This window comes from Chrysoperla carnea, chromosome 1, assembly GCF_905475395.1.
Source record: "Chrysoperla carnea chromosome 1, inChrCarn1.1, whole genome shotgun sequence".
NCBI classification, from domain to species: domain Eukaryota; kingdom Metazoa; phylum Arthropoda; class Insecta; order Neuroptera; family Chrysopidae; genus Chrysoperla; species Chrysoperla carnea.
The window spans coordinates 9,546,856-9,835,213 of NC_058337.1; the positions used below are offsets into that span (position 1 = coordinate 9,546,856).

Genomic DNA, 288,358 nt, shown 5'->3' on the forward strand with positions numbered 1-288,358 from the left:
GGAGAGAAACGTCATGTCTTAAGTTTAGAAAGAATGAAAATAGAAAATGTAGTTTTTTGACACAAAGACATGTACTCACTTTCAAGTTAATTTCTTTAAAGTGTTTATTCAGCATATCAAAATAGGTTTCAAGATAAATGTTACCTTCTTTGTACAGAACAATTTTCAAAATTACAATTTTAATATACCTGTTATCAATATTGTTCGTTTGCATTGCCTTTTAAAAGAGCCTGAAGATCATAGTCGAATGAAAGTTAACCATAAAATAAGGTGTTCGTATTCCAACCAATTAACTTTTACCTATCTAAAACATTTTTTACACCTAGAGTACAAGAAAACAATTGGACGCACCAATGGTGAATACCTGATAGCTCATACATTATAATAACACATGAGCTATAATTTATAAAGATATAAAAAACAAAACATTTAATTTATTCTAACATCTTACTGTCTATGCTCACCATTTTAAACCATAAATTAAAGATTTCTGTAAACATTTATAATAGTTAAAGTCAAACAGTTCATGACCTTCTTTTCTGATATACTCAATGAGTTATGACTAAGTTACACTTTAAAAAATTGAAAATTGTACAAATATTTTAGCTGTTTAAAACAATTCCTCCGAGAATGTCATGGAAGAGGAATAAATGAGATTACTTTTAAGCCCCGTGAAGCGGGCGGGTATCAAGCTAGTAGGAGGTAATTCAACTAACGCAAAATAAATGTTTTCATTGAAAACAACAAATTTAGGTGATTTATTTTTAAAAACATAGAATCTGCACAGGTTTTTCGTCGATATTTTTTCCAAAAAGGTTTATTTCAACTGTGCTTACATTACCAGTATAAGGAGAAATATTTATACAAGTTTGTCTCAAGAATTAGATTTTTTACCTGTTCTAAAAATAAAATATAATACTAAATCTTACAATCTAATATATACATTGAAAAAATAAATAAAATTCTGGTTCTCTTATAAATAATAAGCACTTAAAAATTTAATTGATCATGGTCTAAGAGCCAGTGGCCGCCAGACGATATTTCAACAAACCCTGTGTTATCTTCTTTAGTCTATGTAGGGCAGATATAAGAAGAAAATAAAAGGTTTGTTCAACATTGTAGGTCTGCCGGCTTTTGGGGTTTTAGCCTATTAAATCAAAGAAAATAATAAAAAATTTAAATTTTCAAACAAAAAATATGATATTAGCAGTTATATACAAAATGAAATTTTGGACCATTAATCCATTTTTAATGGATGCTGAAGAAAGTTCGTTCTTTTCTTCATAATAATGATGAGAATTATCATCTAATGGATGTGGCTTTGGTGTCGGTTCTTGACCACGAAGATGTAAATCTGTAAAAGAAAGCAATAGCATAAGATATTTAATCGAAATTTTTCTACACACAAAACACATAGAATCCAATAGGCATGCAAATCGGAATGACATGCATATACATCTTTTCAAAACGGGAAGTTTATTTAAAACTAGATGGCCTTATTCGTAATTTCTTTAATTCCCTTATTTATTTATTTCTATAGTTTTAGTAGATTTTATAATTTAGTAGTTATAGGTTTAGTATTTATCTGGGCACATTGGATGAATGTAGCTTATTTTTACCGGGTACTATCTAGACACTTAGGATTTTAAATTTTTCATGGAGAGGTACTAGGTTTAAATATTACCATGTTGATTGATAATCCGCTTGTGTTTCAAACGACTTTATTTTCGTAAGTGCATAGTGCATTTCGCGAGCGACAAATAACAGTATACAATGGGGGTACTTCCGAATGAAGAATGCAAAATAATAAAAAACAAACAATTGACTGAGTTATTTGTTGAAATACTTTGTATAAAAAGTGTTGAATATCAGTGCTTGCATTATTTTCTCACAAATTAGAAAAGTTTAAAAAACCAACCTTTCGGCCGCCATTTATATGGTTTTCGAAAATTTTCAAAAGTATTTTCTAGAATTTTTTTCGAGAATGTTTCACAAACTATATAAATATTATCGAAGATAATAAATGAGAACTCTAGGATATATATCGAAATAAATTTCAATTTTTGCCCCAATTTTCCAGATCAGTTTTTTGTATTTTTAAAATATGTATTTTCGACTTCCAAGTAGTCATCATCAGTAAGAATTAGCTAGTATCTACAAATTTGTGATTGGTTGAAATCGTGGAATATAAAGAAAATTATTCCTGTACTTATTTTTGTATATAACATTCTTGTACTTTTTTTAAATATTTACTAACCCTGCTCTTTGGAATGTTCATGTTCTGCTGATTCAAGGATTTCATTACCAATAGGTTTGATACTTGGACGATTATTATCGTTTTGATGATCCCAACTGGAATCTGAAAAAATCCCCAAAAGAAAAATCAAATAAGTTTTTTCCCAATCATTTTTGGTAAATGAGGCATTGAAATAATTTTACCTTTTTCGACCATTAGGACTGTTGGAAGTGTTGTGGTCATAATTTTGTTAACCGTTGATGGTTGTGGAATGTCTGAAACAAAAAATAAAAATATTAAAATATTTTTGCTTTCATAAACTAAAATATACATTGTCTCGAAAGGCCATTTTTACATTGTGCATATTAGTTAATCTCTATCGTTCTATTCTCCAATTTTAATTTTAACCTTTGGGTATTTCAATCTGAGTTTTCGAACGAGTCGTCTGAGTCGTGGGTCATCCAGCTCCCATTTTCATAATATTAACGACTATTAGTAGTTAGCTCATGTTTTATGTGCCTTACTCTTCAAACATTGTGGTTTTATTCATTATACTCGCGCTTTCATGGAAATTAATTTGTAAGAGACCATTTTATTGCAAATTTTATTTATTTTCAGGAAAATCTGGTGTGACAGCTCTAAGCGTGGTAGAAAGGTCTGTTGTTTTTTAATTTATAAAGCCGTTCGTGTTCGTTTTGAGTTTTACATTTGAAATATCTCGGTGTTACAGCTCAAAACTTGACCAAAATATCTTTCTCACCAATTAAAAATAAAAAATCCTGGCAAAAAATATTTCTACCAGCATAAACCCTGACACACCTAGTTCATATTGTACCTATCGTTTAATAGTATTGAGTCATATGCGAAATTTTCGAAATCCGTGTAACTGCAGTTTTACTGTCACGGGCTCCAGGGCTATTAATCAGAAACCCTGAATGTTCCAATTTTCTAAGGAGATGCCAATTGATACCCTATTTTGTCGGAATTCGAACAAAATGATTTTTGAATTTCATTTATTTATTTATTTTTTTGATTAATTATCAATTATCGCTTAGTTATTGACAGTGCCGGATTTACCTCTGACGGGGCCCCAAGCAACCTCAGGTTTTTGGGGCCCTCATTGTAAAATACCCCCCCCCCCCCGATATTTCAAAATAATGAATAACTAGTTAATTTTGCATAATCAATATATTTTACAGTTAACTTATAATTTACTATCTAAATTACAACTTTTTTCTACTTTTCTCAGTCGCAAATTGATGAATGACATCATCAAAGTCAAGTTTTTCAAGCTTGTCTTTTTCGATAAACAGTAAGCCTAAATCACTAACTTTTTCTTGACAAATCAATGAGCGTAAATAATTTTTGACGCGTCTAAATGCGCTGAACGATCTCTCCCCTGTACTATTAGCTATCGGTATTGTAAGGAATAGCCTGATGAGGCATTCAACATTTGGAAACGCTGAAAACAGTTCATCCTTGAAAATGATTTGGTACAATTCAACAAATGTTTTACGCTCATCTTCCATTTTTTGGGGCCCCTCTCCAAGCGGGGCCCAAGCAATTGCTTCCTTTGCTTCCCGGTAAATCCGCTACTGGTTATTGAAATAAAAATTCTATGATGAAAAAAAAGAGGGAATTCGCTTAGCTTAGGCCACTCCTACGATACACATTTGAACAAATTTAAAGTGTGAAAAAAATATTATTGAATGTTTAAAGTGTAAAAATGATATTCGATCTCAAGCTTGAAGAAAATTGTGGGAAGGCATAAAATACTAAAGCTCACCGATTTTCACCCCTACAAAAACAAAACAAAGGGCAAATTTATGGAATTTATTTCTTTAAGTAACGTAAAATTAACCCATTATCGAAATAAACATGTAACTTTGAACTTGAAGTATGCGTAGGAATTTGATAAAAGCAATGGCAATAAAGATTTAAATAATTACTTAAATATATAATCCGGCTCATTATATTAAATAATAGATATCTACCCATTATACTAAAATGTCCCAGAGGGTATAATATAATAAAGTTCATGTACGTTAACGTTAGAGGTACTCTATAATACATCCAACATGTTGTAACCAAACTTGGTAAGAAATATATTATAACTGCATTGTACTTACTTAATGTAAGGTTATTTACTGTATATGTATAAATTGTTGGTTGTTCTTCTATTCGTTTATTTAACCCAGAGAAAGAAGACAAATAAAATAGTCAATCTGCTAGAAAATTACAAGTGAAGTTTTTGAAGTGAAAACTTCTTTAGCGGCGTTGTACACTTTTTTTGTAATGGGTAAAAAATGTTAAACTCGCATCAGGACACGTGACCTGATCGAAAAAGCGTAAGACTATGTCACATTCAGTACACCGGCTCTCGACCGATCACTGAAGTTAAGCAACATTGGGTACAGTGAGTACTTGGATGGGTGACCGCTTGGGAACACTGTGTGCGGTTGCCTTTTTATTAAAAATATAATTTTTTTTGGTTTTTGTTTTTTTTTTTTAAGTGAAGGCTTCTTTAGCGGCGTTTTACACTTTTTTTTGTAATGGGTAAAAAATGTTCGTTCATGAAATTGTCAGTTTGTGTACGATAGCGCAATAAATAAATATTGTATTCTACCACATAAATGATAGTACTTTTATACTGATAATTAAAGCAATTCGTGCAAAATTATTCCCTGGCCATTCCAAAATATCAAAAATGCACACCGTTAATATTCAAGTTTTTACTTCTGCCGGTACTCTCGGAGTACAACCCTTCATTTTTTCACCGTAATTATCTTTATTTGGATGCAAGAGATAACCTATGAAAAATCCATTGTCAAATGATGCGCGCAAAACAAATTATTCAAGGTTAAAGGTCTCGAAAATACGTTTTTTTTTCCAAATGTCTCGTAAAATGTTGAGTTTATGGCAGTTTTAGTTAAATTTGTTCGTTAGTTAATTTCACACAAATTTACAAAATATAAAAAACCTCCGACAAATTTTTCGGGTACGGAACCCTAAACTCGCAATCGAAAAATATCTAAGAACACTCTCCATTAATTTACCTATTCCCTTAGAGCCTTCTATAAACTGAAATGATTTTGAGGATCATCGTCTACTTTTTTAGTTGTTACGGAACCCTAAAATCGCACTCGAAGCATAGCTTAGAATACTCTCAATTAAATTACCTTTCAAACGAAACAAAAAAATCAAAATCGGTTCATCTGTTTAGGCGCTAAAATGCCACATACACACACACAGCGGTCAAACTTATAACAACCCTTTTTTTGGTTGGGGGGTTAATAAAAAAGGTTTAAGACAAAGTATCTGTAGAAGCAGTAGTTCTAGCGCTATTTGGCCAAAAAAAATATCTAACAAATTTAAAAAAATAAAATATTTAAAAAATATTTTATATTTCTTGTTATTAATTTTTTTTAAATAATTTTAATTTTAAAATATTTTTAATAATTTTTGTGTCGTAGAGTAAGCGACCTACTTTAAAATTAACTCACGAATGAATTTTATAATAGCTTAAACTGCCATAAACTTAAAAATTTACGAGATACTTGAAAAAAAAATCTTATTTTCGTGACCTTTGACCTTGAAAAATTTTTTTTTGCGTACGTGATTTTGCAAGGACTTTTCATAGGATGCTAGAAATATCCGAATGACGTTAATCCCGGTGAAAATACTTCACTTGAATTTTTTAAGCAGAAATATCTTTATTTTATGTTTAATGAATAGGATCAATTAAAATTTTCGTTTTTGAAATATCCATAGCATAAAAATTTTGGCATTTAATACCTAGAAAAATTTTGAAAGCAAAATCTCCAAAATCATGAAAAACGTAACAAATTGTATTAAATCGTTTTGAAGAAAATAAAACTATATGCAAACAAGGTTCTTAAAAAAAGGCTAAAAAATCACTAATGAGAAGAACATGAAAGAACTCATTTCATTTACCACGCGATATAAAATAAAGAAGTAACATCGTGTTATATATCGTTTATTAGGTCTTAAAAATGCAATAACAATAATAATTTAAAAGTTTTTTTACACTTGATTTTTGTATCGAAAATGGGCTTAACCGAAATTATTATTTATATCTTTAATTTAATGGTTCCTTTTTTTCATCTTTAATGTTGAAATCCGAAAAAGGTGAAAAGAGCTTTTTGCAACCCGGTAAAATTTTTTTTGGGGATATAATAATGTCAGTATCGGTGTGAACGCCATACTGTATACTGTATTGAGTCAATGCATTATGTCGTCAGGCCTAGGCCCATATTGGTTGGCGACGACCACAGTATTTCTGGTGGGTAGCCTATTCAATACTGCAACGTTACTTATGTTATTATAGAAACTTTATGTATCTGTCTCTATACCATACCAGCATTGTAGTAAATGCAATGCATTTCTACGCCTAAGAGATCTAACTTTTGTATTGGATTTTAGCCACCAAACACTACATGTTTCCACCTCCTTTACCGTGTTTGCTTTTTCCAAGTTCATTGAATTAACTGTTTTAAATTACTGTAGTAGGTATTATGGTATTATTTGTAAGTATATTTGAAGAAAATCTTACATGAACAGTTCGTATTTCTTAAACATATTGTCTTATAGTTTCGATTCTTAAGAAAACTGAAACAAATATTTTAAATAATATAAAATTCTTATTTTTTATTTACACAATAAATATATGTATTGTAGGATTTGCAGGTAAATATCCTACCATTTCTTTTACGAAATGTTAGGGTAGCATTTTCATGATATTATTGACTATGTTCAATGTATTTATTTAACAAATAAATCCTTTTAAGGATGTATGAGCATGGTAGTGGGGGCACAAATTTAAAAATAGATATTTTCATTTTGATGATAAATTTATTATTACTTGACGATATAAGACGAAAAGTAAGAATAAAATTTTTCGATATCTGGCTTAATTTTCAAAATATCGAAAATTGAAAATTTTGTTTAATTATTTAGCTTTCGATATTTCGAAAACCAAGAAACATATCGAAAAATTTTATTCTTATTTTTCGTCTACATTCATGAAGTTATAACAAAATTCATCATCAAAGTTGAAAATAAGATAAAAATAATTTCAACCCTTAATCTACCCTGCTTTTACATCCCTTATATGGACGGTGACACTTAGTTTTTTTCTTTTCTAATTCATTGCTAATATGTTTACTTTCTATTAAAAAGTTTTTTTTAAATTTGTTTTCATTCATTCCAAATGAAAATTATAAAAAACTTCCAAAATATGTCGTTTTTTGAGATTCCTCCATAAGAGCCAATGTATTTTATATCGATTTTTAATGACTTTTTTCTTAAAAATTTGCACGGATACCTAAGCTGAAATTTTAACCACATATTCTTTGAGTAAACGACTACCTACAAACAAATTTTGAGCCTTTAAATCAAACATTGTTGTCATGCTCATACATCCTTAAATTGACAAACAGACATAAAATCCCAAAATACATAACAAACATAAAATCTAGAAAATAATCCGAAACAAATATCCAAAATTCAGAGCAAGAAGATGCGCGGTAAGGACTGCTTTTTAACTTCTACTAGAGGATTATTTTGATTACATTGGACGTCGGATTAATTTTTCGGGAACAATTTTTTTCCCGTCAATATTACACAAAACAGTACGAAAATTTCAAACTACCACTCTTTAAAATAGCTGGCACGCTTGCGCTTGTCACATGATAAAGGGGCCTATTATGGCAGTTTACACAAATGCTGCACGTAAAATTCTAAAAAACGAAGTAGGTAAACCTAACCACATGAGAATTTAGTAATATTTAATGGCAACCAAGAACATCTGCTTATAAACTAGATATGAAATAACAATCAAATCAACATTGAAACAAATTTTTTATATGCCTCCAGGTCTGTGAAATTTACTAACTGATATTCATGAATATTAACTACAACGACTAACTCAATATTTCCTTCAAGGTGAATGTGTTCTCAGAAACTTAATTTTTCCAAAAAAGTACTACACTGGTAATACCAAAGCCCCAAATATTACACTTAAATAACACCCAATTTTAGATTTCAATGCCTTAAAAATTTCCCAAAAAACTGAGTGTATGAAAAGGTTTGACACTTCCTTTTTTAGATTTTGAGGGAGGATTCCGTTAGAACTTAGGAAAATTAGATGAAAATAGAGTGTAAAATTTGTATATGCCATAGTTTTTAAAATATTGATGCTATGAGATTTAAAAAAAAAGAATCATAGAAGACATTTACACAAATGCCACTCATTTCATCACTTTAAACGTATGTTCTGGAAAAACGAGTGCCACTTGTTATATTTTTCTTTATAGGAAAGTTTGTTATACTTTTAACTAATGAACAAATGTATATTTTGTTATACCTTTAACTAACGAATACTTAGTAGTTTTCCAAATTAGTTTTAAGAAAATTGTTCTTGTAACATAATACTAAAAACAAATAAATATAGGATTTATATGTTAAAAATGCAAACTTTAACAGCTCAAATTTTCAAATTTAACACCGTAGGGGATTTGAAAATTTTTACCTTCTTGAAGGGAATTAATGGGAATGCATATACACCATTAAAAGATGATCGTACGAAAACGTGATTTTTTGGGGACGTATTTAAGCATATTTATTTTAAATTAATCTTATATTGAAATTAACAAAACACTGTGAAATTTCTATGTTTTGAAATACCGTATCAAAGAGAAAAATAATACCTTCGTTTTCTGCTCAATGCGTTAATTCTGGCCGATTTCTTCGAATGTTTGGAAAAGTTATCAACCTAAAAGTAATTTTTACGTATACAATGAAATATCAAAAGGGATTTCCTCTTTCATTTACAATATTTAAAATTTGTTAACAAACATTTATAGGTTAATTTAAAATCATAACCATACATAATTTATGATCACTTCCATACCTACATTTGTTCGAAGTACATTTATGTTCCCTGTTTACTGTGTACCCACTTGTAATAATGAATAATGAATCAGGCGAAAACCTGTTAAAGAATGGAAGTGGATACTCAGCAGGGCTGCCAGTAGAGCCAACTTATTTTATGTACCGCTCGGTCACTGAAATTATACAGAATCAAATCTCATTATACAAAGCGACAAAATTGTTAAAAAATAGTCTGTAAACAGTTCCAGTAGCAAGTGGTGCTGAGTTAAAAAGTCACTTTTACGTTTACTTGTAATGCTAACGAATATTACTCAGAGAGCGCCAATTTCGTTAGAATAGTTTTCGAAAGAGCGGCAAGCTCATAACGCCATCTACGACTAAGAAATATTCGATCACTCGTTATCTCAAATAATCGGTATTTTAATTCTCACGAAATTTACTTCACGTTTGAATTTTTATTTTTGTATCAAATTATACGAAGCAATCTGCTATACAAACTGGATACATAAAATAACCATACTTTTTGTATCCGATTATACAATCTGGCAGCCCTGATAGTTAGTGCATAAATTCTATGTTAATGCAGAGAAATCTAATCATATAAAATGCTTTGTTGTGAATGATTGACTGACGGATCAACGCACAGCTTAAATCGCACATTGTCGAGAACTAAAACTTGAAAGGTGTGTTCCTTGTATGATGAAAGCATTCGATAAGGTATTCTACCACTAAGGGGCGGCGGTATAAAGTTTGTAGGGAACAACGTGATTTCTTGGTCCAATCTACTTATAATTTTGCATAAATATTCTTTAACAGAATTGATGGAAGACATGTTTGGTATTTTATAAACTCGTCACATAACGGGATTAAAAAGGAGTGGAAAGAAATTTGAAGTTATAAATGTATAAATTGTTATATAAACTCATAGTTTAAGACAAAAGTTTACTGTATCATTTTTTTTAAGAAAATTCATTCTTTAGGGGGGTCCAATAGGGGATGAAAGTTTTTATGAAACTCCGTCATTTTGGTGGCGAAAAAGAGATGATAGTTTGTACGAAAATTTGTCATTTTTGAATTAACCACTTAACCGATTTTAAAAATTATTTCACTCATAGAAAGTTACATTATCAGAAAGTATAAATTTTATTTTAAAAAAAAAATTTGGTATCTGTACCAAAAATTTAAATTCATAAAATAGTGAACAAAATGGAGGATTAGTGAGAGTTATAGCTTAATAGTCCTTGTTTTTAAAATTGAAATTGCTAGTCGAAGCGGGTGGGTATCTGCTAGTTGTTAATAATATACTTTTTATAAGAAATTAAATTAATAGACCAGTATTTACCCCGTTAAAAAAGGTTCGGGACTGAAGCTGTTTAAGAACAGCAGGAGAGCTTTGACGTCGACGGACTCCAGGTCGTCAAAGAGAGGCTGGCTCATGTAAGTCCATCTCCTCATGGCAAGAGCTGGGCAGTGACAAAGAAGATGAGTCATTGTCTCCTCCTCCTCACCACTGTGACAGCTCCTGCAGTAGTTGTGATACACTGTCGGGTCCAGGCGTTCAGCATGCCTGCCGTCCAACCAGTGTCCTATAATAGCCGCAACAACTTTGCGAACAGAGGCCCTTGGAAGTGATATAAGATCAACGGAACGCCTGCGATTGAACTCAGACCATATCTGTCTTGTAGTACCACAAGTACGTTCCTCCCTCCATCTTAGATTGGCCCTTTTTAGGATATCCTCTTTGAGGAGCAACTTGCAGTTCGCAAATGGAACTCCTGGATATTTATTAATGCTTGTGTCAGGCAATTATCGATATCGATATCAATAATAAAACAAAATTATAAAATAAATGTATAGTGGACTGCGTCTGTCAGGTCATTCTCAGTTTTTACCAATAGGTGCTTTGTATTTTATACGTATATACATGCATTGCTAAAAAGGTAAAGGTAAGCACGATAGGTTGAGAACAAAAAACGTAAAGACGTCATTCGAATACTATATTTTTACTCCTCATGTTTTTTTCATACCTGACACTTTAAATGAAAAGTTGTAAATTCCAAAAAGCGACCAACTGAAATACAAATCTTATTGAAAAATCAATGAACACCAAACGTCACATATTCTGGAAACCGTCCATGTTACACTTCGTCACGCTGAGCAATATTGCTCCCTCTTGATAACACGTTACGCATTTTATGAATAGCCCCTAATCAAATAAACGGTCCGAAACATCGGACAAAACTTTATTATATTATAAAATTGATATATTATTCTTGTAATGTTTTTATTGAAAGCAGCCAATTGTAAGAATTATTTAAAAACAAGTAATGAGGAACAGGCTTAGGTACTTTTTGGATTTAAAATAAGATTTAGAAGGATATAGTTTGGTAAGGGTGAGGTTAAGCAAAGATTAGCAAGTTACAAAATTTACTTAAAAAGACATTTTAAATAATATTTGATCAATTTTGGGTAGGGTTGACTTGACCACTTTTGGCGATTTCATCCCCGCCGGCTCCACGGCTACAGGGGGAGGGGTCCCAGAGGGGAGTTATATCAAACCTAGGACCTTGTTGATATAAACCCTGATACGAAGTTTCACGGCTGTCCCCTCAGCCTCTCCCTAGAAAATCCCATTTTCCTGTATTTGGAATGTTTGAAAAACATTTTGAAAAAGACTGGGACATAAAAGTTTGGTGTAGCACTGTTCATATATCGTCTAAAAATAGTGTTTTTCTATCAGAACACACTTTGAAGTAACTATATGGAAGTTGCGAATAATTTTTCATTATTAAAGGGTGACAGGAATTTGAAATCAACATTTTTTTTTTGTTATGCCTAATAATTTATTACTGAGTATTGAAATGATTTTTAATTTACATTTATCAAGATTCATTTGAATTGTTAAATATACAATCCCAATATATATTATACATGAATATATTTTTGTTAAAATTTTTATTGTTGTTTCATCAGGTCCTAAATATGTTGTTATCAATATTTTTTTCTTAACGCGTCGATAATAAATTTATTGAATTTTCAATTCTTTTTTGAATATTTGTTTGTTTAATTAAACGTAATGTATTTTTAATAGAGAAATACTCTTTTTTAAAATAAATAAAAAAATACATCAATTTTTTTATAAAAATATAATAAATCATAATTCTTTTTATTCCCTTTTTTCATTATTATTAAAAATTTACATATTTAATTTTTTTTTATGTACAAAACCTTCTTTATCAATTTTTTTTTATTTATAATTTTGAAAATATGGTGTTATGAGTAATTTCTTTTAGATTATTCATCTTATGTATAATCATCATTATTTAATTATGGTAATTCCTTTTTTTGTGTGAAGGACGGTAGTTAAAGTTCACTTGAACGAAAAATATACATGCCTACTAATATTTTAGTTGTGTGATGTATCGAGAATTAAACGACACTGCTCCAAAGTTAAAAGTGGATATTGTATCGCTAGATGCTATATCCATCTCGAATCAAAAATTTATGGTTCTACGCTTATTAAACGAGATATTAAAAATTTTTTAATTTTTCTTATCTTTGGAAGTTACGGTTTCTATTTTCGACCAAGAATTATATGTGTAAAATAATATATATAAACAGGTGAAAACAACGATTAACTGAATTAATTGTTGAAATACCATATACAGACAGTGTTTATTACGCATTCATTTTTTTCTTAACGTCATGTGAGTAAGGAAAGATGAACAAACACGCATATACAAAATATACGTAACGTATAAATTGAAAATATAAACAATATGCATACTGTATAATGTTTCTGAGTTAATTTGCGTCGTCACGAGTAAACAGTGAAGTTTGCGAAAAAATTTTTCATATAAAAGTTGTTTATTTTTTGATAAGGCATTTAAACATTTGTTATATCTCGAACGGTTTACAGGATGAGTTGTACGGACCCAAGAGATCTATGTTGTTCATTTAAGAATTCAAAAATTAAAAATTTCAGCTTGATATCTCTTTTCGTTCTTGAGTTTATCGCGTTGACAAACGGACGGACGGACACACAGTCAATCGAAAATGGACTAAGTACGAAATTTTATGAACACCCATCAATATTTCTCAGCATCAATATTTTTATATACATGGCATAAAAAATGCCATTTTGATAACTACACCGTAACAAATTTTTTGTGGTTATCACTATGTCCGTGTTGGTATGAACGCCATTCTGATTTGACGAAAGAGAGAATAGTAACATTAGCAATAGTTATGGCGGACGAGTCATTGCGGCGCCAGGTTCATGCTGGTTGGCGATACCCACAATACTTCTGGTGGATAGCGCTATTCAATTCTGTAATATTACCTGTGATTACGTTGATACTATAGTATCTGTCACTTTATCATTCCAGCAATGTAGTAAACGCCAAACATTCCTTACCGCGTTTAACAAAAAAAAAACCACCAGTTGTATGATTTTGATGTTTTGTTCATAGGTAATTATATATTCATTATAACTATTACTCGTTAAAATATTTTTTTTTTTTGGAATTCTTAAGCGGGACGTAAGGAGAAAAATGACAACGCCCAAAATGTGTTTAGATAGGTCAAAATATAAGATCCAATGGTTTCAAATGATAATATGTTCAGAACCAATCGTCAATTTTCTAACGACAAAATCTTAGCCTAAAATTGCGAATTTTTCTTAAGAATGCTGACATTTCAAAAACGACTAGGTGAGATGAAAAAAGCTTAAGAGATAAAAATAGTTTATAATTGTCTAAAAGATAAGAATCAATAATAAATTTCGGCTTTTGCCCCAATTTCCTAGATCACTTTTTTTGTATTAAATACGTATTTCGGCTACCAAGTAGTCATCATCAGTATGAATTAGCTAATAGTAATTACTCTTATGGTGTATGTTACTCGTTGCTAATTTGGTGCAGTCCGCCACCAAGTGCGGAAAAAATCCAGGTTTAGTTGGCTTTATCTCGGTAAATTTTTTTACATAAAAATAGTATATAAAAGGAAATTTAATCTATTTCGTTTTGTCTGTAGCCTATACAGCCTAAAAAAAATTCAGGAAAAAAAGCAACAAACCACAAAAACTCTAAATTTTGGCTTTTTCCCTATTTGTTTCAACTGTTTTGGAATGTTTTCTTTAATTTTTGTAAAAACTAATTCGATGAAAATTTGATTTTCTACAAAAAGTTTAATATAAAATTTATCGAAATTTTGCTTTGTTTACGAGATATTTGGAAAAAATCAAAAAGGGTGCTTTTTCAACCCTATCTTCAATTTCCACCCTCTAATTTTATTGAACTCCGCGATTTTTTTTTTTAATATCCCATTGAGCGATTTGTAACAACACTTTTCTAGGCAAACTCATTGCAGAGATATTGGTCAACTTTTTGTATTTCATAAAAACTAAATTTCATTCAGAAAATAGATGGGTGAAGGTCAACCCTTATTCGGCTCCTGAAGTGTGCGTTAGTTTTAAATTAAAAAAAAAAAAATTACTTAACTGAAGAGCAAGCTTTATTGTACTAAAACTTAAAAGCCTGAGGCGCTCAATATAAAATATCAACAATGATTCGGAACCCCTCAATCTTTAATGAACAGTCGTGCATGATTCCTACAAAATTATTTTCTACTTTTTGGTATAATAAAACTTGTGTTAAAAATTTTTTTTTTGAGATTGTATATTTTATTGCGATTTTACAGCCATAACATTTTAATTACTCAGAGAGATATAAAAGGAAAACAATATGTTGCCTTTCTACAAACATTTAAATACGGCAATAATTGCAATACTACCATATCATGTTTCATTTAGAATTATATTTCGGACGTAAACACCCTTATTACAAATGATTGATGACACCAAAATAAAACAAATAAGAAGAAAAATAAATAAATAGATATTCGAAATTAATGAGAATCAAAATAACTATTTGAAAGAGGAACAGAAAATGAAAAACAAAATATAATACACAATTTCCACTATTATTTTTCTTTTATAATAATTATGTTGACAACCAATGTGTTATATTTATATTTATCTGTTTCTATCTGTTCTGCCATCACAATCAATCATTTAACAAAAATAAACAATTAATTGTCAAGTAAAAGAGGTGATCATAGTAAAACAGAAAAATATATATTTTTTATTTTTTGTATGGTGCATGAAATTTAGTGTATTGGCACCGTACGTGAGTTTTATTCCAGGTTTCCATGGTTATGGATTATGATTATATATGTATTACATTGAAAATTTAATATGATATTGTAACAAAAGTCCTCGCACGATTACGTAGGAAAATGGCTTTCTGTGAAACTTCTTCAAATCGTCTCACAGTGCGGCAAAAATTCGTAAAGAAAACGTTTCTGGAAAAGGCTTTTTTATCGTTAAGTTTGCTACAGATATCTTCTAAATGGAAACTGTTCACTGTAACGTCCTGTACTAATTAACGTACTGCACTAACGTCCTAACTCTCCTCTTTACTCTCAGTCAGAATGTGAACTCCGTCCAAGCAAAAGATTATTGTAGATACAATGGGAAAAGTTTTAAATGTGCGAGATATAAGCCGCCGATCTGCTTAAAAATCCAAGTGAAGTTTTTCATCGGAATTATCTTTATTTGGATGCAACAAATCACCTATGAAAAGTCCATTACAAAATCATGTACGCAAAAATATTATTCAATGTCATAGGTAGTGGAAATAGGTTTTTTTCAAATATATCGTTAACTATTAAGTTTATGGAAGTTTTAGTAATCATAAAATTTGTTTGTCAATTAATTTTACATTTCAAAAGGCTCTATACAAAATTTCCGTAGAATAAATAGTTCTCAAGATATTTAGCTAAAAAAAAACGAGAAATATTAAAATTTTTAACTTATAAAATATTTTTGAAATTTTTCGTGTAGTAGAGTAAGCGACTTACTTGAACTTTCCTCAGTTAAATAGTTCGAAAACTGTTGCTTCCTCGGAGAACCGTTTTTATGTAAAATTAACTCATGAATAAATTTTATAATAATTAAAACTGTCATAAGCTTAATAGTTTATGAGATGTTTGAAAAAAACCATTTACCTTGAATAATTTTTTATGGCGAGCATAAATTTTGCAATGGACCTTTCATAGGTCATTCCTTGCATCCAAATAAAGATTATCTGAGCGAAAAAAGTTCACTTGGGGTTTTTAAGCAGAAAACCTTTTATTTTCCTGGGGACATACGTAAAAAAAAGTTCTTTTTTTATTTATAGTACAAAATGCAAGTTGTTAATTGAAACAGTAATAACACGCTGTTGGATGCTGCCTTCAAACTTATTGGAGGTTACTGAGAAGTATTAGCTGTTGAATAAAACACATGAATTGAATTTATACATATATTACCTCAGGGGGTGGTCGATAAGGGGTGAGGGGGCATAAATTGCCGTACACTTGACATAAAAATTGTAAGCATCGATCCTAAAACCTTGAAAACGATAAATAACTCGACTATAATTAATAGGTAATACATGATAAGTTTCCCAGTGGGTGGTCGATAAGGGGTAAAGGGCGTAAAATTCCGTACATTTGAAGTATTATTTGTAATCAGCGACTCCAAAAACCCCTGTGATTCAATTTTGTAGTGAATTACTTAAATTTTTTAATTTTGGCCACATTTTTGGCCTTCGGCCATACTGTGGCTCCCAAAATGTACTTCGGATTGTTTTGATCAATTGCTATCAGGGCCACAAGATTTTTTAACGAGTAGTTGTCGATTTGTGTATAGCTATATTTTCTTGTTTTGTTTGCTTAATTATTTGGTGCGTTTTACGATATATCATTATGAAACCGGTAGTCAAATATTAAACTATAGTATATGTATAGCTTTGATCCCCTGTAGCTCGAAAACTACTCGTTAAAAAATTTTGTGCCCGTGTCTACTTTTTGATCAGATCGGTCCGAAAAACATTTTGCTGGCGGCTTGAAAATTTTTCACAGAAATAAAACGTATGATTTATTGCAAATTTTATAATTTAATAGCACTGTGGTTGCTTTAACTACCCCCTCCACCTACTTTTATGCTCTCTTTCAATAGTTCACTTAGAAATATTGATTTTTTATTATAGTATATTTTCATATTATAAGCCGAATCAAAATGGAATGATTTTTTTCACACCTTTATTTCGAAAACAGAAATGTAAAAACACGTGTTTTGGAAATACAAAATGAAATTAATTTTTTTGTTTTTTGTTACTTCATGATTAGTCATGAAGTTAGTTAAAGCCATAGACACAATTCTAATATAAATAGGAAAGCTGAACAGTTTTTACCATGTGAGCTCCAAAAACTTATCACTCGATTTAAGAGATGTCACTAAAGTAGATTCAAGCTGTTAACTTAAATATTATAGGCAATGAATATTACAAAAACGTTTTATGTATCACATAAACTTTCTTAATTTCTACAAACATAAAAATATAACCATAGAAACCATTTGATCATAGTTACCTGGTCATACTTGACAGACTTTAATACAAAAGTTATTCTGAAATAGTGTCAGTTATATTATAAAATATTTATTATAAATATTAACATTAAAAAAAAAACTTTTAAAACCGACTTCAAAAGAAAAACTTTTCCAAAACAAATTAAAATGCACTAAAAAGTAAAAAAATAACGATAATATAATGTAGTTAAAATTATTGTTATTTTTGGAGTCGGTACCGGAAAACTCCTTTACTGTATATTTAACATTTTCTGTATTTAAAAAAAAAAAAAATTAAAATTATCCCAAAAATTATTAGAATTTATTATCAAAACTCGGTAGATCTACCCAACTATAAATTAAAAACAAGAATATATGAATTCCTTGTCATAGTCACATAATAAGAATCTTTCAATCTCCTTCAATTTTTAAGTGGAAATTTTAATTTGTAAATACATGATGTATAGTGAGCAACAAATTGAGGTCTTTGAGGAAATAGTTTCTATTTTGTGCCAAAAATTAGGATCTGTTGGGAGAAATATGTAGCACCATTTAAAAAAACAGAGTTACCTCTATCCGACCTTAAAGACCCGTTTCGATAATATGAATCAAATAATACAATACATATAATAAAGATTTTATTTTTCTGTACGTAATAACAACCAAACATTCTCCTCATTAATTCATATATTTTGTAAACAAAATTCAATTGAACTTTTCACATAAGTTGCGAATACATATTTTGAAAAGTAAATAAATTTTATCATTGAAATATAAATCATTGTATAAAATGGAAGGCATTGAAAGGAATGAGAATTAAACAAGAATTATTGAATTCAAATTTATAGTATAAAGAGTGATACACCGCTTTCTAGACTGATTTATTAGACGCTTTGTGAAAAGTCTATAAATTATATTAATACTTACATAACAGCAATAATATGTAATACCTACAGTAAAAAATATTTATAACGACATCAAAAACTTCTTATACCTTATTGCAGTATACTGACTTATTGCAGTAATATACATTATTCGGGATCAATACGGGTTGTCCGGGTGCTACCGTATACGGAGAGCAGAGTGATAAAGCAGAAAAATTTCTAAGATGAAAGTTCTTTTGCAGTTTTTAATCACCGACTAAAAATAGGGGTGCTTTAGGTTTAACGTGTCTATGTATATGTGTATCTGTGTGTCTATTTGTGGCATTATAGATTTTAAACAGAAGTAATCATTTTAATTTTATTTATATTATTTATGCAATTTATCAAGTGCGAGTTTAGGGTTCCCTACTCGATGACAACTTAAGAGAGGTGATAATCTTCATACAGCCGAGTAGATTTTCTGGAAACATAGCTAAGAACACTCTTGATCAAATTATCTGAGGAGGTACGATGCCACAAACGAATCGATCAGACCTGATTTTAAGTCGGAGTTTTCTTTTAATTTTTAATTTGATATTATTTAATCTGATGCACTCATAATGAGATTTTCCTGAATACTGGTAGGTAATGAAACCTCTGTTGACCCGGGAAAAAAATCCGCACCAGTAGGTATATTATATACGTGGGAAATAAGTCCCCTACTTTCGGACACCAATTTTTCTTTATTCAATTTCAAAGAATTATTGGATTTTTAATTTTGGGCGTTGCAAAGCATTTTTTTGGATATTTTTTACGAAACCTCAACATTTTCGAGATATAGGGATTTGAAAAAAAAATGCGGAATTTGGCGAAAATAAAAATTATTTTGTGGCTCCGGTCAAAAATTTCATTTGAAAGTCTTTAGATTTTATATCTTGAACCATTCTAAGCATTTTTTGGTTCTTGACAAGTGACTAAATTTTTTTTTTAAATACTATCAACCGAAGTGATCTGTCTATTACTATCAACCGGATCGCGTCAACCCCCTCGCGCTGTCTTAAACATCAATAGAAAAGTACCCGGCGTGAGGAATACTCTTCGTCCTGACGAATCCTGGTGGTCCTGGGCGAGACTAGTAAGGAATTTAATGTAGTAAGGAATTAAGATGTAGCTCGGCAGCAAAAGCTTGAAAAATACAACCAGATAGCTGCTGAGCTATCTTCGAAAGAATATAGAATCTCATTGGGTGCTTTTGTCATAAATTCGCTTGAGTCTTAGCTAGCTAAGAACTACGGGGTGACGATTCACTGGTCACGAAGCATTTATATTGAACACCCTGCCAGACAGAGACAGTATCATGATCAGCCTCTGTGACCCGCACACAGGTATTGAATGGCCCGAACATCTGCGCCATTATGCCCCCCTCACACCTTCTGTAATATTAGTGTGAAGTGCTTATATTTTACTGTTTTTCATATAAACTATTTCAATTAGTCACTGCGTGATTTTAAATCCGTAGTCCAATATTTATTTCTATATTTTTTTTATCAATTTAAACTTACGTTATTCATTTTGTTTATATTTTTTAAAATCATTTTACACTTTTTTCGATTATCTTACTATAAAGAAACATATTTTGTTATTTTGTATCATGAAAAGATTATTAAAATAAATATTAAAGTAATTATTTATAGTTGCATATTTTTAATAACGGTCTATTTTAAATGCTCAAGAGATTTGTTTCTTAAGAACTTTGCATAAAACTTGAATGATAAGTCTAACACTCGAATGGAAATTTGGTCGGTATTGTAATTACATATTTCCTTAAATGGCCAATTAATTAGTAAAAGTAAATCTTACACATCGATTTCGACTATAATGTATTTTACTGTAAAAATAATATTATTTGCATAAAATGAATAAATATCTTAATCTATATTAAATAATGTATGTTGTGATTATAAATTAAATTAACACTTACGATATAATTTTATGGTACCATCTGTTTCACCCAGTGAATTCTTTGACACGCATTTATACGAACCAAAATCAGATGGTGTCACTTTTTTTATTATTAATTTCATATGAACTTTATACGCATTATCGATTAACGTTGGCTCATATTTTGAACCTGTAAAAGAAAAAAAAGTATTAACAACATGTTCAACTACCTAACTGATTTTAAGAATTCAAGTAAAATGTTAAATACACCAATATCAGATGAGGCAACTGCTTCTTTTAAAATCATACTAATGTGTATAAGCCGCCCAAGTAAATACTTATAACTATATCGTTTCGTTATGTCATTCATTTGACTTTTTACACAATGATTTTGTCATCTATGTAATAATATTGCTAAAATAAATAAAAAAAGTGTCATTATTTAAAAATATATGCAAAAATAAATGCATTAATGATACAAAAGTTGTGTGAAAACTTAAATAAATAACAAAATGAATTGTTTAGAGCCGTGCTTGTATTATTTATTAATTTTTTTTTTTTTGCTTATAGGGAAATATTCATGTAGGGTGAAAACACAAGCATTCATTTGATCAAACATGGAGCGTATTTCGATGATGTTAGTACATATAAGACAAAAACGAGTGGAATTCTATAAAAAAGTTATTCAGCCTGTCAAAACAAACAGGTAATCAGTCAACAACAAAAAATTAATTATAAAGATATATTCATTTAGCTTGAATTAAATCTATCGTAGAGTCAGTAATTTGATGGTGTACATTTACAGAGTTTTTTCCTAAATACAAACAAGTGAAAACAAACAACTGAATGAGTTAATTGTTGAATTTCATGTATAGACAGTATTGACTAGGCAATCGTGTCTTTCTTTACGTCATGTGTGTAAAGAAAAACAGCCACTCTTACACACAAAGCTATAAGAGTATCCTTCTTTTCATCTTTAGAGAACATAAAACAGTAGGCCCGCGGTAATCCACCCCCTGTCTTATCCGGCCCCCTTGTAATCCGACGTCACTTAAACGGTAATTACCAAAACTTCGGGCTACAGAGGGTTTATGGCCGTAGTATATAGTCCGACAAATTCGATAAATCGATACCACCTTGAACTGATCACGCTTTAAAAATTTCAGACGATATATCTTATCGTGTTACTAATAAACATAAACGGACATACGCAATAATTAGGTGACTTTATGGACATCTACTTATACCAAAATTTTGATTGCAATATTTCTAAGCGTAACAGACTTAGGATTAAACTTATATACTATTTCATAAATAGAGACTTTCTTTCTTAAAATTTTCGAAAGAAAACGCTCTTAAGTTATGTCCATCGAGTCACTCTGTATATAGGGAGAAAATAAACAATTTATTATGGAAATCATCAGAAAAAATTCAATTAGCTGCTGAAATCAAAGAAAATTATTTTTTGGTATATTTTCTTCTATTGTGTATAAAAAAAAATGAAAACGGATATTCAAACTGCAAAAAAAGAAAAGAAAAACAAGAAATAGTCACGCAAAAATACAATTACTAAGTAAATAAACAATTATTAATATAATTATATAGTTTTTTCAATTTTCGGTTATTTCACGAAGATTTGTGCAATGTATTTCAAAGATACATTTTGCAAAAATACAAACTATGCTTAAAAGAAAACAAAATTAAATTAAAAAAAAGCAGTTTCTGATATAAATAACTTGTGCTTGTATGTGGCAAGTACGTATTTTTGCGTTCAATCGCAATGAGATATAAACCATTTGTCGTTCAAGGAAAAGCCGTGAAAAAGAGATAGAAATATTCTGCATTATCAAATAAATAGTAAAGTAACTTATGCGGATTGTCTGTTTTCAAGCGATAAAAAGTGAGATTATTTAAACATTTAATTATTTTTTCGCTGTCACACAGACCACTTTCTTTTTCCACAATATTTTTCATATTTTTCGTATTAAGATAATATGAAGTACCAAATTATGTTCGTTGGTCCATAATCTAATTTCTTGGCAAATATTGCTGTCTATAAGATCCAAATTTGAAAGGGAATTCAAAATAAATAAAAATTATCGAAGATAATAAATGAGAACTCTAAGTCACATCAATGGATGGTTTTACTCGGGAGTCCTCCATAACAGTTCCGATTTTGATGATTTTTAAAAAAATATTTGTTCGTATATCACTTAAAATCAGAATCATCTCAGAAGGAAGAAATAATCTAAAGAGAGAAGCTTAAATCCAGTTTAAATCGCTTATGATAGGTTTTGAAAAGGTTTGAAAATATTAATTTTATGCAGTAGGTATCATTTAAGAAAGGATTTTAGAAATGCATCCTCTAAAGGAATGATGTAGGGAATGAAAGTTTGTTTGAAAATATATATACTCTGAGTTTACTATTAAACTGATTTTAAGAAATTATTTCTCCTATAGAATGCTACATTATCAGCAAGTAACATGGGCTGTATTTTATTTCCAAAAAAACTGGGGTTCCTCACCCAAAGTAAAAATCCATTAAATAGTGAAAACGTAGTTTTTTTGAAACTTATTTAGAATGCGTATTAAATATTCATTAATTAATACACAAAATTTCAGTTTTTTGGTAACTCTTTCGTTTTGGTATTCCCGAGGGTTGCTCTTTCGAAGTTTGCATGATCGAACCCCTATAAGAAGTGGTTGTTTTGATTAACTGCCTACAAAAATTAGTTTATAATTATAAATAAATTAAATGAAGAAGTCTAAAGTAAAACGCTCAAAGTGTTCGCTTCAAAGAAGTATTTTGCTCGTCGAACAACATAAGTAGTAAAAACAACCTTGCGTTTTATTTGTAGCTATGAAAGTTACAAGAGTTAAAATGTTTATGAATTCCTTGCTTACTTCTGATATACCGTATTGTTCTCAATGAATTTAACTTGTTTCTGTGACTTATTCCATTTGGACACAATAACATACATGATGGTTTCAGCAAAGTGATGGAAAAATATAATTTCAATAAAGATGTATTAAAATAAAAACTTCGCTTTCCGGTTAATGAAGCGGCGCTGGATACCGATGCTTTTGTGATATTGTTAACCTTACTTGAAATCTTTACACTACAAAGTCAATCAGAAAACGTGAGCGGTAAAAGAACTTGAGAACTGTTATATTAGTAAACACACGTGATTAACTATAATGGATATATTTTAACGTATCATATTCATTTATACAGAGTGTCTACTTAAGCTGGCTACATATGGACAACTTTTTTATTATAAGGTTTATTAAAAAAATTATTCTTTATAAGAATTTCTCCTTCAAAAATGGAATGTTAATGGTCGTTTATAAATGTAGATTATTTAGAATAGATAATAAGGAAAATAGTTCAAGAAATCACTCCCGAGATATGTAGGAGTGTATTTAAACAATTTTGAAACACAACAATTACATGCATGGAACGCGAAGGTGGGTACGTTGAGGCAAAAACAAACTGAAGATAACTATTTAGGAATGAATTGTTAACGATGGGAATGTTTGACCATTTCAATTATAGATTAAATTTTGAAAATTCTTCTTATAAAACACATTATCTGTTATCCTAATTAACCTGTCATCGTACTTCGAATATTTATTTTCTGATTTAATACTTAATTAATGAAAAAAAAATTAATACAGAACATGTATTTTTTATACATTCCTACTGTTTAACGTCACAACGTTTAACGTTTGTTAACGTTAAATTAAAACAACGCCTTTTATGACGTAATTTGTTTTTTTTTTTACTAAGAATCTAATGTTTTCTTCGAAAAATATAATAAAAATAAAAAAAGTAGGATTTGACCAAACCAATCAAATACTTTTTTTAAATTTTTTTTCAAAATGATATAATCCAATTGAAATCAGTTCATATCCCTTCTTTAGTTTAATATTATTAAATAAAATATACTAATATCTACTGATTATCATTGGCTGCTGGTTATCGAATCATAGTCAGTGAATGAACAAATTTATCAATTTTTGCCATACCTGTAGCGCCTAAACTAGGGCTCAAATCCAAAATTGGTAAATGACTTTTTCCTTCGTCTTTATGAGCTTATTCTGTAGGCCGACGATCTGCAGTCAATAACAGATCACCCTGTATATAAGAAAATGTCACGCTCAGAAAGATTTATGTACACTTATAGAGACCATACATAAAATTATTCTAATTGTATGAATTTATATTAAAACATTTATTCAAAAACATAATTCTATTCAAAATTTAGATTGAATTTCTGGAAATTATAAAATATAAAGAAAGTAAAAAAAAAAATATATCTATAGTTCGAGAGCTATCTTGAAAATACTACGAAAGCATGACTATAAAACAGAGAAGTAATATTTACACAATTAAAAACTGACAATTTTATTAAGAACAATTTTTTATGAGAATTATCAAATTAAAAAAAAACTACCATAATTTCAAAAATGTACTTCAATAAATAATAATTAAAAAAATATTGTATTATCTTTAAAAAATAATAATAATTTGAATCCGCCGATTTCCGAATTAATATTATATCGATGGCCAGGTGACCTTTGTTTCACCTACAATTTATTTAATTTTAACTAATGACGGTTGAATTATCCTCAATTGTATTATCGTCCAAAACATTAACAGTTAAACTATGCTCAGTCCGTCCGCTAAGTTCGTTAAGCTCAACCGTAAGTCCGCCCTCAAATTTTTCCACTATATCTTGGCCAGGACTTTGGCCTTCGGAATAGTTGAAACCTTTGGCAGTGTAGCTCAGATTTATACATTCTGGGCACAGATTTATAACTTTATACTTTACTTACCGACAGACAGATCAATTACTTATATCTCTCGAACTATATAATACATTCAATTGAACTAAACACACATTGGATGGATATAAGCATTGAATAATTTTATATAAACGAAATGAATGCAAACTAAATCTACAGGTAAGTAATTTAATTTAAAGATCCTCAAACCACAAATAATTAAATTATTAAGTTTGCACAAGACGTAACATTCAAGGTGCTTTAAATTAAACTTTTGAAACCAATTTGTTTCAAAAGTTTTATTTTAAAGAACAAATAGAAGATGATAATGGTCCAGATCTCTTTCAAGATCGGTTCCCGGATAGTTGAAAGCTTTTCTTTTAGTTTTTGTGGCCAAAGTAGTTAGTTCTAAGGCGTTAAAACTTACAAGTTGACATTGTTTTATTGACAAAAAAGCCCAAAGAAAAACGAAAAGTTTATCATCAATCTAGTGGTATAGTAAATTGTGTATTTAAGAAAAGATACTCTTGAAGAATCGTTTATCCTTATGCTTTCCTCGAAATTTACAACTTTAACAATCGCAATGAAAAACTCGGCAATAATCGGAAAATAGTTTTAACAAAAAACTTTTTACTTATTGATTAATGTTAAAACTACTTATCGATCATAAAAGTTGCAAATATCGAGTGAAACCTAGGTACTTTTCAGAATAGTGACGAATAGATCTTGAGATGTAGGAGTTTAATGTATAGACATAGTTCAGGAAAATGTACCTCCACCTTGAATTTATTTCCCTATTCCGTTCCGTATTCCGTTCCCTAGTAGTTTTAACGAAAAAAGGGAAGAGTTAAAAGTTATTGTAAATTAAATTTACTTCAAAAGAGATCATTTAATAATTTGCTATCGTTTTGCGAACATTTATCGCTTATATAAAAAGATATAGCATAATTTGGCCTAGGAAATAGAGGTTGAAATTTTTCATCACGCCTTCTGCCTCTTTTTTCTGAGATCTTGAAAGATTGTTCTGTAATAGGAATGTTTCAAACTTTAATATAAATGCGATATATCAGTATAGTTAAAAGAAACAAAGATGTTTTTTTATTATTAAGTTTTTAAAATAATTTAATAAAAATTAGTTTTGAATTAAATTCATTTCTCAAAAACGAGGTATATTCAAAACCCTCACTACTAAAAGCGGCAGAATCGGCTGATTCTGACTCAACCTGGATAACATTTTTTCATAGTTCTTTACAACAGTGGGAAACTGAACAACAAATTAAATGAACCAGACACTTTAAGAATGTTTCTCTGATTTAGTTTTAAAAATTTCTTAAGGTTAAGGCTTATGTCAACATTAAGTAAAACCGGTGTTTTCTATCAAAATTACTTCTTGTGTAAAGTTTAGAGACACCCTTTTTTAAATCCACTATAATTCTATTTTCTATATTATATAAGTTTGTCGTAATAATTAAATAAAAATAAAAATTTTGATTTAATCAAAATAATGAACTAAAACTCATGCAACCGTGTTTAATGTAATTATAAACAAATTAGCTTTTCACAAATAATTATCAATATAAAAATAATTATATTTAATACATATTTTTAAAATAGTAATAATAACAATATTCTAATTATCGTTAATTATATTAATAAAATATAAAACAAACAAAAACTATTATATTTTGAAAATTATAATAAATTTAATTAAAATTACAAAATTTTTTCATTATAAACTTGATGTTTACTCATTCGATAAATTATAAATAATTAATAATAAAAATAAAATATTTTGTTGTTTTGGGCAGTATGACCTGACCTGACTTTTATGATCTGAACGTTTAGTCAAAAAGGGCAGGTCAATCATTAATTTACACCATATTATCTGAATGTTAGTAGGTATGGCTCAAGATCATACTCTTTGGACGATTTTAAGTCGAAAGTGTCTTTTATACTTTTATTCAAAATCCAATAGTTAAAGCACTATATGCACTAACAACATTTAACCAATAAAGTAAATACAATTTTTAGTAGAATATTTTAATGTTATATTAATTAACAAATTTCGTATTGCTAACACAAATGTAATTAAAATTTTTTGTTTAAGCGCTACTAGCAATTGAAGACGTAGCTCTCTGAAGAATGTCTGAATCATTTCGAATGGATACAGGTGCAGTTTCAATGTTTTTAGTTAGCTCATTTCTGAAGTATTATGTATCCAACTGCACCCATACGACATGGCCTAGGTACTCTTTCGACACAGACACGGCTTCAATGCTTAGGAGAGGAAAACTCTGTTGCAAGTTAGCGAGAAGACATTTTGAAAAAAAAATTTTAATTACATTGTGTTAACAATTATAATTTTTTAATTAATCAAGGGCTTTTATGCAGTTAAAATTTTCAAAAAATTGATTAATTTTTTTCCGAATGTACATTAAATTAAGTATACTCTCCAAAAATTTCAAGTTGATTCGCGAAATATTCACGAAGATAAATATATTTAAGTAGTCTGTTTACGTTCAAAAATGGGAGGAGTAGAGACCGGGCTGGCAGCTGCTTTTCCAAAGCATAAAGAAGCGCGTGCGAGAGAAAAATGGCTCGACGACAACAATAGCTGTGCTTATTGGAAGCAATAGGATGAGGTCGAGGATTCATCTTATGGCACTGGAAAGTAAAAGGTTTAACTGATTTAAAAGGTTTTAACTGAGTGTAAACGTCTTTTCTGAAACCTAAAACGCATCGTTCTCGAAACAGCCTTTTTCAAGTCAGTGTGCAAGATTTCTCCGCAACGGCTCGCCTGAACGGTTTCGAATTTTTATACAACCATCTTAAATATTTTCCCCAAAAATAATCGAAGGAATAAGATATCTGAAAAATATTTCGATATTTTAGAGCACTTGAAGTTGGAAATTTTTTGAAGAATTTTGATTTTGATTTTGGAAGCCGCTATTTTGTGAAAAAACAAAATTTTGATTATTTCTTCGATTAATACCTGCATTAATCATCCAAACCAGAGTATGGTTCTCACTGCTGGACACCTTTTTTTGGAGGACCAAAAGATCGCCAGGAGATCGCCTGCAAGAGTAGTACTATATCACATTTTTGAAATCAGTAATTATGTAAAGTAAATGGCCTTTTCAAAAAAACATCGTAAAAACCTGTTTTTTGCGCTCGCAATTGGATATAACCCTTTAAACATTAAACTACTTTACTCAACAACTTCTTTTTTTTAAATGGTTACATTTAATAGTGCATATAGCTCCATGACTATTGGGTTTTGCATAAAAGTAAATAAGGCACTTTCGACTAAAAATCTTCCAAAGAATACGCTCTGAACTATGCCCATCGAGTTTGGACACTCTGTATATGTTTACAATTTCTTTGCTGTAGTGCAAATGAAAATAATTAGCGAAGTACTTCAAATTTATATTTTCAAGAAGTTTGTACTTTATAGATGTTAAAATGATTTAAAAAAATTAAATATAAATGTTAAAATGAATAAAAATTAAAAAAATAAATTCACTGTGGATTTTTTATTTTTGTCTTATGATGGAAACTCTGTACGTCGCCTGCTTTTATGCCATAATAAAAACTGTAGTTTTGAAATTTTATAGTAAATATCCGTAGGTTAAGCAAGCTTTAGTTGGAATTAATATGATCGTTTCAAGCATTGTGTTTGTTTCATTTCAAATGATAATAAAAACGTCATAGTCGTTAATTCTTTTTATTTTTAATATCTTTTTTTATAAAAATTATGATTTAATAAGAACATTAAAAATAAAAGGTATTTATTATACTTACGGATACACTACAATAAAATGAATACAAACATATAACAGATATTTACTGTACACATAAGTATTTTATACTCGTAAAACCTATTAATCTAATGGTCCGTAAAAAAAAAAAAAAACTAATGTATTGAATCAAATCGGTATATAATAAATAAATTTGTATTTAAAGTGAAAGTCTCTTAAAACGTCTATTTGTTTTAAAGCGAAAATTAGACAAAAATTCACCTACTTCATGTTACTCTTATCTGTCAATGGACTATAAGTCACCTGCAAATGTTTAGAAACTCATGTCTGCCATTAACACTGGTATTTTGTTATTTTATTGATACGAAGAAAAAGTTTTAGCGAATTCTCTAAGATGAAACAAAAGTATACATACGCCACGATATAAAATTTATAAAAAAATATGATTTGAGTGAAAAAAAAACTGGGCCTGTAGTGATATAATTGTGCTCTCCTGTAACACACAGTGCCACAGGTATCGCAGAAAACACATAATCAATTTTGTAAGTAGGGGCGTCGCCAGCCTATGGGCAAGATTAGGAGCACCTAAAAAAAAACATAATATGAACTATAAGAAAAATACTTTTGCTAAATGGATATTTTGTTAATATTGCTAAAAAGGGCAAGCAAAGGGCATTTTTGTGCTTTTCTTACACATGTAACTTAATTTGACAGATTTAGAGATGAAATATTTTGCTTAATTGGTTATTGATGATTCCTTGGAATTTTGATAAAGAAATCCTAAAAATTAAGGAAGCAAATTACATGTAGGGGAAAGTGGTCTATTATGAACCCTCAGGGTAAAATGATCCCTCGTTGTTTTAAGTAAACCATTAAACCTTCTAGTATATTTAGCGATAGATGGTTTCCACGCGACCAAATTAATCGTCCAACAAAAACTCACTAATATAAGATAATTAGTGTTTTGTAGTAAGAACATTAATTTTACTGCTTATGAAATTTATGGCAAGACAAATTTCAAATTGCCGGCTGGCTTTTTTTACTCTTGGCTTTTGTTGACTTTAAATAATATTATAACACATTTTCATAGGCCTATAATAAATTTTAAGGTCAGTTTTTATGACGAAATTCAAATATGTCGTTACGAGTAAAATGATCCCTTTTATTTGGGTAAAATGATCCCTATTTTGTGGGTAAAATTACAATAGCTAAAATGATCTCCTATCATGTAACGGGTCTTGAATGTGTAGATTTAGATGAATTTACCAGTGATTTTGGTTTTCATACTAATCTTTGATGCAATGTAAAATAACAGTTAATATTTTATGTGAACTGTTTGATAAAAAATACAATGGGATCATTTTACCTACTATTCTTACAAGGTCAGTCAAAATGATCGCTTTTGAGAAATATTGAATAGTTCTAAAAATATGAACAGATCAAAAGAAATTTACATACATATAAATTACATTTTTTCTTAGGGGGATCATTTTAGACCACCTTCCCCTATTTAAAAATTTTTCTTGATTATCTTATGCAAAAAGACTTTCAATGGCAGCGTATTACAGCGACGGACAAAACGGCTGTTTTTATACCATTCATTTATTACGGAATACTTTCACATTAGCTTTAAGGTCCCGAACCTATTTTTATTTTTTTACAGTTGCATTTGGGTATTTATGAAGAATAAAGCGTTTTCTTTCATATAATCCGTCTACTTATATGGTTGGACAACGTTTAAGAAACAGATTAGTTCATCATTAATTAATATTTTGACAAGTTAATCAAGTCAAAATATAGGGGGAACAAACACGAAAATGGTAGTGTTTTAAAACTAGACTTATTTTATCATTAATTTACCTGAAATTGGATTTGATCAACGAAAATGAAATAAGTAGAATAATTAATTTTTAAACCAAATGAGAAGACTTTTGGGAATCACTAGAGGCACTCATTACGGATTCCCAAAAATCTGTAGAGAGTGATAATGCCTAGTGACAGGTAATTTCTTTGGGAATCTCTAGATACAAGTAGGGACCCCCTTCCCCTACCAAATCACCTACGTAGTTTAAAGTAGCCCGCCGCTCTTTGTGTTGTTTTTATACCCTATATATATATAAAATATTAGTTTTTGCCCACGGCTTCGCTTCTGATAATGATTCATTTCAATGGATTTTATAAGTGATACATTGAGTAACTCATTGACTTATTTAGAGAACCTATTTTTACCTAACTCATCCCTTCTATATATCATCCACACAAGACCCACATGCTATTCTCGCTTGACTTCCCTTAGACAGCTCCTAAAATATCTACTTTACTTCCACCACTTGAAAAATAACGTGGCCTTCGCCCATGTAGTTACTTTAAAAAATGACAAAAGTGATAAAGTAAGCTTTTGTCCTAAACCGTGAGCACATGTATCAATTTGTACATTTCAAACTTAAAAACAAGTGAAAACAAACAATTGACTGAGTTAATTGTTGAAATACCATGCATAGTCAGTGTTGATTTCTTTATCACATAACACATACAAACATGTGACACATACATAACTGATAATCAAGTATAGTACATATTATAAAATTTCCGCCTACTTGGCGCCCTCACGGGTAAACAGTGATGTTTACGAAAAAATGTTTCAAACAAAAGTTGTTTAATAATTTAACATTTTTTACATTTAAATTTTTGTTCTATCTCTAACGGTTTACAAGATGGGTCTTACGGACCCAAGACCCAATTGACCTATGATGCTCATTTACAAACTTGACCTCACTTTTTACGTCCTGAGTACGCTGTAAAAATTTCAGCTCGATATCTTTTTTCGTTTTTGAGTTATCGTGTCCACAGACGGACGGACAACAAGAAATGGACTAATTAGGTGATTTTAAGAATACCTATGACAAAATTTTTTTCCTAGCATCATTATTTTTAAGCGTTACAAACTTGAGACTAAACTTAATATACTATGTATATTTCATATATACATGGTATAACAAACTTGGGACTAAACGTAATATACTATGTATATTTCATATATACATGGTATAATAATGACAAAGTTTCATAATAGTTTCATATCCTATTTTTGTCCCTTGAAAAATGAATTTTTTGAAAATAGTCAATAGTCATGCAATAAACTTTTATTTTGAACCTTGAGCTTATCATTTTTTGCATTGCTAACTTCAAATTTATTAAGTTTCATAGAGACTTTCAACACTCATTTTAATCGCTTAGGGAATGAATAATGAGGAAAATGCTAACAAAATATAATTTGTCTGTTTCAAAAATATTTGGTTTGTTACTGTTTTGTTTTTGTAGCCGTATTCGTTGTGTGCGCAGTCATGGTAGGGACAATAAAATCGATGCCAGCGCTTCCAGTGAAAAATTTTGGCGTTAAAGATGGCTGTTATGACTAATTTGCAGTTCTTTACATGTTAATGTTATAGAAATGTCAAATTAAAATTATTGAAAAACACGAATTGATTAAACTTAATGCATTAAAAATTGTGAAAATAAGAAATCAAATTGCACAAATATTATTTTTCAAATGTAAATTATCATAATTATTTATTTAAATTTGTGAGACAATAATATTTAATTTTCAATGTAAGTCTTAAATGCAATCCATACAATTATATATGCATCCATACAATTCTATAATTAAAGTAGTGTATCGTTACCATGGAAACGAAACTCACGCACGGAGCGAATAACTTAATGTGAAACACTCACATTTCCATTCTTCATAGACATTGTATATGGCTCTTACAGTACGTATGCGTATATTTAACTATCTATAAAAATATATATTATGTAAACTATTAGAACAAAGTTAAATAAATAGAAAAGTTACAAATTGTGCAACGCGGATATTAATTTTATAAAAAATTCTTAAACGGATGTTTGGCTCAAGGAGCTGTTAATAATGAACTTTTAGTTTTCATGTTAACAGTTATTTTATTTCAAACTATTTTTCAACAAACTATAAGTTGTCAAAACAAACCATCTTAAGATATTTCCAGCATGGTATTTGCAGTTTCTATGCTAAAACTATGGTAAATTACTGTTAGCAGACTAAGAATATGGCTTACTTTTAAAAACTTTTTTTTCAGAAATTTTAACCGTTTTAAACACGAGATAATAAATGGCTAAGTTCCCAATTTTCGACTTTTAATTTTTTAAATTCTAAAAACATTCCTTTTAAGTCGCCTATTTTTCTTTTTCAATTCTGTTGAGATAATGTTTTAATATCGTAAAAAATAGCTGAGAGGTTAGTTAGTCTTGCATGCTTGAACCTCGAAATCGCGACCTTTACAACTGATAATCTCGCGATCAAAAGGACCAAAAATTCAGCAACTTCGAGATCTCTCAGCTGACACTATTCTGATGCTAGAAATAAAATTTAAGTGAAGGATACTTATAAAATCAGAATATAACTTTCACTGCGGATAGTAATATTATCCCAAACCTAACAATAAATGTCCAACAAGTTACCACTGATCCGTTTTATTTTAAGGTATACTACGAACTATAGCATTGCTATCTGTGTGTGAATTAAACAAGTTATCAGAAATCTTAGTCGATAATGCGGATAAAAAGAAATGTTTATGCATGGATGGAAACATTTATATGAATGTGTGGTAAAAATAAATATTTACCTATATCAAATAATTTGTTGTGTTTTTTCTAATATTTTTCAACTTGCAACTAAAATATAACATTCTCAAAGGCGAGAAGTAGAATAAGATTTTGAAAAAGCTCATATTTTTTCTTTATGGAAAAAGCGAAACTTTTTTGACTGTCAAAATTATGTCATAAGGCTATAAGGAATAACTGTGATGCAGCTATAATTTCCCCACAAATTTACAGGAAGTCCAAATGTGAGAAAATTATTTCCTTTTTAAAATGTTTTAATTTAATAAAAATATGTCATTCCTGAAAATTAGATGAAAAAAACTGATACAATTCATTTTTAATGCAATATAGCATCAAATCCTTACTAATATTGTAAATGCGTAAATAGCTCTACCTGTCTCCCTGTCTGTTACGCAATCACACCTAAACTACTAAACAGATTTAAATGAAACTTGGTACCAAGATAGAGCCTAAGAAAAGACATAGGCTAATTTTTTATGCGAGATAGCTGAAAGGGGTTAAAATAGGGGATGAATATGCTTTTTGTTTACTTTTTGGTCAATAAAAGAGGTTGAATACTAATTTATTTAAGTTCTTAAATAACTATAGTGTAAATTATAATATATATATATTTGTAATAGGAACTTTTATTTTAATTGTATTGAGGTATTATTTATTATTATTCAAGCTATCGTGAATAGGTATTTATTAGAGGTATATGCGAGCGCAGCGAGCCCCACTGCCAAAGGCACAAGACTAGCCAAAGGCTGAAGGTCAGGCTATGAACACAGTTATTCCAAAGTTTTAAGTTTTCACTTTCGTAGACAGAACTCTTTATCGGGGGTCTATCAAATTTTATAAAATTACTTAATATTTCTCATCTATTTCTATGAAACCATAATGTACGACAGCGAAGCGTGGAAGGGTGCTAATTTTAAGACTTTTGTCCTAAAATTTGGGTTCCGCACCAAAATAATATAAACGATGAAATTGTGAACAAAAGTACAGCAAATGAAGTGAAGGTTATAATTATCGTTCTGAAAGACGGACAACCGGAGATGGACTCGGTGATTTTTGTTGGTAGTAAAAATATTTTCAAGCGTTAAAAACTTAGGACTAAATTTAGTATACCTTGATATATATTACATATATACATGGTATAATTAAATTTTTTTAATTAAAATTAAAATATTTTCAATCGATATACTTATTTATCCGAACCTCCATAATTTTAAATATACGATCTGCACATAAATGTAAAACGAATACCAAACGGTAGAGGTCTTTGACTATCGTAATTGTATTAAGTTCAAAATTGTGAATTGTGCTGACGACAGGAATATATTCCTTACTGTGGAAATACGATAAAATAATACATATTTATTAAGTAAAACAACCATGTATTCTTCCAATATGTGGATGTATTTCTATTATGAAAGTTATAAAATTCATATATGGATCTTTCAAACTAAATAAATTTTGGGAAAGTCCTGGCCGTGAGTGTCCGCTGTCTTCATGATTTATGAGTTTTTATTTTTCGTATGGGCACATATTGTCTGAGTTATTGGAAATGAACAGGATGAATTTGGTTTATTTTGACTATATTAACTAAAAATATATTTTTTAATATGAGTTAAAATAGTCGGTATCATGAAAATGAATCAAAATTTAAGCACTTACAAGTTTTAGTTTTTTTCAGTAAATGTTATAAATTAAATTGAATTGTAGAAAAGCTCTTTAAACACAAAGAATAAACACTCAATTTCGAACTGAGAAATATTATTTTGAATTGAAACACTCCAAGAACTAATAGTACAGTTAATAATGCGGGATGCATGGGAAAGTTGGGAAACAGCACCGATATTAATGAAACATTTTGTAACGTGTTTATAGGATTTCGAGAAGCTGGTAAATTATTAAATCAATCCTTTGAGTTTTTTTGATTATATTATAGGCGTTCAAGGAACAAATACAAGAGAAATTATGTTCGATATTTTAAAAAACAGGTTCTTCGGTGCCCGAGTTGTTTTTCATTTGTTCAAAATTATCTCGTAACATATCCAGCGTAGAAATAAGCCCCATAGATACTGTTTTGATAAACTATAGACAAGTTGAATAATCACGATACACGAAAAAATAATCTTGCCTCTTTTAAATTATTTTATTATTCAACGAACTTCAACCCTTGTAGCTCAATTGGTTAAGGCGTTACCAATTTCTTTCGCGCCATGCCTAGGATATCGGGCTCGATTCCCGCCGCCATAACAAAATCTAATTTGATTATTGGTTGTGATGGGGTGGTGTAGTGCATGGTGTATGCATGAAGAAGGTGCACTCAGCGACTAAAAATAATTTAGGAGCTGGTAAATGAAATTACCAACAGAAAAGGTGGTAAAACACCTATAATGGTATCACAATGTGCTCAATAGCCTAAGTGTATGTGGACAACCAATATAATACCTAACCTAACCTATTATTCAACGAAATTTAAATTCTTCGCTATAATAAGTAGTGTTATTTTTCAAGAAATAATCTTTTGCTCGGCAAGTATGAAATTTGCACTTGCAAAATATTACATACACAAACACTTTCCTCCACACACAAATCCTCGAAGTTTTCGATCATCATTTTTCTTGTATTTATTACCGTGGTATAAAAGAGTGATGTTATGAAATGGTTTGGGATATGAAATGATCACGATGTATAATCATTATTCTCTCACGCTACCGAAAACGATGCTTGTTGTTATGTCCAACATTGCTTCAAGTAGTATACTAACATATAGTCTCATCATTTTAAGTTGTGTTGTTATTAACGTCATCCAATAATGGGTATGGGGGTCGACACTCAAAACACAACCATCAGCTTTGTATTATAACACAAGAAATACAAAATATCGTACAATCTACCACCGGATAATATGTTTTCGAATTGCATTCGAGAACAAATGAACAAATATATACACTGTCATTCAGAAAAAAATAAACAAATTCTTTTGTAATATACTTTTAAGACGATAAACATCAAGATTAAAATAATTTTTTCGATAAAGGCAAATTGAAAAAATGTTAATTAATAGAGAATCGTGCTCTTAAAAGTATGAAAACAAGAACATTTTCATCTGAAATTGTTATGATAAGTAAAATCGTCAATCGTCCCCGACTGTAATGACGATTTTACTTATCATAACATTTTCAGATGAAAATGTTTTCTTGTTTTCATAGTTTTAAGAGCACGATTCTGTAATTGTCGGGGTTTTAGTTTTTTAACTTTATTTTATTACGCGTTCAATTAAGAAAACCTTCAGCTTTATAATATTAGCTAACCCGTCAGCACTCGCGTTATGAGCATTTTGCACACGCTCGGCTTAAAAATTAAATAACTTCTATTTTTCAAATGGTATATGCTGGCGAACCTTTTTCTATCTTCATATAATTATATCTATTTTTGAATTTCGAATTTTCAGATTTTTTCAACCTACTTACAATTTATAAAAATATATTTGTATTTGTAAGTTCTGTGAGAATTTCTCTCATCATGAGAGTAAAAGTGTAAGCAAAAAACATTAACTTCGAAAATTTTCGGGCCTGTTCGTTAATTTAATTTCATTCGTACCATATAAAAAAAAACTTGTGATACGCGAGAGCAACTCTCAAAACTCAAATGGTTAAAAGTGAAAATTTCGAGTAAATCATGAAAGTTAATTGAGTCTTATTAGTAAAAGCCTTGTATAATTGAAATGTCCTATTTGAAAAATGAAATGTCATACTTATGGCCTTTGCCTTCATTTACGTAGATATTTGTAAATTTTAGAACAAAGACAGCCCCTCCCTCGTATTCTAGTCAATGAATTGATATTAACACCTTACTTACTTTGTATGGGGTTTACGTGTCTGACAAAGCAGTGTCTCCATGCCAAATTTCAGCAATAAAGTGGGCTCTGGTTTCAACTATTTAGAAAAAAATCAAAATTTGAACTATTGAAGTATGCTACACAACGTCTTTCAATAGAGATAGAGGTAGCACAAAGCAACAAAAAATATGTCTCCTTGCTGCATGCTAAAATTTGAACAGTATCGTCATATATCCAACAGTGAGCAGATCGAATCGGCTTGTACACATGTTACCCAGTGTTGCTTCAATTGCGCTTTAAGAACACTCAGCTTCCAAACAAATCAACTTTGTACTAAGCAAACTTGACTTATTTTGGGGTGCACAATACGTGGTAGTTTGCAAGTAACACCCTGCATATGGCCTACAGATGGATCTTATTAGATGGAAAGCGTCTGGAGTATAAAGTTGGGACAGCGTCTGGAGTTTCGTTTTTCTGTGTGACACTATCAATATTGTGTAGTTATAAAATTGTGATCGTGTATTGAATACAAAATACATTATACAGATAGTAGCACATTATTTTATATTTGGTCAAATCGATAATATTAAGTAATAATAGAATTGACAAAAACGTTCAATTTATTTATTTCTTGTTCGTATCCTGAACAAGATAGAATAATTTTTTTAACATTTCGATTCGAAACGATTAAGAATAATAAAAACTCTCATTCTTAAAATGATACACATAAACGAACATATATTTTTCTGAAAGATATTAAATTTAAAAGTTATTGAAGCCTGCTTCTACATTAAAGTCACAAAACGTGATGTGAAGCTGCTTTTTTGGTATGTTATTAGGACTCTTGAAGAGATTGCGAAAAAACGCACAACTTTTGTTTCCATGCAAAAAGTAGTTTCACACTCCCCTAAGGGATCCAAAAAACATACCAAAAAAGAAACTTTATATCGTGTTCCAAACGCCATTCGTGTTCCAAAATTTTCTAAAAAGTATTTTCTAAAAAACTCTTTACATGAGCAAAACTCTAAATTTTTAATATTTCTGAAAACCCTGTAAATTTTTTATACATCATATCTCAAAAACTACTAGACATACGGAGCTGTGAGTTGCCTTCAATTGTTTCAAATTGAATATACTTTTTTAGCAACTACTGTTAAAACCTCACATTTTTGAATTGACCTGCAGAAAGTAGAAAAATTATCTGGCGTAAAGACATATTTTATAAAACAATTAAATAACAAATAAATATCCAAATATTATTGAAGAAGCCATGCAAAATTCGATTACAAAATTATATAAACGAATCACATACATAATTACTCTTCTGATTTTTGATGAAAAATGCGCCTATTAGAAATTATAAATCAAAATTTTTTCGAAGTTTTCCAAAAAAACTTAGCTTTTTGTAGTAAAAACATGAAGTATGAAAATTCGATAGGAATGTTAATGGTCGTTTATAAATGTAGACCATTTAGAACAGATAATAAGGGTAAAACGGTTCAAAAAATCACTCCCGAAATATGTAAAACTGAATTGTTGAATCAGGAAAGTATTATTATTATTATTGTTATTCTATAAGAGTTCACAATGTTACGATCAAGCATAATTATTGTCATAAATCTCCGCACAAAAAAGATGAATACCACTTTTCATATTTATCAATTTTCCCACATTCTACTAGTCCGATTTTTAACGAATTGTCGAAGGAAACGGAGCTACTAAGTTTTAATTTTACGATGGTCATTTTTAACACCTGTTAGGTAGTAGCTCCGTAGCGGGTAAAATTCTGTGCCGGATGTGCAAAGTAAAAAATTTTGTATTTTTTTTAAATTTTTTGATCTGTTTTCAGCAAAAAAGAACTCTAAAACCTTTGTGATTTTTTCTCTAAAACCTTAGTTTTCGAAAACAAAAATTATGAGAAATTAAAAATGCAATACTCGATTTTAATTTATATTTCTGATCATTTAAAGATATCAATAAATGTATTATATTATGTTTTTTTTATTTTATTAAAGAAGTTATAAACGATGTATATGGGCAAGTTATCAAGGTCCCTCTTCCTAATTTATCATAGATTGTATTTTTAACTCCCGAACTAAAAAAAAAGAGGTGTTATAAGTTTGACCGCTATGTGTATGTGCCTGTCTGTCTGTGGCATCATAGAAGGATGAACCGATTATTAGATATTATATATTTTATTTTTTCTTATTTTAATCGAAGATCAAATCATTTTCTCGTTTAAAATAATTTTCTTTTGTAGTATGGATATTATGTAAACATACAAATACTAAACAGAAATGATTTCATCTTAACGATAATCGACATTATCTCATATTTTCAAAGATGAACCTAACTATGCATTTCTGTGTCTATTTCACATAATATAAACGAGTTGAAAATTTTTAAACTTTTTCTCTTTATATGCCACAGGAGTATTATTAGGATTTCCGAAATTTTTTGTGCCTACCGTGACAGCAGAACTACATGTACAACTTTCCCCTTTATATACCTAAAACAAACACCGCATTGAGATTCAAAATCAAATTAGAATAATATCACCCTTGATATGAAGATTTGCTTTTTCCTTTAACACGTGTTCAATTCTGAGTTAATACATAGAATATAAATTGTTATTGAACATCAAGGAGTTTCAATCCATTATAAAAATCGAATATATATATACATACAGAAAAACTACTATAAAGCTTCTATCGTGTGAATTCATAATAGACATGATATTCACTCTATGTTAAAAATTTTTTTCAATAAAAAACACTTTTTAAAGGACAAGCTTTTATTGTACTTAAAAATATAAAAAAAACCCTCTATTTAAAATATCAAGGATGATTAAGGGAGCCTCAAGTTTTTACGAATAGTTATGTATGATTGCCTCCTACCAAATTATTTTCTACTTTTTAGTATAATAAAAGCATGCTCTTGAAAACAATTTTTTTTTTAAATTTTAAATTGGTTACTAAAATAGATATGTACGTAAAATATGGTGAAAGCGATGGAAAAATGCTTGTATTCTTCTCAGCTATTTCCATAACTTCCCTAGACATTGAGAGCCCTGCCAGCAGACAAAGGTATAAGTTTTATATTTCCAGTGCCCTGTAACCTAAGATTCAAAACTCAAAAAACTTGTTAAGCGGAAGAAACTGAATACTTGTACAAACCTTCATTTTGGAAGTAAATATCTTGTCTCAAAAGTCACATATGATCATATGGCAGTGTCCGTAGATATTCAAGGTCATTTTTTAAACGGCGAACCGTTTTTGAAATAGAGGGCGAAGAAGATGGAGTGCTCTCCTATAAGTAATCAAGGTTCAATCGTAGATCCCAGGCTGTTATACTTCATGAGCTTCTGTATACCTATAAATTTCTTTCAAAGGTATTATGACGTTTTCAGTTTGGTGAACCTTTCTTATTGGAGATAGTATTTGAAGAGAACGCTGACACGTGACCATATGTGACTATTGAGACAAAATTTTGACTATCAAACTAAAGATTTGTACAAATATTCAGCTTATATGAAATAGAATGAAGAGCAAAAGTACACAGCCGAGCCATGACAGAAAAGGCCTGGCATATCAGACTTGAATATGTGTACAACTAACATTTCACTGAGAGATGACCCTATCTGTCTGTAATGTCATTGGCCACGTTTTCTATATTTTAAAATGTTATGAAAAGGCTACTTACTTCCTTTCGAAACGTAAAAGTTTTGTATAGTAATAGGTAAGTCGCCAAATGTCTATTACTAAGACTCTTCAATTATAAAGTATTTTAAGTTTTACTAATGGCTCATCATTTGAAAGATCTTTTTTTTTTTCGTTTGTATGTCTTTAAATTAAAATCAAGTATCAAAGTTTAATACTATAAATCGTTTCCCAAAGTAAAATTTTATTTCAAAAGAAAATCTATATTTTGATAAAAATAAACGTCTGTGTATATGTACTTTGTAGCATACGTGTCTTGATTCGTAGGTGCTTTCTATGAAGCAGCTTTTACCAACATAATATGACTATGTGACCTTATTTAAGTCACACTATTGTATATTTAAATATACATAAAGTCCTAACGAGGCTTTTGTTGCATAATACACAAATATATTCAAAAAATATGTCGAACAAATTTAACCCAAATCTTCCCACTGCACCATTTAAGGTGCACTTACATTTTATGTGACAAAACAAAATATTAACAAGGTTCGGCAGGTTTTATAGTTTTATGTTATACTAGACATCTTCACAGTTACTTTAATAGTGATTGACAGTGATTGTGGTTATTCATTAAATTTTTATAAGCCATCGAGTTTTGTGAATTTCAACCAATATGAGTTCCCGGAAAGGGTAAGTGATAAGTTTTATATTTATTATTTAAAATTTTAGTGTAGCGGTATTTTAGTAAGTTATTAGTTATACTATCGGGTAATATCATGAACATGGTGATATTTTATTTTTATACGTGACTTTTGTTCGGTTAAATTGAACGCCCCATTTGAGGTGCGTTGGGAATGGGAGGCACCATGATAGTTTGTTGCATTATTTTTATTTAAACGTAGTTTTTATACATTTGGAGTTATAACTTGTGCTCTTGTTTGCTTGCTACAGGTTGAATGTTCATGAAATTATATCGATCTTGGAAGACGATAGTCTTACAATTTCTGCTGACATTTTTATCACGCCACCTGGAAATGATGATTTGAGTGATGAAGATAGTGGAAGCGAGGATGTAGTGGAGATTAGTAATCTATCGCGTCGCCAGTTGTTGGCTGAAGCTGAGGTTCGACGTACGGTTCCATCATCAGAAGGAGTTCTAGAAACGGTAGAAGATATTGATGATATAAATCAGAAAGGAGAAGAGGAACAGCCATCCACATCCCAAGCCGTTGAACATCCTGCAAAGAAAGCTAGGACTATATTCAAGAGGAAGTGGAAGCAGACGGATCGTAATTATAGCCTCAACAGAAAGTGGAGTTCAGCCAATTGGAAAGGTAAAAAGGTGGTGCAACAATAAAAGAGTTGACGTAGATCAACCACACTGTTACCAAATATACAACAAGTTCATGGGTGGAGTCGACAGACTTGACCAAAATGTTGGTAAATATAGAATTGGTATAAGGCTAAAGAGATGGTATTGGCAAATGATGATGTTCCCCATAAATGTGTGTGCAAATAACGCATACCAATTGTACCGACTCTCACCAGCAGGTCAAGCTAATGATTCCCACGATTTTTTGTCATTTACAAGATACATCGTACAAAGTTACCTAATTCTTGGCAAAGCATCATCATCTCTTTCAAAATCGATTGGAACTAGGTCACCTATGCCAGTCAAGAATAAACTGCCTGATTCGATAAGGCTCGATGGAAAGAATCACTATACAATCAGAAACGAAACTCAAATTCGGTGTCGTGAATGCCACAAGAATACTAAGTTTCGTTGCAGCAAATGTGGGGTGGGTTTACATCAACATTGCTCTCAATCTTTCCACACAATCAAATAATTTTTCTCTCTGATTGGTTCCTTTTTTTCATTTGTTTGTTTCTTGATTTTGTTAAAATAATTTTGTGTATTTTCATTTCATTAATAAAAGAGCTCCAATGAAACATCATGTCTATTCTTTCTCTACACATAGTCCATGGGCATATTTTCCCAACGCTCCATTTAAGGTGCGGTCCTGAAATTCAGTTTCAGTAAAACGCAAAAAAATAAAACTCATATTTTTGTCTAATTTAAGATCTACTTCTTTGATATACATAATAAAAATAACAATTATTTCTGAATTTTTTGCCTTGGGAAGATATGGGTTAATACAGTACCGGCTATTTAGGGCGCTGAAAAGTATGCATTAATTTAATTGATGTGGTTTTTTTTTTGTCAACTATATGTGTTCTATGGCTTTTGTTTCTTGAACGTTTATTTAATGCTTTCGCTAGCAACGACAAGCATCAAATTCCACCATAACAACGATATAAAATTTTAATACCTTTCGTACATTCCGTGATTATTTTTGCCGTCCAAGAACTAATCCAACTTAAGATACAATTAAATTTTTGGGGTATAATTTGTTAAGTTGATTGGTTTTCTTGGTGATATGGCAGTCGAAAATCTGTTTGCCTAACCGAAAGCATTGCCTCTGTGAAGTAGAACATGAAATAAAATCCAAAAGTATTTTTGTGATCTTGATCACAATAAATAGGCATTTCTGCGATCAACTTCCTTAATACGCACAACGAATTATAGCCCAGGAAAATAAACGTTTTTCTACTTTAAAAAGTCCAAATTAAATTCGGAAGCAATTTCAGACATATGAAAAGTCCTTTGCAAAATCATGTGCGCAAAAAAAAAATTCAAGGTCAAAGATCGCGAAAATAATATTATTTCGTAAACTATTAAAGTTATTGAAGTTTTAACTATTATAAAATTTGTTTGTGGGTTAATTTTACATAAAAAAGGTACTGCTAAGTATTAACTAAGTGATTCTGATTTTTGGTAACTTCTGATAACTGATCATAGATGGTTTTTTTTTTTTAAATATTATTTATAAAAAGCTCATCTTGGAACAAACATATCAAATTTACTTACTCTTATGACGGTCATGGTTAGTTAATTTTTTCGTACCTTGCTTATTGGTACTAGAAGTATTAGACTGTCAACTAAAGGCAGAAAAAAATAATCATAATAATTTTTTCAGTCTGCCGATGATAGGGGACATATACAGCCATAAGCAACTGGTAACATACATATTTAAAAAATAACATTTGCTTGTAAAAAAATAAACTTTTACAGTAATTTTAATGAAAGAGACAAGATAACAAAGATTTATTGGAAGACGATTTTTTCGTGTTTGAAATTTAAATAATGATACATTTTGTTACTAACTAAAATTTTTTTGTTGAAGTTTGTTCACGAGAAAATCGTTTGCCAATAAATTTTTGGTGTATTGAACAGTCTTATCTTTAATTCAAATGAATAGCAGACTTTTTCTCTTTGTTTTACAGAAAAATTTTAAATTTTTACTTGATACATTTTCTGTTGCTTATGACTGTAAATATGCCCCTTATTATTGACAGACTGTAAAAAAATGATTATTTTTTTCGGTCTCTAGTTGACAGTCTATTTATTATAAGAAGGGTTAAATGTCCTCTGTATATAAATAAAACTTAAACTAAATCCGAAAAAAACTTATATATCTGAAGTTAAAAAAAAAAAATTCAAAAATTCGCACCCCGCTGAAATTTGGTAGGATTCTTCAAAACACCATCATAAATAAAATATAAAAAGACCTAATCGATCCGAGAAGTGAAAAAAATTTACGCAGAGTCAAAGGTCTCGAAAACGGGTTAACGGTCGGGTAACGAACGGGTTAACGGGGTAACGATTATAATTAAATATAAAAATGTCCCAATATTTTTTTTCCTAAGAGCCACCATTTCTGTGATAGAACTATTCAAAAAGTTGGAAGAGTTTCAATCATCATAATATGTATAAGTACGCCACGTACATCACTGAAGCTGTAATACAAGTAAAAATATTTTTCTATCGGCCAGTGAAACTTATATATATATAATTTTTACTTACATATCTCCCTTGGGTGCATAGTCATGTTAGGGACAATCAAATTGACGCCAGCACTTGCAGTGGATAGTTTTGGTGTAAAGGTAGCTGTTATGACTGATTTTCAATTATGTGCATGTAAATGGTATAGAAATCTGTTCTACAATTTTCGTTTGAACAAATTTTACGATAAAATCGTGAAAAACCCGTTTTTGTGACCTTTGACGACGCGTAAATTTTTTCCACATCTCGGATTGATGAGGACGATTTTTCGATTTCACTTATGATGGTATTTTTATTAATCCTCTCAAATTTCATCCGCATGCGAATTTTAGTACCTTAGTACCTTCGTTTAAATTGATCGAATGTTATGGAGGTTTATATATACGGAAATATTGGGAATACTCTGGTTTATATGTTGGAAGAAAGTTATTAACAAGCAGATTTCTATGACAAACAAAAACAGGTTTTCATCAATTTTAATTATGTGTACTTCCATCCAATTTCCTACGCAACCTTAGTTAAATAATTAATGAACATTGGCGACCTCTTTATCTTAGTAACAATAAAGGTAGCTGTCATTACAAGGAAATAAACGGAAGTTACTAACAACGAAAAAAAAAAACACTAGAAAAACAGAATAAAGAAAAATGAAACAAATGAAACAAAAAAAGTGTGACTGTTCTTGTTGTTATTGTAATACAGAAACATTTGAGAAGCAGCACATCTGTTTAACTCATTTATGTAATGACCGTTTGTCATTATTTATTCTCTTTTCTTCATTCTGGTTGATCTCCACTTATTCACAACAGAACACCACACTTATGGTGAGAGGTGAAAGGAGATGTGAGGTGATGTCATCATGATGCCTCTCGGCTGAACATATACATACATAGTGAGTGTCTGTCTACTACAATGTATGAATATCACAGTTGGCATATGATGTGCAACAGTTTTTCTACTTATATGAACACAACATACTATACAGTATACACATAGACATATGCCAAGGATCATATCATCATTAAATTAAAGGAAAAACTCAATTAATTAATTAAATGGCTTTTTTTTCAGAGTGTGAAGTTGAAATTTCAAAGTGAGATTAATGTCCTTTTCAATTTTTGTGATAATTAAATGAAAATACTATACATTTAATTTCGTCTAAGTAAGAAGTTTATACCGGCTTCTTGACCAAAACATATTCTAGCGTTAAAACTGGGAAGTGTCGAGCTTGATCCTCGACGTTGGTAGTTTTTCACTAAAAATTATGACGGCAGTACGTATTAGCGAAAATAGGCTTTAGCCCACTAAGAATAAATTGGTTTTCTAGAAGTTTCTAATGATTAATCATGATATGGATAACAAAACACAACATTCATTTTTATAATATATAAGGATTATTATTATTTAAAAAAAAAAAAATTCTTTAAAATTACACATCCAGTCACGTGCCTGCAAACACCAATCAGATGTACTTTGAAGCTTCTACTTCACGCCATAGGTAATGCAATGCAGACTTTAAATATTTAAAAATAGAAGTTTAAAATATTTTTAAAAAGTGAAATTTACAAAATTTAAAAAAACCCCGACTAATTTTTCAGGTATGGCACCTTGATTTCGCACTTGACACATATCTAAGAACACTCTCCATTAAATTACATTTTTCCTTAAATCCTTTCCAAACTGAACCGATTTAGAAACTCATTACCAACTTTAGAAACTCATCACCAAGTTTCTTCGGGAAAGGTACCCTAAGCTCGCATTTGAAACATAGCTTAGAACAGTCTCCATTAATTAAAGAGAATTGAAAAAAATACACTCGAACCAGGACTCGAACCCGGAATTCTTGGATTCATGTCAAGCGCCCTACTAATTAGGCTATTCGAGTTCTAGACACGAATGCAATTTTGTCAACTCAATGAATTTTTTAATTTGTTTATCCACTTATTTATTATTTTTATTAATTGTTTTTTGTTTACTTATAATCATGCATACGATATTTATTTACATCATGGTCTATTCGACTATATTTGATGAAATACGATACATACAGGCATAAACTAAATATTGACAAATATCTTGTCTAGTAATCTTAATTAAAGAGAATTGAAAAAAATACACTCGAACCCGAACTTCTTGGATTCATGTCAAGCGCCCTACCATTAAATTACCTATCAAGCGAAACAAAAAAAAAGCATAATTGGTTCATCCGTTTAGGCGCTACGATTCCAAAGACAGACAGACAGACACACACACATAGCGGTCAAACTTATAACACCCCTTTTTTTAGTTCGGGAGTTTAAAAATAGAATATGCTATGGTATATAAAATTTTAAACGTAAAATATATTATATAATATTAATATTAAAACGTTCTTTTTATACCTTATTGCACATACAATGTAAAGGACAACAATACCTGCATATCAAGTACATTTTTACAACATAAAATTGATCATCAGTCACTGTCATGTGATCAATCAATGCCTACTCAAAGTAGGTACATAAACAATAGTAGATAGGTAGGTAGAGCTACCTAAACATTTATAACATTGTTGTGAGAGAAATACAGTAAACATTTATTGTAGTATACGTAGGTAAATAGGTGTATACGATAATATAAATAAAACGTAAATATTTAATAAATAACTGTACGTTAATTGGTCATTACTAAATAACAAACTATAAATTATTGGTTTAAACTGCTATACTCACATCAATGACATTATTTATAATTTTCAATTAAAAAACAATGTATTTTAAATGAATACCAACTACATTATGTATTTTATTATATTTAGTACATGCATTTTTAAACATATTTATGTTGGTACTACACAATATCAGAAGTATACAGTGCGATCAATTTAATACCAAATACATATCACCCTTCGACGAAACTATAGCTGTAAAAAACCGTATTTACCGAACACTGAGTAACGATACAAAGTATCTCGTCACTCAAACTTTCTATTTAGAATATACTAGCTATGAACTACCCGCTTTGCTGGGCAACATCCCCACTTGCACCCCTCCCTCCACATTTCCTTGCGTTGGATAACAGTTTTGTAATGTACACGTCATGCTCTTTTATTTGATACCCCACTTAGGTATATTTGTAAATATTCGATAATTCCTTCCCACTTTCTCGCTACACCTTTCTACCCTCCGAAGGTTAAAAGTAGATAAAAACAATAGATCTTTGAAGCTAGTTGTATATCGTGTCAATATTTGAGCTTAATCTATGCACAACTTTTTTAGTTTTTGAAGCATATCCCTTTCAACCCCTATTTCAACCCCTTACTCTACTATAATATTGATGTATTATACATAAAAACCTTCCTCTTGAATCGCTCTATCTTTAAAAAAAAACGCATCAAAATCCGTTGCGTAGTTTCAAAGATTTAAGCGTACAAAGGGACATAGGGACATAGGGACATAGGGACATAGGGACAGAAAAAGCGACTTAGTTTTATAATTTGTAGTGATATGTTACAAGAAAAGTTTATCCTTCATTAAGAAGTGATTTTTCTTAGGTAAAATCGACTGTTACTAGTCTCTTCAGTAAAAGTTGATTAACACCAAAAAGTGATGAAGTTTGAACAACATTTACTAGTCAGAGTTAAGTATAGCTAGGTAAAGTATACTCTCCCAGTTTTCAGATAGTAAAAGTTGACTTTTTGCACGGAAATAGTCTATCTGCTAATAAAAACAAATAAGAAAGCCAAAACCTTTATTATTAACATGTAAAAGTTTAAAAAAAAAAACTAAAAAAATTACTGTATAATAAAAAAAGGTTGATGTTATACGGGCCCTATCATGTGTTTAACGCGAGTCTCACACAATATTATTTCGAGTAGATGATTAGCGTCAACAGAATATTCTCTACGTTTCTTGAGGTTTTTCACATATTTTCTTTCTTAGGATTAGTGAATGAACATAGTCACAGAGTTACCCATAAAGCCAAAAACCCGAAAACCAGTGATAACTCAATCCCATTAAAGGTATGGCAAACTCATGGATGAGTGAACGAGCGCAATCATAGGGAAAAACCACTTTCCTCAAAAACCTAGATAAATATATTCTGTTTATGGTAATTATCTACTCCAAATTATCTTAACGAGAGATATGCAGACTATTATTTGTTACAGCAAGGAATCTGAAATAATTATTACGCTTAACCAAAATTGATTTACAAGTAAAGGAGGGGTATCGATAAAGCCCCATTTCTGGCCCAGAATAATGAAAAAAAAGTCATACGATTTGATGTTTTCTTTATATATTCTGACACGAAACTGCGTGCCCTAATGAAAGAATAAACTTTGAGAAAAAAAACTACAATTAATATTGCAATAATTTTTTCCCAAAATGTTACAATTTCAGTAACATTTCAACTTTCAATAAACAAGAAATCAATCAAAACAAAAACAAAATCGCAACACAAAATATATCTCAGTTGAACTTCCCAAGGAATCAACTAATCCTAGTAGAGTTAACTCTTCCTAGGAAAATGTGTTTACTTATTTTGAATCAACTCTAACTAATGTTTTTAATAAGAGTTTACTCTGCCTAGAATAGTCAACTCTTACTAACAATCACGCTTGAACCCTTAAATTGATACACTCGAACCATAACTGACGTAAAGTCTTACTAATTGAAATTTTGTTAGATAATATGCATCAAAAGCAACGAGTGACATGACGATACGACAGTAACGGGTGCTGATTATTTAAGTAACGAATCCATAATGGTACTCAGTTTCCCGTTACTTTTACAGCACAAACGTAAACTGAATTTTGCATGGTATGCGGAAATATTTATAACTTCTATGTATTATTATTTAACCTGCCAGTAGTCTCGTCAACTGTTCAGTAATCTTTAATCCACTTATTATCGTCTATAGTCCACTCAGGCCTCGTATGAGAGAAATTCCCACAATTTCTGAAGGGCTTTAAAGAAATATATAATTAGTCTGGAAATTCATAATTCGAAAATAGGTAAAATTATACGAAGATAGAAAACGTTTCAACCCTATATACCATTTGAATAAAAAAATTTATATATGTTTTAAATATAGCGTGAGTAAAATGCACATAACGGGATTGTTTGCGGGTTAAATAGAGTTTTCACAGAAGGATTTTATTATGTACTAGCTGTGAACTACCCGCTTTGCTGGGCATCCTCCCCACTTGCACCCCTCCCTCCACATTTCCTTGCGTGGGATAACAGTTTTGTAATGTACACGTCATGCTCTTTTATTTGATACCCCACTTAGGTATATTTGTAAATATTCGATAAATCCTTCCCTCTTTCTCGCTTCACCTTTCTACCCTCCGAAGGTTAAAAGTAGATAAAAACAATAGATCTTTGAAGCTGGTTGTATATCGTGTCAATATTTGAGCTTAATCGATGAACAACTTTTTTAGTTTTTGAAGCATATCCCTTTCAACCCCTATTTCAACCCCTTACTCTACTATAATATGGATGTATTATACATAAAAACCTTCCTCTTGAATCACTCTATCTATTAAAAACCGCATCAAAATCCGTTGCGTAGTTTCAAAGATTTAAGCGTACATAGGGACATAGGGACAGAAAAAGCGACTTTGTTTTATAATATGTAGTGATTAATTAATATTGTCTATTATGTTTCAATATCCGTGTCCATACTTTATACTACTAATTAATCCGTAGGAAATAAAACTAGGAGAATAATTGAATTAGTTTTAATAAAAATTAGCTAATACATTCAAACTATGCAGATTCTTTATATGTTAATTTTATTGCCATAAAAATAAATTTGTTAGTTTAATTAAAACTTATTTAACAAATAAAATTTTTTTTATAGATGCAACAACTATAAAAAAGATACAATGTGTCAAGTTATAAATAAATAATTTATTAATCATAAGAATATTAACAACTTGACAAATTGTAGTTTTTTTTAAAGTTATTGCATGTAGAAAAAAGTTTTTATTTAATTGTTAATTTAATAATCATATATAAATTGTTTTAAAGATGAAGAACTGATATCCATGTTCAAATTTACAATTAAAAAATTATTATTATTTAACGGTACTTATCTATCAAAGTAAGCTGTATATCCCAAGCTTACGTTTAAAGACTTAACAAAAAAATAAAAATAAAATAAAGTTAATTAGTTGGAGAAACCTAAGCTATTCCAAATAAAAATGATGAATGACTTTTACAATTTTTCGTTATTTTTTTCTGTATTTGTTTAGACCATGCATTTCCTTATTTGAGGATACTTACTGGTCTGCTTATTGACCATTGTAAACTTAATAAGCGTATTCAAAAAATCAAGCTCACGAGGAACGATCTTTGCAGATTTTGTCTACACTACAAAATACAACTACAATTGGGATGTACTGATATTCAGTCAAACGAAATAAATGAAGTACCGGCTAGGCATATCCTAGAGTTTGTTAAACCAGCAAAGCAAATCAAACTATACTTGAGCTGTTTTATCGAGGTCAACTTTTTGAGCTTGAAGTGTGTTTTCGAGATTAATAGCACGAAATCGATCTAAACGAAAAGGAACAAAAAATTTGTCAAACAATTTTGATCTTTGCTAGTCACTTTTTGATATGTTAATATAAAATGTATTTGGAAATGGTTTTGGGTAGACTTTAATTTTTGATATAAAAATTAAATTTTTCTTTATTCACGGCCGAAAGTATGTACTTGTTGCTTGTTGAGAAGCAGAAAGACTGATATTTATGCTTTGTTAAAAAAACATAAATGTCAAATTTTCGGCCTCCGAACGGCAAGTACGTACTTTCGGCCGAAAATAAAAGAAAATAGTATACAACACGCGAGCAGAAAGTTTGAGAGCTGCGAACTGCACGCCATTATCATATCGAATTCCTAATTTTCTGCCATTGTGTAATTTACTATTACTGTATATGTACTTAACGATATTTACTATAACATTTATTATTGATAACATTATTTAAAATTTTATGATCGTGTCTATCTCGCTCACTGGCATGTCTCTATATATTAACAATGCACGCTTGTAACTGTAATTGTTTTATTAGCAGGTAATATTTTAATTGATAAATTATTTGTCAGATGTAAATTGACAGATTTGCAACTACTAAAAATAAATGATTTGTTAATTAACGAATTAATGTAAAACAAATGCCCCAATAATAAAAATAATATTTTCTATATATTTAATGTAATTATATTTACCTTGTGCAATAATTTCACCACGATCACGCGTCCAATAATTTATTGATTTCGGATACGCTTCTGAATGGCATTCCAGTGTCATTTGTTGACCTTCGTACGCTCCAACTAATTGATTTTGTATCCATATCATTGGTGGAACTGAAATATTAAATGATAAAAAGTTGTGTTAAACAAATTTCGATCAAATAAGTATTTATGTAATACAGTAATATGATTCGTCGAAGTTTGGGTTTAATCATGGTTTGGAGAAATTGCAATGGCAGGTAGAAGACTCAAAACACGAAAAGCAAATTTCCTCCATCGGATTTCTTAAAGAATTTCCAGTATATTGAATTTCAGTCGTATAACTCAGATCTCCAAGAGTATTGACGATAAAAATTTTGAGAATACTTGCCGGAAACGTTTTTTAATATTTTAAATAGTTTATAAAGTGGCAGCGAAACTTCAAAATAATTTCGTAGTCAAACTGAAACTAGTGTTGAAATACACAGAGTGTATAATTTTGAAATATTCAAGATTCGAAAAAAAAGTAATAAGAAATTTTTCCAAATTTTTTTTGTTATAATTATTTTTGACTTTATGACAATTTTAACGAGGATAATTGAATTCATTTCTAAAATTCAATTGATTAGGAGGAGTAAGAGACACTCTTAATTTTTCGATTATATTGCTGTATTAATAAATTACGTTATACTTACAATGTACAATTAACATAATTCTTTTGCTGACTGATGGTGGAACACCATTTGAAGCAATACATAAATATGCACCCATATGTAACCGATTTACTCTTGTTATGTTAAACACTGGCCCATCAATACTTGGAACTGAAAAAAAGGAAATCGAAAATTAATAAATGAACAAATGTGATATTACCACAGTACGCTTTTCAACAATATATTTAAATGACAAAAATATGGGAGAAGGAAGAAGCTTTTGATGATGAAATGTGTTTGTGTTTGACACCAAAAACATTTATTTTTGGATAAAACATCTTATGGTCGCCAATGTTGGGTTTTCATAAGTTTAGTATGAAGTTAGTATCCAAATGGTTTGGTATAAAGATGGAATCAATAGATTCAATATTTGAAGCTATCTACAACTTTCAAACTCTCTAACTTTTATAGTTTTGGAGAAAAAGGAAACGAACATTTTTTTGCGCACATGATTTTTCTTAAAATTTCTTAGATCTGAATAAAACTAATCCCGGTGAAGAAACTACACTTGGATTTTTTATGCTGATCAACCTTTTTACTGTCTTATTTCTCTAGGCCCAGACATGGGCAAACGTCGCTTACAGAAGTCCCTCGAACTCCTAACTTGATATACGAGTAAGACAGTGACAACCTAACCAGTGACAACCTAAAATACGAGTAAGACAGAGAGACAACATTTTTTTCCTACCTATCTCATTACTATTAAAGAAACTGAGTTAGGTAGAAGATTCGTATACCGGTCTCGCTTCCTCCTCTATGAGCAATGCGGACTTGGATAAAGAGACACAATAAAGTTATAACAATGGTGACTTCGACTTAAAATAACTCGCCCATGCCAGCAGTCTAGGCTAGTATTTATGTATAAAAAACTATTCTAAGCAACTTTTTCTAATAATTTTTTCTCGATATCTCTAACCATCTCTGATACAAGACAAAGTATTAAGAAATTGCCTCATTTGTCAATTTTTACTTGGGAGATTTTAAAGTTCAGTTTCGATTAATTAAATTAAGAAATACAACCCATCACCTTGTATGACTGTGCCAAATTTCAATCGATATTCCTATATAAATAACGAAAATAGGGTGTCTTAATCTTAAATGCCTCACACTATATAATAATAATATATATTTTTTGAGTTTTATTTTTAATGGAGGGGAGTGTGTCCGTATTCATCCTAGTAAATATGCGTTTTCATTCCTAGCCATTCTTAGATAATAATGTGATTTGTAAAGTAACACTTAAAAAATTTGGTTTATAATCCTAGTTATGCAGATACGTATAGTTTGAGAGGCTAAGTAGCCGACTGGTTTAAAGCGTTATCGATTTTAACTGTTTGTCTATTTACATTTATTTTGCAGATTCCATTCCAGGCAGCTGTCGTCGCTTGGATAATAACGAAGTAACCAACTCTACCCACATAATAAATTTAACTGTTTATATGGATGCAGTTTAATAAATATAGATTAAAATATAATGACGTGGGTGGCCTCTGTTATAGACATATATGTCAGAAAAACGGAGTTTAAAACCCATTTTTATTATTATTACAGTATGGGTTATAGGAGACTATTTTTGAGTGGATAATTTTTGACTGGACTGCTGGGTTTGAACTACCAAAAAGATTTATCTCACATTAGATACAAATCAATAATTTGAGAAGTTTTGCAAGTCATAATTTTTTTCTCTAAAACAAATCTACCGTTATTTTAAATGCTCACCGCTTTTTGAACGATATTATTTTGCAACTTAGATTGCATATTGTTTACACTCACTAGGTATGTTAATGTTAAAGTAATGAATGAATAAGAAATTTTAATAAGATAGAATGAAACGACGTGTTTATGTTTATGTACATGGGTATTATATCAAACGATTTAAACACAAACGGTATATCTATATAAAGTAAGTAGTGATGTTATTAGTATTCTATAGTACAATGATATTCATCTATGTTCATAATGTCAACCCTAGAAGTTTAGTTCGTTAAGGCGTAACCAATTCTGTGCGCCATATGCCTAGGGTAGCGGGTTCGATTCCCACCGTCTCAATAAAAATTAATTTAATGAGTAAGTGTGGTAGGCTGGTGTAGTGCATGGTATATGCATGACGGAGATATATTGAGTCTCTGAAAATAATTGAGAAGCTGATAAATGAAATTATCAGTGGAAAAGGTGGTGAAACACATAATGGTATCACAATGGGCTCTATAGCCAAAGTGTATCCTTCGTGGACTGGATAGCCAATATAAACTAACTAACATCATTAGTGATGATGTATTTTATTAATATACCAGCCGGCAATGCAGTTTCAAATTTGTTAATTCTTTTCGAAATTTCAAACACGTATATCTCAGCTAAAAAGGAACGGATTTGATCTACCCAGGGTTCGTTGAAATGATTATACATATGTCGTAGTCAACTATCTGAACTAGTTGTTCTTTTAACAGCTTAGCCTTTTTACTAAACGACGCCGTTCAACTAGCAACCTGGAATTTTTTAGCCATTCAATCAAACAGCCAGACAAATGACTCGGATCGATAACGTTTAACTATTTGTCCAGCTTAGAAATTTAAGTTTAGTTCAAGTTTCTGCTCTCTGGCGCTGAAAACTGTCAAAATGGCGGCCACAAGGAACTAAATTGTTGGTTTTCTCACGGTTCAGTGTAAAGATAGGTTGTGGCTAGTCAATCACCTTTTGATGGCCAGGGATTCCGAAAATATTGCTGCAAGCCTGCTGTGAATCAGTGTCACAATAATATATGCTTGTTAAAAAGTTCTTTGCGGAACCAATGCTATCGAAGCTACGCGTAGGGTTAAAATTAGTGTAGAACATTGTGTATTATATGGGAATATCAGTTATGTGTGCGCGTGACCACAGTCGTGTTATTTACTCGTGTACACAAATATCTTTTTTTACTTACATGACGTAAAAAAACAGACGATTGCGTTATCAACACGATCCATACATGGTAATTCAACAATTTAATCAGTTAATGGTTTGGTTTCTCTTCTTTTTATGACATTTGCAAGCATCCAGAGAAAGATTCCATTCCTTTTTCAAATGCTATTCATTCCTCTACGAAAATTTTTGGAAGAGTTATTAAGTGTCGAAGTGGAAAAATTTATTTTACCTTAGATTTTATCTAACATGTATATAAAAGCTGATTGTTTTCTGGTTTAAAATTAAACACTTAAAATTTTTATGATTATTTGTCGAAAATCAGGCAGTTTCTACTTCAAAAAGCTCTAGATTTTTGGAATAGAATCATTTTTCACTTTTCCACAAAGACACAGTAATTAAAATTTGTTTGTATGTATTATATTTTTAACACGCTTATATTAGCTTCACCTGTATGTATTCATGTTTGTATGTTTGTATGTAACTCTCTAATATCATACCCATGCATAGGAAATCATCAGTTATATACAATTATTATACTGCCGATAACCATACTATACATATATACTTAGAACAACCAACTATCGTGTTTTTTAGTTTTTCAAACTATATTCTTTTTTTTTTTTTAATTGAACATTGTCAATTATTCTGTATGTACTACTGTGCAAGCTTAGAATATTGCTTTCGATTTTTAAATTACATGCAATTTTTTATCCCAACTCTCTAAAGGTTTTTATTTGAAACATGAAACCTTACTAAAGATGACTAAATCACATTATAAAATGATATTGTGCACGTTAAACGATATCGAATATTTAATAGTATTTGTTATATGGATTTAATACTAGTGTTTAATGCAGTGACCTGTGAAAATGATAAAGTACATAGATCTTAGAAATAAACACCTATCGATGTAATTAAGTTAAGTCATTAGTTTATATAATAAGATATTCGTTATCACATAAGATTTATTTATAATGAACAGTCTAGTGTTGGATTTTAATTGTAACAATGTAAATTTATCAAAGTTAAGATAAAATATCTGAAACTTGATAAAATGTCTTAAAATATCTAAAATATCTTTGCGTGCATCTATACTCGTATCTCAAAATATCAAGTCCTTAAAAAGCGTGTCCCAAACTGAATATTATAACTTTAGGCCACTTTTACGGTAAAGTTTTGACTGTAATAAATAAATATAGTTGACAGATGAGAGTTTAAACTAAAAGATAATGTAATGTCATAGGACACCAGGTAAGAATGAAGTTCTTTTGGATAATATAGAAGCAACACAATTTGCAAAAAAAATATTTCTAAATTTTATATAATTTCTTGATCTTGGTTTTTACTTAAATTTTTCTCATGGATTTTTAGTTGAGTATATAAAAGTATTTAGTTTGCTTTTATTGTAATAATTTTACTAAGGGAAGATGCGTCAATCATTTTTCGAACTTCCCAAGGAAATAGAACACAAAAAATTTTGAATTTTTGCAAAGTAAATAAAAAAATAAATTTAAAAAATCAAAAAACCCGATTGAATAAAAAGTAAACCAAACTTCATAAAAAATGAACTGAAAAGAAAAAAACAAGTCCAGCAGTTTACATAGCGACTTTAACATTCGGGACCCTTTAAAGTCTATACCGGCTCCAATCTTCCTAATAATGGGTCCCAACTGTTAAAGTCGCTGTATGTAAACTGCTGGACTTGTTTTTTTCTTTTCAGTTCGTTTTTTACGAAGTTTGGTTTACTTTTTATTCAATCGGGTTTTTTGATTTTTTAAATTTATTTTTTTATTTACTTTGCAAAAATTCAAAATTTTTTGTGTTCTATTTCCTTGGGAAGTTCGAAAAATAATTTACGCATCTTCCCTTAATAAAATTATAATTTCTGTTTACAATATTATTTTACTTTTACTCCTTAGATGTGTGAAAATTGGCAATAAACAATTTGATAGTTTCAAAAATGATTTTCATAAGTTTTTCAATGACGAGTAATTTTATTGAATTAATCAAAATAAAGCAGAAAAAACTTTTTCTGTTACATTGCTATAGGTAATAAATTACAAATGAATTACCAAGCAATGTAACAAAAAAATCTTTTGCTGAATATGTTCAACAAAATTACTTCGTGAAGGAAGAGCTCTGTAGTTTAACCGTATCAATACTAATTTCACTCATTATTATATTTATTTTGTAACAACATAAAATAAAAATATAATTAATGTTTCTGTTTATAATTAATGAAAACTAATGTTGAATCCCAAATTATTATAATATTCGATTATATTGTTTGGACAATTATATATCTCAAATTTACTCATGTTCGTAATTAAACAAATTGTGAATGTAATTAATAATATAAAATGAAACAATTTTGATATTTTTTAAAAACTACTATACTTTTTTATCAATTCCAATTAAACAAAACCTGCAAAACGTGTACTTACACGCCTTAATTAAAGACATTACTAATACGTTAATTTCTGGGCAATCACACGGTTTACGCCCAAACGACCAAATCCCGTGACACCTAATTTGATTCCATTGGAGGCATAGCCAATCCATGAATAAGTAAGCTAACTCAAACACAAGACTAACGCAAGAGTAAACAACTCAGCTAACAGACTTATGCTAACTCTACCCCATTCAAAGCATGCGGCTCCGTGAGTGAAAGCAATCGCAGAGTTAATACAAGGGCCAAAAACCCTCAAGGCCTGTACGAATTGGATCGAATTAAAATCATGGCCACTTCCTGGATCAGGGAGAGAACGCTATCCCAGGTTTAACCAAACACCAAAAAACCTACTGATCCGTGAAAGGTAAGACGAAGGCACAGATCAGTGAATGAATGCTAATACAGGGTAAACGCAAAGACCGAAGAACCCACAGGATCCTTTCTAAGTCAACTTTGTTAAGGAATGGCAAGCCCGTGAATCAATAGGTGAATGTAATCATAGGAGTAACGCAGTAGCTATCACAGGGTTAACACAAAGGCCACATTATGATACCTGTGTTAACTCGGATCTTTTAAAGCCATGGCCATCCCGTGGATTAGTGAGTGAACGCTATCACACGGGTAGCACAAGGATAAAAAACTAGCAGAACCGTACTAACTAGATTTCATTAAAGGAAATCTAAACCCGAATATAAGTGAGTGAATGCACTCTCAGGTTTAACGTGAATGCCTAAAAACCTGCATATTCGTGCCGTAAAACCTGCAGTTAACGTGAAAATGAGTAAACTTGAGTGTACGCAATCACAATGTATATAAATTTAAATTAAAATAATGAAAAATGAAAAAGACCTAATTTTTTACTAGAGGTAAAATGGGTTTTTATAGCCAAAAGTTATTTTTATTCTATGATATAGAAACAGCCAATGAACTGTAAAATTATGAATTTTAACAATTCAGTTCAATGGACGTAAATAAAAAAGCATAAATTATATCGATACAAACACAGGACATTCGTTTTATTTATTAATTAAACACATGTGAAAAATCATTAACGAACTTTCCATGCATGTGAACAATTTCATAAAAACTTGTCCAGTCTTTCGCACTGTAGTTAACAGAAAAAAAAAGTTTTAAGCCACTTTGAATATTTAATTAGTACAAAAGATGATTTCCGATTCATGACGTCAGAACTTCAACACTTTAAAATTTTACAATCCAGTTATGGACGACTCGATCGAGTATGAAATTTACTGATTTAATTTGGAATATTTCAGAGGTCACTTAATCTATATCTATAAAATGCTTTGTCCTGAAGGACTGACGGATCATTGCACAGCCTTAACCACGCAAAAATATTAATTATGAAAACGTTTTTAATGTTTAATGGTATAATTATCATAGGGATTATACATTAAAAATGTATACATGAAAAAATTTAATGAATTAGTTTTTATAGTTTTTGGCGATTTCAACAGTGTTTTTCCATTGCAATGATACGTTTTTATTTTTTTGAATTAAAATATACATCCTTACAAAGTAAATGAGACCATGTTCAAATCTGTACGAATAAAACAATAGATTGTTCATCTAGCTCAAGAAAGGGGTGGTTTTTGCTAAAAAATTGAATATCTCAAAAACTATTCAACTTTTTAAAAAAAAAAAGCAAAATTCCACTTATTGCTAATAAAAAAACAAACGTTTCTATTTAAAATTTTCAGATTTTTTTTCTAAAAAAGAGAAGTTAAAAACAAAAAAATTAGTTTTTTACATTTCACTCGTTAAATTTGAGGTTATGTAAAAAAATGGTAAGCACAAAAGTTATAGATTTTTTTATTACCAATAACTTTCTGATTTAACTTTTTTCTCTAAAATAAATACTTTAGCCACAAATCGCTAAAAACCATTTGTTACCCCTTTTCAACCCCGGCGCATCCCTTTCCGGCTAAATTCAGCTGTTTTAAGTTTGTTTCCTGAGTTATACATATTATGTCCTACACAAAAAAATGGGTCCTATCCTGCAACTAATTTTTTCCTTAACAAAATGCAATTCAGTTGGTCTATATATGTTATATTCGATTAAAAGAAAAATGTGTTATTTTTTTTTCAATCTCTGAGGGAATTCGCTTAGCTGGCGCAGCTCATGCGCTACGAAGTTTTTGCAATGCAATACGATTTGAAGCAAATTTTTCCATAAACTATTAGCTCGACATTATATTTTCCACAACGCCAACCAAGATGCAAGAAAATAATAGTATTGTTATCATACAGAAGAAGAATGTTAACTTGACTCTACCGAAAAAGAAAAACAAAGAAGAAATTATCGAAAGATTTGTTGGAATATCTTTGACACAGTCATATACACTTCATCCAAATATACTCTGCCTTAATGTCTGATCCCCAGTGATTAATATTTAATAATTTATTTAATGGCAATTCTATTGTGCTTGTTGATATTCTATTTTAGCTAATTCGTTTGTTTCCCTTTATATATTTTGTTGTGTTTTTATATATTTTTTTTTTTTATTATTACAGACAATTTATTTGGGTTGAAAATTTATTTTTTCCTTTTTGGTATTATATGGTATGGTCGTGCATTAGCCCGGAAACAAAATAAAAATACGAAAAACGAAATACGTGTATAATGTTTTAGACATATATACACCACCTACACCACCTACACCTATATTATACCTTTGTAAGAGAATTGTTTTTTGTCTGATTTATTTATTATTTACGGGAGTATTTTATCAGTAAATAATCAGCAAACATTTTTCATTTGATAAATATACAAGGTGATCCATAAATATTAGTAAGACGTCAACTAATAATAGATAAAATAATGGCTTTTTCCATTAAGCTCTAAAACACTTCCAGCCGTTAGAGCTTCCTTTTCCAAATACAGAATGTGGAAATTAAAAAAAAAATAATTTGAACATGCTGAAAGTGCTTCAAAATTTTAAATTAGGCACAATGCATAGACATCACGATTTAAGGTTTATGGTGAAAAAGTATGAAAACCAGTGGTTGAATATAAAATAATATGTCCAATAAAACAATACATACAAATAAAAATATAATAACTTGGTCATACAAGGGTCTATATAATTACTTATTTAAACAATAAAACTTAATTGAAGCTACACAATTTGTATAATATAGTGTGCCGCATTTAAGATGAAGACACTCTCATATTTTCGTTATTTATAGGAATATTGATTTAATTCTATTTTATTTTTTTACATTCTGTATCGTCATACAGGGTGATAGGTCACATTATTTAAGATACTTAAGGAGGGTGACTCGCCAGTAATAGAAAAAAAATTAATTAGTTGATAATGATCCGAATTTTTAGTATGTTATGATTATTGAAACATATTATTGTACAGTGTTTCGCATTTAAGATGAAGAAACCTTCACACTTTCGTCACTGAAGGGACTTCAAAAAAATCGAAAAAAATTTTACTCTCAGAATTGGATAAAACTCGGTTTATAAGGTAAAAATGACCCAAAAAATCCAAAAATCGGTTTCATTTATCAATCGGATAAGTAGTTTTGGAAATATGGCCAGAAATATAGGGCGAATTTGCAATATCTCGAAAACTACCGTCCCAATCGTGAAATGAATGTGATTTTTGAAATTTTTGGGTCAAAATTACCTTATAAACTGAGTTTTGTCAATATCAGATATAATATTTTTTTCTCAATTTTTTGCAATTTTTTTAAGGGGTACCCCTTTAAAAAAATCGAAAAATCCGAAAAAATTTTTTACTCTCAGAATTGGATAAAACTCGGTTTATAAGGTAAAAATGACCCAAACAATCCAAAAATCGGGTTTATTTAACAATCGGATAAGTAGTTTTGGAAATATGGCCAGAAATATAGGGCGAATTTGCAATATCTCGAAAACTACCGTCCCAATCGTGAAATGAATGTGATTTTTGAAATTTTTGGGTCAAAATTACCTTATAAACTGAGTTTTGTCAAAATCAGAAATAATATTTTTTTCTCAATTTTTTGCAATTTTTTTAAGGGGTACCCCTTTAAAAAAATCGAAAAATCCGAAAAAAATGTTTACTCTCAGAATTGGATAAAACTCGGTTTATAAGGTAAAAATGACCCAAAAAATCCAAAAATCGGGTTCATTTAACAATCGGATAAGTAGTTTTGGAAATATGGCCAGAAATATTGGGAGAATTTGCAATATCTCCAAAACTACCGTCCCAATTGCGAATTTAACGTGATTTTTGAATTTTTTGGGTCAAAATTAGCTTATAAACTTAGTTTTGTCAAAATCGGAAATAATATTTTTTTCTCAATTTTTGGCAATTTTCTAAATTTTCTTAATTTCCCCTTCAAAAAAATCGAAAAAACTGAACAAAATTTTTACTCTCAGACTTGGATAAAACTTGGTGTATAGGGTAAATATGACCCAAAAAATGCGAAAAGCAGGTTCATTTGGCGATCGGATAAATATTTTTGAAAATATGGCCTCAAATATAAGGCGAATACCTCGAAAACCTACTCTCCTAAATGAACGTTCTATCAAAACTCTCGTGACATGGACTCGACTTTGAAATTTTTGGCTCAAAAATAACTTAAAAACGTGACTTATCCCCCTGTATGACAGTGAAACTTTTCAAATTGATATTCCTCTAAATGACGAAAGTGTGAGGGGGTTTTCATCTTAAATGCGAAAAACTGTATAAAACAAAAATTTGGGTACCGTACTGATCAATTAAGAAGTTTAATTAATTAAAAATACATTAAATAACATAAACATTCTCATAACAGGTTATGATACGTAGTAAATTTTTATTTAATTAATTACTCTCTTAATTAATCGGTAAGATGGCCCAATATTTTTAAAATATAATAATATGTTTTGCTAACTATAACATACTAAAAATTTCGAATATTATCAACTAATTTATTTTTTTCTATTACTGGCGAGTCACCCTCCTTAATCGAAATCTGAACTTGACTCTCAGCCTAATAGTTTTATCCTCTCAGCCTGAGTTTCAGCCTAAATCTGAAACTCAGCCTACTACAAATTGACAAATTCTTAATATTTTGCCCAGCGACAGAGATGAGTACCTATAGACGAAATTAGCATTTTTAATTTTTTCATTATTTTGGTCTTTATATTAAATTATTGGTCCACACACATAATTATTACAAGTTTATTGCAATATTTGTAAACATAACACAATTAAATTATCAATTTGTTCAGTTTTTACATTCCATAGCACACTAGTTATAAAATAAAAAATAAACTTTTATGTACTATGGATTGTAAAAACTGGACAAATTGATAATTTTAAACTTGCAAATAATGCAATAAACTTGTAATAATTACGTATGTGGACCAAAGTAATTAAAAAATTAAAAATGCGAATGTTGTTATGAAAATCAATATATGAGTATAAAAAAATATTCTAAGGAACTTTTTCTAATTTTTTCCATATCTGTAACCATTTCTGACGCTAGGCAAAATATTAAGAATTGCCTTTTTTTTGTCAATTTGTAGTGGTTTCTTTGTCAATCTGAGTTTAAAGTTCAGATTTCGGTTTAGTATTTAAAAAATGTAAGCCATCACCCCGCACGGCAAAATTTCAAAGCAATATTTCCATAAAGAACGAAAATGTGAGGGTGTCTTAGTCTTAAATACGACACACTGTGTAACAATAATAATGTATGTGTTTAATATTTCTATGAATATCATAATGCGATTCGATTAATAATGCTGTATATATCTATCCGGTGTTTCATAACCAATAGAACAGGCTTATTTCATAACAATATAAATAACATTTTATTATAAAATATGAAGTCAAAAGAAGTATCAGGCTATACGCCTCTACTAGCTAACGAATCCGTGTTTTATTGCATAATCGTGTACAAGAAATGGAATCCAACATTTCTAGTTCTAAACTTGTTTTTAAAATCAAGATTCGAGAAAAACATTCATACAAAAATGTAACTATAATCATCAGCTTTCTGTTGTACGAAGGTAACTCTCGAAAATACCTTCCCTTCTTTATTAGATTTTTTATACAATGACGGGTAAAAATAAAAATTCAACCTTCACAAATTTTTATAACCGTTAAAATCATGAAAGCCATTATTGTTTCCAGATCAGGTTGTGCTTGCTGCGTAATATGTGAAAAACTTCAAAATTTTTTGACTTTTTTCAGTTTTTATTCAAAAACTATGGGCTTTTGACATTAGTTACTCCTATCACTTTGAAAGTATGAGAAATTTGAAATAATTGAAGCCAATTTACAGTTCCGTAATAGTTTTTGATTTATGGATTGAATTACCTTTCATTAAAGCGCAAAACAGTGTCTGTAAACCATAGTTCTCTTGTATTGGTAAAAAAAAAAAAAAACCGCACATTCTGGGCATTATGTGAAGAAAAAAATAAATAGCTGACTCTTGGACTGAAACAGGTCGTTGGAAACTCGTTTGGGAAACTTGGCTTCAAACGAAAAGATAAAGTACGATGTTTATCGTCAGAAGAACAAATCGACAAACGTATAACTATTGAAGAAGGATATGTTAAAAGAGGGTTAAAAGAAAAAAAAAACTAAAAATTTAGTTCAATGAATACTTCTTGCTACTAAATCGTAACTATCAATTATCGCTTAAAAATAAGTTGTTAGTGTATGAAAGCATTTTAAAACCTGCATAGATTTGCGGGATTCAAGTTTGGAGTACTGAAATTCTTGGTAAAATTGAGATCTTAGAGCGTTTTCAATCTAAAGTTCTGCGTCCGATAAGTGAGTCACTATAGTACGTACGAAACGGTGGCCTCCATCGTAGTTTCAGGTGTCTACAGTGCGAAAAAAATAGTAAAAGTTCCATTTTAAGACTTATTTCTTTTATAAACGAAAAATTTAAAAGCATTTCATATAATTTGAGACAGATTTTGTCGCTAAATATCTGCAAAGTGTATTTATTACGAAAAAGTTTTGTTTATTCTACACTAGCTGACCCAGCGAACTTTGTTCCGCCTTAATGGCAATAAATAAGCAGTTTTTTTTTTTAATTGGAAAAAATACAAAAAAAATTAAATACCTACATTAATCATTCATAATTACTTCTGTATTTTAGTACATAGGTTGCTCTTCATTTAAGTACCTTGTGATACACCACATTTTTTGTTTTATTATCAGGCGCAAAAACAAACAACGCAGATGGTCTTCCGACCCGTGAACATGCCACGGCACTATCATTACATTATAATTGTTAATTATTTATTTAATAGAAATAGTTTTATTATTGATTTCTTACCAATATCAAATTGTCATCCATACGTCATTACATATCTGTCATTATACGTCAATTACATAGCTGTCATTTGCGTTTTATTATTCCAAGTCTGATTCTTTTTTGTTATACCACGTTTTATAGTGACTGACGTTTCATGTCAAGTCACACGGGAATACTGTCGAACGGGATAAAAATCCTATGTCCTTCTCCTGGCTCTAAACTACCTCCCTGCCAATTTTCAGCTAAATCGGTTCAGCCGTTTTTGAGTTATAAGTGGAGTAACTAACACGACTTTCTTTTATATATATAGATTATTGTGGAATAAAAAAACACACTTTAATTTTAAAATTTTGATCTTGAATTTCATGGGACTTTTCAATGCTGCCAGTTGGAAATATTTTTCAAATTTAGGGTTATTTATGGGAGTTAAGGAGCCGCCCTGATAGGCATTTTTGTGATACATTGTTAAAATATAAACACGTGATAGAGATATGAATTATTTGAGATCGATTTAAATTCTAATATTTGATCAAGTAACGTAATATGCAAAGATAATGATTAAATTTCCGATTTAATTATAAATTGTCATCCAATACCTTGCTTGTATTTAGTTTGTTGGTCAGTCAATATCAATTGCTAAGGTACGTCAAAATCAATAATCTCATCAACCTAACTAACTTTATATATCTAAATAAACAAACCAAGATATCTAAACTAACCGATATTAATACATTTCTCCTTTGATTATTTGTACTTTAACGCATTAGTCCACTTTGTCTACAATAATATCCTTCTCTAAATGTATAATATGTACGAAATTTTAAATATTGTAACACTAAACACTATTATATTTTATGTAAATACTAGCTGTTAAACCCGCTTCGCTGGGTTGTTTTTGCACATTCAAATATCAAAATTGTTAAATGAAAGACTTTTTTTTTAATTCTCTCTGTGTGTACGGAACAGTAAGATTTTTTTGGCCGATCCCAATATTATGTCTACACTCTCTGTGTGTACGGAAAAGTAAGGGAAAGATCGATAGAAACCCATGGAACATTCCAGAATATTCGAGAAAGTTCTAGAAAATTCGATAGAAATCCATAGAACATTCCAGAATGTTCGAGAAAATTCTAGAAAATTCGATAGAAATCCATAGAACATTCCAGAATGTTCGAGAAAATTCTAGAAAATTCGACAGAAACCCATGGAACATTCCAGATTGTTCGAAAAAGTTTGATAAAATTCAATAAAAATCCATACAACATTCGAGAATATTCGAGAAAGTTCTAGAAAATTCGATAGAAATCCATAGAACATTCCAGAATGTTCGAGAAAATTCTAGAAAATTCGATAGAAATCCATGGAACATTCCAGAATTTTCGAGAAAAATCGAAAGACATTTGCGCCAGTAGCGCCATCTAGTGAAAATTGTACTATTGACAGTGACGCCATCTATTGAAAATTATTAGAACTATTTTTTAAATCTATTTTCTATGAATTCCTAGATCATTTTTAATTCCACCCCCACCAAACTCCCTTATTCACAATGGGAGCCTAAGGGCTACCCAATGACATAATCCCCTACCGAAGGTCAATGGTTAGTTTTAGGGAAAATCGGGGACATACAAACAAACACTCTCTTTTTATATATATAGATGTAGCAATAATAACCGTTATACAAAACAAAAAAATTCGCGTATCAGAAATTGTCTAAAGTTAACATGTTTATTTTGCACCATCTTCACTTACTAGCACAACTGACGGTTTAAGATAAGTTCGATCTTCACCCATCTGATAGCCAAATCAGAAAATTTAATATAAAATTTTATTGATTTTTAAACACTCCTATCACAGTTTTGCTATCAAAAAGGGTTAATGGCTATTATTAATTCATTTAATTTTAATCAATTATTTCACAAACGGTTTTTTGGAAACAAGCCTATACCATTGTTTTCGTAATTAAATTATCTTTCGTCTGATATCAATTTCAATTGGTTAACATGTCGGTGCAGATCTGTTCATACCATATGAACAGTTAAGTCAATAAAGGTAACTATACCATACTGTTAACCAACTGAAACTTGTATCAGAAGGAAGATAATTTAATTGCGAAAATGATGGTATAGGCTTGCCTGCAAAAAACCTTTGATGGAAAAAGCCGTTACTTAATTTTTGTAAATCTTGTGCTTTGTATTTTTAATCGTTCAGTAGATCATCATCAATAAACATTTACATACATGTTAAAGCCGTAGGACTTCTGAACCACCTTAGAAGCAAAAGAGGTATTACCTTTGAAGTAGAACATATCACACTGTTCACAGTTCATAAGATTTTCTAAGAATTACTCACATCTCGAATCTGATGTAATATAACCTTGATACTACCAAATAATATTAAGAAGGTGGAAAGGGATGCTTGATTTTTGAAGTTTAGTTTTAATTGGTTTGATGAAACTCTAAAAGATAGAAGAATACTAGAAAATAAGGTTGTAAATTTTTGGTGAGCTTTGATTAATAGCTTTATGGAACCTAACATCATACTCCTCTCATTTGATTGTTTTAAGGGTGTGAAAAATAGATCTTGCAATTTAAGATTTATAGGTAGTCCGAGTCTATAGCGGCAGATTTTACAAACAGGAAATATTAGAAAATTTTCTAAATTGTTTGAACATTTTTGAAGTGAAACTTTTTATGGGACACTAGCGTTTTGTCATGAGAGTTAACTCGTACAGCTAACAAGCTAACAAGCTAACAAACTGTTAAACTCCTTGTCTCTTTCTTATTACCATTTACTCCAGCAGAGTGAGAGAGGCCGTGGGACTTGATAACTGTACATATAACATTTATTTATTAAACAAGGATAGTTCAAACCTACTTACATTTAAATCTTATATGTCGATCTTTATTTATTAAATGTTATTAAAGTGAAACTTTTTATGGGACACTAGCGTTTTTATTAAACAAGGATAGTTCAAACCTACTTACATTTAAATATAATATGTCGATCTTTATTTATTAAATGTTATATGTAATGTCTATATCTATTTAATATATGTTTAGAGATATCTTTGTTTAGAATATTCATTTTATAATTTACAATAAATAGTAAATGTTTGTATCTACTATCTTTTTTTGATAATTTTTTATTAAAGAAAGATAGTTCAAACCTACTTACATTTAAATCTTATATGTCGATCTTTATTTATTTATTTAATATTTTTAATATTGTTTTTATTCTCAGTTATTGTCAATGAAGATACAAAAAATGTATGCGTCAGTCCAAAACTAACAGCGTCAAAAGTGAAACTTTTTATGTAATTCAAAAACTGTCAATGAGTGTACAAAAAAATACATTGCAGCAAAGAAAAATTGACTGGAAATTATAATAAAAATGATTTATAATAAAAATCAAGAAAAATCTACAGACTATCCCGAATTAATTACTACGGAAGTTTCACTCGTACGTACTATTATTTACATATACATAAAACTATATACATATACGTACAAGTGAAACTTCCGTAGTAATTAATTCGGGATAGTCTGTAGATTTTTCTTGATTTTTATTATAAATCATTTTTATTATAATTTCCAGTCAATTTTTCTTTGCTGCAATGTATTTTTTTGTACACTCATTGACAGTTTTTGAATTACATAAAAAGTTACACTTTTGACGCTGTTAGTTTTGGACTGACGCATACATTTTTTTGATAGCTTAGATATTAACTATGAAAATTTAAAAATATTATATACTCTAAAATAGAACATTGCAGTCTAAGAGATGCAAGAACCTGCGTGGTACCTCCTTCTAGGGCGGCAATTTTTCAAGAACTTTCTGCTGGCCTAAGGATTTAAAAATTAAGAACTAACAAAGTAATTTTCAACCACACTCTTCTCACTCTCATAACAGGCGCGCTACTGACTTAATAACTCTCGAGAAAATGCAATGGTAAAGTAAATGGAGTCCTGATTTTCCCATCGCTTCGAACATATTTGACATATATATATTATTGTCCAGGTGGTATCTTGCAACTCAATTTTGTAGCATTTATCCTCAACCGATTGATTTGAAATTTTGCAAACATGTTTAGTTTGGATGACAATTCATGCTAAGGTTAGTGGCGTCTTGATTTTTCCAGCGCTTCCACCATCTTTGATATTCATGCTTTTTTAAGTCTTAAATTAAAAAAATTTTAAATAAAAAATATTATTTAAGGCACAAACTTTTATTGTACTAACAAGTAGAAAATAACTTTTTTATGAGTCACTCATACATGACTATTCGTAAAAACTTGAGGCGCAAGCATTATTGAATATTACATAAATTATAAGGTGTTCTGAATCATTGTTGATATTTTATATTGAACGCCTCAAGCTTTAACGAATAGTCATGTATGAGTGACTCATAGAAAAAATTATTTTCTACTTTTCAGTACAATAATAGTTTGTGCTTTAAAAAGTACTTTTTATTAAAATTTAAAAAAAAAAGTGTTTTTGGACAAAAATATTACCAAAAAAATAATCAATTTTTAGTAGGTACTACTGAAATCAAACACATATTGGACGAGATAACGTGTCTTAATATTGAATGATTCAGACGATTTACATTTTCGAGTTGAATTCATGAACTGCCTTGTCTACGATATACATGCTGTTTAATTAATTGACTGAGAAAGTGCAGTTTAATTCCCGCTGTTCAACAAGTTTGCTCCCACACATTATTCCTATTGACCTAGTATTAAACATCATCCTCACCTTTATCCCTCATACCACACTTCGTTACTGTTACATCCAACCCATTTTAATAATATTCAGACACAGAGGATATATTAAATAATTAACCTTAAGTTAACGGCTATCCAAAGTAAACTCATCAAAAGTATTCAAGGAACATTTTAAGCACACAAAATTGTATAATTTTGAATTTTATTGTTAAAAATTTTACGATCCAATGTCTGTTGTATCGAGCGTTAAAAGGGTGAGAATTGCTATCCCTAAATTGAGTATCAAGTTTAGAATCGTACTAACATTTTAAAAATTATTTTACAAACAATCTGCCTAAAGTAAAAATCTCGAAAGTATTTTCTGAACTAATCATCGCAATGAAATTAGTTTCATAACTAATTAAAGAGAATTGAAAAAAATACACTCGAATCAGGACTCGACCCCGGACTTCTTGGATCCATATAAAGCGCCCTAACAATTAGGCCATTCGAGTTCTAGACACAGAGTGCAATTTTTTCAACTCATTGAATTTTTATTTTTACTTTGTTTATTCACTTATTTATCATTATTACTTTTTGTTTTTATTTAATCATGTATTCGATATTTATTTACATCATGGTCTCTTCGATTATAATTGATGATTTTTAATATGATACATATAGCGTAAACTAAATATTGATAAATATCTTGTCTAATAATCTTAATTAAAAAGAATTGAAAAAAAAAACAAAAAAAAACATTGTCACTTGACATGAATCCAAGAAGTCCGGGTTCGAGTGTATTTTTTTCAATTCTCTTTAATTAACATTACTAGACAAGATATTTGTCAATATTTAGTTTACGCTGTATGTATCATATTAAAAATCATCAATTAAAATCGAGAGACAATGATGTAAATAAATATCGTGTACTTGATTAAAAGTAAACAAAACCAAAAAGTAATTGTTTCGTAACATTTGCAAACTGTAAGGCTTTTATTAAGCCCTTGCATGTTGTTTTGTAAAAAAATTTGTACCATTTTCCCACTTTTCGTTTCTAAAGTAGTACGATGCCCAAGGCAAGGTTAAACTTGTGGTTGAAATTATTTGTACCTTATTTTCAACTTGATGATGAATTTTTTTATAACTTCATGAATGTAGACGAAAAATAAGAATTAAATTTTTCGATATCTGTCTTGGTTTTCGAAATACAGAAAACTAAATAACTAAACAAAATTTTCTATTTTCGATATTTTGGCTTATACGAAACTTTTGCTGTGTATTTAATGGAAAACAATACGTCTTTGTTAAGTATTTAATAAAGTTTGAGTGTACAATTACATTATCTCAACAGTATTAGCTAAAGTTTTTTACTCGTACGAGTAAAAAATTTAGGTAACGAATTCCAGCAGATTTCGCATTCACTACTTGAAGCGAATATTTTTCGGTGCATTTATATATTAGAAAGTTTAACAGAAGTGCATCAGAACAGTTATACATATAATTCTGATAAAATTAATAAAATAAATAATCCTTTTTTAGTGATTCATTATTCAAAATCAATAAAAAAAAATCACTTTTTTATGAAATTGAACTTTTGGAGGGAGCTGTGACTAACAAAAAAAGGGCTTATAAATCTGCAATTTTGCATAGCTTTTGGTAGTATAAACAACCAAGAAAAACCACGATGAGATTTTAAATAATGCTTTTTCTTATAAACCGGGAAAACAACTAAAGAAAAGTGATAACATTTGTTTAATAAACAATATTCAAGAGCAATAAAAATTTCTATCTTTGAAATGTTCCTTTAATACTTTTGATGAGTATATATAACATTGAAACACAGCAAGCATTTGGTTTTACTTTAATTATAGTAAATTGTCTTTGTTTGTATATTGGGTGTAACAAAAGTAAAGGGGCGGTTGTTCTAGGGAATCTTTTTTTTTTTGGAATATGTTTCAAATAAAAGTTTCAAGTGTTATAAAAATTTTAGTGGGCACGTACGTGTTACCTTGAAATGATCTTGGAAGGCCCCATTGATGTCAATTTCAAAATTTCCAATAGAGACCCTCATTTTTTATGGACAATTCATGTAAAAGACATAAAGGAAATATATTGAATCAAGTGCATTTTTTGTTAGCTCAATAGTTAGTTTCTTGATTTTTAAAAAGTCCAGGTGCTAGTTTACCGGACACAAAAACCTATACCCAAACCATAATTATTCTTTTTATAAAATTGAACTTTTGGGAGGAGCTGTGACTAACTAAGAAAAAAAAAGCTAAACATTTTGAATAGCTTTTAGGGATATTAAAAAATGAGAAAAACCATGATCAGATTTTAAAAAATACCTTTTTTTATATAAAGGTGGCCAAGTAAAAAAAAAAAAATGCGTTGTTTTTGACATGTTTTAAAAACAAAAAGTGGGAGAGTTTAAACAATTTTGTACATAACAATTTTCAAGGACTTAAAAAAAGGCTTTGGGTTTGCAGACGATATGAAACAAATTTCAGTGCACGGATTATTTCAGAGCAGGAGATAGAATTTTAAATCCAGTAGAGTCAATTTTGCTTGGAAAGCCAATATATCTTTAGCCAAAAACTTTCATGGTAATAACATGCGTACTTTGTTGATTGAATTAAATTATTTGATGTTATAATTACCAAATAAAAATAAGTTATTTTTTAACAAATTTTCGTAAATAAGCAATTTCAAATGTCAGATATTTCATCTTTTAATGTAAAATGATCACCTTTGTATGTTATTCTGGCAGCTTGTTCATTAAATTTTGTGTAAGACGCTGCGGAATATCAGTCAAGCTGCTAGTTGTAGTAAAAAGGCTAGGCTATTAACAAAACGGCTAATTAAATAGTTGGCTGCTACATATACAATACCCAAGGATTGAAATTGTATTTACTATAGGAAAATTTTTTTATTATGGGTTTTACGAAAAAAATCAAAAATTTAGGAAAACATGAAAATGCTTCAAGTATCTAAGTTCTTTTTAATTTTATCATTAGAGAAAATCAAAATTAATTTCAAAAAATATTCGGGAAAAAAAATTGTATGGAATTTGATTTTTCTGAAACGAATCGCTAACAACTTCATTGGCCAAGTGTATGTTATTTACTTGACTTTAGGTGTGGTTGTCCAGCTGGGAATAGAAAACATGCCCTTGGTTAGATTACCTTAATCAAATTTTTAGGCGGTGTATCAATTGCTTTTAATATCGCTCCGCTGGTGACAACCTTTGCAAAATATCTGTAGCATCCCCGTTCAAGACCACAGTTGTTTCTACTGTATTCCTACTTCTCAAATTAATTGTTATATCACGTGTTTCCATCAAGATATGGTGGTTTTGTGTGATGGTTTACAGTTTTTTCTCAGCATTCAACTTTGAAGAATTGTTATTACCGTTATTACCGACTAGTCTAGCTTCTAGCTCTTGTATTATTTGCGCAAATCTGTTTTCATCTTGAACTTTTTTGAAGCTTACCGTCTAAAGAACACTGTTTGATTACGTCATGTCATTTACCAGTGCAATTTGAGTTTCTTTCTCATGCATGACATCTTTGCATGCAGGGTATTTGTCGCACTTGACAGTTGCATCTCAAGGCTTTCAATGCTTTCTCACAGTAACCCATTATTCCGGATCCAATCCTTTAACCATCAGTGCATCTCGTAGCCGTTCTTGTAATGCACTATTCTTGCCGAAGATTTCAAGATCCCTTTCATTTTACTTCTATAAGCTTGGCAACAGTAAGGTCATTAAAAGCAGTAATTTTCTAATTCACCTTACGCCTTGATACTTTGAATTGAAATGTTATACCCCGTTGCAATATGATTAAGAGCACAGCTAGTTGAATTCTGAGAAAATATTATATATTTACTGTAAATTGCAAATGTATATACATTTATTATTCCATACAAATTCAATTTGTAATCATAATTTCCAAACACATTCGCAAATAATATGTTTTAAAATAATTCCTAGAACCGCATAAACAACGAATAATTGAAAGAAAACGGTTAAATGATAAACTCCATGTTCATAAGACTTTAAAAATATTATCATAATTATATTTGGTGAAATAGTGAAATAAACACAGAAATTTAGTACTTATTTTAATTCGATAAATTTTCTAAATGAACTAATTCAAGAGTCGTACTAAAAAAATAAGCTTATTAAATTATAAAGAAAAAAAAAAAAAAACAATTTTTATGCTTGATAAAAATTTCAACAAATAAATCATTTGTTTAATTTCACTTATGAAGTATGGTTGGGAAAAAGTTTTTTATACTAAATTTTATTACGTAACTAAAAAGTTTTTTCTTATTTAAATATAAATTTTGTGTAAGCTGAAGTTGGTGTAGTTTTCTAACTTATCAACTTTTTTTTTGTATGAATAAATATATTCATTTGGCAAATTATTCCATCTGATTACTTTAAAAAATTTTAAATGTATGTATTTATGCTCCATATACACGTCATATTTTGAAATTTAAGTATTGTAATTTAGTAATATACACAAATAGCATTTTACTCCAATAAGCGAGGAGAAAAAAAGAGAAAATCTCTAAATTTTGATATAAAGCACCCATTTTGATGATAATTTGAGAATAAACTTTGTTCACACCCTAACATAAAAATTATATAGTCCTTAAGGTGCTTTTGCTAAGGGAATGGCAAAATATAAATTTTGATTTTTGCCCCAATTTCCTACGTGCAGTCCGCCACCAAATTAGCAACGAATAACGTAAGAATAATTACGATAAGCTAATTCATACTGATGATGACTACTTGGTAGTCGAAATACATATTTATAAAATACAAAAAACTAGAAAATTGGGGCAAAAATCGAAATTTATTTCGAAATATCCTAGAGTATTCATTTATTATCTTTGATAATATTTATAAAAAGAAAGTCATTTAAGTATATTTCGAACAATAATGTCATTTAAGTACTTTCCGAGTTATTGGCGATTGAAATTCGAAGTATTTAACGTTAAAAAACTGAAAAATGGACGTTTTTTGCAAAAAAGAATACCATACACTTTTTAATGTACTATAAAAAACCTTAAAAATGGAAAAATCTTCAGGTCACTTGCACGAAAATTAACGGAATTATAATGAAAAGTCAGTTTCTCGTACCTTTTTTTTATGTTTTAGTCAGCAAAGAAACTGATGAATTTACCACGGGAACTAAAGTTAATGTTTGCCACTTTCCAAGTTATTTTATTTAGGTACTGACTCTACAGACTCAAAAAATTCTAGCAGTTTCGGATATATTTTTTTAGAAATATTGGAATTTAAATGCAAAAATTTTTTGCGATAAAACAAAAATGTCTTTATCGTTAAATAACTCTAAGAATAATCAAGTTACAAATAAAAGTTTGGAAAGTAAAATAATTTGCGGAAAAAGAGCTAAATTTTTTACCCCTAAAATTTTTTTGTAAGTATATTATTTTTCGAGTTATTTAACGACAAAAACAATTTTTCTTCTTTTTCGAAAATTTTTCTTGCATTTAAATTGCCAGTATTTATTTATTATCAGTATTTAAAAAAAGTAAATTAGAAAGCGGCAAGCATTAATTATAGTTTCCGTGTTAAACTCATCAAACTTTGTGCTGAATAAAACATAAAAAAAAGGTATGAAAAAATTTCTTTTCATTATAACTGCGTTAATTTTCGTGCAAATGACTTGAAACTTTTTTCATTTTCAAGGTTTTTTATAGTAGTTTAAAAAGTAAATGATATACTTTTTACAAAAAAACGTCCAATTTTTCAGTTATTAAACGTTAAATACTCCGAATTTACCTTGCCAATAAGTCGGAAAGCATTGACTTTTCGAAATATATTTAGATGACATTTTTTGCTAAGATTTCAGCGCTCTATTGATTCCCATTTTAAATATATGTATTTCCACCCTTTAGAAGGAGTAGTTTTTTTTTTCCCATCCCCTGGGCCAAAGCACTACTAGGGACCATATAACTTTTGATCTAGAGGGTAAACGAAGCCTAATGCCAAACTTTCAGGACAATCGGAGTTATAGAAAAGAATTTAGCGGTTTCTGCCTCGTTTACTGGAGTATTGATTTATATATATGTACGAATTCGACATTAGAAAATCCGCGTTAACCTGGAGAAGTTGACGAAAAAGATGTGTATAGTAAATAAAGATTTTTTAAGAAGGATAAAGACTGTTATAAAACAGATCTTATTAAACAAAAAATACTCCGTGTTACCAAATTTAAAAACAACACTTTACGTCCCCTATCAAATGAATTTGCACATTTAAAAGAGAAATTGATTATCGCACATCACAAAAAACGAATATTTCTATATTAATTTTTATTTTTAAAATTTCTTAAATTCAGAATATTAACTCTAAAGTAATTTTCTTTTACCATACCGTGCAACTCATTTCGCTGTTTCAGCTGAATAATTTGGAATGTTTCTCTTTCAAAAATGGCTTCATCAATTGTTTATAACAATTTTTTATAAACAAATGCAAGTTTTTCATATTTCCGATTTTTTCTGGACAAAATTTTGAATTAAAATATTAATAAGGTATATCGTTTCTCAATCTTCAGTTCGTTCTTTGAAAATTTTTTTTAAATACACTCTTACATATCACAGGAGTGATTTCTTAAACCTTTTCTATTATTATCTGTTCTAAATGGTCTACATTTCAAAACGGGCAATAACATTTCTATCGACTATCGAACTTTTTCAATTTGTGAAAAACCTGAATATTCGATGTCAAAATCGAATAGCTGAATGTTAATATTTTCGAGAGCAGAGATTTTTTATAAAAAATAACCTTTTTTCGTAAATCTTACACTAAACAAGTGAAAACAAACATTTGACTGAGTTAATTGTTGAAATACCATGTATAGACACTGTTGATTACTTATCACATTACACATACATACATGTCACACACATATAATACATACGATACAATTTGCGCATAATTTACGTTCTCACGGGTAAACAGTGATGTTTACGAAAAAAAATTTCAAACAAAATTTGTTTATTTTTTTTATAAGGAACATTTTTTACATTAAAATTTTTGTTCTGTCTCTAACGGTTTACAAGATGGGTCCTACGAACACAAGACCCAATTGACCTATGTTGCTCATTTACGAACTTGACGTCACTTGTTACGTCCTAAGCACGCTTTAAAAATTTCAGCTTGATATCTTTTTTCGTTTTTGAGTAATCGTGATGACAGACGGACAGACAGACAGACAGGCAGACCACCGGAAATGGACTAAGTAGGTGATTTTATGAGCACCTATACCAAAGTTTTGTTCATAGTATTAATATTTTTATGTATATTTCATATCCATGGTATAAGAAGTTTTCCATATGGAGCGAACTAAAGTAAACACAATAATTGTATAATTGAACATTTTCCATATTTTTTTGAAACCTGTAGCAAAACTTACTTTTATAACACCATCTAATAACCAAAGCGATATAAGGATCAACTTTCTTATGGAGAACTAAGTGCAATCTGATGTCAGATCATTATGTCCCCCATCAAAATCTGCATATGTTGTTTAAGTTATTTTTTGATTAGTAAACTACAAAACGAGCTATTAGCCATAATAGATTATTCGAAGAATTTTATCAGAAAATTTTGTCGGTGTGAGAGTTTGATAATACAAATTTTCAACAGCTTCTAAAATTTGATTTCAAGATAATCTTTCAAAACTATCAGTTTTAACATATTACTCGGATAAAAAAAAAATTGAATCGTACCAACAGGAAACGTACCATCCATCCCTGTAGCCAACGGTATGCCTTCACCACCTTCCCGGCGCCATGTTATATTTGGTGTCGGTGATCCAGTGGCTGCACAGCGTAACGTGACATTTGTTCCTTCACGTACAACCATGTCCGTACTGGTAGGGTAATCCAGTATGTCTGGTGGTACTAGAAACAGATAGAGATTTATCGTATCAATTATTATTGGCACACAAAACTTCAGATTTTTGGTAAGCAATTCGTTTTGGTATCGAAACACCTTAAAACTATAATCTGTACAATTTTCCATTAAAATTCTTAATTAAAATTATTTAAGTTTTATTGAAATTACCTTTATATTTGAAAATGAAAAGAACAGAAACTTTTTCTAAAGTAGAGGATGTAATCCGTGGTAGCTTCAATTTTAGTGGTTTTCAATGTGTTAAACTATATGGTTTGTCTATCCAAAAATTTTTAGCAAAAGACTTCTTTGTGCTAAATTTGTTATGGTTTCTATATAGTTATTTATTGTTCTTTCAACTAAACCTACCATTTATGTTATCAAAATTCACTTACCAACAACTTCTAAATACCCAGTCTGACTTTTCATCGGATCTGTGTTTATTTGACACATGTACCAACCACGATCGGATTCCCGAACATCTCGTATATGTAAATACCATGTCCGATGATCTGTTCTTGTTACACCTATTCGATGATTTTTTGTAATAACATGACTATGTATGGTTAATATTGTTTGTGTATCAACTCGCAACCATGCAACCTGTAATGAAAAAAAAAATCGTTATTTTAGAAGTCAAAAATTGAATCTAGATTTTCTTTTCTGACATTTATATTTTTATGCTTGTTTGTAACTACTTCTATCAGTTTATCATGGAAGCAATAAATAAACACATGCCTTCAATGTGAATTGATGTTAAATCGTTCATTTTTTAAATCTTATTAGGTACAGAATTATAATATATAAGCTACAAGATTATAAGTAACAATAACAGTTTGAATTATTACAAAAGCACAATATGTAATACAGAATAGGCGCTGGCACAAGAATACCTCACATTGATGTATGGGGGGAGATGGTTCATATGTTCGGGTCATTCATTAACTTTGTGAAGTGTCACAGGGCTGAGCAACGCAATACCTCTGACAGGTTTGGGGCTCAATAGATTGATGTATACGTCGCGATACTAACCGATTGTAAACGACACCATCAGCCGAGTCATGGACTACGTATATTTCGGGGTTATTACCTATCCCGTTGCTAGCCAGGACCCGAGTCAAATGCATCTAGTAAGATCCTACAACCCTTTTAAGTTAACTTAACAGTAGGTTCGTTATATTTTTATTTCCGTGCTTCTTCGAGGATTACTAGATAAGGACGAAGTGCATTTTTCTGATGAGGTTCAAGACAGACACCCGGGTAGACGCGATCCACGTCTATCGGCGTCAATCATTGCAATTAACTTACAGCCATCATTGAATTTTGAAAGATTAAAAAAGAGTAGTTATATATTTTTGTTTACAAATTTACAGCAAATGCTTTTCTTGCTTTTTTTCTAAGAAAAATAAATATAAAAAAAATTTTCGCTGCTTGCGTTCTTACAGAAACATTAAGAACAAATATGTCTCTCACTCAATTAAAGAAAAATCTAACCAGCATATCAAAATAACATAGTGGTTAATTACCAATAGCACGAAGAAGAAATGATTTCCCGTAAATTGTTTCAATAAATATTTTCAGATAAATCTAAACATAATTAAGTTTATATATAATAATAAAATTTATCGATAAAAATGCTTCAAGTAAAAAATGTTAAATGTGTGGGCCCATATCTAACGCATGCATTAAACTTGACCTAAGATTTTAGGCTCAATGAAAATCTCCCTCTACTCCATACCTGTTAATAGAAAGTAACATTTTTCCGCAAGCCGTACAGTTTAGGCAAAGATGGACTAAAAAGTTTAAAATTTGAAGAAAAAATCCTAACTCTTACAATTAAGGAAAGAGAATGGGAACCATTTGATTTTAGGGAAGAATTTTAGAGACTATAGCACTTCCCGATTGGTCTTATTTAAGCTTGTAGATAAAATTCCACTTCGAACGAAGATGGGGGAATAAGATGGGAACAACATTTTTTGGATAAGTGACATTGGTTTATAAAAACAAGGGAAATTAAAAAAGAAAAAAAAACACATGTGTTGTGCTCAAAATAAAATTCTTTTGAAAAATTAGGAAAAAATTTTTTATAAATTATAAGAAAAAAAGTAAAAAATATTTATAAATAAAAAAAAATACCGGCTTCAATCAATAATTTCTGTGTCTGCAACTAAGTTTGAAATTGCAAAAATATTTTCATATCTACTTTGTGTCATTCGTACGAAAAAATAAATTGACTATTATTAAAATTTATGTAGTGATGGGCGAAAGTTCTGTAACCTTCAAAAAACGTCCGAACGGTTGAAGAGAAAGGATTTAATTTCTTAGAATTAGAAACTTTTCAATTTCAATGATTATTACAGAGTTTTGACGGTAATACCGCAACCGAACATCAGGGGATGGCTTACAAATAATTTTTCAAGACAAAAACAATGGATTTTGAAAAAACTGACTTTTTTTGTGTACTTACAATGTTCAAATGTAGTCGGTTTTAGTAATTTTTTATGACATTCAGTGAAAAAAGCACACGTACAGACGCTAGAGGAGGTTTTAAGAGTAAACAAATGTGGAAGCATAAAATACTTCTCTTTGCTATGACGCACACATATCGAAATACGAACACACAAACACAGACGGATTTTTCCTCATTTAGGGAGAGAATGAGAAAAGGATGGGGCTGCGTCAGCGTGGCGGTAAAATTATCCTTATCTTTTTAGACTCTTTAATTCTAAATTCAGTCTTCTAAAATTGTTTGAAAGTAAAAATAGGGTAACCGAACTTTTTCCCATCTCAGTATATATTTATATATATATACAAATCATATTTTCCATATTTTCACTGTTCTACACACATCCAAACGATTCCCAGGCACAGAGCAATGAAAATATGATGTGCTTTTTGTTGTTATAATATTAATGAGTATTTATCAAAAACAACAAAACAAAACAAATTAAGGTGAAATAAAAATCACATTAAAATCATCTTTTGTTCCTTAGTTTTTAATGTATTGAATAATAAAATAAAAAAAAATAAATATATAAACAAAACAACAGACAAAAATAAAAAAAAAGCAGAAGGAAAACAAACATAACGCACAAAATAAAATACAAAAAATAGCATTAAATAAATGAAAATAATTCTTTAAATTTAGAAAAACAAACTTTTTTCATTTTTATGTAAAAAAAAAAAAAAAAAAAAAAAAAATTATACATAATAAATTTATGTCGAGACAAAAAAAACACAATTAATTAATATTATTATTAATAATAAACATTTATTATATTTTATATATTACACAAATAAATTAATAATAAAAGGTGAATTCCTTTTAATGTATATATACAGGAATAATACTGAAAATTTATCGTTAATTTTAATTTTTTAAGCCTACTATAATCCATAAATTAATTTTAAGCTATTGCTGTTGTACCGATTGCAAATCTTAAAAGTTCCTTCGAAAATCGAGTATTTCTCATCAGCCATCATACAGCTTACATAGAATATTTGAATAATTACAGAGTGGAACATAGAAATGTGCGATTATGAAAAAGACGTAAAACAAACAATTTTTTCTAAAAGTCTAATCGATTAATTTGCCAAGTTGCAATACACATGCCGTAAGCTCAATAAACAGACAACCATCTGTACACCATTAGTGCGTCATATAACAAACAAAATCTATTGGTGTAGGTATGAGTATTATATACAATACATATATCTACAGTTGTAGATACCTAGGTAGAAAATTGTATTTACAGTTGGAAATTAATTATTTTATCATCCCTCAAAATGAATAAAGTCGAAAAACTTTTCTTACAATGTTTCTCTTTCTATAATTTATACATATTATAACAGAAAGTCGCTATTCGCGTCTGTTTGTTTGTTTATCCACTGGCTTCTTTTAAGGTGCTTGTAAACCTACAGTACTGTAACAAATTTTTGTTGATTGCACAGTACATACATATAAACCAAATACCTGTTTTGTAGTAAAGTAATGAGTTATTTTTAGATTTACAATACAACGCAACTACAAAAATATATAACATATTGTGTGCAAGTGATGCTTATAAATTTGATAATATAGATATCGCTCTTCAATCATCTGTACTCTAACTATAGTCGTCTCTGTTCATCAAATGGTGGATCTTCGAATTTTAATAGTTAAATTTAATCTTTGGTTTTATATCATCGCCAAACTTATATTTTTATGATATTATTAACAACCTACAAGATTGTCTCAATATTTTAGACAGTTTTTTATCAATTTTTTGATATAGAAAAATTTATATCCAATTGATACAAATTTTTGTCCCAAGTTTGTAACGCTTAGAAATATTGATTATACGAAGAAAATTTTTGTATTGGTGTACATAAAAAACAAAAATTTAAATGTAAACAAATATTCCTTATAAAAAAAACAAACAACTTTTTTTCGGAACATTTATTCGTAAGCTTCAGTGTTATCCCGTGAAGGTGCAAATTAGGACAAAACTTTGGTGTCAATTTGTTCCAAAACTATAAAAGATAGGGAGTTGAAAATTTGCAGGTAACTTAAATTAGTGAAAAAAATTATAGACATGTGTTTCGAAAATTTTTCCAAACCAAATAAATGTCGGTCGAGAGGCAGGTCATAATTCAATTTGTTTTTTAAACTTTTCTAATTTATAATACTTTTATAAATTATATATTTTCTATTTTATATAACTTTTCTAATAATGGAAGCACTCACATTCAACGCTTTGTATACAATTGTTTCTTTTTCATTTTCGGATTGCTCAAAAGCTATATGCTTGCATTTGAAAGTAAAGCGGGTTAATGTTTGAGAAAATTTCGTCTTTTTTCGTTAATCGGTGCGAAGCCGGACCGGATCGCTAGTAAATATAACACAATCTCAAACCATAAGCATATCTCTGATACTGCTGGTATTCATAACATTGTAATATTGAATCATTCATCTGAATAAATACTAAAATAATAATAATATATACAACAAAGATATTCTGCTCAAACAAAGGGATTTCGCATTGTTGTTGTTAGCAGAGTAAGTAGATGATAGGTGGATAAAATAAAAGAAATCGTAATATTCATAAATAACTACAAACATTTTTATACCATGCATATATGAAATATACATAGTATATTAAGTTTAGTCCCAAGTTTGTAACGCTTAAAAATAATGATGCTAGGAAAAAAATTTGGTCATAGCTGTTCATAAAATCACCTAATTAGTCCATTTCCGGTTGTCCGTCCGTCCGTCCGTCCGTCCGTCCGTCTGTGGACACGATAACTCAAAAACGAAAAAAGATATCGAGCTGAAATTTTTACAGCGTACTCAGGACGTAAAAAGTGAGGTCAAGTTCGTAAATGAGCAATATGGGTCAATTGGGTCTTGGGTCCGTAGGACCCATCTTGTAAACCGTTAGAGATAGAACAAAAGTTTAAATGTAAAAAATGTTGCTTATAAAAAAATGAAAAACTTTTGTTTGAAATTTTTTTTTGTAAACATCACTGTTTACCCACGAGGGCGTTAATTAGGTGCAAATTTTATAGTATGTATTAATATAGGAATATCAGTTGTGTGTGTGTCTATTTAAAAGTGAATATCTTTTGTTATTTACGTGACGTCAAAAAAACAAACGATTGCGCATCAACACTGTCTATACATTTTTGGATGTGTTATGTGATAAAGAAATCAACACTGACTATGCATGGTATTTCAACAATTAACTCAGTCAATTGTTTCTTTTCACTTGTTTTAATTCAAGCTTTTTTTTTTTTAAATGTATATAAAGGTAATTTTGTTTTTTATAATTCCTTTATTTATTTAATTTTCATTACGGATAGAATAACAGATGCTTTGTCTGAAAACGATAGATCTCTAAATACTGACGATCGACCAATTTAACGAAATGATCGAGTGTAAACGCAAAATAACCTCGTAACGTTTTTTCGATTTAAAAAAAAGAACATGTTTCGAATGGAGTAAAATTAGTTTTAAAAAAAAAAGGAAAAAAAGGAGACGGCCCAATGAAAATTTGAGTCTCGAACCCCTTATGAATCGCTCATAATTCTCGATTTTCAACCCTTTCAAAGCAAAAAAATGATAATGGATATACAGGGTAGTTAGTAAAATTGCTAACGGCATAATATTAGGAAAACGGAATGGAAAATCGAATATGCAGGTTTGTTTTAATAAAATGGAAACATCTGCTTGTTTTGAAGATTCTTTTTCTTTGTCTCAAAACAGCTAAAATTTAAGTTTGAAATGTTTTTTCTTGAAAGGTGGTAGTTTTTATGCACTCCAAATTTACTCATAACGCTGCTGCATATTAAACGAAATATATGAAAAGGATGAGGAAAAATTTACTTTTTTTGGACAAAGAATTAAAGTCTCCTTAAAAATTGTAATTGTGAGCATTTTTGGATAAAAAACCAACATAGGTGGAAATTTTAAACCAATCATTTGTTATAGAAAAATTTATTAAACCTATACATCAGTCGAAGGCTGTACGGGCATGTGGTCATAAAAACGACTTGTCATGTTTTATATCATACTGAGAAAAGTCAGTTTACTAATAGCTGAGGTATAAAATTTCAACGAATGCTGTCTAATTAACAATGCTATACAGTATGTTCCATAATTCCTCAGCCAGCCTCTAATGATAAATATGTAAGGTATATTAGATTCAGAATAAAGATAAACTAGATATATTAAGTTTGTTTGAAAGATTGTTGATGGAAATGATGAGCTTCTCAAAAAACTTTACTTTTACTTTGATCTTCAGGATCATTTAAACTCAACTTGAGTTCGTAAATGTTAGGAGATAGAAGATCGCTTTAAGTTTTTATACCATAATATATGAAATATACATAGTATATAAAGTTTAGTCCCAAGTTTGTAACGCTTAAAAATAATGATGCTTGGAAAAAAATTTTGTCATAGATGTTCATAAAATCACCTAATTAGTCCATTTCCGATTGTCCGTCCGTCCGTCCGCCTGCCTGTGGACACGATAACTCAAAAACGAAAAAAGATATCGAGCTGAAATTTTTACAGCGTACTCAGGACGTAAAATGTGAGGTGAAGTTCGTAAATGAGGATCTTAGGTCAATTGGGTCTTGGGTCCGTAGGACCCATCTTGTAAACCGTTAGAGATAGAACAAAAGTTTAAATGTAAAAATGTTCCTTATCAAAAATTAAACAACTTTTGTTTGAAACATTTTTTGGTAAACATCACTGTTTACCCGTAAGGGCGCCAATTAGGAGGAAATTTTATAATATGTACTATACTTGATTATCAGTTAAGTGTCACATGTTTGTATGTGTAATGTGATAAAGAAATCAACACTGACTATGCATGGTATTTCAACAATTAACTCAGTCAATTGTTTGTTTTCACTTGTTCGTTATAAAATAGCTAATATTTTTGTGTGAAACATAGATATTTTACGAAATATGATCAGATTTAATTGGCAGAATTGGAGTCCAAAATTCATAAACTCTCCCTTTATAATTTCTGCTGCATTCATTTAATTTTTAAGAAAAATAAAAAAAACAGCCTAAATGGCCGAGCGGTCTAACGCGTTAGTCTTTGACCGTTTGACCACTTAGACTTAGGTTGCAGGTTCGAATCCCGGCAGTGGCAATGTGATATTATAATTAATGGAGGCTGAGGAATTGATCACATTGTCGTCGCTTGGATAAGAACGAAGTAACCGATTCAACCCACATCATAAATGTAAATATAAATATAAATGTAAGGTAATAAATAAAGATTAACAAATTATGATGTGGATGGCCTCTGTGTTAAGGCATATGTCAGAAAAACGGAGGTTTAACCCCATTATTATTATTATTAAAAAATGCTTTAAACAAAAAATTTAAGTCTCTTAATACAAAATAAATCTCTCAAAGTGTGACTAAGGGGGTATACGTCATTAATCCGAACTAAAATTTTTATATTCTATGGGGTGAATCATTTTATTCGAATAAGGAAGTTTTCTCCTAAGGAATGAATTTGTAGATAAAAATACATTCCTGATTTTGCATGTTTAATAATTAAAATGTGAAATTGAAATGATGGTCAATTATGATTGCAATTTTTTTTCCAAGGCTTAAATTTTTTTATCTAAGAAAAGTAATAAATTCAAAAATTTTGATAAATTTTTTGTCCATTTTATTTTTTAGATTTACTTTTAAATTGCTAATACTCGTTGTTCTTTGTAACATTTGAAAAAACGGATAAACAAGTTATAAAAATTCTCAATTTGTTAGTTTTCTCAAAAATCTCAAAATATAGAAGCCTAGTAAAAAAAGGTGCTTAACAAAAGTTTCAGGACTCAATTAAAATGAATAACCGAAGATAGAAATAGAAATATCTTGTAACATAATTAGAAACTTGAACGCACAAAGAAACTCAATTAACAGTAAATGCTTTTTGAATTCAGTTACCAAATCATAACTATTTAAAATAATATTTATAAAATAAGGCGTAAAACAAAATAAACAATAAAATTTTACTTGGTTTTGAAAAATCACCATAGTTTTAAAACACAATTTCGTGATACTTAAATATTATTAATTATCAATTTAAATATTACATAATATTTAATAAGATGATTTGATCATTTTTATACCATGTATATATGTAATATATTAAGGTATACTAAGTATAGTCCCAAGTTTTAACGCTAAAAAATATTGATGCTACCAATAAAATTTTAGAACAAATAAATCTACCGCCTGTTTATCTGGCCGTCAACACGATAACTAAAACTCGAAAAGAAATATCAAGCTAATATTTTTATAGCGTGCTTAGGACGTAAAAAGTATGATCGAGTTCGTAAATGAGCAATATAGGTCAATTGGGTCTTGTAAACCGTTAGAGATAGTACAAAATGTTTAAACGGAAAAAATATTCCATAAAAAAATAAACTTTTGTTTGAAACAATTTTTCGTGAACATCACTGTTTATACGTTGTATACAGATATTGTATATATTTTAAATTTATACGTTACATATATTATGTATGTTATGTAGATATTTTTATTATTTTGTGTGTAAGATTGCATATTTTCCATTACCTATATGACATTCGATACGAAGATGATACAGTACTTTTAGCGAATTTTGAAGAAAATTCGCAACAACTAGTCAATTGTGTCGAAAATGCAGTGACCGGGCGGACTTAAAAATTAACTTAAAAAACCGTCGTAACGATTTTCTCGAGAACAATAATACAAAAGAATAAGGTTTAATTTAGTGTTAAATATAAAGATACCGTACCAATTGAACAAGTTAAATTTCTCGGCGTTAATTTTAATAGCGAAAACAGCCCAACTGTCGAAACTAAAACAAGATAAGGGCGAGCAAAAACAGTTTTTTGCAAACTAAAAAATTTATTATGCGATAGTAAAATTAAAAAACCCCAACGAGTGCGGTTTCTTAAAGCGTAAGTGTGGTCAGTGCTTTTGTATGCTTGTGAAACTTGAATTGTAAAAGAGAAGAAAAGAAAAGGTAATGTGATATCTTGGTCACCGAATGCGTTCAAAAAATATAGTGCACCACAGCTGATTTTAATGGGTAAACTCTAGCAGAAAAGAACGATGGGCAAACGAAAAAACATCATGGCTTGATAACATCATAAAATGGATCAACATTAAATTCAACCAGCTCATCCGTACTCAATTTAACGAAGTGGTCTCCAATGTCCTCTAGGGCCAGGCATGGGCGTGTTATTTTAAGTCGAAGTCACCACTGTTATAACTTTATTGTGTGCCATAAACTTTATTGTGTCTCTTTTCGAAGTCCGCATTGCTCATAGAGGAGAAAGCGAGATCGGTATACGATTCTTCTACCTATCTTAGTTTCTTTAATAGTAATGAGATAGGTAGAAAAAAAATGATGTCTCTCTGTCTTACTCGTATTTTTGGTTGTCACTGGTTAGGTTGTCACTGTCTTACTTGCATTTTAGTTACAGAAGTCAGAGGGACTTCTGTAAGTCACGTTTGCCAATGCCTGCTCTAGGGGATACGGAACTCTTAATTGATGACAAAAAAATCCAACGATTATTTAATCAACACTGCCAATGCATGGTATTTCAACGTTTAACACAGTCAATTGTTTGTTTCCACTTCGCTTTCAATTCAATTCGAAGGAGAAAAATGAAGTTTTTCATTTTATTTCTATATAATTAAATATGAATCTTTAATTACCTTTACAAGTGATTTTCATGTGAAAATCCAAGGGATTAATTATATGATTTTATAACATGACATTCATATCTCCAGTTTTTATACCAAATACCTACCAAAAGATTTTGTATTATAAAATAAAATGTAAAATAATTAATACAATAAACAATGTTTTTCATACATCAAACTTTATAAAGAAGAAATAAATTTTCATGTTTTAAATTGAATCAAATATCTGGCTGTGTGTCTTTTTAGCGAATTTACTCTGCTTGAAAGTAGATCTATCTATTGGTTATGTACCTGTCATTGAATATCGGAATAATTTCCTCAAATGTAGGAAAATCCAAAGGTAACGCCTGTGTTTTTTTTTTTGACTAGCTTTAAATTTTGCATATAAAACACTTAAAGCGTAGGAATCTCAATAAATATCAAACATGATAAATTTTAGTAAAATTTATTTATTTTTCCGATAATTATAACCATTTGTTTACTAACCGACTTCAAACAAAAAAAGAGAAGGTTCTCAATTCGACTGTATTTTTTTTAATGTTTGTTACTTCAGACCTTAAGACTGAGTGAATCGATTCAATTTGGTCCAGACAATGCCATCCATGAGAAAACCATATAAGTAAATTTTCATTAAGTATGTACGCACAAATGAACGAATAACTCAATATCACGCAAACCAATTTCGATGATTCTTTTTTTAGTGACAAATTAGTTAGTGACCTCAGCTTTACTAAAAAATACAAAATAAAAAAACTGACTTCAAAAGAAAAACTATTCCAAAACAAGTTAATATGCACTTAAAAGTTAAGAAAATAACGATAATATAATGTAGTTATAGTTTTTGTTTTTTTTGGAGTCGGTGTCAGCCAAGTTAATGTAGCAATCTGTTCTGCCACAGTTGTTTTCTTGGCTAACAGCGACTCCAAAAATAACAATAATTATAATTACATTATATTATCATTATTTTTCTACTTTTTAGCGCATATTAATTTAAATTATTTTAGTATTATCTTTTTTTAAGACTTTTAAAATTATTTTTTGGCGCACTGACTTGAACGTGTTATCTCGATCAAGGCACACAAACATCTTTGATAGATTAAGGACGTTCATGCGTCAACCTGTTTTGCTATGTGCGTTCATAGGGAAACAGTATGTAAATTTTAAAGAATTTTAAATTAATAGAAAATAGAAAATTTTTTTGAAATTCTATTAAAAGTTTAAATAATTATTAACTGGTAAAAGTTTCAAGTATGGTTATCGATATAATTTTTGAAAAATATCGATTTATATTTTTCATTTAGTCCCATGTTAAAACTTACTTTTAGTCATTTTTTAAACTTTAAAAAAATTTAAATTAATTCGATAACAGGTTATTTTTCCTGTCTTAAATCATAGAAAATCATTTAAATTATCGCATTATCATATTGTTTTTTATTTCTCTACTAATATTGTTGACGCATGAACGTCCTTAAAGTTAATCATTATCTATTAAAATTAATAGATAATGAATTCATAATTATGAGAATAGTGAAGAGAGATTTTGGTATAATGTAATAATTTCATTTACAATTAGTCTTAACAAGAAATTTGCTTTATTTACGCTGGTCCTTGCGATGATTTTTTTTTCTATAATAATATTCTATCCGTTTGTGTTTTGTCGACCTGTATCATTTCAAATAAAATGCTTACATTTACATTTGTATATGTGTGTATACTTGTGCTATAATAACACAGCGGGTGCAAGCAGGTAAAATAATATTAATTTTTCAGTATAAACATAAAATAAAACAAAGTTCAGTAATAAAATGATAAATTATAACACCGGAAATCATATTTTAGGGAAATTTTAATTTTCACAATACGTTATCGTATTATCTTTGATTGTATATATACATTTGTATAAAATATGCTACAAATATAATAATGTAGCTCAAAAAAAGGAGCACATAAAATTATAGCAATAATGAAATTTTTTTCTTTTGTAGTAGCCTTGGAGCCGGTCACAGTAAAACTGCACTTACAGGGATTTCGAAATTTAGCATGTGAATCAATACTATTTGACGATAGGTACAATAAGCACTAGGTGTGCCAGGTGTTATTTTTTACTGGTGTGACAGATATTTTCGTCGAGGTTTGATCTGTCACACCGAGATATTTCGAAAGTAGAACTCAAAAACGAACAAATAAAAACAAAGTAATTCCACGATAAGGGTAAAGGGTAAAGTAGGATTTGACCAAACCAAACAAATACTTTTTTAAAATGTTTTTTCAAAATAATATAATCCAATTGAAATCAGTGCATATCCCTTCTTTAGTTGAATATTATTTAATGATATTTACTAATATCTACTGATTATCATTGGCTGCTGGTTATCGAATCATAGTCAGTGAATGAACAAATTTATCAATTTTTTCCATACTTGTAGCACCCAAACTAGGGCTCAAATCCAAAATTGGTAAATGACTTTGTCCTTCGTCTTTAGGAGCTTATACTATAGGTCGACGATCTGCAGTCAATATCAGAACACCGTGTACATAAAAAGGTATATATATTATCTAATGAAATTTTTGACCGGATCCACGAAATAATCTTTATTTTCCTTAACAACGAGTTTTCGGAAAAGATCCGCAATTTTTTTTTCAAATGCTTATATCTCGAAAACGGTAAGGTTAAGTAAAATTGTTTTTTTAAATGTTTAATAATGACAACATGTTATCCGGGAGTAGGGAAATTCGGCGCCGCAGTATAGGCGTAAATCGAAAAAGCACAAGCACTCGCGTATATGACATTTTTGAGTACACTCAGACAAACATTTTCCACCGGCTCCCATAAAAATCTACTGACGAGGAGGCAATTCCGCAGAAGGGTTTTTTGGTTTTTATTTCCTCGATTTATTGATCCGCTGCATTGAAAAATACATAGATCTTTCATCTCAAAGATAATAAATAAATATAACGTATCTTTTGCTTGGTATTTACGCTGCGGGCACTTACCTTTTCAAATTTTCATATAAATAATATTCGTTTTCACAAAAGTTCTACAGCTGAAACTTTACCGAGTGTGTTCATTTTCCCAATTAAAATTCAAAAAAATGAAAATGATAAAACAAATAACATCCAATTATTTAATGAATTTTAATCCACGTTTAACAAGCATAGGCAACACAATAAAATATATACCTAAGATGAAGATAAAATATTGTAAATAATAAATGTATTTAGTTGTTTGGTTAATTAAGATTGAGTGATGTTTTTATGAAAAAAAATTAATTTTCAAAAGAAAAATTTATTTGTATATTAATGCGTTCAATTAAAAAGTTATAATTATTTATGTTAATATTTCTTTTTTATAAAAATAATAAACAAATCTTTTTATGTTTGGATATAATTCATTAAAGAACAAGTGAAAACAAACAATTGACTGAGTTAATTGTTGAAATACCATGCATAGTCATTAGTCAGTGTTGATTTCTTTATCACATTACACATACAAACATGTGACACATACATAACCAATAAAGTATAGTACATATGTAAATGACTTTATAGGTTTCTGCATTACCGACCGACATTTAGTGTATAGTTTGTACACATATTATAAAATTTCCGCCTTATTGGCGCCCTCACGGGTAAACAGTGATGTTTACGAAAAAATGTTTCAAACAAAAGTTGTTTAATTTTTGATAAGGAACATTTTTACATTTAAACTTTTGTTCTATCTCTAACGGTTTACAAGATGGGTCCTACGGACCCAAGACCCAATTGACCTATGATGCTCATTTACGAACGTGACCTAACTTTTTACGTCCTGAGTACGCTGTAAAAATTTCAGTTCGATATCTTTTTTCGTTTTTGAGTTATCGTGTCCACAGACGGACGGACGGACGGACAACCGGAAATGGACTAATTAGGTGATTTTATGAACACCTATAACCAAATTTTTTTCCTAGCATCATTATTTTTAAGCGGTACAAACTTGGGACTAAACTTAATATACTATGTATATTTCATATATACATGGTATAAAAAGTAAGCAGACATTATATTATAAATATATTTACAATACTTATAAAAATTATTCTAAAATGCAAGGTCTTTATTTGTTAATCAAGTGAAAAAAAAATTAAAACATGCATATATTAAAAAAGATGATGGGCTTGTCCAGCCATGATTTGATTCATTACATATAAATAAGAATCAAGTGCGGAAATTCTTTTTATTTAAAAGAATATTTTTTAAATAATATGAAAAATAAAATATTAAATAATTTTAATAAAAATACTGACTCCGTGTTCAATAAACCGTGCCGTCGAGTATCCTAATAGCGATTCAGGAAAAACCATTGACTTTTTAGTTTTTTTGAGAAATGTGCCAACATCTGTAAGGACTGGTTTTTCATCAAAAACTGTAGTATTTATTTTTAAAGAAGATTTGAAACAATTTGAGCTCAAGCCGGCTTTTATAGGACCGGATGGTTTCGGAGAAGTTTATTTTTTTTATAAGACACATTTTTTATACTTTTGCTCTTTCTTTAACAATTTACATGATGAAATTTTGCGTAAAATCGTGTAACTGGACAAACTTTGAAAAATATCAAATTTAATCTTCTTTAAGGAGGATCCCTCACCAGTAATAGAAAAAAATAAATTAGTAGAAAATGATCCAAATTTTTAGTATGTTGTAGTTAACGATACATATTATTAAATTAAAAAAAATTTGGGTATCTTATCGATCAATTAAGAGAGTAATTAATTAATTAATTAAAAATACACTAAATAACATAGCATGTTATGAGGATGATTATGTTATTTAGTGTATTTTTAATTAAGAATTACTTTCTTAATTGATCGATAAGGTACCCAAATTTTTTTTTATTTAATAATGTATCGTTAACTACAACATACTAAAAATTTGGATCATTTTCTACTAATTTATTTTTTTCTATTACTGGTGAGGGATCCTCCTTAAAAATAAACATGAAGCATGTTTTCTTATTTTTCGGCATGATCCTGTCATTTTCCGGCGTCGAAAACTTGGATATAACATTGCCTTTACATTGCAAACAACATTTTATGCGATGTAAAGTAAAATGTTTCATTATATTGAATCATATGGTATACAATACACATACTGAGTGGGATTTAAACGATAAAGACATCCTACTTTATCTAAGTGCTTTATCATTGGATAAATTTATTGAATTTTTATGAATTTATTTGGTTAATTATCTCGAAAATTAAGTATCGGATCTACATTTCTTAAAGAGGTTTTTTGATGTTCGGTATTTATAAAATTATTCAGGAATTGAAGAGTTCTGCAGTCAATTATAGAACACCTTGTACATAAATAGTTCGATGTTACCAGGTTTTTAATACCCTCACTCTTGTCTCCCATAGCTTTTACCTCGTAACATTCCTTAACTGTAATCAGCGTCCTTACCTACAGGTTAAATGGACTTGGTAATAAACATAGAGTGTACTGAGTCGTATTTTAATCCGGTCAATTTAAACACCCGAAGGTACGAAAATTGTAGATAATGTAATTAAATAAAAAAAATGTCTTAGTTCCTTTTTTTGTAAGAGCCATCGTTTCTAAGATGTAACGATTCAAAAATTTAAAAGACTTGTAACCGTCATATGATTTATGGATGGACAAAACTTAATAATATTTTCTAACAAATTTAAATAAGTAATTATGTGAATTTACATATTAAAAATATTATTTATACAATTTCATATCTTACTTTCACAATTTCTAATACAACAAGTTTTTAATTGCTATATTTCAATAATTTTGACTGGTAATTTACTATACCATTTACATGTAAATAATTGAAAATTGGTCTTAACGGTTACCTTTACGCCAAAATTATTCATTGCCAAGCACAGGCATCGATTTGATTGTCCCTACCATGACCACGCACCCAACGGATATATGTAAGGAAAAACTTTTTATATGTAAGTTACACTGACGAAAAGAAAAATTTTTTACTTGTATTACAGCTTCAGTAATGTACGTGGCGTACTTATATATACATATTATGACGCTTGCAACTCTTCCAATTTTTTGAATCGTTAGGTCTCAGAAACGATGGCTCTTCAGACATTTTTATAATTAAAATATTCAGAAATTTTTATATTTAATCTGAACTTCAATTTTTGTCTGAGCTAATGTTATGATAAAACTTACCGTTCTGCTGAAAATAACGAAAACCCTGTTTTCGTGATCGTTGACCCCGCGTCAGTGACGGATTTAGGCTTGCTGCCGCCCTAGGCCCTGTTCGATGCGCCGCCCTTTTTGATAGAATGAATTTCATTAATTTTGATCCAGTTTTTTATTTTAAAGTAACTAAATTTATTGAAATATAATTTTTTAAATATTACTGATAAACAAGACAGATAAATATGTGTATAAACTTTAGACAGATAAATAATTCATATTTCTTTTAATATTAATCAATTTGAAAATTTCTTTTTCCTGGCTTTGGTACGTGCAAAAACGTCAATTATGTCGTCGTAATTAATTTCTTGGACTAGTTGGGCTTCAATAGACAGTAATGCAAGTGCATTAAGTCTATCTTGGCCCATGCTTGCGCGTAAATTGGTTTTTACCCTTTTAAGAGTAGAAAAAGATCTTTCTCCTGAACAATTTGTAGCCGGAATACTCAAAAAAATACGGAGAGCAATGTCCACATTCGGATAAACATCTCGAAGATTCCGTGAATGCAATACATTGCATATTTTTTGTGCAGAGCGTTTTTCTTCCATATTTGCCAAGGAATCTTTGAGTTGACAATGTAAATGAATGCATTCATTGCCTACCACTCTTATTGCAGGCCACTCTTTTTCTAATGCGTAGCATGCATCATGGGACATCCAAATCTTCGGTATTTTTATTTCACACTAAAAACAAATTGAGAAGTCATTTGGATTAAATAATTTCAAAATGCTTCATACACGTGAGATTAATCTCACTAAAGGAACAGGAAGTAAAGAACATTACTCGATAAAGAATATCATTGATCGATTAAAAAATTAACATATTACCCACACAGATTGAGAATTAGATTAATGAATTGGATTATAATATTTTCTATCGAAAATATTTTATAAAAACTATTCTGAACCAATTTTTATAATGGATTGTCTTTACTTTTTTGTGACTCTAAAATTTTGGCATTTCATAAATTTTGCCGCCCTTCAAATTCTGCCGCCCTAGGGTTTTAGGCCCGGGCCTCACGGGCCTAGGCCTAAATCCATCACAGCCCCGCGTAAATTTTTTTCCACATCACGGATCGATGAGGACTTTTGAGATTTCATTTATGATGGTGTTTTGAACAATCCTACCAAATTTCAATCGAGTGCGAATATTTATACCTTCACTCACATTTTTTTTAATCTAATGTGACCGGATAATTTTGTATGTATGCATGTAATGAAATACTACATAATGAACTTCAACGATTGAATGGTATTGAATTGTTAGTAAAAGAAAGTAGTTTGTTATTCTGTTTGCAATGAATGAATGAATGAATGAATGAATGAAAGTCCAGTTAATTTTAATAAACCATGCATCAACTTGAAAATGCATGAAAAACCTTTTAAGTATAATTACAAAAAAATAAATTCTTTTCATAAAAGCTTAAATGAATAAACGGTATTAATTCAAATCACTTCGGAAAAGTTCATTAGAATCAAAGATCTAAGAGCCAATCTGTCGAATAAATACCAACGTACATTCATTTGAAATGTATTGATTTCAGTATTTATTTCATTTCAACTATAGGGTCTTTGATAAAATTATTTATATGTCGATATTACTATGAAGAAATATCGATATATATTACCGATATTTTTTCGAACGATATATCAATAATCAATATTGAAATGTAGATATCGACGGTCGATATTTTTTTTAAAATAAGTTTTTATTTTAATTTTTTCTCATAATTTATTTAATCTACATAATCATCGTAAACTTAGCCTACTGTACTTATACAAAAATTACTATAATCAAGTATATAAAGTGAGCGAAGTTTAAACTTAACAAGTGAAAACAAACAATTAACTGAGTTAATTGTTGAAATACTATGTATAGACAGTGTTGATTAGGTAATCGCTTCTTTTACGGCATGTCAGTAAAGAAAGATAGGCCCTCTCTAACATAGACACACATACATACATAACTAATATTAACATATAATACATACTATATAATTTGCGCCCTCACGAGTAAACAATGATGTTTACGAACAAATGTTTCAAACAAAAGTTTTTTATTTTTCTATAAGGAATATTTTTTGCATTTAAACTTTTGTTCTATCTCTAACGATTTACATGATGACCAAAACCCAATTGACCTACGTTGCACATTCATGACCTCAATAATCATTTCTGATTAATATCTCTTTTCGTTTTTGAGTTATCGTGCCATCTACACCAAAATTTTGTTGGTAGCATCAATAATTTTAACCATTACAAACTTGGGACTAAATTTAGTATACCTTGATTTATATTTCATACATACATGGTATAAAAAGACAGGCTATGAAAAATTACTCTTTTGAGATTTCTTTTCGTCTTTTGAAAATGTTTCAGAATACCACTAGTTAAAGCTATCTACAAATTTTCAATTTCTTATCTTGTATGGTTTTGGAGAAAATGATCACCAAAGTTTTGTCTTAATTTGCTCCATTCTGGATAAACAGTGACATTTACGAAAAAAATTTTCAAACAAAAGTTGTTTATATATCTAAAAGACACATTTTTTAGCCTAACAATTTTGTTCTATCTCTAACGATTTACAATATGAGTCTAACGGACCCAAGACCAACATGATATTTCTTTTCGTTTTTGAATTACCACGTTGACAGGCGGGCGGTGAGACGGATGGACGAACGGACGGACGAACTACCGAAAATCAACTAATAAGGTGATATTATGAACAAACATCTATAGCAAAATTTTGTTCATATCATCAATTTTTCTTAGTGTAAAAAACTTGGGTCTCAAATTGGTATACCTTGATATATATTTAATTAATTTATACAAGATATAAAAGTTATGTTATTTGTCAACATATGATTATGCACATAAAAAAGCGTTTAGAAATTTTGACACACCCTGTAAAAATAAGTTTTTTTTACTGTTTTTTTGTGTAATCGGAGAAAGTTTATTACTTATTTGTTTCAGTTAAATTTACAAATCGTACAATTTCGAATACCTAGAGAATTTAAAGGAGAATTTTCAAATTAAAACAATCTCCGTCTTTGTATTTTTTTTTCAAAATTTTAGTTGAGTAAGTTCGAAGTGGTCAAAACATATGATAGAAATGTAACACGAGAACGCGTATATTTCTATGTCTATGTATAACGTGGGCGAGTTTATATATACAGTTAGACGAAGAGTAATGGAAAACCAAGTTGTTAATAATGAGAAAAAAACTTGTAAATAACATGAAATAAATTAATAAACATGATTGTACTAAGCTTACTAAAATACATTTGACTATGTAATTATCATTCTTACGATTACAAAAATAAACAAAATGTAATCGTTTCATTACAAGCAAAGAAAATAAAAGAGGAAAGTTAAAACTAATAAAAGACCCGAATCAAATCTGAAAAGAAAGAAACAAGTCCAGTAGTAAAACACAGCGACTTTAACAGCCGGGGCCATTATTGACTGTTAAAGTCGCTATGTAAACTATTGGGTTTGTTTATATCTTTTCAGGTTTTGATTTATTTTTATAATTATTTAATTTATTTTAGACTTTTAAGTGCCAAAGTACTAAAACAAGCTTCTTGTTGCACTAAGCAAACCAATTTATTATACCTAATTAAATTTAAACAAATAATTTATGTATATTTTTGAAATCCCTTAATTTCATTTATTTTGATACCCAACTTGGGTTAATTTGTTTTATTAACGTATTGGTTTTTCTCCCCAAAAAGCCTCCATTATGTCCTTTTTTTCAAACACCTATACCTATGGACACAAGGTTTTAATAACAATACTCGTAAGTGTAAAAAAAAAAATAAAATAAAATAAAAAAATCGACAAAGCAACGAAAAGGAAAACGATTAAATATACAAACGGAACTCCCAGTAGATGGCAATGGTAAACCACCACTGGAAATTACTCAGGAATGGCATGATCTCCAAACAAATTTGGTAACAACCAATGTTAGTCACAATTTTGCAAGCAACACAAAGGCAGATAGTAAAGTACTCAAACAAAAAGATATTCACAAACATGATATAAAATTAGGTACGTGGAACGTACGATCGAAGAATCAAGCAGGAAAATGAGAAAATATTAAAGTGGAAATGAAAACATTAGATGTCGATATTTTATAAGTCTGTGAAAAAAGATTAAAGGGAGCGGAAAAATTCCAGTCCTATGAATACTGGATTATATACTCAAGGGGAGAGTCACACGATAATGGAGTAGGTTTTATCTCATCCAATAAAACTTACAATAAACTTAAAGGATACTGGAATATGTCAGAAAGAGTAATGGTGATAATACTAAGGTGTTATCCCCATGATCTAACAATGGGTATGTTATATGCCCCAACAACAGTTTTAGCGAGACTAACGCACAGCAATTTATTTTTATATATACAGATCAATAAAATTGAAAAAAAAACCCAACCCAACCCACACCCACACCCACACCCACACCCACACCCACACCCACACCCACACCCACACCCACACCCACACCCACACCCACACCCACACCCACACCCACTCCCACACCCACACTCAACCCAACCCAACCCAACCCAACCTAACCCAACCTAACCCAGCCTAACCCAGCCTAACCCAACCTAACCCAACCTAACCCAACCTAACCCAACCTAACCCAACCCAACCAAAAATTACAAAAATTGTGTTTTTTTGAATTTTTTATGATTTTTTCGATTTTTACAAATTGCAAAAAGTGTAAAAAAAGTTTTTGTTTCCGATTTCGATAAAACTAAGTTTATATGGTAATTTTGACCCGAAAATTACAAAAATCGTGTTTATTTGACCATTAAATGAGTAATTTTCGAGATATTTTATGAATCTGACTGTAGAGCCAACATTTTCTAATTATTCCGAAATTGTCCTTTTCATTTCAATTACGATTCATTACTGTTTCGGACACACAGTAATAAGTTGGACAAAGACCCAAGATATTTGTTATTCATTTTATTACATTAGTTTTTAAGAAACTGTCCGAAACAAAAGGTAATCAATTTTTAAAATGAAAATGATTTTTTTTCTAAACCATCCCTGAACTATAGCGAACAAAACAAAAAAAAATTTTGAAAATCGGTCCAGCCGTTTTTGAGTTTTAGCGAGACTAACGCACAGCAATTTATTTTTATATATACAGATTTGTAAGTAGTAGTTCTTACATAATATAAAAAAAATGAATCACATTGTGTACATTTATAATATACGTATATTCTTCATATTTAAGTTTTTAAACTAAAAATTTCCATTTCCTTCTTGAAAGCATCATGTTATTTTCTTGAACATCATATTAAATTTGTAATTAAATACGTAAATGATTCATTGGGAATTTGTAAAAGATTCTTTCTTCTGCTTTGTCATTAATAATACTTATCTTTATCATTTTACATATAAATGTTATTGATAAAACAAAGACAATACTATACAAACGATATGTACTCACTATACTATTGTGAAGAAGTATACTTGCACTATACTTTCTATTATAAAACGAAGCGGAATCATCATTTATGATGTTTCCTACTGATATATTTAAAGCGAATACAGAGTGTTTAATATAAATTTTACGTGATATAGTTAATTCTTTGCACCAAGAGCAACACCTTCCAAGTTTAAGAACTCGATACATGGTTTCCTTATCCGAAATTTTAAGTCAGAAAATAGTCCTAAAATTTCGATTTACCCATTTCTACGTTATAAAACCCTATCCTACCAAAAACTCGATTTCTACAATTTAAAAACTACAATTTTTTTTAATTTCTAAACTTTCAATTATTCCAAAAAAAAATCAGGCAAAAATAACCATGGAAAATTCGTTTCGATATGGGCTCACAGTCTATAGTTGGATTACCTCATTTGAAATACATTTATATTTTCTAGGATGTTTCTATGTAGATGGTTCAATAAAATTTGCAGAAACATTTCGGATTAATGCTTGTTATATTAAAAATGGAAAAGTTATTGCTCATAGACACTATAAGCATTAATTTGAACCATAAATTAAATATTTCTCTAAAAATTCTAATCTTGATAAAATTTATGGCCACCTTTTCTGATACACTCAATGAATGAAAACTATATAACATTTCAAAAAAAATTTAAATCTGTACATATATTTTGTAACCTGTGTAAATCAATTCCTACCTCTATTTCGAGTGTTATGGAAGGGGAATAAGCTAAAGCAAGAGTGGTAGAGGCTATAACGCGCTGGTCTTTACTTTAAACAGAGATAGATTATAGTCTGAAATAGCGCATACCTATTTTTATCCAGGTAAAACGTATGGCTATGGTGGGATAGATTTGTTTTAAATTTTCATAGACCAAATATGAGCATGATTTTTTGGAAAGGTAATGGTAGTTTAGGGGCCTAGGGGCCAGAAAATGATATATGCTAACTTTTATTCCGAGAAAATGCACGGTTTCTATGGGATAGAATAAGGTAATCCTGTTTTTAATGGGTTTTGGAAGAGTTAGTTAAATAAATTTTCAGCGCATTTTTCTCAAGAAAACTTGATTAATTTACACAGTCACGAAAAAACTCTCAAAATCTCTTATACTCGCGGGTAACACCGCGGGCGCAGCTAGTATTTCATATTTCACGTATAACTTTACTACAAAATGAGTTATTTTTAATGATAAATGCATACTTTGACTGGTTTCGTTTTGACAAAACTTTTCTCTACGATTTATTCAAAAAGGCTGCGTTTTCAAATAAGCATGATGACGTCATATTTAATTTATCGTTTTGATATACTAGAATTAGATTCCAAATGAAACAGTTACAAACATTAATAACTTAAAATAAATTGGTACAACGTAAAGTCCAAAAAACATACTTTTTGGGTGTAAAACAATACATTACCTTTTTAACTGTGCTGTTTTTAACTGTGTTTAACTTCATGTTAATGTTGATAGATGACGTTTCAAATACCATAGACAACGGTCCTTAAAAGCGAGAGATTTAAAAAAAATATGATTGTTTTAGGAACAACTCTGTCCAAAGTACAATTAGTTCCCCAACTCTTCACATATATGCCGTGTCCATGGAAACCAGGTGTTTTTTTTTATTATCCACAGCTACCTTAGATTCTAGATATTATTGCATGATTCTAGAAAAAACCTTCACAGTCACCCACGGTACATGCAAATTCGTTACAATATTATGACTCAAAGGGTAGAAACTTGAGAAAAAATTGGTTGATTAACGACGCTTAAAAAGCAACAGGAGTTTATGAGTCAGCAACAGGTCTCAGGCATATGAATCGACCAATAGGTCTAATTGCTTCAAATATGTTTAAGTTAATCTCTCGTTGTTTAGAAAAAAATGTATGTTATTCAAATACTTCAGTTCCTACTCTCATGCACTGTACAAATTAAACTTAAATAGTACAATAATATAATACAGTTTAAATCATTCTGTAAAGAGTATTATAATATGAATGCTGTGCAGTCGATATTTCAGTTTTAAAACAACAAACTTTGCTTATTAATTATTCGGCGTTATTCTTTACAAACAAAAATAAGATACGAAAGGAAATAACGAAATAACATAAATTAAATAAACTTACTACACAGTTAACATTAATGACGGTTGTCAATGACTGTTTTTAATGTTTCAAATACTCATTTTCCATCCTGTTTTGTTCGTAAACAATAAACAGATCTACCACGCAAGGAGGAACGATTTAGCAGAACACAATATACCACAAGTCCGGGTAGAAATTGTTTGGGTGAAATGACCCACCAAGAATCATGTTGAAAAAGATGCTCCTATAAGTAAGTTTAAGCACCATGTGAAAATATGGATGTCATATCGGTTGGTGTCTTATCCCTGTACCTGTAAATATGTACGGCGTTGGAGTATACTAACTCTGCATAGGTATTCGAAGCGAATTACATCAATGCTGTACAGAAATATATCTGGTCACTTCAGTACCGAAAGTTAAAAATAATTTTGGATCTCCTTTTAATATCCGAAGCCCTGCGTGCATATTTCTATAACGTTATTTATGTTATTCGCTTGGAATGCTTTTGCACAGTTAGTATCCAGAAACGCCGTACATATTTGCTGCTGCAAGGGTGATGTATGTTCTATTAAATAACATTCTTGAATGCGATGTCCGGTTATCGAGTTTTCGGAAACAATGATACAGAATAAATAAGAACTCATCCTTTAAAGAAACTCACCTTGATCAATTTTTATACTAGAAACTTGTGTAAAAAATAGAAATGTGTCAAATTACGTCAACTTTTATTCGAAATTTTTTTTGAAGTGAAAACTTCTTTAGCGGCGTTGTACACTTTTTTTGTAATGGGTAAAAAATGTTAAACTCGGGTCAGCACACGTGGCCTGATCGAAAAAGCGTACGACTATGTCACAGTCAGTACACCGGCTCTCGTCCGATCACTGAAGATAAGCAATATTGGGTACAGTCAGTACTTGGATGGGTGACCGCTTGGAAACACTGTATGCGGTTGCCTTTTTATTAAAAATAAATTTTTTTTTTGTTTTGGTTTTTTTTTTAAGTGAAGGCTTCTTTAGCGGCGTTATACACTTTTTTTGTAATGGATAAAAAATGTTCCGTTCATGAAATTGTCATGTTTGTGTACGATAGCGCAATAAATAAATATTGTATTCTACCACATAAATGAGAGTACTTTTATACTGATAATTAAAGCAATTCGTGCAAAATTATTCCCTAACCATTCCAAAATATCAAAAATGCACAACGTTAATATTCAAGTTTTCACTTCTGCCGGCACTCCCAGAGTGCAACCCGTCGTTTTTTTTTTTTTTTCAACGAATTTATGGTTTTCCCTATTGTGAAACCTAAATTTAATAATGACCTTTTAGAGTATCCTGTATATTTGATATTATATTTTCAAGAATTTGAATCTATTAATAATAAATAATGTATCAGTTTCAGTTGTATTAATTAATTGTTAAAATATTGATTGTCCTTCATTATTATTTTATATTTTATGTTCGTAGAAAAACATATTGGTAGAGTATGTAATGCGTTTCCAGACATAAACAAATAAAAAAAAATATTTTCTCAAGAGAATACCTTTAAACTATACTATATTTGTATGTAAGACGATATGTAAAAATGAATAATAAAACCAAAACAAAGAATATTTATAAAGTTATAAAGAAAAACCACTCCTGGCAAAAGAGAAATCTTAAAATAAGAGAAGTAACATAATAAATAATAGTTATTAATGCTACAAGTGGGATAACTAGCAAATAATCTGACAGTCGTGGTGTTGCGGCATGAGCGTAAGGTTATGAGACATTCTTATGAAGACGAGTGTGGTAGATGTCGCTACGAGCCGTAGGCGAGTTGCGACAACCACACGAGTCTTCATAAGAATGTCTCATAACCTTAGAGCGAATGCCGTAATCACGACTGTCATATTTGCTAGTTATTCCGCAAGTAGCATTCAATACTTTTTACAACAATCGCTCGGGAAGTTGACTTTGAGAGAAATTTATCAATTTGAGAAATGATTTATTTACTTATTTTAAATTTAAATTTTATTGCATACAAATTTTTATTGCTCGTTCATTTTAATTTCAATTTTTAATTTTGTTTTTATTATGTAACACTCGCGTTTGACACAATCAGTGTGATAACTTTAATAAAATAGGGTTAAGATTGATTACTTATTTTTTTTTAGTACAGATGGCGTGTCAGTAGTACATACAATTATGTAGTCTATAACCGAACATGTGCGTTTATGAAACACCTATAAACGAACATGTGCGTTTATGAAACACATATAGTTAAGTATGCGATTATTGTGTATTTTGAAGGTGACATACAGCGCTCGAAAAGTCTACTTTCCGAGCGAGCGTTGTAAAAATGTTATTATAGACATAATTCTTTTATATTACTTTTATTTAATGAAATTGTGAACGTGAATGGAACACTTTTCTGGGTTTCAACTTTCCTACACATACTTTCTGAAACAGGAGTACTTATTATTGTGGGCGATAACTCTCTGATAGATAGTATGATATATTTCAAGAGACTGAAAAGTGAACGTAAGTACATTGTCTCCAAAGAATTGAAAAATGAGTGCAATTTTAAAAATAAAACTATTTTTCAACTTTTAGACAGTTTGAAACTTCCACGTATATCATTTTTATATATGAAAAGTTTAGTCCCAAGTTTGTAACGCTTAAAAATAATGATGCTAGAAAAAAAATTTTGTCATAGGTGTTCATAAAATCACCTAATTAGTCCATTTCCAGTTGTCCGTCCGTCCGTCGGTCTGTGGACACGATAACTCAAAAACGAAAAAAGATATCGAGCTGAAATTTTTACAGCGTACTCAGGACGTAAAAAGTGAGGTCAAGTTCGTAAATGAGCATCATAGGTCAATTGGGTCTTGGATCCGTAGGACCCATCTTGTAAACCGTTAGAGATAGAACAAAAGTTTAAATGTAAAAAATGTTCCTTATCAAAAATTAAACAACTTTTGTTTGAAACATTTTTTCGTAAACATGACTGTTTACCCGTGAGGGCGCCAATTAGGCGGAAATTTTATAATATGTACTATACTTGATTATCAGTTATGTATGTGTCACATGTTTGTATGTGTAAGGTAATAAAGAAATCAACACTGACTATACATGGTATTTCAACAATTAACTCAGTCAATTGTTTGTTTTCACTTGTTTAAAAGTATATTGTGTACAACTACTTTCTTTTAATTTGCACGTTTTTTATGGCATATCGGAGTCTCAATGTTAAATATTATAAGTATTAAACATATGGAAACTCTAACCACCTGGTGATTCTTATTTCTTATTGATCGTTTGCAAGACAAATAGCTTTACATAACGTTTTTCGATTTTAATGTAGAATTTGACTGGCGGACACACACGCACACAATACTTTCGTCCAAATAAAAACATAATGTAGCTCTGAATTGTTATGAAGTCCATCCACATAAAGACACGTAAACCCTAAGACCAATTGGAAACTCATAATTGAATTTTCAGCTTCCTACTGTATAAGTAAGGCATGTATAGAAGTCAAAAAGAATACAAAAAACAAAAAGGTAAATTTATTTATGTTGAAGTGAAATTACATTATGTTTGGTTATGATCATAATAAATATTGTAATACAATAAATAAGAGGCTTTTGTTTGTAAAAACATTTTAATTCATAAACGCGAATAAATATAAATATTAATTTGAATTAGATGAACTCAACAGAAGAGAATATATGAGGAAATTCACTCACAATATTAAATTTTCATTTTTTTTTATCTAAAATTTAATTGTATTTTACATCCGAGTTGTTTTCTTCTTTCTCATAAATATGTTATAAAATAAGAAAAAAAAAAAACCGGCGTTAACATTTATCGGTTGTATAAAATTATTTACCTCATTGTTCAAGACTTTATAAAAGTAGTGACGTGGAACAATTGTTAAGATTTTAAATATGAAAATTATTTGTTAATTTGTTAAAAAATAATGATAATTTAACGAATTCAAAAGAAACAATAAACAGATACAGTGAATAAATCTATCAATGGTGGAGGGGGGGGGGGTTTCTAGTCCGAAATATTAAAAAAATTAGCCTAGTAAAAATATTCAACAAACAGATAAGGGACCTCAAAGAGTACAACTAATAAGCTTTAGTTTTAGGTAAGTCATTTAAGGATGTATGACCATGGTAGTGGGGGCACAAATTTAAAAATAGATATTTTCAATTTTGATGATAAATTTATATTATTACTTGACGATATAAGACGAAAAGTAAGAATAAAATTTTGCGATATCTGGCTTAATTTTCAAAATATCGAAAATTGAAAATTTTGTTTAATTATTTAGCTTTCGATATTTCTAAAACCAAGACACATATCGAAAAATTTTATTCTTATTTTTCGTCTACATTCATGAAGTTATAACAAAATTCATCATCAAAGTTGAAAATAAGATAAAAATAATTTCAACCCTTAATCTACCCTGCTCTTACATCCCTTATATGGACGGCGACACTTAGTTTTTTTCCTTTCTAATTCATTGCTAATATGTTTACTTTCTATTAAAAAGTTTTTTCTAAATTTGTTTTCATTCATTCCAAATGAAAATTATCAAAAACTTCCAAAATATGTCGTTTTTAGAGATTCCTCCATAAGAGCCAATGTATTTTATATCGATTTTTAATGACTTTTTTCTTAAAAATTTGCACGGATACCTAAGCTGAAATTTTAACCACATATTCTTTGAGTAAAAGACTACCTACAAACAAATTTTGAGCCTTTAAATCAAACATTGTTTTCATGCTCATACATCCTTAACATGCTATTACTGGTGATTTTAATCACTCCCGAACCAAAAAAAAAAAGTGTTATAACTTTCACCGCTATGTGTATGTGTCTGCCTACCTGTCTGTCTGTAGCATCGTAGCGCCTAAACGGATGAACCGATTTTGACTTGTTTTTGTTTCGTTTGAAAGTTAATTTAATGGAGAATGTTCTTCTCTATGTTTCAAATGTGGGTTTAGGGTTCCTTACCTGGAGCAACTCAAAAATAGATTATGGTCTTCAAAATCGGTTCAGTTCGGAAAAGGTTCTAAGAAAAAAGATAATTTAATGGAGAGTCTTCTTAAATATATTCAAATGCAAGTTTAGGGTTATCGTATCCGAAAAAATTTTCGGAGTTTTTTCAATTTTGTTAATTTTACTTCTTTATAAGCTCTATTAAAGGCTATAATCAAGTCCTTAAAGAAAGTATAGATATAAAAAGGTATAAATACCGAGTATTAAATCTATAAAAAATAATGTTTGATTGAAAATGGCGTAAATGAGTCATCTAAATAACCCGTAAAGGATATGTGGGAACAGATTAACACAGTATAGCCGGGGTAAAAAGTTAATGAAAAAAATGGTTGAATGATATTGAAGATAACCCGATAAATTTGTTATACCATGTATATATGAAATATACATAGTATATTAAGTTTAGTCCCAAGTTTGTAACGCTTAAAAATAATGATGCTAGGAAAAAATTTTGTCATAGGTGTTCATAAAATCACCTAATTAGTCCATTTCCGGCTGTCCGTCCGTCCGCCTGTGGACACGATAACTCAAAAACGAAAAAAGATATCGAGCTGAAATTTTTACAGCGTAAATAAGCATCATAGGTCAATTGGGTCTTGGGTCCGTAGGGCCCATCTTGTAAACGGTTAGAGATAGAACAAAAGTTTAGATGTAAAAAATGTTCCTTATCAAAAATTAAACAACTTTTGTTTGAAACATTTTTTCGTAAACATCACTTTTTACCCGTGAGGGCGCCAATTAGGCGGAAATTTTATAATATGTAATATGTACTATACTTGATTATCAGTTATGTATGTGTCACATGTTTGTATGCGTAATGTGATAAAGATATCAACACTGACTATGCATGGTATTTCAACAATTAACTCAGTCAATTGTTTATTTTCACTTGTTTTTATTTTAATTTTTCTAGTTGTAGTTTGAAAAAAGTACCTCCAAATAAATCACCCATTATCACAAATCAAGTTATTTATTATCATCTTATTGTAAGTTTATACTATACAAAATAAAGTACACAGTATTAAGGTGGGTAATTGTTTAAAGATTGAATGAAAAGGAAGCGTTTTTAATTCAACTTAATGACATCTTGCATAAAATAAAATCATTTAGGTACATAAAATTAATGAACTGATTCAAGTTGGTTTGCTTTTAGTAGAATAAAAAAAAAAATTATATTTACGAAATACGATTTTTAAGCTGATTCAACTATTACCATTTTAATTTATACATTACGTATATATATATGTATTTATGTATGCAATTCTATATGATTTCGACAAGGGAAGAATAATGTTAAAAATGCATTTATGATAGGGGGTCGTTAGAAAGGTTACAAATTTAATGTAACAATCAATGTAACACAAAGGTTATAAATCACCACACCATGAACCAATATTACTAGAAGAAGTTTTGTCTGAAGAAAATCATTTATTATAAACTTAAATTTTCGAAACATTTGATATTAGGGTTCTTTATAGTTTTTTTTATTGTTCGTGGTTATTGTTAGGAATTATTTAATGAGCTACTTGACATTTAACTACACTGACAAAAAAAATTCTTACCAACCGATAAGAGTTTGTCCCAACCTCATCGCGAGATCAAATATGGCGAAACAAATATACTGTCTAACAAATTATGTTATTTTGAAATGTAACATAGTATTTTGCTTTTTTGCTTTCTGCTAATAGTTTTATTTAAAAAAAAATTGATTTCTTCAAACCGGATTTGAACCAGCGACTTATGGTTTACTATTATATTTTAGTTTCCTAACTCTACAGCTTAACCAACTGCGTTACCGATGCTTGTCAAAAAATATGGTGTATATAACAAAAATGATCAATAAGCTTATTTCAATCTATCTATAAGTTAATAACGACAATCTTCACGTAGTTGGCACATTCACATATGGACCAGACTTGATAGATATGCGATCATAATAACCAAATCCTCTATGTATAGCAAAATGCAGAGAAATTTTCTTTTCCTTCATCGATTCGCTCTATTTACACGATTATATAAGTTTTCTATAAGTTTTTACAATTGAAATTTCTACAATTTGAAATCAGAACCAGCTCTGTAGGTTCAATACTTACCGAGATACAGCTCTCCAAAAATTATCGTTCACGCACAAATCTTAAAAATCCAAAAAAAGGGAAAACTTCTTTTTTCGCCAATTTGCTCTGTTTTGCTCTCACAAGGGTTTGAAAGGATTAATCATGAACATCCAGAATAGTCCGGAAGCGAATCGCAAAATTATTTGTTTTTTTGGCTACCAGCCTAAACCTTAAAAACCGTAAAAACAATAGGGCTATGACAACCCTATAATTGCAAAAATGCAGCCGGGGTAATTTGTAATACAAAATTGTACAACCTTTTCTAGAAAAAATAGGTTTGTCTTTTTGAGTTGCCAACTTGGCTCATAGGATAACCGGATAATTTTCACATGAAACTATAGCCTACAATCTATCGTTCAGACAAAATAGGTTACGAAGCCAAATCGGCTAGAAAAGCTAAGCACTTCTGTTATTTACGATACGGTCATCTATTATTGTAAAAAAAAAAGTTTAGGATGAAATAGATATATGAAAAACGATACTTTAATAACGATGCCTTATAGTTAATTGTATGATTACTCAATTTATCATGCATAGATAAGGGACTGTCTTAAGCAACTATCATATCCTAATTTTTGCATAATTTAAATTAGTTCACATTGATTCCGTTGCAATTTTCCATAAAGTGGTAGCATATATTGTGCGCAAGACTTTCTGGTTCGGTGATTTAAAGCACGGTGGCTTATAGAGTGGAGTCAAAGTTTGTTACTTTAAAAATCTTCGTTGACCGAGTTAGAAATAAAAAAAATTTGGATAAATATCACTCGAGCGAGGTCGGCGCCTTTACAATTATTTACTCCGTATTTTACAAGAAAATAGACCAAGTATTAAAATTTAACTGTTCTTCGAAAAAAATTTTTGAAAGCTGTTATCTCGGTAAGTTTGGAAACTTCAGAGCTGGTTCTGATCTCAAATTGTAGCAATTTTTTAAAAAGCGCATAGTTTTGGACTCTAAGAAAACTTAAAAAAAGCCAAAAATTTTGAGGTTTTTTGACTTCTGCAAAGTTAGCACAGGTCTTTCGAAGCCGCAAACTTGAATACACGCTACTGTCAGAGGTCATAACATCATATCAAAAAAAATCAGAACTAGCCGTTTTCTTGCAATTTTAGAGATTTTTAGTGACAAATATGACTGGCCTAGATTTTTTTTGAAACAAACACTTTCAGTGGCTGCAAGAGGATCTTTTCAATAAAAATAAAAGATCATGTATTCAAAGTAAACTGCATTTAAATATTGAATAATGTAAATTGAAATCCAATATAAAGTGTTGTCGGCTTGTACATGATTCGATAAGAACGTGACGTCATTAAAATTGAATATCAATAATTTTAAAATGTGTCTTCACTAGAGCTAGAAAATCATGCAATATTCATATATTATTTTACATCCAGTAACATTGAAGATGCATTAAGAACAGCTGTGTACAGTACAGAAGTAAGTATTATGTATTCTATATACAAACAAACAAACAAACACAGCACAACACAACAAAAATATTATTACATGTTTATTTAAAAAGGTTTGTAGATGCGACATATTTAATTTTAATAAATATTTTAATTAAAATTGTAAAGACATTTAATATTAGTATTATGTCTAAAGTCGGTTTTAGTTGCAGTCATAGTTTTATTAAAATCAAGTAACATACTTTGTAATAACTAATACAATAAATTGTTAAAAAGCAAAAAAAAACGAGTCGTGAGTAGGGTCTGGTAGGACCCTTTGAGGTCCCCGCACGAATAACTTCCCAGCATAATCTATATATATAAAAAGAGAGTGTTTGTTTGTATGTCCCCGATTTTCCCAAAAACTAACCATTGACCTTCGGTAGGGGATTATGTCATTGGGTAGCCCTTAGGCTCCCATTGTGAATAAGGGAGTTTGGTGGGGGTGGAATTAAAAATGATCTAGGAATTCATAGAAAATAGATTAAAAAAATAGTTCTAATAGTACAATAGGCCCCACTGTCAATAGTACAATTTTCACTAGATGGCGCTACTGGCGCAAATGTCTTTCGATTTTTCTCGAAAATTCTGGAATGTTCCATGGATTTCTATCGAATTTTCTAGAATTTTCTTGAACATTCTGGAATGTTCTATGGATTTCTATCGAATTTTCTAGAACTTTCTCGAATATTCTCGAATGTTGTATGGATTTTTATTGAATTTTATCAAACTTTCTCGAACAATCTGGAATGTTCCATGGGTTTCTGTCGAATTTTCTAGAATTTTCTCGAACATTCTGGAATGTTCTATGGATTTCTGTCGAATTTTCTAGAATTTTCTCGAACATTCTGGAATGTTCTATGGATTTCTATCGAATTTTCTAGAACTTTCTCGAATATTCTGGAATGTTCCATGGGTTTCTATCGATCTTTCCCTTACTTTTCCGTACACACAGAGAGTGTAGACATAATATTGGGATCGGCCAAAAAAATCTTACTGTTCCGTACACACAGAGAGAATTAAAAAAAAAAAAGTCTTTCATTTAACAATTTTGATATTTAAATGTGCAAAAACAACCCAGCGAAGCGGGTTTAACAGCTAGTAAATAGTTATAAAGAAAACACTCGAACGGCTCAAAACGACTCAACCGAATATTATGAAATTATTTTCGGATCATTAATACGCCTCGATCGACAAACCTCAAAGAAATCGATATCATTTTTTGTTCGTGCGATGTCCATAACGATTAAAATTTCAATTTCGAAAATCGGACCCATTGCAATAACTTCCTATTAATACTAGGAAGTAAAAAAACAAGTGAAAACAAACAATTGACTAAGTTAATTGTTGAAATACAGTATAGACAGTGTTGATTACGCAATCGCTTTTTATGTCATGTTAGAAAAGTAAGATAGTCACTCTAACACAAACACAAACAAAGTAATAAGACTAAATATCTTCATTTCTCAGTATATATAGTAAATGCTATAAAAAAACAGACAAATACATACATACATACTATATAATGTTTCTAACCTAACTTGAGTCATATTTACGAAATAATGTTTTCATCAAAAGTTGTTTATTTGTTTATAAGGATATTTTTTTACATTTAAACTTTAGTTTTATTTCTAACGGTTTACAAGTGGGGTCCGTAGGCGTAGGCTTGAAGACCCAATTAGGATAGACTGGACTCAAGATCCAATTAGGACTCAATTGGGACTGGATCCGTTCGACCTAGGACTCAGGAACTAAGAGCCAAAGCAGAAAGACAGACAGACAAACATTCAGATGGACAACCGGAAATGGATTTTATGAACAGCTATACCAAATCAACTTGAATTAAGTAGTATGTACTTTATAGTATTAATCGAAAAATAGTATTATATTATTACAAAAAGCACAAGAAAATGGTGCGCTTAGAATTGATGTTATTTAAGGCTGTTATGTAGAAATTTTTGACTGGCATGAGACATTCTTTGATTGGCATGAAACTTTATAATCTTTTTAAGAATCCTCTTAAATATTCAAGGGTGAAAAAAAAATTTGTAATTTAAAAAGAAAAGCGGTTTTCTAGATAAAAATAGTTACAATTGAATTTCAAGCACTGCGATTTTACTCTTCACTCTATCGATTTGAAATTTGGAAATGTTATTTCTACAACTATTTTTTTTAAATCCAGTTAATTATCTCACTTTGCGTTTTTCACACTCAGGTACTGTGGAATGAGAAAAATCCCTATAGTCCCATTGTGGGTAAAGATAACTACAGTAGGATAGTTCCATTCTTACCTAGAAAATCGATTTTCTATATAATTTATTTTTCCGTCAGAAATAGTTAAGAGAATTCTTAAAAAATTTTTAAAGTTTCACTCCAACCAAAGAATGTTTCAAATTTTTACATTACAGCCTTAAAAAGAAAAAAATTGATGCTTTTTCACATTTGGGTCCTATTTATATTTTAGCATTATCAAAACTATTAGTTGTACTTACAAGGTGGTCCAAGTTATAAGAGTAGCACTTCTTAATACTGGGCGTTGCAATAAAAAAAAATTATAACAAACATCGCCAAAAAACAACCTTAGAAAAATTGGAGATGAGACAGACATTAACATTAACAAGCATAACATAAATTTTTCTAGTAATAATGTCCGGACTAATACATTGTCGCCCAGATTTTATACTGTAAGTGTCTTTTAAGAAAGGATTTTTCGAAATTGATCCTCTAAAGGATGAAATAGGGAATGAAAGTTTGTAGGAAAATATATACAAACAGTCATTTTTGAGTTCACTACTAAACCGATTTTAAAAATTCATTCACCTATGGAATGCATCATTATCAGCAAGTAACATGACAAAAAAGTTCCGTAAAAAAAGTAAAAATCTATTAAAAAGTGAAATCGTCATTTTTGAGTTCAATACTTAATCTATTTTAAAAATTCTTTCACCTATAGAATGCTAAATGCTATATGAATCCCATGTGAATTAAGAACTGTGGTTCATGGAAGTGTTTTTATGGAGATAAGATGCTTGAAAGACATTAAGCAGACCATGTTTTCAGTAGTTTTGAATGACTTATGTTAAATGACAAAAATTTTGTGTGTGTATATTGAAAACAATCAAAATTGAAAATTATTAAATTATAATAAAAATAAAAAAACTTAAAAAAAACTAAGCATCGATATACAATAAAAATATTATGTATACTCAATGTCACAAAAAATGCTCGTTTTAAAACATTCTAAGTGTTACTATTATAACATAACATATGATGAGTACGCTTAGAATGTTTTAACTGTGGCACTTTTTTGACAGTGAGTGTACGTCCAAAAACTCAAATAGTTATGCATCGATAGAGCTCAAATTTTTTCAAGACATAGGTACAACCCGCTTAGAGGATGGTTTTTATCTATTTTTAACCCTCAGCGCAAGTGGCGATGAACAATCAAATATTTTCACATATACCCAAGTATATCAAATAAAAGAGCATGAAGTGTACATTACAAAACTGTAAAACATGAAAATCGGTTCATCCGTTTAAAAGTTACAAACAAAAGGTTCAAACTTAGTATAAATATAAGACAGCCTACTAAATTTTGTTAGAAATTTGATTGGATTTTATACGCTATCTGCGGAATTTTTGAGGTTTACTAAAAAATATTTGTACTAAATTGTTTCTACTAAAATAATTATTTTGTCAGGGATAAAATTGATAATTAAAATTTTTCGCTATATGCATAGAACATGAGTTTTTATTAATCTCCTGAAAGTTCAATTGTAAGATAGGCTTCGTATTACACAACATTAATGTGTGAAAAAAAACATATTATTTTAAGTGAAAGGTTTTTGCTGAGATTTTAAGGATTGCTTGTATTTTTCAAGTAAAAGAAACACCGCATATATCTTCGAAAATCGTAAATACAACAAAAAAAGTTGGAACTTTTGTATAACAGAATTACATATACTAAATACAAATAGTATAATAAAATATACATGAATATAATAGAAAAAAACTGTCAAAAAACAAAGTTTTATTTCTTTTAAGAAAATTTTCAGTTTATATTTGGGGAACTTTTCTATTTGAAAAAAGTACAGCCACAACAACAACAATATACAGGTATGTCACAGTGAAAAACTTTTTCAATTGCTTTTATACATCATAGAATAAACATTTTTATTGAATTATTTTTATCTAGTTAAAAAACCAAAAAAATTCTAAAAATCTTTAATATAAAATTAAATTAAATCCGATCACATAGGATAATAAAAAATCTGAAAAGGAATTCAATAACAAGAGTACCAAAATTGACCAAGTCAAAAAAAGAGATAATATAAGGTCCCTTTTTGACTTGGTCAATTTTGGTACTCTTGTTATTTAATAAAAGCTCACAAATTTTCCAATCTTATCACAGCAGTATATAGCACAAAATTTTGAGGGTGCAAAATTTGCTTCAGAGACTTTTAAATCAGTTTTTATACCATGCATATATGAAATATACATAGTATATTAAGTTTAGTCCCAAGTTTGTAACGCTTAAAAATAATGATGCGAGGAAAAAAATTTTGTCATAGCTGTTCATAAAATCACCTAATTGGTCCATTTCCGGTTGTCCGTCCGTCCGTCCGTCTGTGGACACGATAACTCAAAAACGAAAAAAGATATCGAGCTGAAATTTTTACAGCATACTCAGGACGTAAAAAGTGAGGTCAAGTTCGTAAATGAGCATCATAGGTCAATTGGGTCTTGGGTCCGTAGGACCCATCTTGTAAACCGTAAGAGAAAGAACAAAAGTTTAAATGTAAAAAATGTTCCTTATACAAAAATAAAAAGCTTTTGTTTGAAATATTTTTTTGTAAACATCACTGTTTACCCACGAGGGCGTTAATTAGGTGCAAATTTTATAGTATGTATTAATATAGGAATATCAGTTGTGTGTGTGTCTATTTAAAAGTGAATATCTTTTGTTATTTACGTGACGTCAAAAAAACAAACGATTGCGCATCAACACTGATAAAGAAATCAACACTGACTATACATGGTATTTCAACAGTTAACTCAGTCAATTGTTTCTTTTCACTTGTTTTTATTTATGTTAAATAAAATAATGTAGCCGCATATTCACATCAAATTTCTTAAGTCCTACATCGAAAATTTGTTGGAATGAATTTACAAAATACACTTCTTTTTAAATGAAATTCCCCTGAAATGTCATTCCACTCATAATAAAATCTGTAATTTAGCAATCTACGCTTAATAATAGCTGTAACACAGTACAGGATTTCTCCTTGGTCAGCAAAAACGGTTAGCACTAGTTCCAACTTTTAAGTTTTCAATAGCTATCGCTAGGGCAGTTGACAAGCCAACTTCGTAACTTGATGTGTCTCTAACTAATTTATTAATATAAGCATATTTAATATTAATGACGGTCCTAAAAAAATTTGTGTATGCAATTATTTGAGACTTTGGTTTCAAATTTTGAGTGTGGATTCTGTTAGAACTCGAGGAAGTTAGACGAAAATTAAGAATTTTTGTATATATACCATAATTAACACGCTTTTTTAAGTATAAGTAAGTGTTATTTTTTTGAAATATTGTTACTGATTCAGTCAATATAGACGAAAAAAAGGCCGGACCTGGAAAAAATTACAATGGTGACTCTCAGGTTATAGATCGTTAGGGGGGCATGTAAATAACTTTAAAAAAAATTAAGAGAATTTTTCGTTCCGCTGTTTTTGAGAAAATCCAAAAAAATGGGGAAAAAAAAATTTGGAATGCGTTTTTCTCGGAATCTATTGGTTTAAGGGAAAAGTTTTTCAATTAAAAAATGTAGAAGACATTGTCAGCTACATTTTATGTCATTGGAGCAACGTCATACGAGTTAAATTACAAAAAGTAGGTGGCGTTAAAGTATCAAAAAAAGGGTTTTTCACGATTTTCATTAAGAAAAAATGATGTTTTTGTAAAAGTGTAAATAAGAAAGTTGTTTGACTCAAAATTAGCTTCAACTTTTATTTAAACAATTTTTATGAAGAACTTACCGTTTCCGAGCTATAGTAAAACAATGTATGTTTAAAATAAACCAAGAAAATAAAAAGGAAATCAAGTACTCCTTTTCAAAATTTTAAAAAACTTAACTTTCAGATTTTTTAGCAAGCTGTATTTCAAAAACGGTTAGTTTTACAAAAAAATTGTTTAAATAAAAGTTGAAGTTAATTTTGAGTCAAACAACTTTTTCATTTACACTTTTACAAAAAAATCATTTTTTCTTAATGAAAACCGTGGAAAACCCTTTTTTTGATACTTTAACGCCACCTACTTTTTGTAATTTAACTCGTATGACGTTGCTTCAATGACATAAAATGTAGCTGACAGTGTCTTCTACATTTTTTATTAGAAAAACTTTTCCCTTAAATCAATAGATTCCGAGAAAAACGCATTCCAAATTTTTTTTCCCATTTTTTTTGATTTTCTCAAAAACAGCGGAACGAAAAATTCTCTTAATTTTTTTTTAAGTTATTTACATGCCCCCCTAACGATCTATAACCTCAGAGTCACTATTGTAATTTTTTCCAGTCAAAATGCCAGATTTACTGTACCAAATGTTATTTTTTTGAAATATTGTTACCGAATGATTTATATAGAAAATCACTTATGAAAAAATAACACACAAATGCCATTCATTTCATCACTTTTAATTCTTTACGGAAAAACGAGTGCCGTTTGTTGTAATTTTCCTTATAGTAAATTATTTTTGGTGCTTGTAGCTAATGAATGTTATAGTTTTCCAAATTAATGTTAAAAATATCAGCCTTGTTTCATTATAAAAAAAATTTCAATAATACCTTTAAAAACATTTCAATATAAGATTTATAGGATAAAAACACAAACTTTAACAGCTCATATCTGTAAGAGGTACTAAAAAATTTACCTGCTTATAAAAGGCATTAATGAGAGTGCATATACGCGATTTAAAGATGATACTAAGAAAACATGATTTTTTAGGAACTTCCAACAGTATATTCGTTCATTCAACTAGATTACCAACTAGTATATTCAACATTAAATTAAACCAGGCTACTAGTAAATTTGGCAATTGTGTTAAATGATGAGATCTTTCTCTTACAGTAGGAAATGAAGCATTTAAGGTTGCAATTCTATGAAACAATGTGACTTTTTATGGGACCCGACTCAAAATGTTCGAATAAGTATGTAGAACAAAGTCATATTTATTAGAAAGTGTACTTTTACTATGCGCAGAGAAAACTGTTCGTGGAACTTATATCTTAGGGTATTCTAACCATTTTATATCTTCCGAAATGTGTTTCTAATTTTGATTAATATTTGAAATTGTGTTATTTCGATCAAATATTTGACTTGAAATTTTTTCTATCTCATATTTTGAATAATTACAAATAATTTATGCGTTTCGACTCTGTTTCACTTATCCCATCGCATTTTTATAAGCGATGTCGCATTTTCAGCTAAAATTTATCATAAAGAAAATTGACGATTATCGAATGATTGTGATCAAATATTTTATTTAAAAACGATTAAAATTCATATTTTGGACTATTCTAAGAACTTTTTGTGTCTTGTCATGTTTACCCTTACTCACTATTTTTGAGATATAAGCGTTAAAAAAAGCGTAAGGCTTTTAAATCTCGAAAAGAGCGCGAAATCGGTGAGGTAAGTTGAAAAAATGCAAGACGCTTCGAATTGTTCAAAATATAAATTTCAATCGTTTTTAAATAAATTATTTGTTCACAATCATGGGATAGTCGTCAATTTTGTTGATGACAAAATTTTAATAAATAACGCAATAATGGTCAATTTCGACATTATCAATTTTAATCAAAATTCGGGTTTGTTTAGTTATTCAATCACTTGTATCTCAAAAACGGTTTTAGAAAAAATGCTTAGAATACCGTAAAATATAAGTTAAGTCCTATATAGCTGGTTTCTCAAATATTATGATTTTTCATTAGAATTAGTTTTGACAAAAAACACACTTTCCTTTTTTCATAGTAACAGCACACTTTCTAATCAATGACTTTGTACTACACATTCAGTCGAAGATTTTGAGCCGGGTCCCATAAAAAGGCATATTGTTCCGTAGATTTGCAAGCTTAAAACCTTTTTCCGGCTTTATTTCTTACAGCATCTTGAAATCCTCGGATTGTTGAAATTAGAACACAAAGTAATGTATACTTTTAATTAATATGTTGTATATAACAATGAATATTCAAATAGTTACCATATATTCTCTAACAGAGATTATTTAATGACTGTACTATACAGGGTGGGACAGAGTTGCAAAGTTAGATGGGGGACAGCATGTTCTTACATCAGATTGGACCTAATTCGTCGGGTTTCTTTAATAGACAAATTAGATCTTAAACGGTACGAGATAGAATTATACTTCAAATTAGAGAGTTGATCCTCATAAAAAAAAGTAACATTTTTCATCTAAACCATTTTTTCGAAAATTGTCAGCTTTCGGTGAAAATGCGATTAAATATGTCATTATTGTATTTAATCGAAAGAAAACACGCTTTCCGCTATTATTGTCGGAAAAATCATTTAGCCAAAAGTTGTCAAGAGCAATAGAAGACATTCGAATGTGTCCATGACTTTGACCTACTTTAATCATTTTTTCGATTAAATACAATAATACCTATTTCTAAGTCGCATTTCCTCAGAAAGCTGTCGTTTTTTCGAAAAAATGTTGTGAACAAAACATGTTAGTTTGTTTAAGAGGATCAATTTTCTAATTTGAAATGCCATTCCATCTCATACCATTGAGGATCTAAATTGACTTTAAAAAAACCCGAACAGCTAGGTCTAATACTCCAAGCTGATGTCAGAATGTAATGCACCCCATCAAAGTTTGCCACTTTTGTTATTTTGTTATTTCAGTTATTTCTTGATTGGTTGACTAAAAAAACAAGATATTTAAATGTATAGATTAAAATAGCCCACCCAGTATATTCGATTTGATATGGGTGAATCGATGGCTTATATATTAAAATATTGCAAGATCAGGAATTTGATGATCAGAAATACGTGTTCTTTGATGGTTTACCCAATGATGGTAAAATTAATATTATATTAAAGGTATATACAGCTGTACTGAGTGACCAAAACTCTTCCCGGGGTAGAGAAAATTGTAGCTATGGATAGTTTTAATCGTTGGTTTTTTTGATAGGTTTGATTGTGTTTGATGAAGCAGTTGAACTCCATGAGGAGATTTTATTCGTTACTTAGGACGAAGTTAAAGTTGATAATGAAAAGGTAAGGCTTCATTCAGATATTGGGCGTTGTCACTTGATTTGAGTGAGGGGGTTTAGTGCAGTAAAGGAGTTTGTCGAAACCCCACCATTTCAGAAAGTCTATTGTTATTGTTAGGATGACAGTTGTAGATGAATCCACTAGTAGTCGAAATAACCGTGGAAAACAATGATGAGTGTTGAATTATGAATAATTTAGATAATTGTTCTTGCAGTATTTCATTAAATTGAAGTCGGTGTTATGGAAATTTGCGAGGTCCAAATGAACGAATTTAATACGGCAGTTGCCTGAAGTCGCAGTCGCCGTATGAAGAACAAAAATGTAAAAATAGACTTAATACCATGACAAAATTTAAAAATATCATTCAAATTGATTCAAAATCGAATAATTTATAAGCATTCAAAAATTGTTGACCATCTCATTTAAGCAAAACAAAGTTCTATATTTATATATATCTATGGTGATATCGGAAAATGATATTACTGACCTATCTCTCGCTCTTTGTTTAATTAGGATTTATTAATTTCAGTTCTTTTTCTTCGAACTAAATTGGTAGTAGTTTAGAATAATTTTTAAATAGTTGTTACTGCAGGACATTTTTATTCTTTTTCAAATAAATTGGTGACCTGGTGAAATTTGAATAGTTAGAAATCTTGGAGATATCAGCGGGGAGTCCGTGACAGTAAAACTGCACTTACACGGACTTCGAAGTTTCGCATATGAATCAATACTATTTACGGATAGGTACAATATGGACTAGGTATGTCAGGGTTTATCGTGGCAGAAATATTCTTTATACATTTTTATATTTTTAATAATTGCACTTTTATGGAAAATATTTTGTAAGGGATCATTTTATTGCAAATTTCATCTATTTTTAGGAAAATTTGGTGTGACAGCTCTTGCCGTGGCAGAAAGGTCTGTCAGACCGACTTTTTATATATAAAGCCCATAAAATTTTACACTTATCTAGGAATTTGTTCGTGTTGCGAAGTTCGTGTTGAGTTCGTCTACTTTCGAAATATCTCGGTGTGACAGCTCAAAACTTGACCAAAATATCTGTCACACCTGTAAAAAATAAAAAAAATCTTGGTAAAACTATTTCTGCAAGGATAATGTCTGTACCTATCGTTAAATAGTAATAGTATACAGTACAGAGGGGGGTATGACTTCGTGAATAACACAGTCACGAAACTTCGTGAGTGGCTCCATTTCAGTGTAACCTACAACATTTTTTTTTAACGAAAACTTTGGAAATTGGGGCGTTAGCATAATAAAACATACAGTCGTTAAACTGACGTAGGTCTGAGAAAACGGCTCATGAAATATGTGCTCGTCTCCAATGGTATAGTGCAAACCGAAATTGGATAGAAATTAAGCCTCTTCTATCTGGATATTTCTCGAAAAATCTGTCTCTTAGCTTTGGGGGTAAGTTTCATGAATTTATTATCTTTATGAAATTTTTATTTAATTGAAAGTTACCTACAATATTTCTGTTGGAAAGAAATCCGATATATCGTTAAGGATACAAAGGTTAGTTAATTTATTATTAAAAAACTCATTCCCTCTTCTAGCCCAAAAATAATAACAGAAAAGTTATTCATTTCCCATATTTTTTAGGGGTGGGTCGTATGTCAAAGCTTTCATTGCTTTACTACAAAGACAAAAAATTGAAAATCAATTTTAAACAATATGCCTCTAATAATTGCGGATGATTTATGAACGCACAAGTCAAATTATGGTTTTCATTATTTGTTCCCTTTAGAACCAAAGAACTTTCATTCATATCTTTTTTTAATTGGGAACTTCCATGACAAAATGCTTATGATGATACATTAAAACGAGACACATTGTATGTATACAGATATACATTAGAATTTTCTTAAATAATGCATATTTCAAAAATTTTTTCAATTACAAGGTTTTGTAAAAAAAAAAGTAAATAAATAAGGAATAACTCAAAAGAAAACTTTACAGTGTACAAAATATTACTTATTTAAGAAAACAATTTAATAATAATAATAATATGCATAAAAAGTATGATATTTTTTAATTGTGTTTTGGTTATAGTAATTGTATGAGAAAATTATAATTTAAAATTATAACTGCATAAAAAGAATCCACCTTAGACTTTTAAGAAGATTCACAATTCATTCGACAAATAATTAAAATCTCATTTGTAGCTTAAAATATTTAGAAAAAAATTTTGATTTCAAGATTACCTAACCGAAATGGATTGAGTTGAATGTACTTTGAATCGTCTGTAGTTTGTAGAATGTAGGCAGGCTGAAAACTGATCGTCAATGTGGTTTCGTTTTGTCGAATAAAGTAAAAATATTTTTTTTTGCGAAAAGGATAAACAATTTTATTCTTCTGATTTTCTATTTCTAAGCTAAAAATTGCATATTGTTTCATAAATTATACTCAGAATAAATCATTTGATTTTGCCGATTAAGTTGTTATGTCATATTCTAGTTTTAAAAATAACGGTAAATTTTGAGAAGACAAAGTAATGTACCCTAAATCTAATAATAAATTGGACCGTTTATACATGGTGAGATGTAGATATTTAATGTAACAGTTGCATTCTTTATTGTATGGTTTTCCAAGTACAGGAAAACGAAGTCTTAGTTTCTCCTAGATATTTAAAGTATCAGGTGAAGTTGTTGGTTGACAGTCAGAGTAGTGGGTGACTGTGACAGAGACGTGTGGGATTTCACACTTTTCACACGTTCAAATGATTCACACGTTTTTATCGACAGTTGTTTAATATTGAAATTCAATTTTAAATCATGAGAGACAATTTTCAATGTGTTATTTTAATAATAAATATAAATATTAATTTTGATTGTAGGTAAACCACCTCCTTTACATTCATCATAGATAAATTAATTTTCGCTACTTTCGAATTTAAGTCTCTACGTGTGTATTCGCGGTTGTATATCGTTACAAAGGCGTGAATTATTGTCTTTTTCAACATTCCCTTCATGACAATTCTCTTTAGAAAACAATTTTGTGCTTACATGGAAGCAAAAAAGTTTATAATGTTTCATTCATTAAGTTACTGCTTTCTGTTAGTAAGAATTATCGAGGAATATTGCTGTTTCTTATTATTGATATGATCTTATTACTCTGATTATTGCTGTCTTCACGGAAACACGTGAAAGTAAAACTGACGATGAGATTAATTATGAAATTGAATTGACTTTTAATTGATCCGCTAGTTCAAGGCCAAATTCTGGGTTTTCATCATTTCGTGATGTATGATACTGAAAGTTTCGTTAAAACTTTGAAATACGACGACGAGTTTTTTGTTTTCTCAAAGTGTAATTCCAAATAAGTAAAAGCTTGGATTTTATTTCATTCACACCATTTTCAATCTTAAATGTATTTCGTCTATTTTGATGGAGGAAACAGCAGAGACATCATAAATGCTAAGACAAGAAATGGCGCGGGAAGCCTCTAATCCCGTAAGGGAAAAAGCAAAAAATCCAATAACCGTCAAAGTAGCCTCCCAGCTTCGAGAAGTTAGGTAATGATAAATCGCTCGCTTCTAGATCAGAGTGCCTCATTTCAAAAGTAATTGGGCGGGCAATCAGATATCAAAGATAGGCGTGGGCAATCTATTCGCAGCATTCTGCGGAGTTCCCTTTAAATAAAGTAACTATTTAAAAAAATTTCTTCTATATTCATTTTATTCAGAAAACATAAGTTTAGTATTAAAATTTAATAATAATAAATAAGACTTTAGTAGTTGGTTGTATAGTCTAATATGATAGTGGATGGTCGAGATGTGAATAATATTCGCAGAACCGAACAAGAAGAAGAAGCTTTACTATGATAGCATATGCTTAAACTGGTGTTATGTATTTATATATAACATACATTTGCATACAAAACTTGAGAACATAGTCAAGCATGACGATGAGCCGAAGATAAAAGTATACAAGCAAACTATACAGAACGCTGATAAAAGTTTATGTCGCGTTATTCCACTAAGTACAAGCCATGTAGTAGTAGATGAAGAATATATAGTCCATGTATTTAAATAAATACACAGCGGTCCAAAACTACATTTAAAAGAAAAATAAGTAATTAAATATGCGGTATGTTAAGATCGCATTCCCTGTCATTTGTCATTTTTTAGTTTACAACATTGCAATTTCAAAACCGTCAAAATTCGATAGACACATACAGACTTACATAACCAAAAAACGAGCATAAAGCGTAAATAAACAAACAAACTGCATCAGTGGAAAAAAAGTTGCTGAAGAAAACTTTAATCAAGTAAATCAAAAGAAAGGAATAGTTATAAAGAACAAACTTTATTTGTAATCTATAGATTCCTATTTGATCTAGGATATCCTACTTTGATAATGTTTTTAATAAGAGGCTTGTGTTTACTGTTTAGACAATACAAGTCATATTATTTTAAAATTAAATAATTTATGAAATATGATTCCGTGTGTTCTTTGCGGACACATAAATCATTACAGCTTCAGAAAAAAGAAATATACTTCCGACTCCGATGTAGGACAAATGACCAAAGCTCTGAAAACTCCCAAAACTTAACATTCAAAAAATATTTTTTCTTTTTGGGATGTATATCTACCTTGGTTGCGGAAAAAAGGCTACACCACTTTGAGAATAATTAGACTTTTTCCAATAGTTTCATCGATATCTCTAACCATCTCTGATGCTAAACAAAATATTAAGAATCAATTTGTAGAAGGCTGAGTTTAAGTATCTTATATATGAGAATCTTCATTGACATGCTCGTAGAGCTAATCAAATTACATTATAGTGTGTAACAATAACAAACTGAACAGAAAAAAAAAAAACACCAAAATTAACTCTTGGAGAAAAAAAAAATAAAACAAAAAAGCAATGTACAAATAAAAAAATATAAAGAAATAGCACTCTAAACAATAATAAACATAATATTAAAAAATAACAAGAAAGGTAAAGAAAAAAGAGGAAAAAAAATTCGTAATAATAAAAATAGAAAAAAAATATCAAATACTTATACCAGTCGGTCTTTGCTTCTATTTAATAAGTCATTGATATATCGTCCTACCATTATCACATCCTTCTGTTTCCTCACATTTAGTATTTGATCCGGATTCTTCAACACAGAATCAAGTATGCTTACCCTCATATTCTCATCTGTGCCCTGGCAATCCAGTATCTTAAATATGACTGTGAAGTATCTTAAATAATGTGAGCCATCACTCTGTATGGCTGTGCAAAATTTTAACCTATAAGTAACGAAAACATGATATATTTATGTTTGTTATAACTATCTAGTCTTTATATTTCAGCTCTCTTTTGGCTCTCATGATTTAAAATTTCAAAAATTCGGGACACTAAGTTATAAGAAAAAGAGTTCTTAAGATATGTGTATAATATGAACTAAAACACTTACTCCCACCGGAACGTGTATCAGGTATTTTATGTTTCGAAATACCTAAAAAAAATTATTATATTTTGAAGCACAAATCCATAAAGTGATTCCAAGAAATACGATACCCGATCCCCGTTAGCTGGTACAAAATTTTAAGCTAAAGCAACTTTCTTTATACCTTGCGTATCAAACACACTTTTTCTCATGGAACACATTTTATCATAGATCCAATAAAAATATATAAATGTACATCTATTGCGGTCGAACTCTAGTTACAAAGATGGTAGTTATGCAACACAAATATCAAAGTCGATTTCAACATATCTATCTTGCAATCGTAATGGCTATGCATGTAACAATAAAAATTGATGATGTCAAAAAACTTTATATGGCTCACGAAAGCTAGATTTAAATATGTTGAAAACTATAATTAAAAAAAATTGTATCAATAATTTTTACATAATAATGCAAATGTATTCATATGAATGGAATGCAAATTGTCTAAACTTTATTTTAAACCTCTGTATCGAGATATTAGAATCTAGTTAATATTCTTAATTTTGATTTTAAGTAATACTCGTTTAAAACACAAGCACGAATGCAAACAAAATTTAAAAAAGTTAACCATTAGTACAGTCATTTGATTCTAAAAAAATACGTAGCTTGTAAGTTTTTAGGGAGTTTTAAAAATTGCTAATAAAATAGATTCCGAAGTGGTCTTTGCAAACCACCACTTTGCCACGTCATATCTTTGCCATTCGTTCCCCCATGTTATAAAAAAATGGCACATCAAAGCATTTTTTTACAATATTCCAATCTCTATTCCTCCATTTTTGTATAATCGTTCCCCTTCACAGAAACAGTCAAATACCTATGTTTTGAACCAAATAAAGCACCACTAGGCTTTTTGAATAATTTCACTCAAAAAAGGGTCCTTTGTGAATTTTTCGTCAAATTCCAAGTAATTGGCAGTTTAATGTTTGAAAAAACTCCAAAAAGGCCATTTTCAAAGGTAAAAATTAAACTTTTGCGAGTATCAAAATTCGAAAATGGTCTTTGAAAACAAATGTATTTAACTGTTTCTGTAGAAGGGGGAGAGGTATACAAACAAGGGAGAAATAAGGAATCTGGTAACATCCGAAATATAAATCTATAATTCCTCTGGCTCTTGGTATATGAAGGGCTTTTATTTATAATATTTGTGTTCTCAGATTAGTGAAAATTATCAAAAAAAAATGAAATGTTAAATAAGAAGAAAAAAATTTATGTTCTTAATATTCACTACCCAATTAAATCATTTTACAGTTTTTTGAAAGTCCCCTCTATAAGTGACACCAACTATGTACACTAACTTTCATTTGTCTGTGAATGGACTAATATTTCAATTTTTCATATAACAATATCTCCAAAATTACGCCTCCGATCAAATTTTAGTAAATAGCATTTTCTTTCTATTTTTTGTCAGCTTATTCAGGAAATCAAGAGGTTTGCAGTAAATTATGGAATACCCTGTATAGCTTTTTTATCATAAAAGGAGTCAAAGATACGAAGTTTCAAAGTTGAAATTCGGAAAGAGCACATTTTTCCAAGGAAAGCTACCAAATCATTGTGAGTACTACATACTTAAAGAATCATGTCTTTTCAGCATCATGTCTCAGAGCACACTGATAATTTTTCGAGAAATGCGAGTTTGTTTTACGTTGTCATGGTTTTTTAAAGTTAAAAAATTTTTTTTGAAGTTGTGTGGTGCTTAATTACATATACTTAAAGTAAAATTAAAAATAAGTAGTAAATATATTCCATGATAGTTGAGTAAATTAGATACAGTCTTGGAAAATTATTTTACCAAAAGGAAATATAAACGTTTCACTTAATACTTTTTAATTGTTCGATAACACATCGGTCATAAATTTATGAGTCCTTGCTGTATAGAGATAAACTTCCCCAACAGACCTGCGTATATACGTAGTTATGCAATAAGTTTATCCATAATGGTATAGTGTTGTCATCGTAGACAACGATGAACCTTAAAGGTCACCTCACATTACCTGTAAGTGTACAATCAGCCTACATAAAGCAATCTCAGCTGCTCTGGGGGATTTACTATTGAAACCATAAAAGTTTAATGTTATATTGGTTTACTTTAGTATAACTTAAGCAATATAATACCAGTGGACAGATATAAAGGATATATTATAAGTTGAAAAAAATAAAAAGATTATATTCTGAACTACGTCCTAAAAGGTTCCGGTGTTTATCATTTGTTATAATATATTATTACCTCTGTATAAATATTTAAAAAAAAAATGAATCTAAAGTTTAGAGTCTAAACGGTTTGAGATGATAAAAATACAAATTTTCGTCATTTGATTTACACGTGTTTGATGTTTGTTGAATAGGAGAAAAACGAAAAGACCGTAATCATTGTAATGATTAATAAGAGGGTATTCTACTATGTTTGAAAAAGTACTTCAAAATGTTGATTTTCCTTACAAAAAGACAAAAAAAAAAATATTTTTCGGCAAAATAAACTCGCTTTCTTGCCATAAAATTCTAAACCTTATTTTATTCTTGCAAAATCGCTGTCAGCCATTTTGGTGACGTAATATTGGTAAAAACAGCAGTCGTGATAGTTTGGTATAGGTGTTCAGAAAATCACCTTATTAGTCCATGAAGCTGAAATTTTTATAGCGTACTTAGGATATAAAAAGTGAGGTCGAGTTCGTAAATGAGCATAGGTCAATTGGGTCTTGTCCGTAAGACCCATCTTGTAAACCGTTAAAGATAGAACAAATGTAAAAATGTTCCTTATAAAAAAATAAACAACTTTTGTTTGAAACACTTGTAAACATCACTGTTTACCCACAAGGGCGCTAATTAGGTGCAAGTTTTAAAGTATGTATTAATATGAGAATATCATAATGTGAATGTGGCTATTTAAGTGGATATCATTCTTTATTTACGTGACGTCAAAAAACAAACGATTGCGTCATCAACACTGTCTATACGTGGCATTTCTACAGCTAACTCAGTCAATTGTTTGTTTTCACTTGTTTATTTAAAAAATTGATTTCTGATCATTAGACAAGTTATGGAAAATAAATTTGGCTACAAAATCGTCTGGCCATTTTTTGTGTCAGTCTATAATATCTATTAAATTATGTGTATGTATAATTAAAGGCATGGTATTTTGTTTTGTTTCTAACATACAGTTGGTTTAGGTTATACAGCTGGGAAGTTGAAACTCCTTTGTTTTTTAAACTAGAACTTTCTACGAAAAAAGTTTTCATTACATGGGTGTCATGACCATAATTTTATTAGAGTTACCTCCAAACGTACACTTGCGGGCATCCAAATCGGATAACTTCGAATTCAAAATATTCGGGAATATAACGAAAATAATTATGAAAAATATTTTTCGAAATAAAATTCCATTCCAGGCGTAATTTTAAGTTCAAAATAACAATTGTTTAAATTTTTGCTAGTACAGTCAATAACCTTTTTTTTCTTCTACAAGTGTATTTATTTTTAACCGACTTCAAACAAAAAAAGGAGGTTCTCAATTCGACTGTTTTTTTTTATGTTTGTTACCTTAGAACTTTCGAATGGGTAAACCGATTTTGATGATTCTTTATATTTTTGAAAGGTGGTGCTTCCCGTGTGGTCTCATTTCATTTTGATCAAGTTCTGACAACGGCATCCATGAGAAAACCATAAAAGTCTTAAATTTGCATTAAGTATGCACGACAAGAGGACGAATAACTGAATATCACGCCAACCGATTTCGATGATTTTTTTTTAGTAACAAATTAGTTAGTGTACTTCAGATTCACTAAAAATCACAAAATAAAAAAAACTTTTAACAAAAAAAAAAAAAAACCGACTTCAAAAGAACTTTTCCAAACCAAATTAATATGCACTAAAAAGTAAAAAAATAAAGATAATATAATGTAGTTAAAATTATTGTTATTTTTGGTCGGTGGCAGCCAAGCTAATGTAGCAAACTGTTCTGTCAGAGTTGTTTCCTTGGCTGACACCGACTCCAAAAATAACAATAATTTTAACTCCAATATATCATCGTTATTTTTCACTTTTTAATGCGTATAAATTTATTTTGGAAAAGTTTTTCTTTTGAAATCTGTTTTCTTTTTGTTAAATTTTTTTTTTTTGTATTCAAATGAAATTCATATCAGAAATCAGATAAAAACCGTATTGTATTGCATATGAGTACTTTATAGGGGGAAATTTAAATCCAATGCAATGAATGTATGTACACGAGTATTGTTTTATATCCAATTATTTGAAGTCGAAGGTGATAAAAACATCTTCAATACTTTACAGTTATAATATTATAAGTTGTTTTCGTATACTTTATGTGTTTAAAAAACAATACATTTGTTTTCTTTAGTTTTTTGTTCAGTGATCCGTACCTATTTTCATCCCTATCCCTATCCCTATAAATTATAAATTTGAAAGTAAGGATGCTTGTTCGATTGTTTGACCACCAAAAAAAGGTTTTTCCTAGGGTGTGGACTTTCTCGAATTTTTCCGAATATGTGGCTTATACCAATCCTAGGAACACCATAAGGTCTAGCCTTGTGTCAAGTTTAATCGAAATCGTTAGAGCCGTCTTTGAGAAAACCCAAAAAAACTTTTTCCCACGAGTGTGGGCCTTCTCGAATTTTCCCGGATATGTGGCTTATACCAATCCTAGGAACACCTTAAGGTCTAGCATTGTGTCTAGTTTAATAGAAATCGTTTGAGCCGTTTTTGAGAAAACCCCAAAAAAACAAGTTTTTCCCTAGGATGTGGGCCTTCTCGAATTTTTACGGATATATGGCTTATACCAATCCTAGGAACACCTCAAGGTCTAGCCTTGTGCCCAGTTTAATCGAAATCGTTCGAGCCGTTTTTGAGAAAACCCCAAAAATCCTGTTTTGGCCTAGAGGGAAGTACCCTTAAAAAAAGACCTAGGGAAAAAATGAAAAAACCATCTGGAATTATGACCAAACTGAACCTATGTATCGAATTTGAGAAAAATCGGTTGAAAATTGAAGGCTCTAGCTTGGTATCAGACATACCGACATATCGACGGACGCAACATCTTTTAAAACCACTTTTTTGGAATCAGGGACCCTCAAAACGTTGAAACCCCGATATCGATTTTTTTTTCGATCACAATTCTATATTATATTTATAAAATAATAAAGTAAAAATGGGAATTTTATCATGATAATTAGTATATGGGTAAAAAAAAAATATTCTAAGCTACTTTTTCTAATCGTCTTTTTCGACATCTCTAACCATCTCTGACCCTAGGCAAAATACCAAGAATCGGCCCTATTTGTCAATTTTTAGTAGCTGTGTTTAAAATTCTGATTTCAGTTAAGTATCGTAGAAAATGTGACCCATCACCCTGTATGTATATAATTTCAAATCGATATATTCCTATAAATAAAAAAAATATAACGTGTCTTCATCTTAAATGTGAAACACTGTATATTTTTTATATAAAGGATATTGTCTCGCACGTCAAACGATATATTGTTTAAGCTCATTATTTTATTAAAATACGGGCATCAGGAAGAATTTTATTATGGGGTCACCATCAGTATATTCGTCAATATTCAACATTTTATAATTATATTTTTACCTTACGTGGTCTACGCTTATAGTCAGGAGCAGAATCAAAATAAGTTAAATGTAACTTTTGATTTGTATTCTTATTTTATGTTCATCATAAATGTAATTAATTATACAGTTTCTTACGTATACATATTTAATTATAATATAATCATTACTTAATATTAATGAGCATTACATTAATGCATAATATTGGTTTATTTAAATAAATAATACTTAATTTCCTTTCTGCTTGATAATTATTAAAACTGTAATCTTTTATAACTCTTCTCTTTCGAAACGAATTTAAATAGATATATTTTGAACGAAGCAAAATGTAGAAAGTATTGTTATATTTTATCACAATATGCGCCTGTGAGACCTTATAAATAAGAAAAATTTTGTTTAACCACTTTGTTACTCAGGTTTTCGTTCGACATTGGCCTCCCCCAGTTTCTTCCACTTATCTCTGTATCGAGCAAATCTTCTCCATTTTTTTAGTAAATAATACTCCCATATTTTTATTTGACGCCCTTTTTGTCTTTTCCCGTTTCTAGGACACAATTTCTTTACACCTTTCGTCCATTTTCCTTTATCTGTCATTGTATGACCAGTCCATTTTTATTTTATATAATTGTACGCGGTACCGTGAAATATTTTTTAAGGCTTTCAAAAATGTCTGGCATCATCTTGAAACATTAATAATTACTATCATTCGCCAACTGGCGATAATAATTCGTACCAATTAAAATCAGAAGAAGCCTCGAGTTCAGTAGCTAAAATTTCGACTACTAGATGACAATAATTATCTCATAAAGGAAGGTACTTTGGGGAGTCTTATCGGACGTAACGTTCGCCATAAATTATCCGTAGAATGAAAATTACCGGACATATTGGCTGATTAAAACTTCGTAAACACAAATGTGTGACTATGGATGGCATTGATTACCCAATAAATATTGTGATTTTAATCATGGAATGTTTTTTAAATAATTCCAATATTGTTAAAATTTCCAATGGGTTCTTAAAGGCAAAACTCACCCTAACAACAAGTACTATTGTTCTTAATGATTGTATAATGAAGAAGGAACGTCAAGAAAACGTTATTGACTAGGTAAATACTCTCTCTCTAAGAAAGAACACAGTCAAACACAAATAACCAAACAAAATTTACCTACATAGAACGAACGCATTGACATGACGTATGTAAAAACAAAATTGTGTTGAAATTTATATTTCATCTAACTTATTGTTCTTTAAATGTAAATAATATGTTATCTCTTTATGTTTCTTCTACTTTATGTAAATAAGAGCAACAAATATATAAGGACGTTAAATTTTCATACGCTGTGATAATACAGGGTGGTCCATTACTCGATGCTCATAGCTGAAAAGGTTGTATTGCTTAGAGAGTGGAGATATAAAAAAAAAAAAAAAAAACAAAAAAAAAACGAAATTAGACACTGAGCATAGAACTATTAAGAATTGTTTCCTAGCAAGCCCAATAGAAGCAGTAAGACATTATTTTATATGTTTTTGTTGAATATTTGTTATCAATGTTCAAAAATTAAATTAATTTCTTAGCTATTTTAAATAAATTTAAAAGTTGTTTAATTTTTTATAAAGAACATTTTTTACATTTAAACTTTTGTTCTATCTCTATCGGTTTACAAGATGGGTCCTACGGACCCAAGACCCAATTGACCCATATTGCTCATTTACGAACTTGACCTCAGTTTTTAGGTCCTGAGTACGCTATAAAAATTTCATCTTGATATCTCTTTTCGTTTTTGAGTTATCGTGTCCACAGACGGACGGACACGATAACGACATAGCATGAATATTTTTAGGCGTTACAAACTTTGGACTAAACTTAATATACTATGAATATTTCATATATACATGGTATAAAAATGCCAAAGAGTACATTTTTTAGTTAAACTAAAACAATATAATTACATAAATTACAAATCACTAATAGTATAATATAAGAAAAAAGTAAAGCGGGTGTTTGCTAGTTAATTGTAATTTTAAATGTTATAAATTTTAATGAAACAGCAATTAAAATAAGTAAACTATGGATGACTGACCAAATGATTTTCTACCAATTGTTTAAAATGCATTGGTTGTAAATTCAATTAACTTTTGTAATTTTTGTTAAATTTTCAAAGCAATTTATCTATAAGATATTGTAATTTGATTTCTCTGGATAAAGTATATTAACAATAAGCAAAACAGTAACAGTAACAAGAGACAAAAAAGAGCACCGCATCGTCTTTAGATCTTTTTATTAAAATTTGTTCTGTATTATATCTTTGTTATTTTATGAAAACAACAGAAAATACAACTATTATATAGAGACAACGAATAATCAAGTCGTGGTGTATATGGTCTACATAAACCAGATCTCAATTGTCCCGATAAAATATTGTATTAATTGATAATAGTCTACAGTACAGAGGGCGGTATGATTTCGTGACTAACACTCACGAAACTTTGTGAGAGGGTTTATTTCAGTGTAACCTATAACGTTTTCATTTACAACAATTTTGGAAATTATCCTACCTATTGAAAAAAAATGAACCACCATTTGCTTTTTCCCGGAATGTAAGATAATGAATATAATAAGAGAGAATTATGTATGTATGCATGGTTCCATATCCCTTTAAGGGATGTTAGAGACTACTTTAGACCATGTTTTTCGCTTTTCCGGGGCTCTGCATATTTCTTCTAATGTCATGCCAGTCCAACCTTTTAGATTATCCATCCAGCTGATTTTTTTCCTTCCAACTGCTCGTTTAGCTGGAATTTTACCAAATAAAGCCACCGTCTTGCTCAGTTCTACTGAAAGTCCAATAATTTTAAACACTTTACTATTTGTTGTGTATGTGTTCCATGAAATTTTTAGGATCTTTCTAAGAGAGAAAAATAGTGGCCTACAAAAATATTGGGCAGTTTGGCGTGACCTCCACTTCCAACATGTCGGAAAAACAAGGGTATGCAAATTTATCAAAGATAAATATTACAGAAATGTTTAATAAATATTATAAAAATTGAATACTTACTGGCCTACAATTTTCATGAGCCGTTTTTCTCAGACCTAATATTTCAACGCAACTTGCGGATTCATGATTAAATCGTCCTTCGTATCATAAACTAAGGATCAGGAGTATCTAATTTATCATAGAATAATTTAGGAGATCAGTCATCTCCCGTTTAGTACGATTCCTTTCCCGCTTTTAAATCTATAATTTTTCCTGTTCACTAAAAAAAATTTCTTAAACCAACCGATATGAGGTTGTCTCAACCTCATCGCGAGATAAAGTATGACGAATGGTGCCACGAATGTGATACAATTTATATCACATTCGTATTTGTTATATATACCAAAAAATTTGGTATATTTTATAAAAATGATCAATAAGTTTATTTCAAACTTTCTGTAAGTTAGTAAAAACAATCTTCATGTAGATGGCTCAATCACACATGGACTAGACATGATATATATGCGATTATCATAACTAAATATTCTATTTAAAGTAAACGTAAAGAAATTTTCTTTTAATTCATCAATTCGATTTATTTACATGATTATATATTCCAACTAAGTTTTTATTTTCCATCAATAAAATGCATGGCTTTAAACTAAAATCAATGTCTTACATAGATGTAAGGATTTTGTTTATTTAACCTGAGTGATTTTGTTTCAATGAATTCATATTTAAATTCAATCTCATTCTATTTTAAATACAAATGTTAAGCTGTACTTGTTCCAATCGTTAGGCAATTGTTTGAAAGTATTTTTACTTTATTTCAATATGAAACACCCAACTTCGGGATGAGATTGTCATTATTTTAATTTTTTTCAGTATAAATTCAAATGTTGAAAACTGTTATATTAAGAAAAATATAATCGGCCGATCACTATAGTCAAAGTCAATTTCCCAGTGCCAGTCCAAAGAAAAAGAAAACTTAAATAATTGAAATAATTGAATTGCATTACTATGCGGATGCATAATATTTACCTTATATGTACAGGAAATTCGTAAATAAATCAAAAAGTTTTCGATTTTGTTTTTTCAGTTGAAAACTTTAATTTTGTTACTGGAAAATATTAGGATGGGGGAATAGTTAAACGTTGTCTTGTATATATTGCTTAAAGAAAACACTAAAGCAGAAGAAGAAGAAGCAGAAGAAGAGAATCAACAACAACAAGAATAACAAGAATATTATACATAAAATATTGAATGAATGAATAAGTGAGCGAGTCATTCATTGAATGCAATCATTTCTAATATAATTTTATTTGACATTATAATTCAATTTGTGTTGACGCGGCCGCCACATTTAAAATTGTTTTATTTATACATTAATTAATTTTATATGCATGCTCTTCGCTACTTCCTTACATAAATAATAATATAATAGCAGTAGAAGTCTTCTAAATATACTCGCTTCATTTAGTTTGATAGTAGTATAGACTTTACATTATTACACAGGATGGCACTATTACACAGTCATATGTCTTTTTACCCGACTGAGCAACGCAAAAGTGTTGATCAGTCTATGTGCGTTCCTATGTGGAACACTAGAGTCCAAACGCGTGAGCCGATTTTGATGGTTCTGACGTCCAATCGATTTGTATTAACTTGGCGAGTGCTCCTGAATATATGGCAATAATAAAAATTCAAAAAAATAAATTTCTGCAAACTATATCAAGTGGGGTTTCATTGAATAGCTTTTAAATGGACAATTGATTAACGATATAGTTCATTTAAATCAGTTCACGCGTTTGATATCTACAGCACCTCAAAAGACAAACATACATACATATGCTGAAAAAAAAGTCGAAAAACTATGATAAGTGTAGTATCGTTGAAAACGTATTTAAAAATCTTAACTAAAAAGGGTAAAATAAAAACAATTATTTAAAAAATCAAAGAACTCGACTAAGTTAAATATAAACTGAAAAGAAAAAAACAATTAGGTACAGCAGATGACATAGCGACTTTAACAGTCGGAACCCATTATTGCAGCATCTACACCCCTTTACAAACTGTATTAACGTATTCCCGATGGAAATGGAGCTATTGCTCTTGTACTGATGATGGAATTTTTTTTAAATGTCTTCAAATTTTCATCGATCCTACCTAAAAATGACCATCGTTAAAAAGTTAGGAAGGATCGATGCACATTTATAGGAATTTGTTCAAAATTCTAGCATTAGTAAAAAAGCAATAGCTCTTTTTCCTCTTGGATAAAATTCTTCAAAAATTAAAAATTCTCTATTAGATTTTTTAATTTTTATAAGCAAACGCAGTTTTACTTTTACTTACATCTACATGTAACCGATTAAGACCACGTTATCTTAATATATATATTTCTTGTGTGTGTGTGTATGTGACTGAACTCCTCCTAGACGGCTGGACCGATTTCGATGAAATTTTTTGTGTGAGTTCAAGGGGATTGGAGAATGGTTTAGATTTACCATTCGGTCCACTACAACTGTTTTTGAGGGCTCCGTACCAAAAAAATGAAATTTCATTAAATGGTGGGAGCGCATATAAATCATATCACATTATGTATACTATGTGTACTATGTATTTTTAATAGTATTCAGGTATTGTCAATAGGCATTTATTAGAGCCATATGCGAGCGCAGCGAGCTCTACTATCAAAGGTCAGGCCAAAGGTCGAAGGTCAGGCCACTCCAATAAATAGGAGTTAAATTGGGGTTTAGCGGGATGGGTTTAGCGGACAGGGTAAACGTTGTATAGGTATTCATGAATTGGAGTTACGTTTTTACGGGACAACGTCCGTCGGGGCCGCTAGTATATGTGTATAATATGTTATTTGCGTCACGAGATTTCAGTTATCCCTTGGTCACACCTAAAGAAGTCTACTATATACTTTGAATATTATGTGACAACCTGTTTACATTAGACCAGTAATTTAGTCAACTAATGTAGGAACTACTTATCTAAAACGTTGACGTAAATAATTGAGTAATGTATTCAAGCGAAGAATGTTAAAACAATTCTTCTTGTTTCTTGCCAAAAAGTTAGTCTTATTAAACAATTTGGTTACTAAATTACTTTTTGTTACTAAATTACTTGCTACTTCACTAAATAACTGACCTAATTAAATACAGCCATAACTATTTGTTGAGTGGTAAGTAGTGAATAAATAGTGCGTCTTCTATTCCTTGTGAAAGCTTAGGGCGCTCTCAATCATTATGGATATTTTAAATTCTTTTTTTTTCCGTAAAATTATAGGCCAATTATATTCTGTTTTGAATAGTGGATCGGACTAAATTTTTTTTATCACTTCAAGTGAAGAATTCTCACTGAAAGTGTATAAAAATTGGTTTTTAAAAATCTTTACTAGCATGCAAGGTATGAACGTTTAAAATTCCTAATGAATCAAAAAGGAAGATACCCACTAGTGACGTCATACGTGGGTACGGCTATTGAGATTACATATAAAACTTTGTTTTGCTAAAAGGAGATGGGCAACCTTTGCATGCAATCTCTGGTTTCTTATACATTCTTTGTTTTTGAATCAATTTTAATTTCACTTTCAAATTTTGTCATGGTATCAAGTTCTAGTTTTACATTTTTTGGGTAATATTGCCAATTGGACATTATGATTATGCCCTATTCGATTGAATTGTATCATTATGAACATTAGAGTCTAAATGGCCGAGTAGTCTAAGGCGCTAGTCTTAGAACGTTGGACTATTAGAACGTTGGAATTGGAACGTTAGACTTAGGTTGCGGGTTCGAATCCAGGCAGCGGCAGTGTGAACAATTTATAATTAATTGGAGAACAGAATTTATCACATTGTCGTCGTTTAGATAAGAACGAAGTAGTTTGTAATGGAATAAATAAAGATGTGGGTGGCCTCTGTGATAAGGCATGCGTCACAAAACGGAGGTAAAACCCCCATTATTATTTTTTTATATAAACAGGTTTCCAAATTAATTTTTTATTTACAATTTATTTACAATTTATAATTTAGCCTTTTGATAACAGGCTACTTTTGATAACAGGCCACTCATTAATTCTCTAGTTCACTTATAATCTAGTTTTAATTTAAGTGTATTGTACCATTATAAACAGTTTTACAAAGTTAATTTGTTAATCAAACTTTCGTGGAAATATCTGAATTTTTGTGGAAATAATTAATTTTCAACGACCGGGCTTTCATCCTTAATTTGAAAAATTGGTTTATACATTACTGATTTACACGAAAAAAAGTATTATTAACAAACACACTATTTACATTATGCATTTTTCAAATTCAAATTTTCTTCGAAAACAGTGTAGAGTGTCATGGCGTCTTGAATGTCATCACGCGTTGCATACAATCATTTTTCTGTATTCCTGTTATAAGCAACCGAATACATCTCATTGAGGTTTGCTGTCACGTGACCGGATGCATAATTGTTTTCTAAAAATAATAATAATCCATCACATTCGTGGTTCCATTCGCTTTATTTGATCTCGCAAATTGAGACAATCTCATATCGGTAGATATTAAGAATTTTTTTCTACAATGTTAGAATTCCTAAAGGTAAGTTAAATTTTCGGTAGGTTTAATACAGTTTCGGATTAGATCCAGGAATTTGAGGAAATTCTGTCAAGTGGACCAACGATCTTAAAACATAAAGAACACGTTTCCAAAAGTTAAAAAAAACCATTCACAGTATCTTCTTTTATTTATTCGTTGTTTTTTATTATACATCTTATACTAGGCTAATATTACAGTTTTTACGAATTTTGATGATGCGCACACTTTTATTTTTTTCTGTTTTATATTTATACCATGTATATATGAAATATACATAGTATACTAAGTTTAGTCCCAAGTTTGTAACACTTAAAAATAATGATGCTAGGAAAAAAATTTTGTCATAGGTCTTCATAAAATCACCTAATTAGTCCATTTCCGGTTGTCCGTCCGTCCGTACGTCTGTGGACACGATAACTCAAAAACGAAAAAAGATATCGAGCTGAAATTTTTAAAGCGTACTCAGGGCGTAAAAAGTGAGGTCAAGTTTGTAAATGAGCATCATAGGTCAATTGGGTCTTGAGTCCGTAGGACCCATCTTGTAAACCATTAGAGATAGAGCAAAAGTTTAAATGTAAAAAATGTTCTTTATAAAAAAATAAACAACTTTTGTTTGAAAAATTTTTTTGTAAACATCACTGTTTACCCACGAGGGCGCTTATTAGGTGCAAATTTTATAGTATGCATTGATATGGGAATATCAATGTGTGTGTAGCTATTTAAAAGTGGATATCTTTTTTTATTAACGTGACGTCAAAAAACAAACGATTGCGTCATCAACACTGTCTATACATGGTATTTCAACAATTAACTCAGTCAATTGTTTGTTTTCACTTGTTTTTTTCTGTTTTATATTTTTTTATTATGTTTATGTATTTATATATTTTATTTATTCGTATTTACATTATATATACAGTACAATGTACGTACTATAGACATAGACGACTATTTCTATATACACTCACATAATATTATACCAAGAATGAGTTGTCTATATTTTTGTTATATGACATTTATTTATTTCTTCTTTCATTTGTTTTTATTTTATTTATTTAATATTTTCAATTGTTTATTTAAGTTATATATTAAGAAGGTATATATTTTTTAATAATACATAGATTGAATTCGAGTGGATTTCATCATCTATAGTCCAATAAAATTATACACTTCTCAAGTTTTTTTTTTTCGATTAAGAAATGTTTCATTCATTATTCGTAAATTTATGTACAGTAATGCAATAATTTTTTTTTTATGTTATTGTTATTATTATTATTTTTATTTCCAAAAATAGAAGGAACGAAAAATTACACAGAAGTCGGAACTATGCCAGTAACTAGCTCCGCAATTTCTGCCTTGTTTAAATGACTCAAATCTATGCTCTTGGTATTTTTATTCCATTTGTATATTTGAGTATATAGCACAAACAGATATTTCACACTGCTATATATGATAAAAGTTACATGTTTTTATTACGGAGCCAAACTTTGACAATTGTTTTAATTCGTTGTGTGTACTTTATTAGTCAAAGTCCCTCATACATGATGCTTTCAATAGCTTTTGCCATCTCAACACATAACACTCCTTTACATAATAGTTGGGCTGAAACATTCATAGACTAACATAGTTAAAAACACATTTTTTGGTAAAATTCCATTTTGTTGTTCAACATAGTTGCCCTTGAGGGCGATACAGCGATTATAGCGGTCATACAATTTTTCGCTAATTTGTCTGGCCGCAAAATAGGCTTCAGTCGCGAAACTGAAACTGAAGCATTCTCTTGAGTCCAGAGAGCAAGAAAAAGTCACTGGGGGAAATATCTGAAGAATACGGTAGATGCGGAAGCAATTCGAGCCACAATTTATGCAATTTTGTCATAGTATTCATTGATTTGTGACACGGTGCGTTGTTTTGATGAAATAGCAAGTTGGTTCACCTAGAATGATTTTGCTCACAAACTAACAGTACGACAGCTATCAAATTTACACAAATGTCTTTTAAAGGTTAGGCTCAACTAAAAATCATATGGATTTAATATTAGTAGCACCATTTATGTGTCAGCGTACTAACGTATCCGCCCAATTATTATGAGGGTGAGACTATACACTGCAATAGATATGAACGCACATTAGTTTCTTTTTCAAATAGTAAGATTCGAAATAAATACACAAAATAGCTCAAAGCACCTTCCTCACGGAAAATGATTTCCGACCACGATCGAAATCTTTAATAATTTTTTTAGAAAATTTTCTTTAACGTGCCCAACAACAATTTTAATGCCCATTAGCATGTTCAGCTCTGAACGAAGCTGAACAAATAAGAATAACATTTTCCAAATTTGAAATTTTTTATGGATTTGTGAGGATTTTTTGTTTTTATGATAATGGTACGAGAATGATGCAGCATACAAAACGAAACATGAACTTTTTCCTGATTTTCAACTCTCAGAATGCTGTGTGTGATGGATTTTCAACCTTCAGTGCCGTTTTTCTTAGTCAAATAATCACAGAGATATGTCAATTTTAAAATGGTGCATTTTCGCTCATTTAATCAAATGAAAAAGGATTCAGCTTGTAAACCGTTAGAGATAGAACAAAAGTTTAAGTATAAAATTTATTTCTTATAAAACCTCAACTATATTAAGACGAAACTTTGGTGTCAATTTTCTCAAAAACTGTTGTAGATAGGGAGTTGAAAATTTGCAAGCAACTTCGACTAGTGGTTTGGTAAATGCAAATTATTTTAGAAAATTTTTTGCAAACATTTTGTATACAGGATATTTTTTAAATAATTTGTAATAATTATGTATGTAATAAAATGTGAAATATTGGAAAATAAATTTAAAACTTGTTCCAGCTTGAGAGTCTTAAATTTTTGGACTATATTCCTTTAGATGTGTATTCAAAGTTGTTGAAACTGAACTCTAGTAGGACTTCAAGATAGCCATCAAATTACCAAACAGCCTGTGAATTTTTTTACATCATTGTGATATCCTGGAAAGTACATTATTTACTTTCATATTTTTTTGCAGCCTTTTTTCTAATGCTAAGTTTTTATGTTTATGCAATTTGTATAAATCTATTTTTATATGTAAATTTGTGCAAACTAATTGTACTTATGTTCATCACTTATATGTTCAAGTAGTTTAAGTAGTTTAAGTAGTTTTACAGCAGATGAAGGTAGAGGTGTATACAGTTTGATAATTCTAGAAAAATCTATTTATTGTAGACGCTGGGTGGGTTTCGTATGCATTTACAAGACTTACCTCATCGCTCAGAGTGGGGAGAAATTTGTTATAAACAAATTAATTGTTTATGCGGCCATAGCTCCTAGAATGTTTAATTAATATAGGAAACTATTTTTTACCATTTTATTCTAGGTACATGATAAAACAAATATTTCTTGTTTTATTCGTCTTGATACAACCAATAAAACCAGGGATACGTTAAATTAAAAACACTCCTTCTGTGACTTTATTTGTTTTTTTACTAATAATCTAATATTTTCTTGCAAAAATATAATAATAAACAAAAAAAGTGGGAATTTACCAAACCAATGAAATAATATATTAGTTTTTTTTACATGTTTTTTTTTTTTCAAATAATATAATCCAATTGAAATCAGTTCATATCCCTTCTTTAGTTAAATATTATTAAATAAGATTTACTAATATCTACTGATTATCATTGGCTACTGGTTATCGAATGATAGTCAGTGAACTTACCAATTTATCAATTTTTGTCATACCCGTAGCGCCCAAATTAGGGCTCAGATCCAAAATTAGTAAATGATTTTTTCCTTCGTCTTTATGAGCTTATTCTGTAGGCCGACGATCTGCAGTCAATAACAGAACACCGTATATATATATACGGTGCATATAAACCGTATATACAAACCATAGATCTATATGCCCATCCATACAATTATATTAATAAAGTAGTGTATCGCTACCATGAAAAACAACACCAATAAAACTTATGCACGGTCGAATATAAGACGTACATTTCATAAATGATATTAACGAATTATGTCCATTTAAAATCTAAAGATAATTTTCGATTTTATTTTTCGGGAGGAATATAATACTTTCCTTCCAGATAGTTAAAAATATCATCGTTTACCACCAACACGTTGTACATGTGTAAATATATTACATATGTTTACTATACTGTACCTAAGTACATAAATATGTAAACAACACACGTGTACATACATATCTACGTACTAACATGACAGTATAAAAAGTTTTTATACCATGTATATATGAAATATACATAGTATATTAAGTTTAGTCCCAAGTTTTTAACGCTTAAAAATAATGATGTTACGAAAAAAATTTTGTCATAGGTGTTCATAAAATCACCTAATTAGCCCATTTCCGATTGTCCGTCCGTCCGTCCGTCTGTGGACACGATAACTCAAAAACGAAAAAAGATATCGAGCTGAAATTTTTACAGCGTACTCAGGACGTAAAAAGTGAGGTCAAGTTCGTAAATGAGCATCATAGGTCAATTGGATCTTGGGTCCGTAGGACCCATCTTGTAAACCGTTAGAGATAGAACAAAAGTTTAAATGTAAAAAATGTTCCTTATCAAAAATTAAACAACTTTTGTTTGAAACATTTTTTCGTAAGCATCAGTGTTTACACGTGAGGGCGCCAATTAGGCGGAAATTTTATAATATGTACTATACTTGATTATCAGTTTATGTATGTGTCACATGTTTGTATGTGTAATGTGATAAAGGAATCAACACTGACTATGCATGGTATTTCAACAATTAATTCAGTCAATTGTTTGTTTTCACTTGTTTTATATTTAAATGAGATTTCCATTTGTACGTTTATCTAACGCGTAAAAGATTGTGTTTTTCTCATATTTACAGGTTTTTATAAACAAATAACCAAATAATGAAAGCGGTTGAAAAGATTCTTGAACTATTGACTATACACTTATACAGGTGGTTATTTTGTTTGTTTGTTTAATGCTTAGGGTTCCTGCTGTTTATATTTATATTATTCAATAAAAATAATAAAAGAAGGCAAAATCCAACCTCACGTAAGCCTAAGATACCCGTGCCTAAGCCGTTTAACATCATTTTAACTCTAAAGGTGTGGGCTAACGAGGTCCATGGGACTCAGCTCAACGATTAAGTGCCCCTTCGTCCCCTAAATATGACGATTCTACTTCATCCACAAGGAGTAGCTCTCACAAATATGAGGGGAATCAAGCAAATTTGATTATGGATATCTAGCTTGTCCAGGGGTTGAGATAAGATTTATATTCACCTGACGGAATATTAGAAAACGAACAGATATTCCTGCGAAAAAAACCTCATATACGATCCGCACGACATTCTACATGCGGTTTGGGACCATTTATCCCTACATTATTTTCTTTGGCAACGTTTTTTTGATTATCTCTGCTTCTATTCATCGAATTCAACAAAAATTTATTTAATGAACTAGCTTGATACCCACCTGCTTCGCTGGGCTTAAAAGTAAAAAACACCGCTTTATAGCCTCCACCTTCCTTGATCTCACTTATGCCCTTTCCATAACACTTGAAGGGATTGTTATACGCAGCTAAAGATACGCTGCTAAATAGTCATATTGTTAAATAGTCATAATTCATTGAGTATATCAGAAAAGATGACCATAAATCGTTTGACAATAACTATTTTAAATTTCTATAGAAATCTTTAATTAATGGTTCAAAATGATTATCATAGATCTACACCATCTATGATCATTATTTCAAACCATAAAATAAGGATTTCTGTAAAAATTTAAAAAAGTATGTCAGATTAAATTTAATTTTTATAAGTTTGTTTTTTGTATATGCTGATAAATTAAAGCTCATGTGTTATCTCATGTATGAACTATATTGCTCTACAATTTCATTAAGAATCAGTCGCTAGTTTTTGCGTGAAAGCGTAACAAACAAACAAACACACAAACATTCATAAAAACTGTAAGTTCTTCAGTTCTTAACAAAATAAAAACACTGTTTAAAAAATAGTTTTTTAATTTAGTTTAAACCAAAATCAGAAAATAAAGCACAAAAACTACACCTAAATACCAATAACAACTCATGAAAAGTTAATAAAAGAATTTAACATAATTCGCTTGTTGTTTGGAACTTTGCCAATAATTAATGTTACGTTATAATTGTGTCTTACCTTAAATGCTCCTAAATCATCGACAACACATGTTAATATAGCTTCACGTCCAACCGGAACAGTGATATTGCTAATTTGTTCACCAAATTTTGGAATTTCTGTAACAATAAATAAATACATCATTACTATACTCTAAATATTTTATAGCAGGAAAAAAAAAATAAAAAAATAAGTATATAGTATTATTATACGGCAAAGAACAATAAAATATAGTAAATAATTTTGTAGGCGGACATAAGATCTCTTTACCGTATATAAAATAATATATGATATTTTCTATAAGCGAAAAACTATTTTGAATATTATGATAATAAATATATTTCAAAGAGTAAGTTTCAAAAGTGTTAAGAAATAATGTAAAAGACAAACCCATTTTATAATATTTATGTTACAAAATAACAACCATATTTGAATATGTTGGGGTGATTTATTATAAATAGTGAAAGATTAATATTTAATAGCATGTTTTCTCAGTGGTTTTACTTTAGGTAAGAAAGCACGTTATCCTTGTACAAGGCTAAATTTTATTATGAGGATGCTGATTGGTCCTAAGCATTGCTTATCAAAGTATATTTTCGGGTCGGACGCCTACGTATATACGCACATACTTCGTACGTATGTTAATACGCAACTCAAAATACTGAGACTTGGTACGAGTGCAACTGTGCAAGTACTTCTTATGAATGGACATACTTCGTGCGTATGTACGTACGTACGTGGTACGTACTCAAGTACTTCGCACGTATGCATGTTGTTCGTACGAATAAGCTTACTACGAACGAGTGTCCGTACTTCGTACTTATGTACACCACAAAGTACGCATGCATCTAATTCGTACGAGTGTACGTAATTCGTACGATTATATGTGAAAAAACTAATATATAATGCAAAAAAAAACTTAATAAAACTTTCTAAAACTTAATGCAAAAACCTATTCATTCTATTGATAAATGGTAAGTAATCAGGTGGTCTAAATTGAACTACTGAAAAACGGTCCAATTCCTGTTTAATTTTCTGATTTGAATTTGAATATTTTTATTGGCCTTAAAAAACTATAAGTAGAAGTATTGCCATCTGGTAGTCCAAATTGTAACTACTGAATTAGGGTCGTATTTTGATTTTAATTAGTAATTTTTATTCAAATAGTTACAAAACTGGCAAATTATTCGCTTGAGCATATGACTCCAGACGTGTAGTATACAGCTTTATTCACGTTAAAAATATTAATTTAAAAATAAAAGTTTTATAGGCACTCACGCTGCTGGCAAAGTTTCCGCAGATGACATTCTGGGCTTCATAAAAAGTTAAGGATATAAAAGTTAGGATCTCGTCAAATTTCGAAAATAATGAAACTAGCCGAATTTTCTATACGTCGAAAAAAAATAATAATGTGCAGATTTTTACATGGACAAAAGTTCTCATATTGTAAAATTGCAAATGCAGTTATCATGAATCTGCAGTTGCCAATCGTAATTATTCGGTTGAGGCATGAATGAATCGCTAATTGGGTAACTTTTTGAGTAACTTAATAACATATAGCGAGTAATATATCTTTCATGAAAGAAATCAGCTCACGCAACAATCATCGTGAATGTAACGTGCGATAAAGACTCTTACAACTCCTTTCGAAAATATTTTAAATTTTCAATGTAAAGGCCGCCTAGCATCCAGATGGTGCAACTTTTTAGGGCACTTTGCACATAAAGTATAGGTACTATAGTAAAAAAGCAATGTGGGAAGATAATTTTATGAAAGTTAATACTTTTTTTGTCATAAATAGTTAATGAAAACTCTAGGTTTTTCAAATAAAAAAAAAAAAAACAAACTTAAATTTCTCTCCCATGCTAAGATAGATTTTATTTGGCAGAACTAATTATAATTTGATGAGATGTATTTTTAGAGCTGTCTCTATCACAACTTATATTTACTTATTCTTTCAAACTTTGGAAAGATACTAACTTAAACTCATGGCTCCACCGACAATACCTAGTCTGAAACTCTTATTGCGCAGCGTCAGTATGCAGGAATATAAAAGCTGCTGGAGCAAGAAACAAGGAAATAAGCTTCCCTTACATGGTTTCAAAATGCAAGTGAAATTAGGGATACTTAGGCTACAAGGAGGTGTACTTTTACACTAAAGGAACATCTCAAAAAAGGCGTACATTAAATATGAAGAGTAATGTACTCGAGGTATAGCAAGGCATTATTGTCAAAGGCATCTCGATCAGTTCGTCAGATTCTCTCACTTAAAAGAGCATCTCCTTTCCATAGCGTTGCTCCTTATACTGAGCACTGAGACTACTTTCTAACATTGTACTCCTTTCTAACATGGATAGCCACTAAAACATAACCCAACCAAAGATAGATTTCCTCTTTAGTTTTACAATATATATATGTTATTAGCACTGCAAGCAAGGGCCTATAGCGTCATTTTTTTAATTAATTGTCTTCCATTTTTTCCCTGTTCACTGCTTCTTCTTTCCAGTTCTTAATTCCGATCTGTTGAAGATCCTCAATCGTGGCTCCAATCCAGCTGCTTTTCGGCCTCCCTGTTTTTCGTTGTATACCCTCTCCTTCGGTAATCATTTTTTTTCGGAATTCTTTTATCCGGCATTCTACAAATGTGCTCCAGCCATACGCGCTGTGCTTTGAAGATATTGAAAATGTTGGGGTCCCTAAACATTAGATAAACTTCCTCATTTGTTCTTCTTCTCCAAAGCCCACACTCATCTTTTACACCTCCCAAATTAGTAATTTATTAGCCGCTTCCTTGTTCATAGCCCACGTTTCCGATCCATAAAGTACCGCCGGTCTAATCAATGTTTTGTAAATTCTGGCCTTCGCCTATCTTGATTCCATTGGGAATAGCAAGATGCTTATGAAAGTACTGACGACCTTGCTTCTTTTTTTTACCTGTTATTAATTTCTCTCTCTTCATCAGCATTTGCAATAATCAAGATAACTAAGTATTCAAAATATTGTATTATATATCCAAAATGTTTACTATGTTGATTGATGTTATTATATCAAGTTATTCAACTATTTGAGAGTAAAGTTTGGCAGTCCATGAGGTGTAATAATGAAGAACAGAACCAATTTTTTATTAAATATAAGAAATCAACGTTCTTTGCTATAGTATTCAAAGTACCATGACAAATGAGTATATACGGATTATTATATTGATAAAAGATTGCGAGAGACTAACAATTTCTTCTTCTAGTATATAGATGTATATATATATATATTGAAAATACAAAAAGAAAAAGGAAACAGGAAACATAGTTAGTGGGTGCGCGTGATGGTCACTAGTCACGCAAGTTATATATCACATAGACACCTTCATATGAGTGTTTACGGTGTATAGTTTTAATATTATATGCGATGGAACATTTAAAAAAAGAAACACCTACAAATATATTTGTTATAATAAAGCATAGCTTGGTTTTGTATAATATACATATAAGTATACATACGTATTAGAAAATATATAACCCAGGTTCTATATTTTATTTTGAAAAATTATTTTTAATAACCACCACACTGCCACTGATTTAAAACCACTGTGAAACCTATTATGTAGTACCACCACTCAGTTTTATACATGTTGAAAATATTGTGTTTTACGCTAAAAGACTTAAGTACTCTCTTGAGACAACTTTGATTATAAACTATTTCAGTTGTTTAAAAAGAAAAAAAAAAAAACATTAAATGAAGTTTTTTCGTATAGAATGTTCATATAACGGATTTTTTTCAGCTGTAAATTGAATTAACCCTTGTATGGTATTGTGAAAACTGTTTTAGAAAAAATACTGATGCTTATTTTCACGATAAGAATCCTTAGATCAAAATTTACTACTTCGAGAAATAATGTATCATTGTATATTATACTAAAGAAAATAATGAACATGACCAAGCTCGGCTCGATGTAGATAAAGTCTTTTGGGACATGTTTCATTTGTAGTGTTATTTTGCTATGTGTTCTTATCATACATCTTGTTTGTAAGATCAACATATTTTCTGCTACTATTTATCACAAATTGGTTAAACAAAAAATGAAAAAATAATAAAACGTAGTCAAGGGATGCCATTATGATATAAATACAGACGGAGTTTTAATATTTGTGCATAATACATAAGCCTTATCAGCAAATTCGGTTTCAAGAGCGGGTTTTTTCAATTATCTACGCATACGTTCTACTGACTTAATAATTTAAATAATTTAGCATCATTCGAATGATCGTTAAAAAAAACGATTTTGCGCGTAGTTTGGAAACAATTTTTAAATTTCTAGCACAGTTTTACTGGCTGCCCAAACATATTTGTGAAGAAAAAAACCGTCATCAATAACTAAGACCTAACATAATAACAGAAATATATATTTACACTTTATGTGATAAGTTATCTGGTAATAGACCCGGACAAACAAACGTATGTAGACGTAGGAGCCATTATTTACAATGTTTAAGACGGTACTGTCTCTGTCTTACACATTATATTAATGGGAATTATAACATCTTTTTAAGATTTAAAAATTGAAATTTGAGAATGGAACAATCTGTAATTACCCAGAACTTTATAAAATATGTTCAAAGATCATTTTAGAATTTTGATATGCTTCAAAAATTAACTTTTTAGTCAACAACTTGAAAAAGATGAATTTGATGAAAAAAACTCAAGGGGCCTTTATTGAGTGAAATAATCAAAAATATTACTTTCATAAATTTATAATTTTTTGTAATAGAATTGACAAAATTCGGTCCACAACTTTTGCAAAATCAAATGCCTCTGGTGCTTAATATAAGGCCGGAGTTTTAATTACAATATTTGTGTTGTCAGAATAGTAAAATTATCAATAAAAGCGAAAAAAGTGGGACGATTTTATAATTAAATAAAGAAAACAAAATATAGTTTGTTTTAAATATTCACTACCCAATTACGTCATTTTACAGTTTTTGATAGTCCCCTCTATATTATAACGTGACATCTACTACGTCTACTGACTTTCATTGATCTGTGATTGGACAATTTTTTCCACTACAACATCTCGAAATTAGGCCTCAGATCGAAATTTGGTAAAGAACTTTTTTTTTCAATTTATCTAGGAAGTCAAGAGGTTTGCAGTCAATTACAGAAACCCTGTATAAATTTTATGTCTAAATCCATGGAATATTTGCATTTAGTGCTTCATTTTCCTCATAAAAGAAGAGTGTTGAAATGTTAGTTTTAAAGAAAGAAAAAAATTACTAATGGTGGTGCTTACCTAGATTACAAGGTACTCGAAAGACTTCCAAGCGAAGGTTTGCGTTTTTCTTGGTTATATTTAGTGATCTAAATATGCACAAGAAAACAATTCTTCAAATTTTTTAAGTGCTGTGTAAACTAAAATGTCGTTACTATATTACGTCAGATGAGAGCTGTAATGACGAAAATGAAAGTTTTCCTTCATGAATTTAGGCAGTCGAGATTAGGTAAATTGTGTGTTTAATACAATAACAGAGGAGCAGAGAATCGAGGGCAAAGTTTCTTTATTAAATGTACTCTCTATTTGACTTCATTCCCCATATCTATTTTGATTAACGACTGTTCACGACTAGTAATGTATGCTTATCAAACTAAATTGTTTTGAACTAAGCACACATTTAAAAAATAAAATTGCTTTAAAATTTATTTTTGAATCCTATAAATATTTAATAAGAAATAAAATAAAAGAACTTCATAACGGCTATTTTAATAAACGTAGTTATGTTTATTAAGGGTAAAAAAAAATATGTTTAGCTCCCAATGGCTCACAATATTCGTTATAGTTTTTTGTGGTTTTTCTCGGTTGTAAATTACCTTAAAAAACAAGGTAGTGTAATGAAAAGCAGACAATGATACTTGAGTGGAATTATACAGAGCTATATAAGTCCTAACATGGCAACTAGAATTGTATATCCATAAAATAATAATCTGGGTATCGTTAGTTCTATTAGTAATCAAATAATTGTATAGAACAATAGTATAAAGGAAGAAGATCTTAGAAATTTGTTAAACACATTTGTTTAAACAAAAATAAGAGTTCCTAAAAAGTATTAGAGTTCCCAATTGCTAAAGACATAAGACAAGGAAACCCATAATCCCCAAAACTGTTCTCTGCAATATTGAGTAATGTTATCAGGTTGGTGTAAACCCTAACGGCATGCAACTTAGCCATTTAAGATTCGCAGATGACTTAATCTTATTTTCTGAAGATGCTTGAACCCTCGAAAGGATGCCGCAACAGCTGACAGAGACTAACAAAATAGTCTGTCTGACTAAGAATAAATCGAAAACGAAGCTAAAGACAAGCAAGGAAGAAATAACCGTTAGAGTAGATAATGTAAACATAGAATACGTTAGAAAGTATACATACTTAAGGCAATTAATAGCATCCACTGGCCAAACGTACATCGAAGTAGAAAAAAGAGTCACCTGCGCATGGAAAAGATACTGGTCACTTAAAGAGATACTAAAAATAACCAGTTTTCTATGAGTCCAGAAAAAAGTGTATAGCTCGTGTATTTTGCCATGCCTGACATGCCAATGCCAAACATGGTCACTGACCCAAAAACACCCCAAAAATTGAGAACATGTCATAGGTCAATGGAAAGAAGTATGATAGGCGTAACGTAAAAATAGAGCAGAAGACATAAGGTCCAAAACACGAGTGGATGATAAATAATGCCAGAGATTTGGGAGTTGAGATGGGCAGGACGTATGACATGAGAGAGCAAGATAAAATGGACAAATATCATCACAGAATGGCAACAACGATATGACAAAAAAGAAGAGGCAGACAAATAAAAAGGTGGGTAAACGATATAAAAAAAATTGGACATTTTGCTTGGGCAAGAAAATGCCTGGGAATTGAAAGGAATGGAAAGAGTTGGAAGAAGCCTTTGTGTCACGGGACACGCTAAAGTATAAAATTTCTGTAAATTTAGTGTTCTAGCAATAAAGGCTTTACTATTATTATAAGTGAACGGTATTTTGAAAATAAAAGCACATAAACAACGATTGCTTGTCTTCAAGTAAGTTAGTTGGTTAGTTAAGTTAGTCTTCAAGTAAGTTAATCTTCATATAGGCAGTTATAGTTGCTAATAAATAGCAAAATTTTTCTTAACCTTCGTCACCTTCTTAAGGTCAACCGAGGTACATTGACTTGTTTCTACTGAATTGCTTTGATAGAACGTTTTATATCTTGGTTATTTTTCGCTAGTATCATACAGAATATGATACTCAAAAAGATTAGTGCCCCAATTGTATACATATCTGTGTGAGTAAAGAATATTATTGTATTATTTTTATTCTCTGTTATTGTTGTATATCCAATCAGTGTGTTACTAGTACAGTAAAAGATGTTACAAGTAAAGGAACATGAAAGGAAGCGCTTGCATTTCACTAAAACCTCACGGAATGTGTCTCATATTTGTCAAATATCATTAGTAAAGGAAGGCATGAGTTAGTGATGCAAATGTTTCTATTTGTTTATAAACAATAAATTGTTAATTCAATGAAACAATCAATGTGAAATTTGACTAACAAAATTAATAAATAGACAACTTGAATTACGTTTCGTTAAACATGTATAATAGTTTTCGATATTATTTGACAAACACTTAAAATTTACGTCATACAAGTTGCCTATTTACAAATTTTTTAAGTGAACTTTAATATTGATCGTTTCATTGAATTAAAAATTTATTATCAACAAATACAAACATTTGCACCACTCACTCATGCGTTACTAATAATATTTGACACCCAAGAAATACATTCCACAAGGTTTTATTAATTGCGAGCAGTTTCTTTTATTTTTCTTTATTAGCCGATTTTTGTAACATATTTTATTGTACTATACATGTATAAAACCTTAGAAAACAATGTTTTTGAATATATTCACAATTCTTTTTTTTTTGTCGATTCTCCGCAGGTTACCAACCATTAACTTATAAAATGGCTAGATTCGGGATCCCTGTGTTAGATGGAGAAGTGTACATAATCAAATAAAGCTTATTTTAAAGACAATAATCCATTGTAGTTTTATTCATTAAAATTTTGGTCTTAAGGACGTAAAGACAACATTCATTAATTTTTGTTGAAACTCGTAAAACTTGCTTTGCTCATCTCAACTCCTTATATATTAGGATGGCAACTCTGTCTATTTTTTTTTTTTTTAAATTTGGTATCACAACAAGTGAAAACAAACAAATACATATATAGGATATATATTTAACAAATGTCATTTATTTTTCATAACTTTTCGCTATTTTTCAGGGTTAATTAAGCAACCGAATTATCGTCTGGCAAATTAATTTAAGGTTTTTGTATACTTAAATAACATAATATTAAAATTACAGACATAATAAAATTCATTTAAAATTTAGTATTATGACCTGTACATTTAGGCTGCGCAGTACTAAACGCAACCACTTCCGGCAGCCAGACCGCCCAAGCTCTAACAGAAAGAGCAAGGAGAACAACATATCATAAAATCCGCAATAATAAAATTCTCTCTCGAAAACTTTGCGAGCTCCTATACTATTACCAAAAAAATTTTTCAAACTAAAGTTTATAAGGAATATTTATTTCGAACTCGAACTTACTTTTTACGTACTCAGGTTGCTATGAAAATTTCATTTTGATATCTCTTTTAGTTTTCAAGTAATCGTGTTAACATACGGACGGATGGACAATCAAAAATGGAGTAATTAGGAGATTTTATGAACACTTAACCTAAATTTTGTTTGTAGCATCAATAGTTTTTAGCGTTACAAACTTGGGAGTAAACTTTTATGATATTTTAATAAAATTTTATGATATTTAACCGAAATCAAAATTTTAAACTCACCCCTCTACAAATTGACAAATAGAGCCGTTTCTTAATATTTGGCCTAGCGTCAGAGATGGTTACAGATATCGAAAAATTGATTAGAAGAAGTTGTTTAGATTATTTTTTACAGCCATATTGGCACCGTGCATGAGTTTTATATCAGACGATTTTCATGGTAACGATACACTCCTTTATTATTACATGTCAATATATATGGATTGACACATTTTTTAGGTGTGTTCACCTAATATTCAAACTACCCTGACTTCAAAAGTACGATAATATCGATAAAATATACTCTTTTAGATAGATTTCAAGTCATTGATAGTAGATAATACTATTAGTCTATGAGTTTTACCTTCTGCCTATAGCACATTTATCATTCCTTTTTAACGATTTTAATTACTCTATTGTGAATTGTAATTCTTTTAATGAATCCTATGTGACAATTGATAACAAATCATTTGGATGCGGTATTTAACTATATGTTTGTTCATAAATAACCAACGTTTATTTTTATTTTTTGTGATTTTTTGTGTTAGTTTATTTTTATATATGAAATCTACCCGAAGTTTTTGTCCAAACATACTATGCTTATCTTGTACTTACTATAATAATCTGCGAGTATTACCTATTATATGCATGTAGGTATATGTTTATCTATATCTATCTATCTATATATATATATATATATATATATATCTATCTATATATATATATAGGAGACTTTCTATAGATATAGATAGTCACTCATCACGATATCTCTGGAACTATAAGACCTAGAGACTTGAAATTTGGCAGAAATATTCCTTTTGCCAAGTAGAGGTCAGCTAAGAACGGATTTTACGAAATTCCACCCACAAGGGGGGTTGCGGGGGTGTTCATGAATAAAAAATTCATATTTTTCAATTATGGCTTTTAATAGTTCAAAACTTGGTCAGAATGTTTTAAATTACATTTAGAAATTTTTTTAACTTTCGGAGGGTAGAAAGGTGTAGCGAGAAAGTGGGAAGGAAATATCGAATATTTACAAATATACCTAAGTGGGGTATCAAATAAAAGAGCATGACGTGTACATTACAAAACTGTTATCCAACGCAAGGAAATGGGGAGGGAGGGGTGCAAGTGGGGATGTTGCCCAGCAAAGCGGGTAGTTCCCAGCTAGTCCTGTATATATGAAATACCCATCAAGGCATACTAATTTTAGTTCCAAGTTCGTAACACATAGAAATATTGAATTTACGAACAAAAATTTAGTATCGGTGATCATAAAATCACTTAATTAGTCCATTTCTGGCTGTGCGTTCGTCCGCCCGTCAACACGATAACTCAAAAACAAAAAGAGATATCAAGCGGAATATAGTGTGTTCGGGGCGTTAAAAGAGAGTTTGAGCTCGGAAATGAGCAAGGTCTGTCAACTGGGTCTTGGGTTCGTAGGACACAACTTGTAAACCGTTATAGATAGAACAAAAACTAAATTGTAAAAAATATTCCTTTTAAAAAAATAAACAACTTTTGTTTTGAAATATTTTTTCGTGAACATTACTGCTTACCCGTGAGGGCGCAAATTGGGGCAAAACTTTGATGCCCATTTTCTCCAAAACTATATAAGATAGGTAGTGGAAAATTTGCAGGTAGCTTTAGCTGATAGTCTTGTACAACATTCTTCGAAAAAAAATATTATAGAAAATGCTTTCGAAATTTTTCGATAACCAAATAAATGACGGTGTTAGTTGTTAAGGTCCTTAGTATACTTAGTGTATCTTATTTTTTACACGGCTGTGCAACAATGATAAAATATAATGTAATATAGTATGTATTATACATTATGTTCAAGACATCATTAGTAAAGTCAGATACAGAAAAAAAATTTGAAGCAAGACTTAATAATATAGTTGTATATGCACATTGGATTTGATCTTTGACCTTCAAGATTAGGTATACTTCATTTCTTCATTATTTCTGCCAACCGAGCTGTTTTGCCGTAGTCTGAAGTAGCAGAAGCTCGCAATACAGAGCGATCAATTCGAACTTTGTAACCAGAAAATCCGCTGTATGTCCGAAAATAATTGGAATTTTGAAAAATTCGATTAAGGGCGTATTCTTAAGGGCCTAACCATTAAAAAAATCCCAAAAAAAAATCGATATATTCAAATTTCTAGACCAGAAAACTGCCTTAAAACATTTTCCTGTATCTAAGTTGCTTTAGAAGAGAGACCTTTTGAAGGGTTGGCTAAGGACTCCTGGGACAGGCTGTATAAAATAAAGTATATTAGTATTAAAAATGGATACAAATAACATAAAATGTAACAGAACACTTATGTAATAATATAAAGTGGAAAGAATACAATACCTTTAAACTTCAATATTAAATCTTGTTGCGTGACTTGTATTAGTGTTGTGTTAGGTTCATTCTATGCACAATATAAATGACAGTCTGAATTCAATTTCAAATGTGGTGATCCGAAGTGAAGGTGATTTCAATTTACCGAGTGCACCACAAAAACGATTGCCCTATATCTTTGGGTTTTACATTTAAGATTTCAGAACAGGGCCGAAAGTAGACCTCGAAAGGCCTCAGGGAAAAATAAAATTTTGGGAACCGCACCCAAAAATCACTCGTAAGAATAATATTGTGGAAGTTCAGAGCAAAATAACAGTATTTCGTCGATTAAAAATTTTTATTCACGGCTTATACTTACATGTAGTAACCGTCAAGATACTTATGATATACTCAAAAATCATATTGTAGAATGAAATCATTTGGGCGCCACCTGTATAAGTTCCTTTCATTTTCAAATTATTGTATTCATGGACTTTCAATCTTTTAAACTAGGTGTAAACATCAGTTCACAATCGAGGCTATGTTAATGTTATAATTATTGATTAGCAACTAGCCTATGTACTTAGATATAGATACATATGTGACGTTTATCAATTGAAGTGAAGTTTGAAATAATTGATCTAGAAAACACTAGGGGCGTTTTTTAAATAAAATATTTAGGAAAAATTTTTAAAAATTCTTTTGAAAAGGGGTTCTAGCGCACTTTTCTATTTGATTTATTATTAATTCCGTCCTGTTTCAATGAATAATGCCTCAAATTTCATCAGTTTTTGTATCAGAATATATTTTTAGCACCATAAAAACAAAATCATCAAAATTGAAAATTATTATTATTAAACAATATCAAATTATTATACCATGTATATATGAAATATATCATAGTACATTAAGTTTAGTCCCAAGTTTGTCACGCTTATAAATATTGATGCTAGCAAAAAAAACTTGGTATGGGTGTTCATAAAATCACCTTATTAGACCATTTCCGGTTGTCTGTCCGTCTGCCCGTAAGTACGATAACTGGAAAAACCAAAGGAGATATCAAGCTGAAATTTTTATAGTGTGCTAAAGACGTAAAAACTGAGATCAAGTTCGTAAATGAGCAACATAGGTCAATTGGGTGTTGGGTAGGACCCATCTTGTAATCTGTTAGAGATAGAAAAAAAGTTTAAGTATAAAAAAATATTCCTTATAAAAAAATAAACAACTTTTTTTCGAAACATTTTTTTGTAAACATCACATGTACCCACGAGGGCGCAAATTAGGTGCAAATAGTATGCATTATGTAGGAATATCAGTTATGAATATGTGGCTATCTAAGAGTTGATATCTTTCCTTACTTACGTGACGTCAAAAAACAAACGCAATCTATAGATTTAGATATTTTATACCCATAACGAATATAAAATATCTATATAACAAATTTTTTAGGGAGTCCTGACTAGAGCAGGTAATAAATTGGGTTAAGCAAATTAAACACTACAGAAACAAATAACTAGATTTCGAAAGTTGTTGGTATTTTGAGATGAGAAATATTGTTGCAATATAAAGTTTTACTCTATCTCTACATCTCTAATGGTTTCTGGATAGTTTTCCATAGTCATTAAAAACGTTGGATTTAGAAAAAAAAAAGATTTTAATCTAAAGAACCATTAAAAGATAGAAATTTTTTCCTACCATATTACGCCCTTGAATATATATAATTTATTCGGGGACACCCGGTGTCTTTATTATGGTATAAAACGACTAAAAAGTATATAAGAAAATTAAACAAAAAATACTTTTGAATAAGCCCCAGAATAAACTAATTAAGTTATTTAATTGTAGGATAGTGAAATGTAATGTCAAAAAGCGTGTGTGAAATTTACAAAATTTAAAAAACCCCCGACAAATTTATTTATTTTTTGTAAACCGATTTTTGGCAACTATATTATATATACTATAAAATGTTCTCACTCAAGTCAGTTCAACCGTTTAAGGGCTACGATATCACTGAAAAACAATTTAAACTTATAGCACTCCTTCTTTAATCAATATCTAAGTGATGGTTAAGGATATCAGATGAGATAAAAAGGATACTTAGAGAGCTATCATTTTTTTTGGACAAATTTTTGGAAATATTTTAATTGAAATTGAAATATTTGAGTTGAGTTTGTTCTTTTGAATTATGGTTCTGAATTACCTAATTATTTTACCATTTCACTTTTTGAAATGAATTGAGAAATATATATTTGATCATTCATTTCCGTGGTAATTATTTATTTGTTAAAATTATTTGTAATGCCTTTTCCAAACTAAATCGATTTTGAAGATCATCGCCAATTTTTTAGTTTTTTTGTATACAAAACTCTTAGCTCGCACATGAAACATATTTAATTCTCCGTTAAATTACCTTTCAAATTAAATTTTTTAGTTGGGAGGTTAATCAAAATTCATTAAGGTCACCCCACGCCTTAAATAAATTTTACATTAGAATCTAATTATTTTAATTATTGAATATTTTTAGTCTATTTTAAGTGTTTAAAACGTGTGGTTTTTATTTAAAATAACTTTTTTTTAAAAATAATATAATAAAAGTTTATTAAATTTTACTTGTATTGTTTACTTGTAATTTTGGTTGTTAGTTTTCTCATTTTTGCAAAGGCAAGAAACTAGCGGAGGAACATTTTTAATTTTTGATTGTAAAAGGCGGATGTTCCATACGCAATTGAAAAAAGTGTCTTTAAGACAACTTTTTTTTCAATATTTTATAGATTTCCACATTTTTTTCCATAAATGTTAGTAAAATGTTTAAATGTAATTCACCCCTAAATTGTGCTTTAAAAAATAATCATAAGATCACAGAGGCTGATGCGCATATTTGAAAGTTATGAAATTAAAAAATTATTGCTATCATGAGATTTCCCAGACTTGTTTAGATTGATTGTATCACTTGTTACACTTCTTCATAATATAGCTTTTGTGTTAAATACTGCAAAGAAATATATTTGAAACTTAATCGATAGTTGCATGTAAACCAAAGTATCAAGTTGCTATTATTTACATGAAAATTTATTTTTTTAAGTTAACAATTTTATTAAAATAAATAGAAAATTATTTCGTTGGTCTATTGATAGGATTATTTTACCATGCGAGCACCAACTGTTGATTAATTTTTTTATTTTTTTGGTTTTAAGAAGGAAAATTTATATTTGGGAATGCTTAACCAGAAAGCCGTAGGAAAAACCGTAGCTTAACCATTCACTGCTGAAGAAAATTTCAATTTCCTGAAAAATTAAAATTGAAGGGTGAGTAACTAAAATTTTGGGTAAATGAACGTGTACAAATCGTTATCAAACAATTCGTTATCTTTATTTGATGAAAATTTGCATGGAGTTCTAAAGTCATAACTATAAATAAGAGGGTAGGTAAACGCAAATTTTGGGTAGACAAATATGACAAAAGAATGGAGCTCAAATTTCTTTGCGTTTGCTCAAAATGGGAGATATCTATTTAATATAATCGAGCAGGGAAATGTGTGTTATTTAGTTTTTCAAGGAATTGCGGAATCATTGCTATTAAAACCTGCCAGTGAAAAAAATATTTCCTCATACAGCAGATTTTTTTGGAGTACGGCTATCAGGTTTTATTTTAAAAAGTTGTTTTTTATGAAGTAAATAACAATAGGTACTTTGATTCAAGAATAACGAAAGTCGTCGCGGTACTTAAGAAATAATTCTTACAAATTGTTGATATATTTTTGAACTATTGATATGTATTGTATACTGTATTCATTTGCTATATTCGCATTTCTCTGGAATAAAATTTAAAAAGAAAACATCCATGGAAAGTTAATTAGCATTTTTAATCTACTTCAAACAAAAAGAAGGAGTTTATCAATTCGATTGTATTTTTTATTTTTTGTGTTACCTCAGAATTTTCGACTGGGTGAACCGATTTTGATGATTCTTTATCTGTTTAAAAGCTGGTGCTTCCCGTGTGGTCCCATTTCATTTTGGTTTCATTTCAGTTCTGACAACGGCATCGATTAGAAAACCATAAAAGTTTTAAATTTGCATTAAGTTTGCAGGACAAGAGGGCGAATAACTCAATATCACGCCAACCGATTTCGATGATTCTTTTTTTAGTGACAAATTAGTTAGTGTACTTCAGATTCACTAAAAATCACAAAAGAAAAAAAAAACTGTTAACAGAAAGAAAACCGACTTCAAAAGCAAAACTTTTCAAAAATAAATTAATATGCACTAAAAAGTAAAAAAATAATATAATATAATTAAAATTATTGTTATTTTTGGAGTCGGTGTCAGCCAAGCTAATATAGCAAACTGTTCTGTCAAAGTTGTTTCTTTGGCTGATACCGACTCCAAAAATAACAATAATTTTAACTATATTCTATTATTTTTTTTACTTTTTAGTGCATATTAATTTATTTAGGAAAAGTTTTTCTTTTGAAGTCGGTTTTCTTTTTGTTAAAAGTTTTTTTTAATCAATATTAAAAATACAGAAATACAGTATAATTTCGAAAGCATTTATTAATAATATAATTAACCCATCAAGATAACAATCCCATGAGTCTCCTTTGGCATTCTGCCAAAAGTGATGTATTTTCAATTAATAAAATAAACAAATTCTCAACTAGCAATTTACCTTCTGGAAGTATTTAAAATTCAATTTTGTTCAAATAGGTATAGAATACAATATTATACACTTCTAAACAAAAAATTAATGCTATAATATGTGTACTACAATTGTGGTTTTTTTATGTGGATAAAGAGGGCTTGTACGATAACACAAAAAACCGAAAACCGGGGGTAGATTACACATATATACGAGATAGGTACTACATGTATATTTTATTGTTGAACAAATTCTGCACGTGTGGATAGTTAGATTAATACGATGTTTCACCACAATATTTAATTATTTATATATTCCAGTTATTCAAATTTTAATATTCATTTTGGTTTTTCATTTTATAAATGGTCAGAAAATAGATACCTATCGGTAAGCGATATACACCGTGTTCTGTTATTAACTGCAGAAACCTAACTTCTCAAAATAAGCTCATCAAGAGCAACAAAAAAACTCTTTTCCAAATTTCGATCTGAGCCTTAATTTGGGAGCTACAGGTATGACAAAAATTGATTAATTTGATTATTCACTGACTGTCATTCGATAACCAGTAGCCAATGATAATCAGAAGATATTAGTAAATTTTTTTTAAATAATATTCAACTGAGGTAGGGATTTTTAGAAATTAAGCATGATTTGATTGGATTATATTATTTTGCAAAAACATGAAATTATTGTACGTAAACAATAACCCAGCCTAACCCAGCCTAACCCAACCTAACCCAACCCAACCCAACCAAAAATTACAAAAATTGTGTTTTTTTGAATTTTTTATGATTTTTTCGATTTTTACAAATTGCAAAAAGTGTAAAAAAAGTTTTTGTTTCCGATTTCGATAAAACTAAGTTTATAAGGTAATTTTGACCCGAAAATTACAAAAATCGTGTTTATTTGACCATTAAATGAGTAATTTTCGAGATATTATATGAATCTGACTGTAAGAGCCAACATTTTCATTCCGTTCAGTCTCTGAAATTATTCCGCATTGAATCTAATTATTCCTAAATTGTCCTTTTCATTTCAATTACGATTCATTACAGTTTCGGACACTCAGTAATAAGTTGGACAAAGACCCAAGATATTTGTTATTCATTTTATTACATTAGTTTTTTAAGAAACTGTCCGAAACAAAAGGTAATCAATTTTTAAAATGAAAATGATTTTTTTTCTAAACCATCCCTGAACTATAGCGAACAAAACAAAACAAAAATTTTGAAAATCGGTCCAGCCGTTTTTGAGTTTTAGCGAGACTAACGCACAGCAATTTATTTTTATATATACAGATTGACAAAACTATAATATTTTGAATTTTTATTTTTTCTTGTAATTTATGATGTGACTAGATCCATTGTATGTATGTAGGCATGTGGTCTCCTTCATTGCAATCATTTCTACTCTAAAAGTTTGTAAGTAAAGGTCGTTGTTTTATGAACACCCAAGTCGTTGATATCTGAACTTTACTTTTCTAAGTAATAAATAAATGAACTAATGGCGTGTTTCTAAAAATATGAATTTAGATTATTTATTATAATAAATGTAATAGTCCTCAAAAAGAAATTAAAAAGTTAGTGTTTTTTTTTATATATTTATACATGACATATCTAAACGGTTGAACGCAAATACTATTATTTTAACTGATCTGTCACATGTGATGTAATAAATGCATGTAACACATGTAATAAAAACACTTGTAAAAAATTTCTTTTTACCCGACTGAGCAACGTAAAGGAGTGGTAATGTGTTTATCAGTGTATGTCTTTTCCTATGTGACACACTCGAGGCCAAATGCATCGATCGATTTCTCTTAACATTGCTAGTGCTACTAACGATATGGCAGTAATGAAAACTCAAAAAAATGACCACCAGGCGCCATATTGTGAAAATGTGTGTTCCTATGTGGCACACTAGAAACCAAACGCATCGGCCGATTTTGATGATTCTGACGTATATCGATTTGTCTTAACCTTGCGAGTGCTACTGAATATATGGCAACAACGAAAACTAAAAAAAATGAATTTCGGGGAACTATGTCAAGTGGGATATCATTGAATAGCTATAAATAGACAAATTGATTAACGTAATAAGCATTAAAATTACGCGTTTGGTCTCTAGAACGCCTCAACGGACCAAACATACATACATAGTGTTCATAAATCCATATAATAAATGATATTATAAAGCAGGTTCATCAAAATAATAAAAAGCACAAACTTACTTATTTTATTTTATTTTACTTTTGCACAAAAAATATCAAAAGTCTTTTTGAAGTGAAAACTTCTTTAGCGGCGTTGTACACTTTTTTTGTAATGGGTAAAAAATGTTAAACTCGCGTCAGGACACGTGGCCTGATCGAAAAAGCGTACGACTATGTCACAGTCTAGTCAGTACACCGGCTCACGTCCGAAGTTAAGCATCATTGGGTACAGTCAGTACTTGGATGGGTGACCGCTTGAGAACACTGCGTGCGGTTGCCTTTTTATTAAAATTAAATTTTTTTTTGTTTTGGATTTTTTTTTTAAGTGAAGGCTTCTTTAGCGGCGTTATACACTTTTTTTGTAATGGGTAAAAAATGTTCGTTCATGAAATTGTCATGTTTGTGTACGATAGCGCAATAAATAAATATTGTATTCTACCACATAAATGATAGTACTTTTATACTGATAATTAAAGCAATTCGTGCAAAATTCTTCTTGATTTAACTGAAAGAATTTTTTCTTAAAAACAAATTTGAGCGAGAAAGAGGAAGTATTTTTATTTTGTTTATCTAGTATCAATATTTTTTATGCATTCATTTCCAAAAATCTTCAAATTTTAGGATATTGAAAACGTATGGTATATACAACGTGCACAAAAACTTGCCATAAAATTCATAAATTATGCATATATAGCTCACGATTTGTAAATACACTTTTTGTTATAAATATGAACCAAATATATAAAATCTATCGCATATATAGTAAAACACAAACAAATTATTAAATTTAATCAAACGGAAATCGGTTTTAAAAGGCGGAACCGGATTTATAGTATCAGTTAATCCAGTAGAAAGCAGCGCTGATCAATCGAATATACTCCTAGTGCAGAGTTTCGTATAGGAAGGTATCGTCGTTATAAATAATTGTCCTTGAGGCGATGCCATTTTATAGCATGCCCTTTTACTTTTTAAAACTTCAAGTTTTATTTTAAATTTAAATTAGGTTTATTTAATTTAGGAATTAAAATTATTAATATTAATAATTTTAATTCGATTTTTGAATTAAAATTCCATTCTTTGAGAGTTATACTTTTTAAAAAAATTGTTGGAACTAATCATAAAATGCTCGAGTTGGTTAAGGATTTGAGTTGGATAAGAGTTTTGGAAGTAACAAAAGTTTTTTTTTATTTTATTATTTTAATGTCAAATCGTTTGATAATGCTAAAATAAATATAAATATATCCCCCATTAATAAATATATAACTATGAAACCCGTAAACCAAATGAATATTATATTTCTTTACAAACAAAATGAATATGTCAGTATATAAATATCTGGTTACATCAATGGTTGTTTTAATAGCGTAATAATAAAGGTACCATGTTTTTTGCATGCATTTAAAATGTTTTATACATCGGGTAAACGGTTAAAAATTTTGATGTCGCATTTTAGTTGCTAAACATTAAAAGTTCACTAAATCTAAATAATTTTTATACTATGTATATTTAAAATATACATAGTATATTAAGTTTAGTCCCAAGTGTGTAACGCTTAAAAATATTGATGCTACGAAAAAAATTTTGGTATAGGTGTTCATAGAATCAATTAATTAGTCTATTCCGGTTGTCTGTCCGTCTGTTCGCCTATCCATCTGTCTGCCAACACGATAACTCAAAAGCGAAAAAAGATCAATATGAAATTTTTTTAGCGTACTCAGGACGTAAAAAGTGAGGTCGAGTTCGTAAATAAGCAATATAGGTCAATTGGGTCTTGGGTCCGTAGGACCCATCTTGTAAACCATTAGAGATAGAACAAAAGTTTAAATGTAAAAAATGTTCCTTATAAAAAAAATTAACAACTTTTGTTTAAACATTTTTTTTGTAAACATCACTGTTTATCCACGAGGGCGCTAATCAGGTGCAAATTTTATAGTATGTATTAATATGGGAATATCAGTCATGTGTGTGTGGCTAATTAAAAGTGGATATTTTTTTGTTTTACGTGATGTCTAACTATTGCGTCATCAACACTGTCTATACATGGTATTTCAACAATTGTTTGTTTTCACTTGTTTTTTGCATGTTACGATAAAAAGTTTTTTTTGCTTATATCCTAAATTTTTGTTCAAAAAATAACAACCTTTACAAATCGTTAATCAGACTATAGGATGTTCAAAAATTAAAATTTACTGGGATTATCAACATAATTTTCAAATCCAAGTTACAAATTTATATAAATAATTTATAAGCAGAGCAACATTTGAACAAAAGTTGTTTATTTTGGTATAAGGAACAGTTTTTACCTTTAAACTTTTGTTCTATCTCCAACGGTTTAGCATAAGCAAAACTCAATATTTTAGCATTTCTGAAATTTTCCAAGCATCATATCTCAAAAACTATTAGACATACGGGACTGTAGATCAGCTTAAATTGTTTCAAATTTAGAATACTTTCAAAATCATACGTCAATCAAACTATTGTCAAAAAGCTCATAGTTTTTGAATTGAACTGCAAAAGCTGAAAAAAGTCCGAAAATTTTTCAGTTTTTCGCGTATTATGCAGTAAGCACAACTTTTTTTTGCTTGCAAAATGTGGTTTCACACTTCCCTAATCACGTTTTTTGATTTTAGCTGTTTTTCTTGTAAGATTTTACTGGCGTATAATTAAAATTCTTTGATTATGTGATTATTAAAAGATACAAAGAGAGTGAGCATAACAGAACAGAAAAATAATCTAAATAATTAAACTCAATATAACTAATTTCACCAAATTTCTATCACAATTTTTTTTTTATTTAGTGAGTACGACTGATAATAAACATAGGAAAGTACATCTTTACTCTCCTGATGAGAGAAATTCTCACAATCTCTGAAGGGTCTTATATATTTTTAAAAATGTAATAAGATTAAGCTTTAACCACATATATATTTTGAAAACAACAAGTTATTTATGCTTTAAGTTGAGTGTGAGCAAAATGCTAGCAAGGTGAGTGCAGATGGATTAAAACCATTGGCCTTTTACCCTCTTTGTAACTCGATCGGTGATATTCCATATAATGAAATGCTTTGAGTATAATCACTGATAATCTTTTGCTTCCAAACTATTTAAATATCAAAAATTTAAACATGGGCTTTGCGTAATGTTGGAGAAGGATGTGTAGTTTAAAAAGACGGAGAGTAGGTGAATATTTGAAAAATAGTACCCAAGCTTTTCACCTTTCAATCCTCCAATTATCTACATGCAAAAATCATGCAGATGCATTACTATACTTTGACGTAAAAGGACGTTCAATTACCATTTTACATGAAATGTCTGTCATGTACTTTTTTACTCTATGGATTTTCCTGTTTATTAGACAATCCACATTGTTTGGTCTATTTTTTAGATAAAGGGAGCTATTCTACCCCTATGACCGTAAATGATATAGGTATTCGCTCCGAGCGTGAATTTCGTTTCCATGACAACGATACACTACTTTAATTATAGAATTAATGGATGCATATATAATTGTGTGGATTGCATTGAAAACTTACATTTAAAATTTAATATTCTTGTTTCACAAATTTAAATAAATAATTACGATAATTAACATTTGAAAATAATATTTGTACAATTTGATTTCTTATTTTCACAATTTTTAATGCATTAAGTTTAATTAATTAGTGTTTTTCAATCATTTTAATTTGACAGTTTCTATATCATTAACATGTAAATAATTGCAAATTAGTCATAACAGCCCACTTTATCTCCAAAATTTTTCACTTAAAGCGCTGGCATCGATTTTATTATCCCTACCATGACTACGCACACAACGAATAGTTACGTATTAATCACAATATGAATATTATATAACAATAAATTCAATTCATTCTCTTGTTAAATTCCTATAAAATTCATGACTTCTCCATCACAAATAATTTAGATTGGTATTCATGTTATTCTGTATACCTATATTATAAATTATTAACTTAATTTTATTGAATTCGGTCACTATATTCTCAAATTTAATATAAATTGAATAAACTTACTAAAAGGGAGGCTGAGGCAGTTTCATAATCATATAAATATACTTTAGATGAACTTGTTTATGTTTCGAAAATATAACACAATAACAAATTAAGTTGAATAAATTCATCAGGATTTGTTAACATTAATTATTTTAGATCATGTTTGTAAATTAAATTTTATAGAGGACGTTTCACAAGATTGTAGTAGTTAAACTTTTGCAGACCAGTTAGCTTTGTGGAACTCGTAAAAACATTCACATGTTTCAATCTTTCCTTAGTAGCCTTGCTAGTGGCAATACAAATTTTCATGCAGTAGGTAATGTAATCAAATTTCCTCTTAAGAATAATAATACAACCTAGTATCAGGAAAATGAGGTTTTCGCTGTTATAAGAGTAGGTATTGAGAAATTATTACCTTCAAAATATATTAAATTATTGTAATGGGTTCGATTTTCGAAATCGAAATTTTCAACATATCTTTATGTTTCATGGTGATGAGAAGGCATTCACACCAATTTGCAGAATTATTTGTATGTGTGTACACACATACACATACACACACACACAGGCTCATTTTTTCGCCATCGATATCACGCGAACAAAAAATGATATACTTTGTTGCAGTGTCGATCGAAACGTATTAACAGCAATATGATTGGAAAAGATTTTTATAACATTCGGTCGAGTCATTTTGAGTCGGGCGATATCTACTTCTTTGAAGTGTCGATCAAAGCGTATTAACGGCACTGTGATCCGAAAATTTCGTAACGGTCGTGTTTTTTCGAGTCGGCCGAGTTTTTATTTTTTATGTTGGGAACTTATTCGTGTGGACCTGAAGGATCGCACCAGACCATAACCACGACTTTCCATTATTTTAACTTTCTCTATTATTTGCTGAAGTTCTGCAGTTATAACTCTAATCACCCTGTATATTATTAGTATTAATTAGTGTATTAAATGATGCACCATATATCATGATCCATGTATTTAATACTAATCTCTTATTGAAATGGTTAATATGCTAGCTAATGTTCTCCAATTTAATATCTGTATGTTGTTATACTTCTACTATTCGCTCCGTCCATGGTAACGATACACCACTTTAATTATAGAATTGTATGGATGCATATATAATTGTATGGATTGCATTAAAGACTTACATTTAAAATTTAATATTATTGTCTCACAAATTTAAATAAATAATTATGATAATTTACATTTGAAAAATAATATTTGTTCAATTTAATTTCTTATTTTCACAATTTTTAATGCATTAAGTTTAATTAATTCGTGTTTTACAATAATTTTAATTTGACATTTCTATTACATTAACATGTAAAGAATTGCAAATTAGTCATAACAGCCCCCTTTTACTCCAAAATTTTTCACTTAAAGCGCTGGCATCGATTTTATTGTCCCTACCATGACTACGCACACAACGAATACATGCAACCATACAAAGTTTGCTGGTTTTATTGACGAAAAATGGCAGTGAACTTCATCTCGAAAATATCATTCGTAAAATTATTTTAATGGGCGGTCAACATCATCAATCAAAACATTTAGTAAAAACATGTCCAAATTTCTATAGAACACATTTCGACTGGTGTTTTCACAAAAGGTTTTTTGTTCCAAAAAATTCCAGCCCGTCTCAATTTGGCTATTATATAACCCACTAGCTGATTTCCGCCCGCATCCACTAACCATTTAGATGTGAATCTATACTTATTTTATTTACGAAATGTTTACTTTCGAGTTGATATTTATTGTAAATTTTTCAAATTTTAAATAGAAAAATATAGAAGTTAATCGGACCGATAGTTTTGGATATTTCGTGATGAGTCAGTCGGTGGTAAATAAAGGTGGAGATAAAGGATTTTAAGTAAGAAATTTAGATTGAGTATTTACTACAAAAAAGTATCTATAATAATCATGGGGTTTAACCTCCGTTTCTCTGGCATATACGCCTATAACAGAGGCTAACCACATCATTATTTGATAATCTTTATTTATTTACAAACATATTTACAATCACATTTTGATGTGGGTGGAGTCGGTTACTACGTTCTTATCTAAGCGACGACAATGTGATCAATTCTACCGCCCCCATTAATCATAATTGTTCACACTGCCACTGTCTGGATTCGAACTCGCAACCTAAGTCTGAGTAGACAAACGGTCTATGGCTAATGCCTTAGACCGCTCGGCCACTTAGGCTCAAGTATCTATAAAATATAGGGAATTGGAAAGCAAGTAGATTCAACAAGTGTTCATCTGAAAGAAAAAACGAACAAAATTCCGGAAATATTTTCGAAACTTTCCGAAGTTTTCCAAAATCAAAACAAATCTTTCGGCCGCCATGTGTTGATTATTTAAACTTTTCTAATTTATTAAAAATTATAAAATGATGCTAGCTATGACATTCAATACTTTCTATACAGGGTACTTTAACAATTAGCTAAGTCAATTGTTTGTTTTCTCTTTTATTTGTGTGTGTTTTGGTGTACGTTGTGTTCGCAAATTATGTATTGACACAATTAAATATTACAACAAACCTATATACATGAACTAGTAATTAATCATGAAAGATAATAGGGTATTATTTAAATATAGTACAAGATCCGAATTAAGGTCGACCTTCACCCATCTGTTTACCGAATGAAAGGTATTTTTTATGAAATGTAAAATATTTACAAATATCCCTGTTGTGGGTTGCCCTAAAAAATATGGTCCAGACAACTTTTAATAAAAATATCAAAACTTGGAAAGCTTGTAAATTTTATTTTTTGACTGATATTTTGTGGACAATCATATAGCACCGTATTTGCAATAAAATTATCTTTATTTATATATGTGAGGCAATGAATTAACAGATGAACGTAATTACTATTCACAACTTGTATAAATGCGAAAATAGTGAACGAAAAGAGGCAGACAGCATAGCTGCTGCATATTCTTTATGGCTTTTACTTTCGAGTAGATCAATATTCGTTAGATATGCAAGTCTGAAAAATTTCAAGAAATTTTACTCTTGATATTTTCACTAAAAGTAGTCTTGACCACATTTTTTTAGGCAACCCATTGCAGGGATATTTCTTAACATTTTATATTTCATAAAAAATAACTTTCATTCGGTAAACAGATGGGTGAAGGTCGATCCTAATTGGGATCTTAGACTAATAAGGAGTATTCAAAATTTGTTTGTCGAACTCATGAATTTGACTAAAATACGAAGTAGTACGTATTTCTGACTGACTACAAAAAGGGAGTTTTTGGAGTCGGTGTATGCCAAGTGAATGTAGCAAACTATTCTGTCACAGTTTGAAGTCGGTTAAAAAGAAATAGACACAAATCTTAATTTTGGTAGTGTAGTTTTTACAAGGTATAGTTTTGCATCAAATAAAATAAAAATTTGAACCAAACGATGAAAAAGATAAAATCAAGCCTGATATATACATAAGTATCAAAATGGGTCTCAAAGATCTCAAATTGAAAATTGGTAGTCCATGGCTAAAAATTTTTAGTAAATTTATAGACAAATTTAGCTTAGGTCATGCAGGATACAGATAGTCAAAAAGTATCTGATAATCACTACATAGTATAAAATAAAGTCGCTTTTTCTGTCCATATGTCCCTATGTACGCTTAAATCTTTGAAACTACGCAACGGATTTTGATGCGGTTTTTTTAATAGATGATTTGAGATTTTTTAATAGATGATTCAAGAGGAAGGTTTTTATGTATAATACATCCATATTATAGTAGAGTAAGGGGTTGAAATAGGGGTTGAAAGGGATATGCTTCAAAAACTTAAAAAAGTTGTGCATCGATTAAGCTAAAATATTGACACGATATACAACCAGCTTCAAAGATCTATTGTTTTTATCTACTTTTAACCTTCGGAGGGTAGAAAGGTGTAGCGAGAAAGTGGGAAGGAATTATCGAATATTTACAAATATACCTAAGTGGGGTATCAAATAAAAGAGCATGACGTGTACATTACAAAACTGTTATCCCACGCAAGGAAATGTGGAGGGAGGGGTGCAAGTGGGGATGTTGCCCAGCAAAGCGGGTAGTTCACAGCTAGTAAAATCATAAACTAATCTTCTTCAATTCGAGATAGCTACACAAATAAACGGTTTTAAATAACTAATCTTCTTCAATTCGAGATAGCTTAAAGTCTCCAAAGAAGCATGTTATATTTCGTAGAGTAATTTCGTAATATATAAATTCACTAAAGAAGTAGATAATATCACAATGGTGTATAGGTACATCAGAATCACTCTGTTTTATTTTATAAATTGTATATGTATTTATATATAATTACATTGTAATGGCAATCAAATATGACATGGATCGCTTTATAATGCGATTACAATTGTTGTTTACAATATTAGTACCGGCTGTTTAAAATAGAAGAACCTTTCAAACGTTTGTAGGCTGTCTATATACCGTTCATTTAAAAACGTCTATATACCGTTCATTTCCGTTATTTTCAACAGTTTCTTTTTTTGAGTTAGAAATATCAGAAATTAGTGGATGGAGTGATGAATGGAGTTAAGTGTAAAATATAAGAAACAAGATCTGTTGACTCATTCATGCAACTCAGCCTTTCAGGACTCGAACAACTAACTATTCTTGATTTAAAATGGACATAGACCCCTCTTCGCTCCAACAACTTAGAGGAGAAGGGGGGGGGGTTTAGTTATAGCATTCTGCCGGCCGATTTTAAACTGAAATCAAAAAGAGGAACAATTTTAGTCCGTGAGTATATTTTTCGTCAGAAGTCAACATAAGTTGGAAAATAAGGGGGGAATGAATCATGGAATTTGATAAAGGAAACAGGAACATAAGATATAGAGAGAAAAAATATGCTGGAGAAAGACTATAAAGGATGAATTAGGTTAGAATTTGTGAACGCTTCATTTTAAAGTTAACATTCACATTCGTATTGGCATTCGCGAATGTACAAAATTCAACATTCGTCTCAAGCAGGCACCAGCAGGCACCACATAATATGTGTCATTTAAATCCAATAAAATAATGGTAGTGGTAGATTAATATAAAACACTTGGTATTTATCTCGTTATCTACATGTATCTATTTAGTTTAAATGAAATGTACGGCTAAAGAGGCTTAGCTTGTTTTGAGAATAGAGCTTTAAACCCTTACTAGCCTACATAAGATGTGATTAATTTACAAAAAGGTAACATTAAATGTGCACAAATTGAATTTTCCACTTTCAAGATGATTGGTATCAGTAAATGAAAGATAACATTGATTAAGATAAATTAATGTTCGATATTAAGAACACAAATAGGATTAAATATCACCTATATTTTAGTGTTTCAATTTTCAAAGTTCTTACCACTAGTTACGATATAGGTAATAAATATTGATGAAAAGACTCATATTATACACCAAAATAAATATAATAGAATAAGTTTGTCACCTGTTTCTAGATTTTCACAGAAAACTAAAATTAATAAGAAATTTATGTGGCCTTAAACTTTGGATGTTTTAAACTTGACCAAAATTGACTAAGTAAAAAATAAATCATCCCTATATATTATAAATGTGAAAATAAGGATGTTTGTTTGATTGTTTCTTACGCTTTCACGAAAATACTAAATGGATTTGAATGAAACTGTACAACAATATAGCTCGTACATAAGAATAACACAAAACTTTAATTAATAAAAATAAAATAAATTTTTATTTTTTTTAATCCGGCATTTTACTGCTCCATCTATGATCATCATTTTGAACCATAAATTAAAAATTTCTGTAAAAATTTGAAATTGTATATGTAAAATAATTCCTGGCCATCTTTTCTGATATACTCAATGAATTATGACTATTCTACACTTAAATAAATTGAAAACTGTGCAAAAATTTTATCTTTGTAGAACAATCCATTCGAGTGTTATGGAAGGGGGATTAGTGAGGTCAAGAGAGGTAGAGGCTATAAAGTGGTGGTTTTTACTTTTACGCCCAATGAAGCAGGCGGTATCAAGCTAGTTCAAGATGAACATTTGGAACCTACAGGAGATTCATGATTAGTGTAAAAATCAATTTCATCTTTCTTCTTGGAAAAATGATAATTTTTACAAATTGTTCAACTAAAAGTTGTTTCTCTGTTTTTTTTTTACCATTCCCAGAAGTTGACTCAACATTTTCTTTTTACAAACTGCTCCAATAGCCTCGAAATCTCATTTATCGAATAGAGTGTGGCGGTATATAAAAAGTTTATAAAAAACATAATATTTGGTTATAGTTCGTAATGGTTCATTGAACGTGGTTAAGGTGATTCTGTTATTCTTAGGAACCCATTAAATATCATATGAATATTTTTTTCAATAAAAGGCAATTTTGACGAAATTATTCTTGAAAGGCTTCATTTTACTGTATACCATTTACTTTTGTTTCAAAAATATATACGATAAAAAAGTGTTTCTTTTTTATTGCTGAATAGGCATGCATTTTTATGAAACCGAAAAAAAATTATTATGATTTTTCCAATTGCTTAATTTTCCACGAAAAACTTTCTGGTTTTTTTTCAATTGCCCTAGTCTGCCTGGATTTATTTGAACCGTTAAAATGTGTTCTTTAAAATGATCTTTTGTATGTTTGTCTTTTATCCAACCGCCTAAAATTGAGAAAAACAAAAATATATCTATATTTCGAGTACGAATGTCTGTGAACACGATAATTCAAAAACGAAAATATATATTAGGCTTAGCGTATTATAGCGTATTGAGGACGTAAAAATTGAGGTTCAGTTCGTAAATGAGCAGCATAGATCCATTAGGTCTTGCTAACTATTAGAGAACCAAAATTTAAATGTAAAAATATTCCTTATAAATTTTTTTTCGTAAGCATCACTCAAGGGTATAGGGCTTAAATTTGGACAAAACTTTATATTTGGTATAGAAAAGCTATTTAGCAAAATATCATTTCGAGTTTGAAATTAAGTTACCAAAGCCGATTTCGTAATCTAAACTACTGACGGCTTAGCTCTCAAACGATATAAATTATTATGTATATACGTATTAAACTATGTTTATCTACAAATAACTTGTCTAGTTAATCTTATATATAATTACCCTAGCAAGTTTTTTCTGCCCTATTCTTTTATTCCTTTTTCAAGTTCCATTATTCACCCCTCATTTTCAAGTTAATTATGTCAAGGTTTCACGAAAAATACACTAACGCTCTAAAAATGTACCGCTTAAGAAAAAAACACGCTAGGAAAATAATTTGAACGAAAAAAGATAATAGTTTAAATAATAAGTTTATTAGGCATACCGAACCCGAACCTGTTGAATTAATGCCAAGCCTTATGGATCTCTGACACAATCTGTACATCAGGTAGCATTGTTTTTATTTATTAAAAGGCTTATAGCTATATTTACAATGGGTGTTTTTAAAGAAAATGAACCAAATCGAGCGACTTTTCGTTTTCAAGATATGAACGTTCGTGTAAACGACTTAGGTTCATTATTGGGGTGAAATAGTAAATTTTATTGAAGCAACAGTAAATTAAAAAATTTAATACCTTCGTTTAGCAAACAGGAAAGCTTCAAGTGTCGAAATTGACAGCAAGCATAAGCGCATTTCATGTTGTTCCAAAACGATTTTTAAAATTTTTTTAGCATACAATTTTTCTATTACTGCATCGTTTGAATGTGGTTATTACGTCACAGCCTATATATGTATAATTACAGCACCCACACTAAAATTATACTATCTTCAACCATTGTATTCTATGTATATGATATGATTAATCATAATTAATGAACAACAACACATAATAATACCTAATATTATATGCAGTGGAGCGGGTCGTGACTTGGATAAGTCATTTATTTTAATTACAGCAAAGTCAATAGTCTCTTCACACACCCCTAGACTTGTCAAAAAAATTGACGTAATTTTAGAGACCTGTATTTCCAAAAAGAATGATCTTGAGCGTTTACAGCTAATTAGCGAGCATTAAAAAAATGCTCAAAAATTATTATCATCGCTTATCGCTTCACGTCGAGAAATGGTGAGGTTGTCGTTTGAGCTAATTACTTAAACTCAAACTAACAAAAAAAAGAAAAAAAGGAATATTTGAAAAATAAATGAAATAGACAGTATATACACGGTAAGAAATGCATGGCGTTGTTTACAATTCAGAATTGTAAATAACGCCATAGTAATGGATCTTACAGCAATATTATATAGAGTGATATGAGATATTTTTTGAGTATCCGTCCCGATACCATACCAGCATTGTACACCATGCATTTCTTCCGTATAGTGGCAAAAAAATAGTTAATTTTTTACAGCCTGTCAATGATAGTGGCATATATACAATCAACATAAAAATGTATGAAATATATAATAAATTTATTTTATTTGTAAAATTTAAAGATCAACTTTTTATAGTCTGCCAGTCATTTGAATATGAGGAAAGACTGTTCAATCACTATCACTACGTAGTATAACGTAAAGTCTCTTCCCGCTGTCTGTCCCTTTGTATGCTTAGATCTTTAAAACTACACCACGGATTTTGATGCGATTTTTTTAATAGATTGTTCAATTTGAATAAAAATTAGTACCAAGAAGGTTTTTGGTATTTAAAAGGTTATGTTCTTTAATTAAAAGGGGTGAGGGAGGACAAAATAAAAAAATGTTTTTGTTGCTTATAATAAATATTTTGGTTATTGGTATTTATTGTGGTATTGACATTGAATTTTTTCTAATAAATATTTCATTTCTTAAGTGGAAATTCACTTAGCTAACGCAGCTTGTGTGTTACGAATTTTTTATGTTGCTTTTGCATTTTCAGCTAAAAGAAAAAGTACACTTTACGAATTAAAAACAGCTGCAGTTTCCTGAGAGCATTTAATTTTTTGTAAAGCAAATTTTTTTATGTTTTGACCCCCGCATTTTTATCCCCACAATAGAATGGCGAGGTATTCTAGTGCCTTCACTTCACTACTAAACAAAATTTAGTTATTTATATAATGTAAACTGTAGGCCTAGGCCGGTGATGAAGTTTTTTTTTTTGGTTTTTTTTTACTAACATAAGGGTTAAATTCAAAAAGCAATCAAAAAGTGCAATAGCCAACTCAACTCAATAAAGCAAAAGCAAAAATTTGTCTTGAATTTCGTGTCTATTATTCTTGAAAACAAGTAATGGATAATATTTCTATCGCTTGATTGCTTTTACTTCATTTGTGTAGTTGGGAGAATTTTCGCGTTTTTGGAGAATAAGCAATATTTCTTCTATATTTTTAGTATTTGCTATCTTTTTGCTTGAAAAAGTTTTTATTTGTAAAGAGGAGATATTATAGTACTGCGGAGTGTTCCACAATCTACAACCCTGCATGTTTCAGATGATTTTTTTTAGGATTGCGCACAACTCAATATGTCTTCTCTATATGTATGTCTACTTCGACCATAGTCTGCAAGTTATAATACCTTACCCCCATAGGTATTATCATTATGTTTGTATTCGTTGTGTGCGTAATCATGGTAGGGACAATAAAATCGATGCCAGCGCTTCCAGTGAAAAATTTTGGCGTTAAAGGGGGCTGTTATGACTAATTTGCAATTCTTTACATATTAATGTTATAGAAATGTCAAATTTAAATTATTGAAAAACACGAATTAATTAAACTTAATGCATTAAAAATTGTGAAAATAAGAAATCAAATTGCACAAATATTATTTTTCAAATATAAATTATCATAATTATTTATTTAAATTTGTGAGACATAAATATTAAATTTTAAATGTAAATCTTAAATGCAATCCATACAATTATATATGCATCCATACAATTCTATAATTAAAGTAGTGTATCGTTACCAAGGAAACGAAACTAACACACGGAGCGAATACATAATATTTGTTGATTTTAGGACTGCGAAGAGCTCAACTTAAATATATGCTCTGAGGGAACATACCAATGTTGACTTGTCTTCTTGTGTTCTTCAATGATTGTCTGCAAGGTACAAAACCTTACCCTATATGTATGTATTATTGTGTGTTTGTGTATATAATATGAGTGACTAACACTGACCAAATCAATTCATATATTATGTTTTTAATTACATTTATTAAAACAATCATAACAATGATAATAATAAATTGATTGTTTTATGTAAATATTTTACATGTTCGTATGTATGTACGTATTATATTCACTGTACATACGGAGTGTCCCAAGATAAATGGATTAGCAAATTTCCAGAAAAATAGTTTGGAAGTGAAAACTTCTTTTACGGCGTTGTACACTTTTTTTGTAATGGGTAAAAAATGTTAAACTCGCGTCAGGACACGTGGCCTGATCGAAAAAGCGTACGACTATGTCACAGTCAGTACACCGGCTCTCGTCCGATCACGCAAGTTAAACAACATTGGGTACAGTCAGTACTTGGATGGGTGACCGCTTGGGAACACTGTGTGCGGTTGCCTTTTTATTAAAAATAAATTTTTTTTGGTTTTTTTTTTTTAAGTGAAGGCTTCTTTAGCGGCGTTATACACTTTTTTTGTAATGGGTAAAAAATATTCGTTCATGAAATTGTCATGTTTGTGTACGATAGCGCAATAAATAAATACTGTATTCTACCACATAAATGATAGTACTTTTATACTGATAATTAAAGCAATTCGTGCAAAATTATTCCCTGGCCATTCCAAAATATCAAAAATGCACAACGTTAATATTCAAGTTTTCACTTCTGTCGGCACTCCCAGAGTGCAACCCGTCGTTTTTTTTTAAATTGGTTCTTTGTGAAAAATATTTTTTTAAAAGGTTCTTGTCTTGCTAGAATATTGTCAAAAGTTTTGACACTATAGGCATGGTAAAAGTAGATGAGCTTGTAGTGAAATGAGATAAAATTGTTGTCTTAAGATATACCGGTGAGAGCTTTACAAGCACATTGGCCTACTATAATTTGTTGTTTATAATACACTACTATAGTTATTTCTGTTACAACACACAATACTCTAGTTGTTGATATTTCTATTTAGGTGTAAAAAATATTAATTTTAATCGCAATTATCTTATAAATATTGTAGTAAGTCGCCTATAAATTTTAACATGATGTGTATTGTACCGTTAATTACCTAGTTTTGTAAATTAAAATTTCTTTACATGTTCGCGAAGCAACTAACATAAGCGAAATGTTCAAGAAAAAACTATTTTTATACCATGTATGAAATATAGGTACATAGTATATTAAGTTTAGTCCCAAGTTTGTAACGCTTAAAAATAATGATGCTAGGAAAAAAATTTTGTCATAAAATCACCTAATTAGTCCATTTCCGGTTGTCCGTCCGTCTGTGGACACGATAACTCAAAAACGAAAAAATATATCGAGCTGAAATTTTTACAGCGTACTCAGGACGTAAAAAGTGAGGTCAAGGTCGTAAATGAGCATCATATGTCAATTGGGTCTTAAACCGTTAGAGATAGAACAAAAGTTTAAATGTAAAAAATGTTCCTTATCAAAAATTAAACAACTTTTGTTTGAAACATTTTTTCGTAAACATCACTGTTTACCCGTGAGGGCGCCAATTAGGCGGAAATTTTATAATATGTACTATACTTGATTATCAGTTGTATGTGTCACATGTTTGTATGCGTAATGTGATAAAGAAATCAACACTGACTATGCATGGTATTTCAACAATTAACTCAGTCAATTGTTTGTTTTCATTTTCTTATATTTGTATGATTTTGAAAATACAATAATCAATGTACACTAAAATAAACCTTACTTCGCAATACCTAATAGTTCCAGTTTTGGTGGAATTTGTTCTTAAATAAGTATAATAAGGAGTCAGAAATATTGTGAACGAAAACCTCATCCAAATAAAAGTGATTCCACATAGTTATGAAAATTTACAAACTACATAAATGAACAGAGAATGAATTTATAAAAAAAAAAAAAAAATCTTTTCAAAAAAAAGCATTTACCAAAACTTTGTATCTTTTGCAGGAATTGAAGAAAACGTTTTTGAATATTTTGTGTTTTGTAAACAGCGTATCTACTTAAGTTGCCCCATGTCGGAAACTTTTTTATTATAAGGTTTACAAAAAAGTTATTCTTTATATCGAAAATATTAACATTCAGCCATTCACTTTTGCCATCGAATGGATTACAGGCTGTTCACAAATTCAAAAAGTTAGATAGCGATGGTCATTTTGGAAAGTACACCAGTTAGAACCTAAAATAAGGTAAATGGTTCAAGAAATCACTCCAAAGATATGTAGGAGTGTATTTAAAGAATTTTGTGGATGAACAATTACATGTATGAAACGTGAAGATGGATAAATTGAGGCAAAAGGGAACTGATATAACTGAAATGAGTAAAGGTATGTTAATATTAGATCTAAGGCTTAGTAATTTGAACTCTAAAATGACATCTAATGGTTATATAATCCTAGGTGGTGGGTGAAATCGTATGATTTTACCATTTGTAAGAATGCAAGGTTAAAAATACAATGGAATATAGTTAGTATCGCAAAATTTTAAGTTGAAATGAGGTTCACAATTAAAACCTCAGTTTTCCTTTTTTAATTCAAACAAATTTCGAAAATACAAATTTCTCATTTTAGTTTATACGAGAGATTTGGAGATTTGAACGCTCTGTATGAAAATATCATATGCTGATTTGATGAAAATTAATTAATTTTTTTTCCTTTATTATTTTACATAATTGATTTTAAAGTACATTATTGTTTAATTTGTACATGAGCTTTTCGAATTATATATTGTATAAAAGGGCTTTGTAATTAACACGTATGGAGGTTTGTCATATATTCAATTTCGTATATAAATCATCGCATAACATATACCTTTATAAATGTTATTTAAAAAATTTATTCCCACAATAAAAGACCCGGTAGCACAGGATTCAATTGATCAATTGAACAATTCTCTTATCTATATAAAATGAAAATGGCTTATTAACCATTATAAAATTATGAAATTAAAACAAATGATCATAGCTTTAAGAAGATTCAGAAAAATATTGAATTATTGTACGCACTTATATGCACACGTATGTACTTCATACCAATGAGCTTTTTTCGTAGGAATGAACAGACTTCGTATTTATTTACTTATTTTTATTCATAGTTTTGTATGTAAAGCCTAACTGCTTATTACATGAGATGATTATAAAAAAAAATTTGGAAAACGGTTGACCCTGCAGGTCATCCCTGTAACTTCCCGCTAAGTATTGACTCATAACGTGTAAAAAATTTTATCTATTCTGATGTTATATCCACTCGCATTTTATTGTAATTAGATGTGATCTTAGACTATTATATTTCATAGACGTTTGATAAAACACTATTTTTTAAATTTTCAAATCGCGATAACTTTAGAATGAATAAACCGATTTTCACGCGGTTGGTGACATTCGACGCAGTTTTCGAAGCTTCATGAAGAATCTTTAAGTTTCAATTGATAGAACAATACATTTTGAGGTTATTTCGAAAAAACGCTTCTTTGGGTTTTCTTTCGTCAACGATAACTCACGAACGAATCAACCGATTTTGACCGGACTGGTGGTGATCGACGTGGTTTTTTGATGTTGAGAGCTGATTAGTTTTTGGAATTGATCGATACAGCCGTTTAAAAGTTATTTAAAAAAAACCACCTAAAAAAAATTTTTTTTGCAGTTTTTTTGAGATTTCTCGAAATCTATCGGTTCAAGCCCTTTCGAATGGCACCAACCGCGATCAAATCGGACAAGCCGTTCAAAATTTATGAGAGGTTTACATACATTCGCACACACACACACACACACACACACACACACTCATACATACATACAGCCATACAGACACCCTCGCGGAAGTAGTCAGGGAAGCTTCCTGACACCTTAAAACGTCGAGATCTGATGAAAACTCGATTTTGGCAAAACGGGGTGAAAACAATAACTTCCCTATTTTCTTAGCAGGAAGTTAAAAAAGTGTTTTTTTTTTTCTTAAATACAATAGATAACAGACAAATATAAGGATGAATCTTGTTGACTTCCAGTTGAGACATAGTTATAGAAATAAATACCACGATTCTCGAAATAAAATTGTATATTAAGAAATTCTATTTAAAAAATACAATTAAAAAACATTAACAATAGATTTACATGTCGCTAAATATCGATATTTCGATTCCAACGCAATCATCGTCAGTAGCAAAATTTATTCATATAACACATTACAAACATTTTACACAAAATTAAAAATTACTAGACAATATATTTGTTAATAATTAGTTTACGAATGTATGTAACATATTATATATCAAAATTAGTCGAATAGACCATGATGTAAATATCGCGTGCATGATTAAATGTAAACAACAACAATAAGTAATAATAATAAATACGTGGATAAACAAATTAAAAAAAATTCATTTAGTTGAAAAAATTGCATTCGTGTCTAGAACTCGAATAGCCTAATTGGTAGGGCGCTTGACATGAATCCAAGAAGTCCGGGTTCGAGTGTATTTTTTTCAATTCTCTTTAATTTCTATAAAAATTTAAATTAGTAAATAATAAATAAAACAATTCAGGACCATCTTTTCTGAAATACTCAAATGATAACTATTTTACATTTCAAAAAAATGTAAACTGTGCATTTTAGCTGTCGAGTGTTATGGACGGGAGATAAATCCAATATCAATCAATAAACCTTACACAATCTTATCCTATTTTCTAAGCGGTCTTGCCATGTGACGTAACGGCTAATAATATTACATGACAAAAATAATCAGAACAATGATGATTCTGTCGACTTACCAACTATATTATTATACATTTGTTTATGCTGATATGTATACAATATTAGACGTAAAATAAACAGTAAACCACATAACCACAATATTTAAATCCTTTAACAACAAAACATACAACACACAATAATGAGAGAGTTTTATAATGTAACGTATGTGTGTTTGTTTGTTTGTTTAAAACAATATCAAAGACTTAGAAAGACTACACTTTCTAGTAACCAACCCCTACGTTAACCTAACCTAGAATTTTATATGGATGTCAGTGAGTGTGCTAAGCAGTATATAACACACCAAAAGTAGACCACATTACACCGTAATAAAGTGTATATCTTCTTTGTTCTGTTAAACAGAGATAACGAATAAACAATATGACAAACAATAAAATACGATAAAACTGTTTAGTTAAAGTTGGGGGAAAATATTTCTACCCATCCACATTTTATATAAGGAAGAGTATGGAAGAGGTGTTTTACTTTTCTCTTATACAACATATTGGTATCGCCAACCGAATTGGTCGGTCTGTTTGTTCATTCAATGTGTGTTAAGTGATACACTAAAGTCAATTTATTTTAAATCCTAGTCAATCGTTTTATTTTTGTTTGGATCAACGCTTGACAATAAAATGTGATTCGAATAAAAAATGAACTATATTCACTCTTATACAAACTGTACTAGAGTATAGTTTAACGAGCTGACTGATCTTTGAATATACATCGTGAACATGGCGATAAGACTACATAAACTAAAAATTTCTAAGCATCTATCCAAACATATAAAATTAACAAAAAATGAAATGGATAAAGTGGAAAATCATTTTTATCTAAAAAGATTCCAAAGTCATTTGGCAGGTTCTCATTTTTCTATACCTATACTCTTGTACAAAGTAATGACTCTATTTTAATCGCAAAAAAATGTAAGTTTAGTAGTCCATAGAAATTTCTCTGTTTTCATATCCTTAAGGATACCCCATCTGATGTATTTTGAAGCTTCGACGATACTGTTATGAACTTATGTCTGTAGTATTTAACTATAATCGTTGAGTGCATACTCATGGTAGAGGCAATTTTTGCGGTAACGGAAGCTGTTACAAATTCAAATTGTTAAAAAACCAGTGAAAAAAAATTGATTGAGTTAGTTGTTGAAATACCATATATAGTCAGTGTTGATTACGCAATCATTTGTATTTGTACGTCATGTAAGTAAAGAAATAGAGCCACTCTTAGACAGGCGTGTATATATTACAAGACTGTCTTGCGACTATAAAATGTTTCCTTTTTTACATTTAAACTCTAACGGTGTACAAGATGGGTTCTACCCAGGACCTTATAACTCAACCTCACTTTTAACGTCATAAGCAAGCTTAAATTTCAGCTTGATATCTCTTTTCGCGTTTGAGTTGTCTTATTGTCGGACAGACAGACAGGCAGACATTCAAATGGACAACCGAAAATGGATTTTATGAACACCTATGCCAAAACTTTGTTCATAGCTTCAATATTTTTAAGCGTTACAAACTTGGGACTAAAGTATACTTTGTATACTTTGATATACTCAACATGGTACACTAACAATTAATTTCATTTGTTGCATTAGAAATGGTAAAAATAAAATTGCAAAAATATTTTTTTAATGTAAATTAGCATAATTATTTATTCAAAGTTAGAAAATAATATAAAATTTTCTATGTGAATCATATATGAAACCCAAAGAATTGTATGTCCATTTATACAATTATATTAACAAAGTAGTGTATCGTTACCATGGAAACGATTCCAATAAAACTCATGCTCGGTGCGAAAAATAATAATGTGGATGCATCTCGCATAACTCAAATAATTAGCGGTATAATGTTGAAATTTTGGATTTAGACCCGATTCTTTTTATTTGATACAGCGGAGATTACATTTTCAGTTTTAAGTTTGCAACGTTTAGAAATATTGACTGTACAAATAAAATTTTGTAACAGGTTTGTTCAAATCAAAAAGTTTTAATGGCGTTTACTTTTCTAAAGTGACTTCAAGTTGTGAACGAGCATCCACCATATTATATCTTGAATGAGTTGAATCAAACTTGAAACCATAAAAGAAAAATTTTAAACGCGCTAATTTTAAAATCAAACAACTATTGGCTGAAACAATTGAATTGGCGGAAAAAATTATTACATAGTATTAAAAGTTTCTCCTTTAGAGGGATCAAGCTTATAGTAAACCATTAAATATTTCATTTTCATCCAAAAATTCTTACGATTATCTTTATTTTTAATAGCCCTATTTGAATTACTGAGTAAAATTTGAAGCATTTAAGTTATAAACTAAATATTTAGAAAATTGAAGTAGCCACAATTTCTTTAAAAAAATTTTTAATACCCCAACAAAATAAATTTCAAGAAAAATACCCCGCGTATTTGGCATTGGATTTGACTTTTAACTAAAAATTTTTGTTACTTTTGCTACGGGAAGATTTGGTCACACTTGTCTAAAGACCACATGCTACTCTCTTAAACCATACGTTTCGAAATTACACCCTTCAATAGCCAAAAACCGAGTTTCGTATTTCGATATAATCATATATGAATAGATTATTATTGAATATAAACAACTTCATGTGAAGTTCAATAAAAAAATTTGTTATTTGAGAAGGGAAAGAACCGTCTGAAATTATTGATTTAAGGGTTAACTTGGAAAAGGTCAAAAATAAGTTTTAGGTATTTTCTTATAGAGATAATTTAGAATTTATTGGGTGAATATATATAAATCTACATTTCTTATTCGACAGTCAACTTTACTTCAAAAAACACATGTTTTAGAATATCTGTATATTGTGTCCTTAATATAAAAGAATAAAATCTCCATGATTTGTTTCCAGAAGTTAGACAGAAATGAAGATATGAATGATACAATACATAGTTGAGAATAAACAAGTGAAATTTACAAAATAATAAAAAAAAAAGAAAAAAAAAAACAAAGACAAAATTTTAGGGTACAGAACCCTAAACGCGCACGTGAAATATAACTAAGAACACTGTTCATTAAACTACCTTTCTCCTTAAAGTCTTTTCCAAACTAGACCGACTCTGAAGATCATCGCCAATTTTTGAGTTTTTTCGGACACGAAACCCTTAAATCGCATTTGAAACATACTTAAGAACATTCTCTATTCAATTACCTCCAATTGAAACAAAATAATCAAAATCGGTTCATCCGTTTAGGCGCTACGATGCCTTAGACAGATAGTCGAACAGATAGGCACACACACATAGCGGTCAAACTTATAACACCCCTTTTCTTTTAGTTCGGGGGTTAAAAATATAACTAACCACTTTTATTTTATAAACATACTTTTTAAATTTGTAGACTTCATTACCTAACTTGGAAAAATGGAAAATTTTGAATCTGATACAAAAATTCCTTTACACTTCGAAGTACTGTACTTTAGGAGTACTGTGGGTATATTTTCAGTCGGTCCTGGGCAGTAGGTTTCCACTATTAAACTATCCTTAGAGAAGAATCATCAAAACATTGTCACTAGGCAAATGTCTATTACTGATAATTTTGGATAATTAGCATACACTATACGATAACCATATCGCAAAACACATTAAAATTAATGAAATAAAAAAATGGTTCTCTAGTGCTATAAAGACCACTTTCTCGCTGTCGGATTTTAGCATACCATATAACAATTAATGAATGAACTTTTAAAAATACTGAGTTGGATACCAATGCTTAAAGAAGTTTATCCTTAAGGTAGTTCTAAATTAGCTAACAGTTCTAAGGCTGAACATTGTGGAAACTTCCATTTATTGGAAGTTTCCACAACATATTTCCAACATATTTTTTTACTTTATTATATTATAAATATAATAAAGTATTGTGATCGAAAAAAAAAATCGATATCGGGGTTTCAACGGAAATACACGTTTTGAGGGTCCCTGATTCCAAAAAAGTGGTTTTTAAAAAATGTTGCGTCCGTCGGTATGCCGATATGTCGGTATGTCTGTTACCAAGCTGGAGCCTTCAATTTTCAACCGATTTTTCTCAAACTCGGTACATAGGTTCAGTTTGGTCATAATTCCAGACGATTTTTTCCCTAGGCCTTTTTTTAAGGGTACTTCTCTCTAGACCAAAACAGGATTTTTGGGTTTTTCTCAAAAACGGCTCTAACGATTTCGATTAAACTGGGCGCAAGACTAGACCTTAAGGTGTTCCTAGGATTGGTATAACCCACATATCCGGGAAAATTAGAGAAGGCCATACCCTAGGGAAAACATTTCAAAATACAGGAAAATGGGATTTTCTAGGGAAAGGCTGAGAGGCAAAAATACCTTAATTTAACGTTAAATTAAATTAAGCCAAATTAGCAAGTTAAGAAACTAAAGCTTTTCCTTGTTTTTAAATAATTCTTACAAATGGCTGCTTTAAATCAAAATATTACAAGAATAATAAATCAATTTTATAATATAATAAAGTCTTGTCCGATGTTTGGGACTGTTTATGTTTTTTTTTTGCGATACCAATCTTTGAACGAAAAAGTAATACAAATAGTACCAATAAAAACTCAACTTATCTTTATCCTTCCAGCAGAAATTTTTTTACAGAAACTCAATTTTAAACTGTATGGATCGTACAGTTAAACTCCATGGATCTAAAGATAAAGTCATTGTACCTACTTCTAGCCATTTTTTTTTTCCCGGTGAATATAAAAAATATATATTCATTCTGTGTACTGTAAGATTTATTTGAATTTTCATGGCTGTTATTTAATGATGTTTGTAAAATGGTATAAAAATATAAAATCCTCAAAGAGAACAGAATTTTTTTATTTTTTAAATAAAAGAATGATTAGTTCTGATCCCTTTTTTGTTTTGTGCGTAGAGAGAACGAGGTCATATACGATATATAAATACTATATTGAGTTTAACCTTTAATAGAATGATTGGATTCAAAACATGATTTTTATTTTTATGAAAAGGTAATTGTTATCCTCGATGTTATTTTTTTACATAAATGGTATAAACCTGGAACGCGTAAAGTTAGTCCCCCATTCTATTAAAAATTTAAATGTTCGTTAGTTCGAAATCTTGAATCTCCGAAAATTCCTCATCGATTACTTTGAAATTTTGATACAACGTCGCTTTATAATACTTTTTTTTTATATACCTAGGTTATAGAAATTAACAATTTTATTGGTAGGGGCTATGTTACAATAACTTTTAAAAATAAGTGAAAACAAAATTTACTTAGTTAATTGTTGAAATACCCTGTGTAGTTAAATGTCATTAGTTGGATTTTTTTTAATAAGAAGATTTTACACTTTTGAAATACTTTCGACAAGATTTTCGAAAACCAACCAAATATATATATATATATATATATATATATATATATATATATATATATATATATATATATATATATATATATATATATTTGGTTGGTTTTCGAAAATCTTGTCGAAAGTATTTCAAAAGTGTTAAAGCTACCTAAAAATTTTCAACTCCCTATCTAGGAGAAAATGGAAAAAGTATTGTAAGAATTTGCGCCCTCGCGGGTAAATAGTGATGTTTATGAAAAAATGTTTCAATGAAAATTTGTTTATTTTTTATAAGAAATATTTTTTAAGCTTTTGTTCTACCTCTAAAGGTTTACAAGATGGGTCCCACGGACTTGAGACCCAATTAAGCTATGGTCCTCGTTTAAAAACTCAGAAGTGAGTTCTTACGTCTTGAGCACGTTATAAATTTCAGTATGACATGTTTTTTCTTTTTTGAGTTATCGTTTCGACGGGCAGACAACTGGAATTGGACTAATTAGTTGATTATATTAACACCCATACCAAAATTTTTTTCCAATCATCAATATTTTAAATTTTTAACACCCTATATTATTCATAACGAGTTCTTAGCTTCTTGGCTATCAAATAAGAAGGGTAAGCGGTTAAATAAGTCAAGGCTGTTATAATGCACAGAAACAGAGGGTAAAGTTTATAATTTTTTTTTATTTACTGTACCAGTTATTTATAATTTTAACTTTTTTTCCCAGAACGTGGAATATTGCCTTGCGATATAATTTTCGTCTTCCAATAATGGAAGCAATATCAATCTGAGATGTTTTTCAGACGTTTTAAGCTAGCAACAACTAATCACCATCTTGACATACGTTAAAAACTACAAGCAATAATCAAACAATAGCTTTTGCATTTTCTTGTATGTGACAATATCGAAAATTTGAGCCATGACATTCCCTGATATTACCGTTGCTCAAGAGTCTAAATGGCCGTGCGGTTTAAAGCGCTAGTTTTAGAACGTAGGATTATTTAGACTTAGGTTGCGGGTTCGAAACCAGGCAGCGGCATTGTGAACAATTTATAATTAATGGTAGTGCAGATTTGATCACATTGTCGTCGCTTGGATAAGAACGAAGTAACCGACTCCACCCACATCAAAAATGTAATTGTATATGTTTGTAATTGATTAAATAAAGATTAACAAATAATGATGTGGGTGGCCTCTGTGATTAGGCATGCGTCACAAAAACGGAGGTTAAACCCCATTATTATTATTATTATATTATTATTATATTACCGTTGCTCGAGATAAATACAATTATTAACGTAGAAAAGATCTTGCAAGCTTAAAGCAAGTTATTAAAAAAAATACCCAGTCGGGATAAGAGGTCAGATACAATTGAGCATCTGTTATCAGAAAGAAGAGGTACTTAAATACATGCCATGTAACCACCCAGTGTTGCAAAACAAACGTTACATGGAGCAAACTACTTTATGGACTTGGAAGAAGCATCAGAAATAAAGGTTAAAAAGATAATGTTGTTTGTACAAAATATAAAATTTTTCGAGTCAAAGGTTTATATCAGAGATTGGGTACTATGACAGCTAGCGTAGCTAAATAGACCACAGGCCGGGCTTTTAAATCTAACCTAACCTTAACCCGTGTCGGTTCTTGAAAGGGCAAAAAGAGATAAATTATGGTTTTCTAAAAATCTTGAAAGCGTACATAGAATGTAAAAATTATTTTGCAAGAAATCCAATATATGAAATCTGATGCATTTATTTGTCAATGTATTTCAATGCGTTCTTGTACGAGCTTTTTGGCCAAAATACGTAATATTAAAGAAATTGGAAGATAATTAAATTTGGAGCAAAATATTTAATTGAATTTTTTACTTTGCCCTAAAAGGCACCAAAAGCATGTTTTCCGAAACATAAAACTGTATTTTAAGAATATAAAATCACAAATAAAATTTTCGACCAGATTTCTTACTAACATATTATATTTTCATTTGTAGAAGTTTAGGAGGATTGTATTTAGATCCTGATGAATAATTTTATCCGAACCGATTATCTAAGTTCATGACTGATAAAGCACTTGCGTAATGATAAATTTGTGAAAATGGAAACACAGTTATTTGAAATATTGTAAGAGGGTCGTAATCAAATTCATTTTGTTAAAAATACTTGACATTCATAATAAACATTAAAAACTATTATTTCGTCTGTATGATAAGGGTCAACTGCCTGTATTGGTTTTAGAATAAAATTGAAAATAAAATATAAATATATTTCCCTATGGAAAAAAAATTTTTATAGACTTAGAAAATTGTTATGTTATTTTTACAAATTCCACATTTTCATCGTTTATGAAAGAGATAGAATTTCTGGTAGAGGCACCATGGTATAAATCTGTAGAAATGTTTCAAAGTTCATCTTATTTTATATACCAGGTGCAAGTATCCCATTTCAAACTTCCCTTAAATTTCACCTTTACTTGCAAGTTAGTTTGAAAATCAAGTCAATTTCATAGCTGCTACGAGATAGAAGAAAAGTACTTTATGAAATAAATAAATCCTCGGCGGAAATTAAAAGTCCAACAAAAGTTGTTGGTGGTTTTATAAAGACAAAATTTTTATTTTCAGTTTATCTACCTGTTACTTTGCGCATCCTCACACACTTTGGTATAAGTATACATTTGACTTTTGCTATACGTCACAGATTTACGGAAAAGTGTTTCCAACCAAAGTTGTTTGTTATTTTTTAGCAATAGCTTTCTAAATTTAAAATTTCCCTCTTTCTCTTATCAAAAAATCAGACCATGAGTTCATTTTAATCGAAATTGTCAAGACCAGGTCAAAGGTGAGCCCCCTATACGCAGAACAATTTTTCTTCACATTTCTCAAAAAAAAAAAAATCTTAGTTGAAGAACTCAACTGGATTATTGGACATTAGACAGATAATAGCTGCAGTAATAAACTCAACTGTGAGTGTGAATACGAAACATTATAATAAAAACGGATCACAACTTCATGGGAGTGAGTAACTTAATTAGAAAGATTAGATTTTCTTAGCGTATGTACTTGCTAGGATAAGAAAAATACTATAATTCTGTCAAAATAAAAAGCTAGAAGAATAAAATTAAGGAATACGTAGGTATTTAAATTACGGTTAATTGTGGATCAATATATATGTACTTGGAAGATATATAAATAAAATATCTTTGAAAATTAAAAATTATCTGGAAAAAATTGTGACAGCTCTGCACACTTTGAGCAAGGCTCCAAAAAAAAACATATTATTAGTCCATAGACTCGCAACCTTTTGACATTTATCCGATTTCATTTCTTATATTATTAATAAAGTTGTTCAAGGATCGTTAAGACAAAAGCGCCTTTTCACCCAAGTAGGTTGCTTAACAATGGTAATGTTAAAGTCATAATTATGATCAGTTTATGGCCGAATCAAAAATGAAACCGTATTAGCTTACCTCTCAATTAAACAAGGGTTAATCTTTGCAAGGGTTAATTTATTACTTCGACATAAAATTCAGACAATCTAACCCGTTGTTGATAGTGATAGCAGCAAAAAAATTTATCGTTTTCAGTAAAGTTTTTTTTGAATAAATAAGCTTCTTTTTTTCGCAGGTTACGGTTAAAATATGTTCACTTCAATTAAAAAAAAAAAATTGTAGTGAAAACTTCTGTAGGCGCGTATTATAAGTATAATAAATAATTTTTGGTGGGGTAAAATCTTATTGTTTCGCGTCACCAACATGCTCAGAATTATAGCTACAGAAATAACACCGTACCTAGAACACCGAAACTAAAACTTTCAATTGAATAAACGACATCTATAGAATAATAATTAAAGCTGGACAATTAAATACTAACTATGTGATTCGAATCTTTGGTACCTTCTGATTAGTGTTCATAAATGGCGTTTGATATCAAATTTTTCAAAAGAAAAGAGGTATTTTATGATTAATTTATATTTTTATTATAAGCATTATAACAGTTTTTTAAACACACGTTAATAATTTAAATTTACAAATTATGAAATTTTAAATAAACGTAATACAATTATAATAAGGATGTATGAGCATGGTAGTGGGGGCACAAATTTAAAAATAGATATTTTCAATTTTGATGATAAATTTATATTATTACTTGACGATATAAGACGAAAAGTAAGAATAAAATTTTTCGATATCTGGCTTAATTTTCAAAATATCGAAAATTGAAAATTTTGTTTAATTATTTAGCTTTCGATATTTTGAAAACCAAGACACATATCGAAAAATTTTATTCTTATTTTTCGTCTACATTAATGAAGTTATAACAAAATTCATCATCAAAGTTGAAAATAAGATAAAAATAATTTTAACCCTTAATCTACCCTGCTCTTACATCCCTTATATGGACGGTGACACTTAGTTTTTTTCTTTTCTAATTCATTGCTAATATGTTTACTTTCTATTAAAAAGTTTTTTTTTAAATTTGTTTTCATTCATTCCAAATGAAAATTATCAAAAACTTCCAAAATATGTCGTTTTTTGAGATTCCTCCATAAGAGCCAATGTATTTTATATCGATTTTTAATGACTTTTTTCTTAAAAATTTGCACGAATACCTAAGCTGAAATTTTAACCACATATTCTTTGAGTAAAAGACTACCTACAAACAAATTTTGAGCCTTTAAATCAAACATTGTTGTCATGCTCATACATCCTTAAAATTAAAAAATAGAAAAAAAGGAAAAAGTTTTAAGTTTTCATTTTCGTCAACAGTCTCCATGAGTGACTATATATTTAGTTGTTTTAATTGTTCGCAAAATTTTTGAACTTGTTTTTTGATTAATATTTTCCAGTAATATATTTTTACAGAGATTACGTTATACCCGTTGGAGCTATAACACGGGTTCCAAATCCAAATTTAAAATACAAATGTAATTTATTATTTGGAACTAATTCAATTTATAATTTAGCAAACGATATAATAATGAATATATTATAAACGAACATGGTTAATACTATCAACAGTGGATCATTGTCAATGAGTTTATGATGATATGATTATGGTGGCTTTACTCTAATTAAACCATGTACATACAATTTCAATGGATTGTTATTATTATAACTATAAATTTATCACAAGCTGGGTTTGTAAAATAAATCGTCAAAATATTTTAATAAAATAGTGCGATATAAACAGGAGTTGAACCTTTGAACATAGTAAAAATTTTCGAGCCGAATCATTTTTTACGCCTTTTATAAGAGAAAATTATATTCAAATGATGAAATACCAATGCCGTAGATAATCTGGGCATTTCTTATACGGCTGAAAAGAAAATACACGCAGAAATGTCTTAAAAAGCGATTGTATTGGGCCAGTAATTGTATTGGCCGTGTAAAACATATAGTCTATAACCCTGGGTACCCATTGAAAATTTTTATGTTATGATTAAACAAATAATCTGAATCGTTACACCGCACGGTTAGTTCCTTTCTTTCTAGAAAAAAAACTATATCGCTCTTCCATTCTCTATATCTATGCAAAATACCAATGACGATAAGTTAGACAAGGTTATTTAATTCTGCCCCATAGTGAGACAGACAAGACTTTATTGTATTATAAAATTGATTATTCTTGTAAAATTTTTATTGAAAGCAGCCAATTGTAAGAATTATTTAAAAAAAAAGGAATGAGGAACAGGCTTAGGTATTTATTGGATTTAATATAGTATTTAGAAGGATGTAGTTTGGTAAGGGTGAGGTTAAGCAAAGATTACCAAGTTACAAAAGTTACTTAAAAAGACATTTTAAATACCTAATATTTTTTCTATCAATTTTGGGTAGGGTTCATTTGACCACTTTTGACGATTTCATCCCCTCCGGCTCCACAGCTACAGGGAAAGGGGTCCCGGAGGGTAGTTATATCAAACCTAGAACCTTGTTGATATAAACTCTGATACGAAGTTTCACTGCTGTCCCTCAGCCTCTCCCTAGAAAATCCCATTTTCCTGTATTTGGAAAGGTTTTCCCTAGGGAGTGGGCCTTCTCAAATTTTCCAGGATATGTGGCTTATACCAATCCTAGGAAAACCTTAAGGTCTAGCCTTGTGCCTAGTTTAATCGAAATCGTTAGAGCCGTTTTTGAGAAAATCCCAAAAATCCCTTGAAAAAAGGCCTAGGGAAAAAATGAAATAATCGTCTGGAATTATGGCCAAACTGAGCCTATGTACCAAGTTTGAGAAAAATCGGTTGAAAATTGAAGGCTCCAGCTTGGTAACAGACATACCGACATACCCACATTTTTTAAAAACCACTTTTTTGGAATCAGGGACCCTAAAAACACACAGTATTATATGTATAATATAATAAAGTAAAAAAGTTATTCTATTTTTGAATAAAAAAATTTCTAGTGACGTATTTACATTCATTGAGACAGTAGGCCAATCGGAATCACGCTAAATTCACATTTTTCGGCTTGATCCCGTGGAAAAGTGCATTATAATGTAGTGAAAGACAGTTGAGAGACAAACTTTTTTTCATCTTGCATGTTATTTTTTTCATTTCTTCGTTCAGTGGAGTTACGAAAGTTATGTGTTGAAGTCACTGTCACTTGAATTTAGAGTTAAGAAAAATCATTTTCAATTGTAACATTGCATGAAAAACTTCATCAAAGAACATGCAACTTCTGTTTTTATCATTTGTTTAAATTTAACATATAGCTCATATATAATTTTGTAATTCCCTTTATTTTGATACTCTACTCGATAGGTTTGGTTAATTTTTTAACATAACGTATTACTTTTTCGTGCAAAAAATCCGCCATTTTGCTAGTCATTTTTTCAAACACCTATCTACTGGTGCCCGCATTTATCCAGAGTTTGAACTTATCCATCGTCTTTATTTGTTGCATTGCACTCATATTGGTACCGGTACTGTTAGTATGTCCTTAACATTCTTATACCCAACTACGAATAGTGTAATCAGATACCTGTGTGGGTTATTTAATTGTATTTTATTTTAGAAAATAATGAATTTAATTTGTACTGTATATTTTCGTAAAAGATTAAATTTCATTTCATATAAGTAAAGATGTTATCTTCTAATGACTGGAACTACAATACAAACTATTTTTAAAGTATACACTAAATTTACAGGTTGTTGTTTAATCGGCCTTAATTACATGAAATTAAGGAGTATTTAAGCATTTTGTTTTGAAATCTGTATAGTCATGCGAACAGTATTACAGGCACGAGTCATTTTTCATTCACAAATATCAAATATTGAGATCCAGTTAGTGAAAGAGTTTACAAAAAAAACCGATGGAAAAAGTAGTTTGGAAAAAATAGATCCGGCAAAAATAGACTCGGAATAAATTGCTACGGAGAAATAGACCGGGAAGAATAGATAATAAAAAAAAAAATAATAACTCAAAAAAATAATCCCAAAAAAAACCACCTGAAAAAAATAAATGAAAAGAAGGTTCGCAAAGTACAAAATTTTTTATTTTTTTCAAAATAAAACATTATTTTTGTATATTTTGGTCAATTTTAAGCAAAAAAGCACTTCTGTAATTTTTTCTCTGGGTGCTTAGTTTTCGAAATAAAAATTCTTGGAAAACTAAAAATGCAATATTGGATTTTAAGAAAATGTGTTATCTTTCAGGGAACTCGCTAAGCCAACGCAGCTCCTGCACTACGAATTTTCTTACTAATGTTATAGTTATATCACTATAATGTTATTTAGTTTTTTTTATCCAATCCTATTTTAAAAAATTCTTGAAGGACTTTGCGGAACACCTTGTATTGCTATGTGCGGTTCAAAGGAAAGCAATAAACAAATTTCAAAAAATTTTAAATTATTAGAAAATTGAAAATTTTTTTGAAATTATTTTATAAATTTAAGAATAGGAGATTGGATTAAATTTTTTTTTTTCATTTTAAATTTCCTAATTAAACCAAGAAGAAGATACCCACTAGTAACGTCATAAGTGGATATAGTCATAGAGATTACATATAAAGTTTTGCTTTGCTAAATGGAGATGGGCAAACCTTTGAATGCAATCTTTAATTGCTTATAACTTCTTCAGTTTTTAATCAATGTTCACTTTCAAATTTTGTCATGGTTTCAAGTCTTCTTTTACATTTTTATGGGTAGGATGGTCATTTCGACATCAGGATTATAACCTATTATTAACTGTAAAAATTTCAAGTATAGTAATAATAATAATAATTGGGATTCACCTACGTTTCTCTGACATATATGTCTATAACAGAGGCTACCCGTATCATTAGTTTTTAATCTTTATTTATTTAACTACATCCGTATACAAGTAAGTTTATGATGTGGGTTGAGTCGGTTACTTCGTAGTTACACAGGCGAACGCAGTGTGATCAATTTTACAGCCCCATTATATGTAATTGTTCACACTGTTGAAACCTTAGTCTAAATAGACAAACGGTTAAAGTCGTTTTTGCTTAATCCCGCTCAGCTACTTAGCCTTTTTATACCATGTATATATGAAATATACATAGTATATTAAGTTTAGTCCCAAGTTTGTAAAACTTAAAAATAATGATGCTAGGAAAAAAATTTTGTCATAGGTGTTCATAAAATCACCTAATTAGTCCATTTCCGGTTGTCCGTCCGTCCGTCTGTGGACAAGATAACTCAAAAACGAAAAAAGATATCGAGATGAAATTTTTACAGCGTACTCAGAACGTAAAAAGTGAGGCCAAGTTCGTAAATGAGCATCATAGGTCTATTGGGTCTTGTAAACCGTTAGAGATAGAACAAAAGTTTAAATGTAAAAAATGTTTCTTATTAAAAATTAAACAACTTTTGTTTGAAACATTCTTTCGTCAACATCACTGTTCACCCGTGAGGGCGCAAATTAGGCGAAAATTTTATAATATGTACTATACTTGATTATCACTTATGTATGTGTCACATGTTTGTATGTGTAATGTGATAAAGAAACCAACACTGACTATACATGGTATTTCAACAATTAACTCAGTCAATTGTTTGTTTTCACTTGTTTAAGTATAGTATATAAAATATAGATATCAATTTTGAGAAATATCGATTTATATTTTCCATTTAGCCCCATGTGGGCAAGGTATCAAATCAGGACATTACAGTTTATCCAGTTGGACGTTTCGTCTTCTTATTTTCTTCTTTATTGAAACTTCTTCAGCAACTACAAAGTAGGTAATTTGTAGTTGCAAGAGAAGTCTCAATAAAGAGACGGAACGTCAAACTGGACCAACTGTAATGTTCTGATTTGATACCTTGTCCAACTTCTCTGTGATTCAATTTGTTTATAAAATTATTTTAATGTTTTATATAATTCTTTAGCAAATTTTTGCACTTACCTATTTTATTTGATAGATGAATGTCTGGTTTGCAATATACAGCAAGATAAGCAACAATATTATTTCTTTCTTCTATCCCTAGATACAGTATTTCTTAACATTAAAAATCTTATAAAACTGTAATAGCACTGTCCTTTTCTACTATACCAAGACAAAATTGTCTCTATCAATTCTGTTTTCTTCTGTAAAAAGTAGCTAAATGAAAATATTCAACTTTCAAACGATATTTTATAATTTAACCTAAATTCAAAAAAAAACAAGTGAAAAGAAACAATTGACTGAGTTAATTGTTGAAATACCATGCATAGTCAGTGTTGATTTCTTTATCACATTACATATACAAAAATGTATAGACAGTGTTGATGCGCAATCGTTTGTTTTTTGACGTCACGTAAATAACAAAAGATATTCACTTTTAAATACACACACACACACAACTGATATTCTTATATTAATACATACTATAAAATTTGCACCTAATTAACGCCCTCGTGGGTAAACAGTGATGTTTACAAAAAAATGTTTGAAACAAAAGTTTTTTCTTTTTTTATAAGGAATATTTTTTACATTTAAACTTTTGTTCTATCTCTAACGGTTTGACCTTCACTTTTTACGTCCTGAGTACGCTGTGAAAATTTCAGCTGATCTTTTTTCGTTTTTGAGTTATCGTGTCCACATACGGACGGACGGACGGACAACCGGAAATGGACTAATTAGGTGATTTTATGAACAGCTATGACAAAATTTTTTTCCTAGCATCATTATTTTTAAGCGTTACAAACTTGGGACTAAACTTAATATACTATGTATATTTCATATATACATGGTATAAAAAGCTATTTATATTCATAAGAGCTTTAAGTCTATTTTTGGTTTCAATATCTACTTAATATTATAACAGATAAAATGTAATGTTGGACCTAGCACCGATTTAATTCATCATCGGATTAGGTTTTTGTAAAACAGTTACGATAATATTTAATAAGCAAGCTCATTTTCTTACTTCCACTTATTGGTTTGAAAATGCCACGGATATGTGTTAATGTTATTGACCCAAATTATAACTGAAGTAGATAATCTCGTTTAATAAAGTTCTAATTAACCATAAGCTTCTTTCATTTTGAATATCAGTTAATAAAAATAAGTACCATGAAATTAAAATAGTAATACATAGCAGCAACACAGTTGGTGGTAGAAGTGCTCCCACTACATAACCAACCTGTCATCATTCCAAACAGATTTTTTAATGAATTTAAATAAGTTAATTTACATTTTTTTATACTTACACAACTATAGTATACTTCAACATGATAATTACAGTTTTAATATAATACACCTATACTGGAGTAAATCTAAGCAAAAAAAGGCTGTTATATGGATTAAAAGTTCGAGCAGTGAAACTTGGGGGTTTTTCTTTTCACATCAAAATAAGTATTTTTTGAAATTTTTTACTTTCCCGGAGTGGTGCAACATGTTTAAAAAACAAAATGGCGTCAAAAATGAAATTTTTTTCAGAAATTTTATCATTTTTATTTTATATTCGCAAAAGGAGACATCAGTGCATATCCAAATTTGGTAGGTTTGTAGTCCATGTTAAGAACTACTCCTCATAATTTTTTGGTGGGGTTTCGCCCCTTCCCCTCCCAGTTATATATATATGTATACATACATATAGTAAAACAGTTCATTTGACTATAACTTGAAAAATATTCGATTGATTTTAATGAAACTAATATCAATAGTAGGTTTTATTACTTACAACTTTCGGTTAAAATTTTAGCGAAATCCGTTAAATAGTTCGGCCAAAATTTCCAATTTAGGTAATTGTTTAAAATGGCTGCCATTTTATGCCATTTTGTCCTACGAGGTTAAATTTTTTTTTAAATTGTAGCATTTTTTATTATCTTTCGATTTTATAATAAGTGGCTTACCCGTAAAATGACTGCTTGATCCATATTTTTGCGAAAAACGGAAAATTTAACACTTTCTGGAAATAATTGTTTGGGGGGTGTATGGACTGGCTTTGGGGGGTGTTTTTTGCTTTGGCATGAGAAAACTATTTTTAAAAGAGGTCTATATGGTTTAAAGCAAAATTTTTAAGTTTTAACCCCCGCGCTGTAAGGGGGAAGGGGTGTATGAAATAAATGTATCATAAAAGATTTTAAAAAGCGGTCAAAAAAGTTTAAAATGCTAAAGTAACCCAAAATTTTAGATGCTTTTATTAATATAGCACTTTTTACAACATCCACCCCTTCCCCTCCCGCTTTCATATTTTTTGCAAATTCAAAATTTTTATGACGTATAAAAGGGTTTTTGGGGTCGCTGATCTCGAACTTTTGGCCCAAATAAGTACACCCCCTAAAAATATTACAATTGTTTTTGATAATCTATTGCAAAATTCGAGATCAGCGACCCCAAAAACCCTTTTATACGTCATAAAAATTTTGAATTTGCAAAAAATATGAAAGCGGGAGGGGAAGGGGTGGATGTTGTAAAAAGTGCTATATTAATAAAAGCATCTAAAATTTTGGGTTACTTTAGCATTTTAAACTTTTTTGACCTCTTTTTAAAATCTTTTATGATACATTTATTTCATACACCCCTTCCCCCTTACAGCGCGGGGGTTAAAACTTAAAAATTTTGCTTTAAACCATATAGACCTCTTTTAAAAATAGTTTTCTCATGCCAAAGCAAAAAACACCCCCCAAAGCCAGTCCATACACCCCCCAAACAATTATTTCCAGAAAGTGTTAAATTTTCCGTTTTTCGCAAAAATATGGATCAAGCAGTCATTTTACGGGTAAGCCACTTATTATAAAATCGAAAGATAATAAAAAATGCTACAATTTAAAAAAAAATTTAACCTCGTAGGACAAAATGGCATAAAATGGCAGCCATTTTAAACAATTACCTAAATTGGAAATTTTGGCCGAACTATTTAACGGATTTCGCTAAAATTTTAACCGAAAGTTGTAAGTAATAAAACCTACTATTGATATTAGTTTCATTAAAATCAATCGAATATTTTTCAAGTTATAGTCAAATGAACTGTTTTACTATATGTATGTATACATATATATATAACTGGGAGGGGAAGGGGCGAAACCCCACCAAAAAATTATGAGGAGTAGTTCTTAACATGGACTACAAACCTACCAAATTTGGATATGCACTGATGTCTCCTTTTGCGAATATAAAATAAAAATGATAAAATTTCTGAAAAAAATTTCATTTTTGACGCCATTTTGTTTTTTAAACATGTTGCACCACTCCGGGAAAGTAAAAAATTTCAAAAAATACTTATTTTGATGTGAAAAGAAAAACCCCCAAGTTTCACTGCTCGAACTTTTAATCCATACACAAGGCGTAATTTCACTCTACTACTAACACAATAAAAATAATAATAATGAAAATGAGAATTAAGACAATAAGACTGATGACAGAAATTTAAAATAGGTTTTGTGTAATATGAGTTCTAATCTTTATTACCGATCAGAAAGGAATAAGTTGTAAAATAAAAAATAATATAGGTAGGTGATGCAATGGCAATTTAGTTACCTCAAGGGGTACTACTACTACTTAAAGTCACGCAATAACCTGATATAGCTTTAGTTATGTGGAATTTAATAAAATACAATAATTATACCGGGTATTAAGGATGTGTTGTACTCGAGAATTATTATAAAATGGATTTATTTTTTCAATAATATACTGGTAAATAAACAAATAAAACGATCCCGACGAATACTTATTAATTTTTTTAATTATTAAAAGTTGATCGGTAGATGCATGCCAATAATGTGAAAAGGATCCAAATTAATATCATAAACAAGTGAAAACAAACAATTGACTGAGTTAATTGTTGAAATACCAGGCATAGTCAATGTTGATTTCTTTATACCATTACACATACAAACATGTGACACATACATAACTGATAATCAAGTATAGTACATATTATAAAATTTCCGCCTAATTGGCGCCCTCACGGGTAAACAGTGATGTTTACGAAAAAATGTTTCAAACAAAAGTTGTTTAACTTTTAATAATGAACATTTTTTACATTTAAACTTTTGTTCTGTCTCTAACGGTTTAAGAGATGGGTCCTACGGACCCAAGACCCAATTGACCTATGATGCTCATTTACGAACTTGACCTCACTTTTTACGTCCTGAGTACGCTGTAAAAGTTTCAGCTCGATATCTTTTTTCGTTTTTGAGTTATCGTATCCACAGACGGACTAACGGACCGACGGACAGACAACCGGAAATGGACTAATTAGGTGATTTTATGAACACTTATGACAAAATTTGTTTCCTAGCATCATTATTTTTAAGCGTTACAAACTTGGGACTAAACTTAATATACTATGTATATTTCATATATACATGGTATAAAAATAGAGAATATATCTTTTGACATACGGTATAAAAATACTTTTGTTCTAATTTGTGTTTGTGAAGTGTAAAATATAAAAACACTTTCAATCAAATTTATTATGTTAAATTTGAACGATTAAATGTTTTGGGCGTCAGACATGAAGATTCTCCTTTTTAACGATAGGTTACAATACATTTAGATGTGTATGTAGTATCATAATTTTTGTGCTTTATAAGTGGTGTCCAATTTTAGAAAAAGTTAAATTGGCGCGTTTAAAACTGCTATTAGCATCATAAGAAAATTTTTTTAAAGAAACCCTTTTGTCAGCGGTCTTTATTTATATGACTAGGATGTTACAAAAGTACGTAGCGGAATAAATTGCACGGGATTATACTCAAAGTTTAAGGTTGAAATTTTCAATAACTTTTTGAATCGATTTCAAGTGAATAATCAATCGGTGAAAGTAAGTACTTACGTAATATTTTCAAATTGAAAACTGATACAAGGTATCCACGGTTGACAGTTGTGTAAAAGTACATGAAACAGCAACACGCTGTCAAATTATGGCCGTACAAAAACGAATTCATTCGAATTCATCTAAGTAGAAATGTAACGGCATCTGCTGAATTATAGGAAAACACAAAAAAGAGACAAATTTCTTCTTTTTAAAAAGAAACTTCGATATTTTAAGAGCCATATTTCAGTAACTATTTAACTTCTACACTGATCTGATTTGAAAGAAAATTTAATATAGGTAATTTAAAAACGATAATAATGATAACAATTTTCAAAACCCACACGATTAAGGAGCTATTGGCGAAAATACGAAAAAATTACGACAAAATCGACCATATTTTTCGGCCACCATTTTGTACGCACAGCATCTTGAGGGTTGCAAATCTGGATTTAGACTCACGGTAATGGTCTAAAAAGTGAAGTTAAGAAAATTATTGGCTATAACGTGGCAAACTGCTAGCTATTTATATTATTTAAAAAATATTTGTGCAACTTATATAAAAAATTCATTCTTGCGTGATTTTTTTCCACAAAAATGCATTTTAACTTAATAGCAATAAAAATTGATTTTAACTTTTGGTGCAAGATCCCAACTTTTTTGAAAATAAAATTTACCTCATAATTGGTGATAATGTAGCATTCTACAGGTGAAATAACTTTTAAAATCGGTTAAGTAGTGAACTCAAATATGATGTTTTAAATATATTTTCATACAAACTTTCATCCCCTATTTCACCATTTTGGGGATGAATTTCGAAAATCCTTTCTTATGGGACACCTACAGTATATAATCAATATCTTCACGAAATTAAAACTTCTATCATTAGCGATTCCGGCTGGCCGTCGATATATCAGTCGCGACATTGGCGATTCCCACTTCAAATTATTCCCCCATCTGAAATGTTTCTCATTTAAAAAAACAAAAATAATTATTTTGAAAAAAAAAAAATCATCAAAATCGGAACTGTTATTAAGGACTCCCTAAGAATGGCAGTTTTATGTATTCCTTTATCCGACTAATTAAACTAACTGAAATGTTTATTCTAGGTTTTTTAGTTGTACGTATTTTTAATACAAATAGATGATACGTTTACAAGGTTTAAAATAATGTAATTTATAATAAAATTAATTTCATTTACGTGTATTTTAATACACAGAAACAATCTCGATTATGTAATATACCTACGTGAGCTAATTAATAATCTAGAAGAAAACTAATTCGTTTTGTTTTTAATTTAAATTATTATATCTAAATCTGTATTATTCATTGCTAAAACTGTACGCTTTTCAATATATTTCCTCCTTCTACATTTTATAGTAAAGATTGCAACGTTTTTGTTATAAATTAAACTAGGAAATAGATATTCCAATATCAGTATTCTTTGTTTGATTCTAGTATTACTTTAAAACTTATATATTCAACTAAATTTTTTTTAGTGTTCTATTACAATTATGTTCGTGGCTAAGCTTACGTTTACTAATTTCCGAACAATTATTATTTTAAACAGCTTATTTTTAAAACTGAAAACTGTGTGAACATATGGTGTTTTCAAAATAAAAGTTCATTGGAAGTGGACTAAACAAATTTAGGGCTGTTATTACTCGGCCTAACAGTTTATTTCTAAAAACTTCGACTGTAAATAGCAGTGAAAACATCCAAATTAAAAATTTTAAACGCCATCGCTTCAAAGATCGTACAAGTATTATTTGCAAAAAATATTTTATTCAAAATTTCGTATTTTTCACAAAAGGATATGAAACGCGGTTGAAGAGTTCAATGTGTTTTTATATGTTTGTAAGATTGTCATCTGATTATTTTTAAATAGATTGTGGGAGCGTTTTTACACTCATAACTTGAAAAAGAAAAATCGCACAAGAATGATTTATAAACGAAGCAAAAGAAGAAAAACAAAGCTTTCTTATGGATATAAGTCAGTTTGTTAAAATTTGTAAATTTTCTTGGTGTAAAAAAACTAGCTGTTTTGTATAGAAACTAATATTATTTTCATAGGTATAATATACGAAATGTAAATAGACCACAACCTGATAGAGCTGAGGCCCTTACAAAACCAATTTCTAATGTTGAAGATTGTAATGTTGAAGATTATTTTGCTAATACTGTATTATATTTTAATTCGGTAGTTAGAAAGATTCATTGTGATATCTTTGGTCTTGGGGTACGAATCTTTTTCATCCCCGGTTCAATTCCAGCTAAAGCAAGAATTCTTTCTTAAGAACTTCCTTGTAAATAGTGTTTCACCGAATTCTCCAAATTGGTATTAATGTCTTGTCCTGACCGTGAAACGTAAACATTATTTAAAATTACGATTTCGCAAAATTGCACCCACTCCAATAACTTCCTATAGTGGGAAGTTAACAATCCTAGTGTTACAAAATTTTGGGTTAACCCGTAACTGCACATGAGTGAAAGAATAACATTCTAATATAAATTCTCCACTATTTCTTACCCGTTACGAATATGAGCAACGGATCTCAGACATAATTATATCATCACGCTTATTTCTACAAATTTCAATGATTCCCCTTATATAAAACAATAATAAAAATTTCGATCAAATTTCTTCATTATGCGCCTGTACCAGCTGGACTATTAGCTATACCTTGTTTACGTGAATTCAGAAATGGAAGATTACAAACTATATTTTTAAAGTTGGCATATTCATGTTGATTGTTAAAATATAGGTTTTTGTTATTTAAGAATAAATATATTTTATTTGGAATGAAAGACTTACTTAGAGATGTACCTATAAAATAAAAATGAAAATGCATCTTGAAAATAAAATCATAATGACATCGAAAAGATAGATGATTCTGAAGAAACAACAAAAGTTAGATCAATCACTGACTTTTTCACTAGTTTTATTATTTCAACATATGTAATGTACTGTATAGTATATAGTATAGTAGTACATTATATGTTTTGAGAGCAACCAGTTCGTATATTTATTTATAACATATATATTTATTTCAGCAAAACTTACTTATGTGAAACTTAATGCTTAGCTTATGGATACTGTTTTGTGTAAGTAATATATATCATGTGTGTATACTACAGGCGAATTTTTATTTAATTCATGTCTCATATGAACACTTAATACCTAACCAGTGACAAAATTATCAATCCTAAAACTAACAAGTGAAAAGAAACAAGAGTTAATTGTTGAAATACCATGCATAGTCAGTGTTGATTTCTTTATCACATAACACATACAAACATGTGACACATACATAACTGATAATCAAGTATAGTACATATGTAAATGACTTTATAGGTTTCTGCATTACCGACCGACATTTAGTGTATAGTTTGTACACATATTATAAAATTTTCGCCTAATTGGCGCCCTCACGGGTAAACAGTGATGTTTACGAAAAAATGTTTCAAACAAAAGTTGTTTAATTTTTGATAAGGAACATTTTTTACATTTAAACTTTTGTTCTATCTCTAACGGTTTATAAGATGGGTCCTACGGACCCAAGACCCGATTGACCTATGATGCTCATTTACGAACTTGACCTCACTTTTTACGTCCTGAGTACGCTGTAAAAATTTCAGCTCGATATCTTTTTTCGTTTTTGAGTTATCGTGTCCACAGACGGACGGACGAACAGACAACCGGAAATGGACTAATTAGGTGATTCTATGAACACCTATGACAAAATTTTTTTCCTAGCATCATTATTTTTAAGCGTTACAAACTTGGGACTAAACTTAATATACTATGTATATTTCATATATGCATGGTATAACTAGGGCAAAATAATCAGATTTAACGATGTAATTTTATTAAATTTGTTAAACGAACGAAACCAGAAGGTTTTCTCTAAGAACCCTTCAGATTTTTATGAAAATTTTTTGTGGAATTAATAGATAGAAAAAATTATGAAAGTTAAGTTGAACATTATAAAATTTAACACAAAATATTAAATGCAATTAATGGTGGAAACTCATATAAATAGTGACCTTACTATATACTTATGCACTTATTTGCGCTCCCACCATATTTATCTAAAACTGTGAGCAGGTATTTGAATAGTCTTGAGCAGGTCATCAGCCGGATCGAAGGCCGAAGACCTGTCCAAATGATAGTAGTGAAATTTATCATTGAAGGGTCAGATAAGAAGGAGGTGATCTTGCGATCTCCCAAACATCCGTGTTTTGCAGCGAGGGAGCTCAAAATTTTGAAATAGATGTTCTGATATTGATATTGCTAAAATTATGTTGGGAAGTATATATCTTTTGAAACATGACAACTGAAACGTATGATCACACACATGCACTGGAAATAATCAAAGACATATCGACTTGACAAAAATTTACGAGCATTTGGGGTTGTCTTTGTGTCGACGTTTGTCAGGATTTCATGTTGTGTCACTGGTTGTAATAACAATCCTGCATTATTCAAGAAAGGTAAACCAAAATCATTTGATATATTCATCAAACAAGTGAAAAAAAGTTAATTGTTGAAATACCCTAATAAATATTCAGATAATTTAGGTAGGATGAAATTTCCATATAGTTTCTGCCTTTTCATTTTCAACCCGCTGACTGCAACCTGCTAACGTCAAGTTCATGTTGCTATACTCGATTCGATCCAAATGATTCAAAATATAATTGTGGGGATTGGCCAGTTGCCGCACTAGTATTTCATGTTCTTATTGTACGCCGTGAACTTTATTAACAGGTAGAATGTTGAAGGGTATTTCAACAACTCATTTTTCGAGTTTCAACCAAATGACAAGTTAAAAAAATCACAATATATTTACTACCTCGTAGGCAGCATTTCCTGAAGAATGGATCAATGTACATTGTATTCGTATCCAGTACCTCAAATTTAAGCATTCATGAGCTCTGCTCTCATTTGTTTCTCTTTTCGAAAATTTTTTCTTGTTTGAATACGTTTGCCATAAAAAATATATTTATATTTGATGCCCGAAAAATTATTAGGATTTATGGCACTGACAAAAAATTCTTATTACCAACCGGTATGAGGTTGTCTCAACCTCATACTTTTAAACAATCTGATTTATTCTACCACTTATAATTATTATAACAAAATAATGATGTGATTGTCACAACTACATGAGCAGGTAAAAAAAAATATTTATACCTGCTTATAGGTTTATTTAAAAAAATTAGATTTCTTCGAGTCGTATTTGAACCAGCGACATATGGATTACTTCGCATTGATGCTTGTTGCATATATACCAAATAGTATATATTATACAAATGATCAATAAGTTTATTTCAAACTTTCTTTAAGTTATTAACAACAATCTTCATGTAGTTGGCTCAATCACATATGGACTAGACATGATAGATATGCGATCATCATAACCAAATCCTCTATTTAAATCAAACGCAAAGAAATTTTCTTTTAATTAATCGGTTCGCTTTATTTACACGATTATATATGCCAACTAAGTACAATTGTATTTTCCATCAATAAAATACATGACTTTAAACTAAAATCAATCTTTTTCATAGAAGTAATGATTTTATTTATTTAACTTCAGTGATTCAAACCCAATTATAAATTCAATCCCAATCTATTGTAAAAACAAATATTTAGCTGTTTGTGTTCCAATCGTTAGGCAATTGTTTGAAGGTATTTTTACTTTATTTCAATATGAAACGGCCAAGGGATCAGGTTGTCATTATTTTAATTTTTTTTCAGTGTATAAGCCGAATCGCAATACACAAGGCAATGTCTACGTGACCAATGCAGCAAATATTTTCAAGTATTATTTTCGAGTACTAGTATCATTTGCTTTCAAGTTGAAATGCCATCAAGTGATTTTTAGGTATGTATGAATCACCCTATAAGTTGATTGCATTGCAAACAAACAAAAAGCACTTGTGCAAAGTAAAATGTAGTATGTGAATTTATTTATTTGAAAAGTTAGTTTGAAGGAAAACAGATGAATTCATTGTATGACCCTTGACTATTTACGTAAATATGAAGAAAAAAAAACATAAGAATGGGCCTATTTGTATGTGGAAATTGAAAAATTTTAACAAAAATAAATACTAATATTATACATATAAAAACAAAAAGAATTATCATTAATTACTAAAACTCGCGGATCTTGAAAAAGAAATGTCGCATGATTATAAAAAGAATATTTCAACGAACATAATATTTTTACGGAGCGTCATTACATATATTGATCTTATTTTATTTTTTCAAATGTTCCTAGCCTTACGATAGCCATGACGACACCTCCGGTGTAAGACTTTTGTACAACTTCAGTGGTAAATTTGCAAGTTCACCTCTTTGTCGTTAAAATAAGCCTTAGTATAGCTCAAATGGATTAAGGATTACAAATTCACATGAATGCCAATATTGTGTACTTTTAAGGAAGTATAAATAATTTTTTTTAAGACACGTTAGAAGATATGTAAAATATGTATAATAAATAATATTTGGTAAGGTAAAATCTAATAGTTTAGCGTCAGCAACATGCTATGAATTAAGCGACAGAAATTCACTGCGACCTAGAAATAACATTTATTTTTACCAACATCTATATTTAATAATAGTTATAGCTGTACAATTAACTATTAAGTTAGTGATTCTGATTTTTCATAGCTTCTGAAAACTGTTCATAGATGGCGTATAAAATTTGAAAACATGATTTTCATAATAGTGTTTTATAGACATATTAATAATTTCAATCTAATAACAAACTAAAATATGCCGTTATACATTTTATAAACGTTATATATTCCACCGACTGTCTTCATGACTGACTATCATTTTTTTCTTTTAAATTTTTACTTACAAGTCTTATTTTACGTCACGTTTAACCTCAAATATAAGCATTAATTAAGTCTTATTTGTTTCTTTTTACGAAAATTTTCCTTGTTCGAGTATTTTGACATAAATTTAAATATAATAATTTTACCTGATGAAAGGAAAATTATTAGGATTTTCGCAATATTCAATTGGTGTATATCAAAACAAGTTTGCTTCAAAGACTAATCTGCGTAAATAGGCTAGAAATGCAACTTTACACTTCCCCACACTACGAATGTAAACACTTTAGAACACAAGTTATTTTTTATAGAAAAAAAAAAAAGTTTAACGACGTAAGACAAATATTAAACATACACTTCCGTCGCAAGAAAACAATTCTGTGGGCCATGGCCATGAAGAGATTGACAAGAAATTTAGATAATTTCATTTAGGCACGTCACTTCTGAATGGACGGTTGTTGAAATAGTTCTTCGAACTTTTTAACTAAGGAAACAGAGATTTAATATACGAATTTTTCGGTCGATCGAATGATGATCTGGCTGACAAGTAAACCAACAAAAATCGTTTCTATGTGTATAAAAATATAGACCTGTGCTAGTGATTGGGATTATTTTAAGTAAATATAATGTTACTCTTTACTTTTACAATTAATCTACATTAATCTGAAATTATTTTTAAGAAAACGAACCGACGTGATTTTGTGCCCATGAAGGTATGGGAAGTATTTGTAAATAACATTGTTTTCTACTCCATAAAGTATCTCAACGCTTTGGGAAATTCTTATTGGAAAAAAGTGATTTAAGATTAAAAAAAAAAAAAAGTTTCATAGAGTGCCTTCTGTGTTCATAATCAACATCTGTATATTGTAAAACTATAATTTCCTTTCATATTAATTCATACGGTTGATCAAGCTACACGTAAAGGCCAGTTTAAAAGATGATTAATTGAATGAAGTTACATGTAGAAATCTAATATAAAACATAGTTAATGTTGTTTAAAAATATTTTCGAAAACTTGAAAATTTAATTGAAAGTGAAGATTTACATTAACGTTTCAACTTTTTTCTATCTGTATTGTGGATTTGAACTTTTTTCCTAACTTAATTAGAAAAAAAGATATGTCAAAATGTATTGATTATTTTAGTCAGAAAACTTATTCTCTTTTCTACAAGTTACGGACAAAAGTTTTATTTCGTTAATTATTACTTTCAATATTATGTACATTTTCACAAAAGTTTTATTAAGATGAATTTTCATTTGAAACAAGAACGAGAAAAAAATGGTTTCATGGTTTTTTTTCGTTTTTTTGTTTTAAAGAAGATAATCCAATATACTTATAATATTAATCTGAAAAACATATAAGAAAAAAATTTTATATTTTCGTTGTAGTTTCATATACAGTGAAAAGCAAAAATATAAAAAATTAGTTTTTTTTAGATTCCTAATAAGCTTAACACAAAATTAAAGTTTAAAAATTTTAATTTATTTCGTTTGACGAATACATAAAGCTTATTATATAGGAATAAAGGAATACATATACGTGCATAATCAAGGAAAACTTAAAGGTTATTATAGATTTAAGAAATTCTTCAAATCAAAATAAAATTCATCAAGATTGACTGTTTTTTCTGATAACATTAAGAACACAAAATAAAAAGCTGAGTTTACCGAGAAATAACCGAAAATAGTCTTCAAATGCTCATAAAATTAATCGTGTTGATTTTATTATTTGAGTAGATTTTTACACAATATTCTCCATCGGCCTCTTACTCTCTTCGGTCTTCGAGTATCTCCAAAGGAAAATGAAACGTTTGATTTTCCGTAGGTGACTTAACGGTGGTCAAAGCGAAGGAGGATAAGTAAAGGAATTCGGAAAAGATGCTGTTCATTTCTCTTTAGTGAATCTTTTGTTATATATAGAAGAGTCTTATAATAGTATTGATTACACTTAAGAAGAGTTTTAATCGGGTTGGTATTGATTATACTTAAGAATTAAACATTTTTCGAAAGGTTACAACGAAACATACTTGGGAAGCGCGTGGTTAGTATCACCCGCTAGCGTAGGTTTTACAGTTTCAATCATATTTGGTCGGGTAGGTTTTAAGGCACTATTTCTTAAACTAATTTTAAGCGATTCTTGTTCGTTAAAATTTTGAGAAGAAAACATTTATTACTAATTATACTCACAATCAAAACCATTATTTTAAAGCAGAAAAAATGCTAAAATGTACTCACCTGAAAAAATAAAAATAAAAATTTGTTAATATAAAATAATTTATTATAAATGATAAATTCATTATTAAATATTAATTTTTAACGAATAAACAAATATTAAAAACTAGGAAATTCATTTTGTATTACGACAGAATAGAAACTTAATTACTTTTTTGATCGAGAGACAAGTTACTACTACTCGAGAGAGAAGTTAAAGCTATTTCCTGTAATAAAAGTAATGGATTGTTTCTTAAGCTTACTCTATACCAATTACTAGCCCGTGAACAACAAATTTCGCGCCAACACAAAATAAAACTCAGAAGTCTTTCATTTATGGGTAAATAAGTTAAATTTTTCATTTGAAGTGCATATAAAAATTTTGGTCCAAAAAAACAACTTGGAGTTAAATATAAACCGAAAAGAAAAAAAACAAGTCCAGCAGTTTATGAAGATTGGAGCCAGTGTAGATTCTAATGAATCCCAACTGTTAAAGTTGCTATATTTAACTCAGTCGAGTGTTTTGATTTTTTTAAATATTTTTTATTTTATTTCACCCTTTTTGTAAGAATTTTCAAATACCTATTCAACGATATCCCACTTACCATAGTTTGCCGACTTTTATTTTCAGCCTTTGTATGTATGTTTGGTACTTTGAGACCAACCGCGTGAACCAATTTTAATGATTTTTACGTAATTCAATTTGTCTATTTAATAACAATTCAATGATAACCCACTGAAAATAGTTCGCCGACTTTCATTGTTTGCTTTTTCATAATATGTCGTCTGCTTGTCGCCCAATTGAATTTTCATTACTGCTATATTTTTATTAGCACTCGCAAAGACAAATCTGTTGACGTCAGAATCCTTAAAATCGTCAGACACGTTTGGTCTCTAGTGTGCCACATAGAGACACGCATACATTACTTTGTACAATATGGCGCCTGGTGGTCGCCATATTGATATGTCATTACTGCCATATCTTCAAAAGCGCTCGCAAGTAAGACAAATCTGTTGACGTCAGAATCCTTAAAATCGTCAGACACGTTTGGTCTCTAGTGTGCCACATAGAGACACGCATACATTACTTTGTACAATATGGCGCCTGGTGGTCGCCATATTGATATGTCATTACTGCCATATCTTCAAAAGCGCTCGCAAGTAAGACAAATCGATTGATGTCAGAATCATCAAAATCAAAGCACGCGTTTGAACTCTAGTGTTCTACATAGGAACACATATACATTCTTTTTCACAATGTCTCGTCTGTTGGTCGTCATATTGAATTTTCATGACTGTCTTATCTTCAGTAGCACTCGCAAAGCTGACAAAAATCGGTTGCCGTCTAAATGATCAAAATCGGCCCACTTTTGTCTATAGTGTGCCATATAGGAAGATACATATATAGACTGATAAACATATTACCATTCCTTTGCGTTGCTCAGTCGATTAAAAAGTAAATTCTGCATTTTGACATTTTCAATTGAATTAATTATTTTAATCATTAATTATTTGAAGCTATTTCAACACAAAAATTGAATAGAAAATGTCCAATTGTACCAATATTCTTATATCTTAGAATATCATTTTGTTCTAGAATCATCTAAAAATATCGTTTATATAGAACCGTAAGAGAACATATATTGTTTGTAATGCAGTTTCAATCCATTTCTCTTGACATCTTAATAAAGTGTAGATATATTTCAAATTATTGCAGAATAGATATTGAATTGATTGCTTTTTATGTATAGTCACAATGTTTTTGATAATTCATTCAAAATTCATTAACTTTTTCAAATCTTTCTTACAAATATCGAGTAAAGCAAAAAACGCAAAAAGACATGAGTCATAACAATAATTACTCCAGCAAAGATACTAAAAGATTAAATAATAATTTTTATCTAAAAATGTAGGAATTCATTTATGCATAAAGCAATAAAGTGAATAACAAATACATATATATATTAATATATAATAATAACAAGTCGCTCGTTACCCTTTATAGTTTATTTAGTTTAATGCCATATCGGTTTGTTCTAATTGAAAAATAAATTCCTAATAAAAAAAATATATCCAATTCTTTGAAATTATTATTGAATAAAAGCAGAATATGTAATGTATCAGTACCGACGATACAAGGTACACTTTGTCTTTATAGTACAGTAAAAGATGTAACAAATAAAGGAAAATGAAAGAAACCACTCGTATTTTGCTAAAACCTCATGGAATGTGTTTCTTAGGTGTCAAATATCACTAGTAACGCTTGATTAAGTTGCGCAAAAGTTTCAATTGGTTAATAACAATAAATGGCTAATTTAATAGAGTTAATTGACTTACAAAATTAATAAATTGGCAACTTGAATTACGTATACGTTATACATGTATAATAGTTATTTGACAAATACTTAAAATTTACGTCCTATAATAATTACTAATTTTTTAAGTGAACTTTAACATTAATCGTTCCATTGAATTAACAATTTATGTTTCATTAACAAACAGAAATATTTGTACCACTACTCATGTGTTACAAATGATATTTGACACCTAAGAAACACATTCCTTGAGGTTTTAGCAAAATGCGAGCGGTGTCTTTCATTTTCCTTTATTGGATGATTTTTGAAATATCTTTTACTGTACTATTGTTTGTATCATCTTTTGTTTTATAATAAATATACTAAATACAGGGTTATTGATACAGAAAATTATACCAGTAAATTAAGCTTATCAAGACAAATGGAAAAGCTCCCTACCAACTTTCGATCTTAGGCCTAATTCGTTAAATGTGGCTATGGGAAAAATAGAAAGATTTATGAATTCACGGACCTATCAAACTCATTAAATTAATAGGTGTCACTTTAGAATATAGAATGGATTTTCATTAACAATAATTGATTGTAAATTGATTTAATTGGGTAGCGAATACTAAACAAAATATTTTGCTGTCGTTATTTATTAAGAAAACAAAATAATAATACATATTTATCAAATTATTTTACCAACACAGAGACACTTAGATGTGATAAGTATCAAATTATACATTACTATAACATAGATACAGCAGGGATTAAATTGTGTAATACATAACACATAATGTTCTAGGATAACACAATCAAGGCTGCTCTATTAAAGTTGTTGTGTTTTGCTTTTACATTATTATTATGTATTACACAATTTAATCCCTCACCCCCGAACCTATATGAATATATAATTTGGGACCTCCCACACCTAAGTGTATCTGTATTGGTGATATAATTTGATAAATATGTATTATTTTTTTCGATTTCTTAATAAATAACGACAAAAATAGCCACATCTCCCGAATTAGGCCTCAGATCGAAACTTGGTAAAGAGATTTTCCATTTGTGTTGCTATGCTTAATTTACTGGTATAATTGGTGATATAAAAGCTTTTGAATGAATACTGAAATACATTTATATAACCCAACTCCTCGACAAAATTCGGGTTACCATATTTCAAATAAGCAACAAATTTATTCATATATAGTCAATTCTATTATATCTGTTTAGGGATAAATGTTAAGATTTGTAAACATATCTACGGCGCTGCTTGTATTATTATCCGATCAAGTTGTTTTTATCGGAAAAAAAATAAACTTCGAAATTTTTACCAAACATAGTTTTTATATGCAGTTATATTTTGTTAACTACAGTAGGAAGTCGTTTCTGTTGAGCTCTTACGAAAACAGCTACTTCACGCATAGAAACTTTGTTACATTTTGTGTACAAAATTTGATGTTATACATAATTGATGACTAATATTTTCCTTCAAAATTTACAGCACCAAGAGTTTTCTCAAGGTTGACGATACGATCGCGGAAGCTGAAGTTGTATAACCTAACGTGACCTTCACCAAATGTTGGAACGCTTGATGAACTAATTCTGGACTTTTTCACTCTTTATACGACTCAGGCATTACAAAGCAAGGGTTAATTCTGAGAATTGTTGTCATAATGGTAGATCTAAGCTTTTTGCAGCTGGAATGCGCCTTTATGTTATTCGGTAAAATGTACGGTTTTCGATGTATTCGCAAAAAGTTGTGTTATTGTTGTTTAACAACGCATGGTTTTCAGGATTTTCATCAACAATTGTTTCTTAAGAATGTACGAGCACGGTAGTGGGGGCACAAATTTAAAAAATATATTTTTTCAATTTTGATGATGAAACATATTATAACTTGACGATATAAGACGAAAAGTAACAAAAAAATTTTTCGATTTCTGGAGTAATTTTCAAAATATCGAAAATTGAAAATTTTGTTTAATTATTCAGCTTTTGACATTTCGAAAACCAAGGCACATCATATCTAATAATTGTATTCTTATTTTTCGTCTACATTAATGAAGTTATAACAAAATTCATAATCAAAGTAGAAAATAAGATAAAAATAATTTCAACCTTAAATCTACCCTGCTCTTACATCCCTTATATGGACGGAGACACTTGGTTTTTTTTTTCCTATGCCATTACTAATATGTTTACTTTCTATTTAAAATTTGCTTTCATTTTATTCCAAGTGAATATTATCAAAAACTTTCAAAATATGTCGTTTTTTTTTTGAGATTCCTCCATAAGAGCAAAAATATTTTATATCGTTTTTCAATGACTTTTTTCTTAAAAATTTGCATGAATACCTATGCTGACATTTTAACCACATATTCTTTGAGTAAAAGTCTGCCTTTTAGTCAAACATTTTTAGTTGTCATGTTCATACATCCTTAATATACAAACCACAGCTTTACCTGCACCCCTGCACCTTGGCAATATTTCTTAAAAGTAACGTTTTTAAGGTTTTTCAAATCCCGGGATCTTTGCCCGTCGGAATTCAGTTAAAACATTCCTCTGTATTTGGTCAAAAACGCCCCCCCCCCCCCCCCTTGCATGAAATAGAAAACTTAATCACCATGTCGTTTCAAATCCTTATCTGTTGTTTTTTAATTGGGCTGTGCATCAAGACAAAAGAAAATGAAATATTTTAAGAATGACTGTAAATTGTCAATTCTTGAAATACAAATAAAGAATATAGAAAACCATGAAAGAAATAATAGATTGCAACCATTATTTTTGACTATGTGTATATGTTACATATACAAATTTGAATGACAAACTGTCATCAATCTTAACTTTTTAGTCTTTTGTCTTCATTTTGTCTTGTCGTGTCGTAAGCTTTTGTTTAACTTCTGGATATTTTTATTTTTGAAGTTATTGACAATATTAAGTAAAATATTTGTGATTTTTTTGTGTGTTCTCTCAATATGTCACTTTTCTATTAAATATAATAGAACGGTGTGTGTGTGTGTGTGTTGCTTGCGCTCTTTTAATATATTAGAGATTATTATTTCATCAATTTATTAAATATTTATTAAATAAATAAATAAATAATTTTTAATATATTTTTCAATATTTATACCAAACATTTAATTTAATCAAAGTATTTTAATAAATTGATGAATATTTTAGTTTATAAATCCCAGAGGCTTTATAAATGTCTCCACAAACCCACTCTAATATTTTAGTAATATATTTTTTTTGAGAGATTTTTAAAACAAATCATCAATACATATATAACAAAGTATAAAACAAAGTCGCTTTCTCTGTCCCTATGTCCCTATGTCCCTTTGTATGTTTAAATCTTTGAAACTACGCAACGGATTTTCATGCGGTTTTTTTTAATAGATAGAGTGATTCAAGAGGAAGGTTTTTATGTATAATACATCCATATTATAGTAGAGTAAGGGGTTGAAATAGGGGTTGAAAGGGATATGCTTCAAAAACTAAAAAAGTTGTGCATCGATTAAGCTCAAATATTGACACGATATACAACCAGCTTCAAAGATCTATTGTTTTTATCTACTTTTAACCTTCGGAGGGTAGAAAGGTGTAGCGAGAAAGTGGGAAGGAATTATCGAATATTTATAAATATACCTAAGTGGGGTATCAAATAAAAGAGCATGACGTGTACATTACAAAACTGTTATCCCACGCAAGGAAATTTGGAGGGAGGGGTGCAAGTGGGGATGTTGCCCAGCAAAGCGGGTAGTTCACAGCTAGTTAATGATAAAAAATAAATTATTAATCGAAATCAAATGTAGTTTTTGAAGGCATAAACAATGAAATAAATTTAATCCTCATCTGTGACCAACAACTTATATTACTTTATCTATCTTTTCTTATCTTATCTATTCTTATTTAGATAAACAACTGTTGCTGGTTGATCCAGGTAGATTTAAAAGAAATTTATCCACGCCGCGCCTTTTTATTTAGTGCCAGATATGCTCTAGTGGTAGCTTTGCTATATCTACCGCTAAAAATCGTTCAACCTTAAGCGTTGAATTTTCTAGTTAAAGCTGTATGTTTCCTTAGAGATCTAACTCGGGCCTTTGAAAAACAGTATTTTTGTAGTACGGCAATCTCACACTAAATAATTTTCTTAAGGTATTAAATAGTAATTTGAAAAAATATGGTGTATTCTAGAATAACTTTAAAGAATTAATACGAAAAAAAGATTTACGAAAAAAAGTTATTCTTTATAAAAGCTCTGCTTTTAAAAATATGAACATTCAGCTTTATTATCAGACCTTTAAAGAATTTATTATCGTAGGAAATTTACGCTAAAGATAATTTTTCATCAAGTTAGACAATTGTTTATTAACAAAAAATTTTCAAATTTTCGTTTTATTGAAAAATTCCAAAACTGTTTAAATAATTGGAATAAAATTTGGCTTCGTGGAGCCCTTCTTATATACCTACTTAACAAGATAACGTCAAAGGAGTTAATTAGGAGTTATTTAATAGTTTGTTATTAAAATTTTTTGAAGGTAACAAAAAATGCAATATTTTAAATTTTTTATGCATTATTTAACTCCGTGAATGGGAGATTTTATACCACGTTGCATAAGAATTCGATTCGTAATTTTATGTAGAAAGTTTACTGAAAAATCCGAAATGGCGCTGAAAAAAATTGCAAAAGTTATAAACAATTAAGTGAAAAATAAAATAGAGGGCTCAGTTTTTTTTGAATAACTCAAAAAATATTGAAAATTTTCGAAATCTGAAAAAAGATCCAAAAAGATGAAGAAATTTCCTACAATAAAGTTCCTACTGCCGGAATTGTATCCCTAATATTTATAAAAACCCTCATCTGTGACAAACAAATTATTTAAAATTATCTAACTTTTTCTTATTTAAGTAATTGACTGCCAATGGAAACTTTTTACTAAAGTGCTCATAGTGCTAGATTTATTGAAGAAGTAGCTTTCAGTGCCCTGCCTACCGTTTTACACCTTTCATTATAAAACGGTGAATGTTCTGGTTTTGGCTGTATGTCTCTCTATAAAGATCTAGGTAGGGTCTATGGAAAAACAGTTCGGTTAATTTAGGTTACAGATGTGATTATTGAGACAAGCTAGATCAACCCTTGTTTAGTCTTGAGGTCTGGCGGATATGTATCAGAAATCAGGACCAGAAATATCAGAACTCATATAAACCTAAATGTGAGCTTCACCTAAGAAATGGAATAAAGTATTTGAATGTGCCATCAAAGAAAATACAATCCTCTTAAATAAAATTAAGTATTACACCGTTTTTTTTTTTAAATCGCATGATAAAAATGTTATTGAGGCTTCTCTTTTTTTGTGAAAACACTGTATATTTTATCAAAAGTAAAATTTCTAACAAAATTGGTATAAATACAGACTATTGATAGCAATCTGTAATTTTACTGCCGTGTTAATCATTTTATGGATAAAAAAAGCTTTACAATTTAAATAAGACGAATTCTTTTCCCATAGTATGTAAAAGCGAAAATAAAAAACTATATCTTTTTTGTACAAATAAAAGCTGTACTTTTCTATCCATTTTAATTACCCTAATTACAAATACCACAGCGGTAGAGAGTAGTCATAATAAATTGAAATATTTCTGTTTAAGTACACAAATTTCAACCTAAAGTATTTCTGTTAAACAAACTAATTGAAATTATTGCTGTACAACTTTAACTAAAAGGCACGAAACACAAGAACAACTTAGTTGACTTATAACCATCATACAAAATCATGTAAAATTTATGTATAAGTCTTTGGACTCTCTGATGATGGTCTTCTATTCAATTGATAGACCAAATACTAGAAAAAGATACACTGAAAAAAAATTAAAATATTGACAACCTTATTCCGAAGTGGACTTTCATATTACAATAAAGTAAAAATGCCTAACGATTGGAACAAGTACAGCTAATTGTTTGTATTCACAATAGAATGGGATTGAATTTAAAATATGAATTCATTGATACCAAACCGATGAATCAAAAGAAAATTTCTTTGTGTTTTCTTTAAATAGAGGATTCGATTATGGTGATCGCATATCTATCATGTCTCATCCATATGTGATTGAGCCAACTACATGAAGATTGTTGTTACTAACTCACAGAAAGTTTGAAAAAACTTTATTGATCATTTTTATAATATATACCATTTTGTGGTATTCATGCAACAATCATTGATAGCGCACTTGGTTAGGCTGCAGACTTAGGACACTAATATTTTATATGACGCTGGTTCAAGTTTGACTCGTGTGTGTCTGTCTGTCTGTCTGCCTGTGGCCTCGTTGCGGATGAACAGATTTTGTTTTTTTTTTTGTTTTGTTTGAAATTTAATGGAGAGTGTTCTTAAATATGTTTCAAATTCGAGTTCAGGTTTCGTAGCGAAAATTTTGGTGGAGGTTTTTTGAATTTTGTAAATTTCCTTGTGTTATGATATTCATAAGTAGTAGAAAAAATCAAAAAATATTGTTCGGTAGACAGTATATTACTTTCATACAAACAACTCCTGCGTTTGTGTCAACTTCACCACTCAACCCCGTACGGTATTTGTATCATATTCGTGGCACCATTCGCCATATTTGATCTCGCGATGAGGTTGAGAACACCTCATATCGGGAATTCTTTTTTTTAGTGTACATGCATGGGCTGAATATATATATAAATCGATTTATTGTATTTAGTTAGTGAAGTACTTTATGTAATTAAAATTGCGAAGAGATTGTGTGACAATATTATACACAGTGATTCACATGAAGAATGTTTTGCTTTTTGTTAAGGTAGTTCAAGCACCAAGGCAATCTTAGATTTAGGGCTGAAATTATTTGTACCTTAATTTAAACTTTGATGATGAATTCTGTTTTAACTACATGAATGTAGACGAAAAAATCAAATAAAATTTTTCGATCTCTGCCTTGGTTTTCGAAATATCGAAAACTAAATAACTTAACAAAATCTTCAATTTTCGATATTTTGAAAATGACTCTAGATATCGAAAAATTTTATTTTTTACTTTTCATCTTATATATTCAAGTTATTACATAATTCACCCTCAAAATTGAAAAAATATATTTTTTAAATTTCTGTCCCCACTGCCGTGCTCATACATCCTTAATTAGTCGGGTACAACAGTTGTTTTTTTTGTTTTCCATAGTTTATTAAGGTTTTAACTTTAATTTAAATAGTTGTTCAGCCCGTTCAACTGTGAAAATATTGAACGCAATGTTAACTTGTTCTTTGACAGATCAAGCATTGAGGTTTGTAACAGGTTTTTTATTTAAAGTAACACGTGTTTATGATATCGTAACCTCTGGGCCTAAACGTATTTTTCTTCGCGTCTTGATTTTCGCATTTAAACGATTTTTGTAGCTCTTTACAAGTTAGTGAGTGTCGTAGATAATTTATGAATAATAAAGATGTTTATTAACGTTTTTTTTTTTTTTTTTTTTTTTTTTTCATTAGACAATAAAGTGCTAGTTTATAAAATAATTCTAAAACCTGTGGGTTTCAATAAAAGTTGTTAAAATTAGTGAATCTACCTGGTTACATTCACCGATATCATGACATAGTACGACATAGTAGATGACGTAGTCTCAACGTGCCCACAGTCCGTGAAGAAACTACGCGATTCAGTGAAAGTTACTTTTCTCCCCTTTAAAGGCTCCCAAATGTTGAAGTAATCAGTCTGCAGTCTCTTAGACAATAGCAAAGAATACAGAATACCTAATAGAACATCATTTGTATATACGTATCCGAACTCACCGTTTTGGAAGTTTGAACTACTCTTCCAGAGGGTTTTAGCGTTACATATGTTATGAATAACGATTAGATATGCGTTGGTTTGTTATATAGATGACTCTATACGCATAACATGTATTTTATTATAAAATACCTATATGCTCGTAGGGATATCTATCGGTGAATATAACAAATCGATGAATATCTAGTCCATGAAGCTTATAAGAAGGAGAACGATCGCTATAGAAAATATTGTCCCCGAAATATGGATAAAATAAGTGAGGCGCTGCGACCGCTAAGAAGTATCAATAAAGGCGGGCTGTTGTGCGCTATTTGAAATGATATATCAATTTGTACATTATGCAACTAACTTCATCCACTTCGCAGATACTACTTCTTGATGCCAGCGCGGCTGGTGGCTTAAAAATTAACTATAAATTCTACAAATTTTCAGGGACAGGTGCGCTAATGCTTTAGTATATAGCGATCTTTCTCCTTCTTTATAACCTTCATGATCTAGTCTTTATAAATATACAATGCCTAAGCCCTCTGGAGGAGTAGTTCAAACTACCAAAATGGTGAGTTCGGATACGTATATACAAATGATTTAAGATATAGGTTTACGTAAATAGTTTTAATTATAGCTTAAATTCTATAAATTCGATTAGGAAACTACCAGTGGGTTGTTACCGTTCAAGATATCTATACAGCAGACCTATTTTTATAGTTTCTATAAATTGGATAATAGAATATTAGGATACCGAAGAAAAAAAATTAAAGTTTTTCATCATTTCAATGTATTTTTAATTATACAAACCTAACTATTTAAAATTATATCGTACAGATATCAAAATAACTCAAAAGGAAAATTTTGTTTAATATTAACTAACTATCCGTCATTCTTTAAATCGATATTTCTATTTAGGAAACTTGTGAGTCAACCGCGTCGGTAATAATTCAATATTCAAGAATCAATAAAGTCTTTTCAAAAACTCGAACTCGTAACGTTAATCAATAACGAGGTACATTTCGAAGACAAACTTAGTGAATTACCCTGTATATTCTTTCTATATATGCTGTGTTACCTATGTATAACAAATCTTTCATTGTTCAAATTATAAATATGATTCAGAGTTTGGACAATAGCACAAGATTGATTTTCGTACTCTACAAATAAAAACTGATGTGATATGTGTAATAAAATGAATCACACAATAAATACTAGAAAATAATTCAAAATATCTTTGAGCATTATGGCCAGTCTTTAATCATGGTGACGTTTGAATTGAAACCAACAGATATTCCTCCCTTATTCTGTAATACACATCCTGGTGGAATGGTATAGACAAATGAGAATGAAGTAAGCTGTTTGTAGTTGTACTTAATAGTAGACTGTTTTGTAAATTGTAAATGTTTTACAGTTTTATGTTATGTAACATTTATTGGCTTGGCTTTTTATTCACTTTGGCTATTAGCCAATTGAATTAACCGCTAGTATGCTTCCGATTACACACGCTTACACACACTTTAAAAATACAAGTAAAATAAATTTTTTAAAGATTTTAAATAATAGCAGCAGAAGTAATATCTAATCTATCTAAATTTTTAAATTACGACTTTTCAAAATAATAGAGTGTTTTTTATAGCAAATTTGCACTAATTTGCTTCATTTATTTCATATTCAGCTTATTACGTCAAGCTGATACGTTTAAAAAGTGAAGTGAAACAAAATTTTCATCATTTTTGAAGTTCAAATTATCTACAACGAATATTTACCTATAATGAATCTTCGTTGGGCTGCCTCATAAACATCTCTTGTAAGAATGATTAATAGTCGCATCAATGAATGCTATTACCCGGAAATCTTCAATTCTAATGTATATATATATATATATATATATATATATATATATATATATATATATATCCTTTAATCACTTATGACGGAGGTTAGAAATTTCGAAAATGTATTAATTTTCTACTGTTGCTGCCATTTAAGAAAGGGTTTTTCGAAATTCATCTCCTAAACAGGGGAAATATGGGATGAAAATTTATATGATAATATATACAAACCGTCATTTTTGAGCTCACTACTGAACCGATTTAAAAAAATATTTTCATCTATAGTATACTGCATCATCAGCAAGTTGAGCAGCATTTTCTCTCAAAAGTAATCGGGCTCTACACCAAAAGTGAAATTCCCTTTTTAATATTATTAGGTTAAATTACATTTTTTTATTTTGAAAAAAATCTTGCAAAAGTTATTTTTTTATATAAGTTGCATAAATATTATTTATTTATTAAAAATAGCTAGGTTTTATCCACGTTATATTCTTTAATTCACTTATCTTCAATTAACTCCTATTTTGTGCACTGATTAATGGATTTTAACTCTTGGCGCGGGACCTTAATTTTTTCGAAAATAAAACACAAACCATATTACTTGTTACTAATCGATTAAGTGGTAAACTCAAAAATGACGAGTTGTAAAAATATTTTCATACAACCTGTCTTCCTCTTTTTCACCCCTTTAGGGGCAAAGTTTTGAAAAATCCTGTCTTACATGTCTCTTACAGTATAAAATCAAGATCATCTAAGAATTTCAAACCTTTATCATCAGAGATTTACGCTGGGCATATATCAGTCGGAACATTTCTCCCTACCCCCTCAGATTATTTTCCCCCCATGAGAGGTTTTTGAATTTTAATAATAATAAATTATTTGAAAAATAAAATCATTTAAGGTGTATCCATTTGCGAGTGCAAAAACACTCGTTTTTTTGGAAGACCATTTATTTTACATAAATATAAAAAACGTATGCATATAAGATATTTTTAATTTTAAGATTCCGTTGTCCGATATCAAAAATTTGATGTACTAATCCTGTAGGCTGGTAGTCCTCCAAAAAAAGTGTCCTGCGGTAAACACCATATCTCTAGTTTGCATTATTTAAAATGAAAAAATCTAAAAAATTTCTTTAGTCGATAGATGAATACAGGTATTAATTGAAGGAATAGTCAAAATAATTTTTGACAAAATGGAGGCTTCCAAAAAAAATAAAATAAAATAAAAAATTCCGCAAAAACTTCAAGTGGTCTAAAATATCGAAAAAATTTTAAAAAAGTCTTAAAATGAAAATCTTAAAAAAATAATCCTTCGATTAATATATGGGAAAAATGTCTAAGAAGATTATGTAAAAATTCGATCTGTTGTGCCGTTCCGGAGAAATCTTGCTCACCGATAACGTTGTTTAGAGAAAAACGCGTTTCAAGTTTCAGAAGACGCTTACATGCAGACTTCCCGGAAATACAAAAAAAATTAATTGTTTGAAAATTCCAACTGGATATAACTAACACCTTAACAAGTGAAATTTAAAAAATTTAAAAAACCTTCGACATTTGTTCTGGTACAGAACCCTATACTTGCAGTTGAAAGATAGCAAAGAACACTCTGCATTAAAATACCTTTCAAACGAAACAAAATAATCAAAATCGGTTCTTCCGTTTAGGCGCTACGTTTGCGATAGGCACACACACATGGCTCTCAAACTTATTACACCTCGGAGGTTAAAAAAATCATCAAAATCAGAACTTCCTGAGACTGGCTACTTTATATATTCATGGATGCGACTGTAAATTCTATTTAAATTTTCCTTAAAAATTTTAATTTCCTTAAAAAAGAGCTCGCATACACCAAAAAGTATTTAGCATTTAGTTGAATATTTTAATATGTTATGTAACTTTTGTGAAATTATATGCGTTTATGGAATAATATTTTTTTATATTACAACGTTTTGCTTATGATAATTTTTGCTGCCTACTCCCGCACAAGCAACCAACCACACACACGCAACAAATTATTTTTTTCATTTTCACTTTAAACTTTACATTTTCTTTTTTTAATGTTTACTTTAATCGAATACTTTCGATTTTAATTCTATTTATTTTCTTTATTATAAATTTCTTTATAGAGAACATATGCTTTCTTAAATTTGTTTTCAATAATCAAACAAAGATTTATATTTAAATGTATGTAAAATAAACTTTTATACGCATCGGTTTTAAATCTGTAAATTTAAATAACATTTTCAAATATTTGATTATGCGGTTTTGATTTCTCGACAAAATGTGGTATAAATGTTTTTGATGTTTATCTTAAATAATTATATGTATATCTAACATAAATGATCGAGAAACTAAAACATCTTGAATTTCTAATTTACCGAATATACTGTAAAAACATGAGTCACATTTTTTAAGATACTTAACCAAAATCTCAACTTAAAATTCCTACTGAAAATTAACAAATAGGGTTACTACAAATTGACAAACAACCTTCTAAAAATTGACGAATAGGGCCGATTCTTAACAATTCGTATTTTTAATTTTTTCATTGTTTTGGTCTCCCAAAGTTTATTTTTTAATTTTATAACAAGTGTGCTATGGAATGAAACAACGGTAAAAATTGATAATTTATTATACCATGTATATATGAAATATACATAGTATATTAAGTTTAGTCCAAAGTTTGTAACGCCTAAAAATATTCATGCTACGAAAAAAATTTTGGTATAGGTGTTCATAGAATTACATAATTAGTCCATTTCCGGTTGTCCGTCCGTCCGTCTGTGGACACGATAACTCAAAAACGAAAAGTGATATCAAAATGAAATTTATAGCGTACTCAGGACCTAAAAACTGAGGTCAAGTTCGTAAATGAGCAATATGGGTCAATTGGGTCTTGGGTCCGTAGGACCCATCTTGTAAACCGTTAGAGATAGAGCAAAAGTTTAAATGTAAAAAATGTTCTTTATAAAAAAATAAACAACTTTTGTTTGAAACATTTTTTTGTAAACATCACTGTTTACCCACGAGGGCGCTTATTAGGTGTAAATTTTATAGTATACATTAATATGGGAATATCAGTGTGTGTGTAGCTATTTAAAAATGGATATCTTTTTTTATTCAGTCAAAAAACAAACGATTGCTTCATCCACACTGTCTATACATGGTATTTCAACAAGTAACTCAGTCAATTGTTTGTTTTCACTTGTTAATGTTATATATTTAAATATTTCAATATATTTGTAATCATTTTGAGTGCAGACCAAAAACATTAAAAATGAGAAATTTATCAAAAAAAAAAAAAAAAAAAATCAGTGTATGGATATGAAAAAATATTCTAAGCACCTTTTTGTAATAATTTCTTTCGATATCTCTAACCGTGTCTGACGCTAGGCAACATTTTAAGAATCTGCCTAGTTTGTCAGTTTATATTTGGCTGAGTTTAGAGTTCAGATTTCGGTTAAATATATTTAAAAAATGCCACACTTTAGAAAAAGTTAGAACTTCTTTATGATTCTATTTTTTCAACTTATTAACTTGTATTCGTGTAGGTTATATCCTTTTTGTAAACTGTAAACATCAAAGTCTTTCGATTATTAAAAATGTTTAAAGACAAACAAAACTTGTCGAGTATATCTTAATTCTTGAGAAATGAAATAAAAAACTTATTAACAAAAAAAAAAAAAACCGACTTCAAAAAAAAGAAATATTCCAAAGTAAATTAATATGCGATAATATAATTTAGTTACAATTGTTGTTATTTTTGGAGTCAGATTTACTCCTCTGAATTCGCGCGAACTGAAAACATAGACTACAAACCCATGCTAAAATTTTTAGGATGAAATGACCCGCCAGGAATCATGTTCGAAAAGATATTTCTATATGTAAGAATAAGTTTAAGCACCATGGCGTTAGTTCATGAGAATATGAATGTCACATTCCTCGGTGTGACAACTCTGCACCAAAAATATGTACGGCGTTATTGGATACTACCTCTGCATAAGTATTCGAAGCGAATTACATAAATGCCGTACAGAAATAAATCACGTAGGCCTTCGAAAATAGAGGGGAGATCAAAAATTTATTTTAATTTCTGTACGACAATTATATAATTCACTTCGAAAACTTATGCAGAGTTACTATTCGCCGTACATTTTTGCTGATGTAAGAGTGAGACATCAAGGGACGTGACATTCATATTCTCACGTGTACCCACCTCACTTGTACCAACGCCATGGTGCTTAAACTTACTTTTACATATAAGAGAATCTTTTTCAACATATTTCCTGGTGGGGCATTTTATCCGAAAAGTTAAGCATGGGCTTGTAGTCTGACAGTAAAAGTATGAGTATTCAAAACTTCCAATTTTAAAAAATTTATTATAATAAACTTTTGTGTAAGTGTTTGTAGCATTTTTAAATAAAAATCAAATTATAGACAACGACTATTATCATTATGATTGTATTCAAATATAATATGAAAATGTTTTCCACTAAACGGTAGTATAATTATTACAAATGAAAATTGTCTAATGGTATATATATAATTAGATATTTAAAATATGCAGCAATTATAAAATAAAATTAAATAATTGTGCTCAATGGGATTTAGAAAACTAATTTGAATAAAATTATTATTCCTTGTTATTTTCAAATAACACTTATTTAGGAATATATATACTTAATTAGCTTTTGGTAGATATTTAAGAACTACAAATTTAGCAAAAATTTGTGGTACACAAATTTTTCGAAAAACAAAATATGTATAAAAAGTCTGGATAGTATTAAATTTTCACTATAAAATCGTTGCAAGGAAATTTTATTATCTTGCATACTTTTCAACTTTACGACCTTATAAGGGCAATGTAGACAGTTCTTGGAATAGGGAATATTTATGAAATTTAATTCGGTTCAAATTTTTTTTTCGTCCTTTATTATTAGAATTAATTAATAAAAGTACAAATTCAGTGACAGATATTCAAATTTCTAAAACGGACGTGTCGTCATAGTATGTCAGACTTTTTGACATACTGTATTGTATTAATCTATATATATATAGGAGACTTTCTATAGATCTATATAGATAGTCACTCATCACGATATCTCTGGAACTATAAGACCTAGAGACTTGACATTTGGCAGGAATATTCCTTTTGCCAAGTAGAGGTCAGCTAAGAACGGATTTTACGAAATTCCACCCACAAGGGGGGTTGCGGGGGTGTTCATGAATAAAAAATTCATATTTTTAAATTATGGCTTTTAATAGTTCAAAACTTGGTCAGAATGTTTTAAATTACATTTAGAAATTTTTTTAACCTTCGGAGGGTAGAAAGGTGTAGCGAGAAAGTGGGAAGGAAATATCGAATATTTACAAATATACCTAAGTGGGGTATCAAATAAAAGAGCATGACGTGTACATTACAAAAATGTTATCCAACGCGACGAAATGTGGAGGGAGGGGTGCAAGTGGGAATGTTGCCCAGCAAAGCGGGTATATTTTACGCCACGCAAAGCGGGCGGTAGCAGCTAGTTACTTATATTTAGTATGGCATTACCATGGATATGTACTATAAATACTATATCGATGAATATTACACCTGTAGTAAACAGTACATTGAAATGTCACCAACTGAATGCTCACATACTAGTACGTCATCAACAAAGCGCGCCAAAAGAACTGCGTTTAAACATTCAAAATTTGTAGAAAAACATTCAAAATGATTCTATATTTTATATATTTTTTTACACTTAAGTACAACATTTTTAAACAGTATCTATATTTTTTACTATGTTATAACGGTGTAAACAATGAATTAAAAAAAGCATGAATATACCTATTGCATATTCTTACATTAAATGATAGTTTAAGAGACAGGCCATAAAGAATTTACTAAAGCTGATCATTTGAGAATTGGTTATAGTTGTGTACATATACATACTGCGGTCAGTCCGGCAAACGATAGAGCCAGGGCCAGATATATGCTATCGTAACGGTTATAAATTCTTTTAGGTTATATAGATTATATTTTGCGCATAATTAACAGTTATGACGGTCCGTTGGTTAAATATTGTATAAAGACCCGCAACTTCTACATCAATTACTTTTCTGTCAGTCAGGTATGTAGAAAAGGGTGGGAACTTTACAGATTATAATATTTTCAGGGAAACTTGAACAAAAAAACCGTTCCATTTTAAAGTCTTATGTCCGTTCTTCATCAATCCAACTTTGACACAATCTATAAAGTGCTACTCAGTGCTGCTGAGAAAAGCAGAACTTATACATAACAAAATTCCTCAAGGGTTTTGTTTCCCTACAGTATTGTAAAAAAGTTTTGGTTTATATGCACGGTACATTCATATAAACCAAATACATGCTTTGTAGTCAAGTCATATGTCATTTTTAGCTTGACAATACCACGTAACTACAAAAATATAATATATATTGTGTGCAAGTTCTGCTTATAAATTTGATAATATAGATATCTCTCTTCAATCATTAATACTCTAACTATAGTATATCTGTTCAATGTTAAATTTTGTAAATTTCACTTGTTTAAAATGGCTTTATGACAGGAAATTATTGAAAATATTCCTGAAAATATATCCATCATTTCGATTGTCATTCGTATTATAAAATTTAAATTTTATGTAATTTCTTTTTATCAGCATATTTGGAAAGTTAGAAAATAAAATAATAATCATATCAAAATCATTTTATTTCTATTACAAAACTAAATTATATTTTTAAATTATATGGTGTATATGATATGATATAAGCAAATCGATCAAAAGAAAATATATATTTTATAAAATTGGTATACATAATTTTCTTTTCTTCTTTGATAAAAGAAAATCAACCGTTGTTCATTTTCATACATAATATGAAACATAAAAAGGTAACCACATATTTCACATAAATTATGGCGTCTGGGGGTCAAATGTTTTAAACATTTCTTTTTTTCTTTTATAAAAATCTTTTTGACCTTTTTGTGTTATTCATAATAGCATTATTCATACATCAATGAGTTACATTTGATTTGTTACTTAAAGAATTGGATAAAAAACTACCAGTATATTTCAAATATGGTTGACCAGATGTTGAATGTTCAGTGTTTATATAAGGCTTGTTCTTTTTGTTCATTGTATGTATTGTTGGTGTATTTAACCCTTATATGAGAGACGAAGAACCGGGGAACGTTTTGCTTTTTCAATTAAAATAAAAATTTTAATAAAAAGTACTTTTTAAGGGACACGCTTTTATTGTACTAAAAAGCTTGAAGCGCTTCATTTAAAATATCAAAAACGAATCGGAACGCCTCATCTACTCCACATGCCTAATTATTTTTCGATTCATTCTTGATATTAAGCGCCTTAAGCCTTTACAAATATCAGGTAGATGTGACTCATAGAAAAATTTATTTTCTACTTTTTAGTAAAATACAAGCTTGTCCCTTAAAAAGTATTTTTTATCACAACCTTAGGATGCATTGTCATCCAAACTAAATGTGCATGCAAAATTTCAGCTCAATCGGAAACTGGGAAGTGGATCAAATTTGAACTGCAAGATTTAAAAGCTTGTAAAAAAAGTATATTTAAATTTACTTTTTAAATTGTTGTTTATTGTAAATAGCTGTGGCTTCTTTAGAGCTCTGAACTTTTTGTAAAGCTTTTTTTTTTTGACTCCGTCAACCCATTACTAATATCTTGAAGAAGCTAAAATATTTTTTCTCTCGATAATAGACTGTCAAAGTAGCCGAGTTCCTTTTACATTTTAGATTAACAGAAAAAGTTCATTTTATATATTTTAAATAACTGTCGTTTATTGAAAGCTCTTAACTTTTCGTAAACAATATCTTTTTATGAATTCACCGCGTCAACCCATTTACAATACTTTGAAGAGGCTTAAACATTTTTTATCCCCATGATAGAATGACAAGGTGGCCAGGTGCTTAGTAGCAGGTGAAGCCATTTTCATTTCGAAAGTATCCTTTATAGAATTTCTCCATACATTAAAATGGCTTAAATATACTAGGGAACATTTTTGATAAAATTACACTATTAAATTGTATGCTAAAACTACACAAAAACCAATAAATTACAAGTTCATAACCTCACAATCGTAAAGTATTTTGATAAAGTTTTTCTAAACAATTGTACATATTAAAAACACTTAATTCAAATGATAATAATTAAATTAAAACATAAAGCACATACTATAAACGTTAAAATTATATTATATCTCTTTGTTTAATGAAAATTTAACTAGGTACTATAAACAATATGTACGAACCATATGAACGGTACCTTATTTATACATGAGAACCCACCATGTATGGATGGATGAAATACCCAGGTGAGTTACTTGTTAAAGTGTTATTCTACTATAGACCATTTGTCTACGTTACAGAATGACTCAAAGTAATTCTATAACAAACACATCATTTTAACAAAATACTACATAATTAAATTAGGAAAAAAAAATGATAACAAAATTTAACTCGGCATCATTGTGGTGATCCAACCGAACATAGCCGTTGTGTTCGGGTGTATGTTACCCGTTTATGTCAATATTCGTTTTCTGTCTTAGGGAGTTAGGTCGTTATTAATGACAATTAAACATATACTTATTATAAAGAGAGCATATAATCGCATCAAAAAATGTTTATATAAATGTTACGTAGCCATTATGGCCGAGAAAAACTTACTCGCATTCTCTTTTTAGACGGGAGACGTGTAAACTCCACTGTGCCGCTACGACACTAAATAGAATATCTAATATGTTCGTAAAACATTGAAGGAGGATATTCATTCATTGAAAACTAATAAGAGAGAGCCGTAACGTATAAATATCTTAAAATTTCGGAATCTAGGGAAAGTCAATGAATCTTTGTAAGAACTGAACGACTGCATTGTTTAAAATTTACTTCAACTAGAAGAAAAATTTGTGCGATCTTGTGCATTGGGTGGGAGTCTTCTTTTCTCAGGGGTGGAAATATTTATGCTGAAAATGACAACGGGAATCGATATAGGAATGAATTCTAAGCAAAAATTGTCATTGAAACATATTTATTTGTTTTTATCATAGCTCCGTCAATGTTCACGCAAAAGACTTGAACTTTTTTCATTTTCATGGTTAGAACTTTAAAAAGCGTACGGTATACATTTTTGTCAAAAATGTCAAATTTTTCTATTATTTGACGTTAAACGTTAAGAATTTCAATCGCCAATAACTCGGAAAGTATATACTTTTTTTAAAGTATAGAATGCCACATTTTGCTAAAAAAATCATTCCGATATCGATTCCCGTTGTTATTTTCAGCATTAATTTTTCCATCCCCAAAAACGGGTGGCTCCCACCCCCTGCGCAAAAATTTTTCTTTTAAACTTATTTAGGTAAGCTTTAAACAATGCATTCGCACATTTTTTATAAAGATTCATGGACAGTTCTTGGATTCTGAGGTATAAATCTTACGGCTCTCCACTATAAGTCAAATACAAAAAAATGTTTCAAACTAAAGTTTGATTATTTGAAATACAAAAGCATCAGCTGCATTTCCTTCGCAATTCGCTAAATAACACTCAGTACATAAATGTTACATGGCCATCGTGGCCGGGTATAAGTTACGCGAGCGCGCTTTTCACAGACGTGCAAACTCTAGGGTAGTAGCGACACTAAATAGAATAGCTAATCCACTCAAAGAGATTGTTTAAAAGTATTAGGGCTTAGAAACTCTTTGGGTATTAGATATCCGGAAAAAATGACATCGGGTTAAAAACTTGACTATTGATAAATTAAAGAAGCATTTAGTTGAAATATCCTTTTTGATAAATTGTAGTAAAACATGATACCCACCTACTTCGGTGGGTTTAAAAGGGTAGACCTCCACGTTATAGAACCTCAATCTGCTTTGCTGTTACTTCGCTTTAACGCTCGAAATAGGGATAGGGATTGTTTTACACAAGTACAAGCATATGTACAGTTTTGAATTTAAAAAATAAACAAGCAAAAGCAAACAATTGAGTTGATTTTTGAAATAACACAATATATTGATTGCGGAATCGTTTGTTTTTTTACGTCATGTAAGCAAAGAAAGATAACCACTCATAAGTAGCTACACAGAAGTGATATTCGCTTATACTACATACTATATAATTTGCGCCTGATTTGCGCTCTCAAGGGTAAACAGTGATGTTCACGAAAAAATGTTCAAACAAAATTTGTTAATTTTTTTATGAGGAACATATTTTACTTAAACTTTTGTTCTATTTCTAATGGCTTACGAGATGGATCCCACGGACCCAAGACCCAGTTGACCTTTGTTGTTTATTTACGAACTTTATCACACAATTTACGTCTTGGACGTGCTATAAAAATTTCAGCTGGATATATTTTTTCGTTTTTGAGTTATCGTGTTGGCAGACAGACAGACGAAGAGACGGACAGACGGATTCAGGGAAATGGACTGATTATGTGAATACCTTTACCAAAATTTTGTTCGTAGCATCAATATTTTTAAGCGTTACAAACTTGGAACTAGACTCAGTATACTGATATATTCATATATACACGGTATAAAAAGTACAATACTGATTGCGAAGCGTTATCTGTACTATCTATTTAATTGTGTTAATTGTGTACTCGTTTTAATTCTGTACAGTTGACTTATGAAGCAGTACTGAGGTAATTTTTCTTAAACCGATTATTGCTTCAAAACTTCTACTAAAATTATTATATAAGTATACTAGCTGACCCGGCGAACTTTGTTCCGCCTTAATGGCAATAAATAAGCAGTTTTTTTTTTTTTTTTTTAATTGGAAAAAATACAAAAAAAATTAAATACCTACATTAATCATTCATAATTATTTCTGTATTTTAGTACATAGGTTGCTCTTCATTTAAGTACCTTGTGATACACGACATTTTTTGTTTTATTATCAGGCGCAAAAACAAACAACGCAGATGGTCTTCCAACCCGTGAACATACCACGTATAATTGACCATGGGAAAAACATGAATGTTCTTATTTATTGCCATTAAGGCGGAACAAAGTTCGCCGGGTCAGCTAGTAAAATAAAAGCTATGCCCTATCCTATGTCCTTCTCCTAGCTCTAAACTACCTCCCTGCCAATTTTCAGCTAAATCGGTTCAGCCGTTCTTGAGTTATAAGTGGAGTAACTAACACGACTTTCTTTTATATATATAGATAAATATAAAAATTTTATATTATAGAGTGTAACATAGCACCCGACCACAATGATAAACACCTAAGTTGTTGACATTTTCGTTAAAATTAGGTTTGAATAACTTACAAATGCGATGATTTCGAACACTCAATGAAAACTTGAAGACTTACCTAAAACAAAAACAAAAATTTCAAAATAATTTATAAATATTTAGAGAAAACAAATAATTGAAAAAAATATTTTTATTGTTTTTTCTTACATGAAGCTACAGATAAATCCTAACGGCTAAATTTTCTTTGTGAAATGAAGTAAAAAAAATCTATGAGAACAAAAACTTCCCAAAAGACGTTCCTAAAAAACATGAGTGTATAAAAATATTTGAGACTTACGTTTAAAATTTTGAGGATGGATTCTGTTAGAACTTGAGAAAATTAGATGAAAATAAAGATTTGTCGACATATACATGATCTTAAGAAAATTAGCCTTGTTACACAATAAAGTATACCTTTAAAAACACTTTGATATAGGATTTATATGTTATTATTATTTTCGTTATTGATTTTCCAATGGCTTTTCTCGATACAAAAATGAAAATTAAATATAAAACACAAAATAAACACAAAAGAATATGTGGTTAAAATTTCAGTTAGGTATCAGTGCAAATTTTTAAGAAAAATATCATTGAAAATCGACATAAGTACAAAACATTGCTCTTATGGAGCATATTTTGAAAATTTTCACTTGGAGCGAATGAACACAAATTAAAAAAAAAAAAACTTTTTAATAGAAAGTTAACATATTAGCAATGGCATAGACAAAAAAAAAACCAAGTTTCTTCATCCATATAAGGAATGTACTAGCAGGGTTGAAATTATTTTTATCTTATTTTCAACTTTGATAATGAATTTTAGTATATCTTTATGAATGTAGATGAAAAATAAGAGTAAAATTACCTGCCTTGGTTTACCAAATATCAGAAGCTGAAAAATACGCCAGATATCGAAAAATTATAATCTAACTTTTCGTCTTATATCGTCAAGTTATAAAATAATTCACAATCAAATTTGAAAATATCAAGTTTTTAAAATTATGCCCCTACTATCCTGCTCATACATCCTTAACAGTTAAAATCAATAAATTTAATACCGTAAGAGGTATTAAAAATTTTACTTGTTCATATAGGACACTAATGAACATGCATGTACACAATTTCAACATGATCCCAAAAACGTGATATTTTGTTACATCCTTGAATGAAACTGTGTTGCAATGCTTGTACGCAAACATACAACGAACTCCATGTATATTTTTCAATGAAAAAGTCTAGATGGTATCTCTTTTTATTTGAAGGAATTTATATGTTTCAAAAGTTTTTATAAAGAATAAAGTGCAATAAAGAATAACTCAAGAACAAAGAGTAACAGATGTATGCTGTCCAAGATACCTTAACACTTTACATTAGTTTATACAGAATGTGTATATTCAAAGAAAATGTAGTTCACCATATTTAATACGAATTATAAACGAATTAACTTTCGACGACTTGTTGTATTGTGACAAAATTATTCATTTTTGTTTTTTAACTAACCATTATAACATACTAAACTGAAAAATACCATACCCCGTATAATAATAACATAATGTGGAACAAATATGTTAAGGATGTATGAGCATGACAACAATGTTTGATTTAAGGGTCAAAATTTGTTTGTAGGTAGTCTTTTACTCAAAGAATATGTGGTTAAAATTTCAGCTTAGGTATCCGTGCAAATTTTTAAGAAAAAAGTCATTAAAAATCGATATAAAATACATTGGCTCTTATGGAGGAATCTCAAAAAACCACATATTTTGGAAGTTTTTCATAATTTTCATTTGGAATGAATGAAAACAAATTTTAAAAAAACTTTTTAATAGAAAGTAAACATATTAGCATGAATTAGAAAAGAAAAAAACTAAGTGTCACCGTCCATATAAGAGATGTAAGAGCAGGGTAGATTAATGGTTGAAATTATTTTTATCTTATTTTCAACTTTGATGATGAATTTTGTTATAACTTCATGAATGTAGACGAAAAATAAGAATAAAATTTTTCGATATGTGTCTTGGTTTTCGAAATATCGAAAGCTAAATAATTAAACAAAATTTTCAATTTTCGATATTTTGAAAATTAAGCCAGATATCGAAAAATTTTATTCTTACTTTTCGTCTTATATCGTCAAGTAATAATATAAATTTATCATCAAAATTGAAAATATCTATTTTTAAATTTGTGCCCCCACTACCATGCTCATACATCCTTAAAAGAAAAATATGATAGATAAATAAAAAGGCAATATATCGGTTGGATGAAAACCTTAAAAAATGTAAAGATATTTAAGGTAGTACAAGCACCAAGGCAATTTTAGATTTACGTTATTTTCAACTTTGGAGATGAATTTTGTTATAACATCACGAATGTAGACGAAAAATAAGAATAAAATTTTTCGAGATCTGCCCTGATATTTGAAATATCGAAAGCTAAATAATTTAACAATATTTTCTATTTTCAATATTTTGAAAAGTACTCTATATACCGAAAAATTCCATTCTTTCTTATCGTGTTATATTGTCCTTCAAAATTAAAAAAATATATTTTTTTAAATTTGTGTCCATACTATCGTGCTCATACATCCTTAATTAGTCAGGCATAAAGAGTTTTTTGTTTTCAATAATTTTAATTTTAATATTGTTTTTTTTTTAATTTTTACCGACTAGTTTTGAAGAAATCTATCAAAACATATCATCATTTTACCGTTTGCCTATAAGACCAATGTTAAATATGCCCACATTTGAAGTCATTTATTTATTTAAATAATCGGGCTTGTACCCCCCCCCCCCAACTTCATTTTTTAGAATTGATTTAGAGAAGATAGTCCGACTTCATATAAAAAGTTGCGTTTTATCCAAAGTTGCCCTGAAGCTTGTACATTCTTAAAAAAATAAATAATACCGGTGTTTAAAAGTCTACCAATTGAATTTAAGTCTACATAGTAAAAAGTGCTGAAAGCAGACACTCTTACATTAATTAGTCTCCGGCTACACGAGCTTTGAAACACCGTACTCGGATGTTTTTGAATTATTTGATTTTTTTAGTTAATTTATAACAAAACATCTATCAACTTACGGTGATTTGAGGTTTTACCTTTAAAAAATTTTCTACATTTCCGCATCTGAATTGATATGTATGTTTCTCGGTGTAGGTATTAGTGTCAAGAATTTATATTAAATAATGCTTAATTTATTAAATTCATGTATTTATTGTATTCATAATTTATCAACGGGCGCTTAAAGCATCTTGCAACATCTAGTGATGTATAAATACTTACACCGACTGCAAAATATTGAGTAACTAAATGCAATTGTGGTGTGTAGACCACCAGGTCTACAACACCACAGCTATTTTTCTTTGGAAATCGTTGGGGATGGGGCTCACTGGCAGTCTACATTTCGGTTTTTGGGAATCCAAATCTTTTGCATATTCTGCCATCTTGAATTTGAGGGAGAATTTTTTTTATAGAAGAAAACTCGTTTTTTAATTTTACAAAAATATCGATCTTAGGTAAAAATTGATAAGGGCCAAAATTGTAGGAAATTTAATTAAAAACAACTTTGGTTGACCATTTTTCGTGCAAAATGAACATTTTTTTGTAAATTTGAAAATAAACGAGTTATCCAATTAACAAAAATTCACCCTCAAATTCAAGATGGCGAATGACACAACAGGGTTATTATCCCGAAAACCGAAATGTAGACTGCCAATGAGCCGTTCCAAACTATTGCCGAAGGAAAATTGCTGTTATTAATTTTTTCCGGGTCAAGTTCTAATTCAATTAGGCTACTTATTTTGTTTATTTTTAAGTGGTAGTTTAACGTATACATAAATAAATTGATTGATTCACTCTGTAAGACTATGAATAGATAAAACTACTTGTTGTTTTACGTCGTTTGTTGATGATGAAATGCTGGAGTATCACTTCAAAAATAAACAAGTACTCTATTTTATCATAAAATAAAAGAGCTTAGGCATTAGTTACAATAATAAACGGTATATAGGAAGGTTGTTAGCTACCTACCTATATAGTTCTATAAATTCACAAATGAAATAAATATATAAAACATAAAGATAGAATATTATTATATTGTTATTGTTATATACTTTGTCTTCATTCTATTATTTTTAATTTGTGCTTTTATATTATTTTATGAAATAAATATAATGGACAAATGAATTAGATAGATAGAAAGTCACTAGTTTTACATCGAAAAGTTCAATTACAAAATTTTAAGTTACTAAATAAGATACCCACCTTATCTTATTATTACGGATTAGCACGTTATTCTGGAGTTTTTTCAAACGTAATAAATATATTTTTAATTTAAAACAAGTGAAAACAAACAATTGACTGAGTTAATTGTTGAAATACCATGTATAGGCAGTGTTGATAACTCTGTCACATTTCACATACATACATATCTGACATATTTAACTGATATTCTCATATAATGCGCAAGTGTTGATGCGCAATCGTTTGTTTTTTTTGACGTCATGTAAATAACAAAAGATATTCACTTTGATATTCCTATATTAATACATACTATAAAATTTGTACCTAATTAACGCCCTCGTGGGTAAACAGTGATGTTTACAAAAAAATGTTTCAAACAAAAGTTGTTTATTTTTTTGTAAGGAACATTTTTTACATTTAAACTTTTATTCTATCTCTAACGGTTTACAAGATGGGTACTACGGACCCATGACCCAATTGACCCATGTTGCTCATTTACGAACTGTTATGTGGTCGTAGCTAAAATCGTTTTATATTAGACAGAGTAATGGCCCTGGCGAAAACTTATAATTTAAAGGTGAAAGTTGTGGAAAAATTGTGCTACGTTTTCACCACGTGCTTTTGAGGTCCGTAGCTTTAGTATTCGATAAGTGTAAACCACACAACAATTGTAATATTATAACAATATTACTTTTCGTCTGGTGTCAGTTAAACTAATAATTGCTTCGATATCAATTATTTGTTCATTGGCGGAAGTCGTTTGATGCATCAAATGATCTAAGATTTTTTTGTGGAATATATATATATATGGAAGTCACAATGTGATGTTTCGTCTTTATGCTGCGATTGACATATATGCACTATGTCGTGAATAGATATTATTCCTATAACAAATGTGACGTTTAGATTTTGAATTTGTAAACACGTGTAAAACAGAATGCACTTCAAAGTGATGAATTTTATCAAATGATTAAGGTGATAAATATTGTCAAGTGATAAATTTGGTGACAGCAATAAACTATCCGTCCCAAATATATATATATATATATATATATCGCACCAATCCGCACCGAAACAATCCTATTTCGAATCGCAACAGGTATTTATAATATATTTCATAAAACTGGTACTCACCCGTACACGAGGTGTATAATTTAGCTCGTTATCCTTATTCCATGTGGAGCTTCCAGATTTGCTACGATGTCGCTTATTTGTGGAAACTTATTAAATAATTTGATGAGAATCCTTTACGGCTGTAGCTGGATGAACACGATGGTAGACAACGGTGAAATTAAATACTTCAAATGCAGGTAAGAAACTTTTATTGAAATAATGTGTCTGTTCTTTTGTCGTTTACAATTTATTTTCAGATTTTACAATCGGTATTTTACAATAAAATGTGAAAAATGTGATAAAATGAAATAAATGATGATCAATTATAATACATGACAAAATTATTCAGCGTTCGAGTCAAAATATATTACAATGTGTTCTGTACCAAAATTTTCAAGAGAGTGATAATATAATTTCTCAGCTTGGAGGTAAATTACTCGCGCCAAAAGTTATTATTGTAAGTAAACAAAATATAATATTTTGTATTTAAATGTGTTATGTAATCAATTTGTTGGAGATCATTCGCTTTGACATGTTAGCGCGAGATTTAAATAAATTGATTTTTGTTTTAACTTTTTAATAAAATTGATCTTCAACAATTGACTACATAACACGTACCCCCCTCTTGTATTTTATAGCCGATGGTGAACTAACAATAAGTGGCTAGCCAGTGCGTGACGCTACTGAAGTTTTGGTCGATTCAATTTTTAAGTGTGTTCGACCGCTCGGGTGACCTGGAAAAAGGAGTGAAGGTGAAGGGCTCCTGGTGGAAAAGGGAAATACCAATATTTTATATGGTCACTGAATACGTTTGTGGTATTTCTTTATGAACATGACATGGCATTTCAAGCATCGTCCATTTGAAGTGTTTTTTAAAACAGCTGTATTTTTGGCTTTAAAATTTACAATTAAATACGGACCTAGGTATTTTACTGAGAACTTTTTGCTTGAAATGCCATGTACAGATACCTGTTTCTTTCTCAGCATCACCAGGTCATTAACTCTGAAACCGTGAGATTTTTTTCCGCGATCAAAGTATTTTCTCCTTGTTTTTAATGATGTATCCAAAAAACGTTTTACAACTTCTTCAGATGGCTTTTTTGTTAGTGGTAGAACATCATGAATTTCCCATAGATGGTCAAGAGGAAAAGTCAAGGTTCTACCGAAAAATATAGAAGCTGGTGTGGTGTTGGTAACAGGAGAAAATGAATTATTATAGGCGAAAGTCGCGAAACTCACAAATTCGTTCCAGGTGGAATGACCGGATGATGCTGATTGTAGAAGAGTGCTAACATTCGATATGAGGACCTTGTTCATAGCTTCGGATTTGTTTCCAGAGGGAGAATATGGCGACAAAAATCTGGCACGAATACCCCATTTATAGCAAAAATCCTTGTAAACTTTAGATCTAAAATAGCTTGCATTATCTGAAAACATCTGAAAGGGTGCTGAAAAGGTTAAAAAGGATGTTTCCAGTTTTGCGCAAATTGCAGCCGACGTGCAGGTTTTTAAAGGAAAGGTCTGCAAAAATCGGCTGAAGCTATCAACGGCTACTAACAGAAATCTGGACTTACCCTTGGTCATAGGTAGTGGACCAAGAATGTCAATATGCAGAGCCTGATAAACGTAGGATGGATTTTGTGCTTGCATAGTAGGTTTGGGTTTCGTGGAGATTTTGTGTCGTTGACAAGTGTCGCAGGACTTGACGTATGAAACAACGTCTTTGTACATATTCTCCCAAGAGAAACGTTTGGAGATGTTGCTATATGTTTTTACTACACCCTGGTGAGAGGACAAAAGACTATCGTGGAAATAATGTAAGATGTTTCCACGGATACATTCTGGGACGTAAATACGTCTTTTTTTCAATTTCCCAGTTTTGCGACACAGAAGTCTGCGATGAAGAGAAAAGTTTTGTACATCATCATCTCCGTTATTCAGTCGGAGCGTGATGTCTTTGCACTTCTCGTCAGAGAGTTGAGCTGTGCGGATGTTTGGAAAAATGTTAGTCATTTCGTTTAAGAATAAGAGTTTGTCCTCTGGTGTAGCGTCCTCATATAGAAAGCTAGTTGGGTTTATGGAAGTTTGTTCCGTGTCTTCGTCAGAGTATAGCCTAGACAGGGCATCGGCGATGTTGTTAATAGAGCCATTAATGTGTTCTACGTCAAATTGGAAGTTTGCTAGAGTCAATTGCCAACGAGCTAATTTTCCTATATTTCTACAGTTCTTAAAGAGGTATGATAGGGCATTGTTATCTGTTTGTACAATGAATTTGGCATGTTGCAAATAATCTTGAAATTTGTTTATAGTTGAGATCAAACTTAGCGCTTCTTTTTCATAGATGTGGGTTTTGGCTTCTGCTGGTGATAATTTTCTGGATGTGTATGCGATTGGATGGAGAACATCATCCACACGTTGGAGTAAAACTCCAGCTATACAATGATCACTAGCATCACATCTAACAATGAACGGTTTGGAGAAGTCGGGAAATTTTAAAATTGGTGCAGAGGTAAGTTTGTCTTTTAGATTATTAAAAGCTCGTAGATGTTCTTCTTTTATTTCAAACTTTGTATGTTTTTGTCGAAGTTTATTTAGTGGTAGGCAGATATCGGCATAGTTTTCGATGAATTTCATGAAGTATCCTGTCATGCCCAAGAAACTACGAAGTTGTTTAAGGTTTCTTGGAGGAGGAAGATCGTTTATGGCCTGAACTTTGGACATGTCGATTGATTGGCCGAATTCGTCGATGATTAAACCCAAGTATTTTAAGCGGGTCATGAAGAAACGACATTTTTCAGGTTTCGCAGTCAGACCGTGTAATTTCAACCTATCGAAAACTTCTTGGAGATGATCGAAGTGTTCTTCGATGGATTTTGAGTATATGAGAAGATCATCTGCGTATGGTATGCAAAATTTGTATTTAAGATCTCCGAAAATGTCCATCATAATTCTGTTTAGAGCTTGGGATGAGTTCGCTAGTCCTTGTGGAGCCTTTAAGTATCGATATTGGCCTTGTGGGGTGACAAAAGCTGTGATGTTTCTAGAGTTTTTGTCCAAGGCAATTTGATGATAGCTGGATACTAAGTCGAGACTCGAAAAAATTTTTGCACCATGTAATGAATTAAAGCAATCCTGTACTTGAGAGCTTGGATATGGGTCGAATAATATCTTTTTGTTAACCTCTCGATAGTCATGGACGATCCTGTAATTGCCATCGCGTTTTTTGACAAGAAATGTTGGGGATGCCCAACTGCTGGTGCACTTCTCGATGACATTTTGTTGAAGAAGATCGTCTATGATATTTTGAAGAATGGCTGCTTTTGGAGGAGCCATTGTGTATGGATGTTTATACGTAGGAGTTCTATCTTTTAGAAGGATTTTCATCGTATGGTTTGTAGCATGACCGATTTTATTGCATAGAACGTCTTTGTAGGATTGTTTTAATTCTTCAAGCTTTTCGAGCTCAGATTGACGGAGTTTGGCTGTATTTTCAAGGACTAGGTGGAGCTGATCGTTAAAGTTGAAAATGATGGGAATATTTAAACTTCGACTAGGAATCGTAAAGTTACAAGTTTGAAAATTTAAATTAGCTTTAACTTTATGTAGAAAATGATTGCCTAAAATGATTGAACATGGTAAGTTTTTGACGATGAGGAACGGAACTTTCCATGTGTAATTTTCAATTTTGATGATTAAATTGATAACTTTGTTGATGGTAATGTTGGTGTTGTTTGCTATTGTCAATTTTTTGAAGGTTTTGCTGATTTGGTGTTTTTTATGTTTCAGCTTTGGAACCAGATCCGAACGGATGATATTGTACGATGATCCGGTGTCAATCATACATTGATATTTTTGCCCTAACACATCAATTTTAATGAAAGGTATTTTATTAGAATATTTAAACTCGTGGCTATTTGACAAGGAGGCAAATAATTTATGGCCTTTAGGTGGAGGTGCCTCGAGTTTATCAGTCGTTAGTTGTTGCTATGACTTGTTAGGAGTCTCGCGTTGAGTAGCTGCGAGTAAACGAGAGGTGCTTTCATCGGCACGTTTTGCGATATCGTACAATTGACGGAACGTAGCTGGAGGAGGAAAAATGGTTGATAACAAGGGTAAATATTTAGAATTTGCGCTGTCTAGGATATGTGTGACGATGCGTGTTTCGTCATTAAAGTTTAGTGCTTTGGCGGTATTCTCTAGATCGACAATATATTGTTTTAAGCTTTCGTTTACGGTTTGATATCTGAAAATTTTGGTCAAGATGACACGCGAAGTTTGTGTGGGAGATAGGAAATTATTTAACAGGTTAGCTTTGATTTCAATCCAATCATTTGATGATGTCGCTAGCCTGGATAACCACAACTGTAGTTCACCATCAGTTCTTGACACTAAACCCCTTATAAGTTTGTTGATAGGCAAAATATTGAGATTTACAATTTTCTCGGTTTTAATTATAAATTCTAAAAACTGCATAGGATTATCACCATCTGTTTTTGGGATAGATTGACATAACTGAGACATATCTGGATGAAAATTAGGTCCTGAGAGATTTTGTATTTCACGATGTGTGTTTATTAATAATTGGTTTTGAATTGCCATCAGTTGCACCATGCTTTCACGCTGGCTCATTCGGCGATTTGGCGTATTGGTTTCACTCGTGGAATTGGGAGTGGGGATATTATTATTATTTGTGTTTGGTAAATTGGGATGATTTAAACTAGGATATAATTGACTGCGTGTAGGAATGGGGGGGATTGGAGGGAATTGGGGCATAGGTGGAGCTGTTGGATTCGAATGCCACGGCCTAATTGGAGATAGTCTACCGTCCGGGTGTATATTGTATATTAAGTTTGCGTTAATTGGAGCACTTGGTACCTGTGTCACAACAGTTGGTGGTGTACAAGATGGTATGGGCTGTGATGGTGGTGTGCTGAAGGTTGATTGGTGTTGAGCTGCTGGTGTAGTCCGTGGGACTGCGCCATTTGATTGATTGGTTGACATTCCGAATTTGAATATGGTGACTATTTTCTTAAATTGTAAGATCTATTGTAGTCTCAGCTTGTAATTTCCTTTTCAGATTTCCACGAATCGGATGCAATACCAGATAATGAGTGAAAATGGTTTTCCTAAAACAGAAACAACAACAGCAGAAACAAATCGCAAAAAAAAAGGTGTGATAATAAAGAATTATGTGTTTGTTATGTATGTTTGTTTTTGGAAAATAAAGAGAGATAGAAATAAAAGGGTTTTTTAAGAAAATGTGGTTTATTATTTACTTATAACTCGAAGCATTTATTGTTCGAAAATTTGCAAATGCTATGCTTTTTGCAAATATTCAAATTGTGATTTTAAGATTTGTGATTTAAATTGATGTATTTAAATCACAATGACGAAAATATTTGTTTTACGGAGCGATGCTACCATTTGTTATGTGGTCGTAGCTAAAATCGTTTTATATTAGACAGAGTAATGGCCCTGGCGAAAACTTATAATTTAAAGGTGAAAGTTGTGGAAAAATTGTGCTACGTTTTCACCACGTGCTTTTGAGGTCCGTAGCTTTAGTATTCGATAAGTGTAAACCACACAACAATTGTAATATTATAACAATATTACTTTTCGTCTGGTGTCAGTTAAACTAATAATTGCTTCGATATCAATTATTTGTTCATTGGCGGAAGTCGTTTGATGCATCAAATGATCTAAGATTTTTTTGTGGAATATATATATATATGGAAGTCACAATGTGATGTTTCGTCTTTATGCTGCGATTGACATATATGCACTATGTCGTGAATAGATATTATTCCTATAACAAATGTGACGTTTAGATTTTGAATTTGTAAACACGTGTAAAACAGAATGCACTTCAAAGTGATGAATTTTATCAAATGATTAAGGTGATAAATATTGTCAAGTGATAAATTTGGTGACAGCAATAAACTATCCGTCCCAAATATATATATATATATATATATATCGCACCAATCCGCACCGAAACAATCCTATTTCGAATCGCAACAGGTATTTATAATATATTTCATAAAACTGGTACTCACCCGTACACGAGGTGTATAATTTAGCTCGTTATCCTTATTCCATGTGGAGCTTCCAGATTTGCTACGATGTCGCTTATTTGTGGAAACTTATTAAATAATTTGATGAGAATCCTTTACGGCTGTAGCTGGATGAACACGATGGTAGACAACGGTGAAATTAAATACTTCAAATGCAGGTAAGAAACTTTTATTGAAATAATGTGTCTGTTCTTTTGTCGTTTACAATTTATTTTCAGATTTTACAATCGGTATTTTACAATAAAATGTGAAAAATGTGATAAAATGAAATAAATGATGATCAATTATAATACATGACAAAATTATTCAGCGTTCGAGTCAAAATATATTACAATGTGTTCTGTACCAAAATTTTCAAGAGAGTGATAATATAATTTCTCAGCTTGGAGGTAAATTACTCGCGCCAAAAGTTATTATTGTAAGTAAACAAAATATAATATTTTGTATTTAAATGTGTTATGTAATCAATTTGTTGGAGATCATTCGCTTTGACATGTTAGCGCGAGATTTAAATAAATTGATTTTTGTTTTAACTTTTTAATAAAATTGATCTTCAACAATTGACTACATAACAGAACTTGACGCTGTAAAAATTTCAGCTTGATATCTCTTTTCGTTTTTGAGTAATCGTGACCACAGACGGACGGCCGGACGGACGGACAACCGGAAATGGATTAATTAGGTGATTTTATGAACACCTATACCAATTTTTTTTTGTAGCATCAATATTTTTAGGCGTTACAAACTTGGGACTAAACTTATAATACTATGTATATTTCATATATACATGGTATAAAAATAATAAGTAACCAAAAAAGACTTTTGAACAAATCTAATCACACTTAAATACTCATTATACTGATCGAAAAACTAAGCGATCGGTTAACGGTTTTATTATAAATATGTTGTCTGTATGCGTAAGGTGTCAGTGTTGGATTGTTACTGGTTACTGGTTACTGGTAATTTTATCATACAAAATATGTAAAAATGTTGATTGGAATAAATGAATAAATCGTTTGAAAGTTTGTAAAATTATTTTAATTAAATATTTTTAAATATGATTACCGTAATTATGATCTTAAATCAGTGACAGTGAACCCTATTACGGGAGTCTACCGTAATTAGGAAAATAAGAAGTAATTATTTTTAACCTATAGTTTAAATTGGTGTTATAATTATTAAAATATTTTATACCAATCGAAGCAGTAGATACCGCAAATTTTGTGAGGTAATTACGGGATATATTTTTTTTCTTTTTAATTTTCTTTTTATAATAAGTATATTATCTAATGTGTTTTTAACACCCGGAATAATGAGTTTTTACTTATGTATGCAATTCCTTGAGCATCACATGGTAAAGGAGAACATTGAAACTTGACTTTTGTTATTTAAATTAGTTTTTGATGATTATTTATGTTAAAATATATTTTCTACTATTTAAAGAATAAAAAAAAATCGTCCTTTGTGTCATATTTCTATTGTTCGCAAATCTTCAACGAAACCTCTCTACTTGTTGCAACACTCATTGTACCAAGATTATCAGAAAGAAAATGTAAATGAGTTGTTGAAAATTAATTTCGAGGTCGCTATGTTGTTGGCAAATTTCTATTTTATTTCATGTTTATCCTTCTTCGAGCATCCGGAGAACTTATCGTGCAAAATTAGCAATTATTTTTAGGATTGTGAGGCTCTCGCCATAACATAAGAACTGCAAAAGGCATTTTCTTTTGTTTACCTTTCATCCACTTCAAAATTCCCCATGTAACAAGAAATACAACGCATATGAGGTGTCCGCGAGTTTTACATATGAGGTGTCCGCTTTTATACCTTTCGCAATTTTCTTTTTAGATTTGTCACTATATAACATTCACACACGTAACAAATTTTATTTGGTGAATTTTTACAACATCTTAGTTGATGACAAGCCAACATCTTTTTGTTATGCATAAAACATCTTGATATAATAACCGAAAAAATTTGCTGTATCGTAATATTTTGAATAATATAATGTGATGACTTGTGTACAGTAAGCCCATTCTAGTGAAAATATGAAACATTAAATAACACTTTTATTAGACTTGTCGCAAACCTTTGATGACTTGATGTGTGAAAGGTGTGGGTGGTGCAACAAAAATATATGATTACTGTTCTGGTTGTCCCTTTATTCCCTTGTATTATTTTTATTATATATGATATAATAGGTTAAACTCGTATAAACTTGATTCTTGGAATAAACTTGATTAAAACTCCAATTAAATCGAATGAAAGTACTGTAAAAATGTACTGGATGGATTGGAGTAAAGGCTTTTACTTGGCTAATGCTGCTCTTAAATATTTACTTCGTATCATGTAAAGAACATAATTTTTTTGTGCTGGTAGGACTTTTATAACAGTTATACCAATAGCATTGTATCTGAAATTTATTGATTTATTCTTCGTAGGTCATATCAACTAAAGCTTGTTTACACGTCATTTTGTTTGGAAAACATAATGTAAATTTTTTTTTCTTGTTCATGACGAGTGTCTTTGGCGTGCTTAGAAGAAAAACATGTTATGTGTAACATACACATTTAATAGAGCTTTAATAAGTTTTTGATAGATTAGTTTATTTACAAAGATAATAGAATGAAAACAAGTAAAAACAAACAATTGGCTGAGTTATATGTTGAAATACCACATATAGACAATGTTGAATACGCAATCGTTTGTCTTTTTTACGTCATATAAGTAAAGAAAGATAGTAACCAACAATCGTGTATATATAACATGACTGTGATGTCACACGCACATAACTGATATTCCCATATAATACATACTATAATGGTATTTGCGCACTCAAAGGTAAACAGTGATGTTTACGAAATAACTTTTCAAACAAAACTTATTTTTTTATAAGGAACATTTTTTACAATTAAACTTTTGTTCTATCTCTTTACAAGATTATTTACAAGATGGGTCCTACGGATCCAAGCCCCCCTTGACCTATGTTGCTCATTTACGAACTCAATCTCACTTTTTACGTCCTGAGCACGCTATAAACACAGATATCTCTTTTCGTTTTTGACTTGTCGTGTTAAGAACGGACAGACGGATGGACATACAGGCAGCCGGACAGGACTAATTAGGTGATTTTCTGAACACCTACACCATAATTTTGTTGGCAGCATCAATATTTTTAAGCGCGACAAGTTTGGGACTAAATTTAGTATACCTTGGCATATTTCATGTATACATGGTATAAAAATGAATGTAATCCTGTATACCGATGACACCAAGTTTAAATAAGATGTTTTCATCATTTATCTGAAAATATTTTATTAACTGCTACCATAATTTGACAAAAGAATATTAATGTAAAATTTGACAAATAGTACAAATTGTGTTTACAGAAAAATGTTTTATTGGTTTTAACAAACTGGACTCGTATTGATCATTTTTTACTTTCTTTCCAAATAATTATTTTTGAGACGCCTTAACACAATGATAATTCGCACCAATTGCAAGTGTTTATTTTTTTGTTATTTCAACTATGATTTCGTTTTGTTTTGTTTTGTTTTTTTTTTTTTTTTTGAAGTGAAAATTTCTTTTGGCTCGTTGAGCACTTTTTGGGTGAATAAAAACCATGGAAATCGCGTAATCGCGTGTTTGTAATTGAATTTCTCTTAAACGGATGGACCCATTTTGATTAAATTTTAAATTGTATACGTGTCGCCCTATTAGCTCAGTTGGTTAAGGCGTAACCAATTCCATCCTCGGTATGTTTAGGGTAGCGGTGTCGAGTCCCGCCGTCGCAACAAAATTAATTTAATTAATAGTTGTGATGGACTGGTGTAGTGCATGGTATATGCATGAAGTAGGTGCACCCAGCCCATGAACTTGAGGAGCTGATAAATGAAATTATTAGCAGAAAGGTGGTAAAACACATATTTGCTATCACAATGGGCTCTACAGCCTAAGTGTGTCCTTCGTGGACAGCCAATATAACCTAACCTTAAGTGGATACGGATTTCTTAGATTCTCAATTTGGCCAACTAGAAATTTTTTTTGAGGGTTCCGCAAAAAAAAAAAAAAATTAAAACCCATGAAATAATTGATGGGAACGCATATAAATAATATATTACATAACATCTTACTATTCAAATGTATTTATTTGCACTCCCATCACCATGTATAAATGGTAAAGAAAAAAAAATTATTTTACGCTGATGATGTGGTGTTTATTTCAAAAACAGTTGGAGGTATGCGAAGATTTTTAAAAGGTTTAGAGGAGTATTGTGAAAGAGGGATGCTGAGTGTAAATGTTAAAAAAACAAAAATGATGATAGTGACGAATTGACGAAAAAGTAGTATGGAATTATAAAGAAGTGATTGTAAAGAATGTTAGTGGTTTTGAATATTTGGGTGTAGTGATGAGTAGTGGAAAATGGAAAGAGCATGTGTATGACGTATGACCGATAAGGCAATGAAAGTCTTAATGAGTATAAAAAGGTACGTGTACAGATATGAAAATTTCCCTATTAATATTGAAATGGGCACTTGGAGTGTGGAGTATTATTGCATGGCAAAGGCTTTTAATTATCGCAATAGGGTGTATAATAGGAACAAAAAGCTGCAAATAATCTGTTTGAATGAGGGTACGTTGGATAGAATAAGAGATTTAATGGACGAAAAACGATTGAATGAATTGGATGAGGGCTGTGTGGGATCAAAGATCAAGAAAGAAATTGAAGAGCTAGCGATACGTGAAAGTTTGAATGATATAAGAATGAAAGAGAGTCTTAATGGCGGTCAAAAAGCCGCCATAATTGTGGTGGTCTTCTTAAACTCTTCTAATTAGCAAAAAATTAATGCCAGTACTGATATTCAACACTTTCTATACATGGTATTTCAACAAATAACTAATTAATAATAATTTGAATTTAAATCTACGCTAAAACTATAGACATATTATTGTGTGTTATTTTTAAAATATCAGCAACCACTAATGAGAATGAATTTTATGTAGGTACTCCAAAAGAAACAGATCATTTTATTTAATAAAATGTATAGTATAGGGATCCCATACCTAAGGTAAAATCAAATTATCATAAAGTAATAAATTATGTAAATATCGATTGTGTTATGTTAAAATACACACACGTCTTCCTTCATACGTGCATATAAAGTTACAAAAGGATATTTGGCATACTTAAAAAGGTTCAATTCAAGTGGATAATATTGTGCTTTCGTGCCATCCTAGCTTCTAATTTCAATTTTACTCTTTCTGTCTTTAACAACAACCATGAAAGATTGATCTTTACAAGCTGGATTCAACTTGGAAACTTTCTGATTAAAACCTTTCACTCCCAACAGTGCAAGTGCAAGTAGGTAATCAATCTCTAAATGCTGTGTCAATTATGCCATTCATTTGGATCTATATAAAGCTGACAAATCGTTTATTATTACAGTAATCCTAGCCGAAATGCTAAATAGTGAATCACATTTTTGGGAAAAGCCCAACATTTCGGTTATGGTTAGTGATCAAATATAAGATCAAATTTGAAAAGGCGGGATGCTACGAAAAACGAGTCATATTAAACAATTCGCCAGACAAATGTTTATTGCCCGTTATGTTGTCTATAACTTTCATTCAGATTTTTTTCCATTCCTTTCACCGAAATTGCTTAAATCGCAAAAGGAAAATTCTCCCGGCCCTTTTTTCGCTAAAATCAATAGTGTAGCAGTTATTGCAAAAAAAAAACTCACTTTAAACCAAGATGGCGGCCTTCCCCCAAAAGGTAGCATCCCGCTATTACAAATATGGCCTTATCTTTGTACGACTTTTTGATTACCGTAACCAAAAAGTCGGATTTTCCCCCTAAAATGCGATTTAAAAATCTAAGATGACTGTACTCTATCACATGTTTCATCAGACTATGAAACTTGCTAAACATAAAATTATGCCCATTGTTAAAATGAGCTTTTATACACAATCAGATTACGCCCTAATTTTGCTTTTCGGAAGTGTTTCAACCATTGTAAAAGCAGGGGGGGGGGAAGTTTTATACAAATCAAACTTGAAAACTATACGATAATTGAAAAAAAATTTCAAAGTAGTTCATATAATTACGCATTTTCGTTCCTTAAACGACTATAAATAGTATAATAATTGACTGGTATATAGTACCTTAAGGTATTTTTTTACATTTTGGTAAACGTGCGAAAACACAACCTTAAAGTAAAGTAAAATTCGAAGGCCCAGCTAGTAAAATTACAAAGGCATTGGTGTGTTTTTTGTTTAAGTAAAGTCATTACTTACACAGTTACAGCTCACTGAAGGAAGCATTTTTCTATCGAAAAAATCATGTGAAAAGTGTAGCGAAACGAAGACACCACTTTATTTTGTAGAGCTGAAATTTGCACACAATTAGTGCACACCCTAAAGTTACTTACGTGAAGTAGTATCGCGATGATATCCCCTGCAGTTGGCTCTTCCTGAATCATTCATTGAAATTGGTTGCCATAATTTCTTAAAGTATACATGTTAAGATGCGCAATTACAAGCCAAACTTTGCATTTTTTTCTCCGAGTTAACAAATTTTGCCACAGTAGGGATTATGGTGGGACTCCGTAACCTCCATCTTATACCATAAAGTCGTTCACCAGTCTTTCCGGCTTACAGTACACTTACTGTATTATTTTATTACTCCCACTGGAGTAATATGTGTTGGTCTTCCGCTATTAAGGTCCGGTGACAGTGGTTATTAGACTGTGCTCCTTCGTCCGTGATCCTTCAAATTATATAAATGCTTGCGTTAAGCTTTGAGTTTTGAAGAAACTAGAAGCAATGAGAATAAAAATATGATATTTCACTACGCTTATCATGTATACAAAAGATGACATGTTTTCAAACTTATATCGTCTCCGTAGATTTTAACTTTCGAGGTGAAATTGATATCTTTATATCAGGAAGTTAAAACTGTTTAGAGGTAAAATTTATCTATGTTTTTACTAAAAATGTAATTAAATATTTAGTGGTAATTTATGAAATGAGAATTTTTTTCGTAATTAAAATTTTTCAATTGAAATCTCTGCAATAAAAGTTTATCTTGCATGTAAACAGTCAATCCATAATATGTGTTTTTTTAACAGCATCAATTAAAAGTTTTTGAAAAAATATATGTCTACTATCCGTTTAACAATTTATTTAAACTAAGAACTAAGCTATACCTGAACATTACTAAGCTATACTTTTTTATTGCATGGAATCGATATAAATATGGGCAAGTTGTGCATCTTGAATTACAGTTTGCATTCATAATGAATTTTTTAATCAAATAATAGCAGAGCGCCGTAAGATTATACCGCGGAATTCAAGGCCAGTCAATGAATCTTTATAAAAATTGTTCGACTGCGCTGACATAATGTAGTTAAAAACAAAAATTTAAGCAATCTTGGGTCTGGGTCCTTAAGACGCATCTTGTAAGCCGAAAGAGATACAACAAAAGTCAAAAAAAAAAAATATTCCTTGTAAAAAAATAGACTATTTTTGATTGGAACATTTTTTGTCAACTTCATAGTTTCCCCGTGAGGGCCACTAATAAGGCCAAAACAAGTATATTTTCTCTGCTCCTAAAAGGAAGCCTTTAACAAGTAGATGCAGCAATGGAGAAAATTTTTAAATACATTGAGAATACGATGACTGCCAGTTTTCACCGACAACTGACTTTATTCTTGATAATCCTTACTAATATTATAAATGCGAAAGTAACTCTGTCTGTCTGTCTGTCTGTCTGTCTGTTACTCTTTCACGCCTAAACGGCTGAACGGATTTTGATGAAATTTGGTATGGTGATAGATGATAACCTAGAAATGGCCATAGGCTATAAATAATCACGCCATCGTTCTTAGGGGGTAGGCAGTAGGCAGATAACTAAATTGAGTTAGTGATTTTTAGTAGTTTTTGTTGGGACTTTTGCTCTTTCACGTCTAAACGGCTGAACAGATTTGGATGAAATTTAGTAAGGTTTTAGATGGTTACTTAAAAACGGATATAAGATCAATACCATCAAGGATTGTTTTTATCTATTTTTAACCATTGGGGTGTAAAGATGGAGTGAGAAAGTGGGGATTTATATTCGAATATTTTCAAATATACCTCAGTGGGGTATCAAATGAAAGAACATGACGTGTACTTTACAAAACTGTCACCCCTACGCAAAGAGAAGGGGGAGGCGGTGAAAGTAGGGATGTTGCCCAGCAAAGCGGGTAGTTCACAGCTAGTAAACAATGAAAAAGAGCCTAAGACAATAATATTGCATTTTCCAGTAAATTTTGATCTAGTTAAATAATAAACTTCAATTCAAATCACCTTTTTTGTTGTTTAATTAAGAATTTTAATTAGCTATGAAATTAAATAGTCTTGCAATAATGCAATAATTTATATTTTGACCTAATTAGTGCCTTTACATATACTTTGACCTAATTAGTGCCAAATCGTCCGAGAAAAGGTGACCAATTTAGAGAAGGTATTTAAGGTCATATAAAATTAAAAAAATTTGGAAAACGGTTGACTCTGCAGGTCATCCCTGTAACTTCCCGCAAAGTATTGACTCATAACGTGTAAAAACTTTTATCTATTCTGATGTTATATCCACTCGCATTGAAGCTTCATGAAGAATCTTTAAGTTTCAATTGATAGAACAAAAAATTTTGAGGTTATTCCGAAAAAACGCTTTTTTGGATTTTCTTTCGTCAACGGTAACTCACGAACGAATCAACCGATTTTGACCGGACTGGTGGTGATCGACGTGGTTTTTTGATGTTGAGAGCTGATTAGTTTTTGGAATTGATCGATACAGCCGTTTAAAAGTTATTCAGAAAAAAGCACTTAAAAAAAACTTTTTTTGTGCAGTTTGTTTGAGATTTCTCGAAATCTATCGGTTCGAATCGGTCAAAATCTAAGTTTGGTCAAGCCCTTTCGAATGGCACCAACCGCGATCAAATCGAACAAGCCGTTCAAAAGTTATGAGAGGTTTACATACATCCACACACACACACACACACACTGACTAATACTGACACCAACACTGAGATGGAGACTGAGACAGATGCAGATGCTGAGTCTATGACGCAAGACAACCGAGATCTGAGGAAGGCGAAAAGAAAAATTCGCTCTCCGGAGGATGGAACATTGCGCACTACTAAGAAGCTGAGAGACTCGGGACCTAGTCTCCCAAGCAAGAAGGAAGAAATGACTGAACAGTCGCAGAACTCTGAAAAGCAGGCCCAGGAGCACGGCTGGGAGACAGTGCAGTCGAAGAAAAACAAGAGAAAAGAGCGCAAGACGAAGCCTTCAGAAAAACCTCCAGTGCTTAAACCGAAGCCGAACCGGAAGAAGCCTAGAAGAGCAGCGATGAGACCAGAAGCACTGATCATCCGACCAACAGACAAAAGTAAGTATTCCGACATACTGAAACAGATCAAAATGTCAGTACCCGCTGACCAGGTCTGTAACACAGTCGACAAAATACGGAAGACAGCAGCAGGCGATATGCTCATTACACTGTCAAAAGGCAGTTGTGATAGAGGCAAAGTCCTCCAGACGACTCTCTCGGGAATACTTCAAGACGACGCTAAAGTCATCGCCACAGGTCCTGAAGAAGATCTAGAGATACGGGACATTGATGATACAACCACAACAGGAGACATCCTTGCAGCCTTACAAATGGTAGCCGGGAACGACTGTGGAATAACCGCAGAAGCAATCAAATTTCGTAAAGCCTTCAGAGGCACACAGACTGCGACGGTCACGCTGGCAGCAGCAACAGCGCAGAAAGTGGTAGGAGAACACGGCAAGATAAGAATCGGCTGGGTAAACTGTCGTATTAGAACAGTGCTAAAGCCAGTCCGATGCTTCAAATGCTGGCACTTTGGACACCGTGCGGTCCAGTGTAAAAGTGAGAAAGACCGATCCAAACTGTGCATTAAGTGTGGAGAAGAGGGTCACAAACTGACCGAGTGCAATAAGCCTGCCAGATGTTCACTGTGTGCTGATCATCCCGGTACAGAGAATGTCGCTCATTATGCCGGCTCAAATAGATGTCCCGTATACCAGGAGGCACTCAAGAAGATAACGAACAGTCGAAAATGAGAATATTGCAGCTAAACATCAACCATTGCGAGGCTGCACATGACTTGCTTATGCAGACAGTACGTGAACAGAAGATCGACCTTGTGCTTATATCAGAGCCGTATAAACACCTCATCGGTCAGCAATGGGAATCTGACAGTAACACAAAAGCTGTCGTATGGTCCTGTGGCAAGCTCCCCTTCCAGAGAGCAGTTGACAATAACAATGCCGGCTTTGTAGCAGCATCAGTAAGTGGCACCCGCTTCTACAGTTGCTACGCACCACCTAGCCTCTCAATTGTCGAATTTACTGACTTCCTGGATCGACTGACTGAGGACGCCAAGCAGCATCATCCAGTAGCGATAGCAGGAGACTTCAACTCTTGGGCAGTAGATTGGGGCAGCAAGCATACCAACGCACGAGGGAAAGCGCTACTGGAAGCTTTTGCTACACTGGATGTAGTTTTGCTGAACAGTGGTGACACACCGACCTATACCAAAGGTGACGCAAGCTCGATTGTAGACCTCACTTTTGTCAGTAATAGCCTCGCTAGAAGCGTTAACAACTGGAAGGTGTTGGATACCTACACTGCCAGCGACCATCATGCGATATGCTGGGAAATATCAAATGATCAGAGCCCCGAGAGACCTATTTTGCAATCTAACACCGTTGGGTGGAAAGTAAAATCATTTGATCCAGAAGCACTACTTATAGCTCTCAATAGTGATCCAATCAATCCTGGACGTGCGGAAGAACAATCAAAAGACCTGATGTCGAGAGTCACGAAAGCCTGTGACGCCAGTATGCCCCGTAAACGCGTCATGACACCTAGACCAGCGGTACACTGGTGGAACGAACACATCAGCAATCTCCGTAAGGAGTGCCATCGGAAGAGAAGAATATCTCAGCGTGGCTATCGACGATCTGACTCTACAGTTCTGATTGCAGAGTATAAAACAGCTCGCCGTGAACTCAATAAGGCCATAAAAGAGAGCAAAGGAAGATGCTGGGAAGAGCTCATATACGAGGTGGACAAAGACGTGTGGGGTCGGCCTTACAAAGTAGTCATGAACCACCTGAAGAAACAACAAATGCCGTCACCTACGTGTCCTCAACTCCTTCAGAAAATCGTCACTGTGCTGTTTCCACAGCAACACAGTCTCGAGTATCAGATAATGCCAGGCGAACTGGAAGACATTCCACCGGTCACTGAAGAAGAATTGCTGGAGGCCTGTAATCGTGTAGGAAATAATAAAGCTCCGGGATTGGACGGAATCCCTAATATAGCCTTGAAGACCATCATAAAGGCAGCACCAACATTATTTCTAGACGCTTACAACGCATGCCTCAAGGAGGGGACTTTTCCTCGTAAGTGGAAACAGCAACGATTGGTACTGCTACCTAAAGGGAAAAAACCGCCAGAAGAACCGTCATCTTACCGACCACTCTGCATGCTAGATACAGCGGGTAAGATATTCGAGCGCATAATCCATCAACGAATAGATACAGTAGTCGATCCACTCCTGGCAGACAACCAGTATGGATTCCGGAAAGGACGATCAACTCTTGACGCGATCAATCTGGTTGTTAATACGGCCAAGGAAGCAATCGCAGGAACTAGATGGAAGGGTGGAACGAAGAAGTACTGCCTGGTGGCCGCCTTGGACATCAAAAATGCTTTTAATTCCGCTAACTGGGACTGCATCATGCAAGCCCTTGAAGAAAAAAACGTACCAGCATATCTGCGCAGACTAGTGATTAGTTATTTCACAGATAGAGTGCTGAAATACGACACGAAGCATGGTCCAAGAGCATATGATGTAACCGGTGGAGTTCCACAGGGCTCTGTTCTTGGTCCACTCCTGTGGAATATCATGTACGATGGCCTTCTGAGATTGAATCTTCCAAGATGTGTCAAACTGGTAGCATATGCCGATGATGTTGCTGCAGTGATCGTCGCCAAACACCTTGACGAGATACAACACCTGTTTGACATCACTTTTGAGAAGATCAACCAGTGGATGGACACAGTGAATCTACAACTGGCAAAGCAGAAGACCGAAGCAGTGCTTATTACCAGCCGTAAAGAAGTTGAAACAATTAAGCTGAAAGTCGGAGACCAAGAAATCACATCACAACCTCATATACGGTATCTGGGAGTGATGCTTGATGCACTAGTGAGAGCTAGTGTCGCACGATTGATGCCGAACGTCGGAGGCCCAAAGCAGAGCAGTAGGCTACTATTGTCATCAGTAGTCACATCGGTACTCACTTACGGAATATCCATTTGGGCTGACGCACTAAAGACGCAAGATTCCTGGAGAAAGGCTGGACCAATATATCGGATGAGCGCACTACGAGTCGCAAGCGCTTTTCGCACAATATCGGAGGAAGCGGTGTGTGTCATTTCCGGAACTCTACCTCTTAGAGTTCTAGCTGAGGAAAGACAGAACCTTTATCAACGAAAGGCGTCAACCACACTGAGTGCTGAAGAACTCAAGGCAGAAGAACGACAGAAGAGCATCGCACGTTGGCAGCGTCAATGGAATGCTGCAGAGAAAGGCAGGTGGACTCACCACCTCATACCACGAATTGATGTTTGGCTGAATCGTAACCACGGTGAGGTCAACTACTATCTAACACAGATGCTATCAGGACATGGCTGCTTTCGAGAGTATTTACACCGCTTCAAGCACGATAATTCTCCGGAGTGCCCGTCCTGCCCAGGAGTACTTGAAAATGCGAAGCATGTTTTCTTCGAGTGTCCGCGATTTTCTACACTGCGTGATCAACTCGAAAGTATCTTACACCAGAGTATTCAACCAGAGACACTAGTAGAAGCAATGTTGTCATCGAGAGCCTCTTGGAACGCCATCAGCACATTTGCAACAGAAGTCCTCATAGGCTTGCGTTCCATCGAAAGAAGAAGGGCACAGGACAACAGCTAGAAGAAAGAAGGAATAACATCTTAGCTAGCAGAAGAAAAAGCAGTAGCTAAATTCTCCCCCCACGAAGTAATGCCTAACGGCGGATACCGTGGAGGACCAGAGTTCAGAGGATAGCGGAGGTTTTAGTCGGTATTAGCATTAACACGTCATCTTAAGTTAATGTCCGAGTCCGACATACCAGGCAAAACATCTAAGCCAGAGATTCATAAATGAATTTCCTTCGCTATATAAAAAAAAAAAAAAAAAAAAAAAAAACACACACACACACACACACACACACACACACACACACACACACTCATACATACATACAGCCATACAGACACCCTCGCGGAAGTAGTCAGGGAAGCTTCGAGATCTGATGAAAACTCGATTTTGGCAAAACGGGGTGAAAACAATAACTTCCCTATTTTCTTAGCGGGAAGTTAAAAAAAAAGTATTTTATAAATGTGAGAATGTAAAATCACGAGTCAGGAAATATCTTGTAGGCAATAAAGTACATTACCGGGACATTCAAATTGGTATTTGTGTGGAGACATTTTAAATGGTTCTTATATAAGTGGTTAAATTGGTGCCTTTAACCCAAAAAATTACGAGTAAAGCTCGGTCATCCATGAAAAGTATACCTCAACGTTCGTGGCATTGTAGTTTTTACAAGGATTTTACATCGGGCGTCAAACATGAACTCTCAATATTAAATAAGATATGTATGTAGATATAAAATTACAAATTTTATAAATTTATTTTTTTAAATTTTTATAAATTTTTACACATGAATAAATTTTACTTGCTCGTTCTTTTGTTAAATGTTTAAAGTACAGTGTCCTTTAATAGAGAGATCAAAAAATCAAAAAATTTATTTGCCTAACGTCAGAGAATATGATTGGTAAACATATGAATGGATATAAAAGTCAGCCTCTCGAAAAAAAATTAATCGTAAATGCTTCAGTTGAGTAATTTTTAAAATACAAATTTTTAGTAATTCTTTAACTAACATTTTTGTAAATTAATCATTCATACTTAATATATTTGAACAAAAAATTTGGTAACTTTAAAAGTTTAATTCCCTCTGTTATAGGTTGATAACGCTTAGTAAAAAATCGAATCGTTGATCGAGAAAGTAAAAGTGCAATCGCCTTTAACAGTTTGACTATTTATGGGAAGGGTATGGGTTCGAATCCAGGCAGCGATAGTTTAAGCAAGTATAATTAATGGAACGGTAAATTAATAACACTGTCGCTTGGATAACAGCGAAGTAACCGACTCCACTCACATCATAAATTTAATTTTATATCCGGAAAGTTCAAAATAAATAAAGATTTAAAATAATGAAGTCTGTGGCCTCTGTTATAGATGGATATCGGAAAAATGGAGGTTTAATCCCATTATTAAATTTAATAGTTTACTCTGCATACGTTATTTTTTTAAACATCTTCATATAAATAAAATTGGTATGACAAATGAGAATATTTAGTTCTTCTGACTGCCGTGAGAGGCGCTGACGCACATAACGAATAATTTTGGGGAAGAGGAAGTTAAAAAACATTAATGGTATTTCGATGATCTACCAGAGATGTCTTAAAGGGAGGGTATATTAAAACAGCCCATGTAACTCGCTGATAATGAAGTTTTCTATACGTGAAATAATTTTTGAAATCGGTTTAAGTACCTGGTTTTTCAGCTGATCTGTTATAATATACCCACATGAATTTCCATTCTCCTTTTCCCCATCTTAAGAGTTAAATTTTAAAACAAAATAGTGCTAAATTAAAGTGTCAAAGGAAACCCTCAAATCAGAATTTTCATGGACCTAGCCTCAAGAGTTTGGACTGTGTGCTGATATTTCAGCCAGTCAGTTTTTTTTATATACCATACATAGAACACAATATCTCCCACCCACTTTACTGGATGCGTGCAGATTATGTTTTTAACAAAAAATTGATTTTATATTAGTTTTATGATTACTAATATTTATTTTTATGAACAGAAAAGATTGATGCCAATTTAAATACATAAATATGAGTACGAACATAGTATCTATGAGAGAATAGAAAAAATTTAGTACTCAGATATTTTATTACAACCGTAACTATTAAGATTTGCGTATCAAATATTCATTCAATGATATTTTATACTGTTTCCTTTAGATATCTGAAAAGATACAACGATAAAATATAAGAAAAAGTTTCAGATTTTCAATTGATAGAGTCAATTCTAACATACTGCTTGCGAGAAGAACATTTACAATTTTTTTTTTGTAAATATTATAAACCACCATGAAGTTATAAAACACCGTAGTAACATTTAAGAGTTGGCAAAGGCTGATTTTTTTCGTCTATAAAATTATTTTTATGGGGTTTCCATCTAAAAACTATCATCTTCTTTTTACCACCTTAGGGATTAAAAATCCGTTCTTAATGAGAGTTTACATCGCAAAAGGAGTAACTATGCTTAATTTCAAGTCAATCGGATGCATAGTTTTAGAGATCTCGCGATGAATCAGTGAGTCAAGGGTATTTCGATTTAGATTTTATTCTTTTATCAGCAGACTGGCAACAGGATTTCTCTCTTTAATTTGAAGACATTATTCATAGCTTGCAGAGTGAAAAAATTCCATCCTGCCTTGGAAGCGGCGGCGTTTTTTTATTACTTGCAGATTAGTAATAAATATTTTTCTGAAAAATAAGTTATTGAGATATTTATGTGATATTTATTCATGATACTTGGCACGAGCGATCTACGTACATAAAAATCATGGCGATCTATTGTTTGTACAATCACAGTCTATAAACATTCCTTGATCGTTTTCTTAATAAAAGCTTTCGAAAGCCACTTTATATATATATCATGAAAGAAAAATATCTATATTAGGAGAAGTAGAGAGTTTATTGAGAAATGTTTTTATACAACATTTTTACACATTGGAGTTTGTCATTGAGTATGTAAAAATCAATAATCACATACTTATTAACTGTAGTCATTGAACTGTGACATTGTTATTACTTCGTTCACACAAAAAAAAGTTCGATGTATATTTTTTTTTTAGTACAATGAGTTTTTGAATTGTTTATTGAGTTATAAAACTGTTTACATACGTTCTAATAAATACACACAGGTTCACATTTAATGTAAACAATAATATATCTGTTATCATAATGACATCGATGCTCCACTAATTTATGAGTGACTCTTACGTGAAAAATCATCTAAATAATTGGTTTCTGTTTTTCTGATAATCATTTTCAAATCATCATTACGAGATTGATGAAGGTAGGTATACATACTGTGTATAAATCGTTTTGAAATAATACTTAGAAACTATTTGCCTAATATTGTATTACCAGATGACTGCGAACAAAAATTGAAATAAAAAATATTTTTTAAAGAGAAGCTTTTATTGTACTAAAAGTAGAAAAAATTTTTCTTTTTGGAGTCACTCATACATACTCATATAAATTATTAACAATGATTCGGAGCACTTCAATATATGTATGTTACTATGTTTGTTCGGGAATCTTGTAGCTCAATTTTTATATTGAGCGCTTCAAGCTTTTATAAATCATGTTTGAGTGACTCCTAAAAATAATTATTTTCTACTTTTTAGTTCAATAAAATACTGTCTTTAAAAGTATATTTTATTTGAATTTTTAATTTAAGACTAAAAAATAAAGGCATGTTAATATAATATACGGTGAAGTGATGGAAAAATCTGAACTAAACGTGTATACAAAATTTCAAGTCTATCGGTTTAGAATAACTGTTCTAAAATTGAGTGGCAGGATTCCACCCTGACAAACATACATACTGTAAGAAATAAAGCCGGAAAAACGTAAAGATGCCACGAACAAAATTTTGGTATTGATGTTCATAAAATCACCTAATCAGTCCTTTTCCGGTTGTCTGTCCGTCTATTCGCCTGACCGTCCGTCCATCGACACGATCACTCAAAACAGAAATCTGAAATATGTGTAGTGCTTTGGACATAAAAAGTGAGTTAAAGTTCGTAAATGAGCAACATAGGTCAAGGTCTTGGGGTAAATTTTTGCGTAAACACCATTGTTTACCCGTGACGGTGCAAATTAGGACAAAATTTCTTTTCTATTTTTCCAAAACTGTTGATAAATGGTAAGTAACCTTGGAACTACTGAAAAAGCGATGCACTTCTCCTTCTTCCATTGATCGCCAGTTGGCAGGATTTATCTTATTTAATTTGAATACTTTGATTGGCCTATAAAAATGATAATTACAAGTATTGCCATCTGGTAGTCTAAATTCGAACTACTGAAATCACTTTTTTTTTGATTAGTACGTATTATGATCGCCAGTTGGCGGGTTGCATCTCCCAGTTTTCAATAAAATATAAGGAGTTGAAAATTTGCGGGTAGTTTTAACTATTGGTCTTGTGAAAGATTATCAAGAAACGCAAAAAAAATTCTAGAATTCTAGAAAAAATTGAAAAATTTCGAAAAGCCAAATAAATTTTCGGCCGTCATAATTTTGTAGACTTTTTCAACATTTTAATAGAAATTATTCAAATACTGACATTAAACACTTACTAAACAGAGTATTTCAACAATTAATTCAGTAAACTATTTGTTTTCAATTATTTTTCTATTACTTTTGATTATAAATTTTTTAATACAAACGTAACACAAGTTTCCATGAATTGTAATTATTTTTCCAATAACTTTAAAGTCGTTGAATTTATATTAAACCATTGCATAATTTACAAAAAATTTATTTGTGGATAGGTAATAAAAAATTAAATTTATTATTTTTATACGATAAAATCCCGAATTATCTACGTAATCCTGTTAAGGCTTACTTTGGGCCTACTATCAAGACGTAGATTAACGATCAATAGATACAAAATTAGAGTCCATTGGCTATAGAGTCCATTGTGATACCATGCATGTGTTTTACCACCTTTTCCACTGATAATTTTATTTATCAGCACCTCAATTATTTTCAGAAGCTGAATGCACCTTCTTCATGCATTTGCCATGCACTACACCAGTCCATCACAACCATTAATTATATTCAATTTTGTTGTGACAGCGGAAATCGAAACCGCTATCCTAGGTATACCGCGAACGGAATTGGTTACGCCTTAATCAACTGAGCTACTAGGGTTGATTACCAAATATTATGAAAAAACGAACATATACCGCAAATATTTTTAATAAAAATGAAAAATTGTTAAAATTATTTTTTTTAATCAAAATTTTTGACACAATGGTGACTCATAAAAAGAAAAGGAAATTAAATAAATCCGTATAATTCGGTCCGAAATTTATCTTCGGAATAAGATACGAATATTGCAATTGTAGAGAGTAAAACTTAGTATCAAGCACCCTTTCATGTATACGCACATTAATCAAGTTGAAGGATCTGTGTTAATATTGTTAAGAAAGGCTATATATTTCAGGGCAAGGAAATGAAGGCTAGCTACCACAGGGTAGTATACAATAAATTTCAAAACATCGACTTAAAATTATGTCTAATTTAGACCCTCCAATAGAAACGATCCATGAAAATTGTAAAAATTTGAGAGCAAGGTAGTTTCCTAGTTGATTCAAAAAATTGTATTGACATATGGTACAGTTTTTTTAAAGGAATTAGAAAAAAAAAACTCTTCAATAAATATATGTACTTACAAAATATGAAAAGTTATGTATTGTAACAATTTATAATGTACGTATTCACACTGTAACGTATTTACATTTAATTTTTTTTAAAAACCTCAAGCGGAAAAAATACCTTGCCTCAAACAAAAACTGTAACGTGTAGGTTGTAGAATGGCTTCACTGATGTTCCAGAAAAAAAAAGACGTTGAAAGTTACCTCCCCCCCCCCAGAGCAGTCCATTTTTGGGTACGAAGTTTTACAATCTGATAAACAACTGTGGCAAACTTCAAGATTTAAGACTAGTTTCTTTATTACCATTTACTATTAAATAATAGTAAAAATTATAATGGAGTTGCAGTAGAGTTGGGCAAAAAAAGTATATTATTATTGGATCGTATCACCATCAAGTTTCATCCTACAGGCACTGATGAATAGCTCACAATGAATGCTATGCAAAATAGTCAAATAATAGCTATTTTAATTTACGATGAAGGAAAAATAAAGACTGTTGTAACACCAACACTAGGTGTTTAAAGCAAGACCAGGACCAAAATCAGAAGTGTAAGTTAAGGTCCAAGATCAGAAGTGCAAGCTCAAGACCAAGATCTTCGAGTCTTGTTCTTGGTGTTCCTGATCACTTGGTGTTTTCTTATCATCATTTACGAAGAATCCAAAAGGACATTGCTTACAAAGAACTTATTGAAAAAAGCATGAAACAAGTATTTATTTATAGAATTACTTGGTAATGGATAGAAAGATAAACATTAGTACTTTTACAAGGAGGACTGGTAAACTAAACTGCTGAAACTGAATTCATAAGCAAGTCGAACGTGACATTTATTTTATTCTTGAATCAGCTTGAATTGATATCCTATTATCAGAATGGCAAAACGAATAATAATTTAAGTAGATATGCAAGGATTGAATAATACTAGGGATTCCAATAAATATATAATACATTTATATATAAATGTATATAAAACATGTATATATAAATACATTTTTTGATTAACAAAGTTTCCAAAAATCACAAAAAATTCCTAAGTCATTTCAGGGCTTTTTATTATTATTTAATCGTTCAAAGTTGAATAAAAAAAGATGAATCATATAGGTTATCCTTTTCAATTAGATATTTCTATATCAAAAAATCTAGAGAGTATGAGTTCGTCGAAGATCCATCATTTGATGGACAGAGAGGACTATAGTTAGAGTGTTGATGATTGAAGATATATAAGCAGCACATGCACACAAGTTAATATTATATATTTTTGTAGTTGCGTGGTATTGAAAAGCTAAAAATATCATATTACTTGACTACAAACCATGTTTTTGTATGTACCGTGCATATAACCCAAAACTTTTTTACAATGATGTAGGGAAACAAACACTTTAACGTGAAAATAATTTTGCTTTTTTAAACTATTCGAAACGTCAGTGTGTAAATGGACATACGGTGAATTTTAAAATACCTACAGTACAGATAGATCTAAAAAGAAGATGGAATGAAACTGAGTTCATAAATAGTCAGCAATCCGTTAGTGTGTGAAATGTTTCAATTATGTGATTTCAAAATTATCTGTGTATGTAGACTTCAATTCTCGTTACAATTATTGTTGTTACATTGAACGATATATAAATTTTAGTAATTTTAACAATCTCATTTTTATACAATCATTATATTTATTTCTATTGAAGTATACAAGGTGGACCATTTTAATTTATAATGGCTAATAGCTCGTTTTGTAGTTTATCAATCAAAAATATCACCACATATTATAAAACAAAGTCGCTTTTTCTGTCCCTATGCCCCTATGTACGCTTAAATCTTTGAAACTACGCAACGGATTTTGATGCGGTTTTTTTTAATAGATAGTGATTCAAGAGGAAGGTTTTTATGTATAATACATCCATATTATAGTAGAGTAAGGGGTTGAAATAGGGGTTGAAAAGGATATGCTTCAAAAACTAAAAAAGTTGTGCATCGATTAAGCTAAAATATTGACACGATATACAACCAGCTTCAAAGATCCATTGTTTTTATCTACTTTTAACCTTCGGAGGGTAGAAAGGTGTAGCGAGAAAGTGGGAAGGAATTATCGAATATTTACAAATATACCTAAGTGGGGTATCAAATAAAAGAGCATGACGTGTACATTACAAAACTGTTATCCCACGCAAGGAAATGTGGAGGGAGGGGTGCAAGTGGGGATGTTGTCCAGCAAAGCGGGTAGTTCACAGCTAGTCTTAAATAAACGTTGAGTTTGATAAGGGGCATCATGTTCTGAAATGGGATTGGAACCAGTTATCCAGGTTTCTTTAACAACCAATTAAAATAGGAAAGTTCTTCCTCATAAAAAAAAAAAAGAATTTCATTTAAACCATTTTTTAAATCATCAGCTTTCGGAGGAAATGCGACTTAAATATATGTCATTATTGAATTTAATCAAAAGAAAACACACAACTACGGAAGTATGCTACAGGCAAATGTTATCAAGAACATAAGAGGACATTCGCCTGAGTTCAGGGCGTGTCTATACAATTGTCGTTAAACTTTAAGAGAATTTTTTTAAAGGCCATCCGAAAGCTAACGTTTTAGGAAAAAATTTGTTTAAGCAGCTAACTTGGCTATTAAAACAACTCAAAGAACCAGATCCAATCTGATGTCAGAACATGATGTACCCCATCAAACTCTACAATCCAGTTGTTTTTTGATTGGTTAACTACAAAACGAGCTATAAGCTATTATAGATTAAAATGAGCCACCCTGTATGCATTGTGAACAATGTATTTATTGTTCCACAATTTTTCCGTTATACAAAAGTAAGGGAGTATGATCCTTTCAGTTTTCAGCGAATTGGTATTATGAAATATCGATATTTACTGTGTAGTGTTATTTTCTCTATAATTGGGGTAGAGATCGGAATTCATATTTCACATAAAATATGAAAATAATTCAATGATTTTGTAAAAATTATTTTATTTTGAATTGTTTCAGAAATAAAACAAATCATACATGAGTTTTATACGAAACGAATGAATTTAGTCGATTTGGTGGGAAAAATTGATAAAAATTATATTTATAACTTTTGAGAAAGTTTTCAACAGTCCTTGATTACACGACAATAGCAAAATGAAATTAAATATTTCAAGAGAAATAATTCATGTATCTTTGAAATTTTCCACAAATGTATATCAGGTTGTAAACACGCCAAACTCTACCTATTAAAAAAAAACTATGCAACAAATAAAAAAACCTAGTTCAATTAAAAGTTCTAGCTGATTTAATTGTACACGTTTTTGTTTTTTTAGACTTTCTAGCTTCAAAATTAATGGAGGTATGCCAATTTTAGAATGGAATTTTTTTGCTCATTCAATCAAATGAAAAAGTATCCTTCTTGTAAACCGTTAGAGATAGAACAAAGGTTTAAATGTAGAAGTTATTCCTTATAAAAAAATTAACAACTTTTATTTGAATAATTCGTTCGAAAAACATAGGTAAAAAACTATAATACTACAAAAGAAATTGCTTTGAAAAATTTCAGGTGAACTTCAACTAGTGGTTTACACTTTCTAGAAAAACAAAAAAAATTCCAGAAAATACTTTCGAAAGAAACCAAATTTTTAAAATTTTCAACAGCTGCATATTGCCCTGCATTACATATAGTTGTGAATCTTGAGCACTCACTTAACAACACAGAAACATTCTATATTATTTCCAAAGAGCAATGGAAAGAATCATGATGGTATTATGACCACAGATATTATGACCAGTCTAATGTAGGAAAATGGAGTAAAATAGTAGCAGGCTGGTACCCAACAAATAGTAAAAGGAGCAAGAGGAAACAAGTAAGGAGATAGGAGGACGAGCTAAAGCTTATAGCCAGACCTCACTAGAGGAGAGTGGCTCCTGATAGAGCTCAATGGAAAATACAAGAAGTGGCCTTTGCCAGACGGCACAGAGAATTGAGAGACTTTTTATAGCAATATATCCAAGAACCAAAAGCAGTTCGGGACACAAGGGCATTATTATTATTATTATTATTATTGTTATTATTATAATTATATACATTCTTTATATTTATCTTTACCAATTTAATTTTACAGAATTTTTACGTTTTATTGCTAGAAACATTAGAGAATCAATAAGAAAACCAATTTGATGGTGGCACCAAAAATGATATTCCAATATGCAGCAATATGATAAATTTTAGAAAAATTAAAATAAACAAAGACGTAGAAGTATCATAAGAGATATAAGTGCCTGTTGATACATAAGTATAATTGAAGTTATACTATAATAATAATTCAATAACCTCTTCAAAATTAATTTTTTTTTATATATTTCCAACTAGAAGCAATTAATTATATTTTTTCCATACCAATAAAATCGGATATAGAAAGAAGTTGAATTGGAAGTTTATTCCAAAATTTGCATTTATATTTTGTTTAGTCTTAAACCATTTCACCATTTATAAATAATATTATAACGCTTTCATTTTTTTAACCTCCGACCTAAAAAAAAGGGTGTTGTAAGTTTGACCGCTATGTGTGTGTGTCTGTCTTAGCTATGTTTCACATGCCAGTTGGCGATGATCTTCAAAATTGGTTCAGTTTAGAAAAAGCTTTCAGGAACGGTAATTTAATGAACAGTCTTCTTAGATATATTTCAATTGCGAGTTTAGAGTTCCTTTCCCAAAAAATTTGTCCAAGCCATATTGAATTTTCATTATTGCCATATCTTCAATAGCACTAGCACAAATCGATTGACGCCAGAATCTTCAAAATCAGAGACGCGCGGTCTCTAATGTGCCACATAGAAACACACATACATTATTTTTCACAATAAGGCGTCTGGCGATCGCCAAATTGATTTTTCATTTCTACGATACATTTAGTAGCACTCGCAATGTAAAGACAAATCGATTGACGTAAGAATCATCAAAATCGGCCAACGCGTTTGGCCACAAGTGTGCCACATAGGAACAGACATAGACTGATAAACACATTACCACTTCTTTGCGTTGCTCAGTCGGGTAACAAAAATTCAATTAATTATGTTTGGTAAACTATCATTACGAAGATAGTTTCTTTAAAACGATTATATGTTGATGTTAAAAATATTAGTTTTTACCTTCGGAAATCAAAATACCCCCGAAGAAAACTATCACTGAAAGTCATTCAGTTACAAAAATTACAAATTATAGTTCTGTTTTGTTTTCCTTTTCTTTGGAAGCATTCACACACAAAAAAAAAAAGACGACGGGTTACACTCTGGGAGTACCGGCAGAAGTGAAAACATGAATATTAACGTTGTGCATTTTTGATATTTTGGAATGGCCAGGGAATAATTTTGCACGAATTGCTTTAATTATCAGTATAAAAGTACTATCATTTATGTGGTAGAATACAATATTTATTTATTGCGCTATCGTACACAAACATGACAATTTCATGAACGAACATTTTTTACCCATTACAAAAAAAGTGTATAACGCCGCTAAAGCCTTCACTTAAAAAAAAAACCAATACCAAAAAAAAATTTATTTTTAATAAAAAAGCAACCGCACACAGTGTTCCCAAGCGGTCACCCATCCAAGTACTGACTGTACCCAATTCCCAATGTGCTTAACTTCAGTGATCGGACGAGAGCCGGTGTACTGACTGTGCCATAGTCGTACGCTTTTTTGATCAGGCCACGTGTCCTGACGCGAGTTTAACATTTTTTACCCATTACAAAAAAAGTGTACAACGCCGCTAAAGAAGTTTTCACTTCAAAAATTTCTTAGAAAATTTATTACAGAATAAAGATGATACATTATTTACAAAATAAAGATGATTATTTGGACGATTTTATGAATACTCCTTTGCTTTCTCTTATTAACTCAAGATAAAATGAATTAAATCCTAATATAATTCAAATTACGACAAAAACCGTTGTATACATCTATAATATTCTTCATAACTATTACATTATTTAAACAGTGCAGCCGCAAATTAGTATGTTTATCAAAAAGTTAAAGGTTTAATTAACTTACGACAACCAAGCAACATAAATATTATTAAAAGGTTTACATTATATGTATTTTTATACCATGCATATATGAAATATACATAGTATATTAAGTTTAGTCCCAAGTTTGTAACGCTTAAAAATAATGATGCTAGGAAAAAAATTTTGTCATAGGTGTTCATAGAATCACCTAATTAGTCCATTTCCGGTTGTCCGTCCGTCCGTCCGTCCATCTGTGGTCACGATAACTCAAAAACGAAAAAGATATCAAGCTGAAATTTTTACAGCGTACTCAGGACGTAAAAAGTGAGGTCAAGTTCGTAAATGAACATCATAGGTCAATTGGGACTTGGGTCCGTAGGACCCATCTTGTAAACCGTTAGAGATAGAACAAAAGTTTAAATGTAAAAAATGTTCCTTATCAAAAATTAAACAACTTTAGTTTGAAACATTTTTTCTTAAACATCACTGTTTACCCGTGAGGGCGACAATTAGGGCGGAAATTTTATAATATGTACTATACTTGATTATCAGTTATGTATGTGTCACATGTTGGTATATGTAATGTGATAAAGAAATCAACAATGACTATACATGGTATTTCAACAATTAACTCAGTCAATTGTTTGTTTTCACTTGTTGTTTATGTTTTTTGCTTTTATAAGAGTATGTTTTAATACTCATGTCAAATATAGTAAGAGCATACATACATACCCATCTACTATGCATACGTAACATAATTAATTCCACAAGAATTCATCTTTATAGTGCTTCAAAGTAGTTTTAAGTAAGAATATTTTTAAATTCTATTTCACTTTGTGTTAGGTAATTTTCTTTTGCCTCAATTACAGTGGTATAAAAGACTTTATAATAAAAAAACCCGACTACAATGAATCTAAATTTCTGCTAGATCCGAAAATCAAGAACGTTTTTTCGAAATATGATACAGAAACTTTTTATAGGTAATTGTTTTTTACGCAACCAATCTTTGGCAATGATTTTTGAGGTAAATTGGGTGAACAGAAATCATGGAACTTCATTATTTCGTAAAATTTCATGATTTTTAACTGGTGTAAACATTATTCGGGTATTGCATAATACCCAAATACATATCCACTGGGTATAAAAACTGTATTAGCGTTCAGTAAATAGTAGTTTTTTTATCGATTTCCGATAAACCATTATATTAAATATTAAATATTTGAATTTGTTGAGATCGTAATATTTAAGTTTCATATTCAATATGCATTTTTAAAATATTAAAATACACCTAAAGTGTTTAATGGATAGTATGATTTCAACAACTTATATAAAATGTATTATTTTTACTAGTGGAGAGCCGTAAGATTTATACCTCGGAATCCAGGGCAAAACAATTAGTCTTTATAAAACTCTTCAGCTGCATTGTTGTTAAGGGATCGCATACAGATGTTAAATCTGTGAAATCTTGCCCAGGGGTGGGTGGAAAATTTAATGCTGAATATGACAATGGGAATCGATATAGTAATGAATTCTAAGCAAAAAGTTTCATTGAAACATACTTCGCAAAGTCAATACTTTCCGAGTTTTTGGCGATTGAAATTCGGAATATTTAAGGACAAAAAATTGAAAACTTTGACGTTTTTTGAAAAAAAGTATCCCGTTGTCATTTTCAACATAAATTTTTCCACGCCTTTAAGGGGTGGCTCCCACGTCCTGGGCAAGATCTCACAATTTTTTTTAACTCCTTTATGTCAGCTTCAACTGGTCATGGATTCCGAAATTTTAAAGTTTTTATGCCTTACGGCTCTCTATTATACAGTTAAGGATGAATGAGCCACAAGGTCGAACCCCCACGGGCTTTGCCTCTTGCAAGCCCAGCGGGGACTTCGGCCCCTACACCCCCCATGATGTTAAAACTATATAAATGATAAGTGATAATAGTGATAATTATATAATTTTTCATTCGGTACAAAAAACGGCTAGACCGATTTTGCTCAAAACCTAATCAGATCTAAGTTACATAATTATGCGTTAAATGAAACTGGTCCCATGGCAATATCATCATTTGTTCTCGAGATATGCGAGCAGAAAATTGAATCCGAACATACATACATACATAAATGTGCACCCACGGACATCCTCTTAAAAACCATACTATTCGAGTCTAAAGGCCTTGAAACGTGGAGATATGTCTAAATTTTCAATTTGCAAAATCGGACCCATTACAATAACTATCCCACAGGGAAGTTAATAAATGACTTCAAAAGTAGGCATATTGAATACTGATTTGATGATAAAACTCTAGATGGATGATAAGTTTTTCAAGATTTCTCCAAAACTAGTCGGTGGAAAAAGATAAAAAAAATAATTTTTTCAAATTAAAGTGAGAAAACCAAAAAAACTCGTTGTGCCCGACTAATTACGAATATATGAGCACGGTTGTGGGAACACAAATTTAAAAACATATATTTTCTATTTGATATTTGGGTTAAAGTCCGACTTTTTGACTACGGTTACAATGGTCAAACATAAGTGTAAATTTGAAAAAGCAGGTTGCTACCCCTTGGGAGAAGGTCGCTATCTTGGTTTGACCGTAAGTTTGTTTTTTTTTTGCAATAACTGCTATACTATTGATTTTAGAGAAAAAACTGCCCCAAACATTTTTGTAGAGAATAACACTTTTTATGCGTAAATCACATATTGAACATTCTACTGAAAAGTTAGTGCCAAATTTGAGACGAGTTATTATTTTTTTTCTCTACAAAAATTCCCCCGGTTTTTTTTTCGCTAAAATCGTAAGTTTAGTAGTTATTACAAAAAACAAACTGATGTCTGCAAGCCAAGATGACGGCCTTCCACCAAGGGGTAGCATACCGCCTTTTAAAATTTTAACTTATCTTTGACCACTATAACCGTAACTAAAAAGACGGACATTACCCCAAAAATGCGATTTAAAAATCTAGGAGGATACTAATAAGGTTGTTAGCATATCTTTAATTTTCTTTGTGCAAGAACGCCGAAGCTATAATTTAAATAGAAAAGAATCATCTATAGTTTAAGAATCAGAAAGAGATGAAGAAGATAGATCATTGTTTCAAAACTAAACAATCATTTTGTATCAAAATAATAATAGTGAAGCTAATATTCAGATAAGCGTTTGTATATTGCCTTTGGTATTAAACAATTTTCAGCTGTAAAAATCAATTTTGCTTTTTTATCTTATACAAGGACCATTTCAAATTTAATTTCAACACTGCATATATTAAAAGATATCTATTTATATGCACATGTAGGGTATAAGGTAAATTATATGTTATGAAGTGTTCTATAAACAGTCACTACATATACTCCAGTAAACGTGGAGAAAAAAAGACGAAATCTCTAAATTTTGACCTATAGCAGCGATTTTGATGAAAATTTGGAGTTAGGCTTTGTTCAGTCTGTAGATCAAAATTTTATGATGCCGAGTGGTGACTTTGTCCAGAGGGCGGTAACAACCCTTTCTAGGAAGTGGAAAACTATATGTTGAAAATGACTAAGAGAAAAAAGTGTCATTAATGTCATTCTGATGTATTTCGAAAAATCAATTCTTTCCAATTTATTGGCGGTTATTGGAGTATTTATCATTAAATAAGTGAATAATTTTACGTTTTTTGAAAAAAGTATATCATACCATAAGTACCATAAAAAACCTTGAAAATGTAAGAAATTTCAAGTCATTTGCACCAAAATTAACGTTGCACAAAAACTGATGAAGTTACCACGCGAACTTAAATTTATGCATCCCGCTTTTCAATTTTCTTTATTTATGTACGTACAACATGGTCAAAAAGTTCTAGCAGTTTCGGATATGTAGCTCTAGAAAAAATCGTGGAGAGATAAAATATTCTATGGAAAAAGAGCTAAATTGTTTCCCTCTAAACTTTTTTTGTAACTTTATTATTTTTCAAGTTATTTAACGATAAAGACTTTTTCTTGTTTCTTTCGAAAATTTTGTTGCATTAAAATTGCAATATTTCAATTACATATTAACTATAAATCAGAAACTTTCAAGGTTTTCTATGGTACTTTAATGAATGTACGATATACGTTTTCAAAAAACGTAAAATTTTTCACTTATTTGAAGTTAAAAAGGTACTCCGAATTTTAATGGCCTTGGAAAGAATTGACTTTTCGAAATATATCATTTGACACATAGATTTCACCCCTCTATGGAGTCCCGTAGTTACTTACCGTCAAATTTTCGGTAGCGAAGCTATAAGAAAGAATTTAGAGATTTATTCCTGGTTCACTGGAGTAATAACTAGATTCACATGTGTTTGGGACAGTTTTTTATAATAATAATAAATAATAACCATAACCTATCTACCCGACGTAACATTAGAACTATTTTAAATTACAGTAATCATTTTTCACAATATTTAGGAGCAATCTCAATTTATTATAAAAACCATTTTCGAGATGCGAACTTAGCCTAAAGATAATTGTATTTTATAATAATGATAATAATGGCCAATGGTAATATATACAAAAGTACCCAGTTTCCCATTTTGTTATCAAACTCTACGTTTTTGGATACATAATCTAATTTTTACAAACAATTTCAAACATTAAATCAAGTAAATTAGCGTTATTATATAAACATAAGGTCATCAATTTCTCCAGAAAAGAAAATTATTCACATTTTTCTATCGGATAGGTAGGTTTTACGTTACAGCTCATTTATGAAATTAATTTTACAAATCACAATCTATACTAATATTATAAATGCGAAAGTAACTCTGTCTGTCTGTCTGTCTGTCTGTTACTCTTTCACGCCTAAACGGCTGAACGGATTTTGATGAAATTTGGTATGGTGATAGATGATAACCTAGAAATGGTCATAGGCTATAAATAATCACGCCATCGTTCTTAGGGGGTAGGCAGTAGGCAGATAACTAAATTGAGTTAGTGATTTTTAGTCGTTTTTGTTGGGACTTTTGCTCTTTCACGTCTAAACGGCTGAACAGATTTTGATGAAATTTAGTAAGGTAATAGATGGTTACCTAAAAACGGATATAAGATCAAAATGATCACGTCATCGTACTTAGGGGGTAGGAAGTAGGCAGAAAACTGAATTGAGTTAGTGATTTTTTTATGGTTTTTGCTGGGAGTTTTGCTCTATCATGCCTAAACGGCTGAACGGATTTTGATGAAATTTAGTTAGGTGATAGATAGTAACCTAGAAAAGGATATGGAATATGGGGGAGGGGTGAAAGTGGGAATGTTGCCCAGCAAAGCGGGTAGTTCACAGCTAGTTTTACCATAAATTGATTTTTGAATTCAACACCAAAACAAAAAACTCTATGTCATAGAACAACATTAAAGTTCATACCCGTCATTAAAAAATCTGTCGTAACATGTTAAATTTCCAATTTTTACATATTTGATTAATCTTTGTAATGTTTCGACATCTCATTACACTTTTTGTCGAAACGAGTATTGCAATTGTCATTGTTGACTGCGAAGACCGAGTACAAGTATATTCCAATTAAGTTTGCTGCTGTATTATGTTTGTTTCCGGATGCTTTAGTGTTGTCTTTATATTTTGCTCATTCAATTCTTCTTCATTTTATTTGCTGGTACATCTTTTGTTTACCTGGCCAATACAGCAATGCCATCCGCGTTAGCAATACGTAGCTTTAAGAGTTCCGTTAATCACCTATAGAGATCGACAAAAATATTGATTGCATTTCTCAAATCACGGCCATATGTTTTTCGTATATGAAAATGGCAGCTATTCAAGCAAATTTAAATTTAGGGCCAGGAATAAACTCTTTTGAATTTTTCGGCCTAAATTAAATTAAAACATCCATTGCCATTTCATATTAAAGTTGCTCGCTTTCGATTAATAATCAGTCGTATCTACATACGAGCTTAACGAACACAACGGTTCAGGACCAGTGATAAAACATAGTAACGTTGTGATTATGTCAATGAGACATTTTCACACGCTTTGAAACGGTGGTATAATGTGCACGATCACATGTCCCAAAGTGGCACACATAGTACGCTTCAAATTGCAGTAAAACTTGCTTTTCAATTAAGAGTGTCCCGGATGCCTTACAGGTTGCTTGAAGACAAAGTCATGGAGTCTTATAGTACTCAAATACACGCACACGAAGATCTTCTGATCGTTCAACATCTATATTTTAGCGACCAAAGGCAGTGTCATGGCCATCCACTATTACCTTGTGCAATGGTACTGGTGGACTCGAACAACTGATCCATATACTCTGTGTCAACATGTTTGAAACAGTAGAAAGTCATATTCTTAGTGTACTAAACAGTAATAATAATTATACCATGTATATATGAAATATACATAGTATATTAAGTTTAGTCCCAAGTTTGTAACGCTTAAAAAAAATGATGCTAGGAAAAAAATTTTGTCATAGGTGTTCATAAAATCACCTAATTAGTCCATTTCCGGCTGTCCGTCCGTCCGTCCGTCCGCCCGTCCGTCCATCTGTGGACACGATAACTCAAAAACGAAAAAATATATCGAGCTGATATATTTTTATAGCGTACTCAGGACGTAAAAAGTGAGGTCAAGTTCGTAAATGAGCATCATAGGTCAATTGGGTCTTGGGTCCGTAGGACCTATCTTGTAAACCGTTAGAGATAGAACAAAAGTTTAAACGTAAAAAATGTTCCTTATCAAAAATTAAACAACTTTTGTTTGAAACATTTTTTACATCACTGTTTACCCGTGAGGGCGCCAATTAGGCGGAAATTTTATAATATGTACTATACTTGATTATCAGTTATGTATTTGTCACATGTTTGTATGTGTAATGTGATAAGGAAATCAACACTGGCTATGCATGGTATTTCAACAATTAACTCAGTCAATTGTTTCTTTTCACTTGTTTTTCAAAAAAATTTTATTACCTACAGTATTAAAACAGAAAAAAAAAAATATAAAAAAATAAAAAATATTAAAATTAATTTAATAAAAAACTAATCAACTGCTTGCGTTTAAGGGTTTTTTTTTATTTATTTTTTTATTTTAACCGATAAAATAGCCGAGCTTAAATGATAATGGTGCCTTGTTCTTGTGCACCGCGTTGTTGGCCAGGAATTTTATTCAGAATAAAATGCGAATAACATTTTACAAATACAGAGGCATTATACAAGGTTCTTTGAAATAAGTTTGCATGAAATACGTTAGCTTGCTATAAAAAAACTCTTTTGAATTTTTAAGGATTTCGCTGAGATGCTTCCTTGAAACCATCATCAATCGGATGTCCCCCCAAGAAGGGCTTTTTCAATATAAATCTCGCTGAAATTTGACCACGCTCGTAACTTCACGCCTTTGATTTGCTATGATGAGAATATTTGAACTGTTAGCGTGGTTTTTTAATTTAAAATTTTTGGTCAAACCATTAAAATCTAATTTTAAACCATTTGCCTTAAAACTTGGTTTTACGAAAAGGCACTCTCTATAGAAAGGATGTGGTTTCATCCAATAACTTACGCATGGAAGAAGCATCGTTTAAAGTCTCCTTCTGAAACGTAACTTTATCAGTTAGTTCAGTAAACAACAGTAAAGAATTTGAGAAAGTCTAAACCTAACCCTCTTATACGGTAGCGATAAAACCCTTTAAGAAATCAAGGTACATAATAAATTTTGAACATTCCATGGCGTTGGATTTTGTTGATTGTTTGGAAGAAACTCGTTTTACAGAGCCTACAGATTTTAGTGATAGAGTAATAAAAATTATAAAGTTTTTACTGGTGCAGAGATAAATTTTATTAACATTATACAAAATATTAAGGATGTATGAGCATGACAACAATGTTTGATTTAAAGGCTCAAAATTTGTTTGTAGGTAGTCTTTTACTCAAAGAATATGTGGTTAAAATTTCAGCTTAGGTATCCGTGCAAATTTTTAAGAAAAAAGTCATTAAAAATTGATATAAAATACATTGGCTCTTATGGAGGAATCTCAAAAAACGACATATTTTGGAAGTTTTTGATAATTTTCATTTAGAATGAATGAAAACAAATTTAAAAAAATCTTTTTAACAGAAAGTAAACATATTAGCAATGAATTAGAAAAGAAAAAAACTAAGTGTCACCGTCCATATAAGGGATGTAAGAGCAGGGTAGATTAAGGGTTGAAATTATTTTTATCTTATTTTCAACTTTGATGATGAATTTTGTTATAACTTCATGAATGTAGACGAAAAATAAGAATAAAATTTTTCGATATGTGTCTTGGTTTTCGAAATATCGAAAGCTAAATAATTAAACAAAATTTTCAATTTTCGATATTTTGAAAATTAAGCCAGATATTGAAAAATTTTATTCTTACTTTTCGTCTTATATCGTCAAGTAATAATATAAATTTATCATCAAAATTGAAAATATCTATTTTTAAATTTGTGCCCCCACTACCATGCTCATACATCCTTAAACATTTCTGATTTTGATTTTACGGCTAAAACAAATAACTTTCTATCATAAAGCTAACAAAAAAAGCTAAATAAATAATTATGTTATATACTAATAATAATGGAAATGAAATCCCATAACTGTTTAAATTAAAAATGAACTATTAAATTACGTATCCACAAAGAAACCCTCCTACTATCTAAAGAAAGAAATAAAAAAAAATAAAAATGATTGCTACAACATACAAAATAAAAATTAAATAAATTCTTCGTATATTTATTTGAAAACAATGCTTTAGTAGTTTCATAAAAACATTTTAATTGCATTTTTATAAATAAAAAATATTCTTAACAAAGCAGGCGCGTAAACTTAGTGAATTCCTATTAGCCGAATAAGTTTAAATAAAGATTTTATACCATGTATATATGTAATATGCAAGGTATACTAAGTGTAGTCCCAAATTTGTAACGCTTAAAAATATTGATGTTACGAGCAAAATTTTGGTATAGGTGTTCATAAAATCAACTGACCAGTTCATATCTGGTTGTCCGTCCGTCTGTGGGCACGATTACTCAAAAATGAAAAAAGATTCAAGCTGAAATTTTAGGCTTACTCAGGACGTAAAAAGTGAGGTCGAGTTCGTAAATGAGCAACAGGACCCATCTTGTAAACCGTTAGAGATAGAACAAAAGTGTTAATGTAGAAAATATTAATCAAAAAATGAACAACTTTTATTTGAAACATTTTTTCGTAAAAACCACTATTTACCCGTGAGGGCGCAAATTAGGCGTAAATTGTATGGTATGTATACATACTCATCATTACAAAGTATTAAAAGAAAATCTTTTTAACAGAAAATTATACCAAAATTTTAAACAGCTGCCTGCATTCCCGCGAAAAAAACATCAAATTTGGAATTGCCACAGCTCATTTGAAAACTTTTACATTATAGTTTTGGGATCTATTGTTCAAAATTTGTTATCACTACTCGCCGCTTTGTACAAAAGATTGAAAAGGTGACATTTAAAAAAAAATTTTTTTACAGCAAATCTGTTTAGACCAATCAAAATTTTGTTTATTTTTTTTGAAAATGAGTTATACAAAATACAAGCTTTTTGGATCAAATAAGCACTACTGAATTTAAATAGAGTTAAAATACTCTTTTGAGATAATCATTGCACCTAAATTTGTGTCATATCATTCAAAACTGAAACCGTCTTCTTTCAAGGCCATGTGAAAAAATTCCTGAAATAGAGAGTGATGTAATGGTAAATTTTTTTACAAAACAATATGGACGGACTTGAAACAAGGCAGTTTAATTTTCGAATGACATGCAAACAAATTTAGGTCCGATGATTTTTTCAGGGTTACAGAATTTTTCTTGAAAAGCGGTTATTTTGGCCAAAAAACACGTCCAGTAATTTTGTAGAGATCATTTTCAAGAAAAATAGTCAAAACAAAATGTTAAGTGGTTTTAACAGATTTGTTGTAAAATAATTTCTAAAAGTTTCTTAAGGAGCTTTTGCGATTTCACATTAGATGATTCTTCGCGGAGATACAGATGTTTTAAATTTGTCATTTTCCAGCAAAACTAAACAATTGATTCATTAGTCATTTTTGTAAGGATTTGTAACGGCTTATTACTTAATACAAGCTTTTATTTAACTAACAATGTATATATGTTTGTGGAATCTTACAAATCAATTTTGAAGCAGTTATCCTCAATCAATTAAGCTGAAATTTTGCTAAGCTAATTTTAATTAAATCGCTAATTTTCTTTAAATCGTTCGTTCCAGAAAAAGCTTTACTTATTTATTACGAAGAGAAATTAGTTCTTAGATTTCACAAGAAAAAAATCGTGACTTTTTTATACGAGGCGGTACATGGAATGCCAGCTGAAATAAAATTTTGTTCAAAACATAAAATTGTTAATTCGTGCAATAAACAAAAGTATAATAAATGAGGAACACGAGGTAAACTTTAAGGTTATCACACATATTCAATTATTTACTTACAACAGACCGTATATTGAAGTTTGTTTTGATATAGTCAACCTTCATTACGATAATTGAGTAATGATTCTCTTGAGATACTTAGTCTATGTCAGAATTAATTATATTCTCTTAATTCAATATTTTAAATGGTTCAGTAAATGTTTTTCATTTTTATTTATTTTTACTTTTAATATACTGAAATTTATAAAATAAGTATTTTATTTTTTACCTGAGAAAATCTGGGAATGGGAAAAGTTTATACTAGAAACTGGTTAATGCGGTAATATTTCATTAGTGTTGGGTATATATGCTACTTCAGTTATTTTGTTTTTGTTTACCAAAACTTTGTCTTTATTTGGTTATACTATCAATGTTAAGCAGTCAATAGGGTACTTTCTTTAGTGAAAAATAAATTATGAAATTTGAAAAAAATTAAAATTTATGTAAAAATATACCTAAAGATTCTGATTTCGAGTCATAAAAGCACATTTATCTTTTATAATATCAAAATTAAAAATCGTAATTTTTAAGCTGTGTATCACGTGACTTAAAACGCGGGCAAGACCTGGTGTGATGTCATATCGGTATGAACTATAGACCATCAGTTAGTTTAGTGTAGACAGCTGGATATAATATATCCATAGATAATCAATGTTGATATTTATATTTATATTAGTTGTCTATGAATATATCTGTCAAACTTATCTGTGTTATTTCGTAAGTTGATACCGATACTACGGCACCAAATTGAATGCCCGCGTTCTTGCCAGTTTAAAAAAGATTAAAATTTGATTTAAGTTTTTGGTTAGAAAGCGTGTCTACTTTTCCGAAATAAATTTTTGGTGCTTTTTATTAGCAAAATCAACATTTTGAATTACTTTTTCAAATATAGTAGAAAACCCTATTCATAATTTAGCTCTAAGGGCGGGCTGATTGTTTGAATTAGTCGATATTCTTAGGGGATGACTAAGGTTGGGGAAACTGTTGGAGACTTATGAAAGGTCCTGATTATCCTAAATCAAAACTCTGTGGCTGTCCTTAAGGAAAACCTAGTTCTACTACGGTTGTGCAAATTACTCGTAGCATCTACGGCAATGGTAAGGAACGCTAAAATAAAGCCGCCGAAGATAAAACTCATGAGGCGAGTAGCCCCTCATCCTTGAATGAGAGAGTGCTGCTCAAAAGGTACAGGAGCTTTTCTTCAAAATAAGAGTGGTAAGAATATTACTAGAATTGAAACCTACTTATTTACAAGCAGGTTTCGTTGATTACTTAAACCAGTGGATATTTGAAAATAAAAGGAGACCGTAAATGTGAAATTACGATAGTGACCACAAAGAAAAAATATTTCTTATCAATTGTAACCATATCAATTGTTGAAAAGACTTTTTTCTAAAAAGAAATTGATATTTTTTCTAAACAGTATGTTATTCAGGAAACCGTTGTGACGTGGAAAGTATTTGATATAAATTTTTTTTTCATTTATAATAATAACAAGTGAAAACAAACAATTGACTGAATTAAATGTTGAAATACCATGCATAGTCAGTGTTGATTTCTTTATCACATAACACATACATACATGTGACACATACATAACTGATATTTAAGTATGGTACATACTATAAAATTTTCGCCTAATTGGCGCCCTCACGGGTAAACACTGTTGTTTACGAAAAAATGTTTCAAGCAAAAGTTGTTTATTTTTTGATAAGGAACATTTTTTACAATTAAACTTTTGTTCTATCTCTAACGGTTTACAAGATGGATCCTACGGACCCAAGACCCAATTGACCCATGAAGCTCATTTTCGAACTCGACCTCACTTTTTACGTCATGAGTACGCTGTAAATTTCAGCTCGAAATCTTTTTTCGTCTTTGAGTTATCGTGTCCACAGACGGACGAACGGACGGACGGACAACCGGAAATGAACTAATTAGGTGATTCTATGAACACCTATAGCAAAATTTTGTGCGTGGCATCAATATTTTTAAGCGTTACAAACTTGGGACTAAACTTAGTATACCTTGCATATTACATATATGCATGGTATAAAAATTGTGTCACTATATCCAAGTGAATGAAATTATTTTAGTTGAAATCATCATTATATTTTATTCATTTTTTAAGAATTAATCTACTTAAACAAGTTTTTACCCCGTATAAATTAAAGTTTTTCCACAACAACCATTTTCAATCAATGGTGTGATGGTTTAAGAAAAGTGGCTATTTTTTGGCACAATTTTTTAACACAATTTTTTTTTTTACAATGTTTAAATTTTTTATAACGTGACAGAGACAGAGATAGAGATAGAGATAGAGATAGAGATATAGATAGAGATAGAGATAGAGATAGAGATAGAGATAGAGATAGAGATAGAGATAGAGATAGAGATAGAGATAGAGATAGAGATAGAGATAGAGATAGAGATAGGGATAGGGATAGGGATAGGGATAGGGATAGGGATAGAGATAGAGATAGAGATAGAGATAGAGATAGAGATAGAGATAGAGATAGAGATAGAGATAGAGATAGAGATAGAGATAGAGATAGAGATAGAGATAGAGATAGAGATAGAGATAGAGATGGAGATGGAGATAGAGATAGAGATAGAGATAGAGATAGAGATAGAGATAGAGATAGAGATAGAGATAGAGATAGAGATAAGTAGAATTAATTAAATTTACCTAAATATTTATGTAAGTAGTAAATTTCATAAAAAAAGAGCAAAAAGGCAATGCCGGTAATGTCGGAAGGATTTTAAAAGTATTTTAAAGAAAGAGGGAAAGAAAAGAAAAGCTTCCATTTTCAAATGAGCACAAAATTATATAGATATGCTTCAAAATTTCAAATATAAGCAAAAACTGATATATTCCTTTTTTAAGGTAAAAATATTTCAAAAACTCTATGTATTGGAGAAAACAAATTTTGTCAAATTCATGATATTTCTAGAAACTGTAAGGACTTCTGATAACTCTTTTCCGTAACATGCCTCTATAAGCTCATTTTAATGTCTCTAAACTTTCAAAATAATTGTTAACCGCCGATTATGTAATCAACTTGAAGCTGTAATAAATGCATGTATATTTACAAATTCAAGTAATGCATTAAATTAAATCCATAGTATAAATATAAACATAGGTTTATATATTACAATGTGTAAAACAATACAATGCATAAACTATAATTCTATAATAGTATCTAGTACATATGGTAAGTATTACTAGTATGTACCTACTACCTATAGTTATATAAAATTGCATACGTACAATGTAAAGAGTGTAAAAAAATGGTATTCTATTCCATCGTGATGATTTTTGGAACTATGTTCCTTATGGTACAGTAAATCTGGCATTTTGACTGGAAAAAATTACAATGGTGGATCTGAGGTTATAGATCGTTAGGCGGCCATGTAAATAACTTAAAAAAAAATTAAAGAGAATTTTTCGTTCCGCTGTTTTTGAGAAAATCCAAAAAAATGGGAAAAAAAAATTTGGAATGCGTTTTTCTCGGAATCTATTGATTTAAGGGAAAAGTTTTTCAAATAAAAAATGTAGAAGACACTGTCAGCTACATTTTATGTCATTGGAGCAACGTCATACGAGTTAAATTACAAAAAGTAGGTGGCGTTAAAGTATCAAAAAAAGGGTTTTCCACGGTTTTCATTAAGAAAAAATGATTTTTTTTGTAAAAGTGTAAATGAAAAAGTTGTTTGACTCAAAATTAGCTTCAACTTTTATTTAAACAATTTTTTTGTAAAACTTACCCCTTAAACCAATAGATTCCGAGAAAAACGCATTCCAAATTTTTTTTTCCCATTTTCTTGGATTTTCTCAAAAACAGCGGAACGAAAAATTCTATTAATTTTTTAAGTTATTTACATGCCCCCCTAACGATCTATAACCTCAGAGTCACCATTGTAATTTTTTCCAGGTCCGGCCTTTTTTTCGTCTATATTGACTGAATCATTATCGCACATTATAATTTGTTTGCTGGTTGGGAGGTAAAACAAAAAAATTGTGCAACAATTTAAAACAATCACAAAATCCGACGATGTGTTACCTAGGAAACTAAAACTTTTTCAATCGATTCAGCTTGGAATGAATTTTGATAATATTTTGAAAATAGTTTACAATCTGTCTATTTATATTTTTGCCCAAAGTTTATGTTTTTCATTCAAAAAATGAGTTGTGAGATATCAGAAGAAGTAGAAATAGAGGTAATTTAAAGTAAAAACAAGAAAATTTTATGTTTTGTCATCATAAATATCTTGATTAAGCCAAATGAAGGTTATGTACGCACATATTGGGTTGACTACTATTCGTTGTGTGCGTAGTCATGGTAGGGACAATAAAATCGATGCCAGCGATTCCAGTGAAAAATTTTGGCGTTAAAGGGGGCTGTTATGACTAATTTGCAATTCTTTACATGTTAATGTTATAGAAATGTCAAATTAAAATTATTGAAAAACACGAATTAATTAAACTTAATGCATTAAAAATTGTGAAAATAAGAAATCAAATTGCACAAATATTATTTTTCAAATGTAAATTATCATAATTATTTATTTAAATTTGTGAGACAAAAATATTAACTTTTCAATGTAAATCTTAAATGCAATCCATACAATTATATATGCATCCATACAATTCTATAATTAAAGTAGTGTATCGTTACCATGGAAACGAAACTCACGCACGGAGCGAATAGGTAAATGTCCTATAAAAATTATATTTTTCTGGTTCACATTATATCTACAAATGTTTACATCTAAGTTAATAACTACCTGCATATGTATATTGTATTCTAATACAATGCAATGGTGATATTGCATAAAACAAATGGAGCTTAAATGTAATTTCTACGTATAGTATCAAATGGATCATAAGTATCGAAAACTTTTTAATATGCAAGTATAATCATCTTTGATCGTTTGATATGAAATAACTTTATCATCATATTTAAAAAAAATTGTCGGTGAGGTGAAAAATTTGCCTAAGCTGACAATCATAATAAGGGCTGGTCTATTGGGCAATTATATTTTTTAAATTTATATATCGGTGATATTATGATTCACCTGTCTTTGTTTGGTTCTACTGAAATTAACAAAGGGAATAAAATTTAATCGTAGATTGAAGTCATATTCGATAAAATAAAGTCGGTTACTACCAAGTGAAAACAAGAAATTGAATTGTTAATTGTTGAAATACCCTGCATAGAAAGTATTAAATGCAAGTGCTTGCATTATTTTTAAAAAAGGAGATAAGTAGTATTATATCCAATACTATAGATAATATAGTATTGGAGAAAATGGACACCAAAGTTTTATACTTATTTGTTTTCTAGAAATTTTATGTTAACCAGTATGCAAATTATAATTAAAAAAAATAAATAAACAAGTGAAAACAAACAATTGACTGAATTAATTGTTGAAATACCATGCATAGTCAGTGTTGATTTCTTTATCACATAACACATACATACATGTGACACATACATAACTGATATTCAAGTATGGTACATACTATAAAATTTCCGCCTAATTGGCGCCCTCGCGGGTAAACAGTGATGTATACGAAAAAATGTTTCAATCAAAAGTTGTTTATTTTTTGATAAGGAACATTTTTTATATTTAAACTTTTGTTCTATCTCTAACGGTTTACAAGATGGTACATAAGACCATTCAATTTTTCGAGGTCTGGTTCTCTAATGTTATAATTCTATAAGTTTTGACTTGCTTACCAAATTTAATATGCCGCATGTCTTAACTTGGATTTGAATCCCGGCTTTTTTGAAATTCCAAAACAAGTGGAATTTATAAAATTAAAAAACCCCCGACATATTTTTCGGGTAAGAACACTCCAAACTGAATCGATTTTGAAGATCACCGCTTATTTTTTAGTTGTTTCGGGTACGGAACCCTAAACTCGTACTTGAAACATATCAAAAAACCTTACCCATTAAATATTCGCATAGGCGCTAAGATGCCACAGACAGACAGACAGACACACACACACACACACACGTAGCGGTCAAACTTACAACACCCCTTTTTTTTGGTTCAGTAGCTTAAAAGGACCGAGTACATAGAATAAGTTAAAATAATTGTCATACAGTCAGAGTCAGACATTGTTAAACTCTTCTATACTGTAATAACATTCGTAATAGTATTTTTTTTATAGTTGATTTAAATTGATTATTTAGCAATTTTATAATTTTAACTTATATCTTTTACTTTATTGAAAATTTTTGTACAATTGTATAATTTATTATTAATTGTATTATTTAATATATAATTTTTTTTATTTATTTCAATAGTTGTCATTTTACCATTATTTCTTGACACATAACTGTGCTCACGCTGATATCCGTGAAGGTATACTAAGTTTTTAACACTTGAAAATATTGATGCTAAGAACAAAATTTTGGTATATGTGCTCATTAAATCTACTAATTAGTCCATTTTCGTTTGTCTACCCGGCCATCTGTTATCATGATAACTCAAAAACGAAAAGAGTTATCAAGCTGAAATTTTTATAACGAGCTCAAGACGTAAAAAGTCAGTTTCAGTTCGTAAATGAGCACAACATAGGTCAATTTGGTCTTGGGTCTGTAGGTTTCATTTTTTAAACCGTCAGAGGTAGCACAAAAGTTCAAATACAAAAAAAGAAACAACGTTTGATTGAAACATTTCTTCATCAACATTACGTTCATTCGCGCGGACGCAAATTAGGGCAAAACTTTGATGTCCATTTTCTTCAAAAGTATAAAAGATAGGCAGTAAAAATGTTGCTTCAATTAGTGGCTTCGTAAATAGTTCTCGAAAATTGAAAAAACATTGTAGAAAATACTTTCGAAAATTTTCGGAATTTTCAAAAACCAAAGCAAATTACAACCGAGAAACCGCCACAATTTTGCTGGCTTTTTAAAGTTTTCTAATTTATAAAAATATTACAAGTACTTCTATTTAACATTATCATTATACAGGATATTTCAACAATTAACTTAGTTTATTTTCACTTGATATTTTTATGAAAATTGCACATTCAAGAATACATATAGCTATAACTGCTAAAATTTTTTTAAATTCCCTAAACAGTGGTCGACAATGTTCTAATTAGCCCTCATTGAGTATAATCCGAATATATTTATATATATTTTTCATTTCTACACACTATCGATCATTGAAGAGTGAACCCCGAATAGAATTTCTTATTTCACAATAAAATGGGGATATTCGCATAACATAAATATTTTTAACTTTTCGAAGAAAAGTTCGGTTTGCAGGTTTATAAGCTATTTTCAAATGAAAATATGCAATGTGCGTTTTACATTGAAGTGTTCAGTCTCACCCTCATATGTTAAGTGGTATAATGTGTTGAGATAGCAAAATAGTTTAACTTAAATAAAAAACACAAAAACTAGAACTAAATGTAAAAATTTTGTTTCAAAATAAAAATATAAATAAAATGTAGTTATAAAAAACTATGGTGGTTAGTCAATAACTGTTTTTTTTATATTTTTTTAAATTCGCTTTGACATATAAAAACAATATGTATACACAAAAAACACAACAGAAATGTTAAAAAATATGTAGGGGTGAGATAAAAAACTATTGACATACAAAATACCGAGTGGACCAAGAAGAGGCCAGACCAATAACTTGATAAATTATTGTATTTATTCCGAAAGGATTGCATAAAAACAAGTTTATGTCGAGTAGCGGCATGTTCCCGTTTTTTGTTTTAGCTGGTAGGCATACAAAAATAATATTTTGTAGCATGGTAGTTAGTTTTAAATGTACAGAATATTGCGAAATTTTCAATTTCGATATACTGATTGAAAACACTATATTTCAAAACATTCAAACAAAAATTATTGTGTCGTTTAAAAAGTTTTAAGTCTTACAAACTACACAAACATACAAGTCACACACACATAACTGATATTCCCTTGTAATACATACTATATAATTTGCGACTAATTTGCTTCCTCACGGATGTTTAGTTTTTTATAAAGGACATTTTTTCCATTTAAACTTTTGTTCTTTAACGGTTTACTAAGACTCAATTTACCTTTGTTGCTCATTTACGAAATCAACCTCACTTTTTACGTCCTGAGTACGCTGTAAAAATTTTAACTTGATATCTTTTTTCGTTTTTGAGTTATCGTGTTTACAGACGGACGGACAGTCGAAAATGGACTAATTAGGTGATTTAATGAATACCAATTCCAAAATTTTTTTGGTAGCATCAATATTTTAAGCGTTCCAAACTTATTCAATTACAAAATGATTCGTATTCAATTACAAAATGTACAGGACACGGCTAATAACTGGCTGTGATCACCTCTCAGTTTATTGTTGACTGATATTTATATGAACAACTTAGAGGAATG

The 288,358-nt window shown here is 30.3% G+C and overlaps 1 protein-coding gene across 1 annotated transcript; it reads right to left on the reverse strand.

The window, feature by feature from the left end:
- Positions 1-1,110: 1,110 nt before the first annotated feature.
- Positions 1,111-144,966, reverse strand: LOC123290713 (neurotrimin-like). The gene is made up of 10 exons (XM_044870992.1): positions 144,847-144,966; positions 78,593-78,800; positions 78,047-78,205; positions 52,920-53,048; positions 52,222-52,359; positions 20,445-20,594; positions 2,440-2,511; positions 2,258-2,359; positions 1,219-1,354; positions 1,111-1,147 (listed from the first exon to the last, which is right to left on the reverse strand). The coding sequence occupies exons 1-10, from the start codon at positions 144,964-144,966 to the stop codon at positions 1,111-1,113; spliced, it is 1,251 nt and encodes a 416-aa protein (XP_044726927.1).
- Between the last annotated feature and the right edge of the window lie 143,392 nt (positions 144,967-288,358).

Bases quoted from the DNA above. Each gene is read 5' to 3' on its own strand.
- LOC123290713 (XM_044870992.1), bottom strand. From the start codon at position 144,966: ATGTATTTATTTATTGTTACAGAAATTCCAAAATTTGGTGAACAAATT. The intron at 20,595-52,221 runs GTAAATATAATT...TTTCTTTTACAG, and splicing joins TGGTGAAATTATTGCACAAG to GTTCAAAATATGAGCCAACG. The intron at 1,148-1,218 runs GTATATAACTGC...TTGATTTAATAG, and splicing joins ATGGTCCAAAATTTCATTTT to GCTAAAACCCCAAAAGCCGG.